Consider the following 275,368-nt stretch of genomic DNA (forward strand, 5'->3'; position numbering starts at 1 on the left):
TCCCTTATGGTTTCTCTTTCTTGTTTACCTTTTCATACTTCTCTTGATTCTTGCATTTGAAAATCCTATTTTTTATTCAGCTCTGGCCTTTTCAACAAGAATGCCTAGAAGTCCTCCATTTCATTGAAGTTCCATTTTTTTCCTTTGAAGTATGATACTCAGTTTTGCTGGGTAGGTGATTCTTGGTTTTAATTCTACCTCCTTTGACCTCTGGAATATCATATTCCAAGCCCTCCAATCCCTTAGTGTAGGAGCTGCCAAATCTTATGTTATCCTGATTATGTTTCCACAATACTTGAATTATTTCTTTCTGGCTGTTTGTTATATTTTCTCCTTGACCCAGGAACTCTGGAATTTGACTACAATATTCCTAGGAGTTTTCCTTTTGGGATCTCTTTTAGGAGGTGATTGGTAGATTCTTTCCATTTCTATTTTACCCTCTGGTTTTAGAATATCAGGGCAGTTTTCCTTGATAATTTCTTGGAAGGTGATGTCTAGGCTCTTCTTTTGATCACAGCTTTCAGATAGTCCAGTAATTTTTAAACTATCTTTCCTGGATCCATTTTTCAGGACAGTTGTTTTCCAATGAGCTATTTCACACTGTCTTCTATTTTTGGGTTTTGGTTTTTTGTTTTTTTATTTCTTGATTTCTCACAAAGTGATTAGTTTTCATGTGCTCCATTCTAATTTTTAAGGAATTATTTTCTTCAGTGAATGTTTGAACCTCTTTTTCCATTTGGCCCATTCTGTTTTTTAAGGCATTCTTCTCTACATTGGCCTTTTGGACCTCTTTTGTTGTTTGGGTTAGCCTAATATTAAAGGTGTTATTTTCTTCAGCATTTTTGGGGTTTCCTTTAGCAAGTTGTTGACTCATTTTTCATGATTTTCTTGCATCACTCTCATTTCTCTTCCCAATTTTTCCTCAATTTCTTTTACTTGATTTTTAAAATCCTTTTTGAGCTCTTCCATGACCTGAGACCAATTCATATGTTTCTTGGAGGCTTTGGATGCAGGAGCTTTGGCTTTGTTGTCTTCTTCTGGTTATTTGTTTTGATCTCCCTCATCACCAGTGATGTAAGAAAATATCTCTTCATCAAGAAAATAAGAATCTATAGTCTGTTTCTTTTCCCCTATTTGCTCATTTTCCTAGGAAATTACTTGATTTTTGAGGTTTTTTGTAAGTGTAGGGCTCCAGAAGCAGCTTCTGCTTTACCATTAGGCTGCCACCACTCTGGGGCTAAGGCAGGAGCTAGGGCTGGGGGTGGGGCCAGGTCATATTTCCCTCTTAACCAGGAGGGATACCCTTCCCATTGACCTTAGAAGATCTCTTTGGTATTTGTGGGTTGAGAAGTCTAGAAAACCAGCAATTCAGTCCCCTAAGGCCTACTTGAGCTCTGTCCACACCCGCCAAAGTGCGCTTTGCTCCCAGCTTGATGCAATAGACCCTTTCTATTGATCTTTCAGATTGTCTTGGGCTAGAAATTTGTTTCAGTCTGTACTTTTGTAGCTTCTGCTACTCTAGAATTTGTTTAGAGTCATTTTTACAGGTTTTTTGAGAGGTTTAGGAGGAGAGCTCTAGCAGGTCCCTGCTTGTACCCTACCATCTTGGCTCTATGCCCCTCCCCCTTAGAATTATTCTGATCTGGATTGTTGGTGATATGTAAGGTAATTATTCCAGCCCAAAGTAGTGGCTGGAACTCCCAAAGGTGTCATCAAGGTCTTGAATTTTCATTTCAAATCCCTTCCAAAATGTCCACAGAATCATATACTTTTTAGAAAAGGAGAGAAGAGAACTTTTTATTCAACCCATTATTTTATAGATACAGAGCCTGCACCCTAAACAGACTGCATGATTCATTCAAGGTCATGCAGATAGTTAGTAGGAAAGACAGGACTCAATTCTTTTCACTAGATCATGCTACAGAGATTTCAAATTTGTTGAATTTTTAAAACATGATACTATCTTGAAAATAGTTTTTCTCCCCAACGCTGCCATTTAAATTTACACCCCTCCTCTCCCACTTCTACCCGCAGGCTACAAAAAGATCCTCTTACCAGTGTGGTATCTTATTTTCCCCTTTACTCGCATGGATAATTATAGTTAAATCTTGGTTGTTTCTGATAATGAGGGATAAGGATAATAGCATGGAAAATTGAAATAAAAAGTAAACCTAATACCATGTTTCAGTTTAGCCCAAGTTTCAAACTGCTCCCCTGCCAGCTTTTTACAAGAGTCCCCAACAACTACACTGGTTTGAATTTTAGCTCTTTTTGGTTCCTCTCTGGTAGCTAGGTTACTGAACAGTGAAATGTTCCCCAAATCTATGAAGCTGTACAGGGAAGGAGGAGAAGTAAGGGGACTTGAAGGTCTAATTGTTCATGAAATGGGCTTGAGTTGACTATCCCATTTTCAGTCAGAGAAATTAAGAGTTTGAAGGAGTTCAGAAGTCATCTTTTCTAACCCTTACCTTAATAAAGATCCCAGATTAATTTATAATTTGGCCCTATAATAGCCCTTCCTAACCTTTTATGTCTCTGTGTGTATATGTTTCTACATTTTATAATTGTAGTTTTTAGAATGATGTGTCTTAGTAGAAACCTACCTTGTGTTGGCATGTGTATACATGATATATATATGTGTAAATTCATTTGTTGAAATATATAATAAAAACATAATACTATATAATAATATATCGTTATATAAAAATCTATTATATATAGTATATGTAGCATATACTATACTCATATATATAAAAATAACACTGTACAAGTTACAGATTAGTTGTGAATCTTCATCTATATCAGCAGAAGGAATTCCATTTATTATAGAGGTGATTAACCCTTTTTCTGTGTCATGATGGTTTCCTTTTACAATCTGGTGAAGTCTAAGATACTTTTCTCAGAACAATGTTTTTAAAGGCACAAAATGAAATGCATAGGATTATAAAGGAAACATATTTGAATACAATTATCAAAGTGTAAATGGGCAGCAAGGAGGTGCAGTGATAGAGTGCTGGTCTGAGAATCAGGAAGAATCACTTTTCTGAGTTCAAATCCAGCCTCAAATATTTACTAGCTGTGTGACCCTGGGCAAATCACTTGCTCCTATTTGTCTCAGTTCCTCATCTGTACAATGAGCTAGAGAATGAAATGGCAAAGCACTCTACTATCTTTGCCAAGAAAACCCCAAATAGGGTCATGGAGAGTCAGACATGACTGAAAACTCCAAATGGGGTAACAGAGAATCAGACACAATCAAAACAACTCAGCAACAACAAAATACCACTGCTAGAGATATTAGGATTGTACCACCAAAAATAGAGGTAGACTCTAAAGTCTGTGAAATTATGGACAGAGATTTGTCTTTGCATCTCCCTTAGTCCTTTGCACAGTAGGCATTTAACCATTAAAAAAAAAAAACGCAGCTGAATATGGAAATGAGTTATACAGAATGATAGTTTCTCTTTGATTACATAGATCTACCAACTCAATCAATGGAGGTGGTTTACATGTATCCATTATACTTGCCTTGTAGTTAATCTACTGGTTAAATTTGAAAATAGACATAGAATTCATACTTCTGTCATATAAAATGAACCTTTAAAATGTAAATGGCTTCCTCTCCCAACCCATCTATTATTACCTCTGTCATTGCCCTTGTGGTGGGGTACATCTCTTATCCACTTCCTTCAGAATCTCTCAAGTGACTCTTCCTAAACCACAGATCTGACCACATCAGCCACCTCTTTAAAAAACAAAACCAAAACAAACAAACAAAAAAGAGGAAACAAAAAACAAAACATCTTGAATAGTTCCTCTTTGTCTCCATGGTACCACATGTAAGCTTGTCAGACTAGCATTTAAAGGTTTCTGCAATATCCTTTTGCCCATTTCTAGCCTCAGTTTGCTATCCTGTCTCTTATACATTCCACCTTAGATGTCAAATTGGACTAGTAGTTTGTTTTCTAATCTTGTTCTGTTTTTTTGTTCCTTTGTTGCCTGAGATCATCTCCCATACCTAGAGTGAACTCCCTCTGTGATTCTACCTGTTGTAATCTTTCCTCAGACCAGTTCAGGAAAATATCTTGATTTTCTATCCTGAAGTTGATTTTTTCTAATTCATATTTATTAAAACACTTTCAGTCTCATTGTCCTCATCATATTTGATATTTTATCATTCTATTAATTCACAAACTTCAGGGACTGTTCTGCAACAGTCCAGGTAAAAGGAAGTTGCAAAGACCAGGAGTTGGGGAATCTGATTCTAGCTCAACTGTGCGATTGACTAGCTTAAGATCTTACAGTTTAAAGTAGGAAGGGGGGGGCAGAGCCAAGATGACAGAGTAGAAAGACACACATACACATAGCTCCAAACCCACAACTCAGAGAATATCTGTAAAAAGGAACTCATGGTGAATTCTGGAGCAGTAGAGGCCACAGAACAGTGGAGCAAAGGAGATTTCTGTTCCAGAGGGACCTGCAAACCTCTCGCAAAAGGTCCGTCGCGGCGCGGAGCACAGCCCAGCCCTGCTGCGGCCGTGGCATGGAGAGGAGCAGATCTGAGCGGGCTTCAGGGACAGGATCTCCAGCGGCCACACGGGTCCCTCCACCCACAGGTGATGGGGGTCGGTGAGAGGGTCTCTTTGGCGGGTTGAGAGGGGAGGGGGGTGCCCCCATAACTCAGGCCCCCTCGGGAGACAGCAGCTGAGGCAGCGGCAGACCAGGGCTCCCCAAGCAGGCAGGAGCCTGGATCCATTGTTGAAGGTCTCTGCATAAACCCCCTGAGGGAACTGAGCCTGAGAGGTGGCCCTGCCCTGACCTGAGCACCTGAACTTAATCTCACACTGAATAGCAGCCCTGCCCCCGCCAAAAGCCCTGAGGCTGGGAAGCAGCATTTGAACCTCAGACCCCAAGCACTGGCTGGGAGGATCAGGAGGCCAGGTGGGTGTGAGGAGAATATTCAGAGGTCAAGTCACTGGCTGGGAAAATGCCCAGAAAAGGGAAAAGAAATAAGACTATACAAGGTTATTTTCTTGGTGAACAGGCATTTCCTCCCTTCCTTTCTGATGAGGAACAACAATGCTTATCATCAGGCAAAGACACAGAAGTCAAGGTCTCTGCATCCCAGCCCACTCAATGGGCTTAGGCCATGGAAGAGCTCAAAAAGAATTTTGAAAATGAAGTTAGAAAGGTGGAGGAAAAGCTGGGAAGAGAAATGAGAGACATGCAGTCAAAGCATGAACAGCAGGTCAGCACCCTGCTAAAGGAGACCCAAAAAAATGTTGAAGAAAATAACACCTTGAAAAATAGGCTAACTCAATTGGCAAAAGAGGTTCAAAAAGCCAATGAGGAGAAGAATGCTTTCAAAAGCAGAATTAGCCACATGGAAAAGGAGATTCAAAAGCTCACTGAAGAAAATAGTTCTTTCAAAATTAGAATGGAACAGATGGAGGCTAATGACTTTAGGAGAAACCAAGAAATCACAAAACAAAACCAAAAGAATGAAAAAATGGAAGATAATGTGAAATATCTCATTGGAAAAACAACTGACCTGGAAAATAGATCCAGGAGAGACAATTTAAAAATTATGGGACTACCTGAAAGCCAGGATCAAAAAAAGAGCCTAGACATCATCTTTCATGAAATTATCAAGGAAAACTGCTCTGAGATTCTAGAACCAAAGGGCAAAATAAGTATTCAAGGAATCCACAGAACACCACATGAAAGAGATACAAAAAGAGAAACTCCTAGGAACATTGTGGCCAAATTCCAGAGTTCCCAGGTCAAGGAGGAAATATTGCAAGCAGCTAGAAAGAAACAATTCAAGTATTGTGGAAATACAATCAGGATAACACAAAATCTAGCAGCTTCCACATTAAGGGATCGAAGGGCATGGAATAGGATATTCCAGAAGTCAAAGGAACTAGGACTAAAACCAAGAATCACCTACCCAGCAAAACTGAGTATAATACTTCAGGGGAAAAATTAGTCTTTCAATGAAATAGAGGATTTTCAAGTATTCTTGATGAAAAGACCAGAGCTGAAAAGAAAATTTGACTTTCAAACACAAGAATGAAGAGAAGCATGAAAAGGTGAACAGCAAAGAGAAGTCATAAGGGACTTACTAAAGTTGAACTGTTTATATTCCTACATGGAAAGACAATATTTGTAACTCTTGAAACATTTCAGTATCTGGGTACTGGGTGGGATTACACACACACACGTATACACGCACACACACATAGAGACAGAGTGCACAGAGTGAATTGAAGAGGATGGGATCATATCTTAAAAAAATGAAATCAAGCAGTGAGAGAGAAATATATTGGGAGGAGAAAGGGAGAAATGGAATGGGGCAAATTATCTCTCATAAAAGAGGCAAGCAAAAGACGCATTAGTGGAGGGATAAAGAGGGGAGGTGAGAGAAAAACATGAAGTCTACTCTCATCACATTCCACTAAAGGAAAGAATAAAATGCACACTCATTTTGGTAGGAAAACCTATCTCACAATACAGGAAAGTGGGGGATAAGGGGACAAGCAGGGTGGGGGGGATGATAGAAGGGAGGGCATGGGGAGGAGAGTGCAATTCAAGGTCGACACTCATGGGGAGGGATAGGATCAAAAGAGAATAGAAGTAATGGGGGGCAGGATAGGATGGAGGGAAATATAGTTAGTCTTATACAACACAACTATTATGGAAGTCATTTGCAAAACTACACAGATTTGGCCTATATTGAATTGCTTGCCTTCCAAAGGGAAGGGGTGGAGAGGGAGGGAGGTAAAGAAGTTGGAACTCAAAGTGTTAGGAACACCTGTCGAGTAATGTTCTTGCCACTAGGAAATAAGAAAAACAGGTAAAGGGGTATAGAAAGTTATCTGGCCCTACAGGACAAAAGAGAAGCTGGAGACAAGGGCAGAGAGGGGTGAGAGAAGAGAGAGCAGATTGGTCATAGGGGCAATTAGAATGCTTGGTATTTGAGGGGGGGAGGGGATAAAAGGGGAGAAAATTTGGAACCCAAAATTTTGTTAAAATGAATGTCAAATATATAAATTAATTAAAAAATAAAAAAATAAAGTAGGAAGGGACCTTAGAGATCATTTGGTCCTCTGTTTTGCAGATGAGAAAACAGATCCAAGAAGTTCATTGATTTGGCCAAGGCCAGACAGATAAAGAATTGCAAAGTCAGGATTTCAAATCAAGACCAGTGGATTCTAAATACTTTATTTCTGCACTATACCAGTCACTTTATCTCTGTACCATTACTTTATGGGGATGTTCCATTCCCTTCAAGCTACCTCTGATTTATTATGACACAAAATATGGAACACTTTAAGGACACAATGAAAACAAATTAAAATTTAAAGCAAAAAAAAAATTATTGCATGTTTATCTTGGATATCTTGAAAGTTCTGCCAGGTGTGGTTGGCATGTGGAAGTGAATATCAATAATCCCTGATGCCTAAGAGGCAGAAAGAAAGAGAGAGAGAGAGAGAGAGAGAGAGAGACAGAGACAGAGACAGAGACAGAGAGACAGAGAGAGAGAGACAGAGACAGAGAGACAGAGAGAGAGACAGAGACAGAGAGACAGAGACAGAGACAGAGACAGAGAGACAGAGACAGAGACATACACACAGACACAGAGAGAGACAGAGAGACAGACAGATAGAAAAAGCAGAGAGAGGGAAAGAGAAGAAGAAGAAGAAGAAGAAGAAGAAGAAGAAGAAGAAGAAGAAGAAGAGAAGGAGAATGAGAAAGACAAGGAAAAGGAAAAGGAGAATGAGGAGGAAGAGAAGAAAAAAACAAGGAAGAATGGAGGGAAAGGAAAGATAAAAGAAAAGGAAAAATACAAAAGAAAAACTAAGTTCTGTTAGTTATTCATAGAAACCTCCAGGGTATGACATGAAGTCCCTCACCCTTCTCTGGAGGGAAATGCTCACCTGACTTTTGCTATGTGTGCAGCAGGAATCCATTCACCAGAGCAACATAAAGAAAGAAGGGTCTTGAAACTCTATAAAATGGAAACCATTTACTTAAAGAGTAGGTTTTTGACCTGGATTCAGGGGAAATTTCATGGGGAAACACCCATCTTTAGGAAGGGGAGTACCCTGTGAAAACCCCTGCTATATCTAGAAGTGAGAGAAAATCAGCAGAATGGAATGTTGGGAAAATGGGCCAATCTGATTGGCATATGTGGGGCATTAATTCTGTCCCAAACATGAGCATGTAGGTGATTCACAAACACACACACACACACACACACACACACACACACACACACATCTGTCTTTTTTTACATTAAAATTGCTTGGCTATGGTGGATTTCCTAGGGATTAATAATCAGTTGATTTTAATGGCCCAAGGGCAATTATCATTTCTTAGCTAGTTATCACCATCTCCAGGAAAAGATCTTCAACTCTGATCCTCATCCCTATCTGCTTTTTATTTTTATTATTTAAAACAAATTCAACTTATACCATTGATACAACCTGCCAATTGGTAAAAGTATATATTTTGCTTTACTTGGAAAGCCAAAGTCTAGAGCATGAGATGGGGGTACTGAGAAAAGTAGTTCACTAGCTGGGTCTCTCCCAGCCTTTCACACCTTTGAGTCATCACTGTAACATGCTGAATGACTCAAATGAGTCTGGTCATGTCCAGGTTCGTCAGTGAGGAGGATACTTTGTATGACTTGCATGAGGACACAAAATGCCAGCGGGATCTATATAATCACCATGATGGCCTGAGCCAAGAAGAGTGGGTGGAGTCGTGTGCCACATGCAAGAGATCCTTAAGTGTTTACTCTAATTTGCTGCCTTGTTATATTTGACCTCTGTGGGTTGGCAAAGCAACCAATCCATTTAATTCTGGTTCCTTAATTGTTTAAGGAACAGGAGAGGACTTTTAAAAAATATAGATTATTATTCGGGGTCATCAATCATTCTCCCTGGTGTAAGAGTTATGGTTCAGAAACATGGAGTAAATAGGGGAGAAAAAGTAAGTAGTTCATCCATTGAGTTCCATGTTTCTGTTACTTAAAGCTCTGCCTTTTTGGAGCACTCTTGTGGATACTCAGAGAATGCTATTGTTTAATTTTTGAGCTAAAAATGGGTAATCAATCAGTAAATCATTAAATACCTACTGTGTGCCTGGCACTGTGTTAGATACTAGCAATACAGGGACAAATGAAGCAGTTCCTGCTTCACATTCCTCTTGGATTCAGTGTTTCTTTCCATTTCAATTTCCCTAGGTGAATGAATAACCTATTTAACCTCTAGGGTCAAATTTCCCTAACTTTGCAAAGGTTGTGGTAGTAATTTGAAAGCTTCAATAAAGAACCCTGGATAAAATGCTTCCGACCTCATGCCCTTGTGTCTAAACTGTTTACCTCACTGTCAGGAAGGTTTTAACACAGATAATAATGATTCATAAATAATTATCTCACTTGTGAAGCCAAGTGCTCCATGCTTTCCCTACCAAAGCTTCTTGCATACCCCTTGGACATCCAGGACTAAGTCTGGCTGAGGGTAGGGGGAAAACAGGGCAGTTAGCTTGCATACTTCTCCTGCTAGTTTACATGCTTTACAACCAGTGGTAGAAGGGACTTCAGAAGCAATCTGAACTTTAGTTGTATCACACATGTTCGTTGGGGGTGGGCAAGCTAAGAAGAGACAAAAGGGAGAAAAGCTTGGCTATTTACCAATTGAGATATGTGTTGGTAGCTCCCTTTCCAGGTCATCATGGAGGAGAAGCTAAGCTGTTCTCCAGAATAGTGGAATTCATTCCAATTGCATCTAACAACACTTATCTACAAATGATGCATAGAAAACCTATGGGTGGGGATGAGAATGGGGATTATATTCACAGGAACTTCTCTCTGGGCATATATTTGCATGGATATGTGTTTATGCAGACTCACATATGTGCATTTAGGTGACCTAGTTTATTGAGAGCTGGCTTTGGAGTCCCACCTCTGACACATACTAGCTTCTATGACCTTGGGGAAGTCATTTAAGCTTTTAGTGTTCCTAGAAACTCCTAGATTAGAAATTTCAGAGGATTTGCCGATCTTCTCTGGTAGAAAGAGTTTCCTCATCTAAGATTTCTGTGTGCCAATGAAATCCCAGGTCCATTTCCCATGAGCCTGCTGCTGGATACTCATCAGAAGACAAAAAACTGAAACAGTTCCAATCAGGGAAAAATAAAGAAGCATCTGTCTAGAGGAACAAATGTGGATCTATCAGTCAAGGTATATTTTAAAAATACGTAGAATATGAAATCAAGGACATATGGTCAATGATAATTATAAATGTGTGATAGGATTCTTTTAGAAAAATGATAGGAATGCTAAAGTTCAGAAGCAATTGTAGATGGTGATCAATACTAAAGACAAAAGAAAAAATGCTTTAAAAATCCTATATAATTTTTTGTTTCATTTTTAAGAAAAGGATAAAAGAAAAGTTAGTGAGGACTGCTGTTTGTGGTGAATAGGATGATTTTAATACATAAAGAGAAGGTAGACTATTTAATTGGTTTTTTTTCATTCCTGTTTTCTCTACTAAGGAGAATGATCCCTTGACTGAAAGGACAGAAAATAAATGGCTAACCAAGAGTGGAAACTCAAGATAAGTGAAAGAGAGTAAAGAAACACCTAGCTGCCCTGACATCGTCAAGCTCAATACTGCAAGAACTGATTAATCTTATTGATAAACCACTACCAGTGATCTTTGACATTTCCAACTGGAGCCCACCTGTAATTCAACATGTCTAAAATTAAACTTATTATCCTTACCCCCAAACCCACACTTCTATTTAGTCTCTTTAGTTTTGTTGAGAGTGATGTAAGTAGACAGAAGGACCAATTTGAAGTTAAGAAGAACTAAATTCCACTCCTCAGATACTTCCATGTGAACCTGGACAAGCCATTTAACTTTATTGTGCCTTAGTTTCATAAGTGGGGAAAATAATAGCTCTTACCTCCTATGATCATTATGAGGAATCAACGAGTTACTTTATGTAAAGTGCTTTACAAATATTTTGATGAAGATGATGCTATTCAAGACACCCAGGTTTACAAGCTGGAGTCATCATCTAACCAATCAATTGTCAAGACTTATCCATTCTCCCTCCTCAATATACCTCTTATCTGTTGCCTTCTCTCTACTACCACAGACGCCACTTTACTCCAGGATCTCACCCCCATTCACTGGAGTTACTGTTGCAATTACCTCCTAACTCATTTTCCTGCTTTCAGTATCTCCCCTCTCCAGTTCATCCTCCACACATCTGCCAAAGTGAAATTCCTAAAACACAGCTATGATCATGTCACGGACTTACTCAGAAATCCTCTGGGGACTCCCTGTTGCCTCCGTTTAACATGGAAAGCTCTCCACAATCTGACCCCAGCTTATCTTTCCAGATTTATTATACATTAGTTACTTTCATGCACTTTGTGGTCCTGCCAAACTGGCCTATTGCTGTTCCTTTGGCATGATATTTCATCTCATGTCTGGGCCCTTCCCCCCATGCTTATGAGTGCCTTCCCTCCCCATCTCTGCTTCTTAGAATTCCTGGTTTCCTTCAAAGCTTTGCACAAGAGAACTTCTTACTTGAGGCTTTACTTGATCCTCTAGGTGCTAGTGTGCCTCTCTCCCACCTCGGAAATTATTTTGAATTCCTTTGTATATGTTTTGTATTTGCTTACACATTTACATGTTGTTTCCCTGAATAAAATGTAAGCTTCTTGATGTCAGGGTCTGATTTTTTGTTGGTCTGTTTGTTTTGTTTTTGTATTCCAGTGTCTTTGGCGTAAGTCCCTTTCTTCAGGTACACTGCGTATATAGGTCCTCACAATCTTCACAAACATAATAGCTCCAGCACTGCAATTGGGATGATTTTCCACTTTTTGTAAAGAAAGAAAGGAAGGAAGGAAGAAAGAAAGGAAGAAAGAAAGAAAGAAAGAAAGAAAGAAAGAAAGAAAGAAAGAAAGAAAGAAAGAAAGAAAGAAAGAAAGAAAGAAGGGAGGGAGGGAGGGAGGGAGGGAGGGAGGAAGGAAGGAAGGAAGGAAGGAAGGAAGGAAGGAAGGAAGGAAGGAAGGAAGGAAGGAAGGAAGGAAGGAACGGAGGAAGAAAGAGAAAGAAAGAAAAAAGAAAGAAAGAAAGGAGAGAGGGAGGAAGGAAGGAAAGAAAGAAAGAAAAGAAAGAGAAAGAAAGCAAAAGAGAGGGAGAGAGAAAGGGAGGGAAGAAGGGAGGAAGAGAGGGAGGAAACAAGGGAAAAAAGAAAGTTGATAACAAGAATATCAATGTCTATCAGCCTATGTGTCTACTCTCCTAGCCATAAAAATTCCTTATAAAAGTAACTTCTATACAAAGCACCAGCATCTTGGATGAGAGCATTAGTAGATAACAAGCAGGATTTTAAAGGAGCATTAGGAGACTGACGTTTTGTTATCTCACAATTAACTAAACGAGAATATAAGGTTCCCCTGTAGTTACTTTTCAGTGATAATGAAAAACATTTGATTTAGTGTATCACAGGCTCTGCTACAGAAAAGTAATTTCCTTCCGTATATATCAAGATCATTCAGGATTCCCTAGAAAGTAGGAGAACAGAAAATGCCCCATTTAAGAATTCTCTGGTAATAAACACTTGGGAGAGGAGGGGAGGAAGCACCCCAGTGATATTCACTCCTGTAATGGCAGAAAGCCAGCACTGAGTCTGGGTTGGAGGAGATTCCCTGTGGATGTTGAGGGTCTTCAGATAATCCTATTTGAAGATGACTTTGCGTTGATTTCGCCAAACTCCAGGACATTTCGAAACCTCTTGGGAAAGATCTGCCTTCAAGCAAAGGAGGTTGGCAAGAAAGACCCAGTGGATGAAAAATATCTATTAATTGCATCCAGCATGCTTTTGGATGGACATTCTGTAGAGTCTGTCCAATAATACACACATATGTATGTATTTATGTATGTTTGCACGCATACATGCATGGATTCATGTATGCACTTAGTTTAAAACTGAAAAGATGGACTTTTACTTTCATGGGAAATTTGAAATGAGTAAAAGAGCCCTGCAATTTCCCAAAAGCAATTCAGACTACTCTGCTTCTTTTTTCAACTCTAGGCCTAGACTATTGCCCCATTGTGTATGTGCATACATTTGTATATTTATTTATGTGTGTATACACACAAAACACATACATTACATATGTAGAGACACAGAAATGTGTATATATACATATATATACACAGTAGGTATGTAGATACAGATATATACATGTACGTATCTGTATGTGCTCATATATGTCTATATATGCACATACCGAATGTTGCTTGTGAATATTTATATACATACTTCCTAAGTTTGTATATATTATATATGTTTAAACTTTGTATTTATACACATGACTATGTGATAGAGGTATATTTATATGCCTATACATATAAATACACATTTTATATGTATATATTATTAATATAATTAATGTATAGATATCTATCTCTCCATTTTTTTTTAGAGGGGGTAGGTAAGGCAATCAAAGTTAAGTGGCTTGCCCAAGGTCCCACAGTTAGTAAGTGTGTCTGGGGTCGAATTTGAACTCAGGTCCTCCTGACTCCAGGGCCAGTGCTCTATTCACTGGGCCACCTAGCTGTGTCTATCTCTTTAAGTATTTTGAGGTAAGCATATATGCATGCATGCATGTCTACATGCAGTACTGGAACATTGATCTGGGCTCAGAGTTGAAAAGGAGGAATGCAGTCTGGATTGCTTTTAGGAAAATTGCAGGGTTCTTTTACTGAACTCATTTCCCATGAAAGTAAAGGCTTTTCTTTTCAGCCTTAACATTTTCCTAGTTTTGCTTAGTACAGTGAGACATGAAACATCATGGTCTCTAAAGAACTGAAGATAAGTATCACAAAGAGGGTGATGGAGAGATGCATTGTGGGTGTATACATGGGTGAACAGATTGCAACAAATACTGCAAAGTTCTTTGAAGAACAGGCGTTCTTCACAAAGGATTTGCACTTGTGTATGTTGTAGAGGGAATTCCCATACAGATAAGGGCTTGACTAGATGACCCCTGAAGTATCCTACTTCTCAGGAATTCTGCAGAAAACCTGACTTAGAGCGCAAGTGAAAGTTGCAATGAGATAAGATTGCCAGTCCAATCCCACAATCTTGGGATTCTTTTGGAGGGTCTAAAATCCGTACCGAAGAATACTTAATCTAAATTACCTTCCTTAATATACCTTAAGGGGAAGAGATAGTGAAGTTTGGGTCATTGGTCATTTGGTCATTAGTCACCAGAATCTACTACAGTGGCCACAATTTTAGTTTGTACTGAACTCCTATCAAAGGCCACGCCAGTGACTGTTCCTGAATTTCCTGATTGTAAAACAAAGATCATGAATACAGGTATGATGTTTTCTCTATACTTAATAAACCTGCAATTGTTTCTAACATAGGGCAGCTAGGTGACTCAATGGATAGAGTGCTAGACCTGGAGTCAGGGAGTTCTTGAGTTCAAATCTGATTTCAGACAGTAGCTATATGACCCTGGACAAGTTACTTAATCCTGTTTGCCTCAGTTTTCTCATCTGTAAAATGAGCTGGAGAAGGAAATGGCAAACTACTCTCTTCCAGTAACTTCATTAAGAAAACTTCAAATGGGGTCATGAAGAATCGAACATCTCTGAAATGCCTGAACAAACATATACAAAAATGTATATGTATATTTCTATGTCTGTGTATATCTATCTCTATATAAATGCATGTGCTTTGTGTGTATACACACATATATAAATATACACATATATGCATACACACAATGGGGCAAATAGTGTGGGCCTAGAGTTGAAAAGGTTACTTAGAGAGTATGAAGTAGTAATGATGAGAAAATCAGTTTGCTGAAATGAACGTATCTTTTTTTTAAAGAAGGGGGGAAGGGAGAGAAAGGATGCATCTTATCATTATAAGAGATAACTTGCAAGTTTCTTTTGAGAAAAGGAAGAGGACTTTTCCCTTACTCTGTGACCAGATATATTACTGACATAAATCCCTAGGTATTTACACTATTTAATAAAAAACCAGTCACTACTTTTTGTGGATTTGGAGTTCATTGGAATTTATAGGTTACTTTGGTACTTGAAAATTTCAAATGGAAAAGAATTCAGATTTCCTGATACTGAACTCAAGAAATAAATAAACATTCATTCCAGGATACTTAAATAATATGTACTCTTCTCTTATGACATTTTCCATAGTTCAAATATGTTGGGAAGGTAATCTTTTTGTCTCAGAATCATTTTATCTGGTGTGGGTAACCATTATCTAGGGCTACTCTGGGGATAAAGTTCTCCTTTTTTTCTAGGAGGTACAAAATGGAAATGGAATTGTTCCTCTCTCAAAGAGTCTTGAAAATTTGGGGAAAGGAGAATACTGCACTTGGAAAAAACTAAAGCCATATTCTAAAGCAACTTCAAGATGACCCTTTGAGAAAAAAAAAATGAAACTTGGACTATGTACTGGTGGAGAAGCTGTCAGGCAAAACCAGCCACATGTTCAGATCTATTTGAGCCAGACTGCCATGTGCTCTGATTTTGAACTGTGATCAGCATCCTAATCAGATGAAATAGCAGCCTGAACAGGCTACACAGGTAGAAGGTGTTATCTTAAAGGAACCAATGATGCCCCTTGACCTTAGATTCTGCCCCTCCAAAAAATGTCTCTGCATTCGAGAATTTTGAGAGACATCTATTTGAATTAGAGTCTAGATGAAGTTAGAAACCTTCATCCTAGTGCCCTTAAATACCTTATCATGAAAAGATATTTGGACCCTTTTTTTCTAACATTCCTAGATTCTCTAAAGATTGGAAGGCATATTTACTCACAGTAACTGTGAAGGGAGTAAGAGAGAAAGTGGTGTTCGTGTTCTCTTAAGCTTTTTAGCTTTCACTTAAAGTGACAGGTCTTGGTGTGTAGTAGATAGAATAGTGAACATGAAGTCAGGATAACTGGATTCAGATTATGCATACTACCTAGGTGACCATGGCTGTGTTAATTAACCTCTCTGGGTTTGAGCTTTCTCATTTATAAAATGAAGATCATAATTCTTATACTATTTAATTTAGTGGGGAAACTGCTTTGTAAACTTTGAAGTTCCATCTAAACATGTTTTCCTGGCCTAACACAGAACAGACTTCTAGGAAGAATTCTCTAAGTATATCAAATGGATTGATTTTCATGCTGTCTAATAAAGAAACATAGTTGTGTAGGGCTTTTGTTTACCATTACATAGGCACGATCTCATTTGATCGTCCCTTTTACCCCAGGGTAGATAGGGCATTTTACACTTGAGGAAACTGAGGAACAGGGAGGTGATATGACTTGTTCAAAGTCACCTATCTAGTTAGTAGCACAGCCAAGACTTCTAACTCCATATCTACTACTCTTTTATAAGAAGTAATTAGTACAGGAGTTTCTGTTGAAAGAAGATTTTGAAATGGCAAACCAAAAATGCCACATATCCTTTCACTGAAATTACTGATAAAGTTGTTAAAGCATGGCCAAGGACAGATCCTTGGATTAATTCAATGGAGACCTTGTGAGTTAACATGAATCATTAATGATGTGAGGTCCTTCACCATCTGAGAGTTTCAAAATTTTAAGGCCTCTCAGATGCTAACCTATATACTCCGTAACTGAACAAGAACTCCAGTTGCCTTCCTCTGGACACTTTATAATTTTCTTTCCTAAAATGTGGTGCCCCTGAGAGATCACAATAGTCCAGATGTAATCTGATCCTCCAATAGAATTTAAGTCCCTTGAGGACCAGGACAATTTCTCTTTCTTTGTATTTTTCCTCCTTCCCCCTTCCCCCACACCCTTATCTGACAAGGTGTTTTGCACATAGTAGGCTTTTATTGAATTGAATTGAATTGAATTGCAGAACCCGAGGAAAGGAGAGGGGAAAGCCGAGTGAGGAGAAAGCAATGGTGGTAGCCGCAGTCCACAGAAGCTGAGCAGTCCACAGAAGCTGAGCCCATGTTTCCTGTTTTCCAACTCACCAAAACTTCCCAAATGGAATGTGAAGCTAAGGTTCAGCCAGGGAACTGTTAGCAGTGAGTGAGAGTTAATGGATCAATCGGCTGTCTTGTCAGTGCTTTTACTGCTGACTTCTGGAATGTGTTTGATGAAAAGAAAGAAAGCGACTTCTTAAGACAGAAGATACAGATGTAGCATGTGGAGGTTAGGACCTACAGGAACAATAAACCATGTTATCAGGGTTTCAGTTGCCTTCTGCCTCCTGCCAAAACTGACAATGTAAGAGAAAGTTTTTTTTTTTTTAAAAACCTCTTACCATCAGTTTGCATTATTAGTAGCAGCATTTGTACTGCTCCTTGTTTGAATTAGGTCTCTTGTTCAAAACCTCCTTTTAGCTGATCTGAACAATTGTACTTTAAGAAAAACCATCTCTGCTCCTATTTATTCTTTTTCAGCCCAAGACTGTCTAAAAGTAGAGAGAGGGAGAGATCCATGGGCCATAGGAACAGCTCCATATTTGACTTATGCTTTCTGTTGATGGAGACTTTTCAAATAGTCGCTTCCTTTGGATTTCCCTCTACTTGTAGAATTATGAGAGTTAGGAGGGTTACCACCAAACTTACTTGATCACTGGTATATTTACATAAATTCAAACCAACTGTGTACTTTGTTATTAGGTAATTTACCAGATTAATATTTCCCCTGAATAGGGAAATTAGCTTAAGACTCAGCAGGCCCCAGATTTCAGAACAATTGCCTGAATAGTTTGGGTTGGGGAAGGAGAAGCAAGAAGAAGAGGAAAAAGAAGAGGGGAAAGGAAAAGAAGAAAGAGGAGAAAGTAGAGAACGAGAAGAAAGGAAGAGAGGAGATCAGAAAGTGGGGTAGAAAGAGCAGAAAGCCATAGGGAAAGAGAAGGAGAAGGAAGGAATAATGTTCTTAGACTCCCCAGAAGTTCCCTTGCTAGAAGAATTAAGCAGGGGATTTCTGAAGAACTCATTGTATACAATATAATTATGTGTGTGTTTGTGTGTGTGTCATTTTTAACTAAGATAGCAATATCGACACCAATAGCTTATTTGAAAACCGCTTATCTGAGGCACAAGGAGAAAACAAGTCCAACTAAGACATGTTTTTTGACCTGAAGGAAATTTCAGCATAGTACAGTAGGAAAAAAGCAAATGTAACATGGAGTAAAGTATTTCATCCATACACATGCTTTCCCCACGTTCCTATGTGTATTCGTTTACCAGATAGCTTCCTGTGTTTAACTGCAGGCCAGAACAAAGTATTCAGAATGATCTTTACAGGCTAGAACATTGAACTAAATAGAATAAAATGGTATTCAAGTGGAATAAATGTGACATATTATACATGGATGCAAAAATCAGCTCCCCAAACAGAAATGGGAGAGGCATGGTGGGAGTACAAGCTCAACAAAATTTCATAGTGTGAAATAGCAGCTAAGAAAGTGAATATGATTTTAGGCAGCGTTAAGAAAGATAGGGTTTCTAAGAATGAGGACGCGGTAATCCTGCTGCACTCTGCTATTGTAAGGAAAACCAAACCAAACCAAAAACTCAATACGGAGTTTAGTTTTGGCCACCATACTTTAAGAAACACATTAGTAGATTGGAGAGTATCCAGTTATTGATGCCCCCGAGATGGTGAATGGATGCTAGTCTGTGATTTGTGAGAATCCATTGAAGGAACTGGAAATATTTGTCCTGAAAAAAGAAAAGAGGACATGGTAGCTAACTTAAAGTATTTGAGAGTCATATAGAAGTTGTATTAACCTAAGAAGGCAGAATGCAGGGTAATACATGGAAGCTGGGAAGGCATAAACTTACATTTGATAAAAGAGAAAACTGCCCTCCAAACAGAACTATTTGTAAATAAAAAAGGTTGTCCATAAGGCAGTAGACTTCCCTTCACTGGAGGTCTCCAACCAAATTGTGGATGACCACTCATCAGGTTATTTATCAGGGGAATTATTTTTCAGGTATAGGTTGAATCAGTATCTTCCAACTGTGTGATTCTGCCATCTGTAAAGTCTAATTTAAGCCCTCAGGGATTAGGGAGAATACTTGATCTCATGAGCCCTATATGACAGATTCAATAGCCAGCCATACATTGTCTTGGCTGCTAAACTAAAACCATAACTTTGAGACCAAGTATGAAAATGATTATTCCAATCTCAGTCAAGTCAACAAACATTTATTAAGCATCTACTATATGCCAGGCTCTATGCCCAGTGCAGGGGATACAAAGAAAGGCAAAAACCAGTCCCTCCTCTCAAAGAGGTCACAGGTCTAATGGCTCACAGTGGCTTGAAATGATGGGGTAACTAGTGTGAAGCTGGTACTTTGTGCCAGATGAAAAAATACCAAGAAGTCCTGTTCTCTGTAACAAAGAACCTTAACCACCTTTTCCCACTAACAAGGCCCATTAACGTCAAGGACTTTTATTAGATTAACTCAGCCCAGGAATGGTTTTTGAAATTCGGGTTTCATGTTGCTAGTTGTCATCAGTGGTTTGTATTTGTTCCCTGCCCTGCCTCCCTCCCCCCTTGCCAAAGATAAATGTGGTTCTCAGAAGGCTAAGGGGCCCTGACCTTTATTTAATTACAAGAGCACACAGGAGTTGAGGGACAGTGGCCTGCTTCTGGTCTTGCCCACTGATAGACTTCCCTTGAGTGTGCTGCTGGCATACACAGGGGCCTTTGTGTGGGGGATGGTCATGTACTAGGAACACACCTGATTACACCAAACCTGGCTTCCACAGAGCCCTGCACAGTGTCAAAGGAAAATGTTTTATCGTAAATCTCTAAAAGCTGGCTAGAAACAAACAAAAAAAGGTCAGAGACTCTCCTCAGTAATTAACCTGCTGAAACACAGTGGTTCTGCTTTTTTTTTTAACCTTTTAAGGGAATAGGCCTGTCTTGACAGGACTCAACAAGTAGCCTTTTATCATACAAGATCCCCAAACACCCCCAAACAAATAGTGTTTTATTTGCTAAATTGTTCGGCCCTTTCCCCCCTTCCCAATGTACCATATCTTGTCTTAACCACTCTGGCTTTATGGTATTGTGTCAAATTACAGCCCAAATCAGGCCTTTATACTTCAGCCTGTCTAGATAAATTACTAGTCCCTGAAGGGGAAGTACTGTTTTAGGCAGTCGAATAAATCCATAGTCTTCTCCCAGTTGTGTGTACTTTAAAACTGGTCAAGTTAACGTTGGTGAGCACAGGTTGATGAAAAACAATGTTAAGTTGAATTTCTCCCCATAGGATTCACCTGGGGCTTGGGTTTCCTTAGCAATACTATTTTTTAAAAAAAATATTTATTAAAAAGGAGTGTAAGAAGCTGTCAAGGAGTTGAGATCTATATTATTGGAGGGAATATCCCAATCTATAAAATTAGAGATCTATTGAAATATAGCCATATCAAAGATGGAATGTTACACTGTAGCCTTATGCTAGAAAATACATGTGCATTAAAGGCTTGGGATCAGTTGGGAAACTTTTGCAGGGGCTCTGTAGTATTTAGCATTTTCTTATCTATGACTCTGCGTTGTTATCTAATTGGCCATGTGGTGAGTGACTTGTCTCATATTTCTCTGTATTCCCTGCAATGGGTAACATACTTCTGGGGATATATTAGACTTTCAATTAACAATAATTGAAGCTTGATGGTTAATCGATTGGTACTGGCTGATAGGTCATTTAGGGGACTGGTAAATTTCTTTCGCTTCCAATAATAGGAGTTGCCAAATGAGGCTCCCACAACGTCATTGAATCCCTTATCCTAATGGTCCCTCTTCAAGCACCTCAAAATGGATGACAAAGAAACTTAACTCTTAAGGAAGGTTTGGAACTGGGTTGATGTTTTCTAGAGCACTTTCAGCACGGATACAAAAGTGATGCAAAGTGTTTTAGGATGTCGAAGTATCTGCTTTAGAAACATTAAGATGAGTTATGAACAGTAGTAATAAGTTAAAGCCACCTGCCATTCTGTTTAGGAAGCTTATATTCCACTCTCCAAGCTAAAAATAGGAAAAATATCTCATTTCTTATAATTCTGAATGTGGTTGTTCAGTTGTTTTTCAGTCACGTCTGACTCTTTGTGACCCTATTTGAGTTTTTCCTACCAAAGACGTTAGAATGGTTTATCATTTCCTTCTCCACAGATAAAGAAACTGAGGTAAACAGGGTGAAGTGACTTGCCCTGTTAGTCCCACAGCCCATAAATGTTTAAGGCCAAATCTGAAGTCAGGAAGATGAGGAATATTCCTTGACTCCAGGCCCAACGCTCTACCCACTGTGCCACCTAGCTGCTTTATTTCTCTCTGATTATTTCTTTATATTTAGTATTTGTGTGTTTGCCCACAGTATATGTGTTTGTGCATGCATGCATTTGTAAATTGGTGTAATCCAGTTGTCTGCTAAACAGCTATTGGAGCACACTGAATTCCTTTACCAGTGATGTTTTGACACAGTACAGGGGTCTCAAGCCTAGTAGTATGCCCAGCCAGATTGTTTGGAAGGAAGCAGTGCTTTTGAGGACTGAAGGGGAATTGTTAATAGTGTTGCTCTGATGAAGATTCTAGTCAGGTATCCTCAAAGTACTTGGGGAAGCATAAAAGACTGTATTGTTGATCCAACAACTTGGCATGACAAGACAAGTCTTAAGCTGAGGGACAACCCCTTTGACTTGGAGAGGCCCCATTTTGGAGCTTCAGGACAGGTCCCCTATCATTATTTCAATTCAATATGAAACACCTGTTTCCCCTAAACATTTAATTTCCTGTCCTTCACCTCAACCTGTAAAAAGTTTTCCATCCAGGTCACTGTGTCAGTAGTACAGAATATGCCTCTGAAACACTCCACCGGAAACTGGACCTTGGAGTAGGGGTTACTTTGGGGATCCTGATTGCAGGTACCACAAGTAGACTCAACTCTGAACAGATAGTGGCCTTTCTGAATACTGTTGATTCTTGAGACTTAGTATACGTGTCATGAAGAAGCCCCACAGATGCTCAGAGTGGAAAAAGAGCACTCCATCCTCTGGTTAGGTCCCTTCCTCTCTACCCAGGTTATGGCCATAGTTGGCATTTGGAAATTCAGTTTAAATGAATTTCACTCAATTAAAAAAAACACAACCTTACAGAATACCTACTGTGTGCAAGGCTTGGTACTAGGTAAATATTGTTAAGTAGATTAAGCCTTAAGCATCCTCTACTTATGTGGGCACCTGCCACACAGAAATGCTCCATGGCCTCATAACGATTTTGATTGCCTAGGGCCTCTGAATAGAGCACCCTACTCAGGCCACGCCAGGCCAGGCCTCTCTAAGGAGGACTTCATACTCCACACATTTCCTAAATCCCCCGTTTCCTGTGTTCCATGTTCTTAAAAGCCCTGCTCTTTGCTTTCCAAGGTGAAAGAACTAATCTGGTAATCTGGCTGGGACTTAACGTAGACAGAATGCCTTAACTCAAAAACAAGTCAAATAGCAGAAATTTCAGACACTGTAGAAGGACACTGGAAGAAATACTTTGGGTTAGAAGACTTTTTCAAAGTTCTTTAAATTTCATTCCTTAGGTGGCTACCTATTCTACCTACAAATGGGGCTGACACTGGGAAATTGCTGTGTATACCATCTCTGGGGGGAGGGGGACCTTTCATCATGTGAGCTGTGGGTTAGATATCTATATAATCTAATAACATAGGATGTTGCTTTCCATAAAGGAGACTTTCTGAGTAAATGTGATATAATGATAATATAAGTAATAACTATAATCACATACACAAAACCAAGGACAAACTAAGGCCTTTTGTTACCTGTTGATTTATGGGATGACATCTCCTCAGCCTCAACCCTTATATCAAATACCAATATAATGCTCAATTAGAATTTGCCAAATGAATCAATAAACAAATGCAGCTCAATGAGATGACCATATTTCGAGAGTTATGAATGAAAATGCTCATTGACATATTTACAATCAACATTCCTGCTCTTCCTGAATAAAGTCCTCCCCTCTCCCACCCCCACCCCCTGCCCCCACCCCAAGTATATTTGATATGTTACTGTGTAGTGAGGGTATCACTTGACCTAGTAAAGTGAACCAGTTTTATACAGGAGTTAGTGTGTGCTCAAACCTGATTAAGTGGCACATTGTCCCTTATCTCTACTTCAAATGCAGACGCCTGACTGAGCACAAGGACCCTGAGCTGTGTGATTTCACTGTGTTAGATCAACTTTCTTTGAACAGTTAGTATGAATATCTTTAGGTCAGAAGTATTGGAAAACAAAGGGAGCAAAATCAGAGCCCCAGAGTACAGTACATTGAAAGAAGACACCGGAATAAATGAGATTGACAGAGGGAATGAATAACTTCAAATTGAGCCCTTCTTGAAGTGCCCAGGATGCTTGCAGAAGCCAATCAGAGTGGGGTAAGGCCAGTTTTAGAAACAGAGGTTTTCATTTATCCATTCAAGTCTATGCCCAGGAGATAGAGAGACGAAGTGGGTCAAGTTATGGACTTGGAGTTAAGAAGACTTGGCGTCACATTCTGCCTCTGTCACTTAGAGCTGAGAGACAAGGGTTAACTCCTTCCACCTCTGGGAACCTCACGTAACTCTAACCTCTGTTCTTGTCATAGGCAAGTTGTGATGATACAGGACAAAATCACAGATCCTTAGTACTTACTATATACAGGTAAAACAAAAGAGATTCAAGGCATTATCACTGCTTTTAAGAAGCTTACTGTCTTGTTTAAGGAAAAACATAGGAATAGGCTAAATAAGAAACAAACTAGAATGTGATAAGCACCGAAAGGAATGTTACTGACGGCAAAGGCTGGAGGAGTTCAGAGGAGACTGAAATTAGTATGACCATTCCAGGCTGGGGAAGTCTTCCTGAAGCGGAGACTTGAATCCAAACAAAAATCACACATGGGCTTTAAGTCTGAGGTTATTGCTATGGGTCACTTCCTTTGGATTCATTGTCATCAAAGTCATCATTGTTATTTACGTAGCACCTGAAAATTTGCCAGATGCTTTACATATGTTATTTCATTTGATCCTCACAAAAACTCTTGAGAGGTAGGTGCTGTTATTATTTCCATTATAGAGGTGAAGAAATAGACTGAGTGATGTTAAGTTACTTTCCCAGGGTCACTGTGCTGGTAAGTGCCAGGCAGGATTTGAACTCAGATTTTGCTGAGGTAGCTAAGTAGATAGAATGCTGGACCTGGAGACAGGAAGACTTGCTTTAGACACTTACCAGCTATATGACTCTGGTCAAGTCACTTAACCTCTGTTTGCTTTAACCCGCTGGAGAAGGAAAAAACAAACCATTCCAGTATCTTTGCCAAGAAAATCCCATAGACAGTATGTTCCATAGCAACATGAAGAGTTGGACATGACTGAAAAACAACTTCTTGACCCTGAGTCCCATACTACCTAGCTGGCTATGAGTCAGACTGATTCTCCTCTAGTATAGCACCAAAGAGGCAGGTTTGAAATTGATGCATTGAAATTTCAGGGAGGTAGAAAATAATTTCCCAACTAGAATTCCACTCTCATTCTGGTGTTAGCAAACTGATTCTTCTATCCAGCTCAATAAACTCCTTCCCTCACGCAAGGCTGGATCTCAAATGTCAGGCCTTCACTTCCAGGTCATAGCCCTCCCACCAAAAACCATCAACTCCAATTCAGTACAGGGAAAAGAGAACCAGCTGCCCAAAGGCCCCCAGGAGGTCCGCTCTTTTTGCCTGACTCACATAACCTCCCTAGACAAGGAGCAGAGCCCTTGCTCAGGTTACCTATGTATAATGGTATGTTTGGGGGACTTTGTTTCTAGTTTTCTTATATACCATTAGTTAGGGAACACCTACATTTGAACTTTCAGGCAGAATTGTTTCAGGTCACACAAGTCTATCACTGGCTTGTATCTTGTGAATATGTGTACACACCTACTAGACGTACATGTTACATAGAGCTTCTGAAGGGTTACTTCAACCATCTTTTCCAATTTTTTCATACTTTTGTCAGGGACAGAAGGCAGAACTTTCCCACTGAAATGTCAAAGCAGGCACAAAACACCTGGAAGGGGGTTGGTCCTGAGGCTGACAAGCAGGTTAAGATCTAGATTTTCCCAAGCTCCTGTGAGGGAAGCTGGGCTAAGCTTCAGGTGCCAGGAAGAAATGTCTGGTTTTGGGACCCAACCAAGGGAAACTCAGTGGGTTTTTTCCTGGGGTTTGACCTGAACCCAGGGCAAACATGGCGGTGGCGGTTTGGGCTGCGTCTGACTCTGAAATCTTGGATGTTAAGACTCCAGGTGGACTAGAATTGTGAGAGGTGGGGTGAAGGAGAAGTAGAAAGAGAGACATACAGAGAGAGAAACAGAAAGACAGACAGAGAGACAGAGAAAGGAGAAAGTGAGCCCATGTAGATTGCATGAGATAAAAGGGACACAAAACTCCTCTGATCAGAAAGTGCCTTACTTGACACAGCTCTAATAAGAATGCACAAATAAAACGGGAACCCTCACGAGCCCCGAGTTTTCAATGTCTCCTTGTAGAACACCAGAAAGTGAAAAACAGGCCAGAGATAAAGAAAGAGGAGCAAACTCTTCTTTATTCTCTTCCAGTGCCCTTTTTGTAGCTTTCCAACACCGCAGTTCCATCCCCCTTTACTCTCTTTCCCTGTGCCATCGGTCATGAATGAATGAATGGGTGAGAATGTTGGCTGCTGCGGTTTCTCTTCCTCCCCTTACCCCCAAAGTGATCCGTTCTCCTTCATGTCTGGCTGGAAGGGCTGCTCTGTCAAGTCCCAAACTTGAGCTCTCCTCTCCAGCCCCTCAGGGAAAGATGGGAATGCTAACATTAAGCTGTGGGTGGGGCAGCCCTGATAATTAGGTTGTATCCTAGCTTCCACCCGACTAATTGATACCACCTAAGATGTGGCTTGTGCAACTGCCCTGATTTATCACCCCTCCAAAGAAGCTCCCCCCTTAATAATAATAATGATAATAAAAGTTCTTAGTCTTAGGCAGAGTGTTCAAAGTGAGCCCCGTGGCTCTGGCGGACTCTGTGGTGTGTTTTACCAAGATCATACAATATCGTTACAAAGCCCAGAACACGATAAAGCCCAGGCCTCTTCCTTGAGGATGTTCTTTAGGACGGTCTAAAATGGGAACACAGATTTGATTAATAATCCCATCTGCTCCAGTCCACTAATTTGTTTCCAGGGGGGAAAGTGCCTTTGATCACAGGATGGCTGACTCGGGTACAACCTGGCCTGAGGTGTTTCCCCAGAGTAAAATATGGAGTTCTTCTCAACTCCCAATTCCATTTAATTTATTGTTTGTTATTGCTCAAGAAGAGCATGTTTTTACAGCTGAACAGATTTGGAAGCTGGCTTAGGGTGTTTCATTTCCTTCTATGAAGGGTTATAATACAGGGGATGGTGACCAGCTGTTCTCTGTTTCCATGGATGTCAGAACAAGGAGTGGGTTTGAACAACAGCAGGAGATGTTTCAGTTAGGTATGAGGAAGAACTTTCTGACCAGGAATAAGTTAATTATTAGGATATAACTCTAAAGGAACTTTGGATTTCCTTCCCTGAGATCTTTTCGAGCAGAATTCTATTATCTTCTTCTGGACTCAATTAAATTCTGGAGAATAGAAAATATGGTCCCTATGTCTGCATGAATCCAGCAGTTATTATCACCAGAGTTCTCTTTGTAGGTCATTGAGTGGGAAAAGGATGATGGGATATGCCTGAAAAGTTTCTCAGCCTCAGAAGAGGTGTACTTATTTTTCCTTTGATTCACATGTGATCAGGAAAGAATGATTCATGGGTGAAGTTTTGAAATAGTTGCATCTCAAGCTCAGGAGATCCAAAATCGAATTCATTATCTGTCCCCTCAAAGCCACCCCTCTTTTGAACTTCCTTATGTCTTTTAAGTGTTCCACTATCCTTATACACTAAGATTCAGAACCTTGATGTCATTCTCAACTCCTCATTTTCACTCATTCTTCGTATCTAATCAATTGCCAAATCTTGGCCATCTCAATCCTCACACCATCTCTTCTATCTGTCCCCTCCCACCTACAAGGGTAGTTCAGGACTTCATCTCCTTTTACTTCCTAATTGGTCACCCTACCCCAAGACTCTCCTTTCTCCTATATATTCTTTACCCAGCCAGTCAGTAACAACAAGCATTTATTAAGCACTTGGCATGTGTTAGGCACTCTGCTAAGCTCTGGGAATACAAAAACAGACAGTCTCTGCCTTCAAGATGCTTACATTCTTAATAGGGGAAGATAAAGCATAAAAGGGACTGAAAAGGGAGGAGAAGGAAGATAGAGAGGAGGACAGTGGTGAAGTCCAGAGTTCAGTGGTGAAAAATGGACAGATGGCTGCCCTGGGTACCCTCCTTAAATGGAAATTCTGGGGAAGTCTTCCAATCAGGAGAAGGGGCCATTCATTCTGAATTACAGGGCCAAAGTGATCTTTTAGAATGAAGAATTTTCTTTGGCATGATGGAGGACTTCAGATTGTAGCCTGTTGAGAACATCACAGTGGAATGATATTTCAGAACACAAATCTGGTCATGCTATCTATCTTCTCAACAATCTCCAAAGGCTCCCTACTGTTTCTAGGATAAAATGCAAACACCTCTGTGGTCCTGAAAACGTATCTGCCTCAACTGCATCTTCTCTGGCTCACTGCATGTTACCTCCTTCTACAAACTCTATAATTCTTTCTGTTATTTCTGATGCCACATATTTCATCTCTAGTGTCTTAACCTTTACCATGTCTAGAATGCACTTGCTCTATACTTCTACCACATAGAAGTCACAGGAAGTCCTTCCTTTCTTCCTTCTTTCCTTTCTTTCTTTCTTTCCTTCTTCCTTTCTTTTTTAATTCTGTCCTTTTTTTTTCTTGCTTTCCTTTCCCTTCCTTCCTTCCTTCCTTCCTTCCTTCCTTCCTTCCTTCCTTCCTTCCTTCCTTCCTTCCTTCCTTCCTTTCTTCCTTCCTTCCTTCTTTCCTTCTTCCAACTAGACACTAAACACCCCTCACCACTCCCATCCCCACACATTCAATAAAAACAAAATAAAATCTCTGCTTCATTAGGTTCTCATGCCCACTTCCTACTTCCCAATGACGGTATGCCAGACACCCTGCTTTTCAGAGTGAACATGGCTGCTCACACTGCTTGGCTGATCTGAGAGCCACAAACTGTGATCCACTAATAACATGGAAGACCATCAGACCTTGTAATCTGCCCTGCAAGTCCTTCCTAAGACTCTCTTGTCCTTACCACACTTGAGAGAATGGCTCTGTATCTCTGCCCTACAGGCACGACATATAACCTGCCTGTTCACTCTAAAGACCACTGGCCTTTGCCGTCCATCCCACAATGAATTCTTAGTACTTCTGGGCTTTGCCATTTGCCTTGCAACTGAACTTTCATGTATGTATTATTTCCCTCCATTAGATAATAAGCTCCTTGAGAACAGGGACTCTCTCTCTCTCTCTCTCTCTCTCTCTCTCTCTCTCTCTCTCTCTCTCTCTCTCTCTCTCTCTCTCTCTCCTACTTGTATCCCTAGCACTTAGCAAAATGCTTGACACATAGTTATAACTTAATGAACTCTTTTGTTCATTCATTCCATCAATATCCACACGTAATAAAAATAAAGTAAGGATGGCTCCCAGAGTGTTAAGTAGACCTCCTGTTGCAAACTTACTGTAAGATATGGACAATAGTTGCACAGATTGGGAAATGATGAAGTTGCAGTATTCATCACCAATCATCAATATGATTGTAGGTACATTTGAGTATATTCATTTGGAACTTATTGTAGAATATTGTATAAATTTTTATTTTCTCCCAGATTGCTTTCAAGTTTTCCCAGAAGTTTTTGTCCCCAAGTAAACAGTGGGTAGCTGAATTCAATTGTTTCTGACTCTTGCTTGTGGAATCTGTTGTACTGATCTACTCTTCTCTTTTATAATTAATGACAAGTATTTTGTTGACTACTACTTTGCGAAATAATCTGTAATGTAAGATACTGTCCATTTCATACATAAAAACTTTAACTGATGAAAAAGGCAGAAAAAGAACCTTTGTGTAATGAAAAAAACTAAAATTTGCTTGTGAAATGTCTATCAGATAAAACGTGGAGAGACCCTGTCTGCTAAGAGAATCAGAGAGATAATTTCTCTGCAGATGAGTGTTCTCAGAGGACCCATTTGAAGGCTGAGAAATGACTGATATTATCAAGTCACTGAAAGGCCATAACACTTTTCTCAATTCCCTACTGGGCATGCCTTTGTGTGAAAAGAGATTGTCACTGGTTCATAAGTTCAGGAGAAAAAGAAAATAGACTTTACCCAGAAGGAGAAGAGTAAGCACTAGAAAGGAAGCAGGTAGCAGAGAAGCAGCTTCACATATAACTTGCTCCTGAAGGGATCAAGGGCATCGATCCCTGCAGTCCAGAGCTGTGAGTTTCCTTGAGAACATGGGTTTCCCCAGGCATGTCACTCCTGCAAGTTTTCCATAAGTATGCACCCACATTCCTCCACAGACATTGTGTGAATTGATGCAGGTTTAAAGGAAGGCTGTAAAGTCTGGATTATGCCAACATTTGCCTTTTAATTAGTAACTTCAGTATCTATTTATTTATACTTTTGCCTTATCATTAAGTAAATGTTTTATGCGAAGAGTTAATGATATTATTATTGAAGATTGATTTCATGTAAATGGGAAGCAGGTTGATAGGACTTGATAGGACTACAGAGATTAGGAGTAGGAGTAAATGATTTCCCTAACGCCCCACCCCCCACCCCCACTCCAGGATTGCCCCTAGGACCCGGAGTGAGTTTTAGCTGTAGCTTTGGAATGATCCTATCTCTTTGGAATCTTAATACCTGCCAGCATGAACACAGGTTGGGGTGAGCAAGCCAGGTCAGACAGCAAACATATGTGTAGTCAGACACCGTGAATGAAAAGTTTAAAGGGACTTTACTGATTGTTCTGCAGCAGCCAGGTTTCCCAGTGGATGTGTGCTGGGCCTATGGTCAGGAAGACTTACCTTCGTGAGTTCAAATCCAGCCTCAGACACTTCCTAGCTGTGTGACCCTGGCCAAGTCCCTTAACTCACTTTCCTCATCTGTAAAACGGAAAACCATTCCAGTATCTCTGTCAAGAAAACCCCAAATGTGATCCTGAAAAGTTAGACATGATTGAAAAATGACTAAAAAGCAATAACACTGATTACTATACCCAGTCTCCACATTTTTAAGACTCTTCCTCTTCTTCAATTCTTTTATTATTTCCCTCATCATTACATCCAGAATTTTGTTAGTACTATAGATTACTATATAGCCCAGTATAATGTTCTTAGGTTTAAAGAATATTGAACTTTTGATGTCGCCTGGTTTGAGACTTATCTAACTTGTTCCACTGGTGTAATTTACTAATATTTAACCATTACTAAATAGTTTGAGCAATTATTACTTTATAATAAAGTTTGAGATCTTGAATGCTATTTCTTCTTCTTTCTTACATTTTTGTTATTATTTGAGTTTCTTGGTAATTTGATTGGTATGCCTCTGTGTGTGTGTGCATGCGCACATGCGTGTACATGTAATTGAGGCCTCACAATGGATTGCAAATTTCTGGGAAACAAAATCCTAGATCATGCTACTGACTCCAACATGCCTTTTCTTTTACAATGCTAGTTCACATTGCAAGTACTATGCCCTTTTACTCCTACATTAGAAAATATTTCTTACTGCTTCTTTATCTTTTGTATCTACAAATGAATTTTATTATTGTTTTGTCCAGTTTTGCAACATAATCCCAACTACAGCACTCTGCTCTCTCTTTAGTAGGAATAAAATTATTTTTTCCTTAGCTATAGCTGTCTGGTGTACAAACTATAATAATTATGCACCATCTGCCCTGGCCTTTCTATGACAATGCTTATCTTAAAATCTAGTTTGGAAAAATAATTGATTAGCAACCTTTCTTATTTTTTTTCTTACATAAGTATTTAAAAGATCAGTGATTTCATTAGCGTGGGTGCTCCCTTCACTAATAAAGATCAAAATCCCTCTAAGTCATCTCATTTTTCATTCGTGTCTAAGTTTCTAATAATTCTTTCCCATAGAGTATCTAACCAAGCATGTTAGGTGTATAAAGATTTGACACACAGCATCTATTTGTTGTCTCTGATTGCTGTTTATGAAAAGTTTACCTCGTTTTCTAAGCATTCATATCCTTGACAGTGTTTTCTATGTCAGTTCTTAAATGCAAGTTGTTATCTGTAAAATACTGAGGCCTGCTTCTGTTTACCAGTCATCCTTCTGTTGCTTTTTGGGGGTTATTTACAGCTTTAATTCTTCAGAGATTTCAGTGTTCCAGTATCCACAGCCATATGCTAGTGTTAAATAGATGTCTTTTCCAGCATTGAGCAGTCTGGTTCATTGAAAGCACTATTGCTTCTCAAATGCCATTCTTCCTCTCATTTTCCTATAGAATTCAAAATCACAAGTTTAAATTTGGAAGGTACCATAGTAGCTGACTATTCCTATCTGGAGCTGGAAAAAAATATCCAAAACAACCTATCATCAAGTGTCATCCCATTTTTGATTGACCATCTCCAATGAGACAGAACCCACAACTTCCTGAGGTACCACATTCTACTTTCTGGTGACTGAATCGTTAGAAAGATTTTCCTTAAACACAGGCTAAATTTACCTCCTTACAACTTTTACACATTAGTATTGGTTCTATCTTTGGTAAACAAATAGAATAAATCTATTCCCTCTTCCAGGTGACAGGCCTTCATATACTTGTAGACAACTATCAGTTAGGTAGGACAATGGATAGAGGGCTGAACCTGGAGTTAGGAAGGCTCATCTTCCCAAGTTCAAATCTCAGTTCGGATGCTTATTTGACCCTGGGCAAGTCATTTAACCAGGGGTGGGAAACCTATGACCTGAGGCCAAAAGTGGTCCTCTAGCTCCCCAAATTCGACCCTTTGAATCCAGATTCAGTCAAAGGACCACACTTGATGACCTAGAGGGCCACATGTGGCCTTGAGGCCATAGGTTCCCCACCTCTGATTAACCTCAGTTTTCTCACCTTGTAAAATGAGCTGGAGAAGGAAATCGCAAACCACTAGCTTATTGATGTCCTTCTGAAGCTCTTGTATCCAGAAATCTAAGCAGGGCATAGCACAGAGAGACTATCTCATTATTCCTAGAAGCTATACTTCATTTAATGCAACTCAAGATCTCCTTGCCTTTTTGGCTATTATATCACATTGTTGTTATATTAAACTACAAGTGTACTAAAATCCCCAGATTTTTTTTTCCTGCCAAACTTCTAACCCATATATTGTATTTATGAACCTGATTTCTTGAACTCGAATATAAAACTTTATATGCATTCCTATTAAATTTCATTTCATTATTTTTAGGTTTATGCTCTAGACAGTTAAGATCTTTTTGGATTGTGATTGTCAACCAGTGTGTTAGCTAACCCTGTTTTGTGTCATTTGATTTGATAAACAGGCCATCTGTGCTTTTACCCACGTCACTATGAAACACATTAAAGAGCACTGAGCTAAGCATAGATCCCTGATGACCTCCACTTAAGAATCCCTGCCAAGGTGACAACAAATCTTCAACGATTACTCTCTAAATCCAGCCAAAAAGTTCCAAATCTATTTAATTAAATGACCATCTAGTTCATATCTTTCCATCTTCTCCACACAATTAGTATGAGATAGTTTTTATCAAATTCTTTGCTGAATAAAATAACAACCAAAACCAAAAAAAGTAACTTAAGAGATTAAGTTCATTAGTCCTCTGCAATTTTTGTGTAGGACAGACATCTTAAAATGCTAATTTGACAGACTTCCAAAACAGACATGTGGTACAATCTGGGCAATTTGCATTTTTATCTATTTTTTTCCCCCTAATGTGGCCACTTAGATATATTTCCTTCACCAATACTATAGATTTCATTGAGAATTTTGAGTATTCAGAGGTTTGATAAAATTACTATAATCTCACAGACTGGAAATACTTCTTGTATCTACAGCTTAATAAAGACATTTTCCAAGATACTGGGCAATGCCTTTGGCTTGTAGAACAAATGTATGCATGTAGTCAAGTCTGCTGTGTAATCTTGTTCAATTTGAATGGATGATGAGGTTCTGAGGAATCCGAAGGAGTCCAAAGTGAGCTCTGTTTCATGATACTCTGAACTAGTTTCCTCTATGAATTCTCCTGACTTTAACCAACTCTTTTAATCATGACTTAAATAACACCATTCCCCTTCTCAGGGATGAACCCTCACTTAGGGCCTGCTAATTGACTTACAAATCTTTGGGTAGCTTTGGGCTCCTACTTCCTCTTCAGTATAGGAAACAATGTCCTAACAGCCCTATAGAAAGTCACAAAAATCTATTGATTCTCTTCTCATTTTTATACAGGATGATCATGCTGTATTCATGGACCACTTTTATAAAGATTTTTCTAGAGGCAGGAAAAATATTTTGTGGGCCATAAGTCAACAATGAATTCCTGATAGCCTTTATTTGAAGGGAAAACACTATACATATTGGTTGTTTTCTTTTTAAGACTCAGTCTCCTCTATTCTGAGGTCATTTCTCTCATGGTTTCCTCCTGATTTTGATTAGTACTGCAGAGTACTGGTTAATACAATATAATATTCTTGGCCTAAACAAACACAGTACTTCTAATTTGTCTTGGCTCTGGCTTATCAAAACTATTTGACTAATATACTTTCCTTTTTTTTTTTTTTTTACTATTACTAAATATTATTGGTTATTAATGTTTTATAATAAGTCTTGAGGTCTTGAAGTGTTATTCATGTAATAAGTCAACAAACATTTATTAAATGCCTACTTTGTGCCAGGAACTGTACAAAGAATTAAGGATATGAAGAAGAACAAAAACATTCTCTGCCCTGAAAAAGTTCAGAATCTAAAGGGGGAGAAAAACACAAATTTTGTTCAGTTGTGTCTGACTCTGGGACCCCATTTTGAGTTTTCTTGGCAAAGACACTGGAGTGGTTTGCCATTTCCTTCTCCAGCTCATTTTACAGATGAGGAAACTGAGGCAAACAGGATTAAATAACTTTTCCAGGATCATATAGCTAATAAGTGTCTGAGGCCAGATTTCAAGTAAGGAAGATGAGTGTTCCATGACTCCAGGCCTGGTACTCTATCCACCAGGCCAGCTAGCTGCTATGAACTCTATACAGTGTGGCACCAAGGTGATATTCACAGAGGCTACAGTGACTGTGAACACGTTGGCACAGTTCTGAATCGCAGAATGCAGCAGACTCTACACTTGGAAGACAGAACCAAAACATTTATTCAGATACCAGAAAGCCAAATCCATCATAGTAACAAAGAAATACATCATAGTAACCAAGAAGTCTATAAACATTATTAGGCCTGGCCACAAACAAACACTTACAGACAGCTGCCTGCTTCCTCTGTCCTCCCCAGCTCTGACTAGTCTGACCAACTTCCTCTCAGCTCTGCTCCAGCACCACCTCTTCCTCTTCCACTCCTTCCTGCTCCCCCCCTTCATGTTCCATGTGATTTGACTCATGTGGCTCAAGCAGGTCACATGGGCCTATTAGTGAATGCGAAAGATTTTCCCATTTAAATTATCATTACAACAAATTAAATAGGAACTAAAATTAAGGAAAGAAGAGGGAGGGAGTAAAATTAAGAGGAACTGGAAGAAGCTTCCTGTAGAAAGAGTATTATATTTAGAGTTGTTGATAATATACATTAGTAAAATTGATATATGATTTTGAGTACTAGAACCATTTAGTCTTGTAAAAGCAACTTGAGAGGAAAACTTTTTTTCTATTTCAGAGAATATTTTTTATAGCCCATGTAGTAATTGTTCATTAAACATTTGAAAGATTTTCTATATAAATCTTCCTAGATCAGTATGTATTTTTTTCTCTTGTAGTTTATTCATGATTGACTCAATAGTATCTTCTTAAATTGGATATTTATATATATATATATATATATGTGTGTGTGTATATATATATATATATGTATATATGTATACATATATATACACCCACACTTATACACACATATACATAGCTTGCTTTATTAATTTGATTATTTAATATTTTTGTAGATTCTCATCCACTTCCTTTGAATTCTCAATTTGACTTGTATATAATAGTGTCTTATAGTTACAGTTTGTAATAATTTTTCAAATCTTCTCTATGCTTGATGTGAGTTTCACATTATTCATTATTTATTTTGATAACTTAATTTTCCTTTCTAATAAAAATAGCTCTTGTCTTTATCAGTTCTATATTCTTCTTATTTTCAAGTCACTATTTCTCTTCTTTCTTGCAAGATTTTTCTTTTTGAACTTTTTTAGGATTCTGAGTAATATGATAAAATGGAGCTAGAACTGGCCTTAGAGTAGGCAGAACTAAGCTTAAGTACTGCTTCCAACATACTTTTTATGTTATCCTGGTCAGTTCACCTAATCTCTCAATGCTCTAGGCAGCTCTCTAAGACTACTTTTCAGAGGTGTTAATCTGTATTGGTGGAAGGAGTTTCCTCACTTACAGTTCACTTTATCCTTGAAATCACAGAACCAGTCCCTACCCCTATCTAGAAATTTGGTTGTATACTCAGTCTATCAATGCTCCTTTTCTATTCTATCAATGTAAGTTTTCAATGATTCTCCATTGAAGACTACTTAGATGTTTTCCACTAGCTTTTGGTATGTTTGGTCATTATTATAATTTTCTTTATTTTAATTTTTTTATTGTTTTAATGATTTGTTCCTCGATCCACTCATTATTCAAAATCTAGTGGCTTAATCTTCACTTAGATAAATATCTTCTCCTCATATTTACTTTACTAATTGCTAAAAGATATGTTTATTACTTCTTACTTTTCCATTTGTGATTGTTTATGATCTAACACAAGATCAATTAATTGTGAGGTCCAGAGAAATTGAAGCATTCTTTAATAATTTGCTCATTTATCACCAATGGGCTTTCATATTTAACTTTTTTCAGTAGCATGTTCAGCTTTCTAACTTACTTGTATTTCTATTGGATTTATCCAGTTCTGGGAGAAGAATATTAAGATCATTTATACTTATTGTATTGTTACCTATGTATTTTTGCAATTTCCTTAGCTTTTCTTTTAAAGAACTCAGGATAATATTCTATTTGTTTTATATGATTTTAATAATTTGGTTTTATCATTATCAATGAAGCCTTTAAACAAATAGTGTCTTTGTTTGTCTTTCCTGATATCAATTATTATTCTTGCCTTAACTGAAATCATGACTGTGACTCATGCCTTTTTAAGTATGATCTGAAACATAATAGATTTTGTTTCAGTCTTCATTTTCACTTCATGTTTCCACAGTGTTTCCAAACAAATTGGTACTATAAGCTCATTCCCTTGGCTGCCATCTCTCTTAATAAAGATGTAAGCCTTTTCGGACTTTTTATTGTGACAACACTTTACATCAGCTAAACTTCTCTAAGAAGTGATAATTCCTTCACTTTTATCCAATTTTTCACAGTTGGTGCTTTTATAAACAAATTGAGTTCTACCTACTTTGATAATCTTAAGTGCCTCCTTGTAATCTTTATCCTTTTTTTTCTGACTTGGTGTTTATTTTAACTTTTTCCCTAAAAGGCATTGCTCTTGCTGGATACAAATAGTTGATTTCATAATGACTGGTATAGTTGTAGCCAGGCAATCTCTATGTTTCACGGTAAGTTAGTTTCAACTTTTATGATGTTCTTCTATACTTTGTATGTCCAGTGCTTTCATACCTTCTTCCTGAAGAATACATTTATAATATGGAGATTCACAGTTTCTAGGGATTTCTCTTTTTGTGTTCTGCTATCTAAAAAGAAATAATCTTCTCTTTTGGTATTTAAAGCCAGAATATAAAATTACACACACACACACACACACACACACACACACACACACACACACACACACACATACACACACACACGGTTAGTAAGTTAGTTAGTTAGAATGTGACTCTTCTTTTTGGTCACATCTTTTTTCTGCTCCAAACACTTTAACATGTCTTTATTGCTTACCAAATAAAGGTCAAACAAAAAGTATGTGGCTTCCAAGGTTCTCTGCAATCTGACACTACTTTCCCTCCCTTGCTTTATTTCATTTTATACCATTTTCCATAATCTGTTCTTCCCTCAAACTCTATTCTCTGTTTCTGTACATGTCCCAGTTTTTCTGCCTCTTTCTCTTTCCTTAGGTTATACCCAATGTTTGAAATAATGAACTGGTGCCATCCTTTAACCAACTTTATTTTGGATTTCTCCTTATCATTTAAAACCCAATTAAATGACTTATCTTTTAGGAAACTTTCTATTACAATTCAAGACACATATGACTTTTCACCCATTCAGAGCTCATAGGACACTATTTTGTACCTCAGATACAACCAATACATTTTGTAATACAAGTGCTTGTGAAAATATATTCAACAGCTAGACTAGAAGTTACATGAAAACAGGGACTTTGTCATATTTAAATTTATTGCATATTCATGGATTTGAATTAGCCAGGTGTTGAAATGGATAGAGTGCTGGGCCTGGAGTCAGGAAGATCTGAATTCAAATAAGCTTTACGACCTTGGGCAAGTCACTTAACCTTTATTTCAGTTTCCTCAACTATAAAATGAGTATAATTATAACACCCAATTCCCAGGATTGTTGTGAGGATATAATGAGATAGTATTTGTAAAGCACTTAGCACACAGTTCCTTGTACGTAGTAGATGTGATATAAATTCTAGTTATCATTATTAGTATTGTTATTATGTTCAGAACGGAAATCCTAAGCCCTCTTTTTCCACCTATCTGCTGCCATTACTGCAGAAGGATAAGGGGATCACACAAACCAAGAACCATTTTGTACATTTCCCCTACCTATTTCATGAGTTGTTTGGGGCCAGAATATTGATGGAATTGAGTTGGTGTGAGATAACTCCACCTCAACATCTATAAATGCGTATTCCCACAGCATTACCTGGGACTGCTTCAAAGCAAGTAAGTTGTGGGGAACACCTAGAATAGTCTGGGTTAACCGCCCATATGGATCTCTCTGGGACCCAAATCTTGGGGCAAGAAGAGTACAAAAGTTTTTAGAATTTTGGTGGGGAATTCTAGAGACTCCACAGAACTTAGTAGCTAACTGGTTTTAACCTTTTTTTGCTAGAGGCTTTCATCTCCATGAATTGTATTTAATAACCTTGAAAACTATTCTTACTTGAGGGCATTAGAATATAGTTTTATTAAAAGATATTTTATTTCAACCCTTAGGTTTCAAGTGAATGATGCAGAATCATTACCAGGATACTTGTTATAGCAAATGTATGATATGTATTACATGTAAATAATATTTATTTATACTGTTTATAGGAATCACATACATATATATATACACATATGTCTGTGTATATAAATAAAAATAAAATATATACATATAAATATGCATGTATATGTGTCTCATTTATGTATATACATGTGTATACGTCTGTGTAAACTGGTAGCCAAATGTCTAGTAATGAACATGTAGGTAGAATGTTTATCAGATATTCAAAGAAGCTTCCAGGACACAATTAGGCATTGGGATAGGGCTATAGAAACAGAAAATGCAGTTGTATCTCTATGCTCTTAATTTTATTAACACAAGTATTTACAAGTCTTTAAATTAACAGTAGTTCATGCAGTTATGTTATTATTGTCCTAGAAATTGTTGTGGATTCACCATTACACAGAAAGTGATTAAAATTAATGAGATAAAATGCCACAGGAACAAAATTATGATGAGGCCACTCTTTTAAGGTATTGCTGCTATTTTAACAACAATGCACTTTGCCCCAAATCTTGCAACTCACTTTGTGCATAGTGAAAACCTGAAGCACACTTAAGAGATCCAGGATGTATGAACACCTACCATAGGATTAGCAAGTTGAAATAGCGATGGTACCTTTTAAAAAAATGTATTCACAATTTCAAATTTTGTTTAATTTGAGAAACATTTATTTGTATCTCTCGTTCATCCTTTGTTTTGAATAGGACCAATGACATCAGGAGGTGATGTATTGACTTGTGTATGAAATGGATTTAAGTAAGGCAAAATTGCAGCAAGCCATCAGCCTCACTCTCTCTTCCAGAGTCATCATACCCAGTGACAAGATAAAAGTCAAGGCCACCATATACAATGTACTTTGTTAGGTGCTAAGGAAACAAATACCAAAAAATGTAAACATAAACCCTAATCTTTAAGAGCTTACATTCTACATCTTATTTGGAAGAAAAAAGATAACAAATGAAAATAGCTAAATGCTAATATAAGATAATAACTTATAAGTGCCCAAATTATTGATATGGAAAACCACTACTTAAGTTGAAAGAAATGAAGAGAGATATATATATATATACGTATATATATATATACGTATATACATATATACATACATACATACAATATAAATATATAAGCCGATGTATATATATATATATATGTACATATATACACATATGTATTAGTCATGAAATGTTAATTTCCCCAAAGGTATTAAGGCAAAAAAAGGGGAGAAGTGGGGAGAAGAGAGCAGAAGAAGGAAAAGGAGAGAATCAATGATATTTTTCTCTGAATGGAGGGTTATACTATGGAAGAAGAAAGCCTGAGAATTTTGCCACAAAATTTTTTTTCCACCTTTGGAATGATAGGATCAAGGCCAAAGACTTACATTGTAAGATCTATGGCCCCACTTCCTGAGTGGTCCTTAGTTAGTTTGGGAAGGCCATGTATAAACCTGAGATCATCTAGGGGAGGCAAACAAATGATCACTAGCTCATGTCATGTAGGGATCTACTGAAGATAGTGAGGATGTTTACCCTAGAAGAGGGAAATTTTAGGAGTGATTTGATAGTCATCTTCAAGTATTTAAAGTTGAAGTTGGAATTGGATTGAATTGAAGAGGAATTGGATTTGTTCTTCTTGGCACCAGGAGAAAAAATAAGGAGCAATGGGCAGAAATGTAAAGAGGCAGATTTAGACCTGGTGTAAGGAGAAAACATCTTAAGAAAGCTATCTAAAAATAAAATAACCTGCTTGAAGACAATTTTTCTCTCATTGGAAGTATGACTAGATGATCATTTGTGAGACATGTTCTATGGGATCCTTTTTTTTTCACATATGACTGGAACTAGATAGACAATGAAGTTCTTTCCAACTCTGTGATTCTGTATTTCCTAACCTAATTGGCAGAACTGGAGAGTCCACCAATATGCTGAATAGAACTAGTCCAACACCTAAAATTCTAGAAGTAAAAAAATCATAATGAATTTAGGAAACAATATAGTTCATCTTGGAATAACAAAATCAATCATATGACCATCCAAATCTGGAATTAATTCTGTGAATGTGTAGACTGCTGCTAGGCATGGGAAAGAAATACATAAAAAGTATTCCCTGATTTAATGGAGTTTTTCCACCTTAATGCACATTTAGTTGATGTGTCATATTACATAAAATAAGGGAAATAATTATGTAAAAACAATGTAAGAGCTATGGGAGAAATAATTGTTGCTAAGGGTATCATAGAAGATTTTATAGAAGGGGTGCTATCTGAATTGGGCATTAAGGAATGAGTTGGCATTCAATAGTCAGAAAGAAGATGAAGGTACATTTCAGAGACAGGGAACAGATTGATCAAAGGCTTGAAAATTGGATAGCTTTTTAAGAGACTTTTTTAAGCAACAAATAGTCCAGGTCATCTTGTTTGTACATAAACTTGTAGATTTTATGTAATTAGTATTGTCTGTTTCATCTTCTGTCTATTTCATCTCACCATGTTTAGTGACGAACTCTTCCTTTATCCATTGATCTAAAAGGTACTTTCTTATTTGCTCTAATGTTTCATACTGTGGCCTTTTATATATAGGTCATATATTTATTTGAATCTTATCTTGGTACGTGGTGTGAAGTGTTGATCTCGACTGCTGTCTAATTTTCTCAGTTTTTGTCAAATAATAAGTCCTTCCAATAGCTGGAAGTTAGGGATTTATGAACTTTAGGTTACTTTTACTTCTGTGTATTATGCACATATTCAATTCCACTAATCTCTCTATTTTTAATCAGTTCTAAATTATTTAAATTTATTTATAATTATATAAATTACATATTTTTTGTTTATTTATAAATGTTTGTTTATTTGTAAGTAAAAAATTTAAAAATAGATAATAAATTAAATTATATAACTTTATAATAAAGTTTCAGAACTAGCTTTGCTAGATCCCATTCCTTCACACTTTATTCTTCATTGATTCCTTTGAGAATTTTGACCTTTTTTCCCCTTCAGATGAATTGTGTTATTATTTTTCTCTTTCAATCTTTTGGTAGATTGATTGATATGGCATTGAGTAAGTAAATAATTTAGATAATATTGTGACATTGTAGCCTCTTTGCTAGTATTTAAATTTTTTGTGTCAATGTCCATTAGAGATATTGGTCTAATATTGAGTAAATAAAGTAAGTAAAGAATAGGATAATGGAGTTATTATTAAGGAATGGGTTGGCATAGGAATAGTCTAAGCTCTGCTTAGACTCTCTAGTTTAATTATCAAAACCACGTGTGTGTCATACGTAGTCCCCTTGATCCTTTTCTCTTATACCTCCCCGCTGCTCTTTGCTCCCTTTATATTTGAAGGTGTTTCATCTGGTATACGTATGTAATGGATTTTCTTTTCTCTTCCTTCCTCTCTTTTTCTTTTTTTTTCTCTTTAGCAGTAATCTCTGGATTGTTTTTCTGAGTGACTTGTTTTCATCACTTTTCTTGTATTATTTAATGAATTATGATTCTGAATTTGGGTTTTTTTTTGCTTTTTTTTTTTGATCCTGTTCTTCTGGAGGATCTATTATCTTTAAGGTGTTTCTGCACATCTGACTAAGAAGTCAATGACTTATTTTCTCATTATTGTCTTTTGTTTTTCTTATGCTAGATTTCCTTCCAATTTACCATATTTTTATTTCAAATCAATTGTTTTCTCTTTGGCTCCTTTGGTGAAAACCCACCACTTTCATTTCCCCCACTCTGATCTGTTAATTATTTTGCTTTCAAGATTTAAATTCTATTACTTGTTCAATCCTTATTTTTTTCTATGAGGCAAACAAGGTTAAGTAACCTGCCCAGTATCATGCAGCTGGTAAATATCTGAGACCAGATTTGAAATCAGGTTTTCCTGCCACCAGGCTCAGTTCTCTATCTACTCTGTGTGCAAGTCAGGACATCACCCTTGTGAAGTCATTGATCCTCTTTGAAAATGAAGAACCACAGGAGCAAGAGCAAAAACAACTTCTATGATAGATTTCCATTTCTCTTTTGATCCATTTTGGAATTTCTTATCATCCTATGCTTTCTTAGGATCCTGCATCCTTTGTTTATTTGGATGCCTTTACTTCATTTTGAAATATTTATCAAGAGAGATTTGTACTCTCTTGGAGGGTTTAATACTCATCCTTTATTATATTATTAAGATCTTTTCTCTTCATGCATCTGTTTGTGATTTTCATTCTTGATTGGACTTTCTTCCTCTTGACCCCTTCCATGTTTCAGCTTTTTCTCCTTATTCTCCATTATCCTATTCTTTACCCTTATGGAGTGATAAACTTTATCCTCCTTGGCCTTCTTTGCATAGACTCAGATTCCTAGATTTTATTTTTAATGTAATATTTGTTTTTATTTATTTCTTCGATAGTCTGGATAAAAATATGGTTCTGGAGCTCCTTACTCCTCTCCTCACCTTTTTGTTGGAAAGTTCTTGACCAGTTAAAAACCAGCTTCAAGAAATATTCATTTTTTTCCTCCTGCTCTCACTTTCATTTCTCTAAGATATCTCTCTATCTTATTTTTCAATCATGAGAGTAATCCACAGCTATTTTTCCTTTTCCTCTCAAAGATCCTCAAATAATTTCACATTTCTGCAGTAAATGAAAGTATTTTTATCTTTTTTAAATACCTAGTAACCCCTTTCTTGGTCTTTGGATTTCTTTATTGAATTTCTTTAATTTGCATTTCAGATGGCCTTCTTTTCTTGTGTTTCTCAGATTCTTGTAAAAGAATATGTAGGACAATTGTTGGAGAGGCTATAGAAAGATAAAAAGACAGATTATATATTGATGGAGCTGTGGATTAATCCAATGATTCCAGAAAGTAGTTGAAAATTTACATTAAAAAGCACTAAACTGCACCTCAGGCATTTCTTAGTTTTGTGACCCTTAGGAAGTTGCTTAACCTCTGTTTGCCTTAATCCACTGGAGAAGGAAATGGCAAACCACTCCAGTATCTGTGCCAAGAAAACCCCATGAACAGTACTAGCACACTATTGTCCACAGGGTCAAAAAAGTGTCAGACGTAACTGACTGAATAACTGAATACACGTACATGCATATACATATATATGTGTATATGTGTGTGTATATAGGTGTATACACACACATTTGTATAGTGTGTGTGTGTGTGTGTGAGTGTGTGTGTGTACATACCCTAGTCTTTTCTCTGAGAGTCAATTCAGCATCACCAATTGTATGTTGGACATTTCAGACTGGTGCCTTGGAAACATCTCAACCTTAAGAAGTCCAAGCAGAACTGATAATCTTTCTCCCCAAGATACATTCCTTTTCTAAACTTCTTTATTTCTGTTGACGATGTCACCACGCTTTTAATCTCCTTGGTTTATAGCCTTAGTATCATTCTCAATTCCTCCTTTCCTCCATATGCAATCAATTGCCAAATCTTGCTGTTTCTACCTCCCCCAACATTTCTTTCATATGACTCCTTTCTACTCATACAACTCCCACCTTATTCATATCCTCCTCACTTCTCATTTGTGAACATGACTAAGGGATTTTTTTGTTTCTTTAATAGACTTTAAGTAAGTTCATTAAAAGTCAACAATGTGGAATGACAACAATAACAAGAATGGGGGTGTGCTTAAGCTACATTAATAAAAGTGCAGTATCTGGAAAGAGAAAGGAAACAATTTCACTTTATATTACCTTGGTCATACCATATCTGGAGTATCGTTTTTGGTTCTGGATGCTACCTTTTACTAATAAAAGATCGAGGTTTTCAGTGGTCAAAATATACCACCAAAATGATGAGGCTTTGCTGATGACAGATATTCATAATTAAGACAGGAATGTGGCTTGTGTGAGTGGAGAGCACTGGTCTTGACTCCTGAGGTTACATTTTGTTCTGGTTCAAATTTATTTGAAGCTCAGCCAGAGAGGATTTGGGGACTATCTAAGAGTGTGGAACCCTAAATTAGATAGCTATCTACAAACAGAGGCTTTGATCTCACTCTAGTCATATGGGTTGAAAAGGAAAGACCTAATCTTAGCCTGGGGACTTCTAGCTTTTGTTAGCAGGGTGTGGTGGTTATGACTAAAGAGCTGTCAGCCTCCACTTAACATGAAGAGGTTCTTGCCACTACATCCTAGCTTACTGAAGTTGAGATGACTTTGCTGGTTCTGAATGGAGGAGCCTAGAAGATAGTGGCAGGGAATAGTCCCCAGCAGAAATACTCAGAGCCTCAGAGGAGCTGACCAAAATAGCTGTGTGCCAGCAGGGATGATAATAATTAACCATAATAACATCTAACATTTATGTAGCACCTACTATGTGCCAGGGGCTGAGCTAAGCACTTTAACATATATTATCTTGTTTGATATCATTTGATCCCTGCAGACTTGTGAGAAGTAGACGCTATTATTAGTCCTATTTTACAGTTGAGGAAACTGAGGCAAACAGAGGTGAAGACACTTGCCCATGGCCATACAGCTACTTAATGTTAGAGTGGATGTGAACTCAGGTCTTCCTCACTCCAGACAGAAAATTCTATCCACTGCACCATCTTGCTAGCCCATTTATTTGTGCAAAAAGGCACTATGTGGCAGGACTAGTGAAGCAACACAGCCAGTAGAAATCCAGTTTCCTGGGAGGAGCAAGCCCCAGAGTCAACAGAACATTTTTTTTGCAATAGGGATTTCATAAAGAGAAAAGAACATACCTACTGAAAGTACCAAGATGACATCATCAGGGCTCTCATGGGTCCTGCAATGTCTTCCTGCATTTTAATCACCCTTTCACATAAATTCTTCGTGTTTATGCTCCTCATAGATTATCTTTCCCTACTAAAGGTGTATTTATTTCTGGATGAATGTTCTGAGGTTAATGGAGAGAGGGAGAAGGAGAACTTTCTATTGTATGTCTGATTAAGCTATAAATGATTTTGCTTTGAACTAATATACACTGACTGACTAAAGTAAGAGTTAATACATATGTGAGGATTTGAGAACTATATGTATATTATATATTATCATAATAATATATATTGTATTATATAACGTAGCATATATTGTAATGTGTATATATGTATATGTGTGTGCATACACACACATATAATTGGATATGGACCTATAAAGTATCTTGAACCTGGGATAACTGTTCTGGGAGCCCAATGTCTGAGAAGAGGATGCTTCTGTATTCATTAGAAAGACGACTGATCTTGTCAAGGGTGGAAGAGCAACTCAAGACAATATCATTGCAAGATTTTTTAAACAAGCTCCAAATGATTGCAGTAGAGGAGATTTAGAGGGATACAGTAGTCTTTCTCACATATTTGAAGGGTAACCATGTGCAAAAGGGATTAAAATTGTTCTGCTTTGCTCAAGAGGAAAGAAATAGAAGCAATGGGTAAAAATTATAAGAATGAAGATTTTCACTCAATATAAGGATAATAAATATCCTTAATAATAATAATATCTTCATAATCTAATAATTAGAACTGTTTCAAAACAATACGGTGGGATGCTTCATGAAGAATCTCTTGTCACTAGTATTGTTCAGGCAAAAACTAGATAGGTACTTGTTAGATGGGATTCCTGCTCTGGCATGAATCAGCCTGGATGACCTTTGAGACTTTTGCAATAACTAGAGATTCTGATTGTTTGGTGGAAAAGGGTAGAAAAGAAATTCAGGCCCTAATCTGTTGCTTATATCTAGGCTCCTAATAACCTGTATGAAATGAAAGGAAGCCTCAAGTCTTGAAAAAATGGCCATCTTGAAAGCAAAAACATTAGGTTGGGCAGCTAGGTGGTACAGCAGATAGAGTGCCAGGTCTGGTGTCCAGAAGACTGATCTTTGTGAGCTCAAATTTGGCCTCAGATACTCACTAGCAGTGTGACACTAGGAGAGCCATTTAACTCTTTTTGTATCAGTTTCTTCATCTATAAAATGAACTGGAAAAGGAAATGGCAAACCTCTCCAGTATCTTTGCCAAAAAAATCCCAACTGGGGTCACCAAGTTGGACATGATTGAAAATGGTTGAAAAATAACAACAGGGCCTGTAGTTATGATCAAACCCAATAATATGAAATTCAAATCACAGCCACACCTTAATAACCAAAGTTAATAATTCACCTATCATTATCCTTATCACCAGCAGCCAGCAAAGGCTCTATCATAGTCACATAGCCAATCGTGATTACATACCTTTTAAAATTTAATGCAGAAATCCCTTAGTTATCTGTTTTCTAAATTACCCATAGCACATTAGTAGTTGCAGGGTAATTTCCTGCTTTCCCTCCTGAAAGTGGGGGCTAGAGACTCCTGTCCTCTCCTCTGAGAGACATGGAGTACTGGGCTACAATTATATTAACAGATCTTTTAAATATTGTTAATCTAGAGGATGAGTTTTTCAACTTCAATCTAACTTCTGATCACTATTTTATTACTGGGAAGAAAGAGGACCCTAAACTTTATATTCAAGACTTGACCTGTTTCCCACCAAATACCAGTTTCACAGTGAATCCACATAGCACTTAGCCAAGAAAACCCATTTATATAAATTGGTAGCAAAACAGAAATCATAGAAGGTATACACAGAATATATACCAAACAATATAGAATGAAGGAACTCACCCATTGGAAGTGAGGAAACCCTGGTCAATCAAGAGAGAGAAAGTCTTAGATCTCACCTGGGAGATATTCCCTGAAATCTCTAATGTAGCAAGTTGGGGATAGAGACATAACAGCATCTGCTATCTCCTCTCTTAGAGTTTTCCTTCAGAAAACTGGTGAGGTTGGCCTCATCCATCTTCCCTTTCAAAGCTGGAAGCCTGAAACATCTGAAGCAACTCAAAGCTTGAGGAACTCAAAGATGAATGGAGTCAACTTGCTCTCACCAATTCCATCCTACCCCTCACATACCATCCATCTTCACCAATGAGGAGAGTGCCCCATACTTTGGGGCTTTGGGACTGGAGTTACATACGAAGTTAAAAAGTTCCCGCACATACACAATGAATGCACCTAGGATAAGAAGGGAAGTGGTCAAAGGAGGGGGAAACTTTGGGTCAAATTTCTCTGAGAAATGTTTGGTATTCAAGATTTACAAACAATTAATAAGCATATATTAGACTAATAGCTATTCCCCAATAGATAAGTGGTCAAAAGATATGAGCAAATAGTTCTCAAAAGGAAAAATTGCAAAGTATTCACAAACATATAAAAGAATACTTTAAAGCAGTAATAATAAGAAACACGCAAATGAGATTTTACCTTATGCCCTGCAAATTTAGAAAAATGACCAAAATTTGAAATTGCAAATATTGGAGGGGTTGTAGAATACATTGTTGATGAAGCTGTGAGATGGTACAACCATTTTGGAAAGCAATTTGGAATTATGCGAATAAAGTGACTAAAATATCCATACCCTTTGAACCAGAGACTCCATCTTTGGGGCTATACCCTCAAGAAAGCCATGATTAAAACAAAAGTCCCCATACACTCCAAAATATTTATAGCAACACTTTTTGTGGTAGCTGAGCATTGATAACAAACTAGATGCCCGTTAATTGGGCAATGGTTAAATAAATAGATAAACAATAGATAACAAATAAATACACAAATGTAATAGGATATTACTATGCTGTAAAAACTAATGTGTGTGATAAATACAGACAACCATGGAAAGATCTATATGAACCATTGTAGAGTGAAGCAAGCAGAGCCAAGAAAAGAATACATACGACAATGTAAATAGAACAATTCTACATCAAAAAACTAAAGAGTAAATGTAACAAAATTATAAAGATCCAATAGGACTCAGATGGAGATTTACAAAAGGACCCATCTAACTTTCCCTTTTGTGGAGGTGAGAGGTCTGTACATATTACGTATTGCACATTTTTTTGGGACTGCTTAACTGTATTGATTAAATGGACTGATTTTTTTTCCTCTCTAAAAAAATACCATTTGTTATATGCAACATTTCTATAGGAGGTAGAGAAGAATACATGTGATAATTATAATTAAAGAATCAGAGAATATCAATAAAAATTTAAAATCAATACGTATGAAAAAGAACAGAAGAAAAGAATATATTAATATGAACAAACATCCCAAAATATGAAACTGAGTATGGTTTAAAAGAGAAGAAATGACTGATGATAGACATAGCAGTCATTTCAGAATCAACTAATTTCAGGAAGTCAGGTCATTGATTAAGGAAAAAGCAATGACAAATACTAATAAAGGATGAAGATGAGGAGAAGAGATTACACACAATTACATAGCAATCCCTATTTAAATAAATTGTCTGACTCTTAAATGGGAAATGGGCAAAAATAAAGGTACCTACTACCATTTCTTAGAGTAGATTAATTCAAAAGAGTACTCCTACTTAAAAGCCTAATGATTCCAGAAACTGGCTCAACTAGCAAAGCTGACCTTTCAAAGCAGAGAAAGAAGGCAGTCAGAAGCAGCACTCCTTTAGGATACAAGAACTTTTTGCAGAGAATTACAGAGAATGAGGGGAGATCAGGAGCAGTACCAGCTTATAAAAGGAAAAAAGCCAACTGAGGGAGAATTGATATTACAGGGAATTTGGTGTGGAATTCATCTAAATGATATAATCTATGGATGAAAATGAAAAGAATTTCAAAATATGTGAAATGGAACAAAGGTGCTGGCATTTTTATAAAGATCTATTTTTACCAGAAATGATAATAGAACCATTGGTCTATTGTATGAGCATTGGTCAAGTGTATGAACTAAATTCTGCACCAATACAGTTAGGCCCTGGTTGCAGATTGTTACCAGGCTACCCAAAGAGGGTGAATCAGCTTAAGTCAGGGAAGTGGATTGGGTTATACCTTCCCTAATGATCAATATGGGATTGGGCCCATGAAGGATGAGTATACCTCCCACCTGAATGAAATAGAACCAGTCATAAAAGAAAGAAAAAAAGAGTTGAGAGAGAGAGGGAGAGAGGAGAGAGAGAAGTGAAGAAAACAGAAAGAGAGGCAAACAGACAAGGAGAGAGACAGGGCCAGGGAAAGAAAAACTTCCAGTTTGCATCAAAGGTCATGGAAAAACAAATGACTTTAGAGAGGTCATCTAAAACAACCCCAAACACCATTTTATATATGAGAAATGAATGAATGAAAAGCATTTATTTAGCATTTACTATGTGCCAAGCACTGTGCTAAGTGACAAAGATACAAAAGTAGTCTCTGTTCTCTATGATCTTTCATTCTAAGAGAAGAGACAACATTATAAGGGAGTGAATACCTGGGAAAGGAATTATAGTTTAGGGAATCACAAAGATAGTGGAATAATAGGGCAATCCATTGAAATGCCCTTTCCAAAGACAATGGTAGTGTTGTTTTGAGAAAAGTGGGGAAAATAAGAAGCCAAAGGAAAACTGGGGAAGGATAGGTGTGGCCATGGGACAAAAATGTCTCAGAGTTATGATCAGAAGTTAAGTGACTTACCTATGACTATATGTGTAGAAGAGTCAGGACTGGAATACAGTCCACTGAATCCAAATCTTTTAACAACATATTTAATCAGTGCTTGCTGATTAATTAATTTAAGTCAGGGAGGCTACTCCCAAATTGATTTTGTAGGATATTATATTTCCCCTCACCTTTAGCAAACATTGACTTTGATTAAAAAGTGTTTTTCTTTAGATCTGAGAACTTGTCCCAAATCAAGATTCCAGGGAAATTTTTTATTTTTTACAGAAAGAAAAATTAAAGAGAGGAGGGAAAGAATGATAATATTATTATAGGCTCCTTCTGTTATTTTATAGATGTGGATACTTCCTTAAGTGATGCAGATCACAATGCAGTCAGACCTCTTCATCCTGGATGGCCCCCATCCTCCTATAACCATTTCATAGTTGGTCCACTCAATGTGTTGAGGTACTTCCTCTAGATTTCCTCCTGAATAATAATAGAGCACACAGGCTTTTCATAAGCTAGTGCTCACCCTCAATGCATGAACCAGTCCAATTCCTTTTCCCATCATAGATCTCTTTACTGATAGGAAATAGGGATTTGGACCTGCAATTTCATTCATTTAGGGAACTCCTGGAAGATGGAACTCCTACAAATAAAGATAAATAACTTCTCTGAAACTTACAGTTTTAAAGGGTTGCCTTGGAATGTTGAGAGGTTAAATGATTTGCCCAGGATTGCACTGATAATATGTGTCAGAGGCAAGACTAGATCTTCCTGGAACCAAATCTAGCTCTCTAGCTACTATGCCTCTGTGACTTTCTAATAACAGATAACCCTGATGCCATTTTTAGTAGTGATTCATTGTTGCAATAGCCTATTTATATTTACTGGTTAGCTCTCTATTACCCATTGCGTTACACACAATTTTGATTTCTTGGAGTCTGTGGTATTCCATAGCAGTGTATTCCATAACAATATGCCAGAGAAGCATGGGAAAAAATACTGATGTTACAAAGACTTTTTTTTTAACTTACGGGAGATGATTGGGGTCATTGAAGGAACTATGCAACTTTGCAAATATAATCCAATCAGTTCTTCTTTCCTTCAGTCAATTGCATATTTTACAGATATGGTCTATTATGAACATTGATTATGAAAATCTCTTTTCTTGCTTCTCAAATTTTCATCATTATTGCCCTTGATGCTTGTGAAAAATAATGTCATGAATATTTTGTTGAACTGAGAAAGTAGGCATAATGGCCAGTAGTTCAAGATGTCTTCTCAAGTCTCAAGACAGTTTAAAGAAACTTGGATTAAGAAAACTGAATTCAAGTCCTGGATCTTTCTCTTTCTAAGTAAATGACTCTGGGTAAATTATTTTACTCCTCTGAGCCTCAGTCTCTTTATCAGCAAAATGAGAATTTAATGTCTCTTAGTTCTAGGATTCTACAAGATTTCATTGTGCTCCAATACAATGATATACTTTGTGTTTGTGTGTATGTGTGATCAACAAGCCCTTAAAATGGCCAAAAAAAAAAGAAGAAAATAACAGATGTTGAAGGAGTTGTGGAAGGTTTGGGGGAAGAGAGGGGCAGGGAAGGTACACTGACAAACCGTTGTGGAAACCATAAATTGGGATAATCATTCTGGAAAGCAATTTGGAACTGTAACTTGAAAGTCACTTACCCTTTGACTCAGATATACTACTAGTAGTAGTCTTATAGTTTCAAAGAGATTAAATAAGAAGGAAAGGTACGCATGTTCACAAAAACCTTTGTAACAGTTTTCATGTAACAAAGAATTAGAAACTCATAAAGGAACATCCATCTACTGAGAAATTATGGTATATAAATATAGTAGAATATTATGCAACCCAAAATGGTGAAATGGTCACCAGAGAAACCTGAGAAGACCTTTATGAACAGATATAGAGTAAAGTAAGGAGAACCAGGAGAACAAATTATACAATTCTAACAATTTTACAAATAAAAACAAATTTGAAAGAAAGGAAAACTAATCAACGCATTGAACATTCATGATTGTAGAAGACTGATGATGACTCAAGCTATCTACCTCTTGACAAAGATCTGATAATCACAAGATGCAGAGTAAAGATGTATATTTTAGACAAGCCAATGTAGGAATCCATTTTGAATGCATATTTTTAGAAAGGATTTATTTTCTTTTTTCCAACGACATAAAGTTGAGAGAGATAGAGGAGAAAAGAAAAGAAGAAGAAAGGCAAGGAAAGGAAAGCAAGAGAAAGAAAGGGAAAGAAAACAGAAAAGACAAGAAAGAAAGGAAAAGAAAAATTCTATGCAAAATGCATAGAACAGGGGTATGATCAAAAAGATGAACAAACAGGGCATCTTTGAACAATATAAGTTCAATTTTTATTTTTTTATTTAAAAGGAAACACTAATGAAAATAGAGATTTGCAATTCTTATACATTTTTGTTACTATACATGTAAAAATGCTAATTTATTTGGTATTAAATTCAGAGCAAAGATAGTGTTAAACAATATATTGCCACCTCCTATATAAAACTTTTCCTGAACTTCCTCCAGCCTGTAGTACCTCCCTTCCCAAATCCTATGTGAATTTACTTTGCATGTATGTTGTATCTATTCATGCTTACAGGTGTTGTTTCTCCCAATGATATCTCCTGAATGGTAGGGATTGCTTCATTCTTGACTGATTGAATTTCACAATACCATACATTCAATAAAATATTCTGAGAGTAATAGTCTCTCACAAAGCTTGCTGTTGTGTACACAATTTCCTCAAGAGAGCGACTTCCCTTGAGACGCCTATATTGGAATCTTCCCTAACTCACTTGCAAGCCATAGCTTTGCTACATAACTTCAGAGACCTACGTGGCAACTGGCATCAAGTCAAAGGATAACAGACTCTTTATCTATCTTTATGGGCTATTGCCCAACCTTAGAAAGCATTTCTTTATGTGGGCCTGCTCATATCTCTTGAAACATCTGAAAACCATGCACTCACTCTAGAGTCTTCTATCAACTTAATGCCACGTGGCACTATCATCTTTGCAGGCTGTGGTGATAAACTGTGTACGTGCAGAAATGCATTTCAAGGGTGTTATTTTTTTTTTTTAAGTTACTTGGAAAAGACTAAGTTAGGACCAGTAATGGAGGGAAACAGTCACTGTGATTTAGGTCACAGGTATTTTCAGTTCTTCAAACAAATGCTTTTGGGTAAAGAGTCTGAATTTGGGAAAATAAGGATAGAGGTGGGGGAATGATTTTCATGGTGTTATTCTATGCCATCCTATGCTTCCAGGTGTCAGCCATTGTCTTTAATATCTAGTTGGCCAGAAATTATGAGGCATATTCCATTTCAATCTTTCCTCAAAAAGAAACAAACAAAAAGCTTACATCTGGAGTATTGTGTTGGTTCTGAGTGCCAAATTAGAAACCCAGAAGGATATCTATATGTAGGAAGGCATCCAGAGGAAAGAAAGCAAGATGGTGAGGAGATTTGAAGTTATGCCATATAAGGATCAGTCGAAAGAACTGAGAGTATTTAGTTTGGAGAAGAAAAGATTTATCAGGGCCATGAATAGCTGCCTTCAAATACCTGAATGGATCCCACCAGAGAGAAAGAAATCCTTATTTTATTTGAGCATTGAAGACAGAGCTAGAAGTAAAGGATGGGAATTGCGAAGAGGCAAATTTAGGTTTTATTTTGTTTTATTTTACTTATTTGAAAAAAACCTGGTTCTCCTTACCTCACAGGGGCTAGAAGTACGGTAGCTACTCACTGGTACAACCCTGCTTATGACTGGTACAGAAGCTTCAACCTGTTCTGTTTTTGCACCTGATAAGATTCCTCCCTCCTTAGGCAGCCTGGTGGCTCTTGGCTTCCTGAGGACTCACCATATTAGTTCCATACTTAGTGAGGACAATAGATTGGCTTTAGCCCTTCCACATCTCAGAGCTCTTGGACTCAAATGATCCACCAGCCTCACCCGTCATCCTAGGATTATAGGTGTCTGCTCCTACTCCGGACTGAATTTAATATTAATATATATTAAAAAAAACCTTACATTGAAAGGTACCTTAAAGTGGAAGGGTCTGCTTCCTCAAAAGGTAATAGGTTTCCTCTCGCTGGAGTTATTCTGTCAATGTCTCCACGATTTTTTGTTAGATTTTTGTGAAATAGGCAGTCCATTAAAGTCTGTTCTAAGTAAGAAAATCTGCTATTCTGTTAAAAATGTTTATTTTCAAATAATTGTTATTGTTGTTTGTCTTTTTCAAAATTTCCAAACAGCTCTGATTAAAAAAAGTTATTGCTTATGTAATTTCTACTTAGAGACTGGTAGGCAAATACTATAGCCCTTTTGACTCAGTTGGCTGACTACCTATAATATTTTTCACATGGAGAAACTGATGCACAAAATGCTAAATACAAAAAGAATTACAAAAGTGAATATTAGAAATGCCCTGTCTTCACTCAGTCTTTATCTTAATTTACTAGTCCATATTATCTCATACTTTCTCTTAACTCATATGGCCTCTAGAAATGTGATTGCACTCAACCCTCAAGAATGTAAAATCCAGACTTAGAGAGTGAGGTGTTTGGGGATGTATACTCCCAGAGGACCAACCAAAGAGAACACCTACACTATTCTGAGTGTTTTCCTGTCCTGTTCTATGCATCAAGCAGGAGTGTGGGTGTGGATTGCCTTTTGTGCAAAACTCTCAACATTTTAGATCAACTAGATACTTGGAATAACACAAAATGAACAACTTCTGTTATTTCTTCTGCTAAGAAAATTGGACAAAAATAAGTAGGAACAGAAAAAGTAACAATGTAAGTCAAGATAAGTAAATTAGACAAGACAAATAAAGACAAAAGATCAATCAGTAGGCCAAAGTATCTCCACAATTATGTGTCATATTAAGGTTGATTTCTATCCCTTCATATTCATTCAACATTCGTCCAACAAAAGTTTGTGAAGTATTTCCTACGTACAAGTCCCTGTAGTAGATTCTGTGGCTACAAAGATGAAACAAAACAGAATCCTTTTGCTCAAGGACCTTATAACAATGGGGCTATGACATGTTTACAGAAAAGGATAATACTTTGTGGAGGAAAAATGTGAGATCAGGAAAAGTGTTTTAAGAAAATGTGAAGAGATAAAGATCACTTACAGCTGGAGAAATTAGAGAAAGCTTCATGGCCCTGAGCTTGGCCTAGAAGGATGAATATTTCAACAGATGGAAAAGTGGAAGGCAATATATTCAAAGAAAGAAGCCATAGCTGGGTGACTACAGAGAGGCAAGAGAGACATATAGCAAATAGTCTAATTTGGCTGGAATGTAGAGTGCCTGAAGGGAAGTTGTATGTAATAAGGTTGGACGAGTAAGTGGGAAGGCAATTTGTGGAGGACCTTACATGGCAGCCCATGAAATCTGTATGGTATTTGCTAGGTGGTAGGGAGTCATTGAAGTTTTTTGAGAAAGTTAATGACATGATCAGACCTGTCCATTAGGAAAATTATCTTCACAGTTCAGTGAAGGATAGACTGGGGAGGGGTAGCGAAGGGAAAGCCTGGAGCAATGGCCCTTATTCCCAAACAGCTTTCAATTTAGTTAGGGTGACAAAATAGGCAGGGTATCCTAAAAGTCTTGTTGCAGTTTTAAGCTTCGGAGGATATGTGGATCTCATACATGTGGGTGTTCCCTGGAAGAGTACAAATTGCAAATCATTTAAACTTTCTCATCCTGTAATACTCTTGTCCTTTCCCACCCTGAAATTCTTCAAAGGTTTCTTCTAGGTCTCTTGAGATTGTGTGGATTCCAATGGAGTATGTTGGCTGTCATTTGGTTACAACCATTTGTTAGCACCCTTCAGCTATTATGTATTCCATTTTTATGCCTCACTTGATATCAATAAGGAGAGGATTGTCAAACAAAGTTATCTCTCTTTTTACTTTTTAAGGGAATATTGTATGATCTTGAAATACAATAGAGATAAGTTTGTTTGACAAGCCTCTGCTTATTGATATCAAGTGAGGTGAAAAACCAAAGGTATTTGCCACCCTCATGGAAGAGGTCCACAGTATAGTACAAATCAGAGGAAGATTCTCTAGGGACAATAAATAGTGTTCATTTTTGAAGATAACACTGTTCTCGTTTCATCAGAGACTGGAACATTGAAAGTTCTTATAAAGCAGACCCACAATCACCCAAAGGAGTTTGACCTAACTGCATTAAAGAAAAAAAGCAAGTAAGTAAAAATGTATTCCTCCAAAACTATATTTTCATTATTTTTCTTAAACAATTTAACAACTTTTCATTGGTAATATAAAACAGAGCACTCCTACCCACCTTGCATATATCAAAATTGTAGAATGGTCTCTTAAAATATAACAAAAAAGACGACTTTGCCATCCAAACTATAATGTGCAGTTTACTGTACAACCTACGATGTAAGTTGATCAGTACATATCTTTGAAATAGATAATGCAGATCAACAGTACAATGATCCCAATACAATACAATGATCCCAAAATTTAGTAGAAAGAGGCTATACAGGATTACATCTGGGACATTTTGCATCACTTTTGATGATATCAGACTGCTCCACAGAACAAAGGGCTATCATTTTAACATTAATATTCTTCTGTTGATGCTATATGGCTACAAAGCAAAGGATAGCACAATCTGAATATTTAAAGAATTTGGGTGGTATGTCATGCAAAACATTTGATGGGTATAAATAATCTGTAGCAAATTACCAATGACAAAACCTCTACATTGATTAATTTAATATCAATTTTAATTAATAGTTAACAGTTAACGTTAATATAATTTTGAAATATAAGGTCATAGTAGGAGAATTAGGATCAGATTATAAGATTAGATAACCACAATACCACTTCCAGATATGAGAACCAGCAAAGGCTTTATGGAGGAAATGGCATTTGAACTAGACTAGTCATTATCTATTTTCTTTTTTTCCTACCACTTTATTACGGTTCCCATTCCCTTTCCCAAACTTGTAGCTCAGACTTTCCTATCCCTGACCTATCATCTTTGTACAATTCTGACCCTCATTTCTTACTTCCTACATAACCTCCTATGCCCTTCGTGCTGCTGAAGGCATTTTTGTAAACACCATCTTTATACGCAGGAGTTCCTGCTGGAAGGCATGCTGTCTCTTAACCAATATCTTGGAAACCCTTGGATTTTGTAATGTTCTCATTCCACCCATGGTTACCTTACTCACTCCTTAGATTTGCTTTTGCATTTGTACTTCATATGTTGCTTCAGTGAGAGGCAGTGTAACATAATGAATGCATGGAAAGTCAGTATCACCGTCAGGATGGCTTGGGTTCAAGTCCTATCCCTGACACGCAGGCAAATCACATCACCTCAGGGTCTCTAGGCAGCTCTCTAGCACCATAAATTATCAAGCAACTGGCAATCAGAGTTGGTGGAGGGAGTTATCAGACTGACCAAATCACAGGTTCAGCTTGCCCTTTCCCTATGTCCTCCTCCCACCCTCCAATAGAGTTGTTTTACATTGTTTACTTCCTGTCTTATTTACTCAAAGTAAAGACTTCAGCGTTGGCTTCAGTGTTGTTTTGACACTACCTTGGATTCTAGTATTTGACCACAGCTCCTAAGTGACAATCCACATCTCAGGTAATCCCACCAGATCTCTATCTCTGCCTCGTTTCTCAATCTTGCTTTTCTATTTCTGTTCCTTCACTCTCCACTTGTTTCCACCTGCCTCCAAGAAGCTCCTGTCCTGTGAGGGAGCTAGCCAGGTTATATGTGTACTGAGTGTGGGGGGAGGAAGGAGGAAGCAGGGGGTGTTTCTGCTGTTTCTCTGTCCCAAAGGGCAGGGGATTAGTGGCTGAGTATAGCCTGCCAGACAGGATGATGTCCAGTGTCCTGGGGCCCAAATACAGCTGACTGCTGGCGTAGTGAGACTGTCATATAGTAAGCTGGCATAAAAAGGGAGACTGGCTGGGACCAGGTCTAGGATTGGTGGAGCAGGTTTCAAAGGAGGCTGAATATTCAACAATCACAGTTCTGAGATGGCACCCAGATGTACCTTGCTTGTGCCCAGGGCGAGACCCTTGGAGCACAACTTAAATGGAATATTAATGTTAGACATTTTCTAAGTGCCTTTAATGTTTCAAAGTGCTTTCATATATAGTTTCTCTTTAGATTCTCATATTAATCCAATAAGTTAGTGCATTTGGATGAGGGTCAGAAGACCTGACACACAATTCAGTCTGCTGCTAACTGGTTTCATGGGCATGGGTATATCTGTTAACCTCTCTGGACCTCATTTTCTTTTCTTCTCCTAAGGAGGTTTGGGGTAAATCAGAGGATCTCTAAAGCCCCTCCTAGCCTCAAATTCTATAGCTCTAGTTCCTTTTATTCCCATTTGTCATGTGAAAAACTGAGGTCAAGAAAAGTTAAATGAATTTTCCAGTACTAAATATATACCTTATATGGCTAGGATTAGACCGTCAAGTGATGTGTTCTCATTGTGCCACATTGCCTTTAGGAATTACAGGGACGTGAGAACCAGAAATTCTGATGATGAGAAAAGGCTCTTTTTGCCTAACAGATGATTGCCAAAATGAGAATCACTTTGTTAGAAGGGGGAAGGGGCACTAATTAACTGGGACTTGCACTACCTGTCTTCTGGTCTGGGCCCCACCACCTACTAGTCTTGTGTTTTGGGGCAAGCTGTAACTTTTCTGAGTCATATTTTCTTCAGTTTTTGAAATGAGGATAACAAGATCTGCCTGATCTATCAATATCATACGGTTGTTGTAAGACTCAAAGGAAATAAGGAGGGATAGGAAAGTTGTCCATCAACTCACAGAATGTTAGATATGGAAGGAACAATAAAGGTCATCATTTCCCACAAAGGGAAACTGAGGACCAGAGGATCTGAATGACTTGCTCATAGTCACATAGCTTGTTAAGTAGTAGAAGTGGTCATTGTGCCCAGGCCTTTGAGACTCTAAGGCAGGGATGGGGAACCTACAGTCTTGAGGTCACATGCGACCCTCTAGGTCCTCAAGTATAGCCATTTCACTGAATCCAAATTTGTTCTGTAAAGTTTGAATTCAGTCAAAGAGCCATACTTGAGGACCTAGAGGGCCACAGATTCCCCACCCTTGCTCTAAGGCCAGTGCTCTATATATGACTGCATCCATTCAGCTCTAAATTACCAAACAATTTAATTCAACAAAGACTTGAAATTTCCTGTACTCTGAGACATCTTACTCTTTTGAGGGGGAAATAAAAGATGCTATGCTGGAATGAGAATCCAAAGATAAAACAAAATAAATCTCTGACCTCATATGCTACTAAAACAGACACTGAAATAGAAACATTTAAATGGGTAAGCAAATGCAAGACAATTGAAATGGGAGAGAGCACTGACAACTCCAAGGACCAGGAGAGACTTCTCATAAGAGGTGGCATCTTATTCTATTTCTAAGAATTCTAGGTGCAGGAGAAGAAGAGAATGCATACGAGTCATGAGAGAGAGTTTGCACAATGGAACAGAAAAGGAAGAACAAGACTGGGGAAGGGGGAAAGGAAGAAAATAAGTATCTCCAAAGCATTCGCTATACTCTTGGCATCATGCTAAGTGTTTTATCAATACTATCTCATTTGAGATAACTATGTATTGATCTTCATAAAGCCCCCACAAGATAGGTGCTATTGCTATTCCTTTTTAACAGCTAAGGAAACTGAGACTTGCCCAGATTCACACTGCTAGTAAGGGTCTGAAACTAAATTTGAACTCAGGTCTTCCTGGCTCCAGGCTCTATCTACCAAACCACCTTAGTTGCCTAGCAAGTAGATCTCTGTGACTAAAACACAGAGAGTGTCAAGGGTATTGATAGGAAATTAGTCTGTAATGATAGACTAGAGGTAGAGTGTTATGGATGATAAATGCCAAACTGTCTTATTTTATCCTAGGGGCAGGTAGATGGCACAGTGAATACAGCTCTAGCCTGAAGTCAAGCAGCAGACCTGAATTAAAAATCTTGCTTTAGACACTTAATAGCTCTTTAACCTCTGTCTGCCTCAGTTTCCTCAACTGTAAAATAAATATAATAATAGCACCTACCTCACAGGATCATTGTGAGGATCATATGAGATAATATTTATAAATTACCTAGCACAGTGTTTGACATATAACAAATGCTTTATAAAGGACTTTTTTTTGTCTTCCCCTTCCCTTCCCAGAGAAAATAAAAAGTGTCTGAAAATTCTTCAATAAGAGAATGACATAGTTAAATCTGCACTTTAGGTGGCTTATTTTGGTAGCTGGGTGGAAGACAGAACAGAGTATAAAAAGACTGAGACCAGAATGACAAATAAGAAAAATATTGTAAGTCACCAAGGTGAAGAGTGTTGAGGCTGAATTAAATTATGACAATGAGTAGAGTGAAGAACACATGTGAAAAAGGTTATAGAGGCAGAGCTGGTTCAACATTAGACTGAAAAACTGATTAAAAAATCAAAGGAGTGGTTGAAAGGCCCCAGGGTTGTATACTACCGTGCCTAGAAGCATGGCAGAATTAGCAATATTTAGGGGAACAGGGTTTTTTTTGGCAGCAAACATAACTATCGTAATGACACTAAGACTTTTGAGGCAATCTGTGAATTGATTTCTCTTTTTAACACAGTGAGTTTGAGATCCTTATGGGACATCCAGGTAGAAATGTTCAATAGCATTGCCTGTTAGCAATTTAGAACTAGAACTCAGGAGAAATATGAGACGTAGCTATTTAAATTTGGGAGTCATCTGCAGATAGATGGATATTGAACCGATCAGATTTAGCCAAGATCTTTGGTAACTTGGGACAGAATAATTCCAGTTGAGTGGTGGTATCAGCTGCCTAACTGCTAGGAATTAAGAAAAGAAGTGAGTGAGCAAGCATGGACAAGGAATATAGATGACAGTTTTGGGGAGTTTGGCTATGAAAAGAAGAGGAGATATAAGGGAGAGAACTTGAGGGGATGCTAAACAAGTGAAAAGGTCTTTAAAGGATGGTGAAGGCCTAAGCTTGGAAGGTATTATTATTATTATTATTATTATTATTATTATTATTATTATTATTATTAAGGTGGTGATTATTTTATGCTTAGTTTCTGGATAAGAGCAATAACCATGCCTTTCTCTACACTCACCCTCTCCACTTCCCTCCTTGACTGCTAGAAGCTGTGAGAGGGCAATGGGATCACTTTCAGGTTGGGGAAGCACCAGGAAAACAGGCATAGGGGAAAACTTCTCCCTTGGAGGAAATCCCTTATTCTTTTTACTCATTAGATACCACAGACAGCAATAAATGAATAGAAGGCTAGCCAAGGTCAGAAGACTGCTGAACTCCAAAAGACCTGAGTTCAAATTCTGACTTAGGCACTTTTATTAAGTGACTCTGGGTTAAGTCACAACCTGTCAAAAATTCAGTTTTCTCACTTGAAATGGGGATAATACTATTACTTCCCTGGATTGTTGTAAGGATCAAATGAGATAAAGAATATGAATCATTTTGTAAACTTTACTGATATATAATGGCTATTATGTTATCATTATTTTTAGCTATTACCTAAACATTGAGTAACCCCAGGAAATTCTCTAAAACCATTTAGTTATAGAGGAGTAACTGGTTTACATCAGCAGCATCAGAGCATCTTCTGCATCACTTCTATTCCCTATGAAATCACAGGTACAGACCAAAATAAAATGGCTATCCCAAATCCAAGTATCCAGATAGAAGTATTTTTCTAATGTTAAAGATGAAGTTAAGTGCCTCTGACTACCAGAACTGTTGCCTTGTTTTTTCTTCTCTGTTGACATCAATGTTCCACCAGGTGGCGCTGTGATGACCACACAGCTGTCCAAGGAATGCATCCCTTTGCCATGAGCCGTTGTATCTGGAAAATAGGTTCTGTAGTAGATTCAGGAGCAGGAGGAAGAGGAGGAGATGCAGAATGAAGGGATATGCCTTACCACGCAGAGAACTCATTTCTGTATCTAGCAATGAATAGGGTCACAAGGGATGGAAAGTGATTCGACAACAAAACTCTATGAGAGGATGTTAAGTAACAAAGCCTGACAAGGCACAAATGGGAAAAATACTTTGGACTGAAAGATTACCTTTTACAAACTAGCTGTCTGACCTCATGCAAATCATTTAACCTCTCTTAGCCTCAATTTCCTTCTCAGTATAGGATAGTTAATATACTGAGGTATAGCAAAAAGAAGACTGGATTTGGAGTCAGTTGTTTGGCTGTTTTTAGTCATGTCTGACTCTTAATGACCTCTTTGGGGGTTTTCTTGGTAAAGATACTGGAGTGGTTTGCCATTTTCTTTTCTAGCTTATTTTACAGACAAAGAAACTGAGGCAAACATGGTTAAGTGACTTGCCCAAGTTCACACAACTAGTAAGTATCATGGATCTGAACTCAAGTCTTCCTGACTGAAGGTCCCACACGAACCACTGTGACACTTAGCTACTGAGCTGGAATCAGAAGACTCGAGTCCAAATCATCTGTTAGCTGTGTAGCTTTGAGCAAGTTACTTGTCACTCTTGGCTTCTGTTTCCTCATCTGTAAAATAGGGGATCTAAACTGCATGACTTCTAAGATCACTATCATTTCTAAATCCATAACTGGTAAGATCACAGCATTTGGAGTTTTTATTCTTTTGAAATGGAAGTATATACACCTCCACCCAGTGCAGAAAAACTATTAGGAAAGGCGGAAGGGGAATTACCTTTGAATATACAAGTGAATCACACCTTCCATCATTAATAAAGGAGTTCTTTTACAACAGAGCATTTAAAATTTTCTATTCTATTTTTTAATTTAATTTCTCCACTGCTTACAGTATACTTGAAGTTAATTGCTGATGAGCTGGATAAGAAATCCAACATACTGTAGCACAAAGAGACTGTTGAATTCCCTGCCCCAGCTCTGTCACTGAGTAGCTGTGGGACCTAGGGTTTAAATCACTTAACCCATCTGAGCAAAACAAACCTCATCTGCAAAAAATGAGGGAGTTGGACCATATGGTCTCTAGGTCCCTTCCAACTCTAATGATCTATGAACTCATGATCTCCAGCCCTAAAATTTTATAATTCAGTGATATCTCCCCCCTCAAAATCAGTGATTGCCATGTTAGTCAGAAGGGAAGCCCTTGGGTAGATGGAGAATTGTCTGTGCTTTCCCTCACAATTTTCCCTAGGTGTGGTTACTTCGAAGTACATGGCAGTTACCCATTCTCTGCTTGATCAGAAGTGACATTTCCAGTGACTGACTCAATGGCCATGGTGGGTCAAGGGGAAAGAATGAAAAGTCTGCAGGATGCCAGATCCAGCGGGAGTTAGAGGTAGAAGCAGGTGTTCATTTTCAGTAGAACAGGATGTGCATTTTTTTGGTGGGAGTAGGGAGAGGAAAGTGGAAGGGGGTGATTTTCTTGTTAGACAACCTCCAGGATCCTCTGCCCTACTTTGAAAGGGCTGCCAGTCCCATCACCCTAGGCTGGGATTCTCTTTACTGACTACTCATTGGCCACTTCCCTAAAAGAGGTAATCAAAGTAAGAAGGAGGGGCAAATGTTATTGTTGAGAGTATTACCATGTGAATGAAGGTCCTTGCTAAAGCTTTGGGTTTTTATGCCTTTGTATAATAGTAAAGGAGGTCCCAGGGAGTCCACCTCTTATGGACAGCCCCCAAAATCTTTTAACCTAAACTCGTTAGGAAGCAGTAGGTCTGGCAGCTGAGTAATGTAATTACGTAGATTGCCAACACATCAACTGAAACTAGTCCTTGTCCTAGATTTGAATTTTTCTTGTATTTATTTGGTTTTTTTTTTTTTCCTGTTCCTTGCTGTGAGACTTATGGGGAAACAGGGGTCATAGAATGGGATCTGAGAAAAACCATACTTACATTGCTTTCCCTCCATAGACTATCTTAGTTCTATGGGTTTATCAGTGTGGCTCAGGGCCAGGGAAGGTGAGTGAGAAACCTGTTGTGTGAATGTCAGGGAGGGAGTTAAATATATACAAAAGTGTATTCTAAGTTCTCCACTGTTTAGTTGGTAGCTGTCATAATGCCTTCAAGGACTTGATAGGAGTCAAGTAAGTACCTGCTACCAAAGGGGATAAGAACCAGTCGATATCATCTGTGTAGTATATCCTGGGAAGGAGATTCTAGTATATCAAGGCCTTTCGGTTTACCTCCAGGTAATGTTCTGAGCCTGGATTTCTTCTACACTTCATCACTTAATGATGTCATCAATACCTACGGATTCAATGACATATGAATATGACTCCCAGATCTAGTCGTAGCCTTTCTCTTATGCCCCAATCCCATATGACCAATTTGACCAGGTTCCCTACCCCTGAACCTGACTATTGGCCTCTTTAAACTAGAGGTCTTGTAGGCATGTTGGTTCAACATGCCCAAAACAAAACTCATTTCCTTAAACACACCCCTATTTGGAACTTCCCAGTTTTTGGGCACTACAGTCATTCCAGTCATCTGGGTTTGTAATGTTTATGTCATACTCAAATCTTCATTCTAACTTATCCTACGTAGCTAATTAATTGCTAAATCTTGTGATTTATATCTGTTCACTACATGTCTCTTGCATAATCCCCATTTGGCCAAGTATTCATTGTTCTATGATCTTAGCCCAACACCTCTTGTCTAGACCTTTGAAATCACCTTCTATTTGTTCTCCCCTGCCTCAAGTCTCTCTCTACTTCAGTCTGTCCTCAGTCTTACTGTCTTTTGACATAACTGCCAAAATGATTTTCCTAAAGCCTGTGTACCTAGTCATATCACATCCCTACTCAATAAACCCTTTAACCTCTAGGATGAAATACAAACTTCTGTATGGCATTTAAAACTGTTAAACCTGGCCTCTTTCTACTATTCTAACCTAATTACAAGAGATAGTGATCTATGGATCCTGCCATGCAGCTTTGCTATGGCTCACATGGAACATTCCATCTCCCATCTCTGTGCCTTTATGCTCTCTGCTTGTCCTCTCTCCCTAGAATACTCTCCATCTATATCACTTGAAATTCCTTATCATTTTTAAGACACCTCAAATGCAGCCTTCAATATGAAGCCTTTCCTTCTCCCCTCGGCTTTGATTGCCATCCCAAGATCTTCTCATATCTGATTTGTACATGTTTTGAAAATAATCATCATATATATGATGATGACTCCCAGACCTAGTCTTAGTCTCTCCTTTGTGCCCCAATCTCATATGACCAACTTTTTGAACTAGAAGTCCTGTAGGTATCTCAGGCTCAACAAGTCCAAAACATAAATTATTTCCTTAAAGACATCCTTATTCTGAACTTCCCTATTTGAAGGTGCTACCATCATTCCAATCAACTGGGTTTGCAGGGTGGTGTCATACTCATTTTAAGGTTTACAAAGTACTGTATAAATGCTATCTCATGTAATCCTCATAATTATGCAAATTAGATATGATCTTTACCTCCATTTAACAAATGAGGAAACTGAGGCTGAGAAAGGTTAAACTTCTCACCCAATGTCACATAACTAGTGTCTGAAACAGGAAATGAACTTAGTTCTTCCTGAGTCCAAGTTCAACACTCAATGCATTGTATCACCCAGCTAACAGTATGTGTGTGTTTATTTTCTCCCCCTTTAGAAGTCAGAATGCAAGTTCTATGAGGGTAGGGACTATTTTGCCTTTGTCTTTACATTTTTAGCCTCTACCACAGCCCTTGTCATATTCTAAATAATTGATAAATGTGCATATGTTATGTGATTGACTGATTGATTGGTTGGTTGAAATACAGAAGGTCAAGGCACCAGTTCATTGTTAAAATTCAATTTCTTTCTATTTCAAAATAAAAGCTATTCCCCCAAATCCCCCTTTCTACTTTGTTTCATTTCATTCCTTTCTCTTGATTTACCTCTTCTTGAATCCTCTTTCCTTTCTTTTTTTCCTGCTTTATCCTCTTCTTTCCTTCCTCTTGCCCTTGCTTCATTCTCTTTATATTTAGGTAAATGTCTTAGGCTTAAGCAAATATTAGCAAGTGACTATTGTGTGTAAGGCTCTCATCTCCATTTCCAGCTTAGCCTAATTCATGAAGCATTTAGGCTAGTCCAGGAAGCAGTGTAAGTTTTCGTATATGGGAAGAGAAGTTAGAAAGCACAGTGCTTGGCACATAGCAGGATCTTAATAAATGCTTATTTCCTCCCTTTTTCCTTTACTTCTAAGTTTCCTTTCATTTTTATCTATACAAATCCTACCACTATATTTATTAGCAGACCTGATGTTATTTGGTCCCACATAGAGAACAGGAATGGATATTCATTTATAATATATCACTTCTTAAATTCATATCCCAAGAGTACTGTTAAGCTAATAATCTTCATTTCTTTAACCTTTCCTCATAGGTATTGTTTTACAGTAAACATGAAAGAATCCACATATAGAATATATGAGGCAAGAGTAAACAGCTATAACTTGTGGCCCAGCAATGTGGCCTAAGTAATGAGGTATAAGAAATGGGTTCAATCAAGGGAATTACATGATTTTTAAAAATCACTTTCTCTTTGGCTTATATTGCTCCCACTCAAAATTGTCTCTGGGAAATTTCAAAATGTAATTTAAATATAGCTTGTGTGAAGGTGTCCGAAGATAAATGTAAATGGTCCCTCTGATCCCACACAAACAATAATGGTAGCAAAAATTCATATTGGGTGTGTTTGTCTTTATTCTGCTTTAAAAATATAATCAAAAGGTACATCTTGATTCTCTGTTGCTGTTCTTTGGTGAGTCTCTCCTTTCCCTAGGATTTTAAAGTCCTCTAGCCTCATACCACCACCTTGTGGTTTGGACTTCTTTAGGAAGGAAGCAAACTTGGGGTTGCTACTGGGGCAACCCCCTAAACATTCTGATGAGTGTCCCGTGGTTTGGATTCCCCTGGAAAAAAATTAAACTGAGATTGCTAGAGAATCAAAACCCCTTCCCATTTGAGCTGCAATGTTCATATTGTTGATAGTAATGATAGAGGGAAAGTGCCAGGTCTTTTTCATGACTCTTTTGTGATATCTCCAGTTTCATGCACCAAATGCACCTTCTTCAAGATCTTCTCCAAAAAATTAGTGCTGCCTGGAAAACCTCTGATAGACTGGATTCTAGGACTAAGAAGTTTGAGGGATGGCAGTGAACGAGTCCTAAGGCTAGTGCTATTCAGGAAATCATTTCCTACACCTAGAAAACAAAATTCCAGCATTACATTGCCCAAGAAATCTACCTCTTCTGTCTAAGAGACTAGTCTTCAAGAACTTTTTCCACCAGGACATGCAGTTCCCCTCTCCACAAATGCCAATTCCAGGGCTAAAAACATATACTGGTATCTTTCCAAGCCTGAAGATATCCTGCAGAGGTCCACACAGACACACGCCAACCCCAAGTTGGAGATACATTTTACAATGCTGGATAAGAAGGTCACATGGAAGCTAGGTGCTGTTCAGGAGAACAATTCAAACTGGTTTGGCAGAAGTTGAATTCCACTGTGTTGGAATCAGGAAATGGATGAAGGGTTGCAGACATGGACAATCTGTGCTTTGGAGAATTTAAACCCTGCCCTCTTAACCTTTCAGAGATTCTTTTGACAGAGATTCATGTGATCCCAAGTTCCAGTGCTAGTGAGGGGTGAAGGTATAGAGTTCTCTACTGTGCTAAAAGTGAATGCCTAGTGATTTCAGTCATTTTGTGAAGATTGTTTGCAGCAAGATGACATTGAATAACAGATTAGCCTTAGAGTCAAAAAAGTATTGAGTTTGAATCCTGCCTCTGACACATATTATCTTTATGACCATAGGCAAACCACTTTATTTTTTTTTTCATTTTTCCTGAATCCAAGAATATAAATTACTGGCAACCTACAACTGTTTCTACACACAGAACTCCTTAAGCACATTAAATGATCAGTCCAAATTATTTAAAAAACATACACGCTACAATAAAAGAAAGTATATGTCATAAACTTCTACAGCCTATGATGCAGCTCACCCTCGGAGAACTGAGTAAGCATTACTTCTGTTTGGGTAATACCATAGTGTTTTTGAAGTTCCATAGAGAAGCTGTAGGTATCCACAAAGAAATACAAAATATGGCCCTGGTATGTACAGATGCTGCAAACATCTCCGGGTATTTAGCAACACTTAGGACCAATTCCAGCCTATTCAAAATATAGGTGGATTGCTGCAACATACAACCACAACAATGGGTATACGAGAACTATCGTAGATGATATGATCAAAGATGCCTATATACTCATATGCATGTATATGTACATGTGATACATACTTAAATGCATGCATTTACATGAGTGTACGTAACCACAAAATGATCGGTCATGCACTGAGAAGAAATAACAGACAGGTACGTTGGGACCCCTAAGCTATTAAAAATAACAAAAGAGGGGCTTCTAGGAATTTGTGTAATACAATGTAAGACAGGACAGGCAGTGTGTCTGTTTTTTTAATAGATCACCAGCATATTTCAGAGTCCCAGGTACCCAGGGGGTCTTAGGAAATTGTTGATTGATGGATCTTAGAGGTAGGTAGATGGTGCAGTAGATAGAGTACTGGATCTGGAATCAGGCAAGTCCTAAATTCAAATCCTGCCCACATTTACAAGTTGTGTGATTTTGGGCAAGTCACTTCATCTCTGTTAGCCTCATCTGTAAAACGGGAATGATAATAGCTCTTACCTCCAAGAGTGGTTGTGAGACTCAAACAAAATGTGGAAGTGCTTTGAAAACTTTAACTTGCTATATAAATGCTAGTATGTGTTGCTATTGCTCTTATTATCTTCTAAGGAGACTTGTTGGGAAAACATGGATGAGAAATACACAGGACATGAGTACAAAGAGTAGAGTCAAGAGACTACTAAAATTGGAGATCCTTCACGGTATCAAGGTATGATTTTGTTTTGTGATTCTTTTTAAATCATCTCCAAGTTGTCTATACCTATCTTAAGTTAAGGAATTTATTTAATAATAGATTCACAGAATTCTGTTTGGTATTCAAAATCCTTCATAACCCAGTCCCTTCCTTTCCTACCTTTCCAGCCTTCTTACATCTTACTTTCACACAGGAACTTGTCAGTCTTGTCATGTTGCCTCCCTAGTAATTCCACAAAAAGATATTCCATCTTCTAGCTCCAGGTGTTTTCTCTGGCTGTTCCCCAAGCCTGGAAAGCTCTCTCTCCTCAGTTCTATCTACAGATCTCCAGACTTCCTTTTAGTATCATCTAAGATCTTATCTTTTACTGGTAGCCTTCCCCAACCCCTTTTTATTCTAGTTCCTTCACTCCATTAATTGCTTCCTCTTTACCCTGTAAATAGCTTGCTTGTACATATTTGTTTGCCTGCTGCCTCCTACTAGATTGTAAACTTCTTGAAGGTAGGAACTGTCTTTTTCCTCCTTTTGTATCTCCAGCACTTTGCACAGTGCCTGGCAAATAGTAGGAACTTAATAAATGTTTATTGATTGATTCATTGATAGAACTAGTAAGGGGCTGATTAAATGTTAATATTTCCATCATGTAGTACTTGTATATGGTGTGCCCACATCAGAAAAAGTGCTGTGCTCTTTGGGCAAAGCAAAATTGAGACAGTACATAGTAAACATAGGATGCGCAAACCTGGGATATGCACCCCAAATATTCACCCGGATTATCTGTGCCCAACCTGTGGTAGAGCATTCTGAGCTCATATTGGTCTGATCAGCCACAGTCAGACACACTGAAGTTTCACTTTATCATGGTGATCTCATTTTGGTCCTCTTCGAAGACGAAGGACAACAACCAACCAACTTGTAACCTAATGTTGACTTTACAGTTTCTTCTTGAAAGGCCCCAAAGACTCCAAGGATTTCATTTGTCATATTGATTTCTAATTTTTGTCTTCATATGCTTAACTCCACTTAAGTCTTCTTTTCCAGACCCTGAGTTTCCAGCTACTTCTTCTATAAGGAATCTGCAGCTATATATGTTTGTTTCCTTATAACTTACCCAGTCTTCTCCCACCTGATTCCCACTCCCCCACCACCACCAAACTATAGTTTGATTGATGAGTTGAGGGAAACTGAGAATCTGACAACCCCTTATTCCTTTCTTCTACTTGCCTTAAAGAGACAGCGTTTGGAATGAGCTTCAGCAGTCAAACGATTTCGGTTACTTTTGGAAATGTTAAGGCTACAAAGTTAAACTGTTTCAGATTTCTCCAAAGGAACATTACCATCTCTAATATTTACACACGTGGAAAAAAACAACCTTAAACAGTATTTGTATAAGTGCTTTGGGAAAATCTGCTGAAAGAGCTCATGGCATGGATGGGAGACTCCTAAAAGAGATGACAACATGTAAAGCACTACAAATGATGTGGCTGTGTTTATGGAGGAGAGTAATGGGATTGAAGCAAAGTGAAAAGGTGTTCTTTGGGAGAAGCATTTTTAGGCAATTGAAAACAGCAGAGGTTTTGAACGTAGTGAATGGTTTGGGGGTAGTACATGATCATGTGATCAATTAAGACTCAAAGTATCCTGTGTTTTATTGGGCACGATGACGTTCACAAAGAAGGTGAGGAATGCCCCGTGATGTCAAGCACAACTCCCAGGGGCTGAATTCTTTGCTCCCTTCCCCCTTCTTTTTCTCTCCTTCTTACCTCACCACTTTCCTTGGAAATATAGGGGGAGAAAAAAAGGTTATACTATCCCAAAGGCCAGCTTAAAATTTCCCAAGTCTCCTATGAGGGGAGAAGACCCTTCCAGCCTGAGAATAATTATTTTATTTTATTATGTTTTAATTTTCAGTTCCACATTTTCTCCCTTCCTCTGTCATCTCCTCCACCTACTGAGAAGACAAGAAATACTAAACATACATATATACTTATACAGCCATATAAACCATTTCTGCATTAGCCATGTTTGGGTGAAAAAAGCCATAAAAATAAAGGAAAAGAATATGCCTCAGTCTTCACTCTGAGTCCATCAGTTCTCTATCTGGAGATGGATAGCAATTTAAATCATGAGTTCTTTGGAGTTGTGTTGCATGGATAAGATTTACTAAGTCTTTCACAGTTGATTATCCTTACAATGTTGTTACTGTTTATATTTTTCTCCTAGTTCTACTCACTTCACTTTGCATCATTTCATATATGTCTTCCCAGGTTTTTTTGAAACCATTACTTTCATCATTTCTTACAACATAATAGTATTGCATCATATGCATTCATATGCCACAGTTTGTTTAGCCTTTCCCCAATCAATGGGTATCCCCTCATTTTCTAATTCTTAGCCACCACAAAAATAGAGTTACTATAAATATTTTTTGTACATATGGCTCCTTTTCCCTTTTCTTTGATCTGAGAATAAATCTTCAAGATGGTAGCCAGTTAATACTGATATGGGATTTAGCTTATCTGGGGTTTTGGTTCCAAGGTTCTGTGTAATATCTGACAAAGTAAAATGATTGATCTCTTGAACTTGGCAGATTTTTGCCAAGTAAATATTTGCCCAAAGTAAGCCATTCCTCATCCCCAAGAAGGTAGGATATTTACTATCTACAGACTGACAGACCTCTGTCTAAAAGCCAGTATGACTAAATATCTACATCTTGCTTTTGATTAACAGGTTGTAGCAGATTAAGGGTCTTTTTGCCCCAGTTCAGGAATGGATCAGGCTGGTAGCTGATCATAAAAATATTTCATATTTATATAGCAGTTTAAGGCTTGCAAAATATTTTCCTCATAAATAATGCTGAGAGATATTTAATACAAGTATTATTAAAGTGAGAAAACTAAAGCAGAGGGAGCTTAAATAAATTTCTTAGGACCAAATAACTTTTTAGTATTCGATCTAGAAATCAACCTTCTTGGTTATGACTACATATTACATTACATTGGCTCGCAATATTAATCTGATAGTTGCCTTCAGATTTTGAAACTGAATGAAGCCAGTATTCTTGGGACAATGCAAACAGGTTCATGCTCTTAGAATAGATATTGACATGCAACAATTCTGGATATGGAGGTGTTTCACTGTAAGAGGTTTGTATATGTAATAGGAAGCATCTTTTAATCAATAGAAAATTAGCAAACTGTGATTGCTTCGACATTTTAGTTCTTCATTTTCAGTTTTTTTGTTTTTTTGTTTTTTTGCATGCGGGTTCCTTACTGGGAATTCTAGTCTATTTGAAAGGTATTTAAAGCATTAATAATTTTCTCGGGAGAAAATGATTTTACAAAATTCTAGTGATTCCTAATGATTCTGACATTTAGATGGTGCCTTAAAGGTTTGCAAAACAAAAGGTATATGTTATTTCATTTGATCTTAATGACAGCTTCATGAGTAGGTGCTATTATTATCACTGTTCTGTTGATGAGAAAACTGAGACTGAGAAAACTTAAATGACTTTCCCAGAGTCCAATAGCTAGTAAGTGACTGAGTCAGTCTTTGAACTTCATGGAGTCTTCCTGATTCAGAGTTCAATATTGTATCCACTATACCACCTCAAATGCCAATGAAGACAGAAGCCATCAGTTAAATGGCATCAATCATTTGATTGAAATAATGGGTAGGGCTAATGCAAATTTATGTAGCCTAACAGGTTTTCAAAATAATTACAAAAGCCGTTATTATGACAAGACTCCATGTTTGAGTGACTCTGAGGGAGTACTCCTTTCTGGAATTTTTTTAAGCCCAGATGAGTTTCTCTCCCTTTCTGGTCCAAGAAAAGTCAAATCTTTTCCTGAGAAGAGTGGTGGTACATTAGAGTACCATTATGTCCTAGAGTATCGCACTAGCTTAATGGTTCAATGTAGGATTACCGTTTCTTTGACTGAAGGAGGCAGCAATGAATATTATCTTCCTAAAACTAGAATATATGTAAAAGAGTTGTCTTTAATATGATTCTCTTCAGGTATCAGGAAGAAATCACATAGGATAGAAAGGAAAACAAGTAGTTATGATTCTAAGTGAAAAACTTTGGGTAACAAGTGAAACAGCAGCCTAAGAACCAGGCAACTTCTAATTACATGACTTACGTGGCATCATTCAGGCATGGCCAAAGAAGACTTTACAACCGGTGGCATCTACTGGAGTTTGAATATGCTGCTGTAGCATTTTTTTTACCTTAATTTCATAGAAAATAAATATGGTCTCTCCTTGCTATTGTATGTGCCCTGGACCATGAAATATACAGCAAATGATGGCACTAATGAACTGTGGTGAACTGTTGGTTGTAACTCATCTACCATACTGCCTCTACATGCTTTATTGTAATCATTTTTATTAATAGAATACATTGTAGTGTTTGTGGTAGCTAAGGTTACAGACACCCATCACAGCTGCCTATTTTCATTTTCTCATCATGGTCCTTATAAATGATCCAATAAATTATGCCTTTCAGCTGAGAATTTCCATACTTGGTCTCTGCCCAAGAGTGACTTTTTTTTCTTAAACATTCAGCCATTTTGATTTATGTGAATGTGAAAATATCTACTTTTCTCTGCCTCAAAACCAATTTAAAGGATATTCTTTTGCACACAGAGATCTCCAAAATAGCTGAACCTTTCCATATATTTAGGTTTCATTAAAGAACAGTCCCATGGGGAAAATGAAAACAAATCTGAACTAGGGCAGTTTTCGGCTACAAAAACTGCCTAGCCCTATAGCTATTTCAGTAACTTAGAAATTCTGTAAACATATAGGGCAAAAAGCTGTCCACAGTTATGCCCTAGCAGCAACCAGGGAATTCATAATTCTGTTCTTCCTTTCATTTGTTGAGGGTCCACAGCCAATGGAGTTTGGTGATGATGTTAGCCAGAGTACTAATGCTTTTTGTATCTCTTGTCTCTTGCTTGATAGGCAGCAACTAAGTCACTATATTACCCTGATTTTCTTTCTCAATTAACTTGTTTCATTTTGATTTTTTTTTTGTCTTCTTGTCAGATGTCACCACATTCTTCCCGATTTCTACTAGACTTGGAAATTGAAGACCTCTTGGGCTGAGAATCATTTATATGAGTTCCAGATCAGGCAAACCAAGCTGAACCTCTGTATTTTCATCCTGAAGTTTTAATACAGTACCTTCTACCTACATAAAAAGGAATTGTGCAATCACTTTTGGTCAATAAAGAATGGATGGTTTAGTTATTGGGTTTTTAAATGAATGAATGAATCAAAAGTATTTCTTAAGCACCCACTATGTCCCAAGCTTTTTTCTAGGCACCAGACATACAAATATAAAAGTGAGGCAAGACCTTATTCTCAAGAAGTTCACATTTTTAAAAGTAAATAAATTTATTTTTAGTTTTCAACATTCATTTCCCTAAGTTTTAAATTTTCTCTACCTCCCTATCTTCTCCCCTCCCCAAGACAGTGTGCAATCTGTTTTAGGCTCAACTTATACATTGTTATTAAATATATTTTTACATTAGTCATGTTGTATAGAAGAATTAGAATGAATGAAAGGAATCGTGAGAAAGAAAAAGCAAAACAAAACAAAAAAGAGAGCAAATAGTAAGCTTTGATCTGCATTCAGACTCCGTATTTCTTTGGATGTGGGTAGCATTTTCCATCATGAATAAGAAGTTCACATTTTGAGAGAGGAAGTCAACATATATCAGGGAGAGAAAGTAATTTTGCTTTGGGAAATCATTATTTTGAATAGAGATTTCAGGATAATATTACTGGTAATATTGATTTGATTGCTATCCCCACAGCAAGAGGGGATAGTAGGGTACAAGTAAGAGATGTGGTGTTGTAAGAGGGTACATGAGAAATCATCTGAAGTAGTTGGCTGGATTGGATGTGGAGTGTGGGGAGTCTGGAGAGCCTGAATACAGATAGGAGATGGGTTTGTACTCCCTACCTGGTCAGGACAGTTCAGCCCTAGGGCAGTGTTCCAAAACTGAGTGGATCACCTCCCAAGGGAGAAGTCTGCCATTTTCACATTCAGGCATTTTGCTAGACACTGGGGATACAAATTCAGTTTAGGTAGTGTAAACAAAGCATTTCAAGGCTCATTATCTGAGTGTCTATCTTTAGCTTCTGGATTTAATTTCTGTGACCAATAAAGACAAGCACTTCTTTGAGACTGCCTATCTCTATTGGGCCAACAGATGACCTAAATCCAAGGTATATGCTTTCCACCGACTGAATACTTATTTCAGATTCTAGAAAAGCAGATCTCTCAACTTAAGAAGAACCTTCAGTTTGTGCGATTGCTTTGACGTTAGTAGAATTACTCAGGGTTAAAAACTAGCGGGTAAAAATGGAGAAAGGTCAGGGAATAATGGTTTCTCTTTTCTCTCCCAGTGTCCCAGGAACAAAGGACTAAAGATTTCTATCTGGTGGGTACCTTAGAGATCATCTAGTCCAATCTCCTCATTTTACAAATGAGGAAAATGAGACCCAGAGAAGTTAGTTTACTTGCCCAAGGTCACAGAAGTAATAAGTGGGAGAGTTGGAATTTGAATTTAGGTCCTCCTTCTCATTGTATCACACTGCCTTGCTAAGGAGTGAAGGGCGTTGTTGAAATGGCTGGCCATTGGATCATGGCTGGGAAGAAAAAGAAAAGAAATCAGAATGATCAAGAAGGCCTTAATCCACAAAGGGAAGGAGTAGGGGGAACCAACTATATACGTACATACATACATATGTATATATGTATGCATATATATATATATATATACACACATACATACACACACATACACATATATACATATACACATATATGCATATATATAATGTATATCTATTACATATACATGTATAGATATATAATCTGGCAAGCCAATTATCATACAGACTAGATGATATAATATAGGAAGAATAACAGAAAAGAGGATCTGAAATTGATAGGAGAAAATACTCAAAGAGAGCCATCAATAAAACCCATGGCCTCAAACATCTATACAAATGTATAAAATATGGACAACAAATAAAGTAAACAAAAGATCCTAATCTGATGAGGCAAATTTGACCTTGTAGGTATCAGTAAGATGATAAAATGGGATTTATAACTGGAATTTGAGCTTGATAGTTTTACCTTATTCATTCATTCAACCATCATTTTTCTGGCATGTCATCTTTGTGACACATTATGCTAGTTCCTGGGGATATGGGCATACACAGACAAAATAAGCAGTCTTTTACCTTTTTTGTAACCTTAGTGCTTCACACAGTGCCTGGCACATAGCAGACATTTAATAAATGCAATGGAATGAATGCAGTATTTGAAATCAGAGCACCTAGTTCAAAACCTGATTGTGCCACTTGCCATCAGGGTGAACTGAGGTAATTTACTTAGGCTACTAATTCTCACTGATATTAATGAGGTCAAATATGCCTTCCCAAATTAGGCTCTCTAGTTTACCCTTTCTTTTCTTTCTTTTTTTGGGGGGGGGGGCAATGCATTTGGATACATAAATATCTTGGACCGTGAATTTTATTGCTGGATTCCTTCCTTGGGTTTTTTCATTCTAGCTCTATAAATATGATCCTATATCAGAATAGTAACATTTTATATTAAAATGCACTTACCTGAGAAAATCCAGGAACCTGAAGGAAGAAACAAGAGGAAGGACCTGTGAGTTAAATAAGGAAGGAAATAAGAAGGAAGGCCTGAGGGTTTGGGGTTTATAGTACTGTCATCCACTAATTGCCAGCAAGTTAGATTTAATTAGCTTTTAAAAGAAGGAATTTACTAAACAGGTAAAGTGAGAAAAGCTATTTTTGTGTGTGTGCCTAATACCCTCCCCCACTAAAATGGGGCACATTACTCTTTGGTACATAGAAGGTGAATGTAAGAGTGGTCTCATACTTAGAGAGCTCCTGTAGCCAAAGGCTAAACTCACAGCTCCTGATTATTGGATATATTTTTTCTCCTTTAATGGAGTTTTTATGCAGTTCTTTGAGAAAGCTCTCTTCCAGTATCTGAGGGTCAGCATCTATATATTCCCATACCCGCCTTGGTTCAGTGTAGCAAGCATTGCTGCTTTAGTTTAAAATGTCAGAGTTATCCCTAGTTAATTGAAACTGTTCTAGATTTTCATTCATTTATGGTACTTAGAAATAAAGAAAAAATCCTTCAGTCAAGATTAAGCAAACATTTACCATTTAGGTAACAGTGTCTAATGTTAAAAACAGAACAAAGTAACTTAAAATTTCAGCACACCCTGAGGGATCATTTTTCTAAAATCAAACCTTTAAGCACTCCATACAAGGATATTCCTTTTAGCTTTGTCAACAGTGAATTCCAGATTCTTCTATTAATTAAACACTTTTTTTTTCTTTTGGTTTGATTATTAACCTAATCACTTAAGGGAGAAGCTCTTCCTGGGCCAAATACGGTTTTCCCTTTAGAAACTGGTTCCAGGGATGGGGAACCTGAGACCTTAAGGCTTCATGTGGCCTTCTAGATCCTTGGGTGCGATGTTTTGATTGAATCCAAGTTTTATAGAACAAATCTTTTTATTAATAGGATTTGTTCTGTGAAGTTTGGATTCAGTCAAAGGGCCGCACTTGAGGACCTAAGGGGCCACATGTGACCTCAAGGCCATAGATTCCCCACCCCTAGGGTAGGCCTTTGATAAGAATAATGTAAAATTATCTCAGTGGAAGATATTTCAGAATTGGTAAAGAGACTGATAAGGATTTCTCATTCAGATTAGACCAAGAACTTCAGACTAAAGCACTACCCTAATATTATCCTAAATATTTATCCTAAAGAGAGAAAAGAGGTAAGTCTAGTTTCCCAAAAGGAAACCAGAAGAGAAAAGGAAATTACAGTTAAGTAGTAGGATGCCTCACAAGTTTTCCTTGAAGAGACAAAATAAGGAGGTGTTATACCTCGTTGTTCTATGAATCCAAGGCCAAAGGAAACCTCATTTCATGGAACATTTTGTCATCTTATACTATTTGACTTTTCCGATAAGCACTTGTAAGATCACTATGAAAATGATTGCTATTTGTGTGCCAACATCTATTGAAGAAGATGAGAAGCAGGGAAATTCCGCAAACTAACAAGCGTTTTCCCCATTAAATCAGCATATGTTTTAAAACTCTATGACTTAAATGTAAACATGGGCAGGAGAGGATTTCAAAAAGTATTTGGGGAAACATCATTCAGGAGTAAGAAATAAAGAAACGTAGAAACTTACCAACTGTTAAGAAGTCCCATATTTATATATCATAAATACTTTCTTCTTCTTAGGAGTCAGACAAGTGGCAAGCACAAAATAACAAAACAATACAGCAGAGCTACCTTATTTTAATGGAGAGGAAATATCTTGTTATTGATATGGAAATGGTTTCAAAATCATTTTTTTTAATATTCTGAGACCACTGACCTCATCGAATGCTTGAAGGAAACTGAGGTCATTTAATCCAAATGCTTCACTGGGAAATAAAATAGATAGGCAATGGGGTATAGAAATCTATCTTGCCCTACCAGAAAATAGAAGGGAAGGGAATAAGAGAGGGGGTGTATGACAGAAGGGAGGACAGATAGGGGGAGAGGAGTGATCAGAATGCATACATCTTGGGGTAGGAGGGGAGAGATGGGGAGAAAATTTGGAACTCAAAATCTAATGACAGTGAATGTTGAAAACTAAAAATAAATTAATTAATCCAACTGTTTCATTAGCAGAGGAGGAGCTGAGACCCAGAGAAGTCAAGGTAGAAGGCAGTAGAGCTCAAGTTCTCCTTCTCTGCCTCCAAATCCAATGTTTCCCACTGTATTGTGCTTTCTTTATTTCTAGGGAAAAGACAAAAATCAATATCCAACTAGAAGAAAGAATAAAAATGAGATGTGCCATTGAATTGAAGCAAGTATTTTCTGAGCTATTTAGATAAATTACTGGTACTAAAAGAAGGGAATGGACAAAAGAACAGATATCAGGGCAACTAGGTGGCGCATTAGATAGAGACCTGGGTGTGAATTCAGGGAGTCTTTGAGTTCAAATTTGGCCTCAGATTCTTACTAGCTGTATGACCCCCCATCTAGTCACTGTTCACTCTGCTCACTGCAGTTTCCTCAACTCTAAAATGGGAATAATCGTAACACCTACTTCACACGTTGTGAGGATCAAATGACATAATATTTTTAAAGTGGTTGGCACAGTGCATGGCGCGTAGTATGTGCTATATAAGTTCTAGTTATTATTGTTTTGTACTGCTATTGTTATTATCAGTTTACTCAATTAACATGTCTTAAAGAAATATAACTCAATGTAAATCAATAGGGAGATCAAAAGAGGCTAATCTAGCAGATATTTTATCTTTGTCAAATAGAAAAAGATGCCAAGTACAACACTAGCATAGAAAATAATTCCATTTGTAGGATCTCATAGAGGAGGATGGTGGAAGATTATGAAGAATCACTTTTAAATAAAATAAGACATAGTTTAGAGGAACAAATTTACAGCAAGCTTGATGAAAGACCTAGCTGAGCAAAATTATTCCAATACCACACAAGGCTACCAGCAGAAGGACAAAAAATATATGACGAATAGACAAGATCTACAATTATTTCTACAGAAAAAAATAATTTTCTCCATCACGTACCAGGTAGCTGCTATATTTAGACTGTAACACTATAGTCTCTCATCTACTTCATGAGAAAATAATAATGATAATAAATACAATAAAGATGATAAGAACAATTGGATGAGAATAAATATAAAGAAAGGAGGTCTGTTCTTGAGACAGACCCAATTGTGAGGATGTTGAGGAATCACTTCTTAAAATATATCTTAAAGAAGGGAAGACGCTGAAGGCCTAGAAAACTTCCATGACCTTATTGTTACAACAAAAAGTGACCCAAAGAATATCAATAACAAATGACCCATATGTTTACTTTTTCTCATCTGAAAAATGTTTGTGAAAATAATCTGTGCATTGATAGAGTGTGTCTTTGATGAAGGTAAGAGAAGGGTTAGGCAGCAAGTTATATTTCTCAGCAAACCTCATCTTTATAGTCATATGGCTATTCAAATGGCATAAAGAACTCCAGAGTCTATTAATGCCTACTGTTTGCTGACTATAAAAAAAAAAATTCATTTGGTAGAACAAAATGCCACAGCAAAAGCATCTTCATTACAAGGTATTTCATATGCAAATGTCTATATCACATAAGATTCCAGGAAAGGTATAAAATCATATTGCTTTGATCAATTGCACTCTGATTATTAATATTATTAATATCAAGTGAGGCCTAAAACATTTTCATCAAAAGTGTTTGCTGGCATCATGTCCAATACAATTTTGAAAAAGTTGGGTTTCTTGGAGCTGGATTTGCATTGTTCATCCTTAACACAACCTATATCCCAAACATTCATTGAAAATACCTTATTCTTCATGTAGAATTTTCTTTTCAGATGCACCTTCCATTCTATAGACACTAAAAAGTCTCCAAGGTCAAATTTCCTAGATCTACCCCTGAACTATTAGCCTCAGTGTTTCCTCTGTGCTCCAGGATCCTGTCTTCTTATTCATAAGGAATTAATTGGCTTAGTGTTCAGTTTCTGAACCTCAGATTATTACACACAGTACTCAGCCAATACTTTAAAAAGGATGGAATCAGCCCCAATCAATGCCAGAATGCTGAGAATGTTTGCTGGGCTACACATACCAGTGTCACAGGATCTACCTTCTTGCCAACCCTTATGACTTGCTTGGAGAATGCCAAATATACAATAATGAATCTAATAACTAACAGTTATATAGTTCTTTAAGATTTGCAACATATTTTACACTATTTGATTCTCATAACAACACTGGGAGGTAGGTGCTATTATTATCCCCATTTTACAGATTACACAACTAATCTAAGGTCAAAAGTAAATCCAGGCAGAAAGGGCCCACAAAAACCCAGAGGACCCAGAGTTTAATTTTTTATTGATCTGGAGTAGCCTAGATGCAACCCTACAGAAGTTTCCTAATGCAAAATACAGATGACTTCAGATCCTGGGTGATAAAAAGTGTGACATTTCTGCCCAGAGCATGTTACTAATACATATCCATCTTGTCCATAAGTATGGCAAAAGGGCTTCATTTTTTCAACGTCTTCATGGTCTTGACATCTGGTCCTGATTTGACTTGTCTGTTGAGGAGGAGAAATTGCTCTGTTCACTAGTCTGGTTTCTAACAAGTCTAGCTCAAGCTACTTTGGAGAGCTCTAGATAACCTTATGCAGCTCCTTTGGACTTGGCAGCCCATATCAAAGTGTGTTATTTTGAAGCATGTGGGTTCATTTTCATCAGCTCCTAGTTTGCTGTCTATAAGCTTGGCTTATACTGAACAGCCAGATCAATGTTGATTAGCTAAGCAAGAGGATACTGTGCTTCTACTTCCATCTAGCCACAGACTCCTCTGTCAGTTTTTCTATAATCCTCATGCAGCTTATGTCTTCCACAGCCATAGAACTTTTGTTCACTGACCTCTAAAACAGTATTTTCCATTTTAGGACAAAGCAATAGAATTTCTTTCCTTCACCATCAGGAATGGTAGGAATTTCCCATAGGTGTCCATTTCACACAACACCACTAAATTGACCCTTTAGTTAGAGTATTATGACCTGTGGTGGAGGGTGGGGAGTGGGTTGACATTCTCAAGGAGCATATGATGCTAAAATTAGCAATCCTGAGACACTCTAATGATTACCCATAGGTTTCTTTGAGCCCGTTCCCTGTCTTCTTATATCCCATCTATGGCATGTATTAGCCAGATATTAAAAATCTAATCTCCTAAAGTCATAATGCCTCCCCTCCCTCACCTTGAAAATAGCCATAATTGCCATAGTAGCTATCCTTGTTATTTATCAGTTGGCCAACATACCACATCCTTGGTATGTACTAGCTTGTCACCCTGGGCTGAGAACTTGCCTCCATCAGCACTGTATGACTTGCCAAAGGGAAGGAAGCACTTACTCTTTAAGAGTCTCCTTAGTCTATTATCCTCCCCATTTTCCCTATGAGTGCTTTAGGTCATCTAACAACTCCTGGTCAAAAATAGAGAGGTCAGGGATTAATCACCAAACATTCCTATTTTTCTAAGTATCTCTTTGGGAATCTAAGAAGGCAGCAAGTTTTTTAGGGGCTTAAGAAAGACATTACCTGAGTTATCCTTTTAAAGTATTTACCCAAGGCTTTCAAGTATCTTTTTAAAGTGTCCTGGGTAGAACTTTACACCTCTCCTAGAGTCTCCACAGCATTGCATAAGTTCTATTCAGAAGGGTCTTTATCATCTCCTATTGGCACCCCAAACAAGTAATCTTTGATAAGGAATATAATTGATAGAGTATTGTACTTGAAGTTGAGGAACATAAATTCAAATCTCAGTTCTGCTACTTATTCTCTGTGACCTTGGGCAAATCACTTCATCTCTTGGGTCTCACTTGCTTTATCTGTTAAATAAGGAAATCCATCAAATGACCTTTTAGTTTCCCCTTAGCTTTAAATCTATGATGACTAGCACCTCTGATATGAGGGCTTGCAGACTCCTTTACAGGGCTACTCATTTGCCTTTGGTGTCCACCTGGCACTCACCTCTCACCTGTGACTCCAAGAAGATGTAGCATGTGCAGTAGCCATGCTCCAGTAAAACCATCTTGGCAGATGGGCCAAATTAGAATAAGGGTAACCAATGGGCTTCAAACCCATGGGTGACTTGGGGGTATCTGCCCAAGCATGTAAAGACTTTCTTAGCAGAACTTGTTTTAATGAGAACAATTTGTTCCAACAACCATGAAGGCAGCTAAAGCTGGCATTGTAGAGCGCTTAGAGCATGGTCAGACTTCAAAGATGCCAAGGTTATCCACTGGATTCTGGACCATCACCAGTCTTCTTGCCTTTTGTCTTGCCACTGGACTTCAATGACTCTGGAAGTGAGAAAGAGACTGATGAGAATTAAATCCAATTCATGGAGGAGTCAAGATATCAGTCTGTGATGTCACTAGTCCTCTTCTAAACTGATAAGCAAACAACAACAATTCTTTGCAAGTGTGCACCTGTCGCTGTGTACTAATTCTCCCTGAATTGAGCAGCCATAGTGGGTACTCAACCCCAATACAAAATCATGCAAAAATCTTTAATCTCAACACTGCTTGGTGGCTGGTAGCATCTATGCCAAGAGTATAGCACACCTAAAAGAGTACTACAAGTGAAAAACTGTCACTAATGTATTATTGGTTCACATAGCTTACTAGAGCACTACTAGTGCAATCCGGTCTAATGTCCCTCCCTCCCTAAAAGTCGTCCTGTATCAGCCCTCTTCTCCCCTCTGAAAAAAAATACATGGTGTATCATTTGAGGACAAACATTTGGTCTTGGAAACATCAGTAAAATTACTCCTATGTGCCTCATGTCCCCACCGAGGGTTTCCCCTAGGATTACCAGATATTAGTTTGTGTTCACCCCACCCAAGGTTTCTCCTGGAAACCCCTGAATTCAGACCACCTCTGTGGCATCTGAGTCAATGGGCCTGCTAGCAACCAAGGCAACCAAAACAAATTTTCAACATAAACATATTAATAACAGAAGCAAATGAGGAAATAAATCAGACTCAGACCCAAGTCCAACACCAAGGAACAAACTCAAAAAATCAATAAGGACATTTGTGTAGTACACGTGAAATCAGAGTTTCTTTGGTACATTGTCTGTGGCTGCCAATATCTACCTTTCCACTGGCCCTTGCTGCTCCTCCATGACTTCCATAGACCATTCCTTGAGCCAGGCATTTGACTTAATTCAAGAATGTTTTCATTTGTTCATCTGCTTTTAGCTCCCAAAGCTGTTGGATCAGTTTAGGAACCCCATACCATTTACCACAGAGATAGCTGCTGAGTAGAACCACTTCTCTCCCAGAAATTTTTCTTCTCCTTTCTTTTACTTAAAATTATTTTACTCTTCAGCCATGCAGCTTGGTATTTGATGCATTGAATCTATAGTATTCTGGACATTATTGTCTTTTTCTGTCTTTTCCATATCTTCTGCAACTGTATTCCTGTAGCAATGCAATCTCATAAATACATATACATATGCATATGTGTGTGTACATCTATATCTGCCTATCTACCTACCATTTTTTTGTAGTTGGTTAACCATTCTAATCTCTGTTCAGGAGAACTTCCCCAGTCCACATAGCCCCCAGTCTCTCCCCTCGGAGATTCCTTCTATTTATATTGTATATAATTTGGATATATCTAGTTATTTGTGTGCTGTTTCCTTCATTTGAATGTGAATTCTAAGAGCAGGAGCCATGTTTCTTTATCTTCTTCCTATTCCCCAGGGCTTAGGACAGTGTCCTAAAATGATTAAACATTTAATAAATGTTTGTTGACTTGATTTGACCTGGTTACCAGATGACAATATGTATGGAATTCTTTTATCTCTATGAACTTCCATAAAAAAGGCTGGATATTGAGGTCGTACACCAGTAAATACTACTGAGTCAATCTGAAGGATACTGAGTGGGAATATTTCAGTCATTCAGACCATATTTCAGACCATTGAGTGTTTTTTTTAAATTAAATTTTGTTTCAATTGATGAAAATCAATTTTCTCTCCTTTCCCACTACACAGTTTCCCTCACCCACCCCAGCATTGAGACAGAAAAGAAAACAAAGGTAATACCTCTGGAATCAAGGTTGGACATTACATTTTTCAGAATTCCTAAATTTTTCAAAGTTCTTTGTCTTTACAGTATTGTTGTTATTGTATGAATTGTTATTTCTCACTTCACTTTGAATCAGATTATCTAAATCTTCTTAAGTTTCTCTAAAATTCTCTTGACAATTTTTAAATAGCATAATAATATTGTATCACATTCTTATACCATAACTTTTCCATCCATCTCCCCAATTTATGGATATTTCCCCTCAGTTTCTAATTCTTTACAATGGCAAAAAGAACTGTTTTAAATATGTATTCATATGTGGGTCCTTTTCCTTATTCTTTGATCTTTTGGGAGAGGGAGAAGATACAGACCTAAGAGTGATTTTGATGCATCAAAGGGTATTAACAATTTAATAACTTTTGGAGTTTGGTACCAAAATGACTTCCAGAGTGGCTAGATTATTCCACAATGCCACCAATGGTGCATCAATATACCTACTTCCCTTCTCCCTCACTACTCCTCCAGGATTTGCCATTTCTCATTTTTGGTCAACTTTTGCTAATCTAATGAGTGTCAGGTGGAATCTTTCATTTGCATTTTGCTAATTATTAGTGATTTAGAGCATTTTTATATTACTGTTGATAGACTATATTTCCTTTAAAAGAATTCTGTTTATATCTTTTGTTTATCAGTTGGAGAATGAAGGCCACTGAAGGTTGAGGAGGAAGTTAAAACAAAAAGTCATCATTATTAGAATCAGACAGAGAGGTTCATCCTAACAGATTTAATTCCATTTGAAGAAGTCAGGACAGTTACAAAATTTATAGAAGTTGGAACTTGAAAAAATATCTTCTACTGTGTGGTTTCCATTATTCCTGAAACCAAACTCCAAGTCTTCCTTCATCCTGATTACTGGGTACCTTCTGAGTCTTTAGTGAGGTGACCTCATTCTTACTATTTTGACTAGTGAGGTAGGGTTTTTCCAAGCCCTAATCCTTTTTTTATTAACAAATAAATTGAGATAGCTAAAACCTAACATATTGAAAATGATTTATGTTTTATAAATAGCCATTTCTAGTCTATTGATTTGATGTTGGGTGACATCAGCTGGTCTCCTTAGGAAAATACAATTTGAGCAAGTGTTCACTGCAGCCAACCCTGTCACCTACAGAAACTCTCAAGAAATCAACATTGCAAAGTTAAATTATTGCTTTATATTCCAATTTTCCCAGCCTGGATGCAAATCAAAATGGTAATAGAGGCCATATCACCCTATTCCCATGTGTCATCACCAACAGTGATGATCAAATATTATGTTTCCTACCCTAGGTCCTGCAGAGTTCCTGGAGCCAACACAGTTTTTCAATGAATGACTGTATGATGAAGGTGAAAGCAGATATTACCACACAAGGTGGTTGATCTTGCCAGACAGAGATAGCTAAGGCCATTGATAGTAATCACCCAGTTACAGGTGACACTGTAATGCAACATCTTGAAAGGCATCAAAAAACCCTCAGGTCACTGGACTTAATGTGTGTGACTGGACTAAAAACTTGGGCAACTCCATGTCTGGCTCATAGGGTGTTAGCATATTAGTCAACCCATGAAAGCTCGTGTTAATTTATACAGAATTGAATAATTGCCTTAAAGGTGGAGTGGGGCTAAATTATTTTGATAGGCATATCCTCTGTCCTCAGGAGCTAGATCGTGACCTCAGAGGAACATCTAGGATCCCCAATGCCCAGGCCCGTAAGAATAAAGAGAAACTTGACTGAGCCAAAGGGATATGACTAATTAGAAAAGATGAACTGGTTTTTAAAAATAACCAGAACCACCTTCCCTTCTTTGGATACTTGTCTCTTTTCTACCACTTGAGCTATGGGGCACAGAAGTACTAGTATACATTCAGGGATTTAAAAGAAATGTCAGGGGTGGCCAAGGACTAGCTGTCTAGATCAGCATTAGATTCAGTGGGTTAGAAGGCAGGTTGGATATTTCCCAAGTAGAAAGGTGAATTTTACCCTCTCTCTAGAAGTTTCATTGCCTATGCCAAATACCTGTACTAAACTATAATCTATGACTGGGGCAAATGCCACATGACATGCTGTCTAGCTCCACCATGATAATCAATTAAGAGATTTTGATTAGTAATTTATAAAACTCATTAGCAAAATATTAAAGGTAATTGTTGACTAACCCTCCAGTAAGTGCAACTGGGGTGACCTGCCCATGGACTTGTAATACAAGTACAACCAGATGTGACTGTCACATTCGTTAATATCCCGTTTGTAAGAGAAAGCTGGCAGACCTAGAAAAGAGAAGGGATAAATAGTGTGAAACAATGAGAGCCAAATTGTGGACAGCTACAAGTTCTTTTTCTTCTCGTTCTTGTTCTTTTCCGTTTTTCTCTCTTGAGAATGTCCTGAATCGTATTATGTAATTCTGGAAAACAGCAATTCTGAAACATCTTAAAAGTCTTGCTTTACTTTCTGTCACTTTGGATTCCAGAACTGGAAAAAGAATGGAAAATCTGCCGGGCTGGTAAGGCGAGAAGCACTGGAGAAGTCTCGAGCATTCGGATGTTGCTTGAGCTCAAACCTTTTTTCCCTGTAGCTAGTAGGGTGGGGAAACAGAGGGAACAGCCCCACCCACCAGCAACCACCCCTAATGACTGGCACGAGTCTGCAGGAGACTGGAAGGAACTCACTTCTCTTACAGCTCCCTGCCTGGCCCCCAGCGGCCTTAGGGAATGAGGAGCAACCCCCACCCTTCACTCATTAACCACCTAGCAAAAAAGTATTTTGTTCTTTTTCATTATTCCATCATTTTCCCATTTAGAAGTGTTATTCCCTTGCTTCTCTTCCTATATGTCTTAGTAACCTGTATCCAACCCCTCTTTCTGTTCTGATTATTTAACTCTCCATATTTGGGTTTTTCTGGGAGGTGTGTGGGAGGGGAGGGGGGCAGCAGAGATGAGAAGAGGGGATGACTGTATTTTGTTTTTTAGATTCCTACTAAGTTAAAAAAATTGTTTTAAACCCAGAACCTTTCTACCTCTACAGACCAATAATAATTATAATTACAAAAAATTTTAAAAGAAAGAAAAAAATAGGATAAAAGAGGGTGGATGGAGGAGGGGGTGGGACTGACAATTCTGGGATTGTGATTATTATCCTTTCTATAAACTTGTTTGCTACTGTATAATCTTAGACTACTTAACCTCACTCTATTGTGCATCTCTTCTCTGTGAATTAAAAACAAACAAACAAAAACTAAAGGATCCTAGCACTTTCTAAAGGAACTCTTCTTCCGATCACCCATGAGCAGGGCTATTGAATAACATTAAGTATTGGCTTCATGTTGAATGATCAAGCACAGGGCAACTGAGACCCTGGCTACTTGCTACCCTAGAGGTGGTGTTAGAAGGATTGATTATTTTGTATTTTTAGAGTACTGTGGGATTCCTGAAGGAAAAGAATAAACCAAGGTAATGTCATCCGGGGCTGTGTTATTGTTAACTTAAAAACTGGGGGTCAGGGGGTAGTGCTTTTCTTAGCATTGACATTTCAGAGCAAGATTTTAAACAGATGCCCATCTTTTACTTCTAAATCATTTTCTTCCTCTGTCAGAGACCTGTTTTCCCCCCAAATCCTGCCCACGCCTATCTCTTTCTTAAATCCTTAGAAGAGGCAGAGCCCCAGTATACTTTGAGAAGGCATCTATTCCTACAGAGATTTTGGAGTCTTCTTTCTATTCATGATGAAGCTTTACTTTTGAATAAGTTAGTGGACCTCCTCCCTTTCCCTCCTGCCAGTTTCCAAGGTAGCATAACCTCTCCTCTCCCCCCCTCCCCAACAGTGTACTTTTTTTTTTTTAAAGCAGCTCTGTCCCACTTCACATTTCCAGGTTTCTAAGGCCATGGACACAAAATCAGCACAGAAGTGCAGAGCTTTTTTGGAAATGGCAAAATGAGAGAGGGGATTTTCCATATTCACATTTTTCCACAGAAATGTATTCATAAGCTTTAAACTTGTCCCAGCTATGTTAATGTATGTGGTTGGCTTCTTTGCCAATTTTCATTGTGAATAAGATGTTCAATAAAAGGGCTCTTGTCTCTCCCCTCCCTCCTCCCTCCCATAATTTTAAGTTCATAAGCCCATTTTGTAAGTGAATCGGGTCTTAAGAGAAAATCAGAAAGGATGTTGTTCTTTTAGCCGCTTAGAGTATTTGCTTGAAACCCCTGATAGGGATGTGGGGGCCTATGATTGAAACGAAAGAAGTAAACAGATGACTTTATATATATAATGTCTTTTACAAGGTGGTTCAGTTCATTTCTAACCTTGGTTTTGGCGTCATCTGAACAAGCCAGGGAAATTCCCCGCACCCCCCTTTTCCAGTGCAGGAAGGACTACTTTTCTAAAATAGACATTTTAGCTCTGGCTCTACAGACCTTGCCCTCCAGTCCGCAGTGGGCACAAACCCCAGACACACACAGCACATTAATTGAAGTTCTGCAGGTATTTTTACCAGGTAACTAAGAAATGATCATCATGAACGCTGCAGCTATTATGAACCATGTGCTTGCGTGTCCTGACACGTCTCTGGTGTAAAGTCTCAGGGCATTTTTGGTTCATGAAATCCCTGCCTACATTCATTTCCAAGCCCTTGTCACATCTTACTTACTTCCCAGGCCCAGCTTCTTCAATTCATTTGGTAGCATCTTTCAGCAGCAAGTTCTGAACATTCAAAGTTGTGGAAAAGGCAGTTAGCTTTGGAGAAAAAGCCAGAGATAAGTCTTTTCCATTCAGTATACATATGTGGGACCCCCCCATCACCCTCAAGGAGTTTAACTGATCTGTTGATGCCTGCTAATAGGACTATCAAGAGAAACAGTATATTAACAGAAATCATTTAGCAAGAGTACTTTTATTCCCCCCACCCCCCCACTCCCTGTTCTGCCACAAGCGGTCTAGCTTGGCTAAATCTTTGGTTGTATGATTTGGGATTTTCTCACCAGTTCTGTAGGAACAAGCCAGTCACTTTCCCCCTATATATCAGCATTATCTGAGATTCTTATTCTCACATTACTAACCCATGATGATGAGTAACTCTTCATAAATGTCTAGATAGCACAGTCAAGGAAATGACTTGAGGGGCCTGAGAGTGAGTTATTACCTCTAGACACCCCAAGCTTCTGCTTTACATGAGTCCCAGAACACAAGTGGCTCACGGCAAGTACTAAATTACCAGGAGGATAGGTAGTCGGTAGTCAGTCTGACACATTCCAGTAAGGTCCCTTTGGCACAACATGTCACAATGCCAGGCCTCGGGGCCGGGGCTCCTGTCTGCCTGCCTGCCAAGTTGGATCATGAAGATGGAATAGAGAAGAAGCATAATCTTTGGCAAAGAGTAAAGAGGAGGGGTCACTTGGCTGGTGAATGCACCTGGTTAATGGCTCCCCACCTTTCCCCAATCCTGACTGGGTCAGGGAGAGGTGCAGGGTGGGGCCGGCCATGCATACTTAGGGTTGTCACACTAGGTCTCAAGTGAAATCTCATCCATGAGTTTACAATTCTCAGATTTAGGAGAGCCTTTGTTTTCCTTTCTTAATTCCTTCTAGGGATGACATAGATTAAAATCATAAGACAGAGAGTATAGGACGGTAGATTTAGGACAGCTAGGTGGTACAGTGGATAAAGCATTGGGCCTGGAGTCAGGAAGACCTGAGTTCAAATCAGGTTTCAAACACTATCTGTGAGACTCTGGGCAAGTTACCCAACCTCTTCCTTCCTCAGTTTCCTCAATTGTAAACTGAGAAAAGTAAGAAAACCTACCTCTCAAGAGTTGTGGTGAGGATTAAATGACATAATCTTTGCAAATTGCTTAACACAACGCCTAACACCTAGTAGGCTCCATAGAAATGCTTATTTCCTTCCCTTTCCCACCCTCTCCCCACCTTAGAGATGATCAAGTCTAACTTTTTCATTTCACAATTAAGGAAACTGAGGCCCAGAGAGATGAAATGATATGTCAAAGGTCACAGCCAGGGTAGGAACCTAGGTCTTTTGATTCCAAATTCATTCCTTTTCCAGTGGACAAAAGAAAGAAACTTAGAATTCCCAGCTTTTTAGAAAAGGATTCATAGAATCATAGTGTTTAATCAAAGAAAAATCTTAGAGATTTTCTAGTCTAACCCTCTAATTTTACAGAGGAAATTTGGGTCCAAGGTTGAATAGCCTGAGGTCAAATAGCTAATAAGTAGCAGAATAGGGTGTATAACCCAGCCCCAGTGCAAGGCTTTCACTATACCACACTTTCCCCCCTCTTAACTCATGGTTCTTGCTCCTTGGAACTAGATAATTATGTAGCAAAAAGAGCAATACAGGTAGAGTCCAAAGACTTGGGAGAAGATTTAGATTTTACTACTCATTAGCTAGAATTATGGTTGTTTGTAAATGTCAGTTATTATTACCATTGTTACAAATACACTATCCCCATTTTAGAAGTAAAGAAATGAAAGCCAGAATGATTCAGTGACTTGCCCAGGGTAGTTTACACCTAGCAATTATTTAATTAAATTACACAACCAATCCACCAGTGTATATCAAGTCCCTACTATGTGTAAAACACTGTTCTAAGCACCCAAGTTACAAATAAAAAAGTTAGACAGTCCCTGTTCTTAAAGAGCTTACTAGATACTCACAGCAACCCCATGAGACAATTCATATTTTCATGATCTTAATTCTTATATTTGACCACCATGGCATTCCGCCTTATACTTCCTACTTTGACAAGTCGTGAGTAAAGAATTTTGGTATAAGAATGGGATGTCTTTTCTACCAAGCAAAACTAGGAATTGTTTCAACTTTTTGGACTTTAGTTTTTGCCTTGGTGGAGTCAGGAAGTACGCCTAGAATAGATATTTTCAAAGTCCTTTCCAGTTTCAAATGCATCCCAAGACTATATGATTACTAGGGATTGGTGTTGCCTCACCCCCCTGATCAGGCCTTAACTACCTTTCTCTTGTCTGTAGTCAGAATAATCTTTGTCTGATTCACTTGCATTAAACAATATATTAATCAACCAAGATTTGTTAATATGTCAACAATCATATATTTAGCACTTACTATGTGCTAAGGACTGCTAAGAAAAAGTAAAAATGATTCTTGTCATCATGCAGTGTACATGCCCTTACTGGAAGCAACATCTACTTAAATCAATACATGTAGAAAAAAATACCATGTAGTTAGAAGATAACCTTTGAGGGGAAAGCACTGGAAGCTGAGGAAAAGGGGAAAGCCCAGCTGTACCTACTATGTGACAAGCAACATGGCATAAGGGAGAGGAAACTGCCCTCAGAGGCAGGAAGATCGGGATTCGAGTTGAGTCTCCGAAATATACAGATTGCGTGATCTTGGACAAGCAAAAGTCTCAGACACCTCTTTAAGACAATAAATTGATGAATAAGAGCTAGCTAGATGTTTTGTCACTTGGCACTCCATAAACCTATTAAGTCATAGATTGGTTAAAAAAAAAATGTTTCAGATGTGAGGACAACAAAATGAATATAGTATCTGTCCTCCAAAGCTTATATTCTATCAGGAGAGATGTACGTATATACATATAAAGCCAATTAAATTCAAGATGATGTGGAGTAGGGCACTAGCAACTGACCAGAGAGGTTCAGGGAAAGGCTTCAGGTAGTCATCTTCATGTAGAAGGCGACTCTTGAGTTAAGTTTTCAAGAACACACAGGATTGCAAAAGGCATTTAAAAAGATTTTAAAAGAGAGAAGGAAGTGTACTGCTACCACTGGGTACAACCATTGCAAAGACACAGAAAAGGGAAATGAAACTACACTTTTCAAGGTACCACCATGCTAGACGTGGAAAGCATTCATTAAAAAATATTCTCAGAATCTACAACTTGGAAGGATATCTAAAAGGCTATCTACTTCTATCCATACCTGAACAAAATCTCCTCCTCTACAAAATGCTACGCAGGTGAAGACATCTAGATGTTCAAAAGGTAGTTGGTGATATGGGAGTACAGCTCAGCAGAAGGGAGAGGGCTGAATATGTAGATCTGGGAATCATGTGCACAGTTGATCAATGAACCCATGGGAGTAATTAGATTATCAAGGAAATGATATAGATAGGAAAGAGAAGAGGGCTTAGAGCAGATCCAGGAAGGACACTATGAAGGGGCATGACTTGGGTGAAAGCAAAGTAGACTGAGAAGTGTGGTCAAATGAGTAATTAGGAGGAGAACCAGGATAGATTAGTGTCACAGAAAAACTAGAGAAAAGAGAGTATCGAGGAGAAAAGGTTAAGTGATGGTATCAAAGGCTGTAGAGGACTTAAGAAGGATGGGGATTAGGAAAAGGCTGTTAGATTTGCCAAAGAAGAGACCAAGAGTAACTTCAGAAATAGCAAGTTACTTGAAGGATGAGGTCAGAAACCAGGTTGCAGAGAATAAGGAGAGAAACAGAGAGGAAAGAAAGTACTGATTATAGATGGCCTTTTCAATCTCATCATCTCTGTTTGCTTCAGTTCCTTCATTTGTAAAATGGGAATCTATCTACCAGGGTTGTTGTAAGAATCAAAAGAGATAATAATTGTTAAGCACTTTGCCCAGTGCCTACCACACACATAGTAAGCATGATATAAATGTTAGTTATTATTATAATCATTTTATTTTTACTATCATCATTATTAATGTGTTGTAAATCAGCCAGAGGATTATAACTGAGTTAAGCTCTAGTTTCTTGAAGTCAGCAACAAGTCAAAGTTCAAAGTTCTCAAGCTTATTTTGATCCATCTTTTAATATGAGTTAAACAATTCAGTTCAGCACTTATCAAATACCTAATACGTACAAGTATTGTTCTGTGATCCAAAAATAAAAACAAGGATTCCTACCATCCATGCACACATATACACATACACTTTCCCAGGGGCATAGTAGGAATTCTTGTTTTTGTCTTTGCTAATATGTATATGTAAATATATATACATATATACAAAACATATAGATGCACATACTTTGCTTTATATATATAGGCTTCTGTTTCACATATAATATTTATTATTATATTATGTTATATTAATATTATGTTAATATATTTTATTCAGAATATAGCATGTTTATATGTACATACACACACATGTACATATACATATGTATACATATGTCTGTATGTATGAAAGTCATTTTAATGCGGGGGAATCACTAAAAACTCCAGGAAACCAGAAAGGTCTTATATGGGAGGCAGTACTTAATCTGCAGTGATTCTAAATGGCAAAACTGAAAAGGAGTTTAATACTTGAATTTGCTAATTTATTCAGCATTGATGGATGTATCTATAGAACAGATAGACGGGTAATACTCAATGGTGTTTTTTAAAAAGAGCTGCAGATACAAAAAGTGATAAGTCACAGAATTCTTCCAAGTTGCCAATGAACCAAATGGTGGAAGACAGTAATCAGTTCACTCTAGTGTCAGACTGAAACCCAGGGAACTGCATGACTGAGAAGACTGAAAGGTGAAGGCAGAGTTCTTGAGTCATCACCATTCATTACATATCCCTACATTCAAATTATCTATGCCAACATGCACATTTGCACTCGGTGTGTCTGAATTTATGGATGATTTGTTCTAATGGGCCTGCTCCAATAGGGCACTGGGTGGAGTTCTGAGCTTCATAGAAACCTCTAGGCCTCTTCTCAAGATAACTGGAAATCACTCGAAGGACTAAAAAGGACTTCTTGACTTCAAAAGTTCCCAATATCATACAATGTAGCAAAATGTACATTTTTTGTAGATAAAGTTCTTTTTTGTTGCTTTCATCTGAATATTGATCTGGGGAATATCCTAATGGAGCTCTTTCTGACCTCATGATCATAATTACTATTTTTATAACATACTTATATGGTGCTTTGCAGTTTATAACGCTCATTTCTCACATCTCTGGGAGGGAAACAGATCAAGTGTTTGGAAGCTTGTTGATAGCAGGTATTGTATTTTATTTCCCTGATGACTAGTACAGTACTCTGTATGTAGTAAGTGGTATAGCTTATTAAGTGTTTATTATATCTCTATCCCCATTTTATAGACAAATAATAATAACTAATAACACCTCTATGACACATTAAAGTGTGCAACATGTTTTATATCTCATTTGAGCCTCATAATAAGCCTGTGAAGTAGGCACTCCACTCCACTAAGGTATTATTGTCCTCACCGTACAGATCAAGAAACTGAGTTTGAGAGACTTACGTGATTTCCCTGTGGCCACAAAGACAGTGAGTCACAGGTAAAATATGGAGCTAGGCTTTCTTGATTCCAAACAGAGCCCTAGACAGATAAATGACTTGCTCAAATTCCACAGATTACTAAGGGGAAGAATCAGAATTTGAAACCAGCTCTGGAGAATAGAATACAAATATCATTGCCACTGCACTTAAACATTCATCTGCTACTAGAAAGAATAGGACTGAGAATCCTTCTAAATGGATGCTCCAGTTGAATATTATTAAATATCTACTGTGTGCCAACATTGTGCTAGGCATTAGGGCAGCAAAGGAAAAAATGAGTTTGCATTTTATTTAGGAAGATGGCATGTACATAAGTGCATTAAAACTATGCACACAATTAATACAAGGTAAATGCACTGGCATAGGAGAGGTATTGGAAAAGGCTTCGTGGAGGTGATGGCACTTGAGCAGACTTCGGGCCTAGGGGATAGCAAGGGTGCTGGGATAGGGGAGATGCATCAAGAAAGCCAGTTTGGTTGATCGTAGTGAAAAGGAAGGAGAGTGATGTATAACAAGATAAATGTAGGTTGGAGTCAGGTCAAGAAGGCCTTTAAAAGTCTAAGAGAACAGCTTGTATTTGATCTTTTTGTCAATGGGGGAAGGGGAGAGATATGATACAAATGGGATGCTTTTTGGCTTGGGCCAAGCAGTTCTTCTTGCAAGAAAGTGGTTTTGTATAGGGCTAGGTCAGTGAAATTGAAGATTTCCTTTCAAGAGAAGGGATCCCCTCACATACCTTGCCCAGGTTTTGTCCCTCCATAAGAAGGATTGGAATGTTATTCCTGAGCTAAGAATTCTGCCTGCTGGTTGGCCCACATTATTACAATCCTGTTTTTTTGGGTGTGGTATATTTGGTAGGTTTGGGGTTTATCATCAAAATGCTAATTGTGTAAACAAAGTGGCAGCCAGGACTGCCAAATCCCCTGTGCCTTGAATGACTGGAAGGGGGCCAAAGGGCTCTGTGGTAGCCTGCCTCTGTCAAACCTCACTTTGCAAAGCAATGGGGCAGGTGGATGGTATTAAAGATTAGAAAGGCCAGAGAGGGCTAGTAACTCTTTAACTCTTCTAGTGGCACACCTCTGCATACAGGGGCCACACCTGCTGAACTGGCAGGACGTGCTGTGCATGACTGGACAGAAGTGCTTTGTATACTCCAAGCCACAGAATAGGTTTAGGCATGAGTGTGGTGCAGGAGCATACAGGATTGGGCCCCTCAATGACCTGGAACTCTCAGACCCAGGTTGTCTGTGGCTTTACAGAGAATGAATAGAAACTGTGCTCTTAGGGAGTTCTCCAGAGGTGTCCCCATACTGTTTATTCCTCCCAGCCCACTGAAGCAGTAGACACAGTAAACTCTCAATTGCCTGGAGAATGACGTTTGGGCTTGTAGATTATCTAGGCAGCCTTCTGTTCCTTTTCTTCCTGATTTGTCTGCTTTTCACCAACGTTGTTTCTCAGAATCACTATCAAAGACTTGATTGATAAAATAATATACTATCATAATTTATATTGGCTAATTGGTTTATTTTTTTTCACTGGTTGTGGTAAATGAAAAATTTATATTGAGAAGAATTAGTGATTTAGATGGCTTACCTGAGGATTTCAAGTACTCACACCTTTCTTGTCTTTTCTTACCTCAGATAAATGAGATTTGGAAGGATCCTCAAAAAGTCACATGGTCCACCCAAGTTTTTATTCTCACACAGCTAGGAGGATTTTTTTATCTGGATTATGATTTCATTTCTACATGAGCTTCTGGTTTGGAAATTCCTTACAATGATGCAAATCAGCATCTATAATTTATAGTGTTAGAGAGATGCCTGGGGCACTAAAAGGTAAATAATTTACCCATGATCACGTGGCTTGAACCCTGTATTACTGAATACAAGGTCAAAGTCATCCTACCTATCACTAGAATAGGAATTCTTAACCCCCTTTTTTGTGGCATTATGGATCTTTTTGGCAGTCCAGTGAATCCTATAAGCACCTCAGAATGTTTTTATATGCACAAGATAAAATATATATGATTGCAAAGGAAACCAATTATAGTAAAACAGTTATGAATGTTTTTGAAAAAGAAGTCATTGACCTCAGGTTAAGAACTGATTGAGAACAACATACCTTTAAAAAATGCTCTTCCAAAGAAAGAAATTCCATAACCATGCTTGATAAGAAGATATCCTGATGTCTCAAACTTTACAATTACAAATTCTTCTTTATGTCAATTGTCCTCTTGTTGGAATCCCTGATTCTTCCAAAGAAAATAAAACAGGAATACATTTTAATGACAGCAGAATTTTCTAAGCCAATCTTTTTTCAAGAGTGGATGCTTAATGAGATTTGAAAAAGGGGAATATCCCTTCTCACACGGTTTAATTTTGAGCTCACAAAATAAGAGTTACCCTTATAAAATAAAAGGCACATACCCTAAATAAGATATGTCTATTATGCACTATTTTAAAAAATATGTATTTTCTCCAAATGATAAATCCTTTGATAGCATCTCACTCACATTTATTAATCAATATATCACATTTACAAGTTATATAAATCTTACTACATAAGAATAAAAAATGTGAAGGGTGCAGATTTACACATTTGAATATTATCCTAGGATGGATGTGGCTGTAAAGCTCTGCTAGCAGAGAGGCTTGAGCTTGAGCTCTGAGTTTCAGTAGTGCCAAAGGGCAGTAGGTGATGCAGTGGATAGAGAGCCAGACCTGGAGTCGGGAAGCCTGAGTTCAAATTCAACCTCAGATACTTAGTGACTATATGACCACAGGAAAATTACTTAGCCTTTGTTTGTCTCAGTTTCTTCATCTGTAAAAAAATGAGGATAATAATACCTTCCAGAGTTGTCATGAATATCAAATGAGACAATAATTGTAAAGTGCTTAGTACTATGTACATAGTGCTATATAAATGTTAGCTATTATTTTTTATTATCATAGCTGACTGGGTGTCTATACTAAGTCAGAGTTTCTGTGCTGATCAGCAGTAAGATTCAGCCATTAGGGATCACTGCGGTTGGTAAGATAGGGATACTCAGTTACAAGAAAAAAAAAAAAAAAGGAAAATGAAAGAGATAGAGAAAGAAGGATGGAAAATAGAGGGGAAAAGAAAAAATAAAATTAACTTGACGTTTCTCAATATTTTTTCCACCAGTTAGTGTTCAGTAGTTAGGATTGCTGACAACATCCTGCACATGTCCTGCTATGACCATAAAGGCTAGTGTATAACCCAGCCAACTGTTCAGTGAGTGTGTGTAATATGCCCCTGGTGAGGCATTCATTGCTGAACCTGCCAGGATTTGTGCCTATGCTTGCTCACCTCACAGTCTACAAAATGCTCTCAGTGACAAAGGCAGAGGGGTCTACCTCCTGCCATTGCTTTCTAGCAGCACATATGCACACAGGGCCATTTGTGAGAGTTTTCTTCCCTCTATCCATCACACTACCTTCCCAAACTATCTTTCTCACTGCATGGCTGCCTCTTTGGTGGCCTGTGGATTGTTATGCATGGACAACAATTTGAGTAAGTTCATGTACCTAAGATGGTACTGTAGATAGCAAATGAGTTGAACCCAGAATTGAATAAGAAAAAAGAAAGGAGACTGGATTGGCATCTGACAGATTCATGGTGTTCTTCTGTATGACTGCAAATAGCAGTCCCATTTACCACCTCTGAGAAATTCTTGTCCACATCTTTCCCAAAACCCTCCAAAGGATCTCATGTATACAAGAAGGGAGTTGATGATTAAAATCCATAGATAAGCCATTTGAATTACACGTTTCTCTTCCTGACATAATTTTTACTAGAGCTAGTAAAAAAAAAAATAAGCAATTCAACCAATTTGAGTTACAATCTCATATTATTTTATCAACCCAGTTCTTAGTAGAACTATGAAGGATTAGTGAAGCTTTCAAAAAGCGGGCAATTGAGGAATAAAAGAAAAACAAAAGGCCCAAATAATTTATAAGTCTTTACATAATTTTCAAGGTTATCACGAATGCCTGTCTCTACTATCTCAAAGGACTAGGAGGAAAAGCAGTAAGGGGGTAGCCTTGGAGAATGACCCCCAAAGATAGCTATTCTCCATTTTCTTTAAAATAATACAATCTTTGAAGGACAATGGAAAGATGTCTGGTGGGCGTTAAGAGGCGTTAACATATTGCCAATCATGACTAATGCACAAAAATGATATAAAGGTGTCATTAGAGAAATATTTGTTTGGAAAAGGAGGTGGTTCAATCAAGTTCTAGATCAAGAAGCATTTGATGTAGGTTAGGATGATGTACTAGTTTCCAGAATACCCTTTAGCATATTCTTAAGGAAATCTTTTAGGAAGTTGGATAGATCCTCCATGGAAGGTTTTTAGAAGACATAGACAAGAATGGCATAGGATTAGAAGTCATAGATGGGCTATGATAAGCAACAAAGGGCTGATCAGTGAAATCATGGGGCCAGTCATTGATACAGTAAAGTACAGCTTAAGAATCATCTTGATGGAGCAGTTCCAGATATACTGCCATACGCGCCTTGGATGTTGACCTCAGCCTAGAGTTCAACGGCCTCTTCTGTTAGCTGGTCTCCTAAGGTATATCCTGGGTCTTTTTGTTATTATTTTCAATTTATTTTGTCAGGGCCTGATTTCTCAGTGTATTAAGTGAAAAGATATGGCAAGGGTGGTTTCCAGCTCCACCTCTCAATGAAGACCTAGTTCAAAGCAGTGTTTCAGGGATTTCTAAGGCTAAACATTGATTTCAGACTCCCTTTGATCTGATGGTCAGTATGGAATTCTTTGCTAACTCTGTAAAATGTTGTACCATCTTTTGCAGATCTGCTTGTGTACTTCCATGATTTTCCCTTGTACTCAATGATCGGAATCTGCTGAGCTGTAACAAGAAAAATAAACCCCAAGGATTGTAAGCATATTTGAATGTAGTCTTCAGGAATCTTGCTTATTTTCTTGCATGACAATCTAATATTCAGTAAACTGAACTGGACTTATCATTCCACAAGTTATCCTTTCTCCTTTCTTTTTTTAGCTTATTATTCAAAAAAGATTTTTTAAAAAATCATCCGGATATAGTCTTGAAGACAATTGTCAATGTGACCAGTCTTGTCTCTGTCGTGCTACACAACCCCTAAGAGAATGATAGTTAAAGAAAAGCACCGTGGTTTCCGATAGTTCAGTGAGCAATGATCAGCTCTACTATCTACTGTAGAAAACTCTACACAGAGAGCATCCTTGCTTAGGATCCTTGGTTGCAATTCCTTGGGGGTGTGTTAATCTCTCTTATATGTCATTGCAAATGGAACAAAAATCACTGGTTAACCTGAAGGCTCTTCCCAAACAACTTTCAACCCTCATCTTTTCTCAGTGTTTATGCCCCAAAGTCCACCTTTGTAGATATTCCAGAGCACCTTCTCCTTGTTGACATTCCCAGCTGCTTATCTCACTGCTCACATGGGAGGGTAGTGGTCATAGGGTGATTATTCCAAGGAAAGAATCATTCATTTCAATGGTATGTAACTTATTCCCGTCCCCCCCCCATCCCTACCTTCCTTCTAAGGAATGGACTTTGTTACAGAAAAGAAATGCCTCTTCCAGTTTATTTCTCCCTGACCTGTGCTATTTAAATAAGATGATCATTATAAGGGATGTTTGGGTATGGCTCAGCAGAATTACCATTTGCTCTATGCACCAGATGATTTTATGACTGTCTGCATATTTCTATGCTCTTCCTGGTCTGCCGTGCCTGGAATGCTCTCTCTCCTCTTCTCTAACTCCTGACTTCCCTGGCTCCCATTAAATCTCATCCAATCCAACCTTCAGCAAGAAATCTTTTCTGGAAACCTCTCTGACCCCCCATGTGTCTTCCTTCTGAGCTTCCCTTCCATATCCATTGTATCTAGCTCTGACTTAATAGCGAATTGTCTCCCCCATTAAAATATAAGGACTCTGAGGGAAGATGCCGTTTTAGCCATTTTCTCAATCCTGAACCTTTAGCATGGGGTTTGGTCCAGAGTGAGCATTTTAATAAATGCTTGTTGACTTTATTTTAGACTACTGAGCTTACTGCTTCAAATAAATTGACCTATAAACATCTAATTCAAATAATTGGCTTGAAATAACTTTTTTTTCCCCTGAATTGATCAATTTCAGCATCTGATATCAATCTCCTTAAAGCCACATTAGGAATATTATTTTTCTTTTTCATTTTCCTTTCTTTCCACAGACACCTTTAATAGAGAGAATATCCTATCTTCACCAGTTCCTTTGCTTCATTCTCTGGAATAACTCTGGGGCCAGCCAGGCTTTAAAAATACTTGTTAACTGACTGAATAACTTTCCTAAAATCATAAAGCACTATGAATAACCTCTCCTATCAAGGTAATAGCTCTTTCTCTAATATACCTTTAATCTCAGATCCTATGAGATTCGATAGTACTTGATAACAATAAAGATAAGTTCAATAATTTACCAATCCATTTTGGGGGGTTTGTTTTGCTATCTTGTCTTTTCCTCCCCAAATACTCAGATCTTGAAATGAAAGAAATCAGCATGTTAGACTATGACTGTAATATTGGGATTGACCTTATATGTAAAAAGAATTTATTTAAATAGTTTAAGAATCAGTAATTTAATTTACTGGGGGAATGAAGACACCATTTCAAATCAGGACCTCTCTATAGCTAAGTAAAAATTTTGAGCATTACCATGGCCACCAAATTCATCCTCCCCTCCTTTGACCAACCTGGGCATGAGAATCTCTGAACTTAGGTTCACTGGACCTATACTTGAAGACTTCCAGCTTGGTAGACCCTGCCAAAGCTTGTGTTATTGCTTATTATTTATGTCTTAGTATATCCTAAGAACAGCTTTTACTAGTGGAGAGGGTCAGCAGAAGGAAAACTAGGGTGTTAGTTACCTAAAAAGAGAAAGAATACGGAACCCCAGGAGAGAAAAGGTCAAAAGATGGAAAGGTTGGTGCCATCAAAGAGAAAATCTGCCTGCTTTGTGCTTTTTATTAAGACCATCCTTGCCTGGATAAAATACATATCCTGGTAGTACAGGGAAGTGACTAAATTCAGTGTTATTAATAAGTACTGTAGAATACCCTGGTGATAAATCATGGTTGACTTGTAAGAGCCATGAGAATTGCACTCAAGGTGTTCAAAAATAAATTTCAAAAAACCATTTTATATGACATAAACAACTGAAATGACTTTATGTAGAGGCAAACCTGAGTATAATGACTCTGGCACTTCCTTTGAAGAAGGACAATTGATTTCATAGATGCAACTGAAAGATAATGGCAAATGAGAAGTCAAATTGACAAGCATTTGTTAAGTAACTACAGTGTTCTATGCACTGTGCTAAGTTCTGGGAATACAAAAAAGGATAAAAGGCAGCTCCTGCTCTCAAGGAGTTCATAGTCTAATGGGGGAGACGTTATGCCAACAACTATGTGCAAACAAGATATATACAGGATAAACTGAAGATAATCTCAGAGGAAAGACAATAACATTAAGCAGAAGTGGGAAAGGATTCTCGCACATAGCAAGCAATGTTGCTGGCCAGGTAAAAGAGTCCTGAGATATTTTTACTTAAATTAACAATAATAACTTATCCTGTTTCTCTATTGCCTTGCTAAATATATATATGTATATATATGTATATATATATACACACACACACACATACATATGTACATATATGCATACATACATATATACATATACATACATATATGTATCCTCCTTTCACATCTATTAGGCACTGGTCCTTATAACAACCTCACATGTCAGGCAGAGTGAGTATCATCATGCCCATTTTACAAATGAGCAAACTGAGGGTCAGAGCGTTGGCTATGGTAACTAGAACTAAATCCAGGTCTTATGACCTTTATTCCAGTCTTCTGCTAATTACAACAGTACTTCCTTCTTCTATCTCATACTAGAAAGGGTAGAATTTGGGTTTTGATAAAGTTTTGCATAAATTTTTATGTAACATTAAGACAATGCAACGTTTTTAATTTTTGTTCGTTTTGGTTTTGTTTTGTGTTTTTCTTTGTATTTCAAGATGTAGGACAGTGTCCAACACATAGTGAGCATTTAATAAATGCTTACTTGGGCACTTCATTTTAGGCAAAATATTAGTAAAACTGGATAGCATCTGGAGGAAGACAGGAATGAAGGGTCTCATGGTCTTGCCAGATTAGAATCAGCAGAAGCACTTGGGACAAACAAGAGTGGATGGGAATGATCACTATTTTCCTGTATTTGAAGAGTGATTAAATGTGTTCTACTTAGCCTCAGATATCAGACCAAAGAATGATAGGTAAAAGTCATAAAGAGGATTGTGGTTGTCCTTCATTGCTGAAGAAGACCACGCCATCAGAGAAATGATGACATGACTTGCACTTGACTTTGTTTTGAGCAAAAGAGGGCTGTGCAGGTCACCAGTCTCACTTTTCCTCTTGAGCCATCTGGATCCAGTGACCTGATATTCATCAAGATGACTGGAGATGACCCAGGATGCACTGGGAGACCTTGGGCGCTTTAGTTTTGATTTCAAGAAGAAAAAGAAAGACAACAGAAAAATACAAGAGCTTAATGGACTTCTTTATAAGGTAATGAGTTCTTCCTCATTAACAATCTTTAGACAAACAGATCAGGACTGCCTGTCAGGTATGTTGTAGCGGGGAATTTTAGTCAGGTATTTGGACTAGATGACCTCTTGGGTCGATAACAAAAATCTATTAAGCACTTACTAGTATATCAACCTCTGTGCTACATGCTAACTCTGACATGTCATGACTCTCAGAAATAGTAAGTAAAATGTGTATCATCGTGTCATTACTCAGAAAACAGTGTTATTCTCCTAAATTGTACATATAGTCACTATTTTGTTTATAACATGTTAATTTGTTTTTTTCCCAAAAGCATTGCTGAAATAAAAAGACCCTTGGCATGATTAAGCTACTCAAATCTGGGTGTTCATTCATAAACACATGCCAAATTTATAAACTTAGATTGATATGTGTTTATTAATCTTGATAAGATAGACAATGTACATATATCTAGTACCCACTCTAGTCTCTCTGAAGGTAGCTGGCCACAGAAAACTGTACTTGCTGACAATAGAGTGAAAGGTAACTTAGTCATTTGGCTTGGGTGAGTCTAGGAGTCTTAAGGTAAATGAGTTCAGGCCCATTCTTATTTCTCACTGTCTGTTCCTGTTCCTGTTCCTGTCTGGAGCAGAGAGATTAGATGGAAGTCAGTATCATGTCAGCAATAGGCAATCTTAACAAAAACAAATTACTAAGTATCAGGTGAAACTATATAACTCAGATCTAAAAATGATCTGATACTATCTCTGTAGTTCAAAGTCTAACACTGGATCAAAGAGAATAGGGATTCACTAAGATTTGGCATTTCATAACATCCTAGGGGCCAGGCTCTGTGGCCTGGACAAGTCCTTGATTTCTCAGGGCCTCAAACAACTCTTTAAGAATATAGGTTATAGAAGAGGAGTTCATCTACATTGATGGAAGGAGTTTCAACACTCCTGTGACAAAATCATAAGTCTAGGCCTCCTTCCTCCACAAAGGAAAAGGATAAAAATAATTTTGGCCATAGGAATGAATCAACGGTTAAAACTGAAAGGAAGTTTGAAGATCGTCTAACATTCCTCTAGCATTTAACAAATGAACATCGTGGCATATGATAATAATAATTGGCATATGCACAGCACTTCTAAGCTTGCTAAGCATTCTACCCATATTATCTCACTAGAACTTTAGAACAGCCCTGTGAGGTAAGCATTTCAAGAACTATGATTCTCATTTTACAGAGGAGGAGGCTGAGGATTAACCCATGGCCATACAGCTAGTAAGTGCCAAAGGCAGAATTTAAATTTATTTTCTTGATACCAGGTCTAGTATCCTCTACACTGACTGTTGAGATCTTACAGATGATCAGTAGGGATCTAAATTTTAATCCCATCTTTTGTTGTTGTTCTTAACAAAATACTAGAGTGGTCTGCCATTTCCTTTTCCAGCTTGTTTTATAGATGAGGAAACTGAGACAAACAGGGTTAAGTGACTTGCCCAGGGTCACACAGCTAGCAACTGAAGCAGGATTTGAACTCAGGAAGATGAGTCTTCCTGACTTCAGGCTGAGCACTCTATCTACTGTACTACCTAGCTGCCCAATTTCATTTTTGACTTTTGGTAATTATTTGTCATGAGCAGATTACTGAACTTCTCAACTTAAGTTTCCTCAACTGTAAAATGGAGGTAATGATGCCTATAAAAATTATCTCACAGGGTTGTTGTGAAAATCAAATGAAAGAAAACATGCAAAGGACTTTGCAATCTTTAAACCATTATGCAATGTCTGCTATTTTCATTACCAAGGGTAATGGCACAGTAACAGAACTCAAAAATTCTAGTTCTCAGTCTAGCACTCTTTCAACTGTACAACAGAGATAGTTGGAAAAAGCACAATTGTCATAGTTTACAACATGTTATAACATGGTACAAATACTTAAAGAACATCTCTTAATGAAAGCAAGGAACAAGGCAAGTATTGATCAGGTTGTATCACCTCTGTGCAGCTCTTTCAAGGTCTGGATCATTCCCATGCTGTTAGAGACATGTATGATGCTAAAGATGAGATCATATAAATTTTAGATCCATTTTTCTGATCTATGTTATCATAGCCAGATAGTAATAAACCTAATGATGGAAACCTTCTATGTCTTTATATTGATGTGGAAAAATACATCTTTCCCTCAAAAAGATAATTGAGAGAAAGATGAGTTTTGGATAGCTGTAGAGGGCATGATAGGATGCTTTGTGCCTGAAGAGGGGAGCTAGGATGATTGTCCAGTGAAATGTTCATTTTCAAAGTCCAGACAGAAATGAAATCTCTCTTAGCTTAGAAGAGCTTCTCTAAGAAATTCTACCGCAGAAATATGGCACATACATAGATAAGTAAAGAGAAAGCATATGCAAAGCAACACAATGCAATTTTATGGGGAAGAGAGTGCTGAAAACTTGGGGGCAAGGAGGTCAGAAAAGGTGTTGTGTAAGTGTTAGCTGACAAGAACTTCATTTGACTACTGTCCTTTATCTCAGCATTAGGAGATTACATGATAGTGAATATCGTGTAAGATCCAGCAATCTTGTACAGAGATGTTAAGACTTAAAAATACAGTCCTAAGACCAGAAGCCAAGATTCTACTTAGAAAAAGGCAAGCACATCTGGGAAAAATAATGAGAAATACAGATATTCCACGGGAGGTCGGAACCTGGAAATTAGGAATGCCAAAAGAGACCTAGAGGGACATGGTAGAGAGCGAATTACATAGGATTTTGCAATGTGATATGGCGGCAAAAAAGGGCTGGAATAATTTTCGGCAGCATGTGGAGAAACATCATGTCACACACTGGGAAGGGAACAGGCTCATTCTTTGTGACCCTTTTGCAACCACACCTGGAATATTCTATTCATGCTTGGCACCCTGTTACCGGGATGGTAGGGAAGTGACCTGGGTGGAATTTCAAAAAGAGCCGCAAGAATGATTATGAGTCTGGATAGACTGATTCATGAGGCAAGATCTAATGAGTTAAATCTACTTGGCCCTGGAAGCACCTAACTCACATTCATTGTTAAGGGATATTCAGGAAGAGTATGAATAACTTGGAACATTACAAGGTGATGGAACTGTCCACAAATATATAATGTACAAAGCAGGAAAGATAATATTCAGTGTGGCCAGAAAGAAAAAAAGCATATAGCTAACCAGAGATCTGGAACCTCAGGGGTGGGGGGAAGAAATTTTAGTTACCTGTCAATGAAAACTTCTTATTAGCAAGATACATCCTTTGGACCAAAGGGCTTCCATGGAAGCTGAGAACATGCTAATACACTAGACATACTCTAAGCTAGCTCCACACTTCTACAATCATTCTACCCTGCCTCTGTAAAATAAGCACAATCCCTTCCTTAAGAGTGCACTGAAAAGGGAAAAAAATGCATTCTGTAGGTTTTAAAAAGAAAAGTAACCAGTCTTTAGGGCCACAAATTATTCTACCTATGAGACACAAATATAATTTACTCATAATTAGAAAGGTTTGGGCTAAACTTATTAATACTTCGACAAAAGGTTTGGTTTTACAAATCTTCATTGCAATTGGTAATTGAATTGCACATGCACAATTTTTAGGTTAATCCAAAACTAGGGGCATAAATAATGTGATAGTTTACCCTTTCCCTTTCTGGACCAGATTCAAATGGCTAATTTCAAAGTATGGATGCATGTTCTATATTGCTTTCCTTGTTTGTTATCTCTCTTCTGATTTCCTATTACTGTACTTCCTGTTCTTTTATTTTTTTCTTTTCTTCGTCCAAGCTTGTCACTCAACTTCTCCCACTCACATTTCAGTGCTACTTCTCCTAGCATCCAAACTTGTGACTTTCTCTCTTTTATCATTTCTTGAGATACAACCTGTCTGTCAAAGAAAGTCCCTCTTTAGTGGAAGTTTTTTTTTTAATGTCGTCATTTACTTCCCATCCTCACTTCATGCACAATTCCCTTTAAAGAATCCTATGTGTGAAATTTAGTCATCTGAATTTCTGAATTGCTTCTCTTTGAATTGTTCTCTTGCACTTCTAAAAGCAGGAACCCTGTCAAAAATCTGCCAAATGAATGATCGGCAATTAAAAAATAACTGACTTGGTTCTCTTTAAGATGTAGATTACTCTTGGGAAGAAAGGAGCTTGGGAGGTGTATAAGCGTGAAGACTGAACTGATTAGCTCACTGCAAAAGCCATTGGCTAAAAGATACTAATATCACGGAAAGACAAACTTTCAGACAAGTATTTGACACATCAGAGAATTTTAAAACTGGAAGGAACTTTAGAAATGATTTTGTCAAATCATCAGCCTTGGTACCAGGGGATAATTGTTGGTCCTACATGTCCTCTAACATCAATCCACGTGAAGTGAGTATAGGAAAAAGACATTAGATAACCTTGTTCTATTTGGGGTTGATGTACTAGATCACTGACTAAAATTCAGTGATCTAGATCTGAAGATGACTATACAATTAAATTGTTGCACCAAGAACTGTTAGCAACAAATTCTTGTAAAACAAAATTTGGCATTTGTGATTATTGACCTGTAATGTTTTCTCCAGAGTGGGTTACAATTATTGCTCAGTTTCTGCAAATAAGTATCCATGCTGACAAAATATTTGCAAAGTGTACCTCATTTTATCTGGGACATTATCATCTTTGAAATATCTAAAATTTATTTTAACAATTATTTATTAATAGCTACAATGTGCTTGGACCAATCTATTAAGTTCTGGGTACCACATTTCAGAAATGGCATTGATAAGATGGAGAGAATGAACAGAAGGGCAGCCAGTATGGTGGAGAGCTTCAAGAAGATGCTATTTGATGTTAAAGAAGAAAAGACTTGGGATGGGGAATAGGATGAAATTATTTGGTTCAAGTACTTGTAGGCCATGGAAGAAGAAATAGACTTATCCTGTTGTGTGTCATGGGCCAGAGACAGGAGAAACAGGTAGAAGTTACAGAGAGGCAGACTTGGGCTTGACGTAAGAGAAAACTTCTTAATAATCAAAGCCATTCCAAAGCTATCCCAAAGTAAAATAAGCTTTCTTGGGAGGAAGCTAGTTCCCCCTCATTGGAGATCTTCAAATGAAGGACTGAAAGACCACTTTTCAGATATGTTGGAGAAGAAATTTTTTTCCATGAATGATTTGGACTACTTAGCATCTGAAGTCCCTTCCCAATCTCATACACTATCATTCTGTGCTAAACATGCTAAATGCTTAAGTTACAAAGATGTAAAGCAATGGTCTCTCACTTCAGGATCTTACAATCTATTTTAAAGATCGTCAGGATCTGTCCCCAAAAAAAGTCAATCAATGCTAAGAATAAGAGCAAAGTGGAAAATATTCTTCATACTATAAGCGTAAGCAGAGTACTTAATGTTTGTTGAATTCAAAATAATATAGCAAACAAATCTGCTCAACAACCATTTATTAAACAAATACTATACTTAAGGCAATAATAACAATGTAAGGGATATGCAGACATGAAGAAAATAGTCCCTACCCTCATGGAGCTTTTCTAGCATACTTGACTCTCCTTGGGAAGGCTAGGTGTGTGTTCGTCCTTCGTTGCCAAGGAAGACCATGCCATCAGAGAAATGATGACATGACTTGCACTTGACTTTGTTTTGAGTGAGGGAGGGCTGTGCAGGTCACCAGCCTCCAGAGCCATCTGAATCCAGAGATCAGATATTCGTCAGAGAGACAGAAAGAGTAAGAGAAGGAAGGGAAATAAATGGAAGGGTAAGAGGACAGTGTTCCAGGCTTTAGAGAGAATATTGGATTCAAATAGGGCAGTTCAATAATAGCTGACATTTCCATAGGATTTTAAAATATTTTTATTTTTAATTTATGGACTAGAACAAGCATTTCCATAACACAGTAAAATAAAAAAAAATGATTGCATATGAAATTTCAAATCTACTTTGTATACCTTGCTCTTTTTTTTAAATGTACAACAAAGTTATCAAATAAATGTCTTTTTTTTTCTTCTCTCTGCCCCTCAACCCTAGAAATGGCTACCATTAGACACAAATAGGTATATATGTAAAATTATTCTATACATATTTCTATTTATCAGTTCTTTCTCTGGATGCAAATAGCATCTTTCTGCATATGGCCTTTATAGTTAATTTGGGTATTTATAATAGTCAAAATGTAGGGTATTATTTGTGCATCTCCCTATTGCTACCTTTCAATTCTGAAATCATAAACAAATTCTTCCATTGCTATTAAAAAGGTATGTGTATTTATTACCCTGTGGCTCCACTGCCCATCCCTGTCACTTTCTAAACCAAAATACCACTTCTTGGGCACTACTCCCCTGATATATTAATGTTTCTTATTAGGATGTAAGCTCTTTGAGGATACAGATTGTCTCTACTTTGTCATTTGCATCCCCAGTACTTTGCACGGTGCTTGGCACATAGTAAGGATTTAATTAATATATATTTTAATTTATTCATTCTCTCATTTAAACTTCACAACAACCTTTCAGGCAGGTTCTTTCTCAAGCTCTTCCCCTCTCCATATATATATATATATATATATATATATATATATATATATATATATATATATATATATATATATGGAGAGAGAGGGAGGGAGAGAGAGATGGATAGCTAGATAGCTAGATAGATATACACACATATAGTATATATAACCTCCATTTTACCAATGAGAAAACTGAGTCTCAAAAATTGCTTATGGTAACATCACTAATGTTATAGAAATGTACTGAGGGCAAGTTTTCCTGTCTCCAAGCTCTTACTACATCATCTATATCATTTTCCAGTAGGATGAAGTTTTTTTAGGTACACATGTTGCCCTCCTCCCTTTATAAGAGGAGTATTTTTGTCCTCATGCTCTGACATTTTTAAGCAAATCTGTCTTACAATATTACATCTCAAAGTTCACATATGATATTTCCTAGGTTGGAATTTGAACAATCACAGGATTCTAGATGCACGGTGCATGCAGAATTAACAAAATAAAAGATGAAGTTACCCTTCTTCTCCCCCTACTCCTCACCTTCAACACCATGGTGAAAAAAATAAATGGTTGAGCTTTTACTCTGTGTAAGACTAAATACAAATGATATGAAAAGGTATAAGACTTAATTCTCACACTTTGGGAAAAAAAACCAGAATACACACGAAAGGAGGTAATAAAGCAATGAAATAACATAGGATAAATGTTAAAAAGGTGACAGTGCCTAAAAACAGTATTATACAGTAGAACTCCTAGGAAAGTAGATAATGATCTGTGTAATTTTAGATGAACTTATCCAGGTAGAATTAGCATATTGCTTAATCAGAGTAATAGGGATGATCAAGCATTGCTACAGGAGTCAGAAGAATTGGGTTCTACTCCTGTCTTTACCATTAAGTAGTTGAATGAGCTTGGATAAAATCATAAAGGATGGTACACAGTGGAAAGAACTTCATCTGGAGTCAGAGAATCTGGATTCCAAGCCTCTGACACTTGCTACTTGTGCAACTTCAGACAAATTGATTAACCTGTTTGTAACATGATGGGGCAAAATTAGAGAGAATAAGGCACTGGACTAGAGTCAAGAAGATGGGTTCAAATTTTGCTTCAGATTCTTACTACCTATGACCCCAAGTTGGTCATTTTACTTCTCTGTTTCTCTGTTTGCTCATCTATAAAATGATGGGATTTTCTCAGTGTCCTATGTAATTCTGAAGTTTGATCTTCTGATCCTGTGGCCCTTTTGGGGGCTTAAACTTGTCCCTTTCTTTTCTTTTTACTGAAAGGGTATTTGATTAAATAGTCTTGTAAAATCCCTTCAGATTATAATAATTCTGCTATTATTTGACTAAAATAACCAAGTCAAAGAGTATTGAGGGATAGAGAAGATAGGGACTTCTTTGGAAACTCACTCCCCAAAGCTGTTAAGAGGAGAGAGTATTATTCAGGAAATTCCTACTGGTGAACATTTTTTGTTCTTATATTCCTGTGCTGGGGTAGGCAGAAAGAAATCATGGATAAATTTCTAAATTTGGACTCATGAAGACCTGAATTCAAATCCTGTCTTTGAAAACAATTTCAGGACAAGTTACTTATCCTATCTGCACCTTAGTTTCCACGTTTATTGAGTGGAGAGTGAAATTTCCTGTAGTCTTTGCTTCAGATGACTTTTGTGAGATTTAAATAAAATAATATGTATGAGAGTTCTTAGGGCATTATGTCATTTGAAAGATAGCTTTGTATAGTGAACAGGGAACTTATCTAGAAGTCACAAAGAATTGATTCAATTGTGCATTGGATACACACTGGCTGTGAGACCATAGGTAAGTCCTTTAACCTCCTAGAGTACCAGGCAACTATCTAAGATAATAAGTGACAGAGCAAGTATAGAGTTGTATTGGTAAAAGTTTATTCACTGAGAATTCCCCCACACTAGCGAAATCATGGATACAGCAGTTTCTTTCTCTGTCTCTGTCTGTCTGTTTCTCTCTCTCCCTCCTCCCCACCCCTCCTTGTGTGTGCGTGTGTGTGTCTCTCTCTCTCTCACACACACACACGTATACACAAACATACACACATACACACACTCTCCAGTCATCATTATTATCGATAGCTTTCAATATAACATTTTGTAATGTTTAGGGGAAGCATTATTTTTTTTTTTTGTAGAACAACTACCTCCATAGCAACTAGTCAGCTAAACCTTGAGTTCCTAGGGAGAATACTACGAGTAATACCTCCACTTTGCCTCAGAAAGAAAAAAAAATTAATTTTTTAAAATGGTGAATATTTGGCACCATTAACCCAACATAATTAACCAGTAAGGACAAAATTTAAAATGTAAAAAAAAAAAAACCTTTCAGTTTCTATGATTTACATCAGAAAACGGAAGCTTTTCAATTAATATTGGTTCTTCATAATCTAGGAAAAAAATAGACTCCAGAATTAGTCCGCTTCGGTAACTGGACAAATTTAGTTTCTGGTGTCCTTTAGCCTGATGGTCTGGCCTCTCAGAATATCAGATCAAAAACAAGTCTAAAAAAAGATTGGAGTCAAAAGTGCAGACTTATGAAACAATAGGAAGGCATATCTGATCTTTAGGTGATTAGAAGACAAAGGGAAGAAATGCTTTTTTATGTAACTCCAGCTTGATATTATGTATAAATGGTTCTGATAATTACATTCAAGGCACAAAGTCAAATTTACAATTGCTGTAATCACATTCTAAATTTTCTAAATTCAATTAACTGAGGAAGCACACTGTATAATGAGTGATGCATGGGTTCCTCTGGGAATTGGATGATTTCAGGAGTTCTTTCTCTGGCTACCAAATGCACTTAAGCTGATCAGTGCATCAGAGCTCCCAACCCAGTACTTCAATGGAACACAAAGGTGATAAGATATTTGAGACAGGAAAAGGGATCTATTAAAAAAGGGAAAATCTCAGTTGTTTTTGAGCTCAGGAAGCCCTGACCTGAGTTGTTGGCAAGATAGAACAAAAAGCAGGTGGTGTCTGTGTTCAGGGAGATAAAAAAAAAAAAGAAATCCAAGGAAAAGCAATGACCTCTATATTTGAAAGATCAGACTTTACCTATAAAAGACACTAAAATGCATACGTATTACAATATAAATTGTGCTTAGAGGACAACAGATTGCATGAGGGTCCCATTATTCAACTAACTGCTCTTCAGTTAGATGGCACAGTAGATAGAGTCGCAAAGACTCTATCAAACCCAGCCTCAGACACTTACTAGCTGTGTGATCCTGGGCAAGTTATTTTAACTTGTTTTCCTCAGTTTCTTCATCTGTAAAATGGAGACAATAATAATAATAACATCTATATCCCAGGGTTGCTGTGGGGATCAAATGAGAGAATATTTATAAAGTGCTTAGTATAAAACAGCCAATCAGTTTGGACCTGTAATATAGTAGGTTAGTAGGTAGTTAATAAATTCTCTGTCTCTTTCTCTCTGTCTTTCTCTCTGTTTCTCTGTCTGTCTGTCTTAAAAAAGGAGCAGCCAAAATGTCTTTATCAGCATAGACCCAGAGAATTCCTGGACAATGCCAACATCCTGAACTTAGCCTTGGACATGAAGAGGACTCTGAACTGCAAGGCTCCCACGGAAAGAGAAACAGAGGAAATGGGATAAGTTCCTCGGGGTGAAATCTCAACTTATGGACCTGCAGTGGCTACCTGGGAGTTTCAAAGGCTTTGTTAAAGTGGTTGACTAGCTCTAGGATTCAAAAAAACACAAATTTCTCTTGGGTCTTGGTTTATATTGAAATAAACTATCTAGTCTAAATAAGACTTAAGTCATTTCAAAGTTTCTGGAGACAGTGTTATTTGGCATTATGTAAACAAATATCCCAATAATTTATCATTGTTTGTTTACCATAATTGTTTACCAAAATTTGATTGCCATAACTGTTTACCATAATTACTTGGTATCATATATGTTATAATACACATACACATGACTCTATATGTCCTGTCTCCATGCTGTTAAATGGTTTACTATTTGTCACCCAGACCTGAAATATACGAATTTTCCTGACCCCCACCTCTTAAAATCTCTGTTTCCTTCAAAACTTAGATTAAGCTCCTCTTACTACATGGACCTTTTGTAATCTACCCAACTTTGTGTGCCCTCTCCTTGGATGAAATACCTTGTATTTGTCTTGTATATATTTTGTATGCCTTTATGTGACATTCAGAAGTGCTGCTGAGTCCAGGGACCTCGGTCACTATACACTCTCCCTCTTAACAAAGTTCCCTTCTTAGCAATGAACCTATACACATGAATGGACCAGGATCAAATCTGGGGAACCTCACCTTCAAAGAGAGGGGTAAGGATCTTATGTCTTGTCTCTTTGGCTCTTTACACCCCTGCCCCAGAGACCATGGGAAATTGATTAAATATTAGGTTTGACTTGTGTCTAGAGTCTCTGGTTAAATGGAGAGATTCTCATTGTACATTGTAGGTCAAGTATTCAAAAGAAATGCTTTATGCACCCAGGATCCAGACAGACATCAACAGAAAATTTCAACCAAGAAGCTACTATTTTATTCTCCCAGGAGGTTTTTCAGGAGCAAGGATTATTTCATTCTTTTTATTTATATCCAAAGTGCCTCCCACAGTGCCTGGTAATCACTCACCCAATGCCTGTGGATTGATGGAACACTTTCTGAGCTATTTCCAACGTTCTTAGGAGTATGAGCATCCGAGGCCATGGAAGATATTACTGCAATAAAGGGCTTTATTTAAAATTTTAGCGACAAGAGAACTGAGGCAGTTAGGTGGCTGCAGCAGATAGTGGTGCAACGCCATGCCTAGCGTTAGAAAGACTGACTTTAAATCTGGTCCCAGATTAGCTGTCTGATGCAGGTGAGTGATCTGACTCCTGTTTGCCTCAGTTTCCTCATCTGCAAAAAGGGAGGAATAATAGCATCTACTTCACTGGTTTGCTCTAAGGAGCAAATGAAAGAATATTTGTAAAGTGCTTGGCACGTAGAAAACACCACACAAATCCTAACTATTACTATTAGCTATCATAACATTTGGCTTCGATTTTTGATTTTCTTTTTTATGTTTATATGGTTATCATCATTGAGTGTGTTTTCCAAATTTTGCTTATTTCATTTTGCATTAGTTCACATAATGAAAGAAAAAAAAACAAATTAATTGATTACCTCTAGGGATACAAAGGGAAAAGATGAAACAGTCCCTGTTTCAAGGAACTCACACTCAAATTAGGAAAGAAAACACACAAAAGATAATTTCATCTGCAGAGTGAATGGAAAGGCCCAGAAGTCTTAGGGGCTCAGTACATCTGGGAAGTCTGGAGGTCTGAAGTGGGGGGGAAGGCTCAATGATCCTCAAACGTACCAGAAAAAACTGCACTAACTATAGTTGGTGAGTCTGAGCTCATTTAAGGAGTGCCTAAAGAGCTGTCTTCCAAACTTGTCAGCTGTGTCTGGGCAGCCAAGCTATGCTTTCTGGGAAGGTTAGGGATTGGAAGAGGTGCTCCAGCACTTGGCACAGAGCTTGATACAAAACAGTCATTTAACAAGTGTCTATTGGTGAATTGACTCCTCTTCATTCTTCATATTCAGTGTTTCATGTAGTACAGTAATACTCTGCTGCACTCATATATCATGGATTTTTAAAGCCATTTTCCAATTGCTGACCCTCCACTTTTTTCTAATTCTTCGCTACAAACAATGAGGTTTTTATATCCCTTTGATTCCAAGGTGGTAGGGGGAATGACAAATACTCTAGTTGTTTAATAAAATAGGGAAAAATGGTAGCCCTGAAAAAGGTTACATGGAGGTTGAGAACAAAAGGTTTTAGCACTAATAAGATATATGCTTTTGTGGTAAATTGTTGGGGGAAAGGGACCACTTTAAGTCTGATCTAATTTGGTTTGTCTACAATTTATTCATATACATCTATGCCATGCTTTATGAAAAACTATCCTAGTTCATTAAAAAAAAGAAAAAAAGCCTATCCTGAGGACAGGATGTGAAGAATTCACCTATAGCTGGGCTTCTGAGGAGAGGGGGAAGGAAGTATACTCCACTCTAGCTTCCTACATTAGTTATTCTTATTCACTGGGTATGAAGCTTACCTGTTTTTTGTTCTGCAATCACAATTATCCTCAAAGCTCTCCTAATTTTGGAACTCTGGAACAAGTCCCAGTTACTCCACTCTAGAGATGTCTCTGTCTACAGATCATTCATACTGTATTTGACTCTGGAATATTTTGTTTGTGTTTTGGAGGCAGTAGTCTGACTGTTGCTGGTATTTTGTTTAGTCTAATTTATAAATTGATTTGTATACATTAATCCAAGTGGAAGTAAAGTTAACCAGAAATGTGCTTAATGGCAAGGGATTTCTAGTTTGTGATTTCAGTTTTTGTGTTTTTCTTTCCTATTAAACCCTGTTTTGTCTTTCCAGAAAAAAAAAAGTAGAGTGAGAAAGGGCTTCAGTGTAATCTCATAATTAAATGCTGGGCTATTTGTCCAGGATGGGTTCCTCTTTGTTCTTCCACTCTATAGAGTGATCTACTTATTTGTAGCAACCTCATGTTTAGAATATAACAAAAAATCATCAGTGTTAAAAAAAATACTAAGAGGTAAATGATGCCAGTATTCCAGGTAATAACGAAGCAGAGAAGAGGAAAAAAAGGTAAAAGGGAATAAATTCACCTCTTTCCAATGAATCAGCAAATTCTGTCCAGGCAGGCCATTTTAAACAGGTCAGTGAATCAGAAATGGCTCCAATGGCTCATGATCACAATCAGGTTAGGTATCAGTACCCTTCCCCTGCAATCTATTGCTGGCTCCCCTCTAGGACCCAAAGTTCTCCACTTCCTTCTCTCCTGTTCTGTACATCATTCAGTCTCTCCAATGAGTTGGAAAAACATTGTACTTCCCATTGGTTCCCTTGCTGATAAGGTGCTAGATGTGTGTAGCACTGGTTTGATTCTGGTCTCACTCTCTTAGGACCAGGACTATTACATTTTACATTCCCTGTGGGTTCTCCAGCACCTAGATGTAGGTTGGGGTGTCTCTCTTTTTTGCCACTGGATCAGTTCCTAACCAACTCTTTTATCCCTTTTTAGATGCCTGTTGAAAAAGCACCCCAAGTCCATTTAACCACTTAAAATTGATTAGCTTTTATGAAGGGAAATTTACTTCAAAAACAGCAAGAACAAACATACAAATATTTGCCCCCTAACATCTTGGGGCATATCCCATCCCACTTACCACTTCACTGTGTGGGGAAGAAAGGCAGATTCGGCTCACAATTTAACTCAGTTCCTATATAGCATTTGTCCCACTTACTTTAAGCCCAAAGCCCTGCTGAGCTGACTGCAACATGTGCTCTGGATTCCTGGGCTTTTAGGACTCTATAGCTCAAACTCCAGTATTTGAAATATCCCTGTACCTAGAACAGAGAAGAACATAAGGAAAGGCCAAAATTCTAAGCCCATTTCTCACTTCCTCATGGCCTTGATGGGGTGGGTGGAAGTGACCCTCAATCCTTCCTCCATTAGCACATGAGAAGTACTCCAGCCTCAGACAAGAATGAGGAATGGATGAAAAGCCCTGATGGTTCTTAGTCAAGCAGTTTTAAAGACACAGATAGTTCCAGCTATGCAATCAATGAGGGTGGAGAAGAGAAAATCTGCTCCAAACCATATGGTAAGCCAAGACAGGCTATCCCTGCATCTTCCAGACTGAAGCAGATTCCCAATGCTTTACAAATGAATGACAGAATCTTAGGTGGTCTAGGCATGGGCCAGATCCCCATTATACATGAATGATATATCAATTGGATAGTTTATAAGTAGATAATTGATAGTTGCTTATATGGTTGAGAATGGCAGATATCATATGTAAATAACAACGTAACAGGTAGGTCAATCAAATTCAATGCAATGCAATCCAAGTTGATTAGCACTTATTAGATATTTCCTATGTGCAAGATGCTATGGCAGCATCTAACTAGGATGCAAAGACATAGTAGAAGGAGTTCAAACTCTAATGGTGCACTTTGTAGGTAAGCTGATAATTAAAAGTGTTTTCTTTTTTATTTAGTTTCTGTGTATAGACATATCCTATTATGTGCGAATACATGAAAAATTAGTAGTGGATGAGAAGTCAAGATGAATCATAAATTTAAAACTAGAGATTTAAAATCATAGATTTAAAAAAGATTTTTAAAAATAGAGATAATCTGTTTCAGCCTTTTATTTTATTAAATTATTGTCAACTAGAAAATAATATGAAAATTTCCATATACAAAGATCAGAAAATGATGATTTTATTTGAAACTATGAATCCAGTATGAATAGCTTCTTTATTTTAATTATTATACTTAATGTGGTAGTATCGACATTTTCCTGCTTGTCTGTGTTCTCTTCTGAACTTCCTACTACCCTTTTCTGTTTATTGTAAAATGTTTTATTAATGGCATCACTAACACTACAATCCCCCCCTCCATGTAACTCTATAACGCCTGCCCTGCCAAAAAAAAATAAGGCTCCCTCTTCTATCAAAAGCACTGTCAAACAAAACAAATTTGTGTTGTAATGGCTATGTCCAAAAATTTATGTATTATTCTATAGCTATTGTCTGACCTCTCTCTATCAAGAGGCAGGAGGTACGCTCCATTGTAAATTTATAGAAGTCATGGTTGGTCAATCAATTAATCAGAATTCTTATTTCTTTCAAAGTCAACCATTTCATTTAATATATGAGGAAAGTGAGATGCACAGTAGTTAAGTAATTTGTCTGTTCTTACACAGGTAGAAAAAATGGCATAACATTGATTTAACCTGAAGTCCTTTGACTTAAAATTCAGCCATCTTTTCACTGTACCCATTGGAGGAGGTGTAACAGCAGGGACCTTCTCAGTAATCTTTTCAAAATGAAGAGTATAGTTGATTTTATATTATTCTCACTGAGGAAACCACCCTAATTTTGATGAGGGACACATATTAAAAATTATATATGTATTTATATAGATATATAATTTTTAAAAGCTACTCCCTTAAACATACTCACATACAAATGAGATGTTGTCTCTACAGAGCATGCCACTATTTCTGAAATTATGGCCCTTCTCTGGCAAAATCTTGCAGTTAACCACTTCTCCTGAAAATCTTGAATCCTTGAATATGTCAGTCGAAAATACAAGGAGTTACTAGAGAGCACCAAGGCGACCAACATGAATTATCGATGTTTTGGAAACTGCTTCCAAGTTCCCAAAACATATCCCTAATGTCAGTTTCCTGGAGTATAATTAAAACAGTTCCTGTGAAGATTTCTTAATGCTATTGAGAAATGAGGGATTTGTCACATACTTCTGATTCTCTTTAGGCTGGAATGAAAACAAAGCATCTTGGCCACTGTAAGACCAGACATATTTGAAGCAAAAGGGAAGATCCTTATTTAGAAGTAATGAAGCCATTTCCTGGAAACAAAAGGGGAATTTCATCTAAAAGTCCTACAGTCATCGCATGGAAGGTAATAGGGCCTACAGAGTAGCTGAAGTCATTATTTTATCTCTTTGTTGACTTTTGATGAACATTTTGCTTTCCCTCTGTTTACTTTGGCTTGACTTTTGTCTACTTTTTGTTAGTATAAAAGCATGCAGCCTCCACCTGTGACGATAGTTGTTATACAGAAGGAATAATGAATATCTTTGACTGGTTACCTTTTCCCTACATATTGACAAGTTAAAAAATTCCTATGTGGTCACTACAGTGACCATCTTTGACCTCACCAAGTAGTAAAAGTCAAGGCCCACAAAAGGTAGCATACTTTTCATCTGACTAAATCAACTTGAGGTTAGAATCAAGGTTAGATGTATACATTGCTACAAACAAGTTTCAAGTAGCTTTCTTTAGGATCTTTCTGATTCTTGCTTGAATGAATGAATAAGTTGAATTATAGAATGTCTGAAGATTTTTTGAAATCATGTCTAAATATGTAAGTGAATTAATGCAATATGAATTACCAAGTCATAGTATTTCAAGCAGGAAGAAGCAAACATCCTAAGTTTACAGAAAAAGAAACTGAGGACTAGAGAGACTCATTTGGTTAAGTTCATCTAGTTGGTTAATGGAAGAGTTAAGCCTCTAACGCAGGCCTCCTGATTCCTATGACCAGTGCCCTTTCTACCAGAGTATGCTATTTCCCTTCCTGATCACATGCCATGCCTTTTCTTCTTGGGCCTCACCTTTACCTCTAGTCTTCTACTACCTCCCAGTATCCTCTTCTTGGATTATCATTTCTATCTTCTCCTCAGTGGTAATGTGGACTCTGCCCCTAGGTCTTTCAGCTCTAAGAGGTGAACATTTGCTGTATCTTGCCAGGGACCCAGAATTCCATGCCAGTTCCTGGTCAGGTCCATGCCCTATAGACCATACTCCCTTCCCTTTGCAAGTTTCCTCTAAATGCTATTTTACCCTCAATAGAATGTAAACTTCTTTGGGACACAGGGTGTCCCAAAAATCTTAGCGTATTTTTAAGCTTTATTAAAGCCTAATAAAAGCAGCTAGGTGGTACAGTGAACATAGGGTTGGACCTGGCATCAGGAAGACTTATCTTCCTGAGTTCAAATCTGGCCTCAGACATCTACTAGCAGTGTGACCTTGGCCAAGTATCTTAACACCATTTGCCTCAGTTTCCTCATCTGTCAAATGAGTTAGAGTTTTGCAAACCACTCTAGTATCTCTACCCTCCCTCCCCCCCCAAAAAATCAAAACAACAACAACCCAAATAGGGTCATGAAGAATTAGAAATGACTGAAAAATGACTGAACAAAACAGGAAAAGTCAAGTAAAGCTTAAAACTGCATTAAGACTTTTGGGACACCTTGTATTTTAATCCCTGTGCCTAGCATAGCTTTTGCTATATAGTAAGTATTTATAAATACTTAAAATTATTACAACTAACAATGAGACACTTTACCTAATGACATATCAGAAACACAAAAGCCCCAAGTTATGCCACCTACTTTGAACTTTTTCCTCAGCAAGAACCTCATGTATCATTCCTAAATTGTTAATTAGCTGGGTGTGAATTAAAGAGGTTTCCTTGAACTCTGTTGCACAACATCACTTAATCCCAAAGTTCCTCTTACCTTAGTGCACAGGATGGCTACCTGGGGAATGGAAAGTCTTCTTTAAAATATTTAAGTTACTACTACAGAGTTAGGCATCAGAGAGACTGGGGCCTATTCATCTTTTAAAATACTTTGATTTGGTTTGCCAGGGGATATCTGATTGTCAATTATGTTTGAAGGAAGTGGGTGTGACCAAGGAGAGTAATATTTCTTCCTCTGAGGACAGTAAAAACCATTGGTACACATGCTTCCTTTTAATTTGCAGTGACGAGAGAGCCGGTGATTCAGAATATGCACATTGCAAGAGCAACATTCATGCCGGTTTCTTTTGTAAGTCACAAAGTAATATTTCTTCCCTGTGGCTGAGGATCGGGGCTTGATCTGTGTTTTTTGGAAGAGTTGAAACACGTGAAGATCATACTGAGGCCTTGTCAAACTGACAATGTTCCTTTGCTGAGTGAGTACATCCCCCCTTCCCATCATTTCCAAGGCAAGTAAGTAAGAAGGTTGGAAGTTATGGTAGTATTCCATTATGGATTAGATAAACTGACAAAAACAGTCTTGTCATGAATTGAAATGTTTTGTTTTGTACATTTTGGTAATATCTTGAAAGCAGAAAGTGAGAGTAAAACTGTTAGCTCTGTGTTAATTTGTTAATGTTGTTATTAGATTTGAAAGACGTTTGGGTATTTGATTGGGAAGTAAGGCCACTTATTAGCAAACTTGAGGGAAAAGAACCTAAGTGACAAGGTAGAAATAAGGTAATACAGGAACTGAAGATATTTGCCTGATTAAAAACAGTTGCTGAGCTCTACTAGAAAGGTACACATTGTTATCTTTTCTTTTTTATGGACCATAAAAAGCAGTGGTAGATGAAAACACGTTTGTGAGAACTAGGAGAAATTTATCTAATGATATGTTATTGGTTTTGTATGTGTGTATCTGTATACTTATTGAGATAACCTGTTTCCACATGTGGACAAAATATACAGTATGATCAGTTAAAAATAAAAACAAACAAATAAAAGCTAACTCGTTTTCTACATTGTGTTGGCTTCGTGATAGCAAACGGTTAATTTGATTGAAACTTTAATGTTACTTTAACAAAAATTAACCAATTTTCTGAGTATTTACATCTGTTTAGAGACTATTTCTTCAAACAATTCTGAATCAGAGATGGTTTTATCCATATGTAGTGCGTGCACCCATTTTCCTGGTATGGTGTCAAAGGCTACCTACTTTCTATTCTGGAATCAGAGGACTTAGGTTTAAATTTTACCTCTTTGTGTCTTTGTGACCTTAGGCAAAACTGAGTGTGTGTATAAAATGAGGAAGCTGGATTATCTGCCCTCTGAAATCCTTTCCAGAATTATATTTAGGATTCTACGACCCTAGAAGTAGAGTTTGATGAGAGAGGGAAGAAAAGAACATAGGAATATTGGAAACCTGAGAATGGGGGGGGGGGGGGGGAGGGAGAGAAGGGCATAAAAGAAGCTGAAAGAAGCCAAAGAAAACCCTTTCCTATTTTACATTTGGCTGGACAAGGTTTAGCCTGGTATTTAGTCTAGTATTTAAAATATCCATCGTACCTGATAACCGTATTTGATTAACAGTTGAAATTATTTTTGATAGATCTTTTAACACTGATTATGGATTTCTCTCATCTTGATCCTCCTGTAGAACACAGGCAAATTATTTTTTCCAGGAAATTTGCAAGGGATCTCACCAAAAGTTGGGGAGATGGAAGGCACAGGGGGATGGGGGAAGGGAATGAATAATTTTTGTTGATACCTTCCAGGGTAAGTGTGAGTTTGCTAAGCAAAACAATGGTGGAGCTCTAGCACAAATATTAGTTAAGCCATTTCCTAATCAAAGAACAACTCATGAAAGAAGGGAATTTTTTTTTTTTTCTTGCGTGAGAAATTTGTTATTCTAGGACAAAGGCATTCTTTGGCAAATATTTTTAGGAAGCCAGAACATTTGAACTTATTACTTTCGATAGGTCTCTTTTCAGTATGTATCCCTGTGGTCTGAGCTTAGCTGTAAAGGCTCTTCCTGGGATTTGAGACTCCTGTGATTCTAAAAATTGAGTTTATGAGTCATTGAAATGTTCCGTATCTCCACTTATTCTGTATTTTGTTGCCAGACTCAGGAGAAAATAGTTAAAACAGAATAACAGTCACCTGATGTAGGGAATCCTAGTTTCATAGGTCATTATCTAGCATACTTCTCATATAGCACAAGAATTCTCTTTTCAGCATCCATGATAGATGACTATCCAACCTCTCCTTAAATACCTCCAGTCATGTGGAGATTATAAAACAGCCTGCTATCTATTGCTACTGATACTATGTAGTAATACATGTTAGAATATTTTTATACTATGCCAAAATCTATCTCTCTGTACTTTATTAGTCCTAGTGCCATCCTCTGGATTTACACAGTTTAAATGCTGCAACTCTTCTACATCTGTGCATGCCTTTATTCAACAAATATTAAGTTGTTACTATGTGTAACATAGTTTTCCATACTCTGAAGCACTGGTAAAGTAAACCATATTTTAAAGAAAAATTTTTAGGTGAAGGAGAAAAGAAGATAGGTCAATGGTAAGAGTGACACATGATCATTAGATAGCCATAGGGCTCCACTGATAGGCTTGTGATGTCAAGGGAAAACAAAGAAGGCCCTCCATACCATTAGATAGACTTCTTGTAGTAAACTTACAAGAAGAAGCGGACAAAGGTCATATAAGAGAGTTGTCGTGCTACATCCATATAAGAGACTATTGTAATCACAGATCTGGGTACATGAAATATACTTTGGAAAGTGTTACAATAGAGAAAAATATAAATAAGGCAATCCTTTTCCTCAAGAGGATTATACATTCTAGGCTTTTAAATATTTGAAGAAAGCTTTCTATTAATTCTCCGTTCTCCAGGCTAAATATTCCCTGTTTCTTCAACTATTTTTCATGGTTTCACCCTCAAACATTTATTTTATAATCTCAACTTTGCCCCCTTTCACCTGTCCATTGTCACGTTATATTTTACTTAATTGTATATATATAGCATTTCTCCTCAGAAGAATGTAATCTCCTTATTTCATTTTTATATTTGTATCTATATCATTTAGCATAATGAATTGAACACAGCAAGTAATTGATACGTCATTTGTTATGGAATATGTATTCTCAGATCCTTCTGTTTGGGAATTCTTAAGACTTCTTTTATGAGAGGGAATGTGTATGCTAGGCCTTCACTCTTCCTATGTCTATGCCATCTTGGACAAAGAGGTCTGCCTCCTGCAAAAGTGTCAGGTATACCACTCTTACTAAACTTGGGTTCTAAACCAGCTTTATTTTTGCAGTCAACTGATTCCAGATTTTTCTTCTAGTGAAATATTTATAAAGTGATCTGAAAACGTTAATGCACCATCTAAGTGCTAGTTATCATTACTAATTATCATTGAATAGGAGGTACATAGTCGGACTAGACTAAATCTTCAAAGTATACTCATGGTGCAGTGAAAGGAACAATCGTGAAACTGAAGAAACTCTGCCATTTCCCTTGAAATTGAATTGCTGCCAATTTTTTTTTTTTAAATTTCTGGTCAACCTTTTGGGGAAAAACAACAACAAAACAAAATCAAGGAGGTTCGTACTTGGTAATAATTTTAGCTTGTAAAACTATTTTAAAAGGAATGGGCATCATTGAGTCAGTGTACATCTTCAAAAACAGTGTCAGGAGACCTAGGAACTATTTTAAGCTCCTGACTCACTGTATGGCTCAGAGCAAGTCATGTGACCTTTCTCATGCCAGATATTTAACCTATAAACTAGAAATAATTGCCTTGCCACTTCCCTCCCAAGGAAGAAAGATGCTGCAATAGGCTAAGATATGCTTTCTATTATCATCTATTTCTACATAATTCTTTACATTTGAAAACTTTTCCACAATAAAGCTATTAGTTCTGCCTAGTGAGTTGACTGAATAGGGAAAGCCCCATTTCAGAGATCAGGAAACTGAGGCTATGAGCAGCAAAGTGACATATCCAGAATTACCTCTATGAGTCATTGGCAAAATAGGAATTAGATGCTAGAGTCTAGGGCCATTCAACTCCAGTCCTTTCCTCCGTTCCTCAAGTCTCTCTACCTCCCTCCACAAATGGGTGTGAATAATGGGCCTGGAACTATGTATGGTGAGCCAGAGTGAGTTAACCATTGTCTGAAACAGAATCATCCAGGGGAGGTAAGTTAACTCTCTTGAGTCTCCATCTAATGACTAAACCTAACCCATCTATTCTGGGAGAATGAATTTACAGCATAAGGGACTACTTCACTCAACACAACCTATCATATGATGTAGATAATGAATGGTTTTATTCCTTTATGTACAGTCTATTGCCATGTTGGTTTCACAACTTCTAGTGGACAGCTTTGCCTAGTCTAAGAATTGGAGTCTGTGTTTGTAAATGCTAAATGGAGATTTAGATAGATTCATGGGTGAACAATCCAACATGAGTCACCAAGGGAAACAAGGTTTTCCTAGTTAGGGGAGGGGGAGTATCTGTATCCTTTAAGTATCAACACAAGGTGCTCATCTGTGCCTTCCTTCAACATACTCTTGAGGTTTCTGTCAGAGATGACACACTGAGCTAGTTGGCTTATGGATCTGATCCTGTATGGAAATTCTCAAGTCTTTATATATACTAGAAAGCCATTTTTCTTACAAATGCAAAAAAAGTTTTAAGATTTGCAAAATGTAAACATTTCAGATGCTACCAAAGGTCAGGATGAGGATGAAATTCTAAATCTTGAATTTGTCAAGTTGTCTTCTCCCATCCTTAGTCACTACTGTATGTGTCCAGCTCTATCCAGGACATACCTACAAATACATCTGTTTGGAAAATACAGGCAAATAAATTTAGAGGGTTTAAAGTGGGAATGAATACCTCAACCTCCTGGATGGAAAAAAACTGCAGTGCTGCTGCTTGTGGGTAACCCAACCTGTTTAAATTGCTAAAAACATACTGGACAAAAAAGGGATAGTTGAAAAAAAATGCGCTTTTGAGAAAACAGTTCTCTCAATATTCCTAAGTTCATGGCTCAATGTTTAGCATTAGTTTCATGGATGCCACTGTTTTTGGGTGGAGGTACATAGGGGTAATGGGAATATAGTAAAGGCTTTTCAAAACACTTGTTATTTGGAAAACTTGTTTTGTATGTATCATAACACATACTGGCTTCTCAGCAATAGGGTTAGACTACTTCCTTGTATCAGGCTGAGACAGAGGGAGTATCAAGGAAGTGGACCATTAATATGGACTGTTCTACCACAGAAATCACAAATCTCTTTGAAAGAAAGACTGTCAAGGGAGTTGAAATTATTTTCCATATAAATGTCTCCCCCTGTCTTCTTTTCCCTCTTTTCATATTCCTCACCATTATTTTTCTAACAACACATACTTCTTCCCTCTTTCAGCGCCTTTACTTTCCCTATTATCTGCTTTCCCCAAACCTTATCTAGGAAATAATATGTTCATTTGTTATGGAAACTCATGAAAATATAGGATCTTGGAGTCAGAAGAGACCTTTAGAGATCACCTAGGCCAGTTTCTTAACCTTGTTGGGATTATGAACCTCTTTGGCAATCTGATGAACCCTTCGCAGAGTAATGTTTTTGAATGCACAAAATAAAATACATAGGAATACAAAGGAAACCAATTATATTTTAAAATAATTATCAAAAAAAATTTTAAAAGCTCATGCCCCAAGTCTAGTCTAAACTTCTCATTTTACCGATGAGGAAATTGTGAGACATAAACTTTTTCTAGTATCACATAGCAAGTTAATAGCAATGCTGACAGATTCCCAATTCACTGTACTTTTTCATTCTAGCACAGTGCTCAGAAGATACTATCTTAGACTTGAATCAACCCAAGTCTAGTGGCACAAATTAATCTATTCCTTGCCTCTTCTGATGAGTAGTGCTGAGACACCAACAATAAAACACAGTTAATAGCTTGAATTATCCAATATTTATAAGAGTATATTTTAATTGACAGTATCTCAGAATTTTTCTTTGGTCTCATACACCATTGTTCATGAATGCTTCAGAGTACTCAATTTTGGAGCCAAATCCCTCTGTCTTTAAGATCTTGAGTTTCTACTTTAGTTTCCATTCCCCTTTTATTTGCCAGGTTAAACCCCCCCCCCCCCAAAAAAATGAAATCAGACCTGTTATGTGGTTCAAGGTTCTCAGATCTAGACAGGAAATTTTTTTTAAGACTAAATGTGAATGTCTCACATCTGATGTGTGAATATCTTTGCATGTTAAAATACTAAACACATTGTTTTTAACCATGAGACAAATCTATAGACAAACCTCTTATGTTTGGTTATTCTGTTGAATATTAGCAATTTTCATGGAATTAGTCTAAAATGAATCCTTAAGAGTCTAACATCTGCCCCCTTACACTAGAACCTATTTATCCCTCTCCCTAACTGGTTCTGAAGCTTACTTTAGAAACCAGACAGGCATTTATTCTCCAAGTGAAGTCATCTAGTCCAGAAAACAAACTTCAGCACAGTCAACTTGGACTATTACTCCACTTTTGAGAATAGATTGAATGAATAAGGATCATGTGTGGTTTTGAGCATATGTGGGCATAATTATATGAATATGGGTATGTGTATATGAGTCTGAATTTCCTAGTAAGATTCCTTTTCTATGATAGTCAAATGTCAGCTACTTTTGAATAATTCACTGTTTCATATCAAGTACCAGCTTCTACATAAAACTTTCCCTAACCCACAAGAGTACTTAGGTCCTCCCTCTTATAATATCTTATGTTAACTACTTTGTATTTATTTTCATTTACTTTTCATATAGTCTGTGTGTGTGTGTGTGTGTGTGTGTGTCTTTGTTGTCTGCCTCCGACTGGTCATCTGTAAGATAGGGGTGATGACAGACCCTATCTCCCACAGTTGTAAGTATAGAATGAGATAATATTTGTGAAGATACTCTGCAGATATTTCAATTCCATATAAATGCTAGTTGCTAACATATACAAGTGATTTCACAGCTAATATGTTTGACTTGGACTCAGGTAAACCAGGGTTCAAATTCTTCTTTAGACATTCATTAACTGTGTGACCCAGGACAAATCACTTAACATCTTTCATTCTCAGTTTCTCATTTGTAAAAAAATAACACCTACCTCACAGAGTTATCTTGAGGATTGAATGAGACACTGAATGTAAAGTACTTTGCAAATCTTAATTTATCTTAATTATCTTATATTAATTTATATATACATAAATTTAGTATATAAATGCTGTTTATTATTGTAATTTTTGTTAATATTATCTTCATCACCACAAAATTCTATAAATTCAAAACTGGAATAGGTTACAGAGATAATCTAGTCCTGTACCCTCATTTATGGAAGAAAAAACTGAGGTTTCAAAAGTTGGAAGAGCTGAAAGGATTTTTTTCATTGATATCACCTATCCCAACCTCCTTCTTGTAGGCATGACAAAACCAAGCATGGAGAGAAAGCAACTTCTCTCCCAAGGTTAAACAGGTAGTCAGTTGCAGAGCCAGGGTCAGATCCAATCTTCTCTGGAAATAGAACAACTTTAAGATTAGCTATACTCTACTTCTTAATAAACCTTTTGATTTTGTTAATGGTATTTTAAGTTCATTTACCATTGTTTTAGGACAGAAGTCATATAAGTACACAGCTTTTTTTTTTCATATTTTGCTTGCTTTGAGAGAGCATCATCAAGCAGGGATTTTTCACTTGCTCCTCAACAATCGTCTTTCTACATCAATCATTCATCTACAAACTATTATTCTAGCTGTGAAATGGGTAATATCATCTTGGAAAACATAAGTTTCATTACCCAGTAATGAGAGGTTGTATTTCCTTTCCCCCAAAATGTTATATAATCTGAATTAAGAGATAATTCCCCACCTTCTGGATGCTTACAATTAACAACAGACTAAACTCAGTAATGAGGACAGACACAAAGGAGACCATTTGGGGACCTATGCAATGCTAAAACAACTGAATGGAAAAAGAAAAATGGAATTACCCATTTGGATATTTTATCTACACAATGTCATGCACTCAGATTTTTGCAGACACCAAAGCACTTATTTCCAAATACCTAGATATTTTTCATGGAAGAGATGAAATCCTGAACAACAAGCTAGTACTTTTGGGGTCTGAGACCTAGGATAAATATTATTCTACTGATTCCTCAAAACAGGCCAAGGTGGGTGATAACAAATATAAAACAGTTAAGAAAAACTATCTTTGTTTTAAGAAAACATAGACTTGGGAATTAATAAGCAGAACTTTTTTCTAAAAAAGTCATCTACTTATCATTTTTGTTGTGGTTTAGTCATTCTTTTTGTCACATCTGAACCTTTGTGACCCCATTTGAGTTTTCTCCGCAAAGATACTAGAGTAGTTTTCCCTTTCCTTCTCCATCTCATTTTACAGATGAGGAACTGAGACAAACAGGGTTAAGTGACTTGCCCAGGGTCACACAGATATCAAATGTCTGAGGCCAGATTTGAATTCAAGAAGAGGAGTCTTTCTGACCCCAGGCCCAGCACTCTGTCCTCTGTATCACCTAGTCACCCATACTAATAATGTAAGTAATCTAAAATTGTTTTTAACCTCTTCCCTTTCTTAAAAAGGTTGCATTTGGAAGGTTTTAAACAATTCATTACCTCAATAAAAAGATTGATTCCAAATATTTATTTCACAGAGTTATTAGGCAAGTCAAAATAGCCAATTTGATCACACTATGGATTGAAAAAGCTGTCTGCTTTCCAATTTTCTAAAGACTACACTGTCAAAGAGTCATGTAACTGATTTTTTTTAATCTAAAAAAATTGTTAGCTCAACACATCATCCACCTTTATGCCATGCTTTGGCTTAACAGTCCCTCGACAAGCTACCCAATACTTCCTTGAAAATCAAAGTTAAATTCATCACAGATTTAGAGCTGGAAGAAACCATAAAAATCACTTAGTACAATCCATTGTCCATTTTAAAGATGAGGAAATGGACATCTGAAAAGGTTAATACTTACCCAAGGCCACATGGGGAGTAAGAGGCTGAACTAGGGTTTAAACCCATGTTATCTGACCATTCCCTTCCACAGTGCTTCCTTTGGAATATTCAAAGATGTTCAAAGGTTCTGCAAGGTAAAGTAGATATTGACAAGGTACACTTAATTTTTTGTTCCTTTTACCTTGTGATAAATTCCTCCATTAAGGTCTTCTGCCAATGGCCCATTATAGGACAGAAGAGAGCCTAGATTCTCAAAGGCCTATGCTACAGAGCACAAACTCTGAAAGGTTCTGCTACACTGAAAATGCTTTAAGTAGGAGACCAGTACTGGGCTGCATGTCTTTGGATGGAGGACCACCTAGATAAGTTGGGACTGTCTATTTGGTTGGTTGGCTATAGAGTGATGAACTCTTTGTCCATAACAATTCACAGCGACCTTCTAAGTGAAGGATTGCTTCCTCCATCAGCAGAAGGATCCACTCAGAAATAATCACATATCATTGAAATTTTGTGATACATATTAATAGATGTATATGTTAAATAAGAATTTTAATAGATACTTCAGTATAATAAAAAATTCAGGATTTTGAAAATAAATGCAATAAAAACTTTAATTAATTAGAATGTTCTGATATAGGATATTCTGATCAATTGAACTTTCTAGTTAGCTCAAGAGTTTTGTTTTTGCCAGTCTTACAAATCTTTCCAAAATGTGTAAGTTTACTTCCTTACTTATTAATTAGAGTATTTTTGGAAGGAAGTGGGGTTTAGACCTGCGATTTTAGTAATTTGGGGGACTCTACGTATGGTAACTCTGATTCAGACCAGAAACTCCTCTGCAACAGACAGTGTTATAGATTTTCCTGAATTCTCTAGTGAATGCAGAACATAATTGATTTTTTTCTCTGATTACTGAAAATTTTTCTATGTTTAAAGATCTTCATTCTGAGCATACACTCTCATCAAAGCATCCCAGAGATCTAGAAATGCCTCAGAGATTTTCTTTATATAAATAGGCAACTAGGAGGCGATAAGGTTATGTGTCTGAAGTCAGGAAGACCTGAGTTCAAATCCAGCTTCACATATTTAGTAGTTGTGTGACCTTGGGGATAACAATTGTTCCTTCCTTCCAAGGCTGTTGTGAGGATCAAATGAGATATCTGTAAAGTGCTTTGCAAACCTTAAAGCTTTATATAAATGCTAGCTAATGTTACTATGAACTGTTCTCTGGAATTGACTTTCTAAACTATATAGTAGATAAGAAGTAACATGGAAGGGGGGTAGATTTTGAGTCAGAAGTTCTCAATTCAATTACCAATAACAAAATGTAGTGGCTATAGGATTCTGGGAAAGCCATTTCATTTCTCTGTGTTTCCTTATGTGTAAAATGGGGATAATAATGAACTACCTACCTCATGTGGTTGTGAGGAGAGTGTTTTGGTAAAGCTCAAAGCATCATATAAATATGAGCTGCTCTTATAAGAGTTTGTAGAGGTAGTGCTGTGTGTGCTCATCCTTCGTTGCCAAAGAAGACCAGGCCATCACAGAAATGATGACATGACTTGCACTTGACTTTGTTTTGAGTGAGGGAGGGCTATGCAGGTCACCAGCCTCACTTCTCCTCCAGAGCCATTTGAATCCAGTGACCAGATATTCATCAGGATGACTGGAAATGACCCAGGATGAGGCAATTGGGGTTAAGTGACTTGCCCAAAGTCACCCAGCTAGTGAGAGTCAAGTGTTGAGGTAAGATTTGAACTCAGGTCCTCCTGACTCCTGCACTGGTGCTCTATCCAGTGTACCACCTACCTACCCTAGAGGTAGTACTACGTAGTAAATAGAGTGCCAGGCTTAGAGAGAAAGATCCAGGTCTCACTTCTGACACTTGTTAGTTATGTGAATCTCAGCAAATCACTTAAAATTTATGTGATTCAAGAAAGAAAAAAATAGGGGGGCAGAGCCAAGATGGCAGAGTAGAAAGACGCACATACACATAGCTCCGAACCCATAACCCACAAAACGGCTACAGGGGAGTAACTCATGGCGAATTCTGCACCCAGAGGCCACGGAACATTGGAGCGAGGGAGATTTCTGTTCTGGAGAGACCTGCAAACCTCTCGCGGGGGGTCCTTCGCGCTGCGGACTGGGCGCCGGGACTGGGAGCTGAGTGCAGCCCTGCTGCAGCCGCGGCACTGAGAGGAAAAGATCCGAGCCGGCTTCAGGGACGGGATCTCCAGTGGCCATGCGGGTCCCTCCACCCACAGAAGGACCTGCAAACCTCTCGCAAAAGGTCCGTTGCGCTGCAGACGCGGAGCCCAACCCCAGACCTGCTGCGGCTGCGGCCGCGGCATTGAGAGAAACAGATCCGACCAGGCTTCAGGGACGGGATCACCAGCGGCCGCACAAGTCCCTCCACGCACAGGTGACGGGGGTCGGTGAGAGAGTCTCTTTGGCGGGTCGAGAGGGGAGTGGGGTGCCTCCATAATTCAGGCCCCCCCGGGAAGTAGAAGCTGAGAGGCAGCTGCAGACCAGGGCTCCCCAAGCAGGCAGGAGCCTGAATCCATTGTGGAAGGTCTGTGCATAAACCCCCTGAGGGAACTGAGCCTGAGAGGCGGCCCTGCCCTGACCTGACCACCTGAACATAATCTCATACTGAATAGCAGCCCTGACCCCACCAAAAGCCCTAAGGCTGGAAGCAGCATTTGAATCTCAAACGCTAAACGCTGGCTGGGAGGATCAGGAGGCGAGGTGGGTGTGAGGAGAATATTCAGAGGTCAAGTCACTGGCTGGGAAAATGCCCAGAAAAGGGAAAAGAAATAAGACCATAGAAGGTTACTTTCTTGGCGAACAGGCATTTTCTCCCTTCCTTTCTGATGAGGAAGAACAATGCTTACCATCAGGCAAAGACACAGAAATCAAGGCTTCTGTGTCCCAGCCCACCCAATGGGCTTAGGCCATGGAAGAGCTCAAAAAGAATTTTGAAAATCAAGTTAGACAGGTGGAGGAAAAACTGGGAAGAGCAATGAGAGAGATGAAAGAAAAGCATGAAAAGCAGATCAGCTCCCTGCTAAAGGAGACCCAAAAAAATGTTGAAGAAATTAACACCTTGAAAACTAGCCTAACTCAATTGGCAAAAGAGGTTCAAAAAGCCAATGAGGAGAAGAATGCTTTCAAAAGCAGAATTAGCCAAATGGAAAAGGAGATTCAAAAGCTCACTGAAGAAAATAGTTCTTTCAAAACTAGAATGGCACAGATGGAGGCTAAGGACTTTGTGACAAAGCATGATATCACAGTACAAAACCAAAAGAATGGAAAAATGGAAGATAATGTGAAATATCTCATTGGAAAAACAACTGACCTGGAAAATAGATTCAGGAGAGACAATTTAAAAATTTTGGGACTACCTGAAAGCCATGATCAAAAGAAGAGCCTAGACATCATCTTTCATGAAATTATCAAGGAAAACTGCCCTGAGATTCTAGAACCAGAGGGCAAAATAAATATTCAAGGAATCCACAGAACACCGCCTGAAAGAGATCCAAAAAGAGAAACTCCTAGGAACATTGTGGCCAAATTCCAGAGTTCCCAGGTCAAGGAGAAAATATTGCAAGCAGCTAGAAAGAAACAATTCAAGTATTGTGGAAATACAATCAGGATAACACAAGATCTAGCAGCCTCTACATTAAGGGATCGAAGGGCATGGAATAGGATATTCCAGAAGTCAAAGGAACTAGGACTAAAACCAAGAATCACCTACCCAGCAAAACTGAGGATAATACTTCAGGGGAAAAATTAGTCTTTCAATGAAATAGAGGATTTTCAAGTATTCTTGATGAAAAGACCAGAGCTTAAAAGAAAATTTGACTTTCAAACACAAGAATGAAGAGAACCATGAAAAGGTGAACAGCAAAGAGAAGTCATAAGGGACTTACTAAAGTTGAACTGTTTACATTCCTACATGGAAAGACAATATTTGTAACTCTTGAAACATTTCAGTATCTGGGTACTGGGTGGGATTACACACACACATATGCACACACGCACACATACATAGAGACAGAGTGCACAGAGTGAATTGAAGAGGATGGGATCATATCTTTAAAAAAAATGAATGAAATCAAGCAGTGAGAGAGAAATATATTGGGAGGAGAAAGGGAGAAATTGAATGGGGCAAATTATCTCTCATAAAAGAGGTAAGCAAAACACTCATTAGTGGAGGGATAAAGAGGGGAGGTGAGAGAAAAACATGAAGTCTACTCTCATCACATTCCACTAAAGGAAAGAACAAAATGCACATTCATTTTGGTAGGAAAACCTATCTCACAATACAGGAAAGTGGGGGATAAGGGGACAAGCAGGGTAGGGGGGATGATAGAAGGGAGGGCATGGGGAGGAGAGTGCAATTCGAGGTCGACACTCATGGGGAGGGATAGGATCAAAAGAGAATAGAAGTAATGGGGGACAGGATAGGATGGAGGGAAATATAGTCAGTCTTATACAACACAACTATTATGGAAGTCATTTGCAAAACTACACAGATTTGGCCTATATTGAATTGCTTGCCTTCCAAAGGGAAGGGGTGGGGAGGGAGGGAGGTAAAGAAGTTGGAACTCAAAGTGTTAGGATCAACTGTAATGTTCTTACCACTGGGAAATAAGAAATACAGGTAAAGGGTATAGAAAGTTATCTGGCCCTACAGGACAAAAGAGAAGACGGAGACAAGGGCAGAGAGGGATGATGGAAGAGAGAGCAGATTGGGCATAGGGGCAATTAGAATGCTTGGCGTTTGGGGGGGGAGGGGAGAAAAGGGGAGAAAATTTGTAACCCAAAATTTTGTGAAAATGAATGTTAAAAGTTAAATAAATAAATTTAATTAAAAAAAAGAAAGAAAAAAATGTAGATAATAAGAAATACAGAAAAGATAAAGATAAGAAATATAGAAAATAAACAAAAATATATAAAATTATAAGGAGTATAATAATAGTTAAGCTGTATATAGTACTTTAAGGCTTGAAAAATGTTTTATAAATATTACCATGTTTGATTCTCAAAGCAATACTCAAATATGCTATTACTATCCCCACTTTACAGATGAGGAAACTGAAGCAGACTAAGTGACTTGTCCAAGGTCACACAGCCAGTGTTTAAGACTAGATTGAATTCAAGCCTTTCTTGTCTCCAGGTTCAGTGCTCTTTCCATTGTGTAATCTATATTAGTAGAGGAGGCTTTCGCACTCAGAATCCCTCTTTACTTATTTTCATATTATAAAATTATTGTCTCGTAAAATTCCTCTTCCTTCACAATGGTACTACTCTGATGCCTCCAGGAGGCATGAAAAGGACCCTGGATCTTCACAAACTATGTCAACGTAGAACAAACCCTGGCAGATTCTACCATGATTTGTGTATAAATATGAAAGATTGTGCTACCTTCTGAAGAACAGTTTAGTTTAGTTTAATGCAAAGAGACTTGAAATGAGCAAAGTCGTTATCATTTGGTGATGAATTCATTGGAATGACAACTCTTGTTTTAATACTTTGATGAATCTGTGATCTCATCAAGGTTGATTTTGTTTCCAGTAATGAAGATCACATCCAGCCATGACCTCTCATCCTGTCCAACTCTGGTCCATGGCTTTCTAAACATCATCCTTAAGTCCTGGTAGCCTTCATTCTCTTCAAAGTTGGGCACAATTGAAAAAAAAAAAGTTTGGTTAACTGAATATATTGACTTTTAGTTCATTGGAATTTTACTAATTTTTTTTTAAATTTTTCATAGAAGTATATTTCCACTGCAAAAGTTACATATATACATATATGAATATATGAAAAAATGTATGTATATAGGCATGAAAAAAAACCCATTGATTCTTGAATTTACTCCGACCAAATCTCCGTCCTCATTTCTGATCCATAGGGCTGATATATTAATGATGAAGGGAACTTCAACTGTCCAAACAGTGTTAGGGTTCTGTCTCTGCCAAAAAGAAAACAAATGAACAAAATAGAGTAACTAAATAAATCTTCACTTCCACAGTGATTTCATTCTTCCAAAGGTGGAGGTGACCCAAGAAATTGCTACTCTGAGTCAAAGTTCAAGTTTCTTTTCTGCTACTTTCTACTTGAGTAGCAAATCACTTAACCATTCTGGACAAATGGGACAGTTGCATTGGATGATTTCTAAGATCCTTTCTATTTCAAAAATCAGACATCCAATAATTAAGCCAGAGGAAGTAGTTGCTAGGTTGGAAATGACAGAATGATAGAATTTGGGAAGGAAGTGCCCACTTCAGCTGAGTATCCATGATAGCTATAGAAGCCTGGCAAAGGCTATATACATTTCCTAGGTTTAGAAAGAAGATTTCAAAGGTGTCCGAGAAAGGTAACCGTTTACTGCCCAAAATTCTACAGCCCAAGAAAAGTGGGAAGTACTTAGAAATGAATGCCTGAAGACACTAGCACAAATTATTCTGTTAGAAAGAAAAGAGGGCTAAACTCATCAGACAAATGTAGATGAATAAGAAACTCATTTTAAAAGTGCATGAATGGAAAATGGAAGGAAGATTAAACGATCGTAGAGGAATTCAAGGTGATCCTGCCCTGGAAGAATGGTGCCAGGAAGGCTAAAGTTCAATTCAACTGAGGCTGTCAAAAAATTCTAAAGATAATAAAAGGGAACTATAAAAAATTGCTATGTTGAAGGCAAGATAAAGATCAAAGAAAAGGTAGACCTACTATTCAAGGTAAATAAAAAAACATAGGAAGGAAATATTCTACTCTTCTTATCTTCTGGTTTTTGTTTTTGTTTTTGTTTTTTTTACCAAGAAGAACTTGGCATTCAGGAGAATACCAAGGAGAATTCAGACTAAAATATTGTTTACTAGGTTATTGGAATTCTAGACAAGAAGAGGATAAGAGCACAACTTGCTTTTGTTCAGTCATTTTACAGTAATGTCTGACTCTTTGTGATTCCATTTGGGGCTTTCTTGACAGAGGTACTGAAGTGGCTTGCCATTTCCTTCTCCACTCATTTTACAGCTGAGGAAACTGAGACAAATAGGGTTAAGTGACTTGCCCAGGGTCGCACAGCTCATAAGAGTCCAAGGTCAGATTTGAATTCAGGAAATAAGTCTTTCTGACTCTAGACTTGGCATTCTATCCCCGTGCTACTTAGCTGTCCTAAGAGCACAACTAGTTGCCCTCAAAAACCACAACCAGTAGTTACTAGCTTTAGAACAACTACATCCAGGGGTGTGCTGATAAATGGTTAATGACCAACTTTCCTTTCCTCAGTCTCCAATGTACATACACACACTTTAAGGTTGAATCTGCATTAACATTTTCTCCATTTTCCTGTCTAGAAATCATCCTAAATCACCCTAAAGTGTTTGTCAATTCTCAAAATATAACTTCTTTAAATGAATATTTAACAATCAAGTCTTGTGAGTCAGTAAAGTTAGAAGACTAACTGGAGGATGAGATGGCTGAACTGCTCTCAGAAGTCTCTAAACAGCTCTGGAGAAAGTCATGATGTTACAGGATTCCCATAAGCACCATATTGGTCCTATTTAAAAAAGGAAAAGAACAGAAAAGAAAGCTGATGTCTTAAAAATATAAATTGGTGAGTTTGATTTCAATTTTGATAACTTCACATATTATTAAAAAAAATAAGTTTTCTAGACTTGTAGATGAGAAAAATGTCACGTCCATAGTTTCATTAGATCCAGTTCAATTCAGAACGCATTTATTAACTACCTATTACGTGTCAGGCACTGAGAGTTTTTGGAAATAAAAAGAATAATCCCTACCTTCAAGGAGCTTACATTCTATGGGGAGGGGGCATAGCACATATAAAAAAATGTGCATAGGTTTTACATATTCATTTAAGAAAGTCTCTTGTAATATCTTTCAATCAACTAACCAGAATTTATTAAACACCACTTACATTCTTGGCACTATGCTATATTCTGGGGATTCAGAGATGAGTGAAAGATCTTAGATTCGCAATGAGCTGACAATCTAACAAGAGATAACATGTACAAGATGATTTTCAGGAAAACATGCTAGCAAGCTGGGGAATCAGGAAAGGCCTTACGTAGAAGTGAATTTTGGGGGTTTTTTTTGGTCATGAATATAGCAGTTGGCTGGAGTAAATTTCTAGAGGCTCAGGAGAGCCAATCGTTAAATTTTCAGTGTATCTGCATCTTGGAAATCAGCAAATGCTACAAATCAGGGCTTGACTGATGGTTTTGTTCATTTCTAGACATAAGACAATGATGGAGAAAATGTTAAACAATGAAAATTAATTTGTCATGGGGACATTCCTCTCCCCATAAAGGCAGATATTAAACATTTTCTAAAAAGTCCTTTGCTGAAGTCTGGTGAAGCATGGGGAATGCTTCTCAGAATGTTTTAAATGCATAAAATAAAATACTAGGATTATAAAGAAAAAGAAGTAAAATACAGTTGTCAACATATTTTGTAAAAGTCCATAGACTCTAGACTAAGAAACCATGATATAATACATTTTCAGTTTCCCGTGCAATCATCTTTTTATTCTACTATATTATGGAAATGTATGTGGTATCTCATAAATTAGAAATAAAATCTAAAAATAAGCTGTGATAGGGAAAGTGGCATTTTTGCTGGACCTAAAAGAGAACTAGTGATTCTAAAATGTAGCAAGTAATAAAGGCATGCATTCCTAGTAAAAATGATAGTTCATGAAAAAGCATCAAGATGGTAGATGAAGTGTTGTAGATAAGGAATATTAATGAAACCATTTTGATTCAACTGTAGTTGAATAGAATCAAAGCACAAAGGAAACTAATCATTTGTAAGTCTGGAAAAGTCAGAAGGTTACAGGTTGTAAAGCACTTTAAATGCTAAACAAATGAGTTTATATTTTATCCTAGAAGTAGTAATAGAGAGTCACTGGAGTATATTAAGTAGGGGAGTAGCATTGTCAGACCTATATGGGAAAATTCCTTTGGCAGCCATGTAAATGATGAATTGGAATGGGGAGAGAGTTGAGGCAGAAACTAATTAGGAGTTCACTGGTTATTGCAATAGTACAGGGAAGAAATGACAATCCTATGGACAAGATGGAGAAACCTTGGCTAGATGACAGAATCAGAAATTACTTAATGAACTAGCTGACAAAATACTTGACAAGACAAAATGACAAGAATAGTCATTAATGGGTCAATGTCTACCTGGAAGGAAAATTCTGTCTACTAAAGTGCCCAAGGGATCTCACCTTAAGCTGACCCTTGATCCCATGTAGCTTAACATTCCTTACTTAACAGTAAAAGGAAGTATGTTGTAACAGAAAGAATATTGGACTTAGTGACAGGAAAGACCTGGATCTGAGCCCAAACTCTACCACTTACTATCCCTGTGATAATGGACAAGTCATTTCACTTTTCTGAACTTCTGCACCCCAATCCCATTTAACTGATTGTCATATGGTATGGCTCAAGTGGGCACAGATAATAATTGCAGAAAAAAATAAAGAATTGCTAAAAATTAAAAAGAATTGATCAAGTAAATGATCACAGACAATGTTTTCATCACTTATAAATTTAATGACAAGGGCTTCAGAAGACAAAGACTTGAGAAAAATATAGCTGATTAAGAAGATGGTATCTGGGGAAAGGTTTTAGATTTTAAGATAGCAATGTTTCTGACAACAGGTTTCTCATGAGGAATGGAGTATGTCTAACAAAAGTCATCAAGGATACGCTGCTTAGATAGAGTACTAGAAGTCTAATCAAAAGTGTTTTACATTGGAAAGGTGTTTTCTCTCACTAGAGTTCTTCAAAGCAATGGCTAGATGTCTACTTGTATGGAGCAGTGGAGATTCTTGTCTAGGTTTGAATTAAGTTTAATGCTTCCTGAGGTCCCTTTCAACTCTGAGATGCTTTTGTTCTGCATCATGTTCATTCATCCTCTGGCTATTCTAGTTCAGCTTTTCTCCTTGCCAAAGTTCACAAAATGGGGCATCTCGAACTGAATATAATATTCTCTATTGAATGATTCAAACAGTGCTTCTCTTAATATTCTTGGATCTTACGTCCCTCAGAGGTAAAATAACAAAATGGGCAAAAGGCATATCTGATTGCTTCTCCTGCTTTCCCCCATGAGCCTGTTCCTCCCAAATTCAATTCTTCTTCCTGCCCTCCAAGTGCCCTTCTTTTCCACCCCATTTCTCCACTTCACACTTAGCATCCCATGCATCAAACCTTTCTTATCCTTTTTCTTGCCCCATCAAAACTCACCTGCTCTTTGATAGAAAAAACTGATAGATTAACATGGCCATGGCTGCTAACACATTTATTTTTCTCTCCTCTCAGGCGTATTTACTTTATGAGGATCCTTGACCTACCAGAGTGACTAGAAGTAATAGTGTGGTATCATGCAAAGAATCTGAGATATTTGTTACGTTTTCTTTTTTCCCCCCAATGTTGGGAATGAGTGTCTTACTCCAAATAGTGTCTATAGTCCTTCTGGTCCATGCCCTATAATCCGAGGATTAGATCAGTACTTTGAATCCCAGACTGCATGTTTGTTTTAAGTTTTGTCCTTTTTTCTTCTTGTACTTCTATAATCTAAATCTTCATTTCAAATTATAGGAATTTGTTCATTTTGTTATATTTTATCTGAACAAATATCCCTTATACTTATTAGATATTTGAGAGTCCAGGACTAGGCAATCAGCAGAGTCTCTTCAACTGCACAATTCTGAGGTTCCATTAATAAAATCTGGAATATTAAGTCTTTTGTAATATCTTCCACATCAGAACAACTTTGTAGCTAATTTTTTTCTGGTACATAAAAAGAGCATTTCTTTCTTAACTGACTATCCTAAGTAATGAATAATGATAGTCTAGCTATCTTACAGATATTATCCTCAACTGAACCTCAAAGTCACACAGGTAGTAAGCATAAGAGGGATTTGATTCCAGGGCTTCTGACTCTAGGACCAGTGTTATTTCCATTATGGCATGCTGCCTATTAACACTCTCATTTCATGAAGAGGGAAACTGAGCCATGGAAAGGTGAGCTAATATAGTCAAGGTAACATAGCTAGAAAAAAACAAAAAGAGGAATAAAACCCAGGTTTCTAGATTATGTATCCAGTTTTCTTTCTCTTTTAAAATTAAATTAATTATTTCAATGAGCAAAAATGTAAATCATTTTGTAAACCTTCAAGCTCTTTTCAAATATTATTTCATTAGATTTTACAACATTCCTTGAAAGTTGGTACTTTATTAACGCCATTTTATAGAAATAGAAACTGAGGCAGAGACTTGCCCAGAGGCACACAAACTATTAGATATCTGAGGAAGGATTTGAACTCAGGATTTTCTGATTCTAGGTCCAGCAATGTGACACTTAGTAACCTAATACTTACCTGAAAGTTGATTGAGACTTGAGAAGCACATGTAATGCTTTTTTAGATAGGGCCATCCTAACAAAATGCCAATGTAATACACTGTGGAACTTTAGAGTGGACAAGGGTCCATGTGAATTCAGATCAGAAGATTGCCCTAATAATTTAAGTTATTAGAATAAATTATTGTTCTCAATCTTCTGGTAACAGAACTTACTTTTCTAGGTGCATTTTCATTTTAATAAAATATTTCATTTAATGATCTTTTAAGAAATAAATGATTTAAATTAATGATTATTTGTCAGATTTTTGTCTCAGGTTTATGGAACCATGCACATGATTGCGTTGGTAAATGGCACTTCCAACAAAGATCAGTCCTGACCCTCTAGCTGTAAGTTTCTGAGGCCTGTGAAAGCTACAGAATATTTAAGTGACTTGCCCAGAGTCAATCAGTCACTATGTTTCTGAGGCTGGACTTGAACCCAGGTCCTTCTGACTTCGAAACTTGTTCACTGGTAGTTACACCACATAGTCTCTCGCATTTTTATGAAAAGCTCATCAAATCCTAAGAAAGGATAGGTAGAGAGTATTAGTGATAATTTCCCAGTACTTGCTCAGTCAGGTATGAATATATAACTTTCTATATATGCCAGTATTGTCGAATATGATAGAATCACAGACTTAAAGCTGGAAGGGACTTTACCAGGTCATCTTGTCTAAACCTTTCCTTTTATAGATGACAAAATGGAAGCTCAGAGAGTTTGAATAATTAGCTTTCATTTTTGATAAGCTGGAGCGTTCAGAGCATGATGAAGGGTAATAGGAAGGGCATGGGGTGAGAAAAAGGTTTCTGCCAAGTCACAGAGAGACACATGATAGCTCCACAGGGACAAGAGAGTCAGGTTTAATATTGTCCCTACTCGACACTTAATCATTGAGGTCAATGGTTTATCAAGTCATTGTGAATAGGGCCATGAAGGGGACAGTTTTGGAAGCCCAGAATTGGCAGGGATAAAAGTTATTCTGGTTGGGAAATATCAGTGAGTATTGAATAAGGGACTTCCCTAGGCAATGAATTCAATTTGATTCTAGATACCTTTTCTAAAGACCTACTACATGTAGAACACCATGCTAGGCTCTGAGGGAAAATACAGTGTTGAGATGAGAGAGCATCTTTGCATTGGGATATTAGAATCTAATTGGGCAAATAAGAAGCTACCTATAGTTATTGCAAACATTCAGGGACTCTAAAAAGCCCTGCTCCCAAAACAAACTCCTTCCCTGTTCAGTAGCTAGCTATACCTAAAAATTCCCATGATTAAATTAACTCTTATTGGAAACACATAAACGAGTTGGATAATGGCAATGAACATGTTAGCAGGAGTTCATTTGCCACATTAATTTGCAGTGAGCATGGTCATGAAAGTATTTGGCACAGAATATCTATTTTTGGATGAGGAGGAAGGAGATTTGAAAAAAAAAAGTCTGAATCATGGGGTGCTGCAGTGAGGGTGAGGGACTCTAGATAAGACCAGACATTGTGTCTCAAGGGCATGGAATTTCACAGCAAAATGGGGAAGAAGCTACTTTATAGACAAACAGCCTGGCCTGGAGGCAAAAGTGCAGGAAATATGATGCAGGCACGATGGTTCCCACAGGCTCTTTACCGACATTTTTCCTCCACTGAATGTTGAGCTAGAAGGCACAACAGGAAAGCAACCTCTGATAGCATAAAGGGTCAAATTTGGGAAAGCAGTAAATATAACTGGTCTCAGGGACCTCTGATGCATTTAAGGGTGTTTATTTCTGGCCAGTGGACATCACGTGCAGAGAGAATTCAGGAAAGGGAAGCTGAATGTTTAATCCCACACAGATCATCAGCCAATCTCACCTTTTTTAGAGGTTATAAGTGAGAAGCTGGCAAGGGCCTCAGTTGTGCTGTAACCACAGGCATAAATAGTGAGCAGCACTGAGGGACAGAACTTGTGGCTATCCAACAAGTGAGCCAGACACATCTATCTTCTTGACTCAACCTTGAAATCTCTCCCAAACTGCTAATTCTCCTCAAGAGCCGAATTTAGGTTTCAGGCAGTAGGCTTCAAGTCAAATTAAGCCACCTTGGTCCTCTAATTCAGGCTCGTCCTTTCCTTCTTTCTTCTTGCCCTTTCTGAGAGGTAACTAGAATTGGAACAGAAAATTTGAATTTCATTGAACCAGGCTATCCCATTAGCTAAGGTGGAAGCATAAACAAACTGACCTTTACCATTCATGTTGACTGGGTCAAGGTACTTGTGTTTTTGAGCATATAAACATGATGTCATTGACTCTCTAAATGGAAAACTCCACTATATGTGTGTGTGTGTGTGTGTGTGTGTGTATACACATATATATAATACAAACATACATATTACATTTATACACACAATATTACATATATATGTGTTCATGTATATATATGTAAAGTATATGTGTGTGAGAAAATATGGGTCTACAAAAATTCTTGGGAAAAAGAGTACATGAGTCCTCAAAGATACTTTAAAGGGGTCTCCATGAAGGATGTAGGCAACCCAATGGAGCTTCAGAAATATATAACTGCTCCTATTCAAGCAAACCTCATCTTTTGTATATCCTGTTTCTCCTGAGATATGGAAAACAAATGAACATCACTCTGATTTTAAAAGCAAAAAACTAGAGCAAGGTGAGAAATGTTTTAGAGGGATTAGCCTTTGTTTTTCCAAGCCTTTAATTAGAGTATGATTTATTTTTAATGAAAATAGAGATATTTGGGGGACAGGGTCAAGATGGCTGAGAAAAGTCAGGCTTCATCTAAGCTCTCTTCTAAAACCTTCCCAACAACTTTAAATAATGCCTTAAAACAAATTCTGAAGCTGCAGAACCCACCAAAGGATGGGGCAAAGCAATTTTACAGCCCAGAACAACTTACAAAGTTGACAGAAAAGGTCTATTGCATCAAGGTGAGAATGGAGCAGGGCAGGGCAAGCTATGACTCAGCACACTGATGGTAGGCTTTGGGGGCAACAGAATTCGTGGCAGCAATAGTGGTTTCTGGACCCCTCAGTCCACAGATGGTAAGAGGGTCAGACAACTGGTCAGAAGTGGATTACAGGGATTGTTTTTTGCTTTTCTGGCAGTAGGGGCAAGGCTCTGTTGCATTGCTTGTGTTTAGATCTGGGTTGTAGTCCTGGGTCTCAGTCTCAGGGCTAGGAAGAGCACTGAACACCAGAGCTTGTGGCTGCAGGAAAGCCTGGGACTCTGGTTGCAATTCCAGGGTGGAAAAAGGGCACTTGTGATCATTCATAGGCTAGATCACAGGCCAGGAGAGTAGTAACCACACCTCTTCCTAGATCATACCACCTTGGAAGAACTAAAAACTTACAGGTCCCCAGAATTATTCTGAAAATAGCTGCACAAAAATCCTGACTTAGGATAGTGCCCCCTCCACTCCAGAAGCAGAACTCCACTTTAGCATAGAGTTAAAAGTCAAGGAAACAGGCTTGAATATGAAATATGAAATAGCAGAAAAAGATCTAACTATATCAAGCTGCTATAGTGAGAGAGAAAAGATAAAAATACCAACTCAGAAGGAGACAAAAACTTGTTACATCCAAAGCCTTGAATAAAAATATAAATTGATCTTGGGCCATGGAAGAGTTCAAAAATAAAACCAAGTAAGTTATGTAGAGGAAAAATTGGGAAGAGAAATGAGAATGATGAAAGAAGGGAATGAAAAAAAGAGTCAACAGCTTGGTAAAGGAGGCACAAAAATACTGAAGAAAAGAAATTTAAAAAACAGAATAGGCCAAATGATAAAAAAGGCATAAAAATCCAATGAAGAAAAGAACTCTTTAAAAAGTAGAATTAGACAAATGGAAAAGGAAATACAAAAGCTCACTGAAGAAAACAATTTCTTAAAAAATAGAATTGGGTAAGTGGATGCTAAGATTCCATGAGACATCAAGAAACAATAAACCAAAATTAAAAGAATATAATTTAAAAACTTGAAATATCTCATTGGAAAAATTGATGACATAGAAAATAGATTCAAGAGAGATAATTTTTTAATCATAACTGAAAAAAATTAGAGCAAGATACTCTGATGAAGACCTAATTTCTCAAATATAGAGAGAACAAAGTTAAATTTTATAGAAACAACAGCCATTCCTCAATTGGCCAATCGTCAAAGGATACGAATAGGCAGTTTTCAGACAAAGTAATCAAATCTATCTACAATCATAGGAAAAAATATGAATTACTATTAATTAGGAAATATAAATCAAAACAACTCTGAGCTACCACTTCATACCTATGAGTTTGGCTAGTATGACAGAAAAGGAAAAGAATGGAATATTGGAGGGGACATGGGAAAATTGAAACATTAATGTTCTGTTGGTGAAGTGGGATATTGATTCAACTTCTGTAGAGCAATTTGGAACTATGCCCAAAGAGTTATAAAACTGTTTATACCTTTCAACCAAGTGATACCACTATTAGCTTTATATCCCACAGAGATAAAAAAAAAAAGGGAAATGGGCTTATATGTACAAAAATATTTATAGCTGTTCTTTTAGTGGTGACAAAGAATTGGAAACTAAGGGGATGCCCACCAACTGGGGAGTGGCTGAACAAGTTGTTGTATATGATTGTGAAAGAATACTATTATGCTATAAAAGTTGACTAACAAGATGCTCTCAGAAAAACCAGGAAAGACTTATATGAACTGCTGTAAAGTGAAACAAACTGAACCACGAGAACATTGTATACATTAACAGCAATATTATATGATGATCGACTAGGAATGATTTAGCTATTCTTGGCATTCAATGAACCAAGGTAATTCTGAAGGACATATGATGAAAAATACTGTCCACCTCCAAAGAAAGAACTGATAGAGTCTGAATGCAGATTGAAGCATACTTTTCTTTACTTCCTTTTTCTTTTTTTGGTTTGTGTTTTCTCTCATAACGTCTAACACAGAAATATGTTTTGCATGATTGCACATATATAACCTATATCAAATTGCTTGCCTTCTCAATGAGGGGAAAGGGGGATAAGGGAAGAAAGGAGAGAATTTGAAACTCAAAAATTAAAAGAAAAACAACAAATGTTAAAAATTGTTTCTACATGTAATTAGGGGAAAAATAAAACATTGAGTTTAAAGAAAATAGAGATGTTCATTATCAAAGAGATGGCAAGGGAAATCTTTAAACAGACCATCTAATCATGGAATTTTGGAACCAGAAAAGACATTAATTGTCATCTAATCCAGATAAGAAAACTGAGTCTTAAAGAAGTGATCTGAGTAAGATCACACAATGATTTAACCACAGGACCAAGACCAGCAAGAAGGTTTTTCTCATAAACTGTATTCTTTCTCATAAACCTTTTCCCTCAAGAGAGATGAGTGGAGAAAGATTTCGTAATGGAAAAGGGCTAGGATCAGTTTTTAGTATTTCATAGTATCCCTGTTGCGAATGTGTCTGCTTGATTAAATTGGTTCAAAGAGCCAATGAGTGGAACATATGAGCAGTTTTTATGGGTGCTTAATGGAAAGGAGATCACAAAAATAGGATGAGGATTCATATTAAGGAGTTTAGATTGATTCCCTTGGACATCAGCAGCTATACCCACTAAGATGTGGGAGTGATAGGAATGGATGCATACATACTAGCTTTGTAGCTATGAATAAGTAATTTAACTTCTATGATTCTTCTGCATTTATAAGAAAAGAAAATTATATTGTTATATCTACATCATATTGTATCAAAAGAGTCAATCAACAAACATTTATTAAGGGCCTATTATGTGCCAGGCATTGTGTTAAGTGCCAGGAATACTTATGAGAAAAGATAGTCCCTATCCTCAAGGAGCTTACAATTTAAAAGGGGATGACAACACATAAAAGAAGCTGAAAATGGAAGCTGAAAATTATCTGGCACTGGGGAATTAGCACAATTTCTAGAGCAGTGCAGGTGAGCGGAAAAATGAAGAGATTGGTACCCTCCTTAAACAGAGGTTCTGGTTCTTCACCTCTACTTTTCAGTCAAAGGAAAGGGTCTCAAGAACAAGGGTTACTGATGAGTTTTGGTTCTAGAATTGAAGTGATCTTTCAAGATGATGAAGTTTCTGGAACTTGATAGCAAAATCCAGAGATGTTTAGGTGGAAAATAAAAATATGAAATGAAATAATGCATGTATAGCACCAAACCATAAGACCATATAAAATTTCATCTTTCATTAGTGGAAAGAACATGAGAAATTAGTGGGGAAACCATAGATTTGGAGTCAGGTTCTATAAAATGAGGGAGTTTGACTTGGAGTGCTAGTTCCTTTCCGGTTCTATATCTTTAATACTATAAGTAGAATAATGCCAATAAATCATTTTGCAAATCTTATAGCACCATAAAGTATTATTACTAGTGGTGTTTATATTAAACATTTATAGGTAAATGTTTAACAACTCTTACTCTGGGGAGGAGGAAGAAATTTTGCACAATACATTTTAAAATTTCATCTTCATTATTACCATTTTCTCCATCATTTTTAAAAGTCTAGACAATCAACAATACAACACAACACAACTATACGATACTATAAATTTTCAGTATTGATTTCTGGAGATGTAGATGTTCACCTTGAAAATTTAACAATTAACTCTTGTGAGCTGATATGAGCTGGCTCCAGCATACCCTACACATACATACGTACATACATACATAATACATGTGTATGTATGTATGCATGCGTATGTATATATACATATATATGTGTATACACACACACACACATATATATATGTGTGTGTGTGTGTATATATATAATAAGGCCTGAGCTCAAGAAGCTTAGGAGTTAGAGAACCAAGATTATTTTAGGAAACAATTAGTTAACAATATTGGACAATATATGAACTAGTAATCAGTTGTATGGAACTAATGATGTAAGTGCTTACTATTTCTGAGAATGGGAAGATCAAAAGGCAATATAGAATGGTAGGAAAAGTAATGAATCTGAAATCAGGGAACCTATGTTTGAATTCCATGAATTCCTTTATGAAGAGGGGTCGATCATTTCTCTGAATTATAATTTTTTAGTCTGTAAAAATTGGGATTGAACCATATGATGTTTAAGGACCCTTTTCATTCTAAATTTTATGATCTAACAATGAGTACTGAAGCATCACAGAATCAACAGAAACACAGAATTGGCATGGACCTCAGAGGTTCAATCTGGTTCAATCTAGCTAGTGGGCACTTTCTAGAAGACCTTGAGTGAAAAGGAACATTTTAAGGCAACCCATCTCACTTTGCATAGCCCTAATTGTTATGTACTTTTTTTCATACATCAAGCTTAAACTTGCCTCTAAATCATTTTTTCTCTTTGCTTCTAAATTTATAGTCAGGGCAAACAAATTAAATTCCTCTTCCACATGACAGTTCTTCAAATACCTGAAGAGAGCTCTCATGGCATCCCTTAAGTACGTTCTTTTCTCAAGTTCCTTCAACTGATCCTTATATAAATGAATGTCATAATTCTTCTCTGGATTGACCTTCTCTGGATTTTCTCAAATTTATCAATAGCCTTCTTAAGATGTAGTACTGGAAGCACAAGACAATGGAGAGTAAAATAGGACTAATACTTCCTTATTCCTAGATGCTATGACTTTCTTAATGTAATATCAGATTGCACTGGCTTTCTTGGCTACTAGATCGCACTATTGAGTCCTGTTAAGCTTACAGCTAACTAACCACCCCCAGTTCCCACCGATCTTGTTCAGATAAGCCAGGTGATATAGTGAATAGAGTGTTGGGCTTGGGATCAAGAAGACTCAAATTCAAATCCTGACTCAGATACTTATAACTTTTGTGACATTGAACAACTCACTTAACCTCGGACTCAGTTTCCTTATCTATAAAATGGTTAGAATCAGCTTATGAGATCCCTAAATCTATAATCCTACACATAGAGATATATTCTTCCATTTTTTTATTTGAAAAGAAGTTTTAGATTCAAGTGTAAGACTTTTAGATTTATCCTTGCTAAATTTCATCCTACTAAATTTGGCCCAATGTTCTAAGCACTCACTATCTTCTTGGATCATAATTCTGTCAGCTAGGATGTCATTTATTCCACCTAGCATTAAGTCATCTGTAAATATAATAATAATGTTCTCTATTCCTTTTTCTGAGCCAGGGGTCAACAAACTACAATCTGTGGGCCAAGTCTTTCCTGCCAGATTTATACATCTTTGAGTTAAGCATGTTTTATACATTTTTAAAAATAAAGCTTTATTGTAATTTTTTAGAATGTAAAAACCATTCTTCATTTATGGGCCATACCAATCAAACTGCTGAAGAGTTATTGTATAAAGCTAGAAAAAATAGTAACAAAATTCATCTAGAAGAACAAAAGGTCAAGAATATCAAGGGAATTAATGAAAAAATATATGAAGGAAAGTGGTCTAGCTGTACCAGATCTCAAAGTGTGTTATAAAGTGGTAACCATCAAAACAATCCAGCCCTGATTAAGAAGTAGAATGGTGGATCAGTGGAATAAATTGGATACACAACAGACAGCAGCAAATGACTGTACTAATCTAATGTTTGATAAAGTCAAAGACCAAGATTTTGGGGCATGAACTCACTATTTGACAAAAACTACTGGGAGAACAGTTTGGTAGAAAATAGGTACAGACCAATGTCACACACTGTATATCAAGATAAGGTTAAAATGGGTTCATGATTTACACATAAAGAATGATACCATAGACAAATTAAGGGAGTATAAAATGGTAAAGGAAGAATTTATCACCCAGTAAGGGATAGAGAGCAGTATGAGATATAAAATGGATAATTTTGATTATATTCAATTTATTTTTTTGCATAAACAAAATTAAATGCAGTCACAGCTAGAAGGAAAACAGAAAGCTGGGTAATTTCTTTTACAAGTATCTCTGATAAAGTTTTCACTTTTCAAATATATAATCAAGTCAAATTTATAAAGATACAAGTCAATCCCTAACATAAAAAAATCAAAAGATATGAACCGTTTTCAGATGAAAAAATTAAAGCTCTCTACAATCATATGGAAAAATTATCTAAAGCATTATTGATTAGAGAAATGCAAATAAAAAAAAACTCTGGGGTACCACCTCACACCTATCAGATTGGCTAATAGGACAGAAAAGGAAAATGATAAAAGTTGGAGGGAATGTGGGAAAATTATGACACTAAAGCACTCTTTGTAGAATTGTGAACTTATCCAACCATTCTAGAGAGCAAACTGGAACTATGTCCAAAGGACTATAAAACTGTGTCTGTCCTTTGACCCAGCAATATCCAAAAGGGACTTAAAAGGGATGAGGTAAAAGGACCTATTTCTACAAAAAAAAATTTATAGCAGATCTTTTAGTGGTAACAAATAATTAGAAATTAAGGGGATGACTATCAATTGGGGAGTGGCTGAACAAGTTGTTGTATATGTTTGTGATGGAATACTACTGTGTTATAAGAAATGACAAGAAAAACTTAGAAAGATACATATGGACTGATGCAAAGTGAAGTGAAAAGAACCAGGAGAACATTGTACACATTAAAGCAATATTGTATGATGATCAGCTGTGAATGATTTAGCTATTCTCAGCAATATTATTATCTAAGACAATTCCAAGGGGCCATGACAAAAAAAGATCAAAACACACTATTTTTTTTCATGTTTATTTTTTCTTTTGGTCTGTATTTTCTTTCACAACATAACTAACATGGAAGTATGTTTTGCAGGACTGCACAGGTATAAGCTATATCAAAGTGCATCTCAGGGAGGGGGAGAGAGGGAGAGAATTTGGAACTCAAAATTTAAAAAAAGGAATATGTTAAAAATTGTTTTTACATGCAATTGGGAAAAATAAAATATTATTTTAAAAATGAAAAAATTTTGCTCTACTGGACCATTACATATACAGTTCTAATGCTGCATTAGTTTCTTCTCTTCTCAAACTAGGAAGAAATACAGCTCCCAGGACACTCAATGACTTAGGCCCTACTGCAGGCAGGGTGACCAAGTATTACCAGAAGGACCACTATACCAATTTGGAAACAGAATGAATTATAGAGGAAAAAAACAGGAGTCAGTGAGATCATCTCTTGCAATCTTTCAAATATGAGTTTAGACTATAGGTTGTAGAAGTATGAACTGAACAGAGAGAACAGATATGATAAATGTTTCTCAGGAAGAATTTAGAGGACATGGTGACTAATTTCATGTCAAACACTCAGAGAAAGGCTGTCACAGCACCTATGATAAAGCTTTACTGTAGTAGATTCTTATTCAATATTTGTTGGGTTAGTGAATGAATAAAAGAAAGATTTTTAAGCTGGATTACTGACAAAATTAAGTGCCATTGACTGAGAAGTCAGCAGGCAAACATGGTTTGGAGGTGATAGGGAATGAAGAGTTAGATTATAAACCATTTTAAGTTTGACGGTGACTAGAATTAGGTGAAAAGACCATGTTGGAAACATTTGGATAGTCCTCCATTGTTGCATGCATTTTCTTTTACTCTTACTGATCTCCAGGGACGGATACTTGCTTAGCAAAAGCATACATTCTTCTCCACTTTCACTGTAGCCAGGTATCACCTAAACAGTTCTCACCTGGACAGTGATGGCAGTTGCATGAGCAAGTTATTCCCCTTCTGATATACATAGGGAGGAATGTTCTTTTAGAATACTGATACTGGAAGCTTGCCATCCCTTTTAGCCAGTCATTAAGTAGGCCATGCTCCATGGAATTCACGTGTCAGATATGAGTTTGCCAAACTCTTTTAGGATTTCCCATTTCTACAATAATTAATGAGGTCCAAATTCCTTCATGTGGATAATGAAACATTCACTTATATCTTCCACTTAATATTTTAGCCATGGATTGTGGTTTTGTTTTTTGGGTTTTTTTTTTTTTTATCACTATGATTCTCACAGCTGAAACTGGCCTCCAGTGTGACATAACTATATTCTATATATCAGTGCCAAGGACTACATTTTCACTGGTCTGGGAAACAATTGAAGTGAGTTTATTTGAGTACCTGTTGCCATATGAGTGCTATGTGGGTGGGTTTCCTCAGCTTCTGGTGCCGAGTCCCTCCTCAGATCTCTGACCAGACTTATGACAAACCTGAGACAATTTTGAACTAGTTTTTACCACAACTGTACCAGACAGATCTAGGTTGAAAAAATGAGCATGCTACAGATGTTTCCATTAAGATAAAAATAAAAGATGAATTCGTGTTGGTAGCTAGTAAGTTCCCCATTCTTGTAATGATTAAAGGGATGGGTGAAATTTTTTAAACTTAATGTTGAAATTGTTAGTTGTTTTTCTCTTTAAAATGTTTCTTTGGAGGAAAGGAAAATTTGGTGACACTGAAAATGAGATAAAAGATGTGTTGCTGGTTTTTATTTGAAGATTTTTTATTTATTTGTGTTTCCATTAAGTTTAGGCAACAGGAAAATATGGATTTTCATCATCCACAGGGATTTGATAAAATGGAAGCTCACACTCCTTGTTTTTCCATTACTCCAAAGCATGAGAAAAATCACAAATCACTCATAGACTTCCTACAAAGGTTTATTGTCAAGTAGCCTTCCCCCTTTTTTCTTTTTTTTTCTTTTAAAACCAAATGGGTATTAAAGTTTCAAGTAGGAGAAGTTGATAAAAAGCAGCCGACTGAAGGCCAAAGTTGCATTAGGTTCAGCTGTTTCCATTTCAAAAACATTAGACTACAGTTGAGGGATGAATCGGTGTACACGGGGGCTAAGCTGCAGGGATTATCTCTACCTTGAAACTTTTCTCAAACCATCATCAGTTCTTTAGTTCACTTCTAATCTAAATCAACTGCTTTCCTGGGACAATGCATTTTTTTAAATGAACTTATTTCCTAAACCTCTTTTAAAGCATTTGGAAAATGATCACAACAAATCTCCCTGGTGAGAACATTTTATATGTACATTTAAAAAAAAAGTTTTTAACCTTGTTTTTAGGTCACAGTCCACAGAGACTATATGCATGGCTTTGGGAATATTTTGACTAAATTCAATCCAACAAATATTTATTAAATGCCTACTATTTGTAGGGCACTAGGGATACAAAGACAAAAAAAATCCCTGCACTCAAAGAGTTTATAGTATTTTAAGTTGACTCGTTTGTAATAACAACACGGAAATATCTCCATTCTGCTTGCCTCATTTTTATACTAAGCTTATTGGTTGTCCAATTGGATTGACTGCTTGCTTTGTGCTATATAAGCAAAGGACTTGATGCAATTCCAGATTATTCAAGGGATGATTTTCTGGATTTTTTCTACTATCCTGGTCTTTTCCCTTTTCCTCTTTTACCCCTTTTCCTTCTTCTACTTGCTCATCAGAAAGTATGACTTGTCAAGGAAAGAAGATATATGCAATCGTACTTATTTGTAAGTTCTGTTCAAAGTTTTGAATAAAAAGGAGCTTAAAACTTAACTAATATGAAATTCAGAAATTTAGGGGCAGATAGTGTAGCCCTCTCATTTCATCCATGAAGAAGCAGAGATCAGAGAATGCCTTTCCTAATCATAGTTAGTAAATTCCAAATTAAGATCTGAACTTAAGCCCTGTGACTACAAATCCATAACCTTTTCCCCACTGTAACGTATTGATAACTATGGGTGTTAATCACTCTATTCCCTTCTGCATATATGCATGTGTATATGTTGTACATGTATGTATACATGTATCCCTAAGTGTATTCATACATACTCACATATACATACAGGTATATGAATATGTGTATGTATAAGTATACATATATATTTCATTTTGTAATATGTGTTCATTTTTATGGATAGTAGAGAAGAGGCTGGCCTGTTTTAACCATGACACCATAGTATACCACCTTGCCCCAAAGTTATTCTAGGCTTTTAATATGACTGTGTTAATCACATGACTAGAGTGACTCCCCAAGCCAGAAGAATGAATCCCTCCTAGTATATTGCTTCTGGTTGTAACATACCCGTGCCAGTGCCCACTCAGTGTGGTTGGAGCAGCTAACAGCTATAAAAATGTGTTGACCTGAGAGGTTTAATATTAACCAAAGTTATAGTCAAAGTCAATATGGAGGATTGGAGAAAAAAATCTGATGCTAATAGAAAAATAGAAGTCAATATTTGTAATGTGAGTCACAGGCTCGAAATAGGAAAGTAAAACAGATCACTTCTGTAGCTCAAGAAGGGCTCTAGGTTAAACAGCTTAGATCTATGAACTAACTGGTGTTGAACACTCACTCAGTCTATTTTAAAATTTCCTCTGGCCCCTTCCCCTAATTCCTAAATTCCTCCGTTTGATATTCTGAGTTCTGGTGGAACTCACCAGATATTCAGGACTGATGAAGTCATGGTCTATTTTGAGTAACTCATTGGAAAAAGAAAAAGATTTTCCTCTGCTTATGTGCAGCATCTTTCTTTAGTGATGTGACATGGAACTAATATATTATGGGCATATTTTTTCACTCCACACATCATTCTGAAATGCTTGTTCTTGTTTAAGACTTGCTGGTCTTAATATTTTGATAACTGGCTCTTTGGAGACAGGTACAGGAGGAGATGGGAAAGAAGACTATTCAGAATATCTTTTTCTCATTTTTCCAATAACTTGACACAGCAATCCCCAGGACGGTGTGTTTTCCATTGAGGTGGCCTGACCTTTTGGGGGCTACTGTAACATGATTTACTAAAGTGGTCTTTGTGGACTCTCATTAATACAGCTTTGTTCTAGCTCTGATGTCACAACATTGTTGCATTGGATTTAGGCCATAAGTGTCTACTTTGTGTTTGGCTATTGGAACATTAGCAAGGAAGGAAGGGGGGACAATCTTAGAAAGCACTGTGTGTGCTCAGACGGGACTTTGTAAACATAGTGCCAGCTTGACATAGGGAAAGCAGAGCTAGAGAAGTGAATGTTAGTTTTGCTTAACAAAAAGTACTAGGAAGAATTATTTTGACAGAATACTGTATACTATATTATGAACAGATGCAGGAAGGTGAAAATAAACACAAACCAAGACTTAGAAAGAACATGAGAGAGCTTACAAGCTGTTTGAAGCCCTAGTAGTTTCTGTACATTTAAGTCCCATCAAATCTTTTGGAAGAAAGAGATGACTGTGGAGCCTTTCATGGTCACAGTGAAATTTAGCACAATCTGGAAAAATAAAATCAGCGTTAGCCCTGGGTTTTCTTAATGAGATGTAACTGATCTAATGAATAACTGATTCTTGAACTCCTTTGCTTCTCCATCTTTCTGCCCTTTTAATGGTGCCTAGCCCCTTTCAGGGTTTCTCTGTTGCAATGAAGGACAGTAGACCAAAATGAGAATGACAATGGAAGAAAGTGATAAATATGGGTGGAACCCATAAAGCTCTTGCTTCAAAGTATAAGCCCTGTAGCAAAATAACTCCTGAACACTATTTTAAAGCCTGGTCTAGCAGCTTGAACCAATAACCTTGGAGTTGGCCATTTTTAGTCTTCATTTAGGCTTAATTGAGCTTGTCATATAGCCTTCAGTGTGTTACTAATCCTTGTCCATAGGTCTGTTTCCTCATGAGTCCAATGGGGATAATGATATCTACCTCACAGCGTGTTTTGAGAATTAATTAATGCTTATGAGGTGTTTAGAGATCACGGATAAAAGGCACTCCATATATGTAAGGTGTTATTACTTTATTTTATTTTCCTGTTCACAGTCAGGTTCAAGCTGGTGATAATTTAGAAAACAAGAGTTGACAAAAACTCAACTATGGTGTTTGTGAAGGAAATACTATCCTTACTGATAGCACTTCTGCCAAAAACTGTTCTTGTATTTAAGACAGAATATAAGTTTAGATGCCTCTTGCTGTTTGGTCTGGGAAAATAGCTCCCAAATGCTTTCTGATTCAATAACCATTATATGTTTCATGCTACTATTTTAAACTCTACTTAATGACTGACTTTTTCCAAGAAAGTCTAAGAATATGCCATCTATCCACAATGCTCTTCCTATCAAAATGGACTTGGTCCTTGGCTTCAGAAACTCCCAAACCACCCATGACCTTTTGCAGAATCATTTCTGTTTTCTTAGAAGATTATGTATCTCCTTGGACAATAGACAGGATGTATAGCAACTGGTAATTTCAGTTTATTATACTCATGTGAAAATTGGATTGTCACCAAACCCTTCAGGGAAGAATCTTCCTCTTACAAAACCAGGACCTATGATGCACGAAAGGCGTAGACACCAAGCATTTTTCAAGGCAGGGGCTCAGGACTAAAAGCTGCCATGATTATTAGAGAATTCTCCCATCAGATCTTTCGAAAGAAAGGTGGAGGTGGCTGAAGGGCAGGAGGTCATCTATGTAATAAGAACCATGTGAGATATTAATTAAGATGGAATGCTTGAGGAGGATGTGTATGTCCTGCCCAAGTCATGCCCAATAAAAATCACTCCAAATTGATCATGGTGTCTGTTTGGATCTTCCTAAAGGCCACATCCTGTTGCGTGAACTAGTTTTGAGGTCAATGAGTACAAGTTTGTATACAATATAATTGTGGCTACAGGGATTGTGCTGTTATCAGTACTTACCAATATGTTCTTACTACTCCTTTTATTTTTCTTCTCTAATCTTTCTTATCCACATAGTATCATTTAATCAGATTTGAAATATAATAAAACACATGTACTGGAACTTCTTCCTTTTCATAGAACAGTGGCAGGCTATGGATGTAGAATGTCGCACACACTGTCAGATATGGTCACTGTGTTGATTAGTTGTACTTAACTAATTTTCATTGTTCCAAGGGAGGACTGATTGGGGGAGCAGGGGAGTAACCCGGAAATGACTGGGATATAAAAACAAAAGGCCTCATGAAAACTTATTATTAAAAAAGACTGTATAGCTTACTACTCATACTTAAGCATCATTAGGGTGTGTGCATGCCTCAGTGTACCTCTTGTTGGGTTGTAAGGCCCAGGTCTTACACTGAAACCTATAAAACCAACAGGAACCAGCTTTGGGATTGCTGGCAGGTGGGGCCATACCCTATGGAGGTAACTTGTAGTAAGGTAATTTACTTACCCAGAGTCAATGTAAAGGAATGTTGCAACTTTTCAACACTAGATAAATGATGGGATTTAACAGAATAGAGACACTTGTATCCAATCTCAATCTCCTCAACAATCTCTTCAGCAAGTGAGCAGTTCTAGAAAGGGACCAAGAAAAACAACAAAACCCTATCTACAAACATTTACTGTATAGAGCAGAACTTTAGAGAATAATGGGGAGGAACGAAGAGAGGCACCACTCCCTTACAGAAGAGTCTGTACTCAGTAGACACTTTGATAGGATGTACACACCCTTTGACTTCACTTTCAACAATGAAGAACCCACTTGTTGAGGGAAAAGATGTGCTTTGTCCACAATTTAATCTGCTTCTGTCATACGGATCAGAAGTGTCCCAAGAGCTACTCCACAGAAGTCTTCTCCCTTGTGCACATAGAAAAGGCACATGTCACAAAATCTCAGAGTTGGAAGGATTCTCAGTAGCCATCTAGTTCAAGTAGAACTTGGACAAGAATCCCCTCTACGGAATGCCCAGTAAGTGACCATCCAGCCTTTGTTGGAAGATATGCATTAAGGAAGAACCCACTGCTCTCCCCGTTAGACCATTCCAATGCTGAGCATAGCTCTAATAATTGATACGATTTCTTCCACCAAATTTATCTCTTTGTCATTTTTATCCATTGTCTCTCTTTCTGCCTTTTGGGATAAAGTAGAACACATATATTATATCTTCTCCATGTCAGCTTTTCAAATAATTTATATCCCAGCCCCCTCTCAAATCTTCTCTTATCCAGGTAGAGTTATTCCTATTGCTTCAGAGATCTGACTGATAACTAGTTAGTGATTAATGGAAGCATTTCAGTCTTACATATAGTGAAATAAACAAGAATCTATATGGATCACAACAACCTTTGTCTTGGCTAATAATAGCAAGCATTTATGTAGGTTTGTAAATCACTTAACATATGTTAACTCATTTGATCCTTACAGCAGCTCTATGACGTAGGTGGTATTTACAGATGAGAAAAATGAGGCGGAAAGGTCACATAGCTAGTAAACATCTGAAGCAGGATATGAACTGAGGTCTTCCTGACTCCAAGTTCATAACCCAGAGAGATTAAATGACCTGCTTGAGATCACATAACTAATAAATATCAGAAATAAAATCTGAACGTAGACCTTCCTGACTGACTTGTTCAGCATTCTATCCACTACACAAAGCTGCCTCTCATTCATTAAGAGTTCACAAATCTCTATCCCAACTCAACCCCTATCCATGGTTAGGTGGTGCAGTGGATTGAGAGCTGAGCTCAAAGCCAGGAAGAACCTGAGTTCAAATCCAGCCTGCAACACCTAGTAGCTGTGTGGCCCTGGGCAAGTCATTTCACCTCAATTTCCTCATTTGTAAAATGAGGATATTAATAGCATTTGTCTTCCTGGGTTGTTAGAATCAAATGAGATAATATTTGCAAAGTGCTCAGTAGAGTGTCTTGCACATAGTAGGCACTATATAAATGCTGGCTATTACTGAGGTTATCGTTATTATTATCCAAATAGCAGGAATAGGTGAGACTACTTCTCCCTGTCCTCACTTCCATCCATACCCTTCAGGCTACATGTTGCTCACTAGTGACTATTTTTCCTTTCAGAGTTGCTCTTTATTTTTATTTTTACCTTATGTCATTTTATAAACATTTTCAGGAGAGTGAGAAGAGCACACATGTAAATTTCACCACTGCCTACATGTCCCTATGGGGAAACACTAGCAAACGTGGAGTGTTTTGCTATTTGCTCCAATTCCGATATACACTTTTGCCTCACAAAAAGACGAATGGACTCCAATTCCTTTCCACAGAAGTACACAGCTGAGGAGGGAAAGAGCTGACAGCTCCTGCCCTGTATGTAGTACTGAACCAAGTGAAGGGTGAGGAAAGATGATGAGGGAGGGCCTCATGAAACTTGTGCCCCAGCAGAGTCTGGAAATTTTGATCCAGGTTTTGTTTCATCGTGTCTTAATTTTTGCTTTATTTTCCTCCTCCAATGGCCTTGGTAGCTTTAAGCTAGGAACTTAACAAATGTTTGTTGATTTGAAACAAATTTTCTTTTTATTATACTAGTCGGTGATGAAAGACAAGTCAAGACAAAAGTTCAGTTTTCCTCTTGTTTATTCCCTTAATGGTAATGTCCACTCTAGGAAGGTTGTATCTCAGGAAAATAATAATATTAATAATAATAATAAAATAAGATTGACCATAAGCCAGTAACTCCAGCTGCTGATATCTTACCAAAAACATGAAAAATGAAAACAAGCTGGACAACCTTTGATTTCTCAACTATGCACTTACTTTTTATAACTATTAATGATATAACATTGGAGACTAGTTTACCTCATCAAGGCAAATTGTGGGCAGGGAGGGATTTGTTTTCCTGGCACACCTGTGAAACACTTGAACTGCCCAGGTTAAAAAGTGTTAAAATGCCAAAGGACAACAAATGGCTATTCTGCTTTGTGAGTTCTATTTATAGCCTCATCTGGAACTTCCTCATCATTATCTTACACTTTACACATCAAGGGAACTAGGTGATTCAAGAGTCTATAACCATATGGTCCTAATGATTTCTAAAAGGCAAGAATTCTGTTAGTTGTTTTCCCAGAACCAACTGATAAGGTATCAGACAGGTTAATGTGCTACATTTCTAACCTCTCCCAGGGAACTTGAACTGAGCCTTGCTTCTGGTTAGGTCATCTTTATTGCACTCACTATTTATGCCTAAGTATGTTTGCATGAAAACAGGATCTTCTCTGCTTGTGAGTTCATTTGCTCCATAGTTAGAATCCAGGGTCATAATCCTTTATTTATGATAACCTAATCCTTTCCACAACAGCCAATGATGATGTCACAAATGGAGTATTCTGATTTCAGCTACAGAAAAAGCACCAGCGGATAGACTCCTCTCAAAGATCCTGTTTATTTAGGAAGTAGAGTTTAGAAGAAAAAAAGAAAGAGGGCAAAGAGCAAGGCATGTTAGGTCTTTATCCCAGCTGGGGCACTGAATGGTTTCAAAACGTCAGACCAACACACCTTAGAGAATCAGAGAGCCCTATAACTTAAAGAGAACTTGAAGAGACCATCTGCCTTGAGCCCTTTGGACTCAATTCCCTAACTCAGTTTGAGAATCCTAGATCAAGAACTGATGCATATAGTAAAGAGTGGGACAGTTCAAATCAAAATGTCTCAATCTCAATTACATATTAAGATAAGCTTAACAATGCCCACATTAAACTTCATATTTACCAATGAAAGCATAGACTAGAAGGATGAAGTATTCCCATCTGAAACACACAAGGTAGAATCACAGAGATATAGAATATCAGAAGTGCTACATAAGCCAACACCAATGACTTGCCTAAAGTTTTACTCCTAGTTAGTGGTATAATTTGGGTATATCAATACACTCTCTTATTTCCCCTGTGCTCGGTGAACAGAGCTTAACAGAGTCAATGTCCAAGCACACATACACATACATATACATACACATACACACACATGCCTGCATCATATTTCCATCTCACATTAGAGTTTTTAAAATGCATCTAACCTTAAAAAGATAATAACCGAACACAGAGCCATAGCTAGGAACTCTTTCAGTTGGGGCAAAACAGTTGATAGAGGGAGTCTATCAGGCAAGTCCAACTTTGGATGGAGTCGTTCCAGAAGAGGAGGAATCTGTGTTGAGGTGAAGCATAAAGACTGTGGTTTGATCAGTTCCCTGGGGAAAAGCCCCATTCACCCTGTGTTAGTTATGGATTGAAATGAATAGTACTGAAAGGAGCCAAGAACACAGTGAATGACTGGTCATGCAGTTCAGACTCATTTAATGCTTATTGATGGACACTGGATATCATGTGGCTATCCAAATTCCACCAGCCACTTACAAATCTGCTTACTTTTTTTTTTTTAAATCCTAGATGCTTTGTAAGTCCAAAGCTACATTTTAATTAGACTTAACTATTCATCAGACTGAATTGCATGTGAGACTTCCTTTAGCATGACAAGTAAAGTCAAGCTGCACAGATGAGTTGAGAACCAAACCTTTTGCCTGAGAATTAGCAACACACCTTATATTACTGATGTCACAGTAGGCACAATGACATCCTAAAGAATAAATCCTGTAGGAAGTAGGGCAGAAAACAGAAATAGTGAAAGCACTAAAATAGAACTCTGGGGTACCCCATAATTAGTGAGAAATTAGTCATTAATTGACTGTCATAAGTGGCAACTGTGTGGATTAAGCAAATACACTCTGACCCAGGTATAGTGAGACCCATTAGGTTTGCTTTATGAGTTAACTCCTTGAATAAAATCTCTTTGGCCCAGTTCATTCCTTTTGGCCCTAAGGCTACAACAAGCAAAATTTCTTCTGAAGAAACAGAGAAGGAAGAAACACTATTGCCCTTCATGCAAGGAGATGAGGAAGGTTACTAAATTCTCCTGAATTTTAAAAATGAATAGAGGGACTCTGGTATGTTTTAGAATTTCCATTCCCCTCATCTCAAGGTTAGAAAATTGGCTTATTTGCACCCACCTTTGATACTATATATTCCTTCAGTAAGGTTAAGGATTCATTGAGGAATATAGAGAGTTGGGATCAGACAAAAGTGCTGCAAATGATAAAAGAACAAAATTTGAAAATTTTATCATACCTTGTCTTCTCAAACTTCCCTTTAGTGTGGGAGGGGATCCATACCATCATGTGGAATGTTTGTGAGCCCTCCCTATTCTTCAAACCCCTTTCTTTTAAAAAAAAAATATTTATTTATTTTTAGCTTACAATATTCAGTTCCACAAGATTTTCAGTTCCAAATTTTTCCCCATCCCTCCCCTCCTCAAGATGGCATGAAATCTGATACAGGTTCTACATATACATTCATATTAGACATATTTTCACATTAGTCATGCTTCAAGCTCCTTTCTAGTTTCATTTTCCATCTCTCAGCACCCTCAGCCCCATTGTCGACCATATCAACTACACTCTTGATAGCATTATACTGTCCCTCACCCCTTGACCTTATACTGTAATTATCTTGCCAATACATACTTAGCTCTGAGTAAACTTGACTAGTCTGCTTTCTAAAGCTTCTTGTTTTCAAAATATTTAGTATAACTGTAGAATGTCAGAGAACCAGGTGAATTTTTCAAATGTATATCATAGAAGCTTAGCTGGATTATAAACACTTCTCAGCAATATTTTTATTCATCTTTCACCTTAATCATCTTTCATTGATTTCACTATAAGCTACCAAACTATATCCTCACTTCTCAAGTTCACAGCTTTTCTTACACGTACATTCTACGTAGCTCAGTGGATAAAGTACAGGACCTGGAGTCAAGAAAATTAATCTTCCCAAATTCAAATGTGGCCTCAGATACTTACCAGCTGTGTGACCCTGGGCAAGTCATTTAACCTTTGTTTGCTTTAATCACGTGGAGAAAGAAATGGCAAACCATTCCAGTATCTTTGCCAAGAAAACTCCATGGACTGTATGGTCTACCTTCCACCCTTCAGTAAGTGATCTTACCTCCTATTTACTGGAAACTCATCACACATAAGCTGGTCTAATTACTTCCATGTCACTTGTCTCTTCCTTCCCTCCTGTCTTAAAGGCTGATACTGGAAAATAAAACTCTTCTACCTCTAGCATTGAATCTATCTTTCTTTCCTCTTCTGAGGCATTATCCTATCAAGTATACCTTCTTTCTTAGGGAGTCAGTCTCTCCTTCTCCACTGATTTATTCTCCTTAGCCTAAAATATGGGAGACAGCATAGTTTGGTAGATAGTGAAATACCCTCTAAGTTAGGAAAAATTTAAGTTTAAATCTTGCATCTCATTAATACTGACCATGTCATCTTGAGCAAATCACTTAACTTCCCAGCTTCCCAAGGCAACTCCCTAAGACTATGTGATGATCTACATTGGAAGAGAAAATTATTCACTGAGAGCTGATCATAATTTTGGTTTTTTTTTAAGTCTATAAGTACTCTTAACTATGATACCATCATCCCCTCAATCACCTAGGTTCACAAACTAAGTATCATTCTTTATTCTCCATTCTCTCACTCCTTCCAATATTCAATCTGTTGCCAAATGTTGATGTTAGCTTTGTAACATCTCTCATATGTGCCCCTTTCTCTCCTTTGTGATTGCCACCACCCTGGTGCAGATCCCCCTTATCACATACCTGGACCATTTTAATAATTCTCCTGGTTGGTCTCCCTACCTCAAGACTTTTGTCACTTTAGTCCATCCTCCATTTAGTTGTCCAATGGATCTTCCTAAAGCAAAGATCAGATTATATTGCAAAACCCTTCCCCTTAATTGACTCCCTATTACCACTAGGATAAAATTTAAAATTCTCTATTTTGTATTTAATGCCCATTATAACCTGGCCCCTTCCTACCTTTTCAGTCTTCTTACACCTTACTCTCTTCCAGGTTCTCTTCAGTTCAGTGACATTTGCCTCCTTGTTATTCTTCAAACTAGGTGTTATACCTCCTGATTCCCTGTATTCTTACTGTCTGTTCCTTCATCCCTGGAATTTCCTACCTCATCTCTGCCTCCTAACTTCCCTGGCATCCTTCAAGACTTAGATAAAGTCCTGTCTTCTGCAAAAAGACTTTCTCCATCACCCACTATGCTGACCACTCCCCTCTAATAATTATCTCCAACCTATCTCATTTGTATGTAATTATTTTTATTTTGTCTCTTCCTTTAGACTGTGAGCTCCTTGAAAGCAGACTGTCTTTTACATCTGTTTGTATCTCCAAAGTTTAGCACAGTGCTCAGCCCAAAATAGGTTCTTTATAAAAACTTGATGACTGGCTGACAACAATTAAAGGCCCTTCTCTTGACTCTGCTATCACCTTAGGCTGTTCTCCCATTTCCTTCCTTCCCTTTACTATTGAACTCTTTGAAAAAAAGTAGATTTTACTCATTGCCTCTACTTCCTTACTACTAACTTTACTGCTGAGATCCTTGTAATCTATCTTTCATTCCCATCATTCAAGTAAAAATATTTTCCATAAGGTCATTAATGATCTCCCCATTTCACCGATTTTTAGTCTTTGTCCTACTTGACCTTTCTCCAATATTTGATAGCACTGAATAACCTCTCCCTCTCTAAATTCTCTCTTCCTTTGACTTCTATACTTTTCTCATCCATCTCCTATTTTTCCTGTTTTTCTTTCACTGATATTTTGGAGTCTCTTTCACTGAATTCCCTTTCTTGGAAATGTTCATTTTTCCAGAAATCTGAGCCACTTTTCTTATCACAGATTCTCAATGGCAACCCAAACCAACAAATCAATTAACACTAATAAAGTACCTAATATGTGCCATACATTACAGTGCTAAACATGCAAAGAAAAGCAAAACAAACAAAAAACCCCTGCTCTCAAGGAGTTCACAGTCTTATGGAGGAGAGAATATATAAGCAATGATGAACAAAGAAGCTATATAGAACAGTGGTGTCAAACTAAAATAGAAATGCGGTCATTAAATCATACATAAGGATCCTTACAGACCACATATTGACTTGGATTAGCACATATTAACATTATGTTATCCTGTAGTATTTTTGTTCATCTTCTTAAATATTTCTCATTTACATTTTAATCTGATTCTGATCACATTTAAACAATATCAGCCATCTGTTTGACACAAGTGATATAGAGGATAAATTGGGGCTAATCAAGAAGGAAAGAATAAGCATTGAAGGCTCAGGAAAGCCTTCTTGTAGAATGTGGAATTTTAGCTGGGATGAATTGAAGGAAGTCAGAGAAGTCAGGCAATGGAGTTGAAGTAGGAAAGAATTCAAGGCCTAAGGGACAGCCAGTACAAATGAACAGAGTTGGCAGATGGCTGTCTTGTTCGAGGAATAACAAGGAGGTCTGTGTCACTAGATAGCAGAGTAAGTGGGAGGGAGTGAAGTGTAAGAAGACTGCCAAAGTAAAAGGGGGCAGGTTAGGAAGGCCTTTACAAGACAGAGGATTTTATATTTGATCCCATAGCTTCAACTATCACTTCTATTTGGAAGACTCCCAAATTGATACTTCAAGCCCTATCTTTTCTTTTTGAGATCCATATCCCATTTCCAACTGTCAGCTTGACATCTTTATCTGGATGCCTTGTTAACACTCAGACTCAGTATGTCTGAAACCAAATGCCTCATCTTTCTCCCAAACCTGCTCCTCCTTCTAATTTTCCTATGACTACTATTTCCCATGAAGTCACTCAGGCTTAAGACCTATGAAACATATTTAGCTTTTCCTGCTTTACCACCTCCATCTCATAAAAGTGCTGCCTTGTTAGTTCACCCTCAGCCTTAGTCCTTGCATTCATTGTTTTTTAATTCTCACTACTCTTCTGATTTAGGACCTTAGCACCTAGTATTTGAACCATTACAATCTTCTTCTTACAGATCTTCTGATATTCAGACTTTCTCCATTCCAGTTCATCATTCATAGTGATGCCAGAATTAGCTTCTTAAATCACAGTTCAACTTAAAAACCTTTAATACCTCCCAAATGCCTTAGGATTACAGAAGACAACATACTAGGAGTGATGTGAGATAGACTATTTCAGTGTAGCTTCTTACTTTTTCCATCTTTTTTTTATGGTGGTGGTTGTCATTTCTTGCCTCCATCCTGCATCAATGTGCTTGCAAGCTCAGGGGTGGGGTCTGCTGTACCCCTTCCCAACTCAGCTGGATCCATTAGACCATGAGTTCATACAGCTAGGAATTTTTTTCTTCGTATCAAGCCTAATTCTGCATTTCTATAATCTCCACCCGCTTCTATACTCTGACCAAGCAGAACAAGTCTAATTATTCTTTCAGATGAGACCTCCTCCAACATCAGAGGTGTCTTCTCATGCATCCCCTAAGTCTTTTCTCTCCAGATTAAATAACCTAAGTTACTTCAGTCAGTTCTCATACAGCATAATCTCCACTCTTATCATCTTAGTCAATTTTCCTCTTCATGTTCTCTAGTTTGTCAATGCCCTTACTAAAATGTGGCACGTATAAAGAAATTTAAACCTCTAGCAATGGTCTAAGTAGTGTTGAGTATAAGAAGGATTATCATTGACCTCAAATCCTGTCTTTGTTAGAGTAGTCTAGGATCATTTTAGGTTTTTTTTCTGCATCATACCACACTGTTGACTTAAATTGAATGTAGAAGTTCAACAAATTTAGGGACTTTTCTCCCCTACAGGAATCATTGTGTATCCATAATGCTAAGACTGTGAGTATCAAATAAACTAATGTATCTCTAACCTTTTCAAAACTTTAAAGTACTTATATAAGTTTAAGCAATGATTATCCTCATTATACATGAAATATCAGCTTCAATTGTCCCTCCCACAGAGACTATGGATGTTATTCCTGTATTTTTGAAAGGGAATAGAATCTTGGAAAGGTAAAATAGAAGTTATTTAAACACAGCTAGTATTTTGGTATGTGCAAAGTGGGTACTCAATAAAACTCCATTATAAATAAAATTCATATGCTTCCAGTTTCCAAATACTTATTTGCCAACAAATAAGGTTCATCTGAGCTTATGCATCTATAATGCTTTAAAACTTGAAAACACTCTATAAATGTCAGCTATTACATCATCATTCAGATCTTTAATAATTTTTGACATCACCAATATGGGTATCTCTTCAATTGATGAAGACTGGAACCCTTCCCTGACTTAATAGATGTTGTTAGAAATCACTTTTGATCAAAACACTCACCACCTTGAGGCTAAATTAATGATGGACCTCTCCAAAGTTAGACTTGTTCTAAGATGACGGGTATCCAGTATATTACCAGGCCTATATAAGACCCTTAATTATTGAAGGTTAATGAGACTTGGACTCAATTATTGAATAATTAAGAATAACCAACATACAGAATATGAGATTTCCTTAGGGCAATTACTAAGATATAGATTGTTGTTGTTTTTTAATCAACAGTTATTTCATCCGAATCAATTAACCAAATTTATTGAGTGTAATACAATAATGTAATGTGTAATAATGTGTAATATAATAGTCTCTGGAAATACAAATGCAAAAACTTCACAGTTCCTACCACTAAAGAATTCTACCATTTGAAGGAGTAATACAGAGTAGAAGATCATTGATGTATAGTACTACTGAGGACAAGTGTCAGAATAGAAAAGAAAAGACAGCACTGCCCCTGGGAAAACTAACTTAAAGAAGAACCACATGGCAGCATGATATGGTGAGGGGAAAGAAGGAAGAGAGGAGAAAAATGAAAATGAACATGTTTCAGTGAACTATAAAACTCCATTGAATTCAACATTATGTTAAAATGCACATGTTAAGTGAGAGGACTAGGATATTATCACCATTATTCACTGACCCATTGACAAGGGTCACCTAAGGGACCTGGTGAACCAGATCAGAGTAGTACCCTGAGGGATCTAACACAGGAAAGTCTGGGAGAAGGCCAGGATGGGGGGAAAGAATATGGAGGAAGGACAAACCCAACAAATGAACCAATCCTCAAGTAGGGTGGCATCAGGACAACTTTGGGGAAGTATTGGGCATTGGGGTCCTCAGACCCAGAGAAAGAGGCAAGTGTAGTAGGAAGAGAGGAAAGGCAGAGGAAATCCACCTTGTTCTGATTTGGCCTGTGGTCTCCTACCTTCTTGCATTTTATTCCTGAAAGTTCCAAGGCAATCAAAGTTCAGATTCAACAAGAATAGTTTTTGGGGGGAGTGATGGAAATAGTGCTTCAATTCAAGTTTTAGAAATGCAGCTTTACACCAGGCATAGTGGTACAAGCTTATAATTCCTGCTTCTGAGGAAGACTGAGGTAGGTAGAGTACTTCAGCTCAAAAGTTGAGTTGTAGTAAGGCTAAAGTCAATGTAGTATTTACACTAATACCAACCCCCAATAGTAGTGAGCCACCAGACTTTCTAAGGAGGGATGAAGAGGCCCAGGAAAAAAAACAAAAAAACAGAGGATGTTAAAGCTTCTGGACTGATTAGAAGGGTGACTGACTAGTGAGGAAAGGGGGAAGGAAAGGAAGACAAAAGGAAAGAGAAAGGGAGAGAGGGGGAGAGGGAGGGGGAGGAAGGAAGCAAGGAAGGAAGGAAGCAAGGAAGGGAGAAGAAAAGTCATTTTAAAACATTATAGGATTAATTGTTTTGTTCTTGTTTTTAATTCAGTTAATTCAGGTAAGGGCAAATAGATGACCAAGAGCATTGAATTCACTTCAGAGATATAGCACTGAGGGGAGATAGCTTAAGTAGCTTGCCAGGTTCAGAAAATGAGTCAGAAGGGAAGCCAGGAGCAAGAGCCAGAAGTCAGACTCCTACTTCTTTCTACATACTAAGCATCTGACCATACTTCCTCCTTTAGCAGTCCATCTTGGCCAAAATTCCAAGAGGAAAGGTTGCCAGTGGACCGGTAATTGTATAGGTTTTCCAGAATACAGCTCCAAATCCACATAGCAATGAATGTCAAAACTCGGAAGCTCGTTCAAATGCTAAGCGGTGACCAAAAGGGCTGAAGGAAATGGGAAAAATGCCGTGAGAAAACCTGGGCTGCACCTCAGAGGCTAATAAATAATTGCTAATGGGAAAGAAAACAGAGGAAAGAGAAAAAGCAAAATAGCAGGCAAGTGAAGCAGAATGGATTCCAGCTCATGACAGAACAGATCCTGGGTCAAGTAGAAAAAAGAAAGTTAACCCACCAGGAATAGCTACCTGAAGAAGGCTGATGAGAAAGAAAAGGCTCATGGGGCAAAAGCTTCTGTAAGCACATTTGATCCTATTATCCAAGGCATGTTTCAGTGATCTATCAAAGGTAGGATGGGACTGTTCAATCATTCAGTATGAGAGATTTGCCCTTTTAAAAAGCATCTTTTTCTATAGCTTTTTTTTATTTTTAAGAGGGAGAATTAAAGTATATATTCTAAATTATTAATATGGGGTAGTCACCAACTCAAGCATCAAAAGTGACATAAATGAAAAGCATGGGTAAGCACAGTATTGTAATTTGTCTGACTCTTAAATTATGTAGCCTGTGTATCCCAGCATATTGAAATTAAAACCTGAAGTATGACATTCAGTAAATAATTTAGATAGGATCTTTCATTAACTGTGAGCTGGGACTTAGGATACTGACACTTGATTTTAGTCAAATAAATAAGAGTATTTTGTCCAAAGAAAATATCTCACTTAACTAGGCTATACAATAGATAGTATCACCCCACCTCTTTTTACCCTTTTAGGCAGATAATGAGGGCTGTGGAGTAGTTGTTAGGAGTCAAGGGGAAAGTTACCTTATGAATTTCAGAGGGTCTCCATTTCAGCATAGAAAAAGTTGTGACTGTACTATGAATTTGACCCTATAGACCAGTGTCACTCTTCTCTCTCTCTCTCTCTCTCTCTCTCTCTCTCTCGCTCTCGTTCTCTGTGTCTTTCTGTACCTGTCTCTCTGTGTCTTTCTCTGTTTCTGTCTCTGTCTCTCTCTTACACATACACACACACACACACACACACACACACACACACACACACACACACACACTTGAAAACCATCTTCCTAATAGATTAATGTTGAACTGAAAATTGATATCATCTCTCAAGTTTAGCTAGTGCAGAGAATAATTTTACCAATGTTTATTTTGCTTCTTATAGCCAAATGTCAATTCACCATAATAACTAGTTAGCAGGGAAGAGTGAATGAATATGTGAAATATATTTATTAAAAATACTTACTAAGTACCCTTTACGTTTAAAATACTGCTTTATTAGAAAAAAGGGAGCAATAGGATAGAAAAGCAGAGTGGTATATTTGAAAAGCACTGGGTTTTGAATAAGTAGATATCTGGGTTCAAATATTACTTCTGATCCTTATTGTTTTTATGTCCATAGACAAGTCTCTCATCCTCTAAGAAGCCCAGTTTCCTGATGCAAAAAAATCAGGAAAACTATAGTCAGAGAAGATCTACCTACCTAACACAATGGTTGAGAGTAACAAATGAATATGAAATGCTCTTTGCAAAGCACAATATAAATAATGACTTTTCTTAAGATTCAAAATCTAATAACTACTCTTAGGAAATTTACAATCTAGATAAGGTAATATATGCATGTAAAAATGAAACAATAACAATACAAGAACTTGTCAAGTCATTTTGTGGTTATCTACAATAAAAAGAGTTGTATATGCAACTAGTGCTTGAAATAGTCAAGAAGAGATTCATGGAAGAGGATGGAATTGAGATAAACTTGGAAGGGATAAGGATAGAGATCAGAAATCTGATAGGCAGAAGGGTTGGGATAGGTCATCCAGATTGGGGAAATGTAGCTTCACAAGGTTTTCACATTTTCATCTTTGTATCTTCAGTATTTAGCACAATGCTTGAAAATAATTGCCTAATTAATGTTGTTGAATTGAATAGCGTGAAAAAAAGCATGGTGGTGGTGGGAATGATGATGGCATGTTCAGGGGACAATGCATAGATATTAATATCTTACTGTATTTTAGTTCAAAGTTTCAACTTTGTCATCCCAACATATTTTTTATTGGAGCAGGTAACAAGTAGTCAAACTCACTCTTCACTTTCTCCTCTTCATTTTTCCTCTTAGAAAAGCTAATCAGAAATCAAGCAGTTAAATGTTCCAAAGACATACAGTTCATCTGAAAAAAGGAAGAAGGACCTGGTTAATTCCAAAATTGAACAACCATCCCCTTGATAATTGCAAATAATTGCTTTCAAGGAGTTTTGGTTTTCAACAAATGCCCTTTCTCTCCTCTCTTTCATTTAGAGTTCTCTGAATTAACTTGATCAAAATAAATTTTATTTGCTTTGTATGGGAGTTAGGAAAAGGGGAGGTTTCTTATTATTGACTTATTTCCATCCTTGTGTCCTTTTCAGAGTATGAACAGTTAGAAAAAGATGAAAAGAAATTGAGGTCCTGAGGTAGCAAGACTGAAAAAAAAAATCCCAACAATCTGACATCTGCAACAGCAAGATTTTTATTTTTCACCTTCTCAAATATTCATTCATCCTTTAACTCACTTGCTAAATCTATATTTATTGGTGATATACTATTTAAAAATTCCTATCTTAGGTATCTTAAGACAACACAAAGATAATAGTGATAGCAGGTCCCATCCATTTAACACTTCATAGTTGCATATATATGTGTACGCATGTGTGCTCATATTTATATTTGTGTACATATATACATACTATATATACGACATACTTGCTATACATACATACATATATGTGTGTACATATATACATACTATATACATATATACTTTTTTGATATCATTACCTTGTAAACCATGTTGGCTTTATTGTCGCAGTTTCACATATTAGAGAGTTTGTAGGACTTGTCTGTGGTCAACAAGCTAGTAAGTGGCAGAAATAGGAGATGAATTCTGTCCTTTCTTCTTCTATTTTAAGTCAAGTGACAAGTAACTTTTCTACTTCCTCTTTCTTCCTCCAAAATATAATCCCTGACCATGAGGTACTTGCCAACAACCATCTAGTTAAAGGGTAGAAAGGGATCTATACAAGGGGCATTTCTCAGAGAGGTTTAAGCAGAGTTGTAAGTTTAATGGGAAGATGGCATGTCATCAAAAGTGACAAAGCAATAAGTAAGGGGGAAAAAAAAACCAAAAGACCTTTGCATTCCTATTACAAAAATAGTCCTTACTGCATTCCACTGCCTCCTTCAATATTTACCATTCTAAAGAATAGATTCTTGAGTATTCTACAAGAGACAGGAGTAAAAAAGGGTGTGTGTGCTAATAGAAACTTCTTGAAAAAGAACATTACAAAGTAATGACATTGAAATTAAGAAAATAGAGAGGTAAGGGAAGATTGACTACTACTCTCTATCTGAAATGGTGAAAATAAGAATAAAATAGTTGAAAATTAGAAAGAATAAAAGGAAACTCAAGTAATGTGTAATAGCTAAAGGAAAGAGCCTGTATTCTTATTATTTTAAGCAAGAAACCCCACAAAACCCAAATCTGAAGATAATAAGTGATGATAAAATAGGAAAACTATGTTAATATGCATGTATGTATAATGGAACAAATGACATTAAAGCTTAACAATTATATGATTATTGTCCTCAATGTTAATGGCTTAAATTCACCCAGAAAAAAATGTAAGAGTTAAATTGATGGTTGATGCCTGTACTCCTTGCTATTAAGGAGGTTGAGTCTGGTGGATCACTTGACCTGGAGAATTCTGAGATGAAGTAGGCTAAGCTAATAGTATGCCTCTACTAAGACTGGCAATAAAAAGGTGAGACTTCAAGTGTGTGTGTAGGGTGGGGGGGGGGGGGTGGAGACACAATGTTGCCTAAGGAGTAGTGAACCACTCCAAGTTGAAATAAATCAGTTCAAAGCTCTTATACCATTAATTGGTGAAATTGGACCCATGCATGACTGCTACACTTCCAGCCTGAGTGAAATATACATACACACACACATATAAAAATACATGTATGTATATGCATAAACACACATACATATATGCATTTATATATAATGTATGTGTGTATGCTTATGAACACACACATATATCACAAAATTACTTTTAAAAATAGATGACTTTCAAAAAAAAAAAAAAGAGATGTCTCTCTACCAAACTCTTTTTATAAGATGTGTAGGGTAGTAATACCCAAAAGTCAGAGAAACAAACCAGAGGAAGAGAACTATAGATCAACTTCACTAATGAATACTGAATTTTGAAAAAGATGTCTAAGTTATCATTTGATACTGTTCAAGTAATGTAATCTATAGAAATAATAAAATAAAACAAAATGTAATATTGTCAAAGAACAGGTCAAATTAATGTTATCTGTAGATGGCATATGTACTTAGAAATCTTAGGAAATGAGTAAAGGAACTAATTGAGACAATAGCTCCAATAAAGAATCTACATATAAAATAAATCCATCAAATTCATCAGAACTTTTGGTTAATGCTAATAAAAGAAAGGAATAAACAAATATAAGAGAAATTCCATTCAAAATAACTACAAAACACACAAGTCATTTCTATCAGCCTGCTAAGCCATGCATAGGATAAGCCAACAACCTACTTTGCATCATATTCCACACTAAGCTCAAAATTGATATTGAATATGAAATACCACATCATAAAATGTTAAAACAACAACAACACCAGGAGGAAGCAGTTCCTTTCAAAACTATAGGTGGGGTATAAATATTAAGCAAACAAGGAGTAGAAGAGATCATAAAAGATAAAAGAGGAAATTTTGATTACATATAATTTGAAATCTCACAACTACTGTAAGCAAAACATAGGGACTGGTAGATTCTCTGATGATAGTATTGATGAGTAATTCTTTTAGATAACTCCTGAAATCGTCCATTGCAGACAGGAATTTTCTATGATCACTCTTATGATGGCCTAGATTCTGAGAGGTGAGTTCTTTGACTTCTTTACAGCCCACTATCATTTTGAGAACAATTTTTCCCTACTCTGCGGTTACTCTCTCAGATGGTCCTTTACTTCCTCAGGTGCAAGAAAGTCATTAAAATCAAATAGTTTGAAATCTATTCTTTATTTGAATAAATTAATACCCAGATGATATCTACTTTCATTTATTTTTATCTTATGTACTTCTATACAAGTCATACACATGGTTAAAAATACTAATTTTTTTGCTTACAATAGATGGATAGAACTTTAAATAAACTGGAATTGGTAACAATCAAGGCTGAGGTGCCAAATTTTTTTTAGAATCAGAACATATTAAGGCTAAAGTGTCTATTTTTTGTCAACTCCAATTACGTTATTTAGAGAAATGCAAGTTCACTTTAATATTGCCTGTTTGTTATTACTCAACAATGCTGTCATTAAATGTAAAGAAATTCTCATCAAATGTTATTCACAAAAGAACTGAAATCCACTGGTTACTTTAATGTTACTGTCAAAGACAGTGAAACATTTTGCTTTTCCATTTGTCACTATCACTTCAGCACCTAAGAGCAAAGGTACATATATTAAAGTGATTGTATTTATAACCTGGAGAATTCTCCCTCCTTGGCTCCATCTGTTTGCTGAAACATGTGTCTTGATTATTTTCTCACACACCTATTTGACATTCCTTTTTCCTATGCCCATCTAAGTTAGTTACAGCAAAAGATACAGCTGCTACTCCTTTGTGTATACTGGGCTGCTGTTGGTTTAGCATATGTTCTGGATCTCTGATTACTCAATGTGGAAAGTCTTTTCTATTGTTTCTCTTATCAGGATATTGATAAGTTGTTTCTCTTAACTCTGAATAATCAAGAGAGGTTTCTGATTTGATTTCTCCATCACATACATGAGCTGATGTCTTGAAGTTACATGAATTTGAATTTTCATAAGTTAATTCAGTCTTCTGGTTGGGACATAACATTTGAAATGTTTTACTATTTTAACAACTTTTCAAAATTTATAAACTTTCATTCATAACCCAAAATAACTAGATTTGTCTTTAACTCTTGGAAATATATCATGGCCTGGCATATTTGTTAAATTCGAATTGCATCTGCTCCTCTCATCAGTCTTTGAAGCTAACTGGCCACTCACTTTTTTAAAGTCATATTATTTTTCACCTTTTTTTCTGGATAGTATTTTGAATGAAATTGGCATATATTTGTAGAAGTGTTCTACCAACACTAAATACCTTTCTAGTTTTTACAGATATTCTTGCCAAGTGATTTCATGTATTTCAGTTTTTATATTTTAGACTCTAAAATTCTACCTTTTTTTCTCCACTGCAGGCACTTGCCATTGTGCTAAAGCTTCAGTTATATTTTTAACCCAGCCAGCCCATGTTTACTTCCCATGAGGATATGTCTCCTTCACTGAGAAAAAGCCTAACTTAGGTCTGTGATTCCACTGTAGTGTTACAGTATACTTTGTGGTTTGAGGAAGCGTATTAACATCTATAGTTGTTTCTAGTGTTCCAAATGGCTTCTTTCAATTCTAATCATTTACCTCCAGATATTCCATCCTTAACTAATACTATTTACTCTCAGTTGAGTATTCTTTTCTCTGTGAGAGGTTTTGCAATTAGATTCTAATCACTTTTTGAAATACTGATCCTGCTAGGAATTTCGGAAGAGTCTCTATCCTCTGATAATTTATAGCAAATGTTTAGTGTTTCATTTTTTTGTCATTCATAGAAGTAAATAGATAAAACTTTCCTATATTTTCAATGGCATTTTGTAAAATATCCTCAATATGTTTATTTTTCAAAATTTCTTTGGTCAGGTTATATTCCTTTAAATTCTCTGTGATGCAATCTGTACCTATAAACCCCATGTTATTAAAAATATGTCTGAATTAGCCATTGTACTCTCCATATTAATGAGAAGTAAATTAAAACAATATGTATTTAATACTTACATATCTGAATAATTAAAATTATATCACAAAATGTGGCCTGGATGATAAAAGGAAACACACTGAAAAAAACTTTTTATTCCAAACATTTTTTGTTTATTTTTTTTCCTCAAATGGATCTCTGTGACACTAGGGCAGGATTAGGGAAACTGCTGCCTCCAGGTCACATGTGGCCCTCTAGGTCCTCAAGTGCAATGAATCCAAACTTCATAGAACAAATCCCTTTAATAAAAGAATTTGTTCTGTAAAACTTGGACTCAGTCAAAAGGTCACACCAGAGGACCCACAAGGTCACATGTGGCCACAAGGTTGCAGGTTCTCCACCCCTTCAGTAGGGTATCCAAAAAAAAAAAAAGATGAAGAATCCCTCCAACTGATTCCTGACAATGCAAAGCGCACCTAATAAATATCAGATGGTTTCTCCAATATATGTGTCAGAAAATCCTCCACAAACCCTCACAATATTAGATATATGTGTGATGGAATAGTCACTTACAACTATCTTGCCTCACACAGGGTGTGTGAGGACTTACTCTTCCTTTGAAATGCTCATTCACTCAAACTTGCTTTTATTCTGGGACACCTAGACTTTGAAAAAGATCTCCATACAGTTACAATCAGATTCTCTTAGTTCCTAGAGATAACCATGCTATGAGGGAATATACACCTTTTTTCTCCATGTTAGCTCTAGAGCATCCACCAATATGCTTGCATTTAAACCAAATCAGTCATTCCCAATGATTACATTTTTAGATCTTAAACACAACAATTCATTTAGCAACAAGGTAAAAGCAATAATAATAATAAAGCATGACGCACTCAAATGAGACGAATGCAATGATAAATATATCATAAACCTGGGTTATCTTCTCTCACCAATGCACTCAGTATCTATGGGGTGAGTTGACACACAAAGACTTGAAAAGAAAAACATAGAAAAAAATCCATGAACTCAGGATAACTGAAATCACCCTAGAACCAGAAACTTTAGTGACATCTTTCTGTTTCAAAAGCTATCCATCGAAGTTTTTTTACAGCTATAGGTTTTGCATTAAATAGATGCTTCCATTGTTAATCTAAGTTGATTTAAGCTATATTTAACCTCAGTGAGTGTAGTAACTGAACAAAAACATTTGATCCACTCAATGACTTCTCTATTTCTTTTACTCTACACTGTTCTGTTCATTTGGATTTCAATAGAAACCACAGTCTCTATCCATTTCAGCATCAAGCTTAGAAGATGTATTGTTGAAATGCACTCATTCCTCTTTCTCTCTTATTTTTCTGTGTTCACACTGTCTCTTTATTAAAAACAAGCAAGAATATTAAGTTACAGTTTAACACATCCCTTCTCTCTATATTAAAGTATATTATATTTGTTCAACAACCATATTTTCCCTTAATAACATAATTGTTCCTATAACTTATCATATACTTATAATAGTTTAATAATTCTTCATGTAAAAATCACAGAAGCATACTGTCCTCTCCATTGTTTCTTTTTTTAAGAGCTTGCCATATTCAAAATGACAAATGGCTGACTTGGTAATCTGAGAAAAAATAACTATTTCTCCTTGAATTCTAAGCAGACCAATGTACCAGAAAAGTGAATTGTAAAGGCAGACTTAACTAACTCTTTTACAATTGTTTTGGGTGAGGAGATTGGGTTAGAAAAGCTGCAATAGACTTTTTATTTTCATCCTAAAATTCTAAGATTCTCTGTACAACAAAACATTCTGAGCGATATAAATCCAATACATTGTTGGTGCTGTTTTGTTTGGTTTTGCTTTGGTTTACATGCTTTTTTCTTTCCCTTATTCTTTCCAACAAGTTATTTTTGTAAGAATTTCTGCAAAAATTGGAAAGCAATTTGACAGAAATTCAACGTAAATCAATATTTTATATCATATACCAAACTAAGTTCAAAATAAATTAATGAGCTATACATTAAAGGTCACACTACAGACAAAAACTGAAAAGAAGCAAAGCAAGTAGCTTTTGAATCTTTGACTAGGGAGAGAATTTTTTTTTAACCAAAAAAAGGGACAGAAATGATCACAAAAGATAAAATAGATAATTTTCATTTGAAATTTGGAAAACTTGAAGTTAATCTTCTGCACTAACAAAATTGATAGTATGGGAAAAAAAGTGATCAATTGTAGAAGAGAAAATTTCAATCTCTTTGAAAAGAGTCTGATATTTAAGGTATTTGGGAGTACAACTGAATGATTAATTGGCTGCTTGACATAAGACCAAGTGATTAATCCCCATGATAGGTGGTTAAAAGATATGAACAAATGGTTCTCAAAAATAATAATTGCAAAATCCTACTAATCATATGAAAGATTTCCCCAAATCATCAATAATAAAAGAAATTTAAATAAAAAAAATGTCAAGTTTCACCACATACTCAGAAAATTTTGCAAAGTTGACAAAAAATTAGTCCAGTCAATGTTGGAAGGACTGCAGAAAGAAAGGCATAACATGCTCTTGGTGAGATTATGAATCGTCCCTACCATTCTGGAAAGTCATTTGGAATTATGTGAAGTAAATGAAATGTTTATACCCTGGGATTCAAAGATCCAGTGGCTAGGCATATTTTCCAAGTAGTCAAACACAAAAAGTTCTTCTATATATCACAATATTCATAGTAGCACTTTCTTTTTGTAGGAAAAAAAACTCAAAGCAAAGTAGATGCTTAATGATTTGGGGATAACTACAGAAATGGTAGTTTATGAATATAGCAGAATTTTACTATAACATAAGAAATGATAAATATACAAAAACCCAGAAGAGCATAGGAGACTCATAACTTGATGTAAAATTAAGTAAGCAGAACCAGGGAAACAATATACAGAATGATTGTTACCAGCAAATTGAAATCAGTCATCATAATAGCATTTATATGAGGTAAGTGTTATTTCTATCCCCATTTTACAGTTAAGGAAACTGAAACAGACAAATTAAATGACTTGCCCAAGGTCATACGCTAGTAAGTGTCTGAGACAGGATTTGAACTCAGGATTTGAATCTTCATGACTCTAGGTCCACTGCTCTATGCATATACTTATTCACTCTCTATACATGAAATGGAATAGTGTATAATTATAATGGTCAAAGTTAGCCCCCCAAAAGAATTCTCTTCTTTGCAAAGACAGGAGATTATGGGTCTCAAACATTGTAAATATTATCAGATTTGTTTAATATGACTAATTTTGTTGAATTGCTTCTTTTTTTTCCTTTTGTTCCTTGTTACAAAGAAGAATTTTCTATAAGGGCAGAAGAGGAAGAATGTGTTTAAAAATTAGTGTGATATAAAAACCAAAGAAACTAAAAAAAATTATACTCTTACTCTAGCTTTCATTTTTAAAGGTATCTTTTGGAGTTTATTTTTAAAAAATTCAAATCATAAATCTATTTTGACATTAACGTGGCATATTGTGAAAAATGTTTTAAACCTAATTTCTGCCAAAGACCTTTCCAGTGTGCCAAAATTAGAAGTTTTTCCTAGAACAATTTATGACATTAAATTTAGTGCACAATGAATAATGCAGTTTCATTGTTTCTAATTACTCTTAATCTTACCTAGCCTACTGATCTACATTTTTATTTTTAAAGCAATACAAAACAGTTTTGGACATTACTTCTTTTGGTGCATTTACAATCTAGAAATGCTATTCTCCTTTAATTAGTTCTTTTCTCATCATCTCCCTTCAGATTCTAAGCCTTTTCATTGTTTTGTTTTTCCAAATGGTAGGCTACCTTTTTGAAAGATACTTCTGATTTCATTATCAAAAACAAACATGGAGAAGAATAGGAGTCAAATACAGGCTTCTCCCATGTGAATTGTTAACAAGGCTAGGAGATGGTGAATCTATCTACTACCAGCTGAATAAGAGCGTTTATCATGGGACCAAGAAATGTATACACTACAATTACATTGACCCATCTCTCACATGTTGCTCTACATGTAGAGTTGTGTATTATGGCATATACCACAAGGAATGAATGTTGTGAAATTGCTCTTCTCTATTTATAATTGCTCATCACTTAAAGAGCATTTTTTCCTTTTTTTGTCCAAAATTTCAATATTTGATCTCATATTCTAAGTAAATATTTCTGAGAGGTCTGTGAAATCCCTTCTAGCTATTTAGAAGTTATGATAGTTTCAAATTAAGAACAAAGAAAGTGAGAAGCTTCCCACCTACACTCCCTAATACCAAAAAATTTTATTCCTTGTTATCTTTACAGCTGCAGTTAGGAATTTTGTATTTCATTATTGACATTTTCTTGGGTAGATCTTGGCAAGATTTTACACCTATTAATGTGGGATTATAAAGCAATTGACATTAGAGCTTCAATCTAGGCCTGGAGCGTAGGCAGTTGAATGGATGAGTAGGGTGTGTGCCTAATAATTGCAGTGGAGTGTTCCTGCATGTGCATCCTTGGATGTGTATAGCTAGTCATTTAAGTATAGAATGTGGGGAAATGAAGGAACCTAGAGATCAAATCCAACTGCTTCATTTTACACATGAGGAAACTGAGAGCCAGTTACATATAATAGACGTATCCAAAGTCACACAGAGAGTGAATGGCAGACCTGGAACTAGAGCCCAAGTCTTCTGATTCCAAGAACAACAATTCTTTCAAATCTATGATTCCATCAACTGGACACTCTTGAGAGCCTGGACATGAACATTTTTATAGTGAAGCCTTGATTCTTATCCTCAATGGATAATTATTTAACCAAGTAGTCCTCAATATGTAGATAGTAACTCTCAAAGCCTGACTTGGTAAATCTCTAAGCCAGTTGCTACCACCATATTTCCCTTCTCATAAACAACTCACATTCAAACCCTTGTCAACAAATCATACTATGCCCAGGGCAGCAACAAAAACTGCCAACATCTACCAGCCAGGAACTTATGCCACTAATAATCCTGACTCTCACTCAAATCAACCATAAGAATTGATGAAATTCTAAAGTATCTTCTCTAGATTTCCTCCTCTCTCCTCATATTCCCTAGGGCTAACTTCACAACACCATACTTTTTTTATTTCATTTTTAATGAAACAATATCAGAAGATCATGATTTAGATCTAGAAGGAATTTTACAGGTAAATAAATCTAACCTCTTCATTTTTCCATAAGTGGTACTGAAGTCCAGAGAAGCTGAAGAGACTTTCCCAGGATTATATAATAAATAATTGTCAAAAGCAAAAGTCAAACCCAAGTTTTTTCCTGACTCCAAGACTATTTTGTCATTGTTGTTGTTGTCTAGTGAGTCTTTCAGCTGTGTCTGGGTCTTCATGACCCCATATCAGGTTTTATTGGCAAAGATACTGGAGTGTTTTGCCATTTCCTTATCCAGGGGATTAAGGCAAGGTCACACATTTAGTAAGTGTCTCAGACTAGATTTGAACTCAGGTCTTCTTGACTCCAGACCCAGCTCTCTAGCCACTGAGCCATGTAGCTGCCTCTAACCCCAACTTAGGTGTTTATGTCAAGATCTCCAAAGACTTTCATTTACCTCGCATGAGGGTCACACATCCTATAAAAGAAGTAACAAAAGTCAACCATTTCCAAAATGACTGTTTTGACAGAAGACTCCACAAAAGCTTGAATCTTGCCTCTAGTAGATTCTACACATCCCACAAATGGCTCACTCAGTTTCCGCTCACAGGCGGCAGCCAGCCAACCAGCAAACTTAACAAGCTGGCCCGTCAACATGTTTAAAATATACAACTCAACTTCAGGCATTTCCAAACACTATTCTAAGGAGACCTAGATCTCCCTTTGAAGCACATTAGCTTAGGGGAACAAGTCTGCAATATTTATTCCTTTAAACCTCAAGGGAAAACTAGTTGGGAAAACGTTTCAGAAACCTCTTCTCCCATATAGCACAAGTGCTGTGGTATTTTATTAGCCTTTTCCTACCCCCTGTGCCCACCCTAGGAACATATTATTATGTGATAATTAGTAATGGGCAAACCTCACTGGGTTTGCAGGTCTGGTACTGTGCCAAGAATTGAGAGTTCCTCATTTTAGTTAACAAAATCTCAGCCTCTTCCTTTATTCCCTTTCCCCAGTTCTTTCCTTATCAATCTTTACTTAACTGTCCTTATCTCCTTAATGCTTGACTATGTTCAAAGGGAAGCAAAGGAAAATGGAGCATAGAGCATTGAGCTCCCTGGCTAGTATATTTTCCTTTTCAGTGTGGACGTTCCAAAAACCTCAATCGATCAACAAACATTTATTAGGTGTGTGCTGGAAACTGTGCTAAATTCTGGGAATACACAGAAGCAGAAAGAAAGACAATACATATCTACAAAGAGCTTACATGATGATGGGGAAAGACAACACATGAAAGGATGCTGAAAAGTCAGGCATGAAATGTAATAGTGATCGGGGCCCAATTGTCTTTTTAGCCATTGGTGAATTAGTTCTCAGTGTGTGCAGAGTATTGACTGTCCTGAGGGAACTGACAAGTCTTGGAGAAACTTACATTATAACTGAGATAGATACTGCTGTCTACAAACAAATGACGAAAACAGGTTACTAGTCATTTCTGTTGATATACCTTTAAGGGCTAAGTAAACAGAGATGTAAGAAATAGTGAAGGATGGGACATGGAAAAGCTATGAATGGAGTAATTAGAGATGAAGAGTTGGTGTTATTTGAACGCATCTTAGATTCTCTCATTGAGGAATGAGGAAAAACTGGCATCGTGAAAAGAACTTTGTACTTGGAGTTAGAAAACTTAAGTTCAAGGTAAAATATGGCCACTTCCTGGCTGTTTGAGATTGAACAAATCCCTTCACAGAATCTCAGAATTAGAGCAGACTTTAAAAATAAACTAGATAAGGGGCAGCTAGGTGGTGCAGTGAACTCAGGAGGACCTGAGTTCAAAGGTAGTCCCAGACACTTGACACTTACTAGTTGTATGACCTAGGACAAGTCACTTAACCCCAATTGCCTTGCCAAAAAAAAAAAACAAAACTGTCTAGATTAACATCCACCAAAGAGAATCTCCTATTGCTCCTACTTATGCCCTCTTGGGCCAAGCAGAACACAGTCAGTATTGACCTCTTCTATGTTAGTGTCTTTTAAATATCTGAAGATAATCATCATATCCCACTTGCCACCCTTCCCAATTTTATGATTTTTAGGCTAAGCATCCCTAACTCTTCCTATTAATCTTCATATAGCATGGTTTCTAGTTTACCCCTTCCCCCCACCCTCATCAATATTGGCTATTGTCCTCTAGCCGTAATCTCTCTAGGTCACATCTGTAATATCTCAGGGTCCACATCTGTAAACAGAAAGGATTTAGACTAGGTGATCTCCAAGGTTCCTCCCAGATCTAATATTCTGCAGTGCTGTGAACTTGTTATTGTTAATCTGCTTAAGGAAGAGGCAGCACAGTATAGTGAGATTTGGATTCTAAATGCTTGACCTCAATTTCTGGATCTACTATTTCCTACTTCCTAGTCACATCACTGATTAGGGCCACAAACTCACTATTTTGAAAAGCAGCCTGATAATGGAAAGAGTACTCTTGAGTCAGAGGACCTGAGTTTAAATCCCATGTTAAATTCCATATGACACTTACTTCCTGGATTAATTTAGGCAAGATATTTAACCACTCTAGACCTCAGTTTCCTCATCTGAAAAATGAGAGGGTAAGTAAGACAAGATTACCCCCAAATCCTTTCTAGTTCTAAACTGATGAACCTATGGTTTAGTCCTTTCACAAAAAGATAGCTGTTATACTCATCTTAAGGAATTTTGTGGATGAAGAAATTGACAGTTGGCACAAGTGGTTGCATTCATTACCCTCTTACTGTCCAATAACCCCTTGACTAAAGGTACAAATAGTCATTTAAAATGATAAAACGATCAACAATGTTTTCAGGCAACTTCATGGATTATGAAGCAATGGTTAAGCTACAATTTCAACCTCCATAGCTTCTATAATTTAGAGACACCCGAGAATACACTTCATCCCATGACCTCGAAGAAGTCTTGGAACGCACAGGTCAGAGGCAGCAGCTGGAAAGGCAGCAGCTGGCCTAGGAAAACTGCCAGAATCTCTGGGACACTGATGCATTCAGAATAGGAGAAAAAGAAACGTTGGTGGAGGCAGGGTTGGGGTGGGGAGGAAGGAGGAACTTGTACAGGAAGACTACATAGGATAGAAGGAGGCCTGAAACAGACAAGCTGGAAACTGAGTATCTGTCAATTTAAACTTCTAATGTGACATTTTATGCTATCATTTTAGCTAAAATCTAAGTTAAAGTTATTTTCCCCACAATGATCATCTCCTGTTTCCCTGGACCCCTACATGCCAGCTGATCATAGCCACTTTAAATAATATTAAGCACCTAGACCATAAAGTATGTATTACTCCCATCCCCAGACACACAACTAATGGCCTAATGATGTAACTTGATAATAAGTATCTACAGTACTCCTAGTTTTAAGTCAAGTTTCCTCTGAAAGTTACTATATATGAAAACTTTTCAACTGTCAAAACACTTACCTGAAAGCATTTTACCCAGCTCCTTACAAGATCTGACTTGAATTCTACCATAATAAAATGTTCCTTACTTGCTCAGTGATTTATCTAAAGCTTATCTAGAACCATAGTCTATTCGTTGTCCCACTCTTACCGTGTGTGTGTGTGTGTGTGTGTGTGTGTGTGTGAGTTTTACAAAATACACAGCCTTTCTAGGTATCTGTGGCTATCAAATTTCTTCTGTCCTCTTCAGGTTGTTGTACAAACTCACCATTACCAGTATATCATTGGTATTCTTATGATGTCTGGAGAAATCAAGTAGATCCTCCAATACACTGAATGGATAAACTTTCAACAGTGAACTTATGGGAGGATATGAACCACAGTTACATAGGATGAGCTTCAATCTATATTGTCTTAGGAAATGTCCAAAATGATAAGATCACATTTGAGTATAAAATATCAGTGCTATCTTTATGGGCATTGATGACTTGATTTTTTAGAAAATTACAAATTAGATAGAAAACAAGCAGAACACAAAGTAGCTGGTCAAACAGAAAAGGGCTATGTTCTCTCACCTTTATTTAAATAGAGAAACTATGTGGTCAAGTTTTGTAACAATTGATAAAGTTGAGTGTTTTCAAGCTAGTGGGAAACAATGTCTCATATGATTTTCACAAGGATAGGACAATCTGTCACAGGTCCCTCCTGACCATGATTCTACAATTCTAGCTTTTTTAAAGTGACAATGGAAAAAGAATATACAGTAGATATGTAAAATAGAAGATAGAATGAAGAACAATGATCACAGTCAGTAAGTCCGTAGACATTAATTAAAGACCCACCATGTGCCAGACACTATGGTAAGCACTGGAATTGTGCTGGGCACCCAACTGAAGAAGGCAGAGATGGCCCAACTTCTTACAGTTTAAATGGGAGAAACTATGGAACTGATACATTATACTCAGGGTACCTTCTGTTAGATTCGTATTTTTGTTTGATCCCCGAGAGGGGCTCTATTGCTAAAGGAAAGAGAAACTGACATTTAAAAGAAGAAATCATATCATTAAAAAATAAAAACAAAAAAAAATGAAAAAAAAACTTTTTGATTGTCTTCTCTTAGTTTACCCAGAAACCAGGTCAAAAAGAAAAATGGGCACAGGTATATTTTCCCATCCAGGACTGAAGAACCAATTGGGAATTTGTTTTCTTTTTTTAGAGGGAAAGGGTAGGTGTTTAGTTTTACTGACCACGCAAGAACAAGAGGAACTCAGAGCCATGGTCCCTAATCTTGCCAGTACTGGTTCCCAGAAATATTGGATCTTATTGGGTCTAAAGTACTCAGAAAGTTTTTAACTTTGAAATTTTAATAGGTGAAAGATCTCTCTTTATCTCAAGATAAAATAGAGAAACCTTCCGTATGGGCTTTTGGTTAACTCTTGAGTTATTTATCCACTGGTTTTCTTTTGTCCTTCACCATAGCTTGGTCTTTCAGATTGCAGTAAAAATCAGCATATCTTTGCCTAGAGCCAGAAACCATTGTGAAAGTACAGACAGTAAATATTGAAGACTTAAAGACAACAAAATAGTCCCAAGGGTAACTAACTGATGCTAGTTCATTCACTAGGCAATGGTAAGACAAAGAATGGGGAGGAAGTGGAGATGGGATAAATACACCACATCCTAGTATGTCAGTAACTTCTGTCCTAGAAAGATTATTCCTTAACTAGGTTAATTAGACAGAACAGGTTCCAAGAATCTCATGATCATATTCACTTCAGGGCAGCATCACCAGTCAGTTGTTCTGGAGTATGTCTATATTCCTGAGATCCAAAGTCCCTAACTTTCCCCTCCTGAAAAATTGGCCTCTCCAATACTTCTTTCCAGCTGGGAAAGACTATTTTTCCCATCATCCACTTATTGTTAATAAAAGCCACATAGGTATAATCTTGTCAATAAGTGGCAAGTTTTCTTCTCAGAGTGCTTATGGTTTCTATTCTGATTGCAGCGAAACACTGTTTATCTTCTTGTCTATGGTGGCTACTTGCCAAATGTCCCAGGACCTGACATAGGTACTATTTCATAGCATTGTGAAACGAAATTTCATAAATATTCATTAATATATTTTAAAATGCTATTTAGACATCATTTCTATCATACCACAAGCCTATGTTTTTAGAGCTTAAAAATGTTCAAGAACTCTTTATTATCCTCACTCATACAAGTATATTATCTGTACCATCAAACTGATTGAACAACTCATCACCAAACATAGACTGACCCTGGCCACAGAACCACAGAATGTTAGATGAAGAAGAAATAGAGTCTACCTAGTTCAGCTCACTGAGACACAGAGAAGTTATGTGTTTCACCAATTCCCTTGATCGTTAATGTGGATCCTTCCTTCATCAAATCATGTTGATTATAGCTCATCCTTTTTTCCCCTTTCTATACGTACCCATCCAATTCCTCCCCCAAGCCTTTGCATTAAGGTTCACCTAACATATGTATTGCATGGGGGGAGGGAGGAGGTGTGGTTTCTTCTATTTCTCATGACATTATGTGGATTCCAGTAAAGCACAAAGATTGTTCATTGATCCTGTCTTGCTTTTGCTATCTGGTTCACCTCCCCCTCCTTATTACATCTCTCCCCAGTGAAAATTTCTATACCACTTTTGTGCACAATTATTCATTTATACTTACTATAGCCTGTTTACATCCACTAGACACCTCTTCATTGTCCTTGCTGAATGATAAGATGCAGAATATGTGTTGCTCAGTCTGAGTAGACAGTAGAACTAGTGGCAAGTAGTGGAAAAAAGCTAGTCATCATTGGCTTCTTTTCTACCTCTTCATCCTCTTCTCCTTCTTATTCTTATTACTAAGGTCTTCAGAAGCTTAATGATTCTTAAAAGGGAAAAAAATTACTTATATATTTGGTTTGACCCTTTTCTGATCCTCATCTCATCTTTCCAGTACATTTGTCTCCCCCTTTACCCTTAGCTACTTCCAGGACATAGGAATTCCATGTTTGCCTGGCCTTTCTTTCCATAGTAGACCTATCTAGTTTGGGCATGTATTTAAAATAGGAAAGACAAAAAGGAGTGTCTCACTAGTGGTACTTAACAAGAGGTTAATACCATTGAATAAGCATTTTTGTTAGAGTAGACTGATTATAAAACAATTCAAAAGGCAACCCAATAATCACTATAATAAGCACGTCTCATGCAACCAATAATGAATTTTGGCCTCCCAAATTTAAGTCTAACTCATATTCTTATTAACTCCCTATAATGGAAAGCAGAAGACCAGCCTTAGAGTAAATCACAGACACAAGAAAAGAGGTTCCTACTTTCAGGCCAATTCACTTTAAAATCTATTTCTAATAGAAGAAAGTATTATGATTCACTCAAAAGACCATTAGGTTTAGAGTCAGAAGACTTGAGTTTCAATGCTGACACTATCACTTTCTTGTGCAATCATGAAAAGCCACTTACTTTATCAAAGCTCTCATTTCCTCTTGAAATCATGATGGTGTAAGTGGGATTAACCATCTCATAGGATCATTTTGAAGAAAGATTTTTGTTAACTCCAATGCATTATGTAAATGTGAGCTACCTTTGGTGCTTACATGGATCCAGCCATACTCCTTCTACTGATTCATTTTGTTTTCAATGACACACATTTATCAAATGTCCATCCAAGAGTAAGAGTATCATCTACGTCTGTAGAACAGAGTGATGTTAACTGGCATCTGTGCATATGACCACATTAACTCTTTCCTGAGAAAGTTATCATCAAGAAGGAACCAACATAATTCATTTTTATACTTTGCCCAGGGATATTCTGAACCCCAACAATTGGTTATGGCTGACCAAGTAGCCTTTTTCTAAATAAAATGACAGAAATATTGTAATTGCCTCTGTTGGTCTGTATCTTTTCTATATTCCATGTCTCTCATGTTTTAGGGGTCTCTCACTTCCAAATTAACCACTGTGAAAATATTAAACCATTGGCTCTCTGCTGAAAGGATGATTCTTCCTCAGTGGAATTGTGTAATTATATCTGGCATTAGGGTGGTTACATATACCCCCTGCGAGAAGTGAGGGCAGGTATAGACTCCCCTTGTACCATTCACCCCTCAGCACTGATTTATACTGATGTCTTTGGGAATAGGCCAGAGGGCTTGATGTTAAATGAAGTACTTTCATGCCTGAAAGAGATTCAGGGATATATGACCATGAGTTCCAAGGAGGCCCATTCCCCTATAGTTCTCTCTCTCCCTCCCTCACTTCCTCTCCACCCTCCCTTCCTCCCTCTCCCTCTCCACCTCTCCTTTCCTGCCACCAAATCAAATGACTGTTGTGATCTAAGTGGCATAGATCTAAAGGCAGTTTAATTTACTACATGCTCAAACACTTTCTGTTAGAGCTGCTGCCATTCTGCTTCTCTGCTGCAAGAAGATGCCTCTTTCCTCCTCTAGCTTTACAAGACTTGCCTCAAATGAACAAACCATCCTCCTGACCCCCAACCAACTTTCACCAACCTTTCCATCACAGCTAGAAAATCTAAGAGCACTAGAAAGGGTTTCTTTTGTTGGGCTAGGAGAGAAAGTTCTCAGCCTTCAGGAGAATGTAGATTCTTTTCCTTAGACCAAAAGTGGTAGTCATAAACAGTGGCCCTAAAATTGAAGTAGTACGATGTGTACTGTTCAGTTGCTTGAAACAAAGGGTGTATTCTTTGTCTTTCCAGCCTGATTCCTCCTTTACTGACAGATATCCTGACTATCTTTAAGATACAAGGAGATTGGGGGTTGGGTAGGGTAGAGAGAAGAGGAGAAATTACAACAGGAATGGAGTTCTAACAAACTTATTAACCTCTCTGAAGAGCTTGGGGAGCTTAACTCAGTTTTTGCCAATTATTTTAATGATGCTGCAGAAAGTCCACACTTTTGGGCTGTTTGTGCTGCTGACATGGTCTGTGTCGATCACATGGGTAACATTCCGACTGAGGCTGGGTCACCCAGTAAGAAAAATCAGCTTGGGAAAACCACTCCTCCTGCTTCATGCATCTTTTCCCTCCCCCCCACCCCAGCTTAAGTCTCAGATGTGAGCTTTACTTCAGATTTTATTGGTTATTTTTTATTCATACCCCTCCTCCCTTCAAAAAAAAATTTATGTTCACTGCAAATAGCAATTATCAGACTCTAACTCAAACCATTTTTATGTCATTTAGAACCAGACTCATTGCTTGATCTCAATAATAAGTGAACTTACCAAATATTTTTGTTGCTAAAGGAACTGTAGTCACATAAGCCAGTTCATCAATCATGTTTTTCCTCTCATGGGTTTAATGTATTCCTCATTTCATTTTGAGCAAAAGAATTAAGCCTCTAACAAACTTAAAAGCCAACTACTGTAGTCTGGACTTTGAACCCCGAGACAAAAGCAAACATTGGCTCCTATTAAGTTTGAGATCAAGATGTATTGATTTAGGAGGCTAACTAATACCAGTAGACTGCTTTTCTTCTTTCACAGAGGGTGATTTTTCTTTATTCCCCCTATATACATGCTTGTAGAGAGTTACCAAACTGATACTACTCTATTCCTTTCAATATCATAACAATGACTAATCTTGGCATACTCTAAGAGAATAGTGGGAAACAGCCTTTATCCTTGTTTTTCAATTTGGAGATGAAGTCCATTGCTGGCAGCTATCATCTGTAGCTTGCTTGTTTCTGAACTAGGTTCTGATTACTGTAAATATTGAATCCCTTTAATTGGTTGCATTCTTAGAATTTGTACTCCATTTTTCCAATGGATTGTAACCTATTACCATATTTTATAGATTTATAACTTTAACTAGTGCAAATTTGAATAGATGGAACCACTGTAGGGAATTCCTTATTCACAGTAATCAGTACCTACATTATTTGTAATCCTGGTGCTTAGCACAGTGCTGGCACATCATACTAAATAAATGCTTCTTTATTCATTCATTCAGTTGGACATGAGAACTTTCCACCCCTATAGGCAGGCTGGTCTCTTTAATGCCTGCTCCTGCCCTGAGACACATATATGTTAATTGGTGCTTCCTAATTGCACTGGCTTATCTTTGCCTCCTGTTTTAACCAACACCTACCCATCCTTCAAAACCCTGCTCAAATTCTACTTTTTCTGTGAAGTTATTTCATCAATGAGTGTCACAGTTGGAAAGGAATTCATAGATAACTTTCAAATGAGGAAACATAGGCTTAGAAATGTAACATTACTTAATTAATTATGGCAGAGCTTTGGGTAGAACTTCGATCTTTTCTAGCAGTTCAAAAAGAGTGTTCTAAGAGAGTCATTGTAGAGAAAAGTTAGGTCTAGTTGGGTGTGAGGAAAGCCACTGTAGAGGAGGAATTCCCTATTTTCTAGCTCTTAGCCTAGTACCTGGAACATAGCAGGCACTTGATAAATGCTTATTGCCTGACTGACTTATTGACTGCTTTTGACCCTGAAGAAAAGAGAAGGATGTCAAAAAAATGAAGGTATACAAGGAGTCCATTCCAAGTAAGAGAGATAGTCCATGAAGATACAAGGAGGCAGGGAAGGTTAAGATGTGATGGGATCTCTGTTTTATTGTTGAAAATGATCTGGAGAATATTTTTAAAATTAAAACATCCTGTGGTAAATAATTTTAGAAAGGAAAACAAATCAGACTTTCATTTTATATGTAAATATTTGCTTACTGTTTTCTTAAAGCAGGAATCTTATATTAGATGTTATATCCTCCCAATACTATATGTGGCTGCTAAATCTCTGTTTTGTAGAAAAAGTAGATCTGAGTATTCTTAGGAGCAGCTAGATGGTTCAGTGGATAGAGCACTAAGTCTGGAGTCAGGAACACTTGAGTTCAAATCTGGTCTCAGACTTACTGACTATATAACTCTGGGCAAGTCATCTAATCCTGTTTGCCTTAATCCACTGGAAAAGTAAATGACAGACTATGCCAGTATCTTTGCCAAGGAAACTCCACATACAGTATGTGCCACAGGGTCACAAAGAGACATGACTGAGTGACTGAACAACAACATGACCTAGAACCTAGAGGACACATCTAGAAAAAACACTAAACTACAGAGTCCTACTATGGAAACACTGGGTAAATAGCATGCCTGGTTGGACTTCTCCCTTCTTCCCCCACCCTCCATCTGCCACCACAGGATGAATAGTCACATACCTGGGGAACTGTGGGACACTATATTTTTTGAGGAAAAAGAATTCAACCACAATTATCTGCTGTCATTGTTATCGCTGTATGTTGCTCTTTGATCTCCTCAAAAGGCTGTGGATAAATGTATGATAAAAAAAAATGCATCCTAGAACTTGAGACGGTACTTAGTTTTTGTCTCAGTGCTTTTAAGCAAACTAAGGAAATCCAATTTTAGCCATCTTCTCTCCTCTCTAGGGATTTTGATTATAACTTCAGTCTATGAATGAGCAAGTGTGCTTATTATATCCTGATCTTGCTACTTAAAATGACTCTGGAGTGTGGAATTGTGGTCTCTTTATTTCTTCCTCTAAAAACTACTATTCAAGGCCAGGGTTAGTGTTTCCAAAAGCCAGCTTGGCAGACTACTATTTGTTTCCTCTGATAGGGCTTCAGCGAACAGCTACAATTGGGAGCCCAGCTACCTTTACATATAATATGAGGAACTCAAGATGGCAACATAACCTTCAGTTGAATTTAATGGTTCATGTTCTCTTATAATGAGTTCATAATGTTATACCACAACTGGCCCTATCACAAGTTTCTACCCAATTATGGGAGAATTTACATTATAATTCTGCTCATCATAACCTGGAAATCATGAATTTTTTTGACTGTGTACTATAAAAGCTTGATATGATATGGTATATTAGCTCTCCCTGCTAAAACCAGATATATGAAGGGATGCCACTGTTTATAAGTGTTTTTTTTTACCCTTTTCTTAAAGGAAATGCATCTAATTCTGAGATGCAAAGGTTTGAGTCTTTCACATTAAATTATTAATTGTTGGCATTACTTTTCGTTAGCAGGTCCACTCCAGAGGACTTTCTTTTAAAAATATAGTATTTAAGATAAACTATGAAGAAAAAGAACCTGATTAATTAGGACTATTCTACATAGATTGTTGGAAGATAGCCTGTTTTCTGTCAATTCTAATCTTTTCTTTTGCACTCTTTCAATAAAATTTTTATTCATTAGTGAACAAAAATAAAACAGAAAAAAAATCATTTGGTGTGGAAAAAAAGTCAATGGAAGAAAATGAGACTGAACCTGGGAAAAGCACTCAGACTTTAGGGAGGATACCTAATAATCTAATCTTGGCATCATCCTTAGATGTGTAATACTGTCACTTTTGTTCTAAGGCATTGGCTAAATAAAGAAAGAACGTCCTGAAAATGAAAAGTGGAATCATCTTTCTTAGGAACAGGTGTTCTCTCTCCCTAGAAATCTTTAAGTGGAAGCCAGAAGACTATATGCCACAAATGTGGCAAAGGGTGTTTCTACTCAAGTACATTGAAAATGAGATTGAAAGTGAGTACCCTTCTACTTGAGAGACCCTGAAATGAAATTTGTTGTTGATACTGAGTTGTTTCAATTGTGTCCGATTCTTCATGACCACATTTGGGGCTTTCTTTGCAAGGGTACTGGAGTAGTTTGCAATTCCCTTCTCCAGTCCATTTTACAGATGAAGAGCTGAGACAAACAGCATTTGTTTTACCCTGACTTGCCCAGGGTCACACACACAGGTAGTGTCTGAGGCCAAATTTGAACTCATGAAGATGATCCTTCCTGATTCCAAGCTCAGTGATCACCTCATCCACTACCTTTCTGAAATAGGATAGTTGATCTTTAAGATCCTAAATTCCAAGAGTAAAAATTCTTACTCTGGTAAGCACTACATATATTATGTACACCATGGAGAAGGGGGCATGTTGTCTGCATAGTTTTACAACTGTCTGAGAGACTCAAAGAAAAGAACTACTCCATTTTTTTTTGACACTAGATTTTCCTGTCTCTCCCAGGACAGAAGTGCACTGGGTACCCACAGCCCCAAACCCCACTGCTGCTCAACCCAGAAGACGACCCACTCCACTTCCAACCTGGGCTGGTTTCCCTCTTCTTTAAGCAGCCAGTGGCATCCAGCTCTTAGTGGTGCTGGGTTTATTGAGTACCTTCAATCAACTTTAGCCTTGCTGCATCTAAGAACTCTAGAGCTCTAGCAATCTACCACCCTTAGCATTCCCTAGTGACAAGGAATATAGTCATGAACCACCACTCCCAGCAGTGTCCCATTTTCGTCTTTGCATCTCTAGCACCTAGAATATTATCTAGCACATGGAAGGTGCTTAATGAATACTTATTGGCTGGTTGATTCACATATATGTGTCTTACGCTTGCTTTGCCTAAATTTTCTAGAAAATTTTCTTTCATTTGTAAACCCCTGCCTGGCACAGTGCCCAGCATGTAGTAGTGCTGGGCTTAAAAATGCTTATTGATTGAGAGAACATTTTAGATCATTTTCCTTCTAAGCAAGGTTATTTGTACTTCCCATCCATATAGTGTTCTTGTAGTAGTTTCTGTATAAAAATCTTTTCATGCCCCTTTGCCCTCAACTATTGTAGAGGAACTATATGTAGACCTAAATCATATTAAAACACTCATAATTCCTGGATTCAATGTTTCCATCTGGGAGTGGTAGGAGAAAGAGAGAGGAAAGCATTTTTATCTCTTGGAGAGAGCCATACAAAAAAATGGGGAAAGGAGGTCTATACGTGCAGCACATGCCACTTTTACTGAGAGACCTTGCCTAGGAGCAAATTGCCTGAGCCATAACTGAGCTCTCTATAAATTTGTGAGGTTTTTACTCTTTCATGTTATCATCCTACTGTTTGTACAAAAAAAAAAAAAAAATAGAACCATTTAAAACTCTTCTGTTGCTAACTAAGACCTAATTAAGGAGATTATGATCTGCTGTTTTAAAATGCTTTATGGTCTTCAAACATTATTTCCCTCTCCTCACACAACAGGTTTCATTTTCTATTCGAAAGGAAAGAAAGATTTGAAGAGTGATTTTTGACAGTTAGTCAAGAAAGATGGACTTTGTGAACTAGGTGTCACATAACTATACTAACACAACTTCCTATTTGTTAGGTTAAGTCTCTTAGGGTTATTCTCAAGTGCTCCTTCACATGACCTTTCATCACTTCACTTTGTAAAACTGTCTATAAAAATTCCCATGATAACAAACCATTCAAAGATCATTGATCAAGAACTCCTTGAGTCCAATCCCTTTATTTTACAGATGAGGAAATCAGGACCCAGAGAAGTTAATTTACTGACTAAGGTGGTGACGCAAATCAGAAGTGACAGAGGAAGGATTTGAATGAAGGTCCTCTGACTCAAAATCTGGCTCTCTTTTTCATTTTAATAGACTTCCTCTCTGGCATTAAACATCTCCTATCTGTCTCACATCTTTCCTTTACTCTTCCACCTTTGCCTATGAATAGATTCATGTTCTCTCTATCCTAACAACAACAACAAATATCCTCTTAAAACTTACAATACTATCAAGTTAGAGACCTTCCACTTTGTGGCCAAATGTCAAGAAAGAGCCATCTTAACTGATGGTCTCCACTTCCTTCTCCTCCCTTGTAATCTGATTACTTTCCCCTACCACTCTGTAATAGTTGAATAATAAGTGATATTTATCTAGCAGTGTTTTAATGGTTGTCAAAAGACTGTATAACACATTATTTCATTTTGTCTTAAAAGCCCTGTGTGGTGGTTACTACAGGAAGTTTCAGAAAAGTTGTGACTTGTGTGTGGTTACATTGTCAGTGTCAAAGGTTGCATTTCAATCCATGTCTCTCCATGTCACCAGTGGCCACTTTATCATAAAAGTCAACAGTTTCTTCTCATCCCTACTGATATCTCTGCAGCAATTGACGCCATTGTCCACCCTCTCCTTTTTACTTCCTCCTCCCATGGCTTCCTCTTCATGACACTATAACCTTATGGTTCTTCTCTTATCTCTCTGATTGCTCTTTGATGTCGCTTTCACTGTCTCCTCATCTTCCTTCTGCCTTCTAAATGTGAATGTTCCCTGTGGTTCTGCCTTTTACCTTTATAAGCTCAACTACCCCCTTCACTTGACTCTCACCTCTTTTTAGATGCCTACCAATTTTACATCTCTGGTAGCAACCATAAAATATTTGATAATTCAGAGAGGCAGCTAAATGACTAAATGAATAGAATATGGGATTTGGAATCAACAAGACCTAAGTTCAAATTTGATCTCAGATACTTGTGTGATAGACCAATCCATCAAACACATTCTCTTTCCATTCCTACATTTGTTATTTCATGCTTATAATGCCTTAGACTTGAAATTGACAAATAATTGTTGAATTGAACTGACTAGCGTTAGTTTCAGAGCTTAAATACAACCACAGTGTTCTCGCTGTTTATCTCCTCTATTCTGACATATCAATGCTAGAGAAAAATAGTTATTTTAGAGAAAGTAAGCTCTGAGTACCTTACTCTCCTAAATTTTATTTCCTCAAATATAATGTAAAAGAGAAGAACAGTGTGTGGAGAAGGTAAGAATATGTAGGTGAGTCAATCTGGCTCCTAGAATGAGTGCTGAGCTGAACCAAATAACTTTTATCTACAACCAGGTGTTACTACCTTTTTTTGCCATTCTTTTTTATTCTGAATTTAACAGACCTCAATTAAAACAAATGCTCTCATACATACAGTAGGATGGAAACATGGGGTTATATGTGAAACCGAAAATCTATCATATGAACCTTGTTTTTCTTATAACATATATAATAAATCCAACATGCCACTTTTCAAAGCTATCCTGCTAGTCTGTGATTCTTTCTGGCCTTCCTTCTATTCTCTTCCATTAATTTCCAATTTAATGACCCTGTTTTCTTTCTTTTTTTTTCCTTTTTTTTTGGTTACTTTATCCTAGCTGTCTTCTCCCTCCCTATTCTCCTCACTTCCAAAGTAAATAAAAAGAAAAGCAAAGCCCTTGTATCAAACATGTAAAATCAAGGAAAATAAATTCCCATGTTGATCGTATCTGAAAAATGTAGGCCTCTTTCTAGAACTTGAGCCCATCTTCTCTCTGTCAGGAGATGGGAAGTGTGCTTCATTATGAATCTTCTAGGAACTCTTACTTATTATCTCCATGACACTGAATAACTCAGTGTCAATGAGCTTCAATTTCTTCACCTGGAAATTGATGAAAAGGTAGGCCTCTCATGCCTCCTAAATTTAAATCTTTGATCCTATAATGCAAAACTGTATTTTTTCTAAGCAAGTAATATTCATAAAATTATACTTTCTTTACAGTTCTGGGTTGACAAAGGACTAAAAGGTTATACCCAATCAGTTTCCTTGTCTATAGGAAAGGATGATTCTAAACCTTCTCAAACACTTTTATGTTTGTAACATATAATAAATCCCAAACACATACATTCACATACATGGCTACACATCACTCATATACAGAGGACTCCTCTCTCCACATTTTTTCCTGTTGAAATTTTTCAGGGCCTAAGTCAGTCACCCTGACTGTGGTCTGGCTATATATTTTCAATGGTAAAGGGAACTTCCTCTGAGGAAAGATTCCCTACTAATGCAAATAAGCAACTGTTCTGTGACTTATGGTCTCAGAAAGTTTGCCAAAGTCACTGAACGATTAAATGATATGCCCAGAGTCACGAAGCTAATGTGTGTCAGAGCTGGAACTCTACACTCATGTCTTCCTGACTGCCTCTCTCTGCCTTACAGATGCTTAGTGAGTATTTGTTTGAGAAATGCAATCCAGGTTATCCACCCATCCCACTGATCAGCAGCAGGAATTAAGGAGTTAATAGTCAACTACAGTGACCTGGATGACTGAGGTCAATGGGGGCAAAGAGAGAAGAGATCCGATCACATCAGATACCAGGTAGAAGAAGCAAGATGAGCAAAGCCAAAAGAAATGCAGATGGACACCTAGGACACCAAAGTCAGGGGAGGAGTCAGAAAAAGATACTGAGTCATCAGCTGGGTCAGTGTGGGAAAAGCAAAGCCACCAGGAATGCCCAAGTGAAGGATGAGACTAGAGAACCAATCAGGAGTGCATGAAGCTCAGGTGGACATAGGGAAGTAGACAGGTTACCTTAAAATAGCACAGTCTCCACCTGACTTCCTTTTGACTATGAGTCAGATTATTCCAGCCATGTGCTCCCTCCTCCTTTCCCTAGACCTTAAAGGAACAAGCCCAAAGGGATTCCTAAAATGGACAGTTTCTTTCTTCCAAGATTTCAGGTACCATGTCTCTTCTGTTCTTTATATCTTTTCTTTCTTCATCATTATTAACATCTCAATAGAACGAGTGTCTTGGCTTTCCTTTGGGCCAATATACTCTGTGATGGACTTGATTCTTAGCTCCCCTACATCATATACAGTTGCCCAGTATTCAAAACTGACATGATTATTAATATTTTAAATCACAACATAAACACTACACTAAAATATTTGTGTTAGAAAAATATACAGTTAAGTCATTTACTGGCTATGTGAGTTTGGAAAGTCATAAAACCTCTTAAGTCTCTGGTCTTTCCTTTCTAAAATAGGGATAATAATCTCTGAGTTGCCTCTTTTACAGGATTGTTGTATCAACTGAAATAAAATAATCTTAACAAATATATGTGTGTGAAAGTATTTTATAAATGATACATTTCTTGATAGCCACCTTGATTATTAGTATTAAAATACACTACTAAAATAACTAAACTTGTCCAGTAAAAAAATGATTGCTTTTTCAGCTTATATGCAGAGATGTAGCTTAAAGCTCTTCCAACAAATCAGCAGATGTAAGAAGAGCATTCTAGACTCACTGGATATGAAAGGGTCCTCATTTTTCCCATATTCAAATACAGGGGCACTGTGGACCATCCCACCTCCCCAGTAGGCAGATCAGTTTACCCAGGGAAAAAAATTCCAAAAAATTTCTTGGAAAAAGTGTTACAGTATAGCACATCTATGCAGAAGTAACCAAAGTTAACCAACAAGTCATGACCATGTAGAGAAGGAGATACCACCAAAATGAAGGCAAGGTCTTCAGGTAATTCTTTTTTTTTTTTGGTGGGAATGGAGGATTGGGGAGGATTTGCCTTTTCTGGCCCTACATTGTTCTTATTGGTAAGCCAGAGCATTTCTGTTCTGGATGATGGGTTTCTTGTTTAGATTTGTCAACTTAACTCAGGTCTCCTGAGTTCCTAGTCTCATTTCCTGTTTGCTTGGTCATCTCTTTCAGAAATTTTTCTCCGTATTTCTAATCCCAGCCTAGCAATCTTACTGGCTACTGATTTGTCCTTTTGCTGGATAATCTTGACCTGTTGATGATGTTCTCTGACTCATTTAACCTGACCTCAGTGGCTCAGCAGAAAGACGAAGCTGAAAGGCCTCATGGATAGGGAGCCAGTATCAGCATCAGGGAGACCTTTGCTCAGATCCTGCCTCTGACACAGTGGTTTTGTGACTGGTACAAAGCAATTAACCTCTCAGTGGCCCCAGAAAACTATCCTAGACTGCAAATTGGAAAGCAGGTACTAATCTGCCTTGGTAGAGGGAGTTTCTTCCCTGGGAATTCCCTATGCCAGTGAAATCACAAGTCTGGTCTCTTTCTCCAAAATATTGAGAAATATCCTCTTGTGGACATGGCACAAGATTTGGGGGCAAAGGATCTAGGTTTGAGACCCAGCTATTATTTCTGTTTGACCTTAAATAAATTACCTTGCTTCAGTTTCCTCATCTGTAAAATGGAGAGATAGAACCAGATGCTCTCTAAGGCCCCACTCAGACCTAAAGTGATGATTCTACGGCATAGCTCCTTCCCCTGACAACAAGCCTTCTAGTCAGAAGCTGCGATTTGGAAATGTGGTCAAATCAAAGCCTGAAGCTTCCTGGGTTCACTTGGGAACTAAAAGTGAACAAATCATGCTCACTGACCACTGGTGCTGAGTGCATACCAAAAGAGTCACAATCTTGGAATTATAATTTTACGTGGTTCTCTCTAGTTTTAAGAGATTTAAAAAAAAAAAAAAAAGAACTCACAATGAACAGAAAACATGACGTTACTGACCCAAAAATAAAATAGCAAGTGCTAATTAAGGAGCATTGGTTAATATGTGTTAGAGGACAGGAATTCCTGGTGATGTGATAGGCTTCATCCAGAAGCAGGACACAGAAACCCTTTTCATAGGCTCTAAATCTGCAGCAGCAATAAAGCTTCCACACAGACAATCTGCTTAAGAAGGACGTCAGGCCTGCCTGCCGGTTGCTCGCTTTTCAGCTTCTCTGCTGAGACATTCAAATCTTAAGGTGCTCCACGTAGCTTTCGGATGGTGCCCTTTTTCTGCATCAGTACGTCTGTAATGACGAAACACGAGCAAATAAAAGACTGGAGGGAAAAAACCCCTATTCGCTCCTTGCCTTCCTGGGGTGAAGCTATCTGCTTCTCCATTAATCAATGGGAATTTTCTCCAAGGAAAAAAACAGTAAGTATTAATTCTACTATTAGGGAAAGTGATTGCAGCATTACGGCTTTAAGTTATCATGCCCTGATCCTTAGTTCACTTTATAGGCAGGATTTTGAATCAACATGTAGTCGGGCAATGACTTAGAATGGAAAGTTCAGTATGTACAGGAGGGGAGGTGTGAGTGGGTTTTAGTGATGAATCATTTACCCATTTTGACTGCTTACCCCATTTACCAGCAGAGCAGACAACAGAGCTCCTCTCACCTTTTTGGGTGTTGTGCTGCACATTGTTTTACATGGGTGAGACTCCTTAAACAAAGCCAAAAATAACTGGTGGGAAGTTTAAAGTGCTGTTTTCTATTCCAAGAGGAAAATTATAATTTTTACATGGAAATCCAGCTAATAACACCCACCACCACAATAAATAACAAGCCCTCCCGGAAGTCTCAGAGGTTCTGGTCCTGGTGTTAGAATATACCATAGCAATGGTATATTCTAACTGGATATTAACTACAATGATCTAATTGACTTTCTTATTCTTATAAAAACATTAGAAAGAAAAGGAAATCTCAGGGTCTTAAATATCTCTATGGAACTAGGTTAGAACTATTTGCCAAGGGCAGGGCTGACTGAAGGCCCTGGTAACCTGGGTGGTAAACTATAGTGGTATGTATTATAGAGAACATGAAAGACACATCTTTAAAAAATGCTGTAAATGCTTTAAAAAATGACCAACCCACCTGTCAACAAATCTTAGGTTGGTTCTCTGATATGTTCTGTAAGTTGTGTAAGTAGGTCTGGTCCATTTGGATTCTCATATATTAGATTTACTTTGAAATACTTTTGATTGCCACATTGACCCTGCATTTTTCAGCTTCTATTTCCATTTTGGGTCATAGAGTGAAAGATTTCTAGTTAGATTATCTAGTCCCAGATCCTTATTTCACAGTGAAGATGAGGAATACTGAGGTCTACAAAGGCTAAGCAGCTTGTTTAACTTGACAGGAGTAGATAGCAGAACCAAGAGAAAGAGAGTCTAGACAAAGCCCATACACATGAATGTTGGTGTCAGTCATGTTAATGATAGGGTTCCATAATAGGAGACTAGTGAACAATGTGTGACAATGGATCATTTTCTTAACCTTATCTATTAGGCTGTTACACTTAGTGGTTGGATATTTAGTGAGGACCCCTTTAGAGTAGGGACACAACCTCTTAACATTATTTATGGCAATCAAGTGAAGCCTCAGAATAACATTTTAAATGGATAAAATAAAATTCCTAATATTACAAGAGAAATCAAATACTTTGGAATATAGTTATCAAAGGACAGCTAGGTGATACAGTGGATCTGGACCTGGAGTCAGAAAGACTCATCTTTCTGAGTTCATATCTGGCCTCAGACACTTACTAGATGTGTGACCCTGGGCAAGTCACTTAACCTTGTTCACCTCCGTTTCCTCATCTGTAAAATGAGCTGGAGAAGGAAATGGCAGACCACTATAGTATCTTTGCTAAGAAAACCCCAAATGGGGTCATGAAATCAAATACAACTAAAAAATTACTTAACATACATAGGTATTAAAATATTTTTAAAAATGTTAATGGATCCCAGGTTAAGAAGTTCTGCTCTAAATTAAGCAATAAAGCATTTCTGTGGTATCTGAACTATCTCACTTGATTGTCTACACTGATCAAATTCATCAAAATATCAGTAACAGCTCTTCACTTTATAGAATTCTGAAATGCAGAGTAGAGTGATTTAACTCTAAATTGTTTTTAACAGTAGCTGTTTTTTAAAAAAAAATTCAAAGGTAAATCTGACAGAAGACAAATGAAAAACAATCTCATACCCACCAGTTTCTCCAGCACTATTATTTTACTTAGGCACTTTTATGACATCAATATCTTTAGGAAATAGGTCTTATTTTGTTTAGCAGAAAAAGACCAGAAATTGAAGTCAAGAGACACTTGGGTTTTAATTCCAGCTCTAACACTTCATTACACAATATTGGGCAAGTCATTTAACCCTTCTCATGTCCAATTTCCTTTTCTCTAAATCAGGAGTTATGATATTTACAATATCTGTAGCAGAAGGTAACTGTGTAGAAAGGACTTTGTAAAGCTTGAAGTGTTACATAAGTATTAATTATCATCATCATAAACTCTGGAGCAAAATAAAGAAACATGGAATGGAACAGATTGCTCTTTGACTCTGTGACACCTTGAATTCTGTAACTATCCATATGATCATGAAGAAGAGGTGTGTCAAGAAGGGGAGTGTGTGTTATTGGTTTTACTCCAGTCCCATGTTCTTCAAATGGCCTGTTAATGACATCTCCAGCCTGGACTTGAGTGTTCTTCCTCTAAAATTCTATAGGATTTAAATAGTAAATACTACACAATTTTCGTTGATTATGTATCTAACTTTATAAAAAATATTAACTGTATATAACCCATTCACCAAGTTAAATTGATCTCTTCATACACTCCTAAAGTTATCATGTGTTTTCTTGTCTCTGTGATCAGCTAGAATACTTCCCTGACCCTTCCTGTCAATCAAAATATCTGATAATGGGATGTAGCCATTGCATAAATCTAATTAAGATGAAACTGACATACTTCCAAGAACCCATGGTCCAAAAGTTCCATTTGGGAATTCTTTCCATTAATATGTCCAGTCTTCTATATCTTAATAAAGAAGGTCCTTATGAGTTGCAATGTCCCCCTCCCCCACAAAGAAAAATCATTACCTCATGACCAAAACCCTGGTTAATTGCCATGTTGAACTAGGTTGCACTTTGGATAACATGGGACATTGCCGGTCCATTATTGGAAGCTTTTTCATCTTGAGAGAGATATATTTGTTGTTGGCACAGACTTTAAGAACCCAGGGTCACCTTTCACACTGTGAAGACACTAGAGCCAACTTAATAGGAATAATTACACGTTCCTATATACATTCAAAAATATCAAGCATATAAGTTGAGGATATGGAGAGAAAATGTCTCATTTGATAAAACCTTCAGGTTTTAGTTACATGAAAACTCTTTAAGAGTCATTAAGAAAATAGAAGTGAAGATGATGTAAATGAAACAGATCTAAAAAAGTAAGATGAAAAATGTTGATTAGTATGATGTAGCAATCAAAGAGGGTAATAAGATCTTTTGTTGCATTAATAGAGTTTTTATGTAAAGCGAGATATTGGTTTTGCTGTATTCCTGGTTAGATTGCAACTATCTTACTATGTTAAATTCAAGGCATATTGTAATAAGAGCATTGACAGGTTGGAATGTATCTTCAGGAAAATAATCAGGCTGATAAGGGGTCTCAAGACTAGGTGATACACTTGACACCCACTAGCTGTGTGACCTTGGGCAAGTCATTTAACCCTGATTGCCTAGCCCCACCCTCCAAAAATCAGAGAAACTAGCGATGTTTAATCTGAAGAAAGAATAAGACATAGATGGAATATCCCAGCAGATCTCAAAATTTGAAAGGCTATCATGCCATGAGGCAGGAGAAGGTACTTGAAATCAATAAGAAATGAGGTAAAATCTTATCTCAGATACTGTGTGACCTTGGCAATTCATTTAATCTCTCTTGCCTCTCTTTCTCTTTCTTTTCTTCTTCCTTCCTTCTTTTTCTTTCTTCCTTCCTTCCTTTCTTTCTTCCTTTCTTTTTCTTTCTTTCTTTTTCTTCCTTTCTTTATTCCTTTCTTCCTTTTCCACCCACACATATAATATATATACATATCTTCTATCTATATATTATATATCTTGTCCATGAATAATACATAGAGATACACTTATATATTACTATGCAAGCCTAAAGTTCTATATAAATACAAACTATGATTATTATTTGAATCCTTCAGAAATTTAATAGGTATGTGACATAAACAAGTCACCTAACCTCTCTAGGCCTCAGTTTTCTTATCTGTAAAACAGGGAGTTTGGACTCAATAGTCCCTAAGATCCTTTTTAATTCAATTTTATCCTATGAGAAGATGAATTATTTGATCCCAGACTGCAGAACTAGGAAGAAGAAACAGAAGTTATAAAGACCTAATTCAGTTCGACATAAAGGAAAAATTTCCCCATACTTAGAAATGTCCGAATGTGCTACCCCAGGAAGAAGTGAGCCCAACTCGAAAACACTTCAGAGGAAGCCTGGACAATCACTTTATTAACTAGTAGAGATGGTTCCTCTTCCACACATAGGTTGAGTTATGTAAGTGGGGTCAAACTCAAATAGAAATAGGGCACACTAAGCCGTATATATGGATCCCTATAAACAGAATAATGGCTTAAAATAGTAGACATGTTTAAATATTCTTTTTAAATCAATACATTAACACATTAAAATCATGTAGGAACTACATTTTAATCTGGATCAGGCCACATTTGGTAATATTATGAGTGGTTATCCTACTGGGCAGCATATTTGACACCTCGGAACGACATAGCCAAGAAAAGAACCCTTCCTATTGTGAGATTCCATTTAATTCAATAAGCATTTATTTGACTGTCAAAGGACTGCACTTAAGGACCTAGAGGGCCACATGTGACCTCAAGGCCAAAGGTTCTCCGACCCTAAATGACTAGATCATGTTGTCTCCCACCAACACAACTAAAACATATTTCCTAGCTTCTGACTTTTCATCTCTGCTCCACTCCTCAGTCCTGGAGGCCAGAGGCCATATTATTCCCTCTTTTGTGTCCTTTGAAAGTATGTAATTCAGTGAAAATTCAGTGAAAATACATAATTCACTGAAGTTTTAAATGGTAGATAAATGGAGTGAAGGAAATTCAAGGCCTTGAGTTGGATTTCTGTCAGAGTTCCATAAGCCTGATTAGGTGACCTTCATAAGATGCAAATTCCCATCATTCTAGGCAATGAGGTGGACTTTTTGTAAGTGTGACCAGTCTTCTCCTATCTCTAGGAAAATGCAAAAAGTACAATTTCCTCTCTCAGGCGGCTAGAGGAGAAAGTCAGAAAATAGTAAGGAAAAAAGTTTAAGTCTCAAAATTGGACTAGGAAGAAACTCAACGATCTTTTCAATTCATTTGTTATTGTTAAGTCATTTCAGTCCTGTCTGATTCTCTGAGACCCCACTTGGGGTTTTCTTGTCAAAGATACTGGAATGGTTATCATTTTTTCTTCTACTCATTTTTCAGATGAGGAAACTGAGGCAAACAGGGTTAAGTGACTTGCCCAGGGTCACATAGCTTATAAGTGTCTGCAGTCAAATTTGAACTCAGGTCCTCCTGACTCCAGGTCCAGAGCTCAATCTGCTGCGCCACCAAGCTGTTCCTTTCATTCATACCAGTCTTTATTTTTTGTTTAGGCCTCAGCACACTTTTACTTCATCAACGTTGAGGCAGCACACCTCTACCTAATCAGCAGTACCTGTTATTTAATTACACATCTAAGTTAAATTCCATTAATACCCTTCTAGATAATAAAAATTTGGGGTTCATGAAATGACTCACCATATGAAAAAAATTCCCTGAATAGAATGGAAGAAATACAACCCTCTAAAGTTTGGAATTTAATCAGGAAAAGTATGCATTGGACAGGTAGCTTTCAGTCTAGCTTTCCATCTCCACTGGAAGATTCTACTTCTGTGGGTAAAGAGAAATCGTGGAGGGAGAATTTTAAGTCTAATGCACAGTTTCCTATGAAACTGATACAGAGCAGTTTTATTTTTATTTTCCAATCAACATGCATTTATTTTCTTCTCCTCCCACACTTCTTCCATCTTTAAAAAGAAAAAAATCTCTTAACAAATATTCATAGGCAAGCGTAACAAATTCCCACACTGCCCCTGTCCAAATATGCCTCATTCTGCATTTTTAATTCGTCATTTATCTGTCAAGATGTAGGTAGTACAATTCATGAACAATGTGCGGTTTACTCTTATTTAATGATATGACTTCAAGTTGTCTTTCAAGTTAACTTTCTTATTTTCTCTAAAGGGGAAATTGGAGGGGGGAGGAGAAAATATTTGCTTAAGGAACCTCTTTGTTCTAACATTTTGTAGACTCCCTTTACCCAGAGTTTTTAAAGTGACACTGAGTAGGGCCTTACTTGAATCACCCTTAGTTAATTCCTTTCTGGCCAAACAGAAAATATATGTTATGGTGTACATTTAAAGCACATTGCTAAGGTTTTCGGTTGTTTTTTTTTTTTTACATTTGCCATGACTTTCCCTATCAAGGAGGATTCGGCTGCCATCAAGTTTAAATCTTATTTTTTTCAGATATTTTCAACAATTAGTGAAAAATATTTTGGTGAGAAAATTTGTTTACAAATGCAATCTTGACCCTTTAACATATCTATAAAATGGTCATATTGATTTAGCACAGATCCTACAAAGGATGCTTCATTTCCTGAAGCCAGTAACCATTAAAGAGGCTTTAGGAACCAAAGTCATCCCAATTCCATCTTGTTACTTGTGATTAAAATCACAACTGTGTGACTGAAGTTGCTCTGACAAAATGGCTCTAGTGAATGATAAAAGTTTTCAGTGACCCTTTGTTATTGAGGCTATGGTACTAAAGGCAAATAGATACTACCAGAACTCCCTTCCAGTTGTTATCAGGAGTATGGTGATTTCTTCATTAATCTATCTGCATCTTCCTCCTTTTTTACCATCTCTTACAGAATGTTCACTACCCCAAATCTGTCTGAGGGACAATATATTTGGGATCTGCTAAGCATGAGCAATAAAGTGCCTTGAAACTGAAAGTTACAAATTAAAGATAGAATTTTACTTGACAGAATATTTAATGAAAATTGCTAGGCATATTGACTATGAAGGAAATTCTTAATTCAATGACAAACAAACAAAAAACCCAGTATAAGTTAAGACCTTTGAGCCTATAGACTATCAATGAAAATTCCTAGATCAACAAAACATAAAAATACATTTTCAAAAAATAAGAATAGAATTCTTGACAATAATTTTAAAGACTATGAAATGTAGAACTAAAATCCCACCTTCTACAGAAAGCTTTTCTTAATCTTCTTAATTCCAGTGCTTTCTCTCTTTTATTTATTTCCTGTCTTATATATAGCTTGTTTTTTTATATATTTGTTTGTATGTTGTCTCCACCATTAGACTGTAAGCTCCTTGAGGTCAAGGATTACGTTTTACCTCTTCTTTATCCCCAGCACTTAGCACAGTGCCTGGCACATAGTAGGTGCTCAATAGATGCTTATTGAATGAATGGATGTCTTTCCAAAATCCAATGAGGTTCGTTATGACTATGAGGTTGGCTACCTGAGTTACTTGGAAGAGCATAGTAATGTTGCAGGACCCACTAGGGTAAAAAAAGGAAAACAGAAGGGGGGTCTGTTCCTCTGTCCAGTTAGAGGGAAAGAGAAGCAGGACAGAGAGAATGGAGTCCAAGAATTTTTTCCCGTTGGCGGCAAGGTAGAGAACACAATAGGAACAGTCAAAAGGCTGCTGCTATCATGGCCAGCTCCCAAGGAAGAGAGAGTTCTCTTGCTCAACCAAAATGAAATGAGGAGAAAGATAAAAATATCCCCAACACGTTACACAACACCAGTTTTCTGCATTACTGTTCTTATTAGGTTATTTTTGCAGTCCCTTTCTCCCTGGCATAGAATAACACTTTCCTAACACAAACCCACTGTTTAAATTATGGATGGGCTTAAAAATTCATTAAGCACCTACTATGTTCAACCACTGTGTTAAGAGCTGGGAACATAGAGCTTTAAGATAATGTACCATTAAGGAGCTTACATTACACTTAAGAGCATGTGACAGTTATGGAAACAGGATCATGAAATGTAGAATGTAATGGGAGTAAAGGAAGGGGAAAAAGTACTATTAGAAAACATGAAGAGTAGGAGAACATTTTCTCAAGAATTAGGAAAAGCTTCATGGAGGAGTTTGCACCTGAAATGAGCTTTGAAAGAAAACATTTGTGGCAGATAGAGATGAGGACATAGTACATTCATGACAGTAGGGACAACCTATAAAAATACATGGAAAGATGAGACAGCTAGTCCAGTTCAGAATATATATGATGGTAGGAGGGGAGGGAATAAGCATTTATATGGTACCTACTGTGTGCCAGGCACTGGGCTAAGTGCTTTACAAATAGTATCTCATTTGATCCTCACATTAACCCTATAAAATAGTTGCTAATACCCCCATTTTACAATCAAAGCAACTGAGGCAGACAGTGGTTAAGTGACTTACTCCAGGGTCACACAGTTAATAAGTATGTGAGGCTGAATTTGAACTTAGGACTTTCTGAATCAGGGCCCAGTGCTCCATCTACTCGGCCATCTAGATAACTGTAATAGCCTAATTTGACTGAATTACCAGGGTGGGGGGAAGGAGGGAGGGTATGACATAAGAAAAACATGGAATAAACCTAAAGAATTACATTGTAGTCAATGTTTAACCTAACACTTAAACACCTGCTTATTAGAAATTCAAAGAACAGAAAAGCTTTATAAGCAGGAATATTTTTTTTTTCTCTGAAGTGACACATGGTGAGTAAAACTGATGCCAGGAATTTATTGAAGAAAAATATCAACAGCATGTCAAAGAGTCAGAATGAGTTTAACATACACATTTTCTCCTAATATGTATGGTTAGAGGTGTATAGCCCTCAGTTGTCTTGAAGAATCTTATCTGCAGTATGGAATCTTCCTTTCATTTGAACTCTGCACAGAGCATCTTCTATGACTTTCGTGAACACTTTGGATGAGCATATACAGACCATATGAGAACCAATGTGACATAATGGATAAGAGTCAGGACAAATGAGTTCATGATCTCCCTCTGGCATATACTGGCTATGTGACTGACAAAGTCACTTAATGTCTTAGTAGCCCCAAACAACTTTTAAGACTGGAAAGTTGCAAATCAATAATGACTTGCATTGATAGTGCATAGCACATAGGAGGCATTTAATAAATGATTAGTCACTTAATCCCAGTTGCCTCATTCCAGGTCATCTCCAGTCATCTTGATGAATATCTGGTCACTGGATTCAGATGGCTCAGGAGGAGAAGTGAGGCTGGTGACCTGCACAGCCCTCCCTCACTCAAAACAAAGTACAAATCATGTCATTTTTCTTTGATGGCATGATCTTCTTCGGCAATGAAGGACAAACACACACACACAACACACTGATTGGTCAATAGAGGAAATTTCCTTACATGGAGTTCCCTATACAGATAAAAATCACGTCTGACCTTTAAATTAGATAGATTAATAGATAAAAAGAAAATCCTTGTTCAAACATCTCTCCGAATTTACACCTGTCACAGAATCTTATATAATATTATAGTGTTAGTGGGAGCTTCGGGAAGAGCTTTCAAGGATAAATTTTTGCTTATCAAGGGTAATTTGCTATTTAAAAAAATAGAGTGGAACTTTGCATTTCTCTGAACCTTTTAATTGTTTAACCATCAAGATGTAGTATGGAAGTAAAAATAACTAGATAGAGCAGCTGTATGTTCCCTTCTCTTCATCAACAATACCAATAATATCAACAATGTATAAAGAGAAAGTATCAATTAAGCTCATGGGTTGCTAATTGCTGATGTCTTCTCAGCTTTCTGTGTGCATGTGTGTATGTAGAAAAGTCCTGTAGATGATCTCTATTGTTTTGAAATAATCTCTAAGAGTGCCTTGTTTTTCTCTTAGATCCCTAGCACTTGCATATAGCAATTGCTTAATAAATTATTTTGTATTCATTCATTCCTTTGCACTAATTACATTTTTTTCTAAGAAGTGGCAATCATTATAGTCAATAAGGAGTCAATAGCTTATCTCCAAAGGTTAGATTGGAGCAACTGTAATGGAAACACAAGACTTCTTAATTCTAATCCTTTCTTCTAATTAGGTGTTTACTTTTCCATTTTAATTTGACTTTACATGCTACACGTGGAGTCAGAAAGCTAATTCTGAAATGGCTGCTTCACTGTCAGTCATTTCCCATATACTAAGATGCATTTCCTATACCCTCTACCTTGGTGGTCTCACCCATTTCTGTGGGTCCAAGTCTCACTTCTACTCAAGAAGTTTCCCAGATCTATGTATTTTACCCTAACCTCCTTCCTGAACTCCTACCTCTCTGTCTCCTGTACATCTGGATATGTATGTCCAGTTTGTAGCTCACATTTGCCATTTCTAAAATGAAATTCACTGCATCCCTCTGTAATTCCGCCCCTCCCCCGCCAAAAAAACCCTCTTCCCTCCTTGAAACTCACCTGATTCTGTTTAGGAAACCACTACCTTCCTAGTCACCCAAGTTTATAACTCTAAAGTCATCTTTGATTCTTCTTACCTCATCATACTTCATTTGCAATCTGTTACCCAGTCCTCTTCTGCTTCCACAGCATTCCTTGTAGAACCCTCTCCTTCCACTCATATGGTGTCCACATTCTATCTATCCCATGTGGGCTTTATAGAAACTATTACAATTATTAAAATAGCCTCTTCATTGGTCTTCCTGCCCCCAGTCAGCCCATCTTTAGTATACATAGCTTCCACCACGATCTTTCTAAGACAAAGTTTTAAAAACCTTCACTGGTTCCTTTTTTTCTTCTAATTCCTTCCATGATCTGGCTCCAACCTACTTGTCTTGGCTTTTTTCATATTACTCCTTTTCATACAGTTTAATTTTCATGCAAACTAGGCTATTATCTATCAGGCAAATTCAACATTCTCTCTCCCAATTCCATTTATTAAGAAAGCTTTTTTCCTTATACTTCTTCCTTTCTCCACTTCCGGACATCCCTATGAAAACTCAAGACAGCATAGGTGCAAACTTTTCTGTAAGACTTACCACTATTTTCTCAAACATTTGTGCTCTTCCTGTCTTCAAATTATCTTTTATTACACTATCTGTGTAACTCTCATATCCTTCAGTAGAATGTAAGTTCCTGAAAGAATAGGTTGCATTGTTTTTGTCTTTGCATTCCCAGTGTCTTATGCATACAAAACATTAAATATTACTTGAACTGGAGAGAGTACATTCCTTTTCTTAAAAAAAAATTATGACAAGTTATGTCCAGCACCTTCTATATCTTTGCCTGAAGAAGGTGATGCTTCAAGATGAGTACGATAATATATGCAAAAATGCTTTGAATTCTTGGCAAGTGAAATCAAGTTAAATATTTATTAACTTCCTACTAAGGCCCAACACTATGCAAGTTGCCATGGAGAATACAAAAGAAATATGACATTATTATTGCCCATAAGGAGGTTATAACATATGTATGTATATATGCATGTATGTCCATATACATAATTACATATATGTATAACATGTATGTAAAATTGGATGGGGTTTACATATGTGCAACAACTAGAAAACTGGGTTGTTGTTCAGTTTATTTCAGTCATTCCTGACTCTTTGTGACCCCATTTTGGGTTTTCTTGGCAAAGAAAATGGAGTGCTTAGCCATTTCTTTCTCCAGTTCATTTTGCACATGAGGAAATTGAAGCCAACAGGATTAAATGATTTGGCCTGGGCACACAGCTAGTAAGTGTCTGAAACCAGATTTGAACTCAGGAATATGTCTTTCTGACTTCAGGTTGGGTACTCTCCACTGTGCCACCTAGCTGCCCCTCCCCCCTTTTTTCCTAACTCCGGGATTTTAGCAGTATGATAATATCCCTGCCATAGTTGTTAACATATATGCATATACTTTATTGGTTGTTATTTTTATATTGCAGTCATTTCTGTGGAGAGAATCCCTTCTCCCTTCTAGACTGAACCCTCTCTTATTACTGAGAAGAACAATTAAGTGGAAATGTTTTTTTATGAGAACATATGTAGCATTTTGTCTAAGCAGTTTGCCACCATAAAGAGGGAGGCATGTTTCATTATTTGTCCTCTTAGATTAATCATGATTTTATGACATATTGTGTCCCACTCCCAAAATATGTCGCCTGGTGACCAATGTTATAGTAATGCCTCTTTCTCGACAGAGGTATCCTAGTCCCTGGAAAACAATGACACTGCCCATCATTGTGCTTAAACTCAGATCCTTTCTAGTTTGATGAAACCTTCTACAATTTGCACTGAGAAACCAAAGTCACTTTAACATGGGGATGAGGTATCAGAGTAGAAAACTGACTAACCATAGAGCTGTCCAAAAGAGAAATGTGATACTGTAACAGATAGTGAATTTCCAATCATTGGAGATCACCAAGAAGAGGCTAAATGACCACTCATTAGGAATCAGGTGGTGGGTATTTCTTTTCAGATATGGATTGGACTATATGACCTTTATGGTCTATTCCAACTTTAACGTTCTGTGTCATTGTGAACTTAGAAAGACACACATAGCCACTTTTGAAGAATAGGAACTATTTATATATTATACAGGGCTAAAATGAACATGGATAATTTAGAGATGTTTTAGCTTAATGTAAGGTAGTGTTTCCTAGTAAATAGAGAGCTTGCCTCGGAGGCAAGATTGGGGGTCTAGTTCCATGGTATGACTCTGGACAAGTCACTTAACTTCTCAGAACCCCAGGCAATTCTCTATGACTATAAGTGCCTATAAGTTTCAGAGAATGTACTGACTTGCATGGGTAAAAGAAATTCCCTCATTCAGAAGCATGCCATACCAATGGAATGACAAGTCCATCCCTATCCCTACCCCCTTTATCTTAACAAATAGACAAATCTTATCAAAATACCTTCGGATAACTGGAGCTTATCTTCAATTCTACAGTCTAAAGATACAACCAAAAATATCTTCTAGCAATGATCATGACAGATGATAAATAGATACTTTTCTTAGGTCCTAGGGTGGGTAGGCATAAAGCTAAATAAAATAAAAACTTTAAAATTAATTCATTGGGATAGTAGGAAGAGACGACATGTAAAAAAGGAGATTTAAAAAAAAAACCCAAGAGATGTGTTTAGCTCAAGAGGTGCCTTCTACATTAGATGTTTTCAGATTTCTTCAGCTGTTTGTTCCTACTTCCAAAATAACCTTGCATTTATATCTATCTTTTATAATTGTTATCATATATGTTCTCTCCTCTGATAAGAATTTAAACCACTTGAGGACAGGAATTTTTTTGCATGTTTTTTGTTTTTTATTCTTAGCTCCTAGTACAATGTCTGACACATACTAGGCACAGTGCCTGTTGAATGATTCATTGATTATAACAAGAAATATGAAAAAGATATGAAGGGAAAAAGAAGAATTGAAGGAGAAGAGGAAGGGAGAGCAAAAGAGTTAGAAAAAGTCCAGAGCTCTCAAAGGAATGCAAAATGGATTGAAAGGGGAAGGTTAAAACCAAAAGTAGCCAAAGAACTTTGGACAGATTCATTGTATCAGTCAGTGCATGATGAGTCAGTCATTAAACATTTATTAATCACCTATTATGCTCCAGGCACAGTGTTAAGTACTAGAGATACAAAAAAAGGCAAAAGACAGCTCCTGCCCTCAAGGAGTTCACAATCCAATAGGACAGACAAGAAACAAACATATATACAAGGGAGGTCCAAACCAAATACTTTCAACACAATCTTGCTGCCACTTGGAGGTAAAGTCATTTTCTCATCTGCAGCCCCTAAGAAGAGAGTTTATTTACTTCTTTTCTTTTATACTTCTAGCTGGTGCAAAAGGTCAAGGTGTGAACATGAAATGCCACATTCATATTCTAATACAAGCAACCCACCAACTCCTTCTAGAGCAGGGATTCTTAACCTGGGGTCCACGAACTTGGTGGTGGTGGTGGTGGTGGTGGTAGTGTGTGTGTGTGTGTGTGTGTGTGTGTGTGTGTGTATGTGTGTGTGTTGTGTGTTTATTCTGATAACTGTATTTCAATAGAACTCATTTCCTTTGTAATCCTATGTATTTTTTTTTTTGTTCATTTGAAATCATTACTCTGCAATGGGGGCCATATTCTTCTCTGAACCAACAAAGGTTTCACACAGTCATTAGAACTAGGGCTCAAATCCTGACTTCAATACCCCATTTATGTGACTTTGGGCAACTCACTTCTCTCTGGACTTGAGTTTGCTCATGTGTAAAATAAAAGCCTTGTCTAAATTATCTATAACAATTCTTCCAGTTTCTTTCATTCATTGTAATTGTTCATACATTCTTACTCTAATTCCCACCACCCAATCCTCCTTTCTATGATCTGTCTGTTTAGGGAAGGCTGCACCTTTTCACTTTGGCCACAACTGTTCCTTGTTGGTGTCTCATTTATCATATTGGGACTCTAGGAGGTATTAGTAGTTCCCATTGCCTCCATCAACACCTACATAAGCAGACTTCCAAGGTTACATTTGTAGATCTGTACCTAGTATAATAAAGAAATCCAGTTTCATCTGCCAAATACTAACTATTTAGAAACATATGGGTTTTTCCACATATTTATATTAATTTTTTTGCTTAGTCTAAAAACATCAGCACCTTTTAAAAAATAGTCCAGTCTAGTTATCAAGTATATTCTAGTCTCTTCTGTACTAAAATCATTCTCTGTATCCTACTAACCTCTAGAGATAAAATCCTATCTGTATGTTTCACAGACAAACATTTTTGCAAGAGTAGTCTGTACACAGTACTACATTTACTCACAGCCTGCTTTGCCTCAATTATTCCCTGCAACCGGGCTTCTGTCTGCACCACTCTACTAATAGGAGAATGGAAGCCCCTTGAGGCAAAGAATTGCTTCAATTATTTCTTTTCATTCCTAATACTTAGCACAATGCCTAGCACATAATAAGTACTTTAAAAGTACCAGATGAAGTTCCTTAAATTGAACTAAACTGAATGATGTCACTAATGAGCTCATTATCAAAAACAGAATAACAGAAGCTCCAAAATGGTAGTTTCCTTTGATTTCAACCATACAACCTGTACCTGAACAGGAATCCCATCTTCATTGTTGAACAAGTAAAAAAAAAATGTTGACATGTTGACAAGTAAATTTCATCTATTGATGAATATGGGGAAGGTGAAACCATGACTTCCAGAAGCAGACCCTTGTACTTTTGGCTAGCTCTGATTGCTAGAATGTTTTTTCTTCTATTATTCTTAAACCGTCCTCTCTGGACTATCTCTCCATTTCTCCTAATTTGGCCATCTGGAGCCAAGCTGAACAAGACTAATCTTTCTTCCATGTGACTTTTCTTCAAATACTTGGAAACAAATATTATATCATCTTTAGGTCTTCTCCAAGCTAAATATTCTTGGCTTCTTCAACTAAACCTTTTTGGACATATTTTCAAGTCCTCACTATGCAGGTCATTCTCTTCTGGACTTAAGAATGTCTTTGATATTATGAACCTGAGTGACTGGGAAGATGATGATGCCTTCAATAGAACTAGGGAAGTCTGGAGCATCAGAGGGTCTGGGGAGAATATAACCATCTCAATTTTGGGCAAGTTGATTTTACAATACTAATAGTTCATTGAGATAAAGATTTCTAATAGGCACTGATGTGGAAATGGAGTTTCAGAGTTTGAGAGAGAGAGAGAGATAAGGTATAGATGTATAGATTTTGAAGTTGTCTGCATAGCAATACTTAAACCCATGAGAAATGGGTGAGTTCACTAAGTGAGAGTATATACAGAAAGGAGAAGAAGGTGAAGAACTGAGCCTTGGGAAGACACCTATACTTAAGGGGTGTGCCATGGCTGCATATCCTGCAAAGGAGACCAGCAAGAGAATTACCAGAAGTGGAAAATAGTACAGAAGCCACAGGAAGATAGAATATTCAAGAGAAAAGTATAGTAAGCTGTGTTTAAAGATAGAGAAATGATTAATAGGAAGAGGGCTTAGATAAATCCATCAGATTTAGCTTGGAGAGAGCAGTTTTAGTTAAGTAGTACAACCACAAACTAGAATATAAGTTGTTGAGAAAAAAAGTGCGTTGCTAAGTCAAAAAACACCTACTCTACTCCAGGCACTGAGTTAAGTGGTAGGGATACAAAGAAACTCAAAAATAGTCACAGCTTTCAAGGAGATCATAGTCTAATGGAAGAAATACTGACATGCAACTGATTAAGTACAAATAAGTGAGTGATACAGAAAGACCAAAAATAGGAATAGGAAGAATGGACATATGCACACATATTAAAGTTTGGAGAACACTTTGTATACATTATCTCAATGAAGACCCAACACAACCTTTTAATGTATATGCTTCCTCTTTCATCTCCATTGAAGACGAAGAAACTAAGTCTTAGAGTGAATGAATAATTTTCTCAAGAACAAACAACTAGTAAGGGACAGAGGCAGGATTCTAACCCTGGTTCTCCTTACTATGGGCCATGTTGCCTCTCATAATCATAGGATCATAGATTGAGCTATAAGGAGCCTTAGATATCATATACTCCAACTCCCTCATTATACAGATGAGGAAACTGAAATTCAGGGTAGTTTGGCAGTTAAAGAGAGGAAAAAATAGAGTGAGAGAGTCGGCAACAGAGTCAAATAAAGGACTTTTTAATGGAGTTGCAGAAATAATATTTGTAAACAATGAGAAAGCATCAGCAGAAAGAGAGACTGAAAATCAAAGAGAAAGGGTAGGAAGGGTTGGGGATGGCTGAAGGCTTGGAGATTATCGAAGGAAGAGGAGACAGAGTGGAAGGGCCATATCTTCAGAGACTAGGATGAAAGGTGATGGGGGGATGTGAAGAAGTTTTAGGGGATTTTGGATGTCCCACTTGCACTTTTCACACTCAACCTAAAGCTGTTCTAAAAGGTTTGGGTGAAGCAGTATGGCCCCTAGAGGAAGGAGTACAGCCTTTATGGGCAAGATATCCCGGGCCTGAAACCTGCTTGCAACAATAGCCTTGGGATGTTGGACCCTCATGACCCTTAATCCCCTCAGCTATAAAACGGGGAATAATAACACCTGCTTCATGAGATTGTTGAGATTAAATGAGACAATGTAGATTGAACACACAGCAATTCTTAAAGTGCTATATAAATGTCAGATATTATTATAAACGTGTTATTATAAATGTGGCTTATCTTTGCACCCCCACCCCACTCCCACATTAGCTTCTCCTCTATACAATCCTATTTTTCTGTTCATGGATCTATAATTTTCTTATTCCCAAGCTCAAAACCTTAGAATCACCCTTAGATCCTCGTTGTCTCTCAGCCCCCACATCAGATAAAATCCTATCAGTTCTATTTCTATCGTATCTCTTACATGAAGTTTTATGCATTTATTAACTGGTCATTACTTGACAAGTTCTATGCTAAGCCCTGGGGAATATGAATTTAAAAAATGGAACAGTCCTTACCCTTATGGAGTTTACAATAGAATATTAACTCTTAGTAAGTAGGGATAATTCATTCTTTGTATGTTTATCCCCAGAGCCTAGCAGAGTGCTTGGCATAAAGAAGGCACTTAATAAATGCTTGTTAAGTGATCAATTGATTATATTCTACTGGGAAGATACAGCATGTTCACAGAGACATATATACAGGAGATACACAAATAAATAAATATAAATTGATCTGGGAGGAAGTGGAGACATTCAAAAGGCCTCTTGAGGCAAATAATAGCATTTTAGCTGAACCTTGAAGAGGTCTAGGGTTCTGTGAAGCAAAAGCGAGAAGGGAAAAAATTCCAGGTATGGGGGAAAGTTTAAACAAAGTCATTCCCAACTGCTAAATTGTACTAAGGATATGAACAGGTAGTTCTCAAGGTAGAATACATATGAAAAAATGCTCCAAACTACTCATTATCAATATACAAATTAAAGCAATCCTTGATTCTCTGAAAATCAGATTGGTAAAAAGAGAGGAAAGGAAGGGAAGGGAAGGAAAGGGAAGGGAAGGGAAGGGAAAGAAAAGAAAAATGTTGGAGGGGATGTGGGAAAACAGGCACACTGATATTCTGTTGGTGGATCTATGAATGAGTCCAACTACTCTGGAAAGTTTCTAAAGTTTAGAATTATTCACAAAAGGCTACTAAACAGTGCATGCCTTTTGAACTAGCTATACCACCACTAGGCCTATATACCACAGACAGATCAAAGAAAGAGGAAAAGTTTCTATATATACCAAAATGTTTATAGAATTTTTTTGTCGTGTCAAAAAACTACAGACTAAGGGGGAGCCCATCAGTTGGGGAATGGCTGAATAACTTATGGAAAGCGAATGTAATAGAGTATTATAAGGCCATAAGAAATGAGGAAAAAGATGATTTCAAAGAGACATGGAAAGTCTCATATGATCTGATGCAGAGTGAAATGAGTAAAAGCAGGGGGACAATTTATCCTTTAACACTAATACAGTAAAAATGAACAATTCTGAAAGACTTTAGAATCCTGATAAACAAAATAGTCAGCCATAATTCCAGAGGACTTATAAAAAAGAATAATGCCTACTTCATGATAGAAATATGATGGACTAATATGCAGAAAAATAAACATATTTTTACATGTGACTGTTTTAGTTTTGCTTGTCTGTGGCTATATGACTTAGCAGTTGTGTAATTCTTTCTTTTTCTTTTTAATGAGAGAGATGGGAGGGAGAAAGAAAGAGAATGCCAGATAAGGAGAGGGAGGAATATATTAAAATGAATATGATATAAAAATCAAAAAGTATCTATAAAAATCATGCTTAAAAAGTACAGAGACAGGAAATGGAATTTACAGGGAAAAGCAAGTAGTTCAATTTGGCTGAAGCAGAAAGTACATGAGGTGGAGTAATGTAATCAGCCTGGAAAGATAGACTGGAGCCAGCTTATGAAGGGCTTGGAATGTCAAACAAAGGAGTTTGTATGCTATCCGAGAGGCAATAGGAAAACATTGAAGCTTCTTGAACAAAAGGGTAGCATGGTTAGAACTATTCTTTCAAGGTATCAATTTAGCAGCTGTATAGAATGCAAAGGAGAAAAATTAGATACAGGGAGACAAATTAGGAAGCCGTTGCAATGATTTGAATGGGAAGTGATTAAGGTAGCTGTGGGTGGAAGAAAGGTCAGGAAAGAGAGATCTGTTGAGGAGGGAAAGTCAACAAGATCAGGAAAATCCCTGAAAACGGGAAGTGAATTATGTGTGAAGATTTGGGGATTACTCCTTGGCTTCAAGAGGTCAGCTAGGTGGCACAGTGGACAGAATGTTGGGCCTTCAGTCAGCAAAGGAAGTGAAGAAGGAAAGGAAAGGGAAGGGAAGGGAAGGGAAGGGAAGGGAAGGGAAGGGAAAATGTTGGAGGGGATGTGAGAAAACACATCCCTCAGGAGATAGATGAAAGATGGGTAGGTAGATTAAGAAGTCATCAGAATAGAGATATTGGCTAATCCATGGGAATATTTTGATAACTATATGTGTTCAGTGATTTTTTGAGTTGTGCTTGACTTTGTGACCTCACTGGGGGATTTTCTTGGCAAAAATATTGGTGTGTTTTGCCATTTCCTTCTCTAGTTCATTTTATGGATGAGCAACTGAAAGGTTAAGTGACTTGCCCATGGTCACACAGATAGTGAGTATCTGAGGTCAGATTTGAACTCAGCAAGATGTCTTCCTGACTCCAGGCCCCATGTGGCACCTAGTAGATACTTAATAAACTCTTATTGACTGACTTTACTATCAGATCAATTTTACTAAAACACAGCTTGGACAAAATTTTTTAAAGCTCCAAAATAAATATTTGTCAAGAAGAAATATTTATTGGAAAGAAATCAATAGAGCTTATCTTTGAAATTTAATTAGTATTAATTATCTACAAAGTTAGTAGGAAAACAGTTAGATAAATCCTTAGATTATTTATAATCTGGAGGTGAGTACCTCAAATACTCTCATCCTTTTATAAGCCTCCAGGTCTCAGAACTCATCTCATCATGGCCCTGACCAGGAGGTATGACCAGTAACTCTTCATCTACCCTAGTGCTCTTTCCCTTCCTTCTTCACACAGGCAACCAGTCCAGGACCAAAGGCCTTCCTGCAATGAACTCTGAGCCACAGGTGACTTGGTTGAGGATTTAAGAGTGAACATCTCAAATATCCTCACCACTCTATAACCAGTCAGGTTCTCTCCCCACCCCCTCACCCTATTAGAATCTCAAATAGCCTGGACTGGACTGCAAAATAGGGAACAGAGTAAGGGAAGGTAATAAGCATTTTATATGGCATCTACTATGTGCTAGGACTGTGCCAAGTGCTTTTTATAAATATTATTTCATTTGATATTCACAACAATCCTGTAAAGTAGGTGCTATTATCCGCACTTTATCGTTAAGGAAACTGAGGCAAAGAGACTTTCTGTGACTTGCTCAACATCACACAGCTGTTAAGTCTTTGGGTCCAAATTTGAACTGAGTTCTTCCTCGCTCCAGGCCCAGTGCTCAATCCACTAGTCATATGAACACCCCCCTCTTTCCACCATTAGTTCAGGGATTGATAATCAAGCCAGTACTATCACTGAAGTATAAAGGATGTGGCTTCTCTCAAATTCCATGTAATAGACTTCTTAGGCTGAAGTTCCATTCCAAGGCTTCTAATTCACTTTCTATGTCAGTCCCATCCCCCAAGGCCCCAGTCACACTTTAATCTACCCTACTATCGAGCTCTCTGGAACTGCTATTTTATGGTTAACAGACTGTCTTTCATAAAAAACCCTGTGTCCTTCCTAAAATTCCTTTACTTACATTTTGTCAAATTTAATTTCTATATACGTGATATTTCTTCTCAACAGAAAGCAAGCTCATTGAGGTCGGGGATGACTTCATTTTAAAATTTGTTTCCCAAGCACTGAGCACAGTACCTCACACACAGTAGGCCTCTTAAATTTAAATTAATTGAAGACAAATATACAATACACATGAAAAGAACATAAGCCTATAAAATATTATCATTTATTGCTCTTTACTAACTACACTATTTAGACAGACCAATTAGTAACATGTATTAATCTAATTCAATAAATGATCATTGAACATTAATTACATTCTAAGCATGTTTAAGACCCAGTCTTTTCGCACAACAAACTGATGATTTTGAGGAGGAGACCAAGCATACACAGATGAAATGAGGAGAAGTATTATAACAAGCAAAGTCTACATAGCCCTGTAATTTCATGTTAATCAAAGCCATTCCACAACACATCAATATGTGAAGGACCTGTGATTTCCTTGGCATGGGAACTCATCTAAGACATCTCACCTTAGAAATTTGCCAGAGGCTCCAGCAGGTTAGGTGACTTACTCAGGGTCACACAGCTTACTCATGTCAGAGGCAGAATTTAAAACTAAGTAGACTCAATTCAGATCCAGCACTCTATCCACTGTGCCTGGCTGTATCTCATTAAGAACACACAGCACTTAAATACATGAAAAGTGCATAAAGTGAATAATAACATTGAGTAGTCCTTTTAGTTCTTCAGAATACATTCACATGATCCCTTTTGATGTTTATAACATTTCTGTGAGGTAGGTAGGTCAGGTACTCTCCATTTGATAGATGAAAAGCAGTAAGTCTGTGAATTTCTTAAAATCAAGCAGCTTGGCAGGATTGTGATCAAAAGTGGAAGGACCATATTCCCACAAGTTAATGTGGGTAGGGTGAGCAGTTCAACAAGGAAAGTTTCACTTGCTACCTAAGAAATTCCTGTAGGTTCCTGTAATAGCTCAGATGTGACACAGTATACTGGACTTTGCATAAAAATCATTGTGCCCATTTCTACTAGTCTAGTTAGCTATTCCACCTCATGCTGAGGTAATAGTTTTATATAGACCAGATGGAATTCTCTACTATAGTCTATTAGGCCTGGGTAAGAATACTGATTGATATAATGAGATGGGGATGTGGTGATAGCTATGCTAAAATACAAGGAAGCTTTTCTCCTGATAACGACCTCAAATTTAACTGGAACAACAATTACAAGGTAAAATGATCATCTAGTGCAAGTGACCTTTAAAACATATTATGATCATTATTTTAGTGTTAATTTGCATAATTGGTAGAGCCTGCAGTAACAATACTTGCACACCCTAATAGCTGCAGGAAACAATAAAGTTTGATTTTGTCTGAAACAAAATGCTAAAGGAAAAGTTGCCAATTTATCATTCTCTCTGGCATTTAATTTCACTCTGGGTTATCTACCCATGTGGAAGTCAGAGCACTCAAAATCTGATTCCTCTAAACTCAGAGAACTCATATTATTTCTTCTCTGAGAGCTGTGGCTGTCACTCCTCCTGAGCAGATTAGTCTTTCCTCCCTATTCCTCCCTCCCCCAGGAATCCCTTGAGTAGAACTTCAAAAGGCAGAAGTAACATATTTGACTTTTCATTCCCAACTAGGATAGTTAAGGGACTTTCATACTGCCCTTGACTCCATAAGCCCTCTAGCATGAGCTGGCAGAGAAATACACCTAATAAACTTAGTAAGAAAGCAGTCTCACTCCACTAGTCTAAATAATTTTCAAGCTTTCTAGGCTTTGGATAATATTGAGAAATTAATTTTTTGAGACAGAAAAAAAAATGCTCTGTCTCCCAAAGCACTAGCATAAGGCATATGAATGCAGCATATTCCTTATACTTAAAGACTAGTGCTTTTGATAGTTTCTACTGAACAAAATCACAAAGTTGACAAGATAATCAGAGCCTCTATGACAATGCCAGAAGAAAATTCAGGGATCTATAGATACTACTTTTACAGAAGTGTCCTGACATGTTTTTACCACAGGAGGGCAGCCATCTCTAAAAAACAAACGACTATTGTAGCATACTGCAGTTGTTTCCTAAGGCAGATTGCAGTGTATCTCAGAAATCTGTTGACTCCTTGTAAGAGTAATATTAAATAAGGCTCTCTCCCCTTCCACCTTCACATTCTTGGTGGATATTTATAAACTGAAGCAAGAGCAGGGTAAATAACTTCAGTAGAATTTTAGTTACCTTTTCTCCGTCCCCCCTCTATTTTAAGGAAAAAGAAAAAGAAACAGGTTATTTTAGCCAGGTAAAGTTTGTCATTATGAATTCTATCACAAGTAAACTCCTATTCTCTAAAGGCAGGCATGGTTACTGTGATTAAATGTTAAAGGTCCCCTGTCTGAAGACAGTGAGAAAGTCACCTAAAAGTGTTTCACTTTCAGATTTCCATACTACTCTTAGATTGGCACACTCAGGAAAAGGATTCTTACAGAGCAATACAAGGATTGAGCTGCAATAGATATACAGTAACATATAGAGAGCAAATGGGAAATTTGGTGTGGAGATTGACAATGAAGATATTCCATATTTTTATGCAGGATTGAAATGAGCTTTCCTAGGTTTCCTTATGGAGCCTGTAAAATGGTTTGTTCCATTAAAAAAAAAAACTTTGTCTTCATCTTTTTTGGGGGGGGATGTACTAGTAATAATCTTTTTTTTTCTTATTTTAAAGCTATGTATTGATTGAAATATAAATACAATTCACAGAGGGGATAAAACAAAAGTTAACTTGAGTTTAATATAGGAGAAGATATGTTTTACAAAGGAAAATTACAATTAAAAAAGATCTTGAGTCATACATCTCAGAATAGAACATGTCATTTCTTTCTAGTTTGTTGTAAAATTATTTGAATGAAGTCATTTAATTCGTTTAATAGCTTTTCTTATGTTCTGTAATGTAGTAATACTAGGTAGGGTCCCCCCCTTCTTGGTGACATTTATTTCTTCTTCCGTATTCCTAATGAGGGGCCCTCCCCCAAATGCCTTTTTTAACCTTCACACCTTTGGAAGCAGCAAATGCTTAATTCCCCCTCTGTGGGAATCTAATCCGATTTATGTAAGGGTAACCTCGAATTATTTTAGCTTCCCTGCCGAAAAAATAATACACACATATATAATAGATCATTGTTCAAATCTCTATCTGATCTGACTTTGCTCTACCTCTCCACTTGTAGGCGCAGGGGCTTACTAAATGAATACAGTTTTCACGGATTTGGCCTTCCCCAGCGTTAGCTTTTTCCCGACAACTTTAGTGAATGCCTAAACTATGCATGTCTTGCTGCCCATGTACTACAGAAAAGAAAGCATTTCTCCTGGGAGATCCAGGAATCTTGAGAGATGGTGATACTCCAGCACCAGACTCCCGGCCGCAGCAGCTCCTCGGGCCACTAAAGACTTGAGAGGAGAAGGCCAAGCTGGGGGGTAGGGAGGGAAGGGGGAGGAGGAAGAGGAGGAGAAGGAGAAGGAGGAGGGAGGAGAAGAAAGAAAGAAAGAAACTACATTCACATCTTTCCCGATTGGGGGCGAGAGAAGCGGGGCGGGGGAGGGGATTCTTCTAAACCTCAAACCGGAATCGTCTTGTTTGCCTGGATCACGCTGTGCATTATTTTACTGTCATCTGAGCAGCTAATCTCGTGCCGATGGGCTGCATGAGATAAGTTCCTTTAGCAAGCAGTGATTGCGGCCATAAAGATTAATAATAACCCCCCCCCCCCAATTCTCCCTCCCTACCCCTACTACCAAAAGAGAAGTGAAAAGAACAGAAAGCTGGAATACACACTCAGACACATAACATATCCACTGTATATAATCATGTATATATACATACATGTACGTATATTTAATGGGTTTTATGTATGTGTTTGTATATAATGTAAAAGATTTAAAGAGCACCCAAGACCTTACTGGCTCTTGTGTGTATGCTTTAGCTCGGAGGACAGATGTGACAGATGTGACTACTGGAAGGACAGTTGTGTCTGAATCGCCACTCTTCAAGGAAGTTGTACTTTGCCACTTCGTTCAGTTTTCCCAAACGCATCTGTATTGTGAAACTGAAAAACTGAAAGGGAAATAACGGGCCTGGGCCAGGTGGGGAACAAGGGAGTTACAGTATTCACTTCCAAAATCGCCTTGAGGAAGCTACAGCTTTTAAAAGCTTATTATTTTTATCATCATCATTATTTTAATAAACTTTCTTTTCTCCTTTAAGGACTGGGTATGGGTGCCCGTCAGCCCACCCCTTAGCCTAGCATTTCCCTCCCTCTCTCTCTAGACCCCACCCTATCAAAAGGTTCCATTCCTCTGGGCTATACCTTTCAGTTCCTTTTCTACCTTACAGATCTCGAGATCTGGAATGACTGAGAAAGGGAAAGACTGTGGGGTGGTTTGCTGTGAGGGCCTGGGAGGGAAAAGGAGGCGGCGTCCCCTTTAAAAGCAGGGACTGCGCTGCCACAGCGCCGCTGCAGCCGCCGCCGCTGCCGCCGCCGCTGCCGCTGCTGCTCCTGCCACAGCAGGAGTTTTCTCCTCTCTGCTCTCACTCCCTCCGGCGAGTCCCAGTTCCCACAGGCCGCCTGTGATTGGCAGAGAAGTCTCAAGCCCCCGAGGTCGTGACATCAGCAGCAGCCAAGAAACAAAAAGCATAAGGAGGCATCAAACCGCCTCAATCAATTTACAGCAAGAAGACAACACACACACGCGCGTAGAAGGAGGCTGGAAAATTGTGTGTGCACTCGAGAGAAACTCTAGAGTAAAGTGTCTTCTGTTACCCATCCCGAACTGCTTCGCCATTCAGGAACAGACTAAAGAGAAACAGGGAGGGGGAAAGAAGTATCCGGGGGGAAAAGTCGAAATTGAATGCCTTGGACCTGCAGTATCACACACCAGTCTGAAGCGGCCAAGTGCCCGTCTCTCCGTCTAGGGATGCAAAGCGCCCAGTTTTTAATTTGAAAAGAAGAAAACTTATTTTTCTCTGTAGATACATGATTCATCTCTACCTACTCACACAAAGGACAAGACAACTTGTTGATTGCCGTGGATGCAAGCAAAGGGGGAAAATTTTTAAGAAAAGGAAAACCACCAGCTTGGTTTGACTGGGACTGCCTGCTGACTAACCATCTGCTGAAAGTATGCTTCAGAGGCGGGCTGGACTTTGGAGATTTTCTATTTTCTGCTTAACAGCTGTAAGAGAGGCAAGTTTGGAGTAACACCAAGTGATGCGGAAAAAAAACACACCGAGAGCAGAAAACTCTCCTGCAGACGCCAGCCTTGCCGCCGCTGTTGCCTCTGCCGCTGCCACCCCTACTCAGACTAACCTCCCAGGACTCCCCTACAGGTACAACCCAGGCAATCGCAGCCCACCCTCCGCCGCAGGGATCCACCTCTGGGCACCTTTTTCTCAGAATGTGTCCCCAAAACGATGGGCGGCAGAGGAGCTAGAGAAGGGTCCGAGAGACGCAACTCCCCTCTTTTATCCGTCCCGGAGGAGAAGGCAGTCAGCGGGTGGTTTTTCCTAAGGACGACTTCAGAACTTTTTTTTCCCCTTCTCCCCCCTCCTCCCCCTCCTTCTCGCTGTTGTTATGTGTCAGCACTTGGCTGAGGACTTCTTGAACTCGCAGAGAAAATAACTACCCCCAAACCCCCTTCAAAACTGGTGGCTTTCCAACCGCGGGGAAAATTTATTTTCCTTTTACCCTCTCCCCATCCCGGACCCCCAGCTTCTCTTCCTGGAGACTCCGATCATCTCTGCTGCCCCCCAGGAAAGGGGGGGGCGCCTCGGCAGGCACCAGGGAGGAGGAACGGATACAAAAATCCAGCTTCAATCTCCACCGCCAGAGATTTTTCCATGTGGAGGCTGTTTCAATGGACGTGCCCCCGTGTGCTTCTTAGTCTATCGGCAGTCTCCTAAAGGTAGAGGAGTGATTCCCTGGGGGTGGGGAGGGTTCGCACCGCGAGGAGGGGGCGGGTGTGGGGTCCAGTGATGCTAGAGCTTTTCGCACCTATACTGACCCGCTTCCCAGTCGGTGACGGAGGCTCTGGGCCCACCTCCACTTGCCTTCAGCTACCCAAGCTCTACAGACACAAACTCCCTTCGTCCCTCCCTCCCCCGCCCGGCGGGCGCAGCTCGGCCGAAGGTAAACACCCTACAGTGCCCACGTGCAGCGCGGTCCCAGCTGCAGCTGGCTCCCGCTCCCCCACCCTTTTACACCGTCCCCCCTCCTTCCTTGGCGGCTCCACTCCAAGACAACTTGAAGTGCACTCCCTTTTCGCCCCTCCTTCCTTCGCCCCTTCCCTCCCCCTTGCAGGATATTTTATTATGGCTGTTAACACTTCGCTGATGATTTAAAAAAAAAAAAAACCTCTTAAAGAGGGTTGCCCCTCCGTTTCACCCGTTAGACTCCGAGCCCTTTCCCATTTCCAACCAGGTACCCTATCTCCCTGTTACGTATCTTTCTTGAGAATTTGCCTCCACCTCCCTGCGTGTTGGCCCTTTCCTGCTACTTATTTTGGGAAGAGAGAGGAAGATCTAGTTTCTAGAGATTATCAGAAGGACAAAGAAGTCAATTACCTCTCCTTTTTTCTCTTTTTTCTTTTCTTTTACTACTCTGACATGTGAAATAATAGAGAATCACCCCCACCCCTCAACTATCTAGACTTTTTTATAACGCTCCGAACGAGTTTGTGTACATACAATACTTTTTCCTTGAGGAAGGTCTGTGCTTTGTGTGTATAAAAGAAAGTGTTACAACCTACTTATAAAGTATGTGTATCTATACCCACATATATATGCATAGGCATATGTATGTATGTGTGCATGTATATATGTATACATATGTTTATGTATATATGGAAGTGGTTGTGCCCTGAATCACGTATATTCGTAAGTCATATATTATGAATGTAGCATTCCTGGAAGTAAAATACGGTGTGTGCGTATCAGGAAGTCATACGCATTGAGTGTGTTTTACAATACAGAGCGATATGCAGTGTGTTTACGTTGATGTATATGTGTTAAGAAATTATGTATGGCGGGTGTAAGGTTTCTAAAAACTTTTGTGCTGTGTGGTTTTGTGTCGCTGAGATGAGTACCTTATGTTGTTAGCATGAGCCACGGGAAATGGAGGCTATACATACATTTACCGAATGGCTATCTCCGCACCTCAGATGCCCTAGTTTGGCGAGCAAAGGGAATGGGAAACCTCTCCACCTAAATTTAGCACCAGTGTCCCCCTCCCTGGATCCCCCAAATACGATCTGCTCCCTCGCAGGCAGTTTTAAAGTCTAAGTTGAGGTCTCAGCAATCACTGGAGTTTCCGGGAGATTGTTGAAAGGTGGGGGCTGGAGGAGGGAAGGTGGTGGTAATCTAGAGAGTGGGCGGGGCGCGACCAGGGATGGCAGCCCCAGCTAGCACCCACTCCCCATTGCAGTCATGGCGCCCCTGCCCCCTAGAGGCGGGGGTAGGTGGAGGGAAGCTCCCTGGAGCCCGGAGATCTTGGGGAGGCGGCGGCCGGGACAACCTCCCCGGAACGGTGGCGCGGGTCGTGGCTGGGGCCAGATGCGGACTTGCTGGGCAACCTGGCAAGCCTGGGACAAGCGTGCCACCGGCGAGGGTCCCGGGCCGCCGGTGCGGTGCATCTGTCACGGAACTCCGGGACTCACCTCCATCCTTGCTTTTCTGCTGTCCGCCCCTATCCTTTCCCCCACCCCACCCACCCCACTCCCCAAACCCTCTCTGCAGGTTGACCATGGTTGCCGGGATCCGCTCTCTTCTAGCGCTGCTGCTTTACCAAGTCTTGCTGGGTAGTTCGGCCGGCCTTATCCCGGAGGTGGGCCGGAGGAAGTTCGCTGAATCCAGCCGCTCCACGCCGCAGCAGTCAGAAGAAATCTTGAGCGAGTTTGAGCTGCGGCTGCTCAGTATGTTCGGGCTGAAGCAGAGACCGAGCCCCAGCAAAAACGCGATCATCCCCCCCTACATGCTAGATCTCTACCGCCTGCATTCGGGCCAGCTTGGGGATCCCACCATGGACTACCAGCTGGAGAGAGCAACCAGCCGAGCTAATACTGTCAGAAGCTTCCACCATGAAGGTGAGGGACTGGGGAGGTAACTGGGCAGGAGAGAAGCATGAACAAGGATTCTCTCTGCGTCCTCAATAGCGCCTAGTAAGCGAGCCTTCCAGATGTGGGAGGCAGGTTGGTGGCTAAAAGTCGTGAAACCTGAGTTTAGGTCTTCGAGGTCCTCTGGCACAATTTACTAGCAACGTGACTTGAGACAAATCACTTCCCCATCTCAGTTTCCTTATCTATAAAATGGGTGGTGGGGGTGTGGGAAGACTAGATGATTGCTAAGATGCTTCTGGCTCTAACATTGTGATCTTGAGACATTCAGTAAACATTTGTTGATGGCAGTAAGACAAGAGCCAGGGAAACTTGCCTGTTCAGTTTTTTATTCGTGTGCTAGTGGAGGGAACAGAGATTCTCGCCCTCCCCCCCCCCCCAAGATTCAACATTGCCTCTGAACCTTTAGAGTTAAAAGGCAGTTGTGATGAACATTAATTGTTGCCCTCCCTTCTGCACCTCCCCCTTATTCCCTCTTAATGGACACACCAGAGAAGAAATGTGAAAAGTAGTGCATACTGACTAATACTGGGGGAAAGGAACGACAAAGGTCAAACTGCATCCCCTTAACCAGATCACTTTTTAATAAAGTAAATTTTAAAAAGTTTGCAAAAATTACATCCTTACATGAGTTTTTTTGGGACAGATTAAAAGATTACAAAAAGGGTTTTCTGTTGACACATTCATTCTAAATCTTCTTTTCATCCCATTTTTCATTTTCCCCTTCTGAAATCCAGTAGGAGAGATTTTCAGACCAAGTCCACCTAAAAAATCCCTACAAAAAACTCTTATTTTTAATGCTGCATACTCCCAGAAAGTCCTAATTTACAGTTGTTCTGGGATAGTTTGGAAGGTTTCTAATCCCAATCTAATCCCTGTGAGAGATCAGTTTAACAATCAATTGTATTGTTTCCACTGTGATTTTTTTGTCTTTTGCTTAAATCTGAGATAGCTTTAGTGTAGAAATAAGGGAATCTGAAGAATCCCGAAGATGAAAGCTTTGTACCAGCTGTCCCTTTAACTTAATATGGATCTAAATTTGCAAGTAATGTGATTTTTATGATAGTGGATGTACTTCTTTTTAGTTAAAAGCCCCAGAATGTCAGTATATTGATTACTGTCAAAATCTATAGCTTTTTTAAAAAAGAAACACAGCATTTACATTGTATTTAATTTCTTAAACAAGTCAAGTAGTGAAAATCTTATTAGAATGCTTTCATTTGGAAGATGCTTATAATTTAATTATAGCTAGATTCTATGTAGCTAGAATTTATATAACACTTTAAGGTTTTCAAAATGCTCTACAGATAACTCATTTTATCTTCACAATAGCACTGTGAAGTAGATACCATTTTAATCTCTAATTTTAGAGATGTTTTAATATCAGCCAAGGGGTATGGTATTCCTTAATTCTAATTGAATGAAGTTCTGGAATAAGATAGGCAAACCTGTATTCCAAGATATCAATTTCTAAGGAGTTAAATTGAGAGGATTAGGGCACAGGGGGTAAAAGAATGGGATACTGACCCATGTAGCTCCTTTTGGGAGTTGCTTTTTCCTGCTGATGAGTGCTGTTAGAAAATATAATAGTAATAGCCTGCCCCCAGTTATAAACATAAGTCAGAAGTATCAACCATCAGATATTTTCTCACAGCATCGAGGAAGACTTTTATTGGTTAAAATCCTTGTTCTCTGATTATTGGGTCCCAAAACAAGCAAAAGAAGAAAAACACCTTCTTACATTCAGACATCCACATCAAGAAGGGAAAATCTTGACTTCATAGTCACTTTCATTTTTAAGCTCACTTCTCAGGCATGTGAACTTTGGTACCCAGGACAATAAGATCTAATTCAAATTCTTCAGTATTTAGTAACTGAAAATTCTGAAAGGCTTTGTTGATTTTTGCTGTAATGTCACTGTTAGCATAGCTATGACCCTTGTCACCAAATTCTTGGGACCATTGAAATTCTATACCTCCCTCTCTTGTTCACCTGATATTGACTGGGATTTTAAGAGCAAGGAAGTGACAAGAATGGATATTTTGATATCTCCTTTGGAAATAGGCAGTTTAATATGGAAACTTCAACTTAATCAAAACTAAAAAGGTTATGTATCTTATTTAATGTTGAGGTCATTCAAGTTGTACATAATGTCTTAAAGGAGATGCCATTTGGATACACATTTACCATCATAGCTCTTGGTTAAAAGGAACCTCACTGGCAATCTAATCCATCCCCTCATTTTTCAGGTTAGGAAATAGAGGCTTAAGGAAAAATGAATGCCTTCCCTAGGTTCAAACAGACAGTAGACATTAGGGGAAGGTTTTGAACATAGGTTCTCTGACTTTAGAGCCAATGCTCTTCCAATGACCCAAGCTGCTTCCCACAAACATATGTAAACTTAAGTGAGTTTGACTTTCTTTTTTTTCATCACTTTGTTTCCCCAGGAAAGCTTGATCAATTTTAGTTAAGCTATAAACCATTGTCCAGTGATTTCAAACTGTTGGTAAGCCCATCTGGGGCTTTCTTGGAAAAGCAGTTTCCTTCTCCAGCTCATTTTATAGATGAGGAAACTAAGGCCAACAGGATTACATGAGCTGCCTGAGGTCACGCAACTAGTAAGTGTCTGAGGCTATATTTGAACTCAGGTCCTCCTGACTGCAGGTCTGGTGCTCTATCCATTGCATCACCTAGCTGCCCTCAAGTAAGTTGCTTCTACCCAAGTAAGATAGATTGCCTTGCCCGTGTAGAATTGACTCTTATCTATCAAATTCATAGATTGCATGTCAAAAAGGATGGGGCAGTGAAAAAAATTATCAGATTATCTTGACCTGGTTTAGATAAGGAATTGAAATACTCATGCACAGGCTGTTTCCATATCAAATGTGATGGAAACTCATGAATATTTCTATCTTTTTGGAAATCTGGATATTTTATTTATTACAACTTTGTCAAGGCTGAGTCATCATTCTTTGAAATGGTACTTGATACTTACTGTTACAAGTATGTCAGTGGCCTTTGCACTGTACATAGCAATAAATGAAAATATATTGGAACTCGGCCATCATACTCTTTACTAGAGGACAAAATACTAGAGGACAAAATTCAGTGTTTGGATACCATTAAAGCTTGTTTATTTATGGAAGGACCAAAAGTTTCTTAGAATAGAAGCAATCATTGATTTCATTAGTTTATAGCCTGAAATCCTAAGGAAAGCATTGCATGTGGCTCCAGAATAATTATGGCAAGGCAGAAATGTCATTTTTGTAGCTCTTTCACTCATTATAAGGCTAATCTAGATCATGTGTTAGGAAATCTTAAATCACTGTTATCAGTTACCTTGTCTTCTGTTTAACTCAGTGAAGTCCTGTCTGTGCTATTTTGTGTGTGTGTGTGTGTGTGTGTGTGTTGTACAATCATTTGTGTCCTGATTTCAAAGGAAAGAAAGTGCTACATTCTTGTTAAAGTTCTTCTTTGAACTTGGGAAGGCTTGAGCTTTGAACATTAGCTCTTCTATGTGAGAAGAGCATTTAAAATTCCTTATGTAGATAAGCCACTTGCATTTTTACAAGCAGGTTTTCAGATGCTCCCAGGTTTGTCAGTTCTGTTAAACCTACAAGGTTTGCTCCATGCTTTGTTGTGGAATGTTGGATAGACAAGAAAAATGTGAGATACCTCATAGTCTTTACATAAGCTTCAAGGACCATGACCCATCTTCTGGTTAGAACCATCCTTCCCCCCCTCGCTTCCCTCCCCCATGATGATAGAAACTTTAAAATTCAGGTAAAATCTTATTAAATCTTGAAATTCTCTGTATTACCATCACTCCCAATTCCAGGACTCAACAAGTGGCCTTAGTAGTAATGTTACTTAGAGATTCAAGCTGTATTTGACCCAAAAGAATTTCTGAACTGGTATTCACTTATATATTCGATCTTGAATGATTGTTCTCTAATATATATATATATATGGCTAATCCCAATACAAGTTCTATTTTGAGATGTCACATAGCATGGAGGTTGCCTTGGGTTCTCTTCTTTGCTAGGAGAAGCACTAGCTCAATCAAGCTTAATATAATATAAAATTTGGTACAAGTAATGGAAGCCAGTTGTCCAAAGACCAGTTTGGCTTTAAATTCAGAGAGTTTCATCTCTAGGTTGGCTACAAGGCAATGAATTTTTCAGCCACAGAAAAGCCTCAAAGACTTTCATCTTCTAAGAGATAGTGGTCTGGTTTGGAATCCACACTGACAAAATCATGCATCACTGAAGACTAACATATGAGCCCTCAAGCAAAATGTTCTATCTTGTGAGCACTTTGAGAGTAGGGATAGATTTATCTTAGTATCCTCTGAAATATCTGTTCTCTTTTTCACACAGTAGTATCACTAAAGACCTCTAGAAGAGATCTTTTTATCTATCATTTTATCCAGGGGTTCTTGACTTGGGGTCCATGGATGGATTTCAGGGGGTTCATAAACTCAAATGAGAAAAATATTTTTATATTCCAATATAATTGGTTCTTTTTGTGTTTTATTTTATGAATTTAAAAAAATATATTATTTTAAGCAATCCAAGCACTTTCAGATTTTCAAGGGAGTCCATGGCACAGAAAGGTTAAGAAGCTCTGACTTAGTCCAAGTCTTTCATTTTACAGACAAGAAAACTGAATCTCAAGATCTAAAGTTGCCTCCGATAGTTAGTGACAGAACCAGGTTCCAGGCTCTGAGTCTTGTGACTTCTCTGAATGAATGACTGAATTGTTGAAGAAAGTAAAGTAAGAGGACAATCACTATGAAATTGATTTTCCGTTAGTCTTGAGGTGGTAGGATTTTCCACCTCATACATGGAGTGCCATAGCTATGTCCTATAAATTCTATCTTCTTGCCCCTATCTTATTCAGGTGACAATATGATGCATTGATTTGTTTCAGAAGTAGAAGAAAATACACATTAGGGTAGGTGGGAGTGTTATTAATAACAGTGGATTTTTTTTTCTCTTTGTGATAATGGCATCATCTTGTTGGGGGAAGGGAATATAATTTCTCTGTTACCATCTCTATCATTTTTCTGTTTTTTTTTTTAATGAGTTTTTTCTCATTTTAAAAATCCTGGGCATGCTACCTTTCTTTGCCTTTTTTGAAGAAGAGTTCTTAGATTCTTCCCTATTTTTATTTCTACCTTGTGTGATGTCAGAAATGTCAGAGCAGTGATTCTAACCTTAGTTTAAGCTGAACTTCATGCTATCTGCAGTTTTGGAGTTTTATGAAATTTTCAAAAGAAAATTCATTGTAATTTCACCTTGGGAAACATCTTTTCAAATTTTATGGTAGTACTTTTAAGTGGGAGAGCTATCAAATCAAATAAGTGATGCTTAGGCATCACTCTTTCAGAGCTACAGGTCACCTGTGCTGTGCTATCCCTTTTACTACCTTTGTGACCATTAGCAAGCCTTTAACCTATTTGGACTTCTATCTTTATATGAAAAATTTATATCAGGACTTCTTCTTAACTTTTTTTAGTATCATGGCCCCCTTTGGCAATCTGATGATACCTAGGTATCCTTTCTCAGAATCATGTTTTAAATGCATATAATATGCAAAATTATAAGGGAAATTCAGTAATTAAATATATACACAAACATATATAAAATTTTGTTGTTCCATAGCTTTTCATGTCTCACTCTTTACTACCCCATTTGGGGTTTTCTTGGCACAGATACCAGAGTAGTTTGCCATTTCCTTCTGTAGCTCATTGTATAGATGAGGAAACTGAGGCAAACAGAGTCATTAAGTGATTTAGTCAGGATCACATACGTAGTAAGTGCCTGAGACTGGATTTAAACTGAGGATTTAAACTGGATTTAAACTGGAATTCCTGATTCCGGTGTCAGCACTCTATCTACTGCACCATCTAGCTACCCTGTATATAACTCACTCTCTCTCTCCCTCCCTCTCCTTCTCTCTCTCTCTTTCTCTCTCTTTCTCTCTCCCTCCTTTCTTCCCTCCCTCACTTTATTTCATGGGTCCCAGGTAAGGACTGCAGTCCTAGATGATCCCTGAGGTCACTCTGAACTCTAAATCTGTGTTCCTGAGTAGTAGTGTTTAATAAAATTATTGATATTTCTGAATATTTTTGGAACTACTGAACTGATTTTACATGAAAAGCTTTTTACTATTTTTCTAATTTTGGGAAAGAGGCAGCAAAGTATAACAGCTAGAGGGACAGTCATGAAATGAGGAAGACCTGTGTTCAATCCTGCTTTCTTACACATCCTTTTGGTGTGACACTGGACAGATCATTTAACCTCTCAAGGCCTCATGCAATTCTATACATCACTGACCTTTTTGCAGATCAGCAGTGATGAAAGGATGAAATCTTATACTGAAGAAATCATAGGTCCACATCAAAATAAGTAAATAAAATAAAGTTGGGTCTGAATCTGTCATGTGGTTATTATAATGTTCAACTCTTTACATGTTATTCTGTGTCCTCATTTATTTGTTCCCATAGCTATTTAGTTCATACTGACAAATTTCCTGTTTCCGATCCTTGGTCCATGACCTCTTGGTATTAGCTCCTACCTTAGATTTCTTGCCTTTTGTTTTATCTTTTTTGCCTTTTATTTTATCTTCCCTTGTCAGAGAAAGGGAATAAAATTAGGTATATATTACCTCAAAATCTGAATGGACATTCAAAAGTCTAGTCGTATCATTTGGTGTGTTCAGATAAGTGAATGCTGACCATGTTGTAGATAATCTATTGAATTTTTCATTGTAGTTTGGATGCTGAGTGGCACAGTTATAAAGTCCTACTATTTTTCTCTTTACTTTCCTTACTTTCCACAAGCAAGGATGCTGCCCAAGCAAGTGTTACCAGGTTCAGGTGCCCTAAAATTCTGCTACCTCAAGAAAGATACTTTACAGTGTTGTAAGCAACGTCTAAGTCTCCATATTTTGTGCCTAATACCTACTGAGAAATACCCATGAATAGAGAGCTAGCCTCAGAGGTAAGAAGACATGGTGGCTTATGTCCTACATGAGAAACATGCTGGTTGTGTTACCCAAGGGCACATCACAATCTCTCAGGGCTGCAGGTAGCTCCCTAAAAGTATTAAGGTACAAAGAAAGTGCTGACCTGCCTTGGTAGAGTGAGTTTCCTCATCTTGGAATTCCCTGTATCAATGACATCACAGGTCTCCTCCCTCTCTCTGTCTGCTTCAGCTGAAACTTCTAGACTTTTATTTTCTGCTCTGCATGGACAGCAATGAAAAGTAGGTTTGAGCAAAAGTGGTGGGTCATGTGATATGACTTTTTAGAATTTGTTTTTTTAAATTTACTTTTGCAGAAAATGTGCCCTAGTAGTCACTTAGCCAATAGGCAGACAGAAAATGGGTTCATTTTTGTTTTTGCTTTTGAGTTGTTTCGTTTGTTCCTCCAATTTAAAAAGAACAAGAGGTCTTATTGGTTTTTTGCTATACTATTGTACGTTTTTCTCCTTATTTACCTGTACTAATATATCTAAGTCTTGTGCCTCCTGAAGGTCTGGAAATGGCCCTGAATTATTAGAGTCTATTTCAACAGGACACTATTTCTTTTGGCCACAATAACTCATAAAAATGTGTAAGCACTGGAAGGGATTTCCACCTACCCCCTACACCATGTACTGATCTGCACCAGTATATGGGATACTCATACTAATGAAATCCAGTATTTTTTTTTAAATCAAAGCAAGAAATATTCAACTTAAATTCTGTTTGTCTTATTATTGTCTTCCTCCCTCCCTCCCTCCTTTCCTTCTTCCATTTTTACCTTCCTCCCTTCTCTGTCTCCCTTTTTGCCTCTCTCCCTCCTTCCTTTTTTCCATCCCTCCTTCCCTCCCTTCCTTCCTTCTTTCCTTCCTTCTTCCCTCACTGTATATTTCATTCATGTATTCTTTCCTTTCACATGTTTGGGATTTCTCTTTCCCATTCTTCCTGCCACAGTTTTTCCAGTTACCCCTACTGTGCCTTTGCTACCCCACTTTCCCTTTGATTTTGTTTTTCTTGCTGCTTCTCAGAACCTTTCTTTTTGGACCTTGTTTTGGTCTTTCTGACCCTTAAGAAGTGATTCACTCCCTTCCCTTGAAGTCTTTTGCGGGGGAAGATATTTCCTTCTATATTCCATAGTAAAATGAAATGTCGTAAGAGTTGTGTCCTTCCCTCCTTGGGTCAGATTCCCCCAACCTTCTCAAGTCAAAAGGAAGTGTGATAATACTTTATATGTAGTCATATTAGGGGAACTGAGGGTGAAGGAAGAAGTAGGTAGTTAATATACATGCAAATGGTTAGACATTTTTCTCCCACCTTTCTCTAGAAGTTCTTGATACCCAATATGTGTAGAAGTTAGCTGAGTGTTAAGGTTTAAATGCAGAAGATGGAGAAAGGGGAGGCTAAAGCATTGTCGCTCATGAAAGTTTTAGTTCGAAATATGTAGTGCAGTCATCCTAATGGTAATAACATTTAGCAATGGGAGTGTGTTGGCATAAGCATAGAGAATGTTGATTGGTTTCCAAAGAATCTAATCAGCAGATTTAGGTGGATTGACCTATACAGATTGCAGAAAGCCTGGGATAATTTTTCTTGGATGGATATTCCTCAATGCAAGCAAAGGAGTTTTCTGTACTATCCCCCTGGCATGTGTCTCCTCATCTGCTGACCGTGGTTCAAAATGCTTGCTTTTTTGCCAAGATGTCATCTACATTGTTGTTCATTCATTTGGTTTCTGAAAAATTAAAATTAGCTTTGACTTTTTAAAAGTCAAAACTGAATTGTTCCTTAGCAAAAATACTCACATAAATAGAAAAATTACGCCCCCCCCCCCCAATCTTACTCTTTAAACTAAAAACAGAAGCAAAATAATGAAGAGGAATGTCTCTCTTTTGCCGATACACAAGTACTACCTTTGGAATGGTGGCCTGGTCAGTTTCTATGTCATCAGGTCTCTTTCCAAAGGCATCTGGATTTTGTAATGGACTTATTGCTATTAGTCTTCAATAGTTAGCCATAAAAAGAAAGAAAAAAAAAGGAAGGATGGATGAGTGGAAGGAAGGAAGGAAGGAAGGAAGGAAGGAAGGAAGGAAGGAAGGAAGGAAGGAAGGAAGGAAGGAAGAAAAATGTACTCTCTGCTTGTTATGACATGAAACACATGTTCCTAGATTTTTAATATAGTTGGTATCCTTAACTAAGTGGCTATAATTGAAGATCAGTGATCATTTTATCTTTTAGGGAACTTTAAAATGAAGAAGGAAGCATAATTAAATCATAATCTTATGTATCAGTTTGTTCCTTGTGAGATAGCAAACTCTCAAAGTCACTTACATAGGATACATCATAAATGGAAAAAGAAACAAACTTGCATGCCTGGTTGATCTGAATAGTATTCATTGCAGCATTCTCCAGGGTGCAGCCCATGAATTCCCTTCTACCATATTTTCTTCAGGAGCCATAGGCCTTTCTTGAAATTATCTAAATTTCAGTGAGTTTTTCTCATTGTGAATATTTTATTACTGAAACTTTAGGAGGAAAACCTTCATGGTTTTGAGTCTTATTTATAGTAGAATTGTGTAGATGTTGTGTTTTAATACCCTTTCCAGAAACACACACATGTATATATGCATACATACATGTGGTACACATGCATAGCCAAGGTATTTTCCTCCAGAAAGTATCTGAAAAGTAACCTGGCTTTTGGGGGTCATGTAAAGGTCATAGGAAAGACTACAGATGGGAAGCTATTTCTCTTGATATTGTTTGGACCTAATTACCATAGTATCCTAGTACCACCCATGCGTTTCCCCCGAAGAAGGAGATTCATATAAATGCCCTTGTCTATGGACTATTGAATGAAATAGTAGGGTGTGCTTCGTAAAATATCATCACAGATGTTAAGTTCATGGTCTTTAATTAGGACACTGAAATCTGTATATCAAGATTTGTAAATCATCTAAATTGTAGAGTAATGTTTTGGAATAGAGCTTAAGGGATTGACATTAAAGACGTATTTTTTTTTAAGAAATGCAATAATTTCCGTAAATCCTCAGTCAGTTTTAATCATTCTCATTAGACCTCTGCTAACTACAGTGCTAAAGTTTTTTTGCTAAAGTCCTTGAATTCCAAAGTAATGCTTCATAGTTCTTTCCCCGTTATTATAACCACCTGGAATGCAGTACTCCAGTATTGGATCAAAAGCATGATAGGGAATTGTATTTTTGGTTCTTACTGTACATGTTCATGTAAACAAACACGTAGACAAGAAAAACTTTTTTCTTAAAAAATTTCTAATCTCTTCCAGTTGCTGAATTTCAAAGTTTAAATAGAAAAAAAATTTCTATTCCAGTTGTCACTATTTGTCTCAATTACTGATGGATTTTTTTGTTTTTGTTTTTTCTTTTTTGCAACCAAACCAGAATCTTTGGAAAAGCTACCAGAAACAAATGGGAAAACAGTCCGGCGTTTCTTCTTTAATTTAACTTCCATCCCCAATGAGGAGTCCATCACCTCAGCTGAACTTAAAGTTTTTCGGGAGCAGGTGCAGGAAGCTTTTAAAAATAACAGTAATCACCATCATCGTATTAATATTTATGAAATTATAAAGCCAGCAACATCCATCTCTGAATACCCCATCACAAGACTGTTGGACACAAGGTTGGTAAATCATAATGCAAGCAAATGGGAAAACTTTGATGTCACACCCGCTGTGATGAGGTGGATTGCACAGGGACAGACAAATCATGGATTTGTGGTAGAAGTGGTTCACTTGGATGATGATAGAGCGGTCTCCAAGAGACATGTAAGGATTAGTAGGTCTTTGCATCAGGACGATCACAGCTGGTCACAGATAAGACCGTTACTAGTAACTTTTGGCCATGATGGCAAAGGACATCCTCTCCACAAAAGAGAAAAGCGTCAAGCGAAACATAAACAGCGGAAACGGCTCAAGTCCAGTTGCAAGCGACATCCTTTATATGTAGACTTCAGTGATGTGGGGTGGAATGACTGGATTGTTGCCCCACCAGGGTATCATGCCTTTTACTGCCATGGGGAATGCCCATTTCCATTGGCTGATCACCTGAACTCAACAAATCATGCCATTGTTCAGACTTTGGTCAATTCAGTTAACTCCAAAATCCCCAAGGCATGCTGTGTACCAACAGAACTCAGTGCTATCTCCATGCTCTACCTTGATGAAAATGAAAAAGTCGTGTTAAAGAATTATCAAGATATGGTTGTGGAGGGATGTGGGTGTCGTTAGCACAGCAGAATTTTTAAAAATATATATTAGACAAAAGCAAAAAAAAAATACAAGTTGACACTTTAATATTTCCCAATGAAGACTTTATTTATGTAATGAAATGAAAAAAAAAACACAGCTATTTTGAAAATATATTTATGTCTACAAAAAGTTGGGAAAACAAATATTTTAATCAGAGAATTATTCCTTAAAGATTTTAAATGTATTTTAGTTGTACATTTTATATGGGTTCAACCCCAGCACATGAAGTATAATGGTCAGATTCTTATTTTGTATTTATTACTATTATAACCACTTTTTAGAAAAATAGCTAATTTGTATTTATATATAATCAAAAGAAATATAGGGTTTGTACATAATTTTCCAAAATTGTAGCTGTTTCAGTTGTGTGTATTTAAGTTGAAAAGTATACATGGAAGGTTACTATGGCAAAGTGCATAGCACATTTGCTTTTTGCAGTGCTACTGTTAAGGTCACAAGTTCAAGTCCAGAAAAAAAAAGTGGATAATCCACTCTGCTGACTTTCAAGATTATTATATTGTACAATTCTCAGGAATGTTGCAGGGTGGGCTGTCCAATCCATGAGAACTGGCATCTTCGTTAGGCGGAATCTTTGGATAAGAACCAGACATTGCTGATTTAATAGAAATACTGAACTTCCCAACTAATTTGCAGAGCGATTACAGCAGGGCCAATCGAAACCTTTAGTAAAATGTTTGAACTTATAGGAAAGTGAATGATGGCTTTTTATTCTTCTTTCCTTAACTAGTAACCCCTTTAAATAGCTGTCCTGGCCAAAGCATTAAATAAAATATAAGAGTTCTTCATTATTAATATTGTAGTCACGTATATTTAAAACTGATTTCTTTTGGCCCTTGTCTTAACAGATGGGAGTGAGGTTTTTTTTAAACCTCAGATGGGAGCTTATTAAACTAAAGTGATCCCTGTCTTCAAATTTTGCCCCGAGTAAAACAAAATATTGTCATCCATGGTTTCTGTCTACCCCGGTGCTGTCTGTCAAATTCACTTGCTTTTCTTTCTAAGGTTCTATGTTTGAACGCATTTTCCAAATGTTAAACCTATTTCAGATAATAAATATTGGAACTCTGACATTTCATTCTACAAAGTCCAATCTGTGAAAGAAAATGGTGCATTTATACAGCATTCACAATGCTACCTTGTGTTTGCATTTCTGCTTCTGAAATCCTTCATTTAAAAGGGAGTAAAAAAGTCCAAGGGATTACTTCAAATTTGCTAGTAAGATGCCGAACAAACTTATACTTGCACCAAAGGAATTTTTTTTTCATTTACAAATTTAATCAATTTTTTTTTACTGTAAAAGAAGTTTAAGACCAAATGACCTATCAAAACAGGCTAAAATCTGGACAATATGGAATGAGGGTTCAGAAATTATATCTCATGCAGTACTGATAGAACTAACAGGATTTTAGAAAAGGAAAGATTCTGAATGCTGCTTCTTCAGTAATCTCTATGTGCACATAAGTAACAACAGAATAAGAGAAAGACGTGGTCTTTCCAGTCAAGGAACCTGGGAATTACCTTGCTATTTACATGAAAATGTTCAAGAGCTCTGGCATGTCAAATCCACTGAACTGTATTCATATTAGATCCTGATAGAACTAGAAAAAAATCCATCCCTAGATTTCTATTTTTCTCTAGTCTGGGAATTGATTTTTTTAAATGTTCTGTGGTGCAATTGACAGTTATATTTAGATTCATGGATCTGGATTCAAGGTCCATAATGTTATTTAGTAGTTCTTAGAATATGTCTAATCTCTTCAATGTCATGAAGAGTGGGCAGTTTTAAATTCAATACTGGTCATTTTCCATCTTGCAATTTAGCTCTCTTGTTCCTATCAGCAAACTTGGATAAAGACATCAATTATTACTGGTGAATTCATGATATTATCATTACTGTTATTATTTTTACTGGTCATTTTATGCTTTAGAAAACACTTTGAGGAATTGGATATGATTGCAGTCAGGTAGTAAAAGGCTATGTCGAGTGAAGAGCACTTGAAGGAAATGTTCATGTTTAGTCAGACTCTTGCCAGACTAAAGGCTTAGGACATGATAGCTCCCTTTGAGAACTGACAGATTATGCTTATTCTGCCTGCCCTCAGAGAGCAGAGCTAAGAGCCATAAGTGAAAGTTTCAAAGAGGTAAAGTGGACTTGACAATTAGCCTTATCCATAAGTAAAATAGGCTGCCTTAGGAAGCAGTGTTTTTCATTGCTAGAAAGCTTTCAGCAAAGTTTGGGTGGCCATTTATTGAGCACATTGCAGGAGAGATTCTGGTCCAGGCAGGGTTGATCTTTCTGACTCCTAAGGTCATTTCCAGTGCTGAGAGACTTTGATTCTTTAAGTTGTTACTTTTTTCACTGTGACATTAGCAAAGAGGACTTACAACCCCCCACATTATTGTGCCTTATGGCTTTCTTTAAAAAAAAAATCTTTCTTCCCTCTTGTTTCACGTGTTCACAAATTACCTGGTAGAGGGTATGAGGCCTCAGGTTAGATGCTAAATTTTTTTCTAGAAGAATTTCATCTTTTCCTTTTTCTTGTGAATTCCCATGTATGTGCATTAGGATTCGTAAGAATATAACACAAAATCATGGTAAGAAAAATGTCTGTGACTATATATTCATTCATTCTATATTCTTTATATAAGCATAGATATGTGTGTATGTGTATATACACACATGTACATTGAGTAAATCCTATGTGGAGAATTTATGGAAAACCATGGACAAAAATTGTGAAGTATGAAACTGTGTGGTAAGAGGCTGAGATCTTTAATAACACGGAGTTCCTTCACTGATAAAATCAAGGGATGTATGTAAAAATGTTTGTCAATTTATGGTATCAACTTTGTATTGTTTTTTAGAGGTGCCTACCAAATAGGTCCTATTGGCTTGATGATATAAAAAATTGACAGGCAGAATATTTTTTTTTGCTTGGTTTCAGATATTTTGTACAATTTGTAGGCCCTTCCCACCCCCCACACCCTTCTTCCCATCCCTCTGACACACCCCCCACACCTGAGATAAAGGAGTATTTCGTTTTTCTTTTTCTTCACATACAAAATCCTCAGGCATAGAGAGTGTTAAGTACATTCCAAGAGCTATAACTAACTCCATGGCCATCGATGTGGCTTTACACATCAATCATAAATCTGTAGGATATTTTGAATTCTTCAAGCATTAACCTGCCAGCAATTGCAATATGTGCCTTTTGCTAATATGTGAGGCCCAAATAGTAGTAGGTTCCCAAATTTTCTGCCGTGGATCTCCTTTCATTACTGATTGAATTTTGTGGATTCCTTGTCTGGTTAAGTACTTTTCTCCTTCCCCTTGAGTCTCCTAGTCATTGTATCTTGACTCTTATGGCATCTCCAGACCTCTATTCCTTTCCTCCCCCGCCTCCCTTGAGAAGAACTACCAGTCCCAGCTTCTGTTTCAGCATAATATCTACTCCAGCTTCTACTTTAGGTTGTGTCTCAGTAGAAAAAATAAAGTCAAGCAATTATCCGTATGGGCAGATAATATAAAGATTCTATTTGGATAATATAGATGTAAACAACCATATTTTTTTTTCCCTTAATAAGAGAGGGAGAATAATAGCATGGGTTGTTGAGCACTTATTATATGGAAACTGGCAGTGTATTAATTGCAATACCCCTTTAGAGATATATGGCCTAATTTGCCATCCTAACTTGTACAAATCAAAGCAGTAGTAGATGATCCCCATATCATTTAATATTGCTTTACAATGTCTTGTGATAATTTTTGCACTAGATTTACCTTCCTTATTGTTTTAGAGAATGTCAGTCATTTTAAATGTTAGTCTGAGCATAACCACATGCAGTTCTTATATACAAATATACACATGTATACATAGTTATATGTATAAGTAAATAAGCATACATATTTTAAAGTCCATGAGTAATCTGAGAATATAAATTTTATATATATATATATACATATACACATTCGTTTTTAAAGAACTTGAAGAAAATTGATCACAAATAATTGCATTAGATAATTGTCTCATCTCCTTCCTTTATAAAAACCTTACTTCAAGGATTCAGTTTTGTTGGTCAAGGTAATCCTCTCTGTAGGTATGCAGCGTGAACCTAAATGGTTTTTGGAGAGTTCCTACAGTGGAAAGATTAATCATCAACCTCATGAAGAGGTTCTCTGTACTTACAGGCAGGTCCTCATGATAAAAATACAGTCCATCTCCAGGTCCAGGCTTAAAAAGCTTTCTAGTTTTGTAGGATCTGCCAGAGATTGTTTCCCACTGTCATAACCTACATTACTTTCTATCAGGATGAGACCCTGGACTAGGCTTTACTGGTGAAGATACATCCTTATTCTCCCCTAAACTAGAATTTCTTTTCTTCTGGTAGCACTGTTGAACCCCTTTGTGCCTTTTCCTCCTTTCCCTTCCCCTTCCCCTCCTCCCCCAATTTCTATCCTTAAAGTTCATCTTAAGCTATCTTGGAATTTTTGTGCCACATTTTTGGGAAACATCCTATAAACTTTTTTCAGTTCTGACTGAACTGGATTTACATACTTTAGAATTTAACAGCACTTGATATACCCAGCCCTCCTTTTCTTTCTCTATCTATTTAAGTGATGCCCTCAAATATTTTCAAAGGCATTTTCCCCCTAGAGGATGACTGGCAATTTTGTGTTCTAGCCACCCACCCTCAGACATGAAAACACTCAGTTGCTTATCTTGTAAAATCAGCTTTGTTGCTTGCTTGGGCTTGTACTTCAGCCAGTTTCGCAAAATACATGTCAGTACATCTCTGTGGAGAGAGGAGCAGGTGCAAGTCTTTACTGTATACTTTTTTTTAAGTTTAACACTCAAGTTAGCCTCAGTGAACTGATTCTATGTGATCCTGATGCCAGACATTTGAGTGAAAAGGGTTTTTTTTTTTTCTTTTGATGGAGGCAAATAGAAGTCATACTTTGAAGCATTTGTTTATCCGAAAATTGAGGCCAGAATTTAGTAACAACATTCTATGGCTGCTCACTGTGTGTGTGTAGCACCAATGAGAGCCTAAGGGTTGACATGAAGCTTCTGAAACAGGTAATAGATGTTTGAAAAGTCTTTCTTTGCAGGGCTTGATGCCACATTGGCTTAGAAAACATGGGCAAGTACTTTAGAATATATTAACTTTCCTCTGAAGCAGCAGTAGAATTGGATTTCCTGGTTAGAGTGGAATGAGAATAGGGATGAAGGGGGATGGGAACGGGATTCAAAAGACTGGAATTTTAGTTCTATCACTAATTGTATAACTCTGGGGCAAATCACTTAACCCCTCTGTGTTTAAGTTACCTCCTCTGTGGAATGAGGAGACTGGACTAATTGATGTCTAAGGTCGCTTCCAGCTCTAACATTCTCTTATTTCTGAAAAAATGTGAAGATTTAGAGACATAATTTTCTATTCCTATTTATCTCTCATGCCCTTTTTGAAACTGCTACATCTTTCATTTGAAAGGAAACAAAATCCGCATCCGCAGATTTCTCTTATTTCAATAAAAGCCAAAGGACTCACATCCTCTAATGGGTAATTGAATAACACATTCATTTGATCATGTGCGGTTATCAAACATCTTAAGTACTGGGTAGAATGACTTTTTTTAAAAAATTCAGATTTGTCATTTAATTGATCACAAATAAACCCTGGAACTCCTACCGATGTACTTAGTACTATACTAGCTATTAGCATTGATGGCATATTGAAAATGTCAGGTCAGGTACACAGCTCACCTTTGGCTTCCGTCCCCTTGCCCTGCTTGCTGAAGGTCTTTTATTCTTCATTAGTTCTGATGAAGTCTATATGAAAGCTACTGATTTACTTGGGGCATTAAGGACCAGGACTTCATCTGGACTATATTTACACTGGAACCACTTTGCCACACCACTAGGAGAGAATAATTATTGAACTATTTTACTGTACAACTATTTCTAAATTGTTGATTTTTTATTGATTTCAGGAGGCAGCTAATTGCCATATGGTAGCTTGATGTTAGCATTTAATGAAGATCAGGAAACGAAGTTTATGAAAAGCTTTTGTATAGTAACTGCAAAGTTTCAAGAACTGTTTTATACTTCCTGACAGTGCTGGACTGGCTTAATGGTTTGTTTTTATTGCTTAAGAGTGTAAACCTTGCTTTAGCTGGCGTGTGGAAACTATACTCTCATCCCGCATTACGCATTTCTCATTGCTATTACTCACACACTACTTTCCTTTTTGCATTTGTAATCGGAGCTTTTTCTGTTTCAAATCCCCCCCCCCCCCCCAAAAAAGTGTTTCTTTCTTTGAACACTAAGAATCTTTTCTTAACACACACACACATACATACACAGTGAGGTATCTGCTTTGTTTCACTTTGTTTTGGGTGGAGTCTCTTTTTGATTTTGGTTGCTAGATGGTTTCTGTAGTAACAAGCAGACAAAAGTTCAAGGTTGAAAAGGCATTTTTAAAGATGCCGAATCTTCCTGGCAGTAGAATGATTTTATCTTTGTGTGTGTATGGAAAGCTTAGTTTTCTTTCCAGGTTATCTTTCATGTCAACTTCTTAAGTGGGACTTTTGTGTGGTGCTCCTAAGCACTATCTGTAGGAGAACACTTAAAATATTATTACCATTTGGCTAGACCATGTCTCCCACCTGGATTGAGGGGGATGGGGAGTTTGGAACAAAGATTCCTATGGTGTATTTTAAATGAGTAATCAAGTTCTGCTAGAGACACCAGTCACTTTGATTGTTTTTCATTATGGGATCGGAAAAGGGATTGTTTTCAAAAGGTAACAGGCAATATTTGCAAACATGGGGCTCATATTTTGTGGGACTCCCTGTCTTAGGAAATTGCCTCTGTTTTTTGTCATGTAGATGGAAAATACAAAAATAGTTCCTAGAAGACAAATTTTCAATCAAAGTGACTTTAATTGTTCATTTTAGTAAAATGTTTCAAGGATATGTTATAAATACTTGATCTTTCTTAATCTTTCTACATCTGCCAAGTTGGACTTGTGCTCCCAAGTTAACACAGAATATGTACACAATTTGTTGCGGACATTCTTCACTTCTTTTCTGTCTTTACTGCTTATCCTCTGGGTTCCAGGGTTTCCCCCTTTCTGGAATTCAGTCACATGTTTTGAAAAACTTTAGCTTTTAGATTCACAGGCTTGTGCTAAGATAAAGGTGTCCTAAATTTTTCATCCACACAGAATGCCTTTAAAAATAGAGCCTTCTAGGAACTGCCTGATTGGCATGTGTAAATTGATGGCAATTGAACCTCTAAAAGAAATTCTACACTAACTAATCTCCTCTGGAAAAATCACAAAGGTTGCATCTAGTTCAGCCCCCTTCTGTTAAAATGATGAGGTCAAGATAAGTTGGGGAACTTGCCCAAGGTCCGCATTTGGCTTTAGATCCTTGCTCTTTCCACAAAATCACTACCTTTTATGCTAAACTGTCAACATATTAACGAGCCTATGTACATGGATCCTTAGGGAAATAAATTAGTCAAGTGATCAAAAAGGGAATCAAGAAATAGAGTGCACCCCTTTACCTTATGACTCTTCCTCTAAATGAATATATTCTAATGCCATTTCTAATCTTTTAATTTGGTCTCCATGGGAAGCTGTCCATGAGAGAATTTATAGAATTTGCTGCCAGCAGATAGTTAAGCCTAACAACAACTAACAGCTACCATTTATATAGCACCTAGTATATGTAGCACAGTGCTAGGCACTTCAAAAATATCATATCATTTGGACCTCACAACAACCTTGCAAGGTCTGTGTTATTATTATCATCCCCATTTTACAAATGAGGAAACTGAGGCAGACAGATGTTAAACAACTTGTCTGGAGCCACGTACCTAGCAAGTGTCTAAAGTCATATTTGAACTCAGATCTTTTGGACTTCTGTCCCAGTTGTGTATCCTTTAGAAAGGGTAGCTGAAGGATGTAAAATTGGTTAAGAAGGAGAGGATGATTCTGATAAAAATGAGGGAGGCTAGTACAGATTTTCTCACCTGAAAACTAGAGGGTTTTGTATAACTCACAGGGCTATTGTGAGGATAAAATGAGATAATATGCGGAAACGCATTTTGCAAATGTTAAAGTGTTATAAATGTCAATACTAGTATTAAAGAGAAAAAGATGTTCCGTAAAATTTGTTACTATTATTAATGTTTGATTTTTGAAAAACAAATTTTTCTTGGGATTAGTGATAGTTTTAGGTTTTTTTTCAGTTTTAGGTATTTTTTCAGTTTTTATTGCTTGAGTGGCACTGTGTATACCATGTAGCTACTCTGAAAGAAGACTCAGAAATGAGAAAAATGAGTTTCTGATAGAAATATGGCTTAAAGGGGTATGTCTCCAGTGAGTAGGATCCTCCAACCTCCCTGTAAGAGAGACCCAGAACCGAAGAAAGGTAAATGTATCCTTGCCCTGTGAGAAAAATGACTATGAGCCATTTTATAATTCCATGATGGACTTCCAGAGCTGCCTCTTGATTACCTGGCAAATGGCTTTGCAGTATACATGGATTTCAGCAAGGTCTTCTGATTGTTTACGGAGTATCCCCTCTAGTTCTATTTGCTCAGATATTTTCTTCTGCTCTGTCCCTGCATTTATTCATGGGAAAGTATTCATATTTTGCATTATTCAAAGGATTGATGATATTTTCTTCCCTCCTTGTTATACCCTTCCATATTGCCATACGCAAACCATTGCCCTCCCCCTATTTACCATGTTCTCAGAAGCACCTATTCTCTATAGAGAGGGACAGAGGAAATACCAAAATATGCTTTGAAGAACTTGTTTATTTTTTTTTTGAATTATCTATGCTACTGACTTCCCCCATTAGCATGGATAATTGAGAGTTAATTGTAGTATATTTTAGGGTGTGGCATGATGAACAGAGAAAGGTAATGTCAGAAGTTTTAAAAATGTGACCAGGTAAAGTTCTCACAGAAGCAGAAAGAAATAAGGTCCTAAAAGCTTGTGTTCCCACAATAGTTAGAAGGTGGTAGATTGTGAATGTAATGAAGCTGTTAATCCCATTAGAGATTAAATTAAGAAGCTCTTCATGGGAGATCACCATGAAGTCTGTGTATTGTGTCCTCTGTCTCTGGTCTAGTTCAAAGGGGAGGCTGACATGGATTCCTTGAAATATAGGATAATGTTTCAGCCCCAGTGTCCTGTGAAATGAAGAGCCACTCACTGTGGCAGCTATTGTCAAAACAAAACTCTAGAAAGCTCTTTTCAAGGGGATCTGGGCACTCCTATGGAGGGCATAGTTACATCAACCATACGTCTCCAATTATTTTTCCAGGACAGTACTGACTTCATGAGAAAAGGTATACTTTTCCCCAGGCAAAAGAAAGATCCTTTGTCAGTCTCCTGTATTTTGGTTCTTAAAAACAGCATCATCATAGACATAGGTCTGGGTATAATAGGAGTATCAAATGGGTACCTCTGTTTAGGGCATAGTTAAGTAGAAAACATATTCTCAGTCGGCATGATAAATCTTAGTACCCTTTACAATGTGCATCCATGTAGGCATGCATGCAATTACACACACACACACACACACACACACACACACACACACACATTCAGCCCTGCCTATTTGCAGGTTTTAAATCCAGTTGAACTTAATAGGATTCCTGTATGGGGTACCTTTTCTCTTCCCCCCTTTTTGGTTTCAGGACCTTTTGGAAGGTTATGTCAGGAAAGAAGGAGCTCAAGGGTCTTGGTTTATGTCTCATTTATAATTATAAGCCTAAAACTATGTTAAAAGCCAGCTGAATAGGAGAGTGAGCCTGTGTCCCTAAAGTAACTGTTGAAACAGTGATCATTGCTTGGAAAAGGAACAAAAACATATTGTGGCATCTAAGCATGCCACAGTGATGGGCTGGAGTTCTGGGGAGGAGTTTCTCCACAGAATGCAGTCGCAGAAAATGCCTGTGGTAGGGTTGAAATAGCTATCTTCCCATCAATAATATAAACACAGGGATATTGAGGAGGAATTGCAATTCCAGTGGTGGGGAGGAGACCCATTCCCCAGTTACTTACAGCAGAATATGAACATAGAGCAAAGTGCTTCTGTTTTTCAGCCAGAAACAATGATTCATTTCATTATAATCTTGACTTTAGCATTTTTCTCATGACTCATTGATAATTCCATATGGAACTTAAAAGGACTGAAACAGTTATTGACTTTTTAGGAACGCAAAAACATTTGCCAGGAAGAAAACATATTATTCCTAATAAAAGGGAGATAAACTAGTGCTTCACTTTTAAAAGGCAAAAATAAAATCAAGAAGTCCTCCCTACTCACTTCCCCCACCCCACCTCCTCTCCAACCCCCAGCTTCCCCAGTGACTTGGAAAGCCTGCCAGATCCAGAGGTTTGCAGGGTTTATTTCCAGTCTTATCTCAAATTTCCTGAGCCACGGAATTAAAAAAAATCTATATTTTGATGTTGCAACAGGAATCAGTAAAGTATGATGTAGGCCTGATTCAGGAAACAAAGGGTTTGAGTTCAAATTCAAACTCAACTATTACTCATCTACCAGAAAGTCTAGGGCAAATTCTCTTAACTCTCTTTATTTTTCTTGTTGTCTGTTTCTAGATTTTTTTGGTAAATGAGTGTGTTGGATTTAATGGTTTCTAAGCTTTCAGTCATGATCTGGAGAACCTCTTTAAACCAGACAGGTAGGGAGAAAGGTGGAGGAATAGTAATGATCAGCCTGAATGAAGGAAAAATGAATTATGGTGGGGTTTTTTTAAAGAAATCCTGAGTAGTTACAGTAAGTGGAAGTAGGCTGTCAAAGGGACTTTGAAAACCTGCTTTCATAAAAATGATTAATAGCCATCAAAGAAGGCTTTTTAAAAAAAATAAAATTAATTAGAAAAGCAATTTATTTTAATGTAATTGAATGCTTTTTATGTGTTTGAAAAAAGTTCAAAGTAAGCCATCTTATTTATAGAATTTGTTTATCAGAGAATTGAGCCTATCCTATAAACCTTAATCATTCCCCCTCAGTCCCTAATCCAGTGGATTCTTTCTCTTCCTTTGGCTGTGGTGAGACTACTTTATCCTGACTTTCTTCCTTCTTCTCTCTTTAAACCTTATGAGTCTCCTTTCCTGGTTCTCCTTCCTTCTTTCTCCTAAACGTGAGAGTCCCCCAAGGCTCCCTTCTCAATCCTATTCTTTGTTCCCTCTATACTCTTTTTTCCAATCTCACCTACTATCAATTTCAGTGATCATCAGATATGCATAATTGACATTCAAGAACCTCTGCAAATTGTCTTCAACCTATCTTTACAGGTTGTTGTTGCTTTATTGTTTTTCCCCCTATACTATACCCTTTCCTGCACTATATGTTCCACTCAGACTAGCCTACTTCTCTGATCTTGCCCTATATTTTTCCACTTTTATGCATTTATTTGCACAAGCTTTTTTCTCGTTTCTAGACTTACCCCCCTCATGTTACAGCCTATTGAAATCCTTTTCTTCCTCCATTACCAGCTCAAAAGCAATTTCCACTATGAATTCTTTCTTCATCCCCCTAACCAGAATCTTCACTGAATCTCTCATACCATTCTGTATATTTGTACATTATCGTAATCTAACTTGTATTACAACGATTTATGTATTTTTTTCCTCCTCTTTCCCTGCTCTAGATTATAAATTCCTTGAAGGGAAAAAAATGTGACTTTGGTTGAATGTACTGCCTTGAACATAGGTGCTTAGTAATTTTTTTTTAATTTTAGTATCATTTAAATGTATATTGAAGTTCTTTAAAAGGGTGAGGTATTATTAACAGAGTCTGAGTTAATAAAGTTTTATTTTATCTGAAAGGCTTATAAGGAATCTGTGAAATAGAGACCTCTTATGGAAGACTAAGTACTTGGGTTCAAATTGAAACTTAGCTACTACTCAGCTATAAGATAGTCTAGGGCAAATTCTCATTAGTCCATTTGTTTAGTAAAGGTTTATTTAGTCCATTCAGTAAAGGTAGGCCGACCTGGAATTTATATATACTGAGAGCAGCATAGCCCTTCAGATTAACTGAAAGGTAAGATGATAAAGCAGTGTGAATTCCATGCTTTGGTACTTTCTCTCTCTTGAGGTAGCAAGGCACCAAGTAGTGAGGCATCAAGAAAGAAAATCAAGAAAGAGGAAAAGCAAGAGGTCTAGATGGCCCATGAATTGTATTTTGAGCCCTTAAATAATGGAAAACCTGCTTACAGTAAACCTGACATTCCGAGTCAATCAATGTACTTTCCCTAATTGATTTCCAAATTTTCCTCCCCCTTTGATCCACTTCCTCACATCTTTACTTACTTTTCATGTTGTTTAGTAGTTTTCATTGATGTCTGACTCTTTGTGACCTCATTTGGGGTTTTCCTGGCAAAGATTCTGGAGGCAAATAAGGTTAAGTGACTTTCTCAGGGTGATACAGCTAGGAAATGGGGTGTTCTAGCACCTCTGATGTGAGGGCCTACCAAATCCTTTTCAAGACTGCTTATCCATCTTTGGTATCTATCCAACTCTCAGTTATAGCACCCGCAGCAGCCACACCCTGGCAAACTGTTTTGGCAGATAGGCTACACTGGGTTGAAGGTAATTGACAGACTTCAAAACTGCCAGTGAGTTAGAGGGATGTCTACCTCGAGCACATGAAGACTTTCTCCAACAGACTGAGAGCATGAGAACAATTTGTTCCAATGGAAGCAGGTGCCGTGTAGCACTTAGGACTTGGTCAGACATCACACATGGCAAGGTCATGCATTGCATCCTGAGCCTACTACCAGTCATCTTGACTTTTATTTCCCCTGTTATTGAAATTTGAAGACTCAGGAAGAGAGACTAAAGTTGACTAAAGATGACTTTGTGTAACTCTGTCTCGCTTTCATCTAATTCAAGTCAAGATGTCTCCTGTGATGTCATTGGTCCTCTTTGAAAATGAAAGACCAACAATAGCTAGTAAATATCCGAAGCCAGATTTGAACTCAGGAAGATGAATATCCTTTACTCCAGGTCTGGAACTCTCCACTTCTACACCACCCAGATGTGGATTTCTTGATCCACCTCATTTCCCAAATTTTGACTTCCATAGCTCTCTTCTAGGAAAGAAAACCAAAGGTAGCATCAAAGCTTTTTTTCCTAATCATCAGAAATATACTCTAAAAAGAACTTTTATAGAAATATTTCTTTATAAGAGACAGAAATTAATAAGAATTATAAATCAGCTGACTAAACCTGAAATCAAAGACTGGGATGTTGTAACTCACAGAGACATACATGTATAATAAGGGAGGTAAACATAAAGTAAGAAAAATTTGGGTTTAAAATTGTATTAGGTTTCCATCTAAATAAGAATGCAGTTACTGTCCTATTAGAAGCTTTGTTCTCAAGAAGTAGCACCATATGGTTGGTATTTCATCTATATAGCAATAAGACAAAAAAAGTTAAAAATTATTACTGTTTTCTTGAACAGCAGTTCTCAAAGAGTTATCTACAGACCTCTGGGGTTCCCTAAGACCTTTAAAGGGAACTTATAAGGTCAAAACATTGTAATACTAAGATATTTTTGCCATTAAAAATTCTCTTCCTTTTTCCAACTACCTATCTGTATGAGACTGAATTTTTGTCTTACACTTCAACCAAAACTATAACAACATATTATTGTAAAATGGTATTATTCTTCATTTTTGGGTGGGAAATATAATTATTTTCATAAAAAATTTATTTATATCAACATGTAAAGAGTTTTTATTTTTACTTAAATGAATTAATTTTTAATAATGAGTTTTAAATATTAATAGATATAACCAAAATAAAATCTCTCAATAATTTTTAGAGTGTAAAAGTGTACTAAAACAAAAACGTCTGAGAATTGCTGCTCTTAGACCAAGAAATGGAAGCAGCTAGCACAGGACTGAGTGTTAAGATGTTTAAAAACTATATGCCAAAACTTAGCCTTCCATTTTTCTGCACAGTCGTTATTTTCTCTCTTACTGATCCCCAAACCTCAAATAAATTTGAGATAAATGTTTACAAAAGAGGAGACTGAATTATAAAATGTAGCCAGAACCTGAGCCTCACCTTCCCCATCTGTAAAAGAAAAAGGTCTGGACTATTTGATCTCAAAATTTCCCTCTAATTCTGACTTTCTTATCCTATGACTGTCAAACTGGGACTTTTCAGTGGACTTTACTGAACTTTGTAATGCTGTACTTTCCACAAGTTGATTTAGAGAATGCAGCTGAAGAGATTATATGATCTTCAAAGAGACTTGTTTATATATCACTCTGTATCAAAATGGCTTAAATTATTTATATTGTGTCCTGAATAAACTAAAATGGCAGGGTATATGTTTTAACAATCACTGTGGTAAAGATGTCACTCTCTTGATTAAAGGCTTCATCTCAAAGGGCCCTTAAGTAGAAGTGCTCAGGTTAAAAAAAAATTGTTTCATCATTTTGAGGGTTGTATCAGTCTTCTGCTAACTTCATTTCAGCCTACTAATTCCATAGTTCGAATAGTCTTTTTTTTAGATTCATATTTTTTTTTTTGTACGAAAGGCAGCTCTCTGAACGTTTAAAAAAGGCTGCATGTTTTTTTCTCTAGCTCCTGAGAAGGAGCCTAGATTTATGAAGGTCATAAATGCTTTGGAAAATTAACTTGCAGGAGCATTTTGATTAGAATATTTTCTATACCATGGGCTTTCATGATAAACTAGAAACTAGATCTTCTTTTTGCTTCCCTGTGCTAACAAAAGTAAGCAGTGGTTCTTAGTTCATCTCAGAAATGAAATGAAATGAAATGAAAGTGACTGGTTTTTACAGTGTTGAAGAATATGCATCAGAGAAAGCCAGATGTATCTAGTCTCATGGTTCTCAAACTTTTCCGCAGTAGCAAGACCTTTCCATTTACACAAAACTTTGACAGAATACTGGTATTAAAATCTTCTGATATGACTATTTTTAATGTCTATTAACAACAACATAAGATTCATTAAACACACACACACACATCCTCATGGAGTATTTCAGAGTTCATTGCAGCACATTTTGTGCAACACTAAGTCAAATTGCCATCTATTTCCTCCATTTCTAAATTCAATTGCATTCTGTCCATTCTCCATGTGCCAGTCCTGTATTTTAAAGGTAGGTCTAGATGACTTCATGTTAAGTAACACAAGCATGGATAATGAACCAAATCTGATCTGATCCAACAAACATTTAATAAGCATCTAGGAGGAAGAGTGGGCTCTAAGGATTAGTCTTGGAATCATGAAGATCTGAGTTCAAATCTTGCCTTCGGCACATAGAAACATAATGGCTTTGTGACCCATAGACCAGTCACTTGCTCATTAAGTGCTCCCACGACTATCTAAGACTGTAAATTGACTTAATAAAATGATTTGCCTGTGAGCATAGAGGAAAAGTTTCCCTCTGGAGATTTCTCAAATAAAATCATAGGCTCAGCCCTCCCTTCCCTCACCCCCTCCCCCTCCCCCAGAAAGAATGTGCAAAATACTGGATTTAGTGCTGGGGACATAAGGATGACATTCACTATCTGTGGGATACTGGGCAAGTCATTTAACCTATTTGAATCTAGGATTCTGCAGCTGTAAAATGATGGGCTTGGATTATGGGATTAAGATTATGGGATCTTATATCTAGAGCTAGAAGGAACCCCAAAGGTCATCTAGTCCAGCTTCTTCTGAGGTCCTGTCCGGCTCTAAATTTAGGATTCCAGGGTCAACAAAAGACCATACAGACATCTAGCACATTTTGTGTCAGATGAGCAACAACCACAACAATAACGTTATTGTAACAATAACAACTACAAACAGTAACAAAGGAAATAATAAAATCTGTCTGTGCCACAACAGAAATTCTATTTTAGAATGGAGAGCAGGTGTTATCATTTCTGCAGGGAGCTTGGTTTCTGGGGAGAATCTAAGCTAAAGGCTCTCATAGTCATTTGGATCCCAAGGCACTCCATATGTAATCAGAATATTGATGGAAGACTGGAAACCACTCCATCCTTTCATTGGCTCTGCTTCTGCTACTGGCAGCTGGGGAGTGGTGTGGTAAGGATGGTGGGGAGGGAAACACGGGGAGCAGAGTGAGGAGAGTCATCAGTGTTCTGGAAAATCTGGAAGGGACAGTAGCCAAACACTGAGGTCAGTTTTGTGTAAAGAGTTCTGCCCCCATCCTCCATTCCTATCCCCCGTTACTATTATATTACTGTGTTTCGAAAAAAAAAAAAATCTTTATATGAAATGAAAATCCCTTCTCTGCACATTGTACTTTTTTTTCCATTGAGAAAGAAAATACTCAGAAGATATTCTGTTGAACTCGACTTTCTCAGAAAGTTATCTTATGCATTCAGGGCAAAGAATAATGCTTTTTCCTTGCCTTCCTTCTCTGGAATAGTAAGCCTCTCTCTTCTATGGACCTTCAATAATTAGTAGAGTACAATAACAATCTAAAAGGTCAAATATGTGACCTGTAAAAAAAAAAAAGCCTCTCCTAGCTTACTATCAGTTGACTAGGAAATAATCCATTAGGAAGCTTAGGAAAGGTAGTGACAGGTTGAGAATGCTCAGAGTTGGTCTTCCAGTCATTTCCCTGAGCTTAATTGTCACCTATGGAAATCAGGAAGGAAGGAATGAGTGCATTTTTCCCCTGATAAGGGAATGAGCCTAAGGGAAATTGATAGTAGGCAGACATTACACTGGGGATTAGCCCTTTCACAGGTAGTGAGTGGGTTTCTGGAAAAGCTTCTGAAGTCCAGCTAGCCAACAGATACATTAGATAGGGAATTAGATCTGTGAGTTTGCACTAGCAATGAATAATTGTCTGGGTCAGCCTTCTGGGGCTGACTATTGTTTCTGGTTCTTATCAGGTTGCTTTATTGGGTGACTAGTACCAGTAACCTTAAAACTAAATTGGTGGGATGCCATCAATATTTTAAAATCCTTACTTTCAACAGCTTTTCATTCAGTGAGGACATTTCTTCCCAACATATGTAATAATAATGATAAATTATATTTTATAATACTTTATAGAATAAGGAAGCTTTATATGCATTATATGATGATCTTGGAAACACAGATATTTATATATATTTATATTCTCAATTTATACAGATGAAAATTGAGGCCCAGATGGACCAAGTTGTCCAAGGTCATACAACTAGCAAGTGGTAAAGCTTGAATTGGAACTCAATACTCCTGATTCAGTGTAATTATCTTTAATTACAAATGAATAGTAATGCTAGGAATTAATTTTTTAAAAAAATCACTAATTAGTTAATAAGTCCAAAATTGTCGATGCTGGCTTTAGGAGTTAGCCCTTTGTCAGAGTTTTTGTGAGAACCCTGCTCCTTGGACTGGATGAAGCCTTTGAATCAGACTAGCTCTAAGTGTAAGAGAAAGGTAAGGGAGTAAATGTGATGAAGTGTAGAAGTGATGGCAAAAGAAATCATTTAAGGATCAGATCTTATGAAAAAGACTTCCTATGCACTAGGCACTATAAAAAACAAAGAATGAATGAACTATTCTCTTACTTCTCTCTGCCCGTCAGACGAAATACAGATACCTTTGATTCTAGCATGAGAAAACCTTGAAAAAGAACTTTAAATGATTAAGAAATTGTTCTTAGAGAGATATTCAAATCCTAGATAGATCATACAGATCTCCCTCTACCACCCCCAGAATAAAGTAATTAAAAAAAAAAAAGCCTTCAAATTGAGCAAATACAATGACAAGAACAAAATTAAAGAAACTTCCACAAGTTGATTCCTATAGAAAAGTCATGAATATGATCATTTCTAGCACTGTGCTGAAACTTGAGGCACTATTCTTTGAGGTAAAACCCTTCAGAGTATCCTATGTTCAAACCCTGTTCCCTAGATATGTTGATCAGAATTGCTCTAATGCTCAGGAAAATGGAAAAGAAATGAGGTGATAGAGGTATCACCAAAAGGAGAAAATTCTGGGGAAATGAAGAGACCTATAAGTCTGGTTATTTAATAACAAACTAAACTGCCAGGCATTCAAACTCTGCTTCAGAGAGCACAGCTCCAATGGGCTGGCCATGTTGTTTGAATGCAAAACACATGCTTGCCTAAAAGACTGTTTTATAGAGAACTCACACAGGGCAGGCCTTCACATGGTGGCCAGAAGAAGGAATACAAGGACACTTTTAAGGTCTCTCTGAAGACCTTTGGAATTGATTGTGTGACATGGGAGACACTGGCACAGGAGCACTCAGCATGGCATGCCCACATCAGAGAAGGTGTTGTGCTTTAAGAGCAAAGCAGAATTGAAACAGCTCAAAGGAAAGGCAGGATGTGCAAATTTACAGAATCCACCCCAAATGTTCACACAGACTATTTGTGTCCCACCTATGGTAGAGCCTTCCAAGCTCGTGTTGGTCTGATCAGTTACAGTCAAATATACTGAAATAACTCTAGCATAGTGAAGTCATTTTGGTCCTCTTCAAGAAGGAAGGACAACAGCCAATTTAATATCAAATAGGAAAAAAGAGAGAGCCAGCAAAAGATATGAGAGATAGGTTAGAAAAAAACAAAACAATTGAAGTTTTCTCATATTTTCCCCTCAACAGTAAGTATCCTTGGGGATGTTTCCCTAACCCCTTTGAAGTCAGACTCAAGGGTCTGAGGACTGAAGAGAGCTAGTATCAAGTACTGAGTGAAGTTCATAAAACTCTAACAGGGAAAGTTGAAGAACAATTTCATTTACATTAACGTCTCAAAGTCTCTCTGTGGCTGTCACTCTTAGTCGTTGAGGGCCAGAGAGCTTGTCCTACCCCAGTATTCTAAAGTTACAAGTTTTGGATGAAGAGTACAGTAGTGCTATGCCTATAGAAGGTAAAAAATGACATTTAGCAAAGACACAACAGAGAAATTAGTGGTGACTGATAAAGGTAAAATATAACTGAGGAGGAAAAATGAACATACATGGGAAAAGAGATTTCTCAATAAATAAATACTGTACAACAAATAAAACTGAATCAAAATCCCTTAATAAAGATGATTGCATTTTGCAAGATACCCTCAAGTAATCATGTAGGCATTACAAGAACCTTCATATTGATTCAGAAGAACAATCAGAGAATTAAGTGAAAATAGGAAAAAAAGTAAGGACGGAATTAACAGCTGTCAGAGAAAATTTTAAGTCTAATCAAGAGGATAAAAAGTGGAAACAAAAAACCAGAGACATTGTTAAAAAGAAAGCTCCTCTGAGAATGGAAGAATTAAAATACAAAATAGAAAGGAAATTAATTGAGTAAAATAAAAAAATTGCAAGATCAGAAAGATACATGAGAATTCTTCAGATTCAAAGAAAAGATATCAAGTGATAATCTAAGACTTGTAGATCTTCCAGAAAAAAATACAAAAATAAAACTTGAATATTTTTCTTCAAGAAATTGCACTGGGAAATTGCCTAGAAATATTTGAAACAGGTAGCAAAATAGAACTAAAAAATTTATAGAATATCATTAGAAAGAAATAATTAGTTTAGCTCACTGATACATATTATAACCAGTGTTCAAACAACATGTTTTGCAGAATCAATCAAAATAACACAAACTTCCTCTTTGTTTGCAAAAAATAAAAGGGGAAAATGGCATATGACATGTGGAAAAGAAAAAAAAAATACCCTGTTGATTTCCATAAAATACATAACTTTCGATATCACATCTACTAAACATAAAAGAAAATAAAGGGATCTTTAGGGAAGGGGAAGAATTTGAGCCATTCCTTCAAAAGTATCCAAAGAGGGCAAGGCATTTAACAAGTACACTGACCAAAAAGAAGAAAGTTAAAAACTTTCAGTTTGTGATAAGACTAAAAAATGAAATGTCTATTTTCAACTGGTTAGGGCCATTCGAGAAACTAAGTCTTGCTATCAGGACAGAAATGCTCTCATAGCTTCATGAAGTAATTGCACAGGAATGGGAAGGAGTTGCCACTATCACTAGGAGGAAAGTAATAGTTGAGAGGGTATATATAGGGTGTTCAAGGAGGACTGGCATGTTGAGTGTGAGGGAGGATTTACAGAGCCCTTTTCAGGGCTGTTCATCTACTTTAGGTGTCCACCTGATGCTCAGTTCTCACCTAGGGCTCCAAAAAGTTGCAGCATGCACAGAGGTCACATCTTAATAAACCATCTTGGCAAATGGGCTAAACTAGGTTGAAAGTAACCAATAGGAATCCATCAGTGAATTAGTCAGTGTCTAACTCAAGCATGTGAAAAGTTCCTTTGGTGGAATGGGTGGATGAGAACAATTTATTTCAAGGGCCATGAAGGCAATGGAAGCAGGCATTGTGGAATACATAGAGTTTGGTCAGATATTGAATATGCCAAAATCATACTCTTCATCCTCACTTATCACCAGTTCTGACTTTTGCCTTACCACTGGACTTCAATGAGTGTGGAAGAGTGAGGCTGATGATTTTGTGTAACTGTCTCACTTAACTCCAATTCACTCATGAGTTAAGACTTCACTCCCTTATGGCACTAAATCCTCTTCAAAAACAAAAGATAAATCGCAACAGTAGTTGAGACCCTGATCGGGTAAAACTCAGAAAACTTTGAACAAGGCATCGTAGGGTCTAGAGGATGATGGCATGACATCAAAAGGGACAAGCATTGAGAAAAATGACACAGGATATGATCAGGTCCTCCATACTTGTGTAAGAGACTATTTCCCACTGTAAGATATGGCAGTTTTAGAGAATTAACTTTCCTAGGAATAGAGTCTGGAGAAGAGGAAAGGAATAATAAGAGAAGTAGAATGAAAACAAATTCCTGGAAAAGGGGTTTTCAAATTAATTTTACTGAAATAGGAAAATGAATGGAATCGGGGAGAAGAGGGAGTATTATATACTCAACTCTTATCTGTGCTAGCAAAAGCTGCATTGGAAAAGAGATTTTCTTCAGAGTTCCTTTCACTAAACTCAAATAGAAATGGGGGACCTTAAACTTTATTTGAGAATCCCTGCAGGTCTCATATTGACTTAAAATACCCCACATATTCACATTATCTATGTTTTATTGTATTTTTACTTATATTGTTAAAAAAAATATTTGCCAATTACATTTTATCTAGTTTGAACCACACTTGGGAAGGTTGTGGGCCTTTTGTACAGTGCTGCCTTACTCCAGTGAAATCACAGATCTGGGCCTGAAAATAATATAAATGCATAAATACATATCTATTTAATATACACATATGCATATATAAATATGTATGATTAATGTATATTTCACAATGAACCCTAACTATTAATAGATTCCATTTCCCCAATATATTTATTATTTATTTAAGTGAATCAAAAAAGGGAAGCTAAAAAGATGGAATTCTGCAGTTAGAGTCAGGAAGACTTGAATTCTAATCCTGTCTTAATAGTTGGATAACTGGAGATGTCATTTAACCTTTGTCAGCCTCAGTTTCCTCATCTGTAAAATGGAGTAAGAATAGTACCTACTTCACAAGGTTGTTGTGAGGATCAAATGACATAATATATGTAAAAAATTTCATGAATGTGAAAGTACTATATAGATGCTAGCTATTATAACTGTGGTTTCTATTACTATTATTACCTTTTAACTCAATGCAAGATATATGCCAATTGCCAGTTGGTTCACAGGATCTATTTAGAGTTGGAGTAGATCTTAGTCTATGGCAACCCCCTTGTTTTACAGATGAGGAATGCTATTCATGAAAGTGAAATATTTTTTACCTAGGATTACACAGCCTAGAAGTGTTGAGGCAGAGTTGGACATTCTTCATTCCAGATCTCGTTCTCTATTCAATATACCCAGATGTCTCTATACCTAGTTGTTCTGCAGATGCTTTAGTTAGTTTAGAAACTAACAGGTTTCTTTCCTGTTATTTACAAACATCCTCAGGTCTCTGCTATTTTTGAAAAATCTTTCCTTTACCCTACTATCCAAATAAATTCTTTTCACTAAAGTCTTTGGTACTTTTAAATGATTTAACATCAGAAACAGCTATCATTTTATCAACAGAGACAGAGACTGACACTGAAGAAGATGCATGGCCTTTGCACCCCTGGGCCTTCCTACCTGCCTGTAGTTGAATCATCCTATGTATTCTGTCTACCCCATTAGAATATAAACTCCGAGAGCAGGGAATTTTTTTGCTTTTCTGTTTGGATTCTGTGCTTAACATAGTGCTTTGTACATTTTTCAAAGATTTACCCAATGCTTTTTCATTCATTTATTCATCCTACATATCTCCTCTCTTTCACAACTAGATTTTCATTAAAAAGGTTATCTGTCTTCGTTGTCTCTGTTTTCTCACCTTCCATTCACCTCTCGCCCTTTGCAGTCTGGCTCCTAGCCCCAACACTAGATGGAAATGGCTCTCTCCAAGGTCACAAGTGATCACATTGTTAATCCATCTAATGCCTTTGCAGTATCTGACACCCTTGACTCTCATTTCCTTCTGTATACTGAGTTTTTTTCCTGGATTTTTGGCATGCTGCTCTATTTTGATATCTGACCATTGGACCCAGATAGCTCTGGAGGAGAAAGTGTGGCTGATGACTTTGAACAGCCCTCCCTCACTCAAATCCAATTCATTTGTGAGCCATGTCATCATCTTCCTGATGTCATGGTCATCTTCAGGAATGAAGGACAAACCGCAACCAAGCTAACCCAATGTGGATCCATCTGGCCGGTGCCAGTTGGCAAACTCAGCTCATCCTCTCGTCTACCCTTCTCTCCTCTCTTCTCTCCATCTCTGTGTGTCTCTCTCTTTCTGTGTCTCTGTCTCTCAGTCTCTGTTTCTATCTGTTCCTCACTTCCTCCTCTTGTTCTTATTATGATCTCATAAATTCTCATGGATTCAATGTTATCTATATATATCTATATCTATAAATCATAAATCTTCATACTCAGTCCTCATCTCTCTCTCTAGCTGCCTGGATCTCCATGTGGATTTCCCATAGATGCCATAAACTCAACATGTCCCTCTAAATCCATCACTCCTCCTAATTTTTCTATCTCTTTTGAGATCATTATCATTTTTTTACTCACTCAAGTTTACAACCTGGTGATCTTGTTTGATTTTTCACTCTCATTCATATATCCACTCCCCATATCTACTTAGGTACCAAGTCTTGTAGATTTTACCTCTTCAACATCTGTTGTATCTATCTTTTTCTCTCAATTCATACCACCAACACCCTGGTTTGGGCCCTCATCATCTACTCAGAATTTTTCCTTTTTGGCAGTCTTAGTGATATAGAAATTCACTTGAATGACATAAGAAATAATCAAACTATCTCATAGTCTTTACAACATAGAAAAGCCTGCCCTAGACTACTAAGTTTTGAAGACTTAAAGTACTGGGACCCACATTTCCTGGTCATAGTGTTATTCCCCCATCTCCATATCTCTCAATAACAGAGTTCAGAGTTCTCCATTAGATATTGCATTTATATATGAGAGAGGTGAATCACAGAGCCAGGGCCTAAATTAGGTGTGAGGAAGAGGGAATCTAGTAAATTTACTGGAGCGCTGTTTTCTAGAAGGGACTTCAGGGTCCCACTATGTTATATGTTTTCCCCCTGCAAGTATTATCATTATCCACTGTTTTTGGCATTCATTGCAAAAATGCTGTTTCAAAGAAAACAATAATGTACATGATCCTGTTAGTTGTCAACCAGTATCAGCTCTAATCAACCAGAACTATTAGTTACATATTAAGGGCAGATATAATTATATTTTAAAGTAATTTTCAACTATGTTCAACTGAATATATAGACTGTCCTTATTCAATGTATGGACAATTCTAAAAATTAAACTAAACAGCTTGTGAATTTGTTCTGAGAACTGAGCATTTCTGAATATTTTATTAACATTTGCTTCTATGTTTTGAAGTTGTTACATTACAATCTCATTTTATTATTCACAGCCATAACTTTTCTGAATTGTTTTTAAAATGTAGTTTTTGGTGAATAAATTAACAATTGTTGGATTTGGGGTATAATTTTATTTTATTATGACAAAGTACATATCTCAAAAAACTTTATTCTTTCACTGCAAAATTTAAATAGACTACACATGTATTTTACAAAAATTAAAATTTAATCTAAAAAATTTCTATTTTCTTTTTTCAAACAAATAAATTACCTTTAAATTGATTTTAAAATTAGACATTTAAGTAAAAAAGCAAAAATCAGTAGCATTTCATGAGAACTTTAACCTATATTACATTGTATAGATATTTCAACTTGTAAGTTTCCACAAATATTTTCTGCAGTGTTAATTATGATGATGTAATATATGTGATTTTAGTGTCTATTTGCACGTAATTTTTGAATTTATATTTCTATATGTTTTAGGAATACATATGTGTCTGTGTGTGTGTTTCCTATTCCATGTTTCTTTTGTATACCAGACATAGCATATTTGTTTTGGGGTGTTTTGTTTTTCACTGGGGTGTTGGGGCTCTTTGTACATCAATACAAAATTCTTTAGAAAGAGTTTTAGACCTTATCAGGCTTGTTACCACTTTTCCCTTTTTTTCCCCTCTCTTCCGATCCTTCGCTGTTTCATTTCTACTTCTCTTTTCTTCTTACCACTTTCATACGTTTGCTGGAAAGTCCCAAACCTCCCCACACCCCACTGAGTCAAACGCTCTCTGAGGCTATAGTGTATATCAGTGAGTTAACCTTGGGGTTTCTTTCTGATGATGTTCTGTAGATTTTCTTGAGGTATACTTTGCTGTTTCAGATATTTCTAGTCAATTTTGCAATGTGCTTTCATGAAGTGCAATGTTCAGGTTTTCAATTTTCATTTAATAAAGCACTTGTAATTAGTTCAGTAGAAAAACTTTTTATACCACAATTAATTGCTTTCATCTGTTGGCTAAATATATGAATGGATAGTTTTTGTAATGAATTTCTATTTCTCGGTAAGAGAGCTTATAAAATTATACTACCACATATTTGAATAAGCAAGCATTTTCACTATTTGTTTTAAATCAAAATATAGAAATAAACTTAATGTGGAACCAGATGTAAGCCTATTTGGTCTTGTCAAATATTGCAAACCTTTCTTCGAATAAAGGAGTCCAACATAAAAATTAAGCATTTATATGAATATTATATCATGTTAAACATCTTCCAAGTCATACTTCATTTAATTAAAGTGTTACTTATATTCAAAAATTGTAAAACAATTTAATATGAAGTCTTACAAACAATTGTAAATATGAGGCTTGTTGGATTAGTTTTTTTTTAATTCTGATAGAATGTTCCAATACACACATTAATCATTAGTTTTATAATTTTTAAAAAGTTTTTGTAATTATAGGTATTTTCTATTTTATAATCAGAATTATATGATATATAAATTTTAATTTGGAGTTTTCAGGGGGAAATTATTGTGGCCACTGTAAGCACTTACTGAATAAGTGTAAAAGAATTCTATATATAATACTATTTTAAATTGTATTGGGGGTTCACAATACATTTTGTTGTTGTTTGTTGTTGTTGTTGAAAAGGATTTGCCAAACAAAAACCATTGGGAACCAGTAATATAGTCTACCCCTACCTCAATAATAATCTACTCTGTAACATTCCCAAAGGGAGGGAGGTCAACCAATTTTTTACTTGAAAACTTTTAGTGAGGGGAAATTCATTACTTTTCAAGGCAACTTATTAAAATTTCATCTAGAAATATTAGAAAGGATTTTCTTTACATTGAGCCTAAATTTGCCTCTCTACAATAACTCTTATTGTTTCTAGTTCTGTCCTCTGGGGCCAAAAAGAAGTCTAATTCTTTTTCCACATGACAGTCTTCAAATACTTGAACATAGCTCTCATATCCTGCCCCCATCCCACAAGCTCTTTTTCTCTCTAGGCTAAACATACCCATTTCCTTCGAGTAATCTTAACAAAATATGATCTCTGTGCCCTTCACCATCTTGGGTCATCTCATTTGTATGTACTCTCACATACTGATGTGCAATCTAAAATGCTGTTAGCCACACTAACTAATAACAACTGATATTTAGGTAAAAGTTTAAGAAGCAGCCTGGCAGAGTGGATACAAAGCTAACCTAGAAATCAGGCAGCTCTGAGTTCAATTCCCTCCTTTGATCTATACTGACTTTGTAACCCTGAACAAGTCATTTAACCCCTCAGTACTTTAGACAATTCTCTAGATAAGACAAGTTGTAGAGAAGAGGCAGCTTTGATAAAGGGAATTTTTTCATCTGGAAGTTCCCCATAATAATAAAATCACAGATATGTTCTTTATCCCTTTATATATATCATCTCATGTCACCCTCAAAATAATCCTAAGAGATAAGTATTGCAATATTATTTCCTAATTCTATAAGCGGGGGAGTGAAGCTTATGGAGATTAAATAACTTCCCTAAGTCATATAACCTCTAAGGTATCAAAGGCAAGATTTGAATCTGGCTCTTCCTAACTCCAAATCTCATGGAGTCCACTTACTATGCTGCCTCTCTTGAATAGCACACAGTACTCCAGATACAGTTTGGCCAAGGTATATAATAGAGGGACTATCACTTCCATAGTGCTAGAAATGACTCAAATTGATTTCATTTATTATTATGACCATTTACCAACATGGATCGATTAATCGACAAATACAAGCTAAATCTCTGCTTTGTACTTGGCTCAAGGAAAACTCAGTTATCATCCTTGGGGACTTAAGTAGTAGGGGAGACAAGACATGCAAGTACATGAAATATAAGAGAACAATGTAGGTATCTTTGCTGAAGTGCCAAATGTGTTATTCTAAATGTTGGCAGAGATAGAGAGAAATCACTGTATGCTAGAATATTATGAGAAAGTTAGGACTTGAGTTGGACCTTAAAGGATGGTAAGATTAGATACTAACAGAGCAACATATTTACAAAATATATTTTATTTTAAACAACAAATAATAAACAATAAAACATATTCTTGTGTTATAATTTTTATTTCTCAAAGTTTTATTTTGTGAAAACTAAGCTCAGAAGACAAAACTTTAGTCTTAAGTCTTTAAATTCTTTATTTTTCAAATATATGAATGGATAGCACATGTTCTGTTAGACCAAGGACTAGAATCAGTTGGCAGAAATTAGAGGGAAACAGATTTTGACTCAGAAAAACAGCATCAATTGCTATACTACTACTACTCCTATTAGTACTACTACTACTACTACTACTACTACTACTACTACTACTACTACTACTACTACTACTGCTGCTGCTGCTGCTGCTGCTGCTGCTGCTGCTGCTGCTGCTACTGCTACTACTACTACTACTATTACTACTACTACTACTACTACTACTACTACTACTACAATACAGTAATCTTATAGGATTTTCCAAAAGTGGAATAAGCTACCTCATGGAATAATACCTTCCCTCTCCTATCCCTGGAGATCATAGACATTACTTCTGTTTGGGGTTGGTTGGTTGTTGTCCTTCATTTTAGAAGAGGACCAAAATGACATCACTATGTTAGAGCCAAGTTACAGTGTGTCTGACTTTGGCTGATCAGACCAATATGAGCTTGGAATGCTCTACACAGATTGAGCACAAATAGTCCATGTAAACATTTGGGATGGGTTCACTAAATTTTTGCATCTTGCATATATTTTGAGCTACTTCAATTTTGCTTTACTCATAGAGCATAGCACCTTCTCTGTTGAGGGTGTGCCAGACTGGGTGGTCTCTTGCCAGTGTCTCTCATGTCATGCAATCAATTCCCAAGTTCTGAAGAGAGACTTTGAGAGTGTTCTTATACTGCTTTTTCTGACCACCATGTGAGTGCTTGTGTTGTGTGAGTTCTCCATAAAATAGTCTTTTAGGCAAGTGAACATTTGATATTTAAACAACATGGCTAATTCATCTCAGTTCAACTCTCTGCAGTAGAATTTGGTTGCTTAGCAGTTTAACTCAAGAAAGGATCTCAGTGTCTGGTACCTTATCATTCCAGGTGATCTTGCTAAGATAATTCAATTGGAAGTGATTCTGTTTTCTGGCATGGTGCGAATATACAGGTTTCACAAGCATACAACAATGAGGTCAGCATAATGGCTCTGTGGTCTTTCAGTTTGGTAGTCAGTCTAATACCTCTTCTCTCCCACACTTGCTTTCAGAGCCTCTCAAATGTTGATCTAGCTCTAGCATTATCAACGTATACATCTCTGGAAAGTATACTTTCAAGGTAAGTGAACTTAACCATAGTATTCAAAATTTCTCCATTTTCTATAACTGATGTTCCCATGTATGGATGGTGTGGTGCTGGCTGATGGAATTCCTATGTTTTCTTGGTATTAATTGTTAGGCCAAAATGAGCACAAATGGCAGAGAATCTATCCAGCCTATAGCTGAATAACCAGAGTATGACTCTAGACCAAAAGGGAGCCTGCAGTTCTGGCACTGAACCTGCAGAGAATACAAGGTGGCTGATAGTGGCTGAGTCAAGGAATAGTCTACTGGTACTTTCAGCCTGGGATGAGCCATAGCAATGTTGCTTAAACACAAATTCAAGTCAGGAAATTGAAGAACTCAGAACCACAATAACAAAAAACTACCAGGGGTGGAGAACCTACAGCCTTGAGGCCACATGTGGCCCTCTAGGTCCTCAAGTGTGACCCTTTGTAATGGCAATTTAAGGTTATAGGTGCATAGGGAGAAGAGTAAAAGATCTCTCCCACCCATTAATAGGCCTCAATACCTTTTGTTAATTTCTATTGAGGCACTGGGTCAGAGGATCCTGCCCTCTGGTTCTGAAAAGTGTATAAACAGTTTGAAGTGAGGTTTTACTTTGGGGTTTAGTTTTTGGAAGAAGGTTTGTGTGCCAGATGAGACTCTGGGAAGCTGCTAATGAGCCCCTGGCTTTGAAAACCCAGATGTTGGTGCTTCTCTCTTTGGTAACTATGTATGTATGTAATGGTCAGACAGTTGGATCTGTCTGTTGATCTATGATGTATGTATTTCTTATGGTCAGATAGTTAGAAGTTCTGTCTATTGATTTTTATTTCTCTATTTGTATTTTCTCTAAAGTTCAGGGTGCTGACTTTTTCCCCTGCACTAAGTGAATAATATATGTACTTGATTAAAGTAGATTGTTGACCCCTCAAAAGTTGCTTTCCTTTTAGAAAAGCAGATCTAAAAATCTATAGAGCAGGCCCTCCTGTGTATGTTGGGGTCCTTGCTATTATACACTTTGACTGAACCCAAACTTCACAGAACAAATTTTGTTCCATTCAAAATTTGTTCTGTGAAGTTTGGATTCAGTGAAAGAGGCACACTTGAGGACCTAGAGGTTCACATGTGACCTAGAGGCTGCAGGTTCCCCACCCCTGGACTAGGTTTTGCCCTTTATGAGACAACTGAAAGCACTGGAAGCCTGAGTGTCCCTGAGATCCTAGAATAATACAATGCTCCTGGAAAGAAGTAGAAAGACCCAAGAGGACAAAAGATTACTCCAGACATTCCTTTCAAAAATGCAGAAATTCTGGGGGCAGAGTCAAGATGGCAGAGTAGAGAAAGACTCAATTGAGATGCCTCAACATTCTCCTCCAAACACTTTAAAATAAAACCTCAAATTGAATTTTTGAGTGGCAAAAACCAACAAAATGTCAGAGTAAGACATTCTTCCAGTCCAAGAATACTGAGGAGGTCAGAAAGAGAGAACTTTGACACAGGGATGGAGACTGACCTGGAGTGCATATGAATGAAACATCAGTTGTGTGACTAGGTCGTGGTGACAGAAGCAACAGTAGCTTCAGGAAGTCTCAAGCCAGAGATGGTAAGAAGACATAGAAACTGGTCAGAAAGAGATTATTTGGGACCTCTATGCTAGTATTTGATGCAGGACCAGATGCTGTGTGATAATTCTACTGCCTATACTCATTTCTGGATGATAGAACAAAGGTGGAGAGGAGTACTTTTGGTGAAGAGGGAGTGATGACCCTGAGGAACAGTACCACTTCCAGTTCCAAGGGATCAGCAGTCCTTCATGGGTAAGAATAGAGTACAGACCAGGAGAGCTCTGACCACAACTCTCCCCAGATCATGCACTCAATATAGCAGTGTGAAAGAATCTAAAGATTGAGATAGTGTCCCCACCCCATCCCAAACTGGGAACAGAGCCTAGCTTTAACATAAAGTTCAAAATCAAGAAACAGGATGGTAAATGAGCAAACAACAACCACCACAAAAGAACCTGACCACAAAACATTCCTGTAGTAAAAAGGAAGATCAAAATGTGAACTCTGGAGATGACAACAAAGTCAAAACAGGTACAAGTAAAGAATTAAAGAAAAAATTTGAATTGGACATAAGTCCAAAAAAGAGTTCCTGGAGGAGCTAAAAATTTTTTTTTCAAAATCAAATAAGAGTAGTAGAGGAAAAATTCAGTAAAGAAATGAGAGCAATGGAAGGAAATTAAGAAAAAGATAATTAATACCTTGGTAAAAGAAGCACAAAAAGTTGCGAAGAAAATAACACCTTGAAAACCAAAATTGCCCAAATGCTGAAAGAAAAGATACAAGAGCTCACTGAAGAAAATAATTCCTTAAAAATTAGAATTGGGTAAGTGAAAGCTAATGATTCCGTGAAGCATCAAGAAACAATTAAACAGTCAAAAGAATGAAAAATATAAGAAAATATGAAATATTTCATCAGAAAAATAGTGGACATGGAAAATAGATTGAATATAGATAATCAAGAATTATTGTACTATTTGAAAGCCATGATTAAAGAAAGAGCTTAAATATCATATTTCAAAAAATTGTTGAGAAAGACTTCCCTGATATCCTAGAACCAGAAAGTAAAATAAAAATGGAAAGAATCTACTGATTACCAACTGAAAGGGATCCCAAAATGCAAACTCCTGGGAATATTATAGTCATATTTCAGTTCTTCCAGATTGAAGAGAAAATATCAAAGTAGTCAAAAATAATCCATTTCAAATATTGTGGATATTTGAGTGAGGGTCATAGGATATATAATCAGGGTCACAAAAGATTTAGCAGCAACCATATTGAAGGAATAGAGGGTTTAGAATATGATATTACAGAAGGCAAAAGAGCTAGAATTACAATCTACCCAGTAAAACTGAGTCAACTCCTTAAAGGAAAAAAATAGATATTTAATGAAATAGAGGAGCTTCAAGTATTTCTGATGAAAAGACCAGAGATGAATAGAAAATGTGACTCCCAAATACAAGACTCAAGAGAAGACTAAAAAGGTATACATGAAAAAGAAATCATAAGGGACTCAATACAGTTAAACTATTTACCTTTTTTATGGGAAGATGAAACATGTAATTTCTAAGAACTTTGTCATTCTTAGGACAGTTAAAAAGCTTCTACATAGGAAGAGGAAGCAGGAGTGAGTTGATTATGTTGGGATGATGTAAAAAAAATCTGGATAGACAATAAAGAAGGATGTTGTGGCAGAAAGGGGAAAGGAGAGGAAGAATGGGCAAAATTATCTCACTTAAAAGAAGTATGCAAGGAAGAAGAGGGGAAAATGGGGAGTAGGTAACATTTGAAACATATCTAAATTGGTGTATATATTTATATGTGTATGTATATGTACACACACACACACACACACACACACATACACACATACTCAATTGGTAATAAAAATCTATTTTACCCAACAGGGAATTAGGAGAGGAAGGAGATAAGAGAAAAGGGGGAGGGATAATAAAAGGAAGAGTGAATAAAATAAACCAGCGACCAGAAGCAAAACAGACTTTAGAAGAATGATGGGACAAAAGAGAAAGGAGGATAAACAGAAGAAAATAGGATGGAGGGAAATTCACACTTAGTAATCATAACTATGGATGTAAATGAGATAAACTCACCCTTTAAATGGAAGGGATAGCAAAATGGATTAGAAACCAGAATCCAACAATATGTGGTTTATGAGAAATACAGTTGAAACAGAGAGAAAAACTCAAAAGTTAAATAAGACTCTGTAGCAAAAGTTATCATGCTTCAGCTGAAGTAAAAAAAAAAAAAGGCAGGGGTAGCAGTCATGATCAGACAAAATAAAAGCAAAAGTAGATCTAATTAAAAGGGATAATCTGGGAAACCACATCTTACTAAAAGGCACCATAGGCAATGAAGTAATGTCAGTATTAAATATGCATACTCCAAATGGTTTAGCATCTAAATTCTTAAAGGAAATTTTAAATGAATTACAGGAGGAAATAGTAAAACTGTACTAGTGGGGGGCCTCAACTTCACTCTCTTAGAATTAGATAAATCTAACCCTTGAGGACATCAATTGTCTTTAGCCTCTTTTTTTATATCTTTAGCACTTAATATAGTGCCTGGCATGTAGTAGCTACCTCATAAGTATTTACTGAATGATTAATTGTGGCAAGGACCCCTATGTGGTGGGCATTCCAGTGCCCAGGGCCTGAAGGAAGATGTAATCTGTGCAGTGGGTAAGATGAAATCCCAGTCCCATTTAGGGCACCAAAACCTCATGAAGACTATGGGAGTAGATGCCCACTGACAGCTTTGTTGCTAACTGTTCAGTTTCAGTTCAAGAGTTCGATGTATTCAGAGGTAGTGTTCATGGAGTAGGAACAGCCCTGGGCCCTAGACTGTGTATTGAGGAATAAGTTCAGAAGTCAACTTCAGAGGAGACCTGTGTGACTCAGACAGCAGGAGTGGCACAGTTTTAGTGCAATCTGAATCCTTCAGAAGAATAACGAGGGTAAAAATCCAAGACCAAAAGAAAAGTAACAGGTTATCACTTTGAACCAGCAGAGCTTTCTAGTTGGCTAATAGCTTTTGAGCCCAGCAGCAGTCTACTGTAACTTCCATCCATGTACAAGATCACAACAGTTTTGCTTTGACCCAAACTCAGGTCAGAAAATTGAAGAGCTCAGTACTAAGGGATTGGGTCTAGGGAAGGAAGTCTAATGATCAGATTTTGTCCTGAATTAGATCACTTTGAGATCACTGAAAGCTCTTTATTCCCCAGTCTGAGCTCTCCCTGAGATCTTGGGGGAAAAATCATAACATTCAATATTCCAAGAAAGTATAAATAGAACCAGTCCAGACCTTCCTTCCAGAAGACTGCAGAGCTTGGCTTTAATATGAAGTACAAAATCAGAATTTAGGCTGGAAGAATGAGTAAAATCATGAATCCCACTATAAAAAAAAAAACAAACTATTATGGTGACAGGGTGCTCAAGTTTCAAACCTAGAAAAAAAGAAAAACATCTACAATCAAAAACTCAAAGGAAAATACAGCTTGGGCACAAATTCAACTAGATTTCCTAAAAGACATTAAGGAAGAGTTTTAAAAAGTTTAAAAAGTTGTGTTTTTTTTAATAAATGAAACAAGAGTGTTAGAGGGTAAAAATAAACTGGAAAAGAAATTAGAGTTAAGGAAGAAAGAATTGAAAAAGCAATTAACAGCTTGGCACAAGAAGTACAAAAACTTGCCCATGCTACAAACTCTCTGAAAATTAGAATGGACCAAATAGAAACTAATGACTTCATGAAATAAAAAAGAAATTTTAAAAGAAAGTCAAAAGAATGAAAAAATAGAAGAAAATTTTAAATATTTCATAGGTAAAACAACTGACCTGGAAAATGGATTAGGAGAGAATGTATAAGGATCATCAGACTATCTTTACCACCCCCTCCCCAAAAGAGCCTAGATTTCATATTTCAAGAAATCCTAAAAGAAAACTACTCAGACTTAGAAGCAGGAGGCAAAGTAGAAATAAAATGGATTCCCCCCAATAGTATGTGGTTTATGAGAAACAAAAGGAACAAAATGATCCTTACAGCATTAAAAGGTGTTGTTGGAGTAAGATCTATTCTGCTTTAGCTAAGGTAAAAAGGCAGGGAAAGGAATCATGATCTAAAACAGAAGCAACAATAGACTTAATGGAAAAAGATAAAAGCATTTTTTTTTTTGCTGAAAGTTTTAATAGACAATGAATTAATGTCAATAATAATTTGGTTGTAATAGCAACCAAAGATGTAAAGAAATTAAATGAGATACTGAGTGAAATAGATAGTAAAACTACAATAGGGTGGCACCCCTATTTATACCCTTAGATTTAAAAAAAATCTAACAAAATCTAAAAAAAGGAAATAAAAGATGTGAATGGGATTTTTTAAGTTAGATATGACAACTCTGGAGATTATCAAATAAAAATACAAAAGATTATATATGTATATTTGCATGCATGTGTGCACACACAGACACACACACCTGAGCTATGCATGCAGACAACACAGAAATTAACCATGTCACATGATACATTCAGAAACAAATGCAAAAAACCAGAAATATTATGTTCATATTTTATGTATCATAATGCAACAAAATTTATATTAAATGAAGAGCTACTGGAAAAAGTAGAAACTACATTATCTATAAAAGGATTAGACTCTAGAACTTTCCACATCCAGGCATAAAGCAAGGGTATTCATTATAGTCATTACTAGAAATGCTAGTCTTAGCAATAAGACAAGAAAATGAATTTGAGGGAACAAGAATAAGAGAAGAGGAAACAAAATCATTACTTTTTGCAGGTGATATGGCCTACTTAAGGAATTCTAGAGAATGAACTAAAATCAATTGAAACAATTAACTTGAATAAAGTTGTGGGAATTGAAATAAACTCAGATAAATCTGTATT

General features: G+C 37.3%; 1 protein-coding gene and 1 long non-coding RNA gene across 3 annotated transcripts; both read left to right on the top strand.

Annotated features, from left to right (window-relative positions):
* Window positions 1-57,570: 57,570 nt before the first annotated feature.
* Window positions 57,571-74,182, top strand: LOC140527766 (uncharacterized). The gene is made up of 3 exons (XR_011974917.1): window positions 57,571-57,649; window positions 68,877-68,976; window positions 74,011-74,182. It is a non-coding gene; the product is annotated as an uncharacterized lncRNA (long non-coding RNA).
* Window positions 74,183-121,614: 47,432 nt separating this feature from the next.
* BMP2 (bone morphogenetic protein 2) lies at window positions 121,615-241,679 on the top strand. Of its 2 annotated transcripts, none has more exons than XM_072634425.1 (3): window positions 121,615-121,742; window positions 228,904-229,250; window positions 239,725-241,679. In XM_072634425.1, the coding sequence occupies exons 2-3, from the start codon at window positions 228,911-228,913 to the stop codon at window positions 240,567-240,569; spliced, it is 1,185 nt and encodes a 394-aa protein (XP_072490526.1). In that variant the 5' UTR covers window positions 121,615-121,742; window positions 228,904-228,910; the 3' UTR covers window positions 240,570-241,679. The 2 variants fall into 2 exon arrangements, with proteins under 2 accessions (XP_072490526.1, XP_072490525.1); XM_072634424.1 differs by lacking the exon at window positions 121,615-121,742 and adding an exon at window positions 225,551-227,075.
* The last annotated feature ends 33,689 nt before the right edge of the window (window positions 241,680-275,368 follow it).

Source organism: Notamacropus eugenii, chromosome 1 (genome assembly GCF_028372415.1).
Source record: "Notamacropus eugenii isolate mMacEug1 chromosome 1, mMacEug1.pri_v2, whole genome shotgun sequence".
In the NCBI taxonomy this organism is placed as follows: domain Eukaryota; kingdom Metazoa; phylum Chordata; class Mammalia; order Diprotodontia; family Macropodidae; genus Notamacropus; species Notamacropus eugenii.

Coding starts and splice junctions, on each gene's coding strand:
- BMP2 (XM_072634425.1), top strand. CDS start 228,911: ATGGTTGCCGGGATCCGCTCTCTTCTAGCGCTGCTGCTTTACCAAGTC. Junction 229,251..239,724: donor CAGAAGCTTCCACCATGAAG/GTGAGGGACTGG, acceptor CAACCAAACCAG/AATCTTTGGAAAAGCTACCA.